This window comes from Citrus sinensis, chromosome 5 (assembly GCF_022201045.2).
Source record: "Citrus sinensis cultivar Valencia sweet orange chromosome 5, DVS_A1.0, whole genome shotgun sequence".
Classification (NCBI taxonomy): Eukaryota; Viridiplantae; Streptophyta; class Magnoliopsida; order Sapindales; family Rutaceae; genus Citrus; species Citrus sinensis.
Window position 1 is genome coordinate 9,803,603 of NC_068560.1, and position 288,358 is coordinate 10,091,960.

At 34.5% G+C, this 288,358-nt stretch overlaps 10 protein-coding genes, 4 long non-coding RNA genes, 2 other non-coding genes and 1 pseudogene across 82 annotated transcripts in view; 11 read left to right on the forward strand and 6 right to left on the reverse strand.

Moving 5' to 3' along the window:
* Positions 1 to 1,153: 1,153 nt before the first annotated feature.
* Positions 1,154 to 2,814, reverse strand: LOC107176880 (uncharacterized). Its single transcript, XR_008054751.1, has 3 exons — positions 2,707 to 2,814; positions 1,914 to 1,957; positions 1,154 to 1,335 (listed from the first exon to the last, which is right to left on the reverse strand). It is a non-coding gene; the product is annotated as an uncharacterized LOC107176880 (long non-coding RNA).
* Positions 2,815 to 11,402: 8,588 nt separating this feature from the next.
* On the forward strand, positions 11,403 to 155,483 carry LOC102609848 (disease resistance protein RGA2-like). Of its 50 annotated transcripts, none has more exons than XM_052441419.1 (15): positions 25,074 to 28,142; positions 28,935 to 28,996; positions 29,227 to 29,405; positions 29,509 to 29,535; positions 29,616 to 29,737; positions 29,850 to 29,937; positions 30,210 to 30,323; positions 68,895 to 69,268; positions 112,017 to 112,110; positions 112,207 to 112,268; positions 112,562 to 112,677; positions 112,751 to 112,904; positions 113,011 to 113,657; positions 113,786 to 113,872; positions 113,955 to 114,058. In XM_052441419.1, exon 1 carries the CDS (start codon positions 25,177 to 25,179, stop codon positions 28,126 to 28,128), a length of 2,952 nt encoding a protein of 983 aa, XP_052297379.1. In that variant the 5' UTR covers positions 25,074 to 25,176; the 3' UTR covers positions 28,129 to 28,142; positions 28,935 to 28,996; positions 29,227 to 29,405; positions 29,509 to 29,535; positions 29,616 to 29,737; positions 29,850 to 29,937; positions 30,210 to 30,323; positions 68,895 to 69,268; positions 112,017 to 112,110; positions 112,207 to 112,268; positions 112,562 to 112,677; positions 112,751 to 112,904; positions 113,011 to 113,657; positions 113,786 to 113,872; positions 113,955 to 114,058. The 50 variants fall into 50 exon arrangements, 45 of the variants coding, with proteins under 45 accessions (XP_052297379.1, XP_052297378.1, XP_052297381.1 ...); XM_052441418.1 differs by having other exon boundaries at positions 112,562 to 112,652; positions 112,743 to 112,904; XM_052441421.1 differs by having other exon boundaries at positions 112,562 to 112,652.
* On the forward strand, positions 13,526 to 15,531 carry LOC107175075 (uncharacterized). The gene is made up of 7 exons (XR_008054750.1): positions 13,526 to 13,701; positions 13,830 to 13,916; positions 13,992 to 14,137; positions 14,302 to 14,370; positions 14,550 to 14,646; positions 14,932 to 15,021; positions 15,118 to 15,531. It is a non-coding gene; the product is annotated as an uncharacterized LOC107175075 (long non-coding RNA).
* LOC112496805 (putative disease resistance protein RGA1) lies at positions 63,872 to 65,469 on the forward strand. The gene is made up of 2 exons (XM_052441470.1): positions 63,872 to 64,265; positions 65,332 to 65,469. The coding sequence occupies exons 1-2, from the start codon at positions 63,936 to 63,938 to the stop codon at positions 65,368 to 65,370; spliced, it is 369 nt and encodes a 122-aa protein (XP_052297430.1). The 5' UTR covers positions 63,872 to 63,935; the 3' UTR covers positions 65,371 to 65,469.
* On the forward strand, positions 86,236 to 88,128 carry LOC127902462 (putative disease resistance protein At1g50180). Its single transcript, XM_052441471.1, has 2 exons — positions 86,236 to 86,810; positions 87,743 to 88,128. The coding sequence occupies exons 1-2, from the start codon at positions 86,481 to 86,483 to the stop codon at positions 87,755 to 87,757; spliced, it is 345 nt and encodes a 114-aa protein (XP_052297431.1). The 5' UTR covers positions 86,236 to 86,480; the 3' UTR covers positions 87,758 to 88,128.
* LOC127902460 (probable cytokinin riboside 5'-monophosphate phosphoribohydrolase LOGL10) lies at positions 99,621 to 102,949 on the reverse strand. Its single transcript, XM_052441468.1, has one exon. It carries the CDS (start codon positions 102,600 to 102,602, stop codon positions 101,928 to 101,930), a length of 675 nt encoding a protein of 224 aa, XP_052297428.1. The 5' UTR covers positions 102,603 to 102,949; the 3' UTR covers positions 99,621 to 101,927.
* LOC127902461 (uncharacterized) lies at positions 102,725 to 103,524 on the reverse strand. Its single transcript, XM_052441469.1, has 2 exons — positions 103,362 to 103,524; positions 102,725 to 103,232 (listed from the first exon to the last, which is right to left on the reverse strand). Exons 1-2 carry the CDS (start codon positions 103,522 to 103,524, stop codon positions 102,970 to 102,972), a joined length of 426 nt encoding a protein of 141 aa, XP_052297429.1. The 3' UTR covers positions 102,725 to 102,969.
* Positions 108,875 to 108,983, forward strand: LOC127902826 (small nucleolar RNA R71). Its single transcript, XR_008055464.1, has one exon. It is a non-coding gene; the product is annotated as a small nucleolar RNA R71 (small nucleolar RNA).
* LOC127902237 (putative disease resistance protein RGA3) lies at positions 120,103 to 122,538 on the forward strand. The gene has a single exon (XM_052441075.1). The coding sequence runs from the start codon at positions 120,103 to 120,105 to the stop codon at positions 122,536 to 122,538; it is 2,436 nt and encodes an 811-aa protein (XP_052297035.1).
* On the forward strand, positions 132,205 to 133,512 carry LOC127902238 (disease resistance protein RGA2-like). Its single transcript, XM_052441076.1, has one exon. The coding sequence runs from the start codon at positions 132,205 to 132,207 to the stop codon at positions 133,510 to 133,512; it is 1,308 nt and encodes a 435-aa protein (XP_052297036.1).
* Positions 147,340 to 211,035, forward strand: LOC102613735 (putative disease resistance protein RGA1). 16 transcript variants are annotated; one of them, XM_052441462.1, is made up of 10 exons: positions 147,342 to 149,674; positions 207,249 to 208,027; positions 208,416 to 208,477; positions 208,678 to 208,942; positions 209,032 to 209,513; positions 209,796 to 209,883; positions 209,976 to 210,088; positions 210,244 to 210,308; positions 210,414 to 210,555; positions 210,649 to 211,035. In XM_052441462.1, the coding sequence occupies exons 1-2, from the start codon at positions 147,501 to 147,503 to the stop codon at positions 207,991 to 207,993; spliced, it is 2,919 nt and encodes a 972-aa protein (XP_052297422.1). In that variant the 5' UTR covers positions 147,342 to 147,500; the 3' UTR covers positions 207,994 to 208,027; positions 208,416 to 208,477; positions 208,678 to 208,942; positions 209,032 to 209,513; positions 209,796 to 209,883; positions 209,976 to 210,088; positions 210,244 to 210,308; positions 210,414 to 210,555; positions 210,649 to 211,035. The 16 variants fall into 16 exon arrangements, with proteins under 16 accessions (XP_052297426.1, XP_052297422.1, XP_052297423.1 ...); XM_052441463.1 differs by having other exon boundaries at positions 209,984 to 210,088; XM_052441456.1 differs by having other exon boundaries at positions 209,032 to 209,126; positions 209,445 to 209,513; positions 209,796 to 210,088.
* Positions 157,890 to 158,913, forward strand: LOC102613417 (elongation of fatty acids protein 3-like; annotated as a pseudogene).
* A 1,588-nt stretch (positions 211,036 to 212,623) lies between the features above and the next one.
* On the forward strand, positions 212,624 to 213,271 carry LOC127902239 (putative disease resistance protein RGA4). The gene has a single exon (XM_052441077.1). The coding sequence runs from the start codon at positions 212,624 to 212,626 to the stop codon at positions 213,269 to 213,271; it is 648 nt and encodes a 215-aa protein (XP_052297037.1).
* Positions 213,272 to 229,859: 16,588 nt separating this feature from the next.
* Positions 229,860 to 231,500, reverse strand: LOC107175045 (loganic acid O-methyltransferase-like). The gene is made up of 3 exons (XM_052442280.1): positions 231,310 to 231,500; positions 230,518 to 231,183; positions 229,860 to 230,253 (listed from the first exon to the last, which is right to left on the reverse strand). The coding sequence occupies exons 1-3, from the start codon at positions 231,370 to 231,372 to the stop codon at positions 229,906 to 229,908; spliced, it is 1,077 nt and encodes a 358-aa protein (XP_052298240.1). The 5' UTR covers positions 231,373 to 231,500; the 3' UTR covers positions 229,860 to 229,905.
* A 20,564-nt stretch (positions 231,501 to 252,064) lies between these two features.
* LOC112496290 (small nucleolar RNA R71) lies at positions 252,065 to 252,171 on the reverse strand. The gene has a single exon (XR_003062796.2). It is a non-coding gene; the product is annotated as a small nucleolar RNA R71 (small nucleolar RNA).
* A 24,115-nt stretch (positions 252,172 to 276,286) lies between these two features.
* LOC127902644 (uncharacterized) overlaps positions 276,287 to 288,358 on the forward strand; it is a 16,538-nt gene continuing 4,466 nt past the window's right edge. The window contains exons 1-2 of one of the 2 annotated variants that reach the window (XR_008055074.1): positions 276,287 to 276,380; positions 288,068 to 288,226. This is a non-coding gene — a long non-coding RNA (uncharacterized LOC127902644). Of the gene's footprint in view, positions 276,381 to 276,896; positions 277,005 to 288,067; positions 288,227 to 288,358 lie in introns of those variants that run through there. The other variant, XR_008055075.1, reaches the window with a different exon arrangement.
* The window catches only part of LOC127902645 (uncharacterized), an 8,103-nt gene continuing 4,743 nt past the window's right edge, over positions 284,999 to 288,358 (reverse strand). Inside the window, exon 3 of one of the 2 annotated variants that reach the window (XR_008055076.1) lies at positions 284,999 to 285,110. This is a non-coding gene — a long non-coding RNA (uncharacterized LOC127902645). Of the gene's footprint in view, positions 285,111 to 286,398; positions 286,488 to 288,358 lie in introns of those variants that run through there. The other variant, XR_008055077.1, reaches the window with a different exon arrangement.

Sequence of the window (288,358 nt, forward strand, 5' to 3'; positions counted from 1 at the left end):
TTCAAGTATCTCAGGATTCTATCTACTGCATTCAAATGACCTTGACATGGTGCATGCATATGTTGACTTACTAAACTCACTGCAAAGGCAATATCCGGTCTTGTATGTGAGAGATAGATGAGCTTTCCAACTACAGGTGATAAGATGTTGCTTGAATTCAACATCTTGTATTGCGATGATTTTGCCCACATGAGGTTCTGTGATTCTTGACATCAGGATAACTCAGGTCAATTTTTTGTATCAGCATATATCATCTTGTTTACTGTTTTGCCTTCAAAGAATAAACTTTAGTGAAGTTGTTTTTGTTTGTGTAAGTTATCAGGTTAAGGATACTAAGCAGCTTATTAAGGCAAATGTCATAATGAAGATTGTTCACCACACCTGGCATTTATGATGGCAAGGAAGATTAATTGTTCACAAGCCAATTTGATGAGTGTTAGATTTTTGGCTTTATATATTATTAGAGCTCTCCCTTCTGAGAGATATCTCATTAAATTGAGTAGAGCTCTCCCAATAATCGCAAGCTTTCATTTGTTTGTAAAATCATCTTCTTATATTGATTGTGTTTCCTTGTGTTATCAAGTAGAGTATCATCTTCAAGGGTTTAAAAAAGTCTTTGCAGTAAAGTTTCAACCAATTGCTGTGAAGAGGCATATTCATTTGAGTAATTCAGTTTCAGATTTTCAGGGCGTGTATGTTTAATTAGTTTTGATTAAAATATTTAGTCACTCATTCTGAATCTTTTCTAATTTTCAAGTTCCTTAGGAAAATTAAGCTACCTTATGAAATTGGACCAGCACAAAGTGCCACAATAATTGTCAGGCTGGTGTAGATATTCTTAAAAGGGCATTAAGCTACCTTATGAAATTGGAAAGTTATCATTGCTTGAATGAAAGCACCATCTTCTTTTGTCAAGGCTTTCCCCACACGATGAGATTATGTGCTTGTTATCGGCCGCTTAATTATTTATTAAATCAGGTTTTTGTTATCAAGTACATCATCTTATTCACCATTTTGGCTATATATAAAGATTAAAATTTCTAACAGTTGTTTCAGATTCTTGTGCACTCAGGTTAATAGTGCAAATGTCAGAATGAAGATTGTTCAGTGCAACCGGTATAGCAAGGATGATAGTGGTGAGGAAGATTGTAACACCCCAGTCCGAAATCCAAGGGCAAATATGTCCACAACTCACATATGATTTAAATAACTCTTTACAAACAATAAAATTCGAGCCTCAAATACAAAAGCCAGCAGAATAACTTAAAAAGTTAGCCAAACCATCTGCTATCTTCAACTTGTCACTTATCACGAAATAATCCTGACTTCTGGAAACTGAATCACAATAAACTATAATGAGTACAAAACTCAGTAAGAAACTAGTTTTTCTTATAGAAAATACATACATACTTATACATAATGCAATGGATGATATGCCATGATCTTTTGGAAATATTGTAAAATAAATTCATAAAAATCTCTTTCTGTCGCCTTCAAACTTTCTCATTTTCTTTCGATGAAATACGTATCCTGCAATGTCGCACTTTGTGCTGTGCGTGGCACTTTGCGGCGCTCTGGCCCTCAAGAGGTGGCCCCTGCATAGTCTCAAGAGGTGGCCCCCCCACAACTTCAAGAGGTGGCCCCCAATGCAAAAATCTCATAAAACAGAAATTCCGTTTGCTAAAATCCACTTTCTCATTCATAGAAAATTCAATGCATTTTCGTGCTCATGCCAATGAACCATCACACATATGCCCATGTACATAATCACGCCCATTACATAACAACACATCACATAAACACATGAGCAGAGACATATAAATCCATATTCGTACATATCAAAATAGGCTTTTCATACAAGTCAAACATATATATTATTTATTGTGATTCGTTTTAAAGTCTAGTTCACTTACCTCTTGGCATCCTCATGTAACAAATGTGTACTGATACCATCAACCTAAAATCATCAATAAATTCTCATAAGATATAATCAAATCTCAATCATAAACTCTAATGTCCTCAAATATCTCAATTTAAACAACTCTTAAGCTCAACCTCAAATGTCCTCAATAATCGGCCCTCAAAACATAACAGTCCATACTTCTCCGATTTTTAATAAATTATTCTCTTATTGGAAGAATCTCAAATTTTACAGACCATATGCTGACACATTGACAGTTCATTGATAAAAATTTCATAACATAATTCCTTCCAAAACGATTGAAAATAATTCACGTTTCAGACATCATCAATACTGTCAAACAGTTTTCTGTTTTGAACACACTTGCTTTAAAAATACAAAACAATTTATTTCTTTATCATAAAATCATGAAAATTTCCAGAATCATACTAGACATATAGAAAACTCATTGGTCCAAATTTCATAATTTTTGAAGAAGTCTAGATATGGTAGAAATAATTTCGTAATTCACTGAAATCATAAATTTCCAGGTTTTCAGACTTGACTTTGAAAAATCATAATTAATTGAAATCTTATCTGATTAACTTGAAACAAGTTTCAAAACATATTAGACGATGTCTAGTTTAACATACCCAAAAATCAGAATCAAAATCAATTTTTACAAATTACTATGATTTTCGTAATAATTCACTGTCAGCATATTTATGTAAAATCTTTGATTTCTACTTCTATTGCAATCATGCTTCTCCACAACAATTTAATAGAAACCAATAATTAAAACATACCTCCAAAAATTCTCCCAACAATAACAACTTGATCCAATGTGTTGTCTATGGCAAAACTAAGAAGAAGAAGAAGAGCTTCTTTTTTTTTCTTTTCTCTCTTGTCTCTCCATCTCTCTTTTTTAACCGATCCCTCTTTTTCTCTCTCTTATAATGAAAAAGACATCTTGTTCTATTTATACTAGGGTAAAAAGGATCACTAAAAATTAAAAAGACTTAAATACCCTTAGGAGATTTGGGGTATTACAAAGATTGTTGGCAAGCCAAATAGATCCCTCCATTTTGAGAAATATCATCCTCAAATTTGAATTGCTGAGCATGTGAAGTGAAGCTAAAGCCTTAATAATGAGACCTTCCTGTGAAAGTTTCATTTGAGTGAATTGAACGTTCTTGGAGTGAGTGAGAAATTAAGCATATATCAGCGATTAGTGAATGTTTTTCTTTAACATTAGTACACTCTTATTTCTTAGTAAAATTCTCTTCACGTCTTTGACTGTGACGTAGACCAAAAGCTGAACAATGTAAAATTATATTGTTATTTCCTTATTCTTGGTTTGCTATATATCATTTCTGTGCAATCAAGAATGTAATTTTGTAATTATTTAACTCTGCTTCTGCGAACATGCGGTATTACAAGTGATATCTTGCAGAATTTCCCCCCCCCCCCCCCTTTTTCTTTCTGCATTAAAACTGCAACAAATGGAAGTGACTGGCTTGATTTTAGCTCCTGTAAAAAAGTGCTTGCGGCAATGTCTTTTGTATCAGCAAGTCATCAAACATCATTTTACGTTTGAAGTTGGGCCTTCTGAAGATTTACCCCATATGGAACAAAATATTGGTTTCGCTACTAAAATTGCGAACTATGTTTTTCTTTGTATTTTCCGCTCAACTGTTGTGCTGAATATGTTGCGAACATATGACAATTTAATCTTTGGCTGAGACTTGTTTAAAATAAAAAATGACACTTTAAAGCAATAGGAGACTTTTATATATTAAAATAAATTTTTGACATTTTATCTATTTTGACATTCGAATTTTAAACTTTAGAAGTCAAGCAATGAATAAACCTTTTTGAGAGGCTAATTAAATTCTTAGTAATTTAACATAATTTCATTTCATCAGAACTGTTTTATCAAAAGCAATTTTATAAATCGTTGTTGAAAGCTTTATTCCTTAATTATCTTTCACATAGTTTCTTTGTAATGTGGGTAAGTCATAGACCATGGCATGATATTTATTAAATATCAAAAGATACCTCTTCTATGGCAAAGTTAATTAGACATGTCTTTATAATAAAACATCATTTATTTTGAAATTGTTCCAACACTAAGATTATTGTAGATCAAATTAGTCTATTACAGATAACTTCAGAAGGTTCATCAGTAGATTGCTCCAACCTTTTTGTCGTAGTTTACAAGTATTTTGTTACTTATAATACAAGAAATTTTACAAGTGCTGATGCTGAGTAGTCTGAATAATTATTATGAATCATAAAAACAGGGCAGATGCTGTACAAATTTTACAAATATTTTGTTACTTATAATGTAAGAAATTTTACAAGTGCTGATGCTGAGTAGTCTGCATAATTATTGAGGTGGTGGAGCAAATGCTCAGTAGTCTGAATAATAATTATGAATCGGAAAAATAGGGCAGATGCTGTACAATTATTGAGGTGGTGGAGCAGATGCTCAGTAGTTTGAATAATTATTATGAATCGGACAAACAGGGCAGATGCTGTACAATTATTGACGTGGTTGAATAGAAAGCTAGCCCCAGACGGTGACTCCTGTGGGGACTCCTTTAATTTGCAGCACAAAAGAACGCTCACATTGACATTGACTCACGGGTAAAAATTAAATATCTCATATGGTATAAGAAGAATGCAAACATGCTTGAATCAACATTCTCTCAGAATAAATAAAAGCTACTTTCCTCTGAGCATTTTATCAAGAAAAGCAATTGCTGCATTTACCATTTGATCTGATATCAGAATGGCTCATGCGATCGTTTCCTCTCTCTTAGACCAGCTGATCTCTGTTGCGGCTGATGAAGTGAAACAGCAGGTGAGGCTTGTGACGGGTGTCGAACATGAAGTGGGAAAGCTTACCACCAACCTTCAATCCTTTCAAGCTGTACTGGAAGATGCAGAGCAGAGGCAACTGGAGAAGGAAAAGGCTGTTACTATTTGGCTGGATCAGCTCAGAGACGCATCCTACGAAATGGAAGATGTGTTGGATGAGTGGATCACTGCAAGGCTCAAATTGCAGATTGAGGGCATTGATGATGACAATGCTCTTGCTCTTGCTCCTCATAAGAAGAAGGTACGCTCCTTCTTTTGTGCTGTATCAAATTGTTTTGGTAGTTTCAAACAACTTAGTCTTCGTCATGACATTGCCGTCAAGATTAGGGAAATCAATGGAAAGCTAGATGATATTGCCTCCCAAAAAGATACGTTTAAATTTGTGGAGAATGTGAATAACAATGTCAAGAAACCAGAGCGAGTGCGAACCACCTCCTTGATTGATGAGGGAGAGGTTTGCGGTAGAGTTGATGAGAAAAATGAGCTCTTAAGCAAGTTGTTGTGTGAAAGTGGTAAACAACAACAAGGCCTTTATGTCATCTCACTAGTTGGGTTAGGGGGCATAGGTAAAACCACTCTTGCACAACTGGCCTATAATAATGATGAGGTGAAAAGAAATTTTGAAAAAGTTATATGGGTGTGTGTATCAGACACTTTTGAGGAGATTAGGGTCGCCAAAGCAATCATTGAAGGTCTAGGCGTGTCAACTTCTGGTTTAAGCGAATTCGAATCTCTTATGAAACAGATTCAGGAATATATTACGGGGAAGAAATTTTTTCTTGTTTTAGATGATGTGTGGGATGGAGATTACAAAAAATGGGACCCATTCTTTTCTTGTCTAAAGAATGGCCACCATGAAAGTAAAATTCTAATTACCACACGTGATAGGTCAGTTGCACTACAGTTGGGATCAATAGATATTATCCCTGTCAAGGAGTTGGGTGAAGGGGAATGGTGGTTATTGTTTAAGCAGATAGCATTTCTACGTAGGTCCTTTGAGGATTGTGAAAAATTAGAACCAATCAGGCGAAAAATTGCATCTAAGTGCAAAGGCCTACCTCTTGCTGCAAAGGTAATAGGGAATCTCTTGCGCTCTAAAAGTACAGCAAAAGAGTGGCAAATAATTTTAGATAGTGAAATGTGGAAAGTACAAGAGATTGGGCAAGGTATTTTAGCTCCTTTGTTGTTGAGTTATAACGATTTGCCCTCCAATTCTATGGTAAAACGGTGCTTCTCATATTGTGCTGTCTTTCCAAAAGACTACAATATGAATAAAAGGGAATTGATTAATCTATGGATGGCTCAAGGTTACCTTAATGCAGATGAAGACGAAGAAATGGAGATGATTGGAGAAGAGTATTTCAACATCTTAGCAACACGCTCTTTCTTTCAAGAATTTCAGAAAAATGACGATGATGATTTTACGAGTTGTAAGATGCATGACATAGTACATGATTTTGCCCAATTTGTAAGTAGAAAAGAATGTTTGTGGGTAGAAATTAATGGTACCAAAGAATCAGTCATAAACTCTTTTGGTGACAAAGTCCGTCACTTAAGGTTAAAGTTTGAAGAAGGCGCTTCATTTCCTATGTCCATTCATGGACTTAATAGATTGCATACCCTCTTAATTTATGACCAAAGTCCTTACAATCCGTCTCTTAGTAGTAGCATCCTTCCGGAGTTATTTAATAAATTGGCGTGTTTAAGGGCATTAGTTATAAGGCAATCGTACTTATTATTTTTGTATCCTGAGGCAAATAGGATTAGAGAAATTCCAGAAAATGTCAGAAAATTGATACATTTAAAATATCTTAATTTGTCTGAATTACACATAGAGAGACTGCCTGAGACTTTGTGTGAATTATATAATTTACAAAAGCTAGATATTAGGCGGTGCCCAAATCTTAGGGAATTACCTGTGGGGATTGGCAAGTTAATGAACATGAGGAGTTTACTGAATGGTAAAACTTATTCGTTGAAATACATGCCAGTAGGGATTTCCAAATTAACCAGTCTTCGAACATTAGAAAAGTTTGTTGTGGGTGGAGGTGTTGATGGTAGCAATACGTGTAGGCTTGAATCTCTGAAAAATCTTCAACTCCTTCGAGAATGTGGAATAGAAGGGCTGGGTAATGTGTCCCATTTAGAAGAGGCCGAGAGATTACAACTTTACAATCAGCAAAACCTCCTTCGTTTGCGTCTTCGGTTTGGTAGAGTCGTAGATGGGGAAGATGAAGAAAGGAGGAGGAAGAATGAGAAAGACAAACAACTTCTTGAAGCTTTACAACCGCCTTTGAGTGTAGAGGAATTAGGGATTGAATCCTATGGAGGCGACATTTTTCCCAAATGGTTGACTTCATTAACCAAGCTAAGGAATTTAACACTTTCCTCGTGCGTTAACTGTGAGCATTTGCCTCCTTTGGGAAAATTGCCTCTGGAAAAACTCGAACTACGCGACTTGGAAAGTGTAAAAAGAGTGGGTAATGAGTTTTTGGGAATAGAAGAAAGCAGTGTTTGGGACCACCCATCTTCATCTTCATCGTCACCATCAGTTATTGCCTTCCCCAAATTGAAATCACTCGAAATTGACGGAATGAAAGAACTGGAAGAGTGGAATTACAGGATTACGAGGAAGGAAAACATCTCCATCATGCCCCGTCTTTCTTCCTTGCAAATTATGAATTGCCGCAAATTAAAGGCGCTGCCGGATTACCTTCTTCAAACGATAGCACTGCAGAAACTGGGTATTTATTATTGTGATCTTCTAGAAGAACTGCCCATTCTAGAAGATCGCAGGACAACAGACATACCACGTCTTTCTTCCTTGGCGATTTGGTATTGCCCCAAATTAAAGGTGCTGCCGGATTACCTCCTTCGAACGACGACGCTGCAGGTATTGAGTATTATGGAATGTCCTCTTCTAGAAGAACATTATAGAGAGGGCAAAGGAGAAGACTGGCATAAGATATCTCACATTCCCTGCATCATGTGGTTGCCGTCGCTGTAAGATATCACTCGCTGGTAATTTCTCCTCCTCCTCTGATTTACTTTGTTGTTGCTTGCAATGAAATTAATAAAAATAATTATATTTTGAATTAAAATTCTATATAGAATCAATCATGGTATAAATATGTAAAACTTCCTAGTTATTAAATCTGTTTAACTTGTTTTCTAAAGATTAAATTAAAAAAAAAGTGTAGTCTGTTGAAATTTCTATATTTACTTCTAAAAAATATGTGCTCTTTTGTAAAATTTCATACCACATCATAGAAAATCCCAATGTAATTTATTTTTTAATGTACAAAAATTTGTTATGTGTAACTTCCTGAGAGACAAAATCTCTGGGATACATTTGCAATAATGTTGAAAAATAAATTATCAATTTTATCTTGTATAATGATAATCATATTTTTTTATATATAATTTATGTGACATTAATTCTTTAAAGTAATTGTGTAATTGTTTTTAGTAGTACATTAGCCCACTTTATTTTATTTCATATGAGTTTAATTATGTTCACCAGCGATTCGAGGAAATGTCAGAACTACACTAGCAATTCACAGGTCCAATCTAATTTGGTTTTAATGATGCAGGCAGGAGAGCAAGACTATGAAAATGAAAAGTTTAGCCAAAGGATTGCTAAAATGTTCTGCTGGTAATTCACTTGCTTTATTTTATAGAATTTCATTTCCATCTTCTTCTATTGATATCTTGTTGTGAATAAACAAGAACAGAGAAGTAAATGATTGAACCACAGAGAAGTAAAGATATATCCAAATTCGATTATTATGATGATTAAAGCAAGCTCAAGCTCAAGCATTGCATTTTTTATTTTATTTAGTTTATAGAATTTTCATTTCCACCTGCATTTCATTTTTATTTCATTTTTAGGTTGACGTTGAAGACTCTATGGAGAACATTGGGGTAACCAAGGATTATCACTGTGGTTATTGTGCAACGTTTGGTTGCTGGACTTTGAAGAAGGAAGTGATGGCCGGGTCTGCTCTGTTTCAATTGAGGATGGACAGCTGCCTGAAAGACATGATGATTATTATTGCATGATGTTAAGGTGCTAAGATCATCATTTCTATCTTGCTTCATTCTTGGAATCATTTATCCTATATAAACATATTGAATTGTGCTAATATTATCATATGCGTCAATGGAGGCAGGAATTTGGTGTTGACACTATTATACAGGTAACCACACTTCATAGTTTGCACAAATTTGCGTTGTCAGAATATCCTTTAATATTCATTGTGTTTCTGTGTGTTATCAGGTTATCATCTCCAAGGGTTTGAAAGAGCCTTTGCAGTAAAGTCAGTTGTCACCAGCTCGTGCAATTGCGCATTCATTCATAGTACTTCAATATTGGGTTTTCAAGTTTTGTATGTTTAGTCGATTAAAATGTTTAGTCAATCATTCTTAATCATTTCTGATTTTCAAGTTCTTTAGGGCCATAAACAGTTTTTCAAACTCATTCTTATTTTTTAGGTTGATTTCCTACTCGTGGAAGTCCAAGGATTAGGCTGGCGATGGAACTACTACCTCTGTTGTTATTGTGCAAGGTTTGATCGCTGGACCTTGAACAAGAAAGCCTTACATGCATTCTGTAATTGAAGCGTTCTCTAAAGCAAAAGAGCAGTAGAAGGAATAGTGATGGCCGGATATGCTCTATCTTAATTGAAGATCTCTGTGATGTTGAGGAGCTAATGATTGTTAAGGCGTATTTTCATGAACTTCCTTTCTTAACAAATGTTTCAATGCTGGCTGTAGTAACAATTTCATATCTTGCATCTCTCGGGTGCATCATGTTCACAGGTTTGAAAAAGCATTTGTGGTAATGCTTTAAAGCTTGTACAATGGCTGTGAAAAGGCACATTCAATTAGGTACGTTTTGGTGCGGTCTCCCAATGCTAATATCATATTTTGTATAGCAATTAAAATTTAGCTATACAATTTTAATATGCAATAAATCATTGTATACAAAGTTTTCTATTAATTATATGGTGACTGAAATTTTAATTATCATATCAATTTAAATTTTGTTGTAACTCTCTTTTACTTTGCTTGTACAGAGTACCTGTTTTGGTTGATATGTCTAATTTGTAGAAATTCATTTCCATCGGTTTCCATTGGCTTTAGCACAAACCGAAACAGAGCTCTGGGGAAAAGTTTTACTTCTTGTGATATTATGCCTTTGTTTCTTCATTCATCATATTTTTCGAATTCATGCTCTCATTCAGAGGGTAAAGCCTTTTCCAGGCTGCTTTGTAGCCAAACTTTGACGCCTTTGATGCATGACTGTCATTCTTTTTCTTGGTTATTCAAACTTTCAGTTATATATTATGTGAAAGATTCTTTTTCTTATTAAAGTACATTGTTGGTTTTTTCTTTTTCCTTCATTTTGTCTTAATTAAAGCTAAAATTTTAATTTTTTTTAATTGGAAAATATTAATATTTCATTAAACAAATAACAACAATACAACTACTTGCAGTACATCACTAGTTCACATTACAAAGATTAAAATACAGAGATCTGTTTTAGTTACAGAGATCTATTACAGTAATCAATTGAATTAACCCCTAAAAGTTTATTAAAGAATAGGAAGAAACACATGTACACTAAAAGAAAAACTTCCATTCGTAATGCACATATAATTCAAGCTCCATTTGGGGTTCCATGGCTCTTTCGAAATTATCTCCACCGCCATATTTATGCTTTCCAGCTAGTACCAAAATAGATTTACCGTAAAAATTGATTCACACCCTCTAACTTTACAAACATGAGAAACATAGACTCTAGATCTAAAAGTTGAAGGGTTATGTACTGGCAAATAGAAATTAAACCAACATTATCACTATAACAGATACATTATTACCATCAAAGATCAAGATCTGAATGGATGCACAGCAGCCATCCTCAAGACCAAAAGAGGAAGAAATTGAAATAGAACAACCACCTTGGAGAAGGCCAGAACAAGACACCCATCCTCAAATCATATGGAAGAGGTGGGTGCAACCAAAAAAAAAAAAAAAGAGAGAATCCACTGGAGAAGGCAAGAAAGATTTCTGCCTCCAAAGATTTGGTGAGGAAGAGATGAGGAATTTGGAGAGGAAAAGTTTCGGAGAGATCTAGAGTTTGGCTTTAAAAATGTGTTTTAAAGAAAAAGTTGTTGAGAGGAAACGAGACCAATTAGATCATGCAAGAAGTTAATTTTTTTTAAATAAAAAAGGAGAAATGATGATCTTACAAAGTTTGAATATAAAGTTTAAAATCTAAAATTAATGACTTGACAATCGATGCATTATTAGCCTAATAGAGTAAGAAGTCCCTGCTAAAGAATTCAATATTCTACCCAGAATACTTCTTTCTATTGCAATTAAATGATGATTATTTGTTTATATCATGAAAGCTAAAATAACTTTGTGAGTAATTTGATCCTTTTGCAGTATGAAAATAAATTCAGAAATGGGCACCATTCTTCCTTTGTTTAAATCATGGTCTCCACGGAAGTAAAATTTTGGTTACTACACGTAACGAGTTAGTTGCACGTATGATGGGATCAACAAATATTATCTTCATTGAGCAATTGATTGAAGAGGATTGCTAGTCGGTTTTCAAGCGATTAGCATTTTTCGGTCACTCTTTCGAGGATTGTGAAAGATTAGAACCAATCGGCCGAAAAATTGCACGCAAGTGCAAAGGCCTGCCTCTTGCTGCAAAGGTAATAAGGAATCTCTCGCGTTCAAAAAGTGCAATAAACGACTGGCAAAGAATTTTAGATAGTGAAATGTGGAAGGCAGAAGAGATTGGGAAAGGTCTTTTGACTCCTTTATTGTTGAGTTATAATGATTTGTCGTCCAATTCTATGGTAAAACAATATTTTTCATTTTGTGCTGTCTTTCCGAAAGACTACAATATGTATAAAGAGGAGCTAATTTCACTATGGATGGCTCAAGGTTACCTTAATGCAGAAGAATATGAAGAGATGGAGATGACTGGGGAAGAGTGTTTCAACATTTTAGCAACACACTCTTTCTTTCAAGAGTTTGAGAAAAATGATGATGATGATATTATGAGTTGCAAGATGCATGACATAGTACATGATTTTGCTCAATTTGTAAGTAGCAAAGAATGTTTGTGGCTAGAAATTAATGGTACCAAAGAATCAGTCATAAACTCTTTTGGTGGGAAAGTCCGTCCCTTAGGGTTAAAGTTTAAAGGAGGCGCTTTATTTCCTATGTCCATTCATGGACTTAATAGATCGCGTACCCTCCTAATTGATTATGAAAGTCCTTCCAATTCGTCTCTTGATAGTAGCATCCTTCCTGAGTTATTTAGTAAATTGGCATGTTTAAGAGCATTAGTTATAAGGCAATCGTTCTTGCTTTGTCGTCCTGACCCAAATTTGATTAGAGAAATTCCAGAAGATGTCGGGAAATTGATGCTTTTAAAATATCTTAATTTGTCTGAATTACACATAGAGAGACTGCCTGAGACTTTGTGTGAATTATATAATTTACAAAAGCTAGATATTAGGGGGTGCCGAAATCTAAGAGAATTGCCTGCAGGGATTGGGAAGTTAAAGAACATGAGGAGTTTGCTAAATGGTCTTACTTGTTCGTTGAAGTACATGCCAATAGGAATTTCCAAATTAACCAATCTTCGAACATTAGACAAGTTTGCTGTGGGTGGAGGTGTTGATGGTGGCAGTACGTGGAGGCTTGAATGTCTGAAAAATCTTCAACTCCTTCGAGAATGTGGAATAGAAGGGCTGAGTAATTTGTCACATGTAGATGAGGCTGAGAGATTAGAACTCAAAAATATGGAAAACCTCCTTCGTTTGTATCTTTTGTTTGAAGTTGTAGATTGGGAAGATAAAGAAGAGGATGAAGATGAAGGTGGGGAAGATGAAGGTGAGGATGGGGGATATGAAGAAGAAGAAGGAGGTGAAGTTGTAAATGGGGAAGATGAAGAAAGGAGGAGGAAGAATGAGAAAGATGAACAACTTCTTGAAGCCTTACAGCCGCCTTTGAATGTAGAGGAATTATGGATTTTATTATATGGAGGCAACATTTTTCCCAAATGGTTGACTTCGCTAACCAATATAAGGAATTTATTTCTTCACAGGTGTCTTAACTGTGAGCATTTGCCTCCTCTGGGAAAATTGCCTCTGGAAAAACTCGCCCTGCAAAATTTGAATAGTGTAAAAAGAGTGGGTAATGAGGTTTTGGGAATAGAGGAAAGTAGTGATGATGACCCGTCTTCATCTTCATCATCATCATCAGTTATTGCCTTCCCCAAATTGAAATCACTCAAAATTTGGGACATGGAAGAATTGGAAGAGTGGGATTACAGGGTTACGAGGAAGGAAAACATCTCCATCATGCCACGTCTTTCTTCCTTGGAAATTGATTGTTGCCCCAAATTAAAGGTGTTGCCAGATGACCTTCTTCAAACGTCGACACTGCAGGAATTGAGTATTGGGGGATGTCCTATTCTAGAAGACTGGCATAAGATATCTCACATTCCCCACATCGAGTTTTAAATTCTCGAACGGTTGCAATTACTATAACCCGCCGGTAATTTCTCCTCCTCCTCTGTTTTGCTTCATTGTTACTTGTAATGAAATTAATAATAATAATGATAATAATTAAATTTTGAATTAAATTTCTATATTTTGCCAATGTCTCATAGGAATGTGCAATATTTTCTAATATTTTGATTTTTGTATTGAATATAACTATTTACTTCAGTGTACGATAATTTGTTACGTGAAACTTCTTGAGAGACTGAATTTCTGGGGTACTTTGTAGTAATGTTGAAAACTAAGTGATGGCTGGGTCTGCTCTGTTTCAGTTGAGGATGGATTGCTGCCTGGAAGACATGCTGATTATTATTGCATGATATTAAGGTGCTGAGATCATCATTTCTATCTTGTTTCTTTCTTTGATCGGTTTATCCTCTATAAGCATATGGAATTATGCTAGTATTATCACTTCTTCACCCAATTTTCACTGTTGGTTGTAATAACCATTTCAGGTTCTCAAAAGCTACAAAGCAAAGCATCTTTGGGCTGATCATATATTTCAATTGACGAAGGAATTCGATGTTGGCACTATTATGCAGGTAACCAGAGTTGATAATTTGTACAAATTTGCATTGTCAGAATACCCTTCATATTCACCGTGTTTCTTTGTGTAGGTATGTAGAGTATCATCTTCAAGGGTTGTAAGAGCCTTTGCAGTAAATTTAGCTGCTCGTGCAATTGCTCATTCATCGAAGTACAATTTTGGATTTTCTGCTCGTGCAATTGCTCATTCATCGAAGTACAATTTTGGATTTTCAAGGTTTGTATGCTCAGTTGTAATTAAAATGCTTAGTCACTTATTCCTAATCTTTCTGATTTTCAAGTTATTTTAGGTCCATGAACAGTTTTCACACATGTTTCAATGCTTCTTGTAAATGACAATTTCATATCTTGCATCTCTAATGTGCATCACGTTTGAAACAGCTTTCGCGATAAAGTCTTCGATGCTTGTACAATGGCTGTGAAGAGGCACATTAAATTCGGTACATTTTGGTACGGCCTCCTAATGCTGGTATAATGTTGTGTATATTTAGTTTGCAATTAAAACTTAGGTATACAAATCTTAATCTGCAATAGATCGTAGTGTACAAAGTTTCTATTAATGATATGGTGACTGAAAGTTTAATTATCTTAAAATTTTTCTATGACTCTCTTTTACTTTCTTTGTACAGAGTACCTGTTTTGGCTGATGTGTCTAATTCATAGAAATTCATTTCCATCGGTTTCCATTGGTTTGAGCACAAACAGAAACAGAGGTCTGAGGAAAAGGTTTACTTCTTGCGGTATTATGCCTTTGTTTCTTTATTCACCATATTTGTTCGAATTCATGCCCTCATTAAGAATTTAAAGCCTTTTGCAGGCAGCTTTGTAGCCAAATTTTGATGCCATAAATGCATGATTGTCATTTAGATTTTCCGAATATTTGTTATTTGGAGAAATATTGTTAAAAGAGCATTTGATTAGCTACTTACCCTATGAATTTAGTTGCCAATAATACATTGAAATTGAGTAGGGTAATGGTTGAGGAAAGTTATTGTCTTAATTAAATTACAGGTGATAAGATGTTGCTTGAAATCAGCATGTTGTATTGCGATGATTTTGCCCACATGAGACGCTGTGATTCTTGACATTGGGATAACTCAGGTCAATTTTTAGCATAAACAGATATCATCTTCTTTACTGCTATGCCTTTAAAGAATAAACTTTAGTAAAGTTGTTTTTGTTTGTGCAATTTATCAGGTTAAGGATGCTAAGCAGCTTATTAAGGCAAATGTTAGAATGAAGATTGTTCACTCTACCTGGCATGTATGATGGCGAGGAAGATTAATTGTTCATAAGCCAGTTTGATGAGTGTTAGATTTTTGGCTTTATATATTATTGGAGCTCTCCATTTTGAGAGATATCTCATCAAATTTGAGTAGAGCTCTCCCAATAATTATAAGCTCTCATTTGTTTGTAAAATCATCTTCTTGTATTGATTGTGTTTCCTTGTGTTATCAGGTAGAGTATCATCTTCATGGGTTTCAAGAAGTCTTTGCAGTAAAGTTTCAACCACATTCATTTGAGTAATTCAGTTTCAGATTTTCAAGGCGTGCATGTTTAAGTAGTCTCGATTAAGATATTTTAGTCACTCATTCTGAATCTTTTCTAATTTTCAAGTTCCTTAGGGCCATGAATAGTTTTTCAAGTCTGCATGTGGCTGCAAATGATTGATGGTCATAAAATTATCTTGAGCCTTGAGGCATTGCGTTTGAGCGCACACAGAAACAGAGCTAAAAGAAAAGAACTTGACACTAGAAGATGCTCTAAATGTAGCAAAAGTATATTTCTACTTCTTGTGGTTATTTTACTTTTGTCTCTTCGGTCATCATATTTGATTAATTGTTCGAATTCACACTCTCACTTATTATTTAAAACCATTTTTATGTGGCTTGCAAGCTAATTAAGTTAAAGCAGAAACAATACTGTAGACGAAGATGAGCAAATTGAAGGTGATAAGTGCATATATAGTGGCCAAGTCGCTTATTATACTTCATCTCTCATACTAACATGATTCTGAATTTGAATTTCCATGAATAATTGTTAGGCTGGTGCACTTATTCTTGAAAGGGCGTTAAGCTACCTTATGAAATTGGAAAGTTATTATTGCTTGAATGCAAGCACCGTCTTCTGTTGCGAAGGCTTTCCCCACATGATGAGATGCTGTGATTGTTACCGGACCCTTAATTATTTAACTCAGGTTTTTATCATCAACCACATCATCTTATTCACCATTTTGGATATATATAAAGATTAAAATTTCTAACAGTTGTTTCGGATTCTTGTGTAATCAGATAAATGGGGCAAATGTCAGAACAAAGATTGTTCAGTGCTGCTGGTATGGCAAGGATGATGGTGAGGAAGATTGTTCACAAGCCAAGTAGAGCCCCCCATTTTGAGAAATATCATCCTCAAATTTGAATTGTTGAGCCTATGAAGTGATGCTAAAGCCTTAATATTAAGTCTTTCTGAAAGTTTCATTTGAATGAATTTTCGGAGATTGAATGTTCTTAGAGTGAGTAAGAAATTAAGCACATATCTGCAATTTGTTAACTACTTAACTCTGCGTCGGCAAAGTTAAGTAGTTACAAAATTCTTTTTTTTTTTTTTTTCCTTTTTCTTTCTCCGATAAAATTGCCACAAATGGAAGCGATTGGCTTGATTTTTGCTTCTGTAAAAAGTGGTGGGAGCAATGTCTTGTGTACCCGCAAGTTATAAATCGTCATAGTTTAAATGACGAATCCCGAGTTGCCATCCAAACTAAAGAAATTGCAAATTAAGTAGTTCATTACAAATGATATATTTTGAGTTGCTAATTATTAAGTATTTCATTCAAAAATGTTCTCGTTCCCACAATTCCTAATGTTTAAAGTGCATCATTGCTCTACTTCCGTCATAACAGCATAAGAGAATTTAACATAATATTGAGAAAATGATTATTTTAACCTAAATGTAAATGATTATTCTAACCTTAACATAAAATAACTAATGTGCCCTAATTTAATGACAAACAAAAAAAAATAGATGACTGCAATATAGATATTAAATAATAAATAAAATAAAAAATCAGAATTAAAACTAAAATAATTAAAAGAGAGCCCAAGAGAAAACGCACTTTAATCTGGTACCTGTACCCGTGGAGAAGAGAAAATTTATGATTCGTTTGATTTTTTCAATAAATTATAGGACCACAGCGAAAAACAAATGTGTCGGTTTGCCTTCTTTGCCTCCTGATGCTGATAATCATTCACTCGTTGATTTTAGTAAAGAAATCGACGATCCCAATCGAAGAGAGAAAAATGACTAGCACAGCAGGTTGTCCGTTACTAGTTATGTCTTGTCATTGTAGAAAGTTTCAAGCAGATGGGATTATATAATTCTTCTCTAAATACGACGTCGTTTTGTCCGATAAGAGTCCAATGACAAGTTTATCATTCTGACATGAGTAAAATTCTAACGGCGTAAAAATGATACATTTTGTAAACATCGGGTGGAATTGTTATAAAAAAAAAGTGGTCGTGTATTTTTTATAAAGTCTAAAACATCAAGTGATTAGAGAATATTTGTGCTTAAGTATTTCATTCAAAAAAATTTCCACTCCTAGACTATTTGAGTTGTTACCAAAACTTGAGAAGTTTTTTTTTTTTTTTTTTTTCATGATGAATCTCGATATTTAGGATGAATATTTTAATATTTAAGCTTAATGGTCAATAATCGGCCCACTATTGGTAGTACCACTATTGGTAGTAGAATTTTTATTCCAACACTATACAATTTTCGTGTGAGGTAGTCTTGGACTTATCTCAACCTCAAAAGTCAAAAGCTAGTTCAATAAGTGAGATTTTTTTCTCACACTTATGAAATCACCACGAGCTCCTCCCACAACCAATGTGGGATAATCCCAACAATCTCCCCTCACTCATCGGGTCTTGGGTTGGAAGCATAAGCATCCATTCTCCCTATTAGATTGTTGGTTGAGTTGTTGGTGAACCTGAGCTTTGATACTAATGTTAGATGGTTTTGGGCTTCTCTCGACTTCAAAAGCTAGCTCAAAGAGAGAGATATTCCCTCACATTTATGAAGTCATTATCAGCCTCTTCCATTATCGATGTCGGCTAACCCGTCATTTCTCTCTCTATATAATACATAAGTTGGATAATAAATTTATATCTCAATCTAGGTATAAACATTAATTTTATTTCTTTTTATCAATCATTATCTTATTGGGTCTATCGACTCACCGTACAAAATGTTGTAAAACTTCCCCGCCGAAGAGACTTTGGTAGCTTTGAGTTTGTAAATCAAGTTCCTATCCGTCGTCCCTCCTAATCCATTCTTCGGCGAAGTACGCCTGACATTCTTGTACCTTACAACGTCATATTTGGCACAAAATTCATGAAACTTAAACCAAACACGAAACTATTATTAGTTCTCAACATTTTATATCATTCGACGTTTTGTGTCAGAATAAATATTTTATCTTTGAACTTCTCAAGCACTTATTCATGGCTTATTTCTCAACTCACTATGGATTAATGATGCTGATGAAATTGTGGATTAACCAGACAATATTGTAATTATTACACATACACACAAGCACACGTACATACGTACAAAAGCATATAGGAGTTGACCTTGCTCAGGATTTAAAAAAAAATGAATAAAATTTTCCAATAATTAATTAAGATAAAAAAGATCATTAAAACCCGAGTACCCCTCGCAATTGTGTCACTTGAATTTTCAGTATTTATGCACATATAATATTTTGAATGAATCTATAATGATGTTAATTTTGTAATGAGCTTAATCTTAAATTAAAATTTTCTTTTGAAAAAAAAATGAAGAAATCTTAAAATATTATAAAATATAGATCAGTTGCAAAACTATTCCTAGAAATGCATCTTAGTTTTATTCTTGGAAAATGTTTCCTTTCGCACTTGCGAGGAATTAGAAATTGAACAATAATTTTTAGACTTTTCATTGTCTTTGTGGTTATATGGTTGTCTTTAATATAAATATATGATCCCGGAGGCCAAATGTCTAATTCACATGCATTTACCTAATATATATTTTTTCTTTTTTCTTTGTTTTTGGGATAGGGCAATTACCTAATACCTTGAAGAAAGAGAGATAAAATATAATTCATGCCAATTTGTTCCAACAAAGCTTTCATATCAAGCGTTGGCATAAATTATAATGCCAATTTGTTCAAGACAATATCTTTAGTTGGCATGTAATTTTCATTAGCCGGCGTCTACTCTTAATTTATGTCAAATTAAGTAATCGCTCGGCCCCAATAATGTTGCCTTTGATCTCTCAGCCCCAGTAAAAGAATTGGCTAAAAGAGAATGTTGGTCACTGTTTAAGCAAGTATGCTTTTGCGGTCCTTTGAGGATCTTCAAAATTTAGAACCAATCAAAAATAAAAAATTTCATACCAGTGTAAAGGCTTGCCTCTTAATGCAAAGGTAATACGAAGTCTCTTGCTGACATATACATCCTTTCTTTATAATCTTTTACTTTTGCTCTTAAGCTAAAGCATTAAAAGGCCCCATATCCACTCTTTATATATATATATATATATATATATAGGGAGAATGAGAATTTTCCCCCATACTGTAATCAATATATATCATTTACATCCTACTTTTTTATAATAACAAATAACCCCTGGATAGCATAATTTAACAATATTATTTTTGGTTTATTTTAAATTTTGTTCATTTGATTTCATAGTAGTAGTTTTCATTTTTTTAGTTTAAAATTTGTAAAAATGAACTAAAATGAGATAATTTTGAAAAAGAATCAAAACAAAAAAAAGCCCAAAATTAGCCCTGTTCCGAACATTATCTGAATCCATCATAATTGACCCAAATTCAAATTTAACTCAAACCCAACATCGGCCTAATATAATTATAACCTGATCCGATCTAGACTCAACTCCAAAGTTTTGATTTGATCTAATCCAATTCGAATATTCCAAGCCAATCAACCTAAAACCCAATCAAGTTGATCCAAACCCAAATTTGCGCACTCCTAGAGGGGACCATCACCCTATAAGCTTTGAAATTTTTTTGAGGTTTTTAAATGAAATATTCAAAATTAGGTATAAAATGACTAATTTGCCCTTGAATACTTGATACATAAACTTGATACATATAATGAAACTTTAATTGTATATTTTGTGAAATAAAATCAATTAAACCTGATTGTTTGATTTTTATTTGTTAATTATTTTTCATAGCCTTTTTTAAAAGTTTGTAAGTTTGGGCCTACCTCTTTGATTTTTATTTTGTTCATTTTGTTTTCTCTTGCAACAATAGTTTCAATTATCAGTCACAAAATTCTCAAATTTTGGAATACCCTACATACTAGCTATAAATAGAAAAAACTGAATAAAATTAATCCCCAACTAACACTTGAAATTTGAACTTGGGCCTCATGAAGATTTACCCTGAGCTCCGCCCCTGATATGGAATAAAATATTAGTTTTGCTAGTGAAATTGCCAATTATGTTTTTTTTTTGTATTTTCCGCTTAGGGAAGAAGAAATTTCCTACAACTATTGTGGTGAATATCTTGTGAATTTATGACAGTTTAATCTTTAGTTTGCCACTTGCTTAAAATGAAAAAGGGAAAAGGGTATTTATATCTCTAAGGTTTGGAGAAATAGTCACCAATACTACAAGTTTTCTAAAAAGGACATCAAGACTCCTTTTTGACCATAATACCCTATACCTTTAGTATCCTGAAAAATTTAACTTGCAAATGAATAAATACAAATATTATATAAATAATGTAATCTACGTTGTAGATTAATAATATTAAAATATTTAAAAAAAATTTAAATATGTAAATTAATATATTTATTTAATAATATATTTGTATTTATTGTAGAGATTTTAAATAAATATTTACATTAAATACATTTTACAATTAAAAAAGTCTCACATACTAATAATGTTAAAATTATTATTTTACATAATAATTTAAATTTTAATACATTTATTTTAATATTATGTTTACATTTATCATAAAATTTACTTTAACATAATAAAATATATTAATAGATTGTAAAATATTAAAATATTTTTAAATATTGAAATTATTTTAAAATGTATAAATTATTACATTTATTTTAATATTATATTTCTCTTTACTATAAAAAATTAAAGTTAACTTTTGGGATAATAAAGGTAAAGGGTATTGTAGTAAGAAAGAAGTTTTAGTATCTTTTCTTGAAAACTTAAGAGCGTTGGTAACCATTTCTCCAAACTTTGGGGATATAAATGTCTTTTTCCTAACAAAAAATGACATTTTTAATAGGAAATATAATAAGCTTTGTTCTATAGAAAAATCCATCAGATATATTATGCCCCCGGTTGCTATGTTAAAAATAAGTAATTCTTCTTTTTGTATATTAAAATAGTAAAAGGGTGGATAATATTTAAATTTTTTTTTTACCTTTTATCTTTTTTGACATTCGAATTTTAAACTCGAGAAATAGACTTCCTGAGAGGTTAACTAAATTCTTAGTAATTTGATATAATTTCATAACCGTTCTCCAAAAGCAATTTTATAAATCATTGTGGAAAAGCTTTATTCCTTAGTTATCTTTCGCATATTTTCTTTGTAGTATGATATTTATTAAAATCATTATGGGACTGATTTTATTCTCTTTTTTTTCTCAACAAAATATCCGACTGCAGATGTAATAAATTACTAATTACAATTATTTGAGTCCCACTCTAAATTAGATTTTGAAATAAAGTTACATTCTCAAATGACCAAATGAATTAACGAGTCTGACAAAAAGATGTTGTCGGCCAAGTTGAAAAATATAATAAATAAATTGTCAGGAGATGATTTTTTCTGAAATTTCACTTTCAAGGTCCAGAACACATTCAAATTTCCGTTGAAATTCATAATGGATTCATATGATCGGGCGAAATTACACTATACAATTTCATCAATACCTATTAAACGATAAAAAATTTATTGATTATTTATAATTAAAAAAAATCTATCTACTAAGACTATTCTAGATCAACAATTAATATATTAAATATAACTTCAGAAGGTTCATCGGTGTATTGATCTAAGCCTTTTGCAGTAGTTTATAAATATTTTGTTGCTTATAATGTAAGAAATTTTACAGGAGTTGATGCTGAGTAGTCTGAATAAGAAAATTAATTATATTGTAAGTTATTGGGTATTCATAATAAAATAAACAAATAAAAAATGAATAAAAATTTAAATACTTAATTAATTTTTATCAAATTCTTATCAAATATTTAAAATATATATAAAATCAATTAATTGATGATGTTGTTAATTTTCATGATATTTTTAATATTATATTAGTGATTATTAAATTTAATACAATCAATAATGCTATAAATTATTAAATGGTTAATTTTATTGACAAATTATCAAATATGCAAATAATGAAAAATTAATCTCAAGAGTTGGTAGAAGTAAAGTTCCAATTTAATCAGATGATAGATAATAAATAAAAATAATTTTTAAGTAAATTATAAATTAAAAAATAATTAATATTAAGTATAAATAAACAATAATGATAGAAATTAAAGTCTCATAAGAGTATCTCCAAAAGACTCTTCAAATAAGATTCTACTTCTTATTTGAAGAGCCATATCAATATTTAACACTCCAAAAGACACGTTAATTTAGATTCTTCAAATAAGATTTGTTTCTCACTCTTCAATATTGCCGAGTGAGTTTCTCCCTCTTCTATTAATATTTTATTATTATTTATTGAAAAGATAAGACTGCAATAATTATTATTTATGTTTCTTTTAAAAAATATAATAACAATACAATTTGATAGTGGGAAAATTTGATTAAAATAATATTAATTTATTCTTATTTGGTGAGTCTTTTGGACGGGATTATATTTTTTTATACACTTATTTGCCACATCAGTAAGCAAATTGAAATTTAAAGAGTAAAATTTAAAGATCCTTTTGGAGATGCTCTAAATAGATAACTTTTTTTCTTTAATTTTATCCCAACTAAAATCATGTGTAAATTAGAATGATTAATCCCATAATTGTAGGATGAAACTTAAATTTAGTCCCCGAGTCCAATTCAATTAAGTTTAACAAACATGAGATAAATATTTAATCACAAAATTAGTCCAATTTCGTACTTAATCCTATTATATGAACATGGATTGATAAAATAATTTAGGTAATATGCTTCTATGACTTACAATTTAAATAAATTTGAGAATTTATATAAGGGATGGAAAATTCATAATAATCATAACATGTGCTATCTTTTCTTCCTTTTCTTAATTAAATAAAAGAAAAATATTCATCACAGAACCACCGCTGTTTAAAATGACCCGATGATCGATGAAGTCGCATTCGCCTATCTAATATTGCGCAATTAGATAAATTCTCAAATTTAAAATGAATTTAATCTGCAATTAGATCAATAACTACACAATAAAGATTAAAAAATTTCAAATTATACTTGAGTTAAAATTTAATTCTTTTTTATTGTTTAAAGTAATTTATTTATAATTATTTTAACCCAATTAGATTTATTTTTTTTAATGCTTGTTCTATGACAGAATTGGTCCTCAAAGTTTAATTAAGCTTGAGATGGATACTCTCAGCAATTTATTACCTATTTTATTAGAATCTAAGAGGAAAAGAGAGTTGCGATTTGTATGTGTAGAAAGAAAATGTCAAAACGAAATGTTAATGTCACTTGTAGAGAGAGAGTTGGGACTGATGACCATATACATTTTTCCGCCCCTAATAAGAGCTTGCTTGACGATAGTGAAGAACTAATGAGACTGAGGATCTGCAATTTAGTCATGAAAAATTAGTGACTAAATACAACTAAATTTCAGTTTTCTCTTTCTAATTTCTTTGGGATCCAGAAAAAAACATTTCCCCCTCAATTTTCTGTTTGCAAGGGGTTAACTGTAAGCACAGTCTGATTTTATTTTCAGGGAATAATATCGGTGAACCACCGTCGGGAAAAATTTGAAGTCTAAACAGGTCATTCACAGATAAGGCCAAAGAGTAAAACAGGTCGTTCATCGTGCGTTTGGATTCCTTTCATCTTGTTAATTATTGAAGACAAGATGAAAACGCAACTAATGGGGGCCGTGTATGGTGTATAAAATAGCATTAATTGTTGTCTGTGTTTGTTGTTTAATGCTATTTTATACACCATACATGGCCCCAATTCCAATTAGGGGAATTCAATATTTTAATTTTTTGCAAGATGACTTTCATCTATCTCATTGGCAGGCCGGCCAAGACAGTAATCATCCATTTCATCTTATGAATTATTGAAGACAAGTAGCTGTTCGACGCCTGCACTTTTCAAATCTGAAGAGCAATTAGACAATATTTCTATTTCAAATTGCGCAATCAGATAAAAAAAGGGTCGGCTGCATGATTTTTCCAACTTTTGTTTTATTTTTTCTCTTTTCCACGGGCATGGGCCCCGACCACCACAAAATAATTTGAGAATGTTATATTTAACAATTCTCTTTTTGTCGTGACATAATGGACTAAAACGGAATCACAACTTTTTCAAATGACCAAATGGCTTCGCCCTACCTGATAATAAAAGGCCATATAGATGAGAAATTGGATCCATACGTTGAAGCTAAATTGAAACATATAATAAATAAATTGTCAGGAGATGATTTTTATCAAAAATTTCACTCGCACGGTCCCGACCAAATACAAATTTTTGATGATATTCATAATGAATTTATACAATTAGGCGAAATTACTCTATATAGTTTCATCGATATATATTATACCATTAAAAATATACTACTATTTATAATAAAAAAAAATTTATAACTATTCTAAATCGACTGTATTATATGTGAACTCACAAGATTCATAGATAGATTGCACAAAGCTTTTTGTTGCAGTTTACAAATATTTTGTTACTAATTATCTTAAGAGCAGCAAGTAACTAAATACAAATGTAAGAAATTTTACAAGTGCTGATGCTGTGTACTCTGCAGAAAGCTAGCCCCAGACGGTGACTCCTGTGGGGACTCCTTCAATTTGCAGCACAAAAGAACGTTCACATTGACATTGACTTGAGGGTAAAAATTAAATAACTCCTATGATATAAGAAGAATCCAAACATGCTTGAATGAACATTCTCTCAGAATACATAAAACCTACTTTTCTCAGAGCATTTTAGCAGCAAGAAAAGCAATTGCATCATTTACCATTTGATCTAATATCAGAATGGCTCATGCGCTCGTTTCCTCTCTCTTGGACCAGCTGAATTCCATTGCTCAAGATCAGGTGAAAGAAAAGTGGAGGCTTGTGACGGGTGTCGAACAAGAAGTGGGAAAGCTTACCACCAATCTTCAAGCCATTCAAGCTGTGCTGGAAGATGCAGAGCAGAGGCAAATGAAGCAGGACAAAGCTGTTACTTTTTGGCTAGATCAGCTCAGAGACGCATCCTACGACATGGAAGATGTGTTGGAAGAGTGGATCACTGAAACACGGAAATTGCAGCTTGATGAGCGAGGCGATGATGATGATGATGATAACGACAGTGCTTTTGTTACTTTTTTGACGAAGGTATGTTCCTTCTTTCCTGTTGCCTCAAACTGCTTTGGTGGTTTCAAACAACTCAGCCTTCGTCATGATATTGCTGTCAAGATTAGAGAAATCAGTGAAAAGCTAGATGTTATTGCCAGACAAAAAGATAGTTTCAAATTTGTTGAGAATGTGAGTAACAATGTTAGGAAACCAGAGCGAGTGCGAACCACCTCCTTGATTGATGAGGGAGAGGTTTTTGGTAGAGTTGATGAGAAAAGTGAGCTCTTAAGCAAGTTGTTGGGTGAAAGTAGTGAACAACACCCTCATATCATCTCACTGGTTGGGTTCGGGGGTATAGGTAAAACCACTCTTGCACAACTAGCCTATAATAATGATGAGGTGAAAAGAAATTTTGAAAAAGTTATATGGGTGTGTGTATCAGACACTTTTGAGGAGGTTAGGGTGGCCAAAGCAATCATTGAAGGTCTAGGCGAGTCAAAAGAAGCTTCTGATTTAAGCGAATTCCAATCTCTTATGAGCCATATCTATAGATCAATTGGAGGAAAAAAAATTTTTCTTGTCTTAGATGATGTATGGGATGGGGATTCCAATAAATGGGATCCATTCTTCTTTTGTCTAAAGAATGGTCTCCACGGAAGTAAAATTTTGGTTACCACACGTAATGAGTCAATTGCACGTATGATGGGAACAACAGAGTCAGATACTATCTCCATTGAACAACTGGCTGAAGAGGAATGCTGGTTGTTTTTCAAGCAGTTAGCATTTTTTGGTCGCTGTTTCGAGGATTGTGAAAAATTAGAACCAATCGGGCGAAAAATTGCATGCAAGTGCAAAGGCCTGCCTCTTGCTGCAAAGGTAATAGGGAATCTCTTGCGCTCTAAAATTACAGTAAAAGAGTGGCAAAGAATTTTAGATAGTGAAATGTGGAAAGTAGAAGAGATTGGGCAAGGTCTTTTGGCTCCTTTGTTGTTGAGTTATAACGATTTGCCCTCCAATTCGATGGTAAAACGGTGTTTCTCATATTGTGCTGTCTTTTCAAAAGACTACAGTATGAACAAAGAAGAATTGATTAGTTTGTGGATGGCTCAAGGTTACTTTAACGTAGAAGAAGACGAAGAAATGGAGATGATTGGAGAAGAGTATTTCAACATCTTGGCAACACGCTCTTTCTTTCAAGAGATTGAAAAAGATGAGGATGATGATGATTTTATGAGCTGTAAGATGCATGACATAGTACATGATTTTGCCCAATTTGTATGTAGAAAAGAATGTTTGTGGCTAGAAATTGATGGTAACAAAGAATCAGTCATAAATTCTTTTGATGACAAAGTCCGTCACCTAGGATTAAATTTTGAAGGAGGCGCTCCACTTCCTATGTCCATTCATGGACTTAATAGATTGCGGACCCTCCTAATTGATGATGGAAGTTTTCTCTATCCATCTCTTCATAGTAGCATCCTTCCGGGGTTATTTAGTAAATTGGCGTGTTTAAGGGCATTAGTTATAAGGCAATCGTCCTCATTTTCTGATCCTAGCCCATATTTGATTACAGAAATTCCAGAAAATGTTGGAAAATTGATACATTTAAAATATCTTAATTTGTCTAAATTATGTATAGAGAGACTGCCTGAGACTTTGTGTGAATTATATAATTTACAAAAGCTAGATATTAGGGGTTGCGTATATCTTAGAGAATTGCCTGCGGGGATTGGGAAGTTAATGAACATGAGGAGTTTACTGAATGGTGAAACTGATTCGTTGAAGTACCTACCAATAGGGATTTCTAGATTGACCAGCCTTCGAACATTAGAAAAGTTTGTTGTGGGTGGAGGTGTTGATGGTGGCGGCACGTGTAGGCTTGAATCTCTGAAAAATCTTCAACTCCGTGGTAAATGTTGTATAGAAGGGCTGAGTAATGTGTCGCATGTAGATGAGGCTGAGAGGTTACAACTTTACAATAAGAAAAACCTCCTTCGTTTGTATCTTGAGTTTGGTGGAGCCGTAGATGGGGAAGGCGAAGCAGGGAGGAGGAAGAACAATGAGAAAGATAAACAACTTCTTGAAGCCTTACAACCGCCTTTGAATGTAGAGGAGTTAAGGATTATATTCTACGGAGGCAACATTTTTCCCAAATGGTTGACTTCACTAACCAACCTAAGGGATTTAATACTTTTCTTCTGCGTTAACTGTGAGCATTTGCCTCCTTTAGGAAAATTGCCTCTGGAAGAACTCGGACTATTGAACTTGAAAAGTGTAAAAAGAGTGGGAAATGAGTTTTTGGGAATAGAAGAAAGCACTGAGGATGATCCATCTTCATCTTCATCGTCATCATCAGTTATTGCCTTCCCCAAATTGAAATATCTCGAAATTTGGGGAATGGAAGAATTGGAAAAGTGGAATTACAGGATTACAAGAAAGGGAAACATCTCCATCATGCCACGTCTTTCTGCCTTGTCGATTTGTGATTGCCCCAAATTAAAGGTGCTGCCGGATTACATTCTTCAAACAACGACACTGCAGGAATTGAGGATTGAGGACTGCCCTATTCTAGAAGAACGTTACAGAGAGGGGAAAGGAGAAGACTGGCATAAGATTTCTCACATTCCCCACATCAAGTGGTCGCCGTAAGATATCACTCGCCGGTAATTCCTCCTCCTCTGATTTACTTCGTTATTGCTTGTAATGAAATTAATGAAAATAATTATATTTTGAATTAAAATTCTATATTATTATTATTTCTCTCCTCGAATGGTTGAAATTTCACTCGCCCGGTAAATTCTCGAATGGTTGCAATTACTATCACCCGCCGGTAATTTCTCTCCTCTGTTTTACTTCAACCATTAATTTAATGGGTCACTCTATGATGTTGTTATAAAAATTATAGAATCAATCATGGTATAAATATGTACTGTTAGATTTAATCAATGGTTCATGAAGTTAAAAGTTAATTAGGATAATATTTTAAATTCAATTATTTAAAATTTAAACTTCCTAGTTATTAAATCTATTAAACTTGTTTTATCAAAGCTAAATAATTAAAAAAAAAGTATAGTCTGTTGAAATTTCTATATTTTCTTTTAAAAAACATGTAGTCTTTTGTAAAATTTCATACAACATCATAGAAAACCTAACGTATTTTATTTTTTAATGCACGAAAATTTGTTATGTGTAACTTCCTGAGAGACAAAATCTCTGTGATGCATTTGCAGTAATGTTGAAAACTAAATTATCAATTTTATCTTGTATAATGATAATCGTGTTTTTTTATATATAATTTATGTGACATTAATTCTTTAAAGTAATTGTGTAATTGTTTTTAGTAGTACTTTGTTTTATTTCATACGAGTTTAATAATGTTCGCCAGGGATTCGAGGAAATGTCAGAACTACACTAAGAATTCACAGGTCCAAGCTAATTTAGTTTTAATGATGCAGGTAGGAGAGCAAGACTAAGAAAATGAAAAGTTTAGCCAAAAGATTACTAAAATGTTCTGCTGGTAATTCACTTGCCTTGTTTAATAGAATTTCATTTCCATCTTCTTTTATTGATATCTTGTTGTGAATAAACAAGAACATAGAAGTAAATAATTGAAACGCAGAGAAGTAAAGATATATCAAAATTCGCTATTATGATGATGTTAAAGCAAGCTCAAGCATTGCATTTTTATTTTATTTAATTTATAGAATTTTCATTTCCACCTGCATTGCATTTTTACTTCATTTTTAGGTTGACGTTGAAGACTCTTATGGAGAACATTGGAGTAACCAAGGATTATTACTGTGGTTATTGTGCAACGTTTGGTTGCTGGACTTTGAAGAAGGAAGTGATGGCCGGGTGTGCTCTGTTTCAATTGAGGATGGATAGCTGCCTGAAAGACATGATGATTATTATTGCATGATGTTTAGGTGCTAAGATCATCATTTCTATCTTGCTTCATTCTTGGAATCATTTATCCTATATAAACATATTGAATTGTGCTAATATTATCACTTGTGTCAATGGAGGCAGGAATTTGGTGCTGAAACTATTATGCAGGTAACCACACTTGATAATTTACACAAATTTGCGTTGTCAGAATATCCTTTAATATTCATTGTGTTTCTTTGTGTTATCAGGTTATCATGGTATATAGAGTATCATTTTCAAGGATTTGTAAGAGCTTTCGCAGTAAAGTTAGTCATCACCACCTTGTGCAATTGCACATACATTCATAGTACTTCAATATTAGATTTTCAAGGTTTGTATGTTTAGTTGAGATTAAAATGTTTAGTCACTCATTCTTAATCTTTTCTGATTTTCAAGTTCTTTAGGGCCATAAACAGTTTTTCCAACTCATTCTTATTTTTTAGGTTGATTTCGAGTACTCTGTGGAGAACATTGGTGAGACAAAGGATTAGACTGGCGATGGAACTGCTGCCTCTGCTGTTATTGTGCAAGGTTTGATCACTGGACCTTGAACAAGAAAGCCTTACATGCATTCTGTAATTCAAGCGTTCTCTAAAACGAACGAGCAGTAGAAGGAATAGTATGACCGGATCTGCTCTATTTTAATTGAAAATCTCTGTGATGTTGACGAGCTTAAAGTAGTTGATGCTTTTTGAAAATTGTTATTACGAATGAATTCATTCCTGAAGACGAGTAGCTAATGATTGTTAAGGCTTATTTTCTTAAAGTTCCTTTCTTAACAAATGTTTCAATGCTGGCTGTAGTAACATTTTCATATCTTGCATCTCTCGGGTGCATCATGTTCGCGGGTTTGAAAAAGCATTTTTGGTAAAGTTTCAAAGGTTGTACAACGGCTGTGAAAAGGCATATTCAATTCGGTACGTTTTGGTGTGGTCTCCTAATGCTAATATCATATTTTGTATAGCAATTAAAATTTAGGTATACAATCTTAATATGCAATAAATCATTGTGTACAAAGTTTTCTATTAATTATATGGTGACTGAAATTTTAATTATAATTTTAATTATCATATCAATCTTAAATTTTTTTGTAACTCTTTTTTACTTTGCTTGTACAGAGTACCTGTTTTGGCTGATATGTCTAGTTCGTAGAAATTCATTTCCACTGGTTTCCATTTGCTTTAGCACAAACAGAAACAGAGCTCTGGGGAAAAGTTTGACTTCTTGTGGTATTATGCCGTTGTTTCTTCATTCATCATATTATTCGAATTCATGCTCTCATTCAGAGGGTGAAGCCTTTTCTAGGCTGCTTTGTAGCCAAATTTTTACGCCATTGATGCATGACTGTCATTTAGATTTTCCAAATAACTGCTAGATTAGAGAAGAATAAGAAGATATTGTTAAAAGGGTATTTAATTAGCGCCCTCTGAATTTAGTTGCCAATAATGCATTGAAATAGTCGGGGAAAGTTATTTTCTTAATTAAATTACAGGTGATAAGATGCTGCTTCAATTTTGCAAGCATCTCGTATTGCGAAGATTTTGCCCACATGAGATCCCGCTATTCTTGACATCAGGGTAACGCAGGTCAAATTTTAGTATCAATATATATCTTCTTCTTTACTGTTCTGCCTCTAAATATTAAACTTTAGGCAAGTTGTTTTTGTTTGTGTAAGTTATCAGGTTCAGGATACTAAGCAGCTTAATTGTTCGCCACACCTAGTATGAATGATGGCCAGGAACATTAATTGTTCACAAGCCAATTTGATTAGTGTTAGATTTTTTGCCTTCCTTCGAAAGATATCATCATCAAATTTGAGTTGAGAATATTTGAAGAGAATTTTGTTTTGAGAGTTTCACTGTAGTGAATTTTGGGTTTGCGTTTGAGCACACACAAAGGATGCACTAAATATAACAAAAGTATATTTCTACTTCTTGTGGTTATTTTAATTTTGTTTCTCGTGTCATCATATTTGATTAATTCGTTCGAATTCACACTCACACATTTCCATGAATAATTGTTAGGCTGGTGGAGATATTTTTAAAAGGGCATTAACCTACCTTATGGAATTGGAAAGTTATTATTTCTTGAAAGCAGGCAGCATCTTCGTTGCGTAGGCTTTCCCCACTTGATAAGATGCTGACATTGTTACCGGCCCCTTAATTATTTATTAACTCAGGTATTTATTATCAAGTACATCATCTTATTCAACATTTTGGCTATATATAAAGATTATAATTTCTAACAGTTGTTTCGGATTCTTGTGTACTCAGGTTAATAGGGCAAATGTCAGAATGAAGACTGTTCAGTTTAACCCGTATAGCAAGGATGATAGCGGTGAGGAAGATTGTTGGCAAGCCAAATAGAGCCCTCCATTTTGAGAAATATCATCCGCATATTTGAATTGTTGAGCATGTGAAGTGAACCTTCTTATGGAAATACCTTCCTGTTTGACTTGCAAAATACATTACAAAAGCTCCCAAACAGTATATTTGAACAGAGTTACCCATTTTGAGAATTTTGACTCCCAAACAAGACTGCAGAGTTGTGTATGGTGGGATTAGCTGCAGGAGCAGTGCAAGATTCTTTGTCAAACTATCTGGCTGGTAAAAAGACTGTTGCCAAACTTCCTTTTCATTCCTTTGTTCACTTACTCGTTATAAATAAAGTAAAATTAGAATATTGTTCCGTTTACTGTCTAAGCCGGTCTAACATTTGTTTAATTTGGGCAATTTTTAATGCCTGACAGGTTATCTGTGACAAACCCATCTGTGAGTACTAATGTGCTTGGTTATGGTGCTTTCATTGGACTACATGCAAACATGAGATATCAGCTATTGTGTGGATTTGATAGAGACGTCGCCAACCATTTTGAAGTTATTGGAGTAGCAATGTTGTTAAGCACGGCTTTGAGGTCTCTCCCACCCTCTTTTACGTATTTGTCAATGATCGACATCTCTATATATACATTGATACACCAAATTACTCTTGTTTTAATGTTTTGTTTGTTGAACTTTGACTGGGTTATTTGTTTATTTGTCTCATATGATGTTAATGCGGTTCCTATAAAAGTGGATATAGATCTATCACCTCAAAGTCTGATTTCAACTTTCCTTCACTTAATCAACTAGCATCCTTTCCAAGTCCAGATACTTACCAATAGTGAGACTTTGCTACGGAAGTACAATTTCTCTTGTTTTACAGTTAAATATGTAAGAATAGTTTCAAATTTACAGAATTCTGATATAGTTCTCTAAGGAAATGCAGGTGGTGAATATGGTTCCAACTTTTAATAGGCTTTAATAGGCCCATTTGTTCAGCCACAGTGATTGCGGTCTAAATTCTTCTTTACTGTCTGTATGTGTTGGAGTTTGTCTATTGTCCAACTTCTCCAATGGATTCCATGCAGGGTTTTGGATGTCTAATTAGGAGAAAGATCGACAGATGACCTTTTGAAGAAGGCTTACACAACAGGCCATCTCAGGATGTCATGGCTCAGCACAAAAGTGCCCAGGTGGTTACTGAGCAAGATAGAGAGAGAAGTTTTTTCTTCTTCAGGCTACCTTCCGCAGCTGTGGCATACATGAACTAAGTAGCTACGCGATCAACAGAAAGTTAGTGACGTGACTTGGGGATCGAGGGATTGATACCAAAGAATGCCATTTTTCTGAGCTTGGGCTCCTTGGCTTCAAACAAAACAGTGTTGACTCTATTGAAGGGGAAATAGGGGCAACTAAAGCTCGAAGAAAGAGGATAGTCCGGAGGAAGGTGACTGCATAAATTTCTTGGAGTTAATGTAGTCAATTGCCCAATTTTGCTGCCTGTCGAAGAGACACAGCATGGAAGTCCTCATCAAACTCTGAGACACCTAAGAACTAGTAGGAGGTGGTGGTATTCCCCATATTTCCTGACAAGTATAGTTAATTTTGTTTTAGCTATGAATTGTTTCCTAGATAATAATAATTGCCATGTTCCTTTGGAGTCTTATTTACTCTCCGTAACTCAGTTCAATTTTGCAAATTCTATTTCAGATTTCTTATATAGTGTGTCTTTGTTACTTTTGTGATGCATTTTTTATCGCAGGTTTCCATTTGAAGTAGCCGATATTCTTTACAGACTAATTATCTAATGATTATTTTATACAAAAAAAATCATAACTTTAATCAATTGATCATACTCAACTTAGGTCTTGTTTGATATTACTAGCTGTTGTTAAAATAAAAAAAAAGCTGAAATTTGACAATGTGTAATAAATGTAAGACTTTTAAATAATAATTTTTAATAAAATTAATAAAGATATTATAAGTTTTTTTATTATAATAAAATATGAGATCAAATCAAATTAATTTTTAAGTTACAATAGCAAATATTTACCAAAACTGTTTAATTATGTAGCTTAAAAAGTATAGTTCTCCAACCTCAACATTATATAGGGATTTTCCAGACTCTACCAGACTTTAGTTGTACTCACTCGATCATGCAAATCCATACTCAATGTGCTTGGCCATACAAGATGTTACTCAACTTTAACAAGTCTTACTCAAACTTTGCATGTTTGGCATGCCGGATGGAATATGATAGTATATGATGTGGTAGAATATTATAGGAATAGTAATAACAAGATTACATGTAGTACTAGGTTACATTTTACGTGATGTGGTATATGAATGGATTATATTACAAATTTTTTTTGTTATAATAATTAAAAATTTGAATTATTTTATTATTGAAAAAATGTAATATGTTAAATAACAATTATTTTTATTAAGTAATTTCTTTGTAATGAATTATACTTTTAAAATATAATCGAAAATTCTTATTACTAAACTAATAAAAAGTTAATTATTTGAGTTATCTCCTAAACTACTTAGCTCACGGGATAAATTCACTTAGTTTAGAACGAAACAGTGGATTTTAGAGCATCGCCAAAAGGCTCTTCAAATAAGATTTTATTACTTATTTGAAGAACCACATCAACATTTAAAGCTCCAAAAAATACTTCAATTAAAATTTTTCAAATAAAAAAATGATTCTCTTTCTTCAAATTTGGAGAGTTGCTTTCTCCCTCTTCAATTTATATTTTATTACTTTTTATTAGAGAGAGAAAGAGAAGTGCTTTAATTGCTATTAACTTTTCCTTTAAAAAAATAATTATTTGATTAAAATAATATTAACTTATTTTTATTTGAAGAGTTTTTTGGCGAGTAGTATATTTTTTACCTTTCTATTTACCACATAAGTAAGTAAATAGATAATTGAAAAGTAAAATGTATAAAAACTTTTGAAGATGCTCTTACTAACATAATTTTCTCCCATTTCCATAATGTCCGCGTTGATTGAGCAGAATAGCCAAAAGTCTAATGATACCCACATCCAACTTTGTCACAAAGGCCTGGACGCCATTCCTTAAGCCCATGTTGTTTCGGTTTTGATGTTGTATTATCATTTCACGGGTTTTGGTGCTCTAGGATTTGGGGATGGTGCTTCAACGCTGTGTTTAATGCGTCCCTTTTGGCACTTTTTGTTAATTTTTATTCCAAGAGCTATGCTAAGAAAAAGAAGCAGGGATGATCAAAGTGTTGTGATTGTTTTGTGTTTTCTTTTTTAATTTATTTGATTTTGGTTAATTATGAATGGTGGTAATTGGTTGAATGCAATTGAAGAGATGCTTTTAGTTGCCTAAACTTTGTTTTTTCAATTTTTGTAATAAATGTCATTTGTCACCACATTTTTTTAGTCTCTCCCTTTTAAATTCCCTCACACAAACTTCGGATTTGTATTTTGTAAACTAGTACTTTTCATTTTCGTTAATGTGTTAGCTATTATTATCTACAGTTATGTCATACGACACACATGTCACATCAGCTAAAATTAGATTATGAATTTTGGGCATAGGGCCAAGTCCCACCGTTTGGTAGGAAATAAGTGTTGGATCATAAACTTGATCCAAAATAAATAAATTCAAGTCCAATTCATGGAAGGTTTCATGAGTAGGTATACTTGGTGAGGTTTGAATTATTTGTGTTAGGTGTGGTAGGTTTTAATGGATGGTGAGGATTTGTGTATTAGTTAAATAAATGAATGGTTGTGATTAGTTTTTTTCATGTTTAAATATCCCCTCTCCCCTTTGGTTTAAATATAAAGTGAAGTAACAAAATCTCTAAGGTGTAGAGAGTGAAAAATAAAATTTGTAATTAGTGAGGAGTGTTGCTGAAGAAATAAAATAGTGTGCTTTATTTGTTAAATTCTCTAAAAAAAATGGTATCAGAGCTAGTGTTTGATGCCATATATAGTCATATAGCATATCAAATCGAAGATCTCGACAAGAGGAACGTGACGCCGCAAAAATCATCCCGATCTGAGACCGGATGCGCCCACACATGCCGCCGGAAGCTTTCTGTCCTGAAGCTAAGTCGACTCACCGAGTTGAACCAAGCTGAGCCGAACCGAACCAAGCCAAGCCGAGTTGAACTGAATCAAGTCGAACTGAGCCAACTCGAGCTGAACCAATCCGGACCAAACCAAGACTACTAAGCCAACGCTGACCGTTGACCGTTGACCGTTGACCGTTGACTGAAAGTTGACTCGAGTCCTTCCCAAGGTTTTTTGACGTGCCGGATCCATCTGTGCTTTCAGAATCTCCAAATTCTCACTCAATTTGTGAGTTATAGCAAACGGTGGTATGATGTCATTTCAAGTTCCACAATTAAAGGGAAGTAAGTTTGACAATTGGAGTATTAAAATGAAGACTCTATTGGGTGCACATGACGTATGAGATGTCGTGGAAAAAGACTTTATTGTGCTAGAAAATGAAGCCACTTTAACTGCGGCGCAGAAGGAGAATTTAAAAGACTTGAAGAAGAAAGAGAATAAAGTAAAGTATCTCATCTTTCAATCATTAGAAGAAGATGCTTTTGAAAAGATTGCTGGTACAACCTCCTCAAAAGAAGCATGGGAGAAACTAGAGATCTCTTACAAAGGAGCGGAGCAAGTTAAGAAGGTTCATCTCCAAACATTACGAGGAGAATTTGAGTCCTTACACATGAAGGCGTCGGAGTCAATTTCTGACTACTTTACTCGGGTTGTGACCGTTTCTAATGAATTAAATAGAAATGGCGAGGAGTTAAAAGAGGTAAGGATCATTGAAAAGATACTTCGATCAGTAGACTCGAAGTTTGACCATATTGTTGTGGCAATTGAGGAAACAAGAGATCTAGAGGATATGACGATCGAGCAACTTCAAGAAAGGTTGCAAGCCTATGAAGAAAAATAAAAAAAAGAAGCAAGGAATCGAAGAACAACTTCTCAAGATGGAGGTGAATCCAAAGAAAAGAGAAGAAAGCTCCGACAATGGAAGAAGACATATTTATCTCCCATGAAAGCTATATAAAGGAGATTCTAAAAAAGTTCAAGATGAATGATTGCAAGCCAATAATCACGACAGTGGAATGCGGAGTCAAGTTATCCAAACATGATGAAGGGGAAGATATAGATCCAACATTCTTTAAAAGTTTGGTCGGAAGCCTACGTTATTTGACATGCACGAGACCAGATATCTTTTATGTTGTTGGACTTGCGAGCCGATACATGAAGAATCCAAAGACCACCCATTTTAAAGCTGCAAAAAGAATCCTTCGCTACATCAAAGGTACAACTAATTTCGGCTTGTTATACTCATTTTCTAATGACTACAAGCTTGTTGGATATAGCGATAGCGATTGGGGTGGAGATGTAGATGATCGAAAGAGCACAACAGGATTTGTGTTCTTCATGGGAGATACTGCTTTCACATCGATGTCAAAGAAGCAACCAATTGTCATGCTATCCACTTGTGAAGCTGAATATGTAGCTACCTCATCAAGTGCTTGTCATGCAATTTGGCTTAGAAATTTGTTGAAGGAGTTGGGTTTGCCACAAGAAGAGCCAACCGAGATTTGTGTTGATAACAAATCAGCAATTGCCCTATCCAAGAATCCAGTCTTTCATGATCGAAGCAAACACATAGGCACTCGCTATCATTTCATCAGAGAGTGTATTGCAAGAAAAGAAGTGCAAGTCAAGTATGTAAAATCACAAGATCAAGCAGCTGATATCTTCACTAAGCCACTCAAGTAAGAAGACTTCGTAAAATTCAGAAGTTTGCTTGGTGTCACAAGATGAAGTTTAAGGGGGGGGGGTGTTGGATCATAAACTTGATCCAAGATGAATAAATTCAAGCCCAACTCATGGAAGGTTCTATGAGTAGGTATGGTTGATGAGGTTTGAATTATTTGTGTTAGGTGTGGTAGGTGTGGTTGGTGAAGTAGGTGAGTGATAGGTTTTAATGGATGGTGAGGATTTATGTATTAGTTGAATAAATGAATGGTTGTGATTATTTTTGTTTCATGTATAAATACCCCCTCTCCCCTTTGGTTTAAATATCAAGTGAAGTAACAAAATCTCTAAGGTGTAGAGAGTGAAAAATAAGAGTTGTAATTAGTGAGGAGTGTTGTTGAAGAAATAGAATAATGTATTTTTTTGTGTGTTTTATTTGTTAATTCTCCAACAATAAGGAGCATTAATGAAATATGTTTAATTAAGTAATAATTTGTAATTTTAGAGTGAAAAATAAGGGTAAATTGTATTCTACCCCATATTAGATTGACAAACTTCAATTTACCCCCTAAAAGTACAAAAACTTCAACTTATCTCCAAATACCATTTTCTTCCCGTTAAATTCAATTATCGAAAGCATAAAATTATAGTCTTACATTCTCTTAACAGTCAACTCACGGATAAGGTAATTTCCATAAAACCCAAATGTAAGGGCGGGCAATGGTTTGGTTTAGAAGTTAGGAACCGAATGGTTTGAAAACAAACGAACCGATTGGTTTATATTTGGTTTAGTTTGAACTGACAAACTGATTGGTTCGCTTCAACTTAATTAAAAATACATTTATTTTAAAATATAAATGCTTAAAATAATTTTTTTTTTCATTTTTCAGTTTACTAATCTAAAAATGTTTCATAACCCTAAATCAACAGCCATCTCGCTCAAGGTCGGCGGCGGCACAACAATCTCTCTCGGTCTCTCCCTCGCAATCTCATGGTGATTGAATTCTCATGATGTCTCAACTTTTGTTTCTTGTTCTTGTGTGATCGAATTCTCTCTATACACACATACCCCAGCCTCTTGTTCTTTGGCTCAATGGAGTTTCGTTTCTTTTCTCTCAGTTTCTTTCCTGTTGAATTCTCGTGATGTTTCTATTTTTTTCTTGTTTTTTAGACTTGTTTTCGAAATTGGCATAATGCGAACCAAACCCGAACTGAATTTCAAAATCGAATCGAATTGAACCAAACTGAAATTTTTACGTTCAGTTTAGTTCGATTAAAAAATTTGGTATGCATTCGGTTCTCTTTCTTAAGAACCATTTGGTTTTAGTTCAGTTCGGTTTTGGTCTAGAAAAGAACCGAACCGAACCGAACCAAAACAAACCATATACTGGCCACCTTGCTCAAATGTTTCAACAAATTTCAATGCACACTTATACATTTCAATAAAATTCGCTTTGTACCCAAATTGATAATTTTTATTAGTTAATTTTTAACTGCAGAAGCATAAAAAATTATTTCTTTTTAAAATAAGAAAAATAATTTTTTTCTAACTTTTTTCCTTTTTTTATTTTCTAGTTAATTTCTTTATCTGGTTCGGTTCATTTTTCCCTTTTTTATTTCTTACTGTTTTCTGCATGTTCTCCACGCTTCAACTTCGCCAAGCATCATAAGGCCACAATAGCCATGCCAGCAACTTGCAACGAAGTTTAGAGCTGCGCGATGGTGCAGCAACGTTAACGCCACTGTTCCAAGTCTTGGCCCATCATCTGCTTTTCAACAAACCTTAGCTTCTTCCTAAATTCATCAATGAACCCCAGAACCAGACTAATCATTAAAATTATTAACAACCATTTGCTTGGATCAATGTATGCTTGGCATGTCTATGGGCTTACTTGTTATGGTCGCTGATGGCCATGGGCTTGCCTGGAATGGTCGCAACGCGCAGCCATGGGCTTGCTTGGAATGCCCGTACCCAGCTGCCAAGGTTTTGCTAGCGTATCCATGGGTTTTGTTGGACATGGCAGTGCGAGGCCATGGGTGTTGCCGGGCAATGGACATGGGTTTTGCTGGGCTGATTTGGAATTAACAGTGGCTATGGAGTTGTTAAGTGTGTGAAAGAGAAAAAAAAATGAACCAAGAAGAAGATGAACAGGGAATAGAACGAAGAAGATGAAGAAAGTAGAAGAGAGGGAAAAAATATTTTGGTTTTTTATAAATTTTCGGATTTTATTTCAAAATTTATAATTTTTGTTTAAATTTGAGAATCTTAAGGGTAAACTTTTCTTTGTAACTATGTGTAGAAGGAGGTTTTCAGATGGTTTTTGGTTGGGTTAACATGAAATATGCTTGTTTTATGAAATATTATTATTGAGGTTTTGTTTTATTTTCTAAAAAATAGATTAGAGGATGATTTTCATTAATGACACCCATAAAGTTTCAATTAGTTATATTATAGAAAAGTAGGGTTTTAAATGATATATCTTTCCAACATAAATATATCAGTAACATAAGTTATTCTATAATTAACAGGGGTATTATCGTATTTTAGTGAGTCAATATTGGTTGATAGTTAAATTTAACAGATTTTAGAGAGTAAATTGAAGTTTTAATTTTTATTTTTGAGTAAATTAAAGTATGTCAATCTCATAAGGGGTTAAAATATAATTTACCCAAAAATTAGTGTTAAAAGTTTATAGATGAGTGTATATTAAGATGTTCAAAGTATTAGAACATAAATAATCTTAGTTTTAATAAAATTTTGCCACATAATGAATATTATCCTCAACCTCAAGAGAAACATATCAATATAATATACAAAAACAGAATGCATTAGTACATATCAATAACAAGACCAATTAGATCATGTCATATTTGTTATGTGGTTATTTTTAAATTAAGAAAAAGAACAATGATGGTCTTACAAAGTTTGAATATAAAATTTATAATCTAAAATTAATGATGCGACAATTAACGTGTTATTAAGCTAATAGAGTAAGAAGTCCCAAATACATGTACATCATATCTTGGTAAAGAAATCGGTTCTACCCGAAATACGTCTTTGTATTGACATCAATGATGATTGCTTGTTTAAATCATGAAAGTTAAAATAATTTTGTAAATAATTTCATTCTTTAATTTACGGTATACAAATAAATTAAAAAAAAGTTAATTTCTCTCATACTTTTAAGACTCAAAAAATAACAAAAAGTCCTAACATATTTAATGGTTATATATAAATCATCCGTACGTATTTTTCTTGAGAAAATCTCAATTCGATAGACAATGCTCCCCTTAATTTTCTTTTCTAGTTAGATAAAAGAACAAAAGAAATTGATTACAAGAATTCACGACGAAGTCACCTTGGTCTACCTGATATATATTACAGAGGTAAGCTTCTTTTTAATGCCAAACTAGAATAACAAACTTTAATTTACTTGGGTAAAAACTTCAATTTGTCCTTATATTTGTTCAAAAAATAAGGAATACACACACACATACACACACATACATATTGTCTTCTTAATGTAAACAATTTAAATTGATGTTTCACGTTTTTTGAAAAGAAATTAAAGATTGTCATTCTAAGTAGGAGGTAAATTTCAAATAAAACATGTGTTCATATGATCGATGTGCATTTTACAAAAATTAATAAACAAAAAGGGTAGTGATATTTTCACCCTGCAATTTTTGTAAATCCACCCCCACTCCCAAGAAATAATTACAATAAATTCACATAATTTTTTTAAAACTCAAATAAAGAAAATTTTTGGAGATTTAAACTATTATATACAAGAGGATAAGAGTAAATATTTTTCATGCAGTATAAAAAGAATGCGACAGCTCCTTTTCTTTCCGTATTTTCGCAACAAAAGCACACTTAATAACTCATCAAATTATTTCTCCTTTTCTTTGATCGCTTCCCCTCTCCTGGAGCGGCTGAACTCCTTCGTTGCTGATGAAGGGAACAGGTGAGGCTTTTCAAAAGACCAAAATATGTATAAAGACAAACTAATTACACTATCAGTGGCTCAAGGTTACCTTAATGCAGAAGAGGGCAAAGTGATGGATATTCGTTTCGATTCGATAATAGTAGTTTATTTTAATTTTTATTCATTTGATTTCATAACAGTAATTTTTATTTTCATTTTTTGTTGAAAATTGGTAAAAACGAACTAAAATGAGATAATTACATTAAAACAATCTTCAATGACTAAAGTAATTTGAAAAAATAAAAATAAAAATAAACAAGCTCAAAATTTACCCCTAATCTGAACATTATCCGAATTCAGCCTAATTGATCCAAATCTAATTGTAATCCAAACTTGACATGACCCGCATATAATTATAACCCGATCAGATCCAAACTCAACCTAAATTTTTAATTCAATTCGATCCAATTCAAATATTCGAACCCCATCAAATTGAAACTTGATCGGGTTGATCTGAACCCGAATTTGCCACTTCCGGAGGAGACCATGACCCTAAAGGCTTTGAAATAATCTTTGCAGTTTCTTAATGAAATATTAAAAGTTATGTGCAAAAAGACTGATTTGACCCTAGAATACATGACATATAAATTTCAGACATTATATTCTGTGAAATAAAGTCAAAGTAAACTGGTTGTTTGATTTTTTATTAATTATTTTCCATTATGACAAAATGACAAATAGACTTTTTTAAAAGTTTAATAAAGTTTGGGCCTAACTCCTTGATTTTTATTTTTTAATTATTTTTCATTTTGTTTTTTACTTGCAACATTAGCTTTAATTATCAATCAGTCTCCAAATCAAAATGACTGCAACCTCTAGCTACAAGCAAAATTCTCAAATTTTGAAATTTCTAACGACTACATAATAGCTATAAATAGAAAAATCATCTAAAATTAATCCTCCTTCAGAGGCAGATTAAATTCTTAGTAATTTCATATAATTTCATTTCATCAGAACAATTTTCCAAAAGCAATTTTATAAATAGTTGTCGAAAGCTTTATCCCTTAATTATATTTCACGTATTTTCTTTGTAATATGAGGCGTGTCCATAGACCATAGTATGATATTTATTGTAATTAAAATCATTATGGAACTGATTTTATTCTTTTTTCTCAAACAAAGTATCTAACTGCAGATGTAATAAATTACCAATTGCCATTATTTGAGTCGCGCTCTTTGAATTAGATCTTGGAGTTTCAAATGACCAAATGAATTAGTAAGATAATGGGTTTTGCTTTTGTCTACCTGATAATAAAACTTATCCGCCATATAGACAAGAAATGGATCGGATCCATACGCTATAGCTAAATTGAAAAATTTACGTGCAGTTTTATTGTAAGACATTTTTATCTGAATAGAAAAAGTAAAATTTTTTCAATTTTATCTAAATGATAAAATATATGAATAGAAAATCAGTTTTCTTCTCACAAATACCCTTATTAAATATATTTATTTTCTACTTAGCTATTAGATGTCATATTAGAATTTCCTTTGATCTCAGATTTTACTTGGTATTATCATTTTACGGGATTTGGTTGGTCTGGGATTTTGGGTTGGTGCTTCAATGCTGTGTTTAATGCTTCCCTTTTGACACTTTTTGTTAATTTTCGTTCCAAGAGCAGGGATGATCAGAACAAATAGTGTGTTGTGATTGTTTTGTGTGTGTGTGTGTGTGTGTTTTTTTTTTTTTTTTTAAGTTTGATTTTGGTTAATTATGAAGGGTTGTGATCTGTTCATTGCAATTGACAGAGATGTTTTCAGTTGCCTAGACTTCGTGTTTTTAGTTTTGGTAATACATGTCATTTGTCACCATATTTGTTTAGTCTCTCCCTTTTTAGGTTCCCTCTCACACACAAAAAATTAGGATTTTTATTTTGTAAACTAATATTTTTCATTTTGTTAATGTATTAATTATTATTATCTACGTTTATGTGATAGGGCACATGCCACATCAACTAAAATTAAGTTGTGAAATTTTGCAGCCTTGAGCACTCAATGTTTATAGGCACAAGTTCAAGTCCCACCTCTTATTAGGATTTAAATAAAGAACATTATAACCATGCGTCGAAGCATTTAAAGTTAGCTTAAGTGCATGGGTTCGAGTCCTAGTTATTGTTGGAATTCGATTTTCTTCCCAATTAAATTGTGCAAGGATAAAATTATTTCTCAATTAATAAGGACAGAATAGATATCTCTCTCGATTTTCCTCCCAATTAAATTAGGTAGAGGTAAAATTATCTCTCGATTAATAAGAGTAGAATAAATATCTCTCTAGTATCTTGCAAGGGTAGAAATTTTTGGTTGTACTATGTTAGAATTATCAAGGATAGTCTTGATAGAATTCTAAATGTAACATATGAGTGTATAAAAAAATGAATAATAATAAAAGATGTCTAGTCTAGACATCTTTTATAAATTTCTAGTTAATGACTATTTTGGAATAGAATTTTAATTGTAATATATCAATATATCAAAAAAAAAATAATGAAAGATGTTTATCAATGACTATTTTGATATTTTAATGAGTAGGAAAAATTAATGTTAAAATTTGATAGACAAGTGTATAGTAAGATGTTCAAAGTATTAGAACACATATAAATAATCCTAGCTCTAATAAAATTTTGCTACATAATTAGTTTATCCCTTAAGGAAACATATCAATAAAATATACAAAAACACAATGCATGAGTACATGTCAATCACAAATGAAAGCAATTAAGATAAAGAATATGATTTATTTTATTTTATTTTAGTTATTTTTATTATTATTATTTTTGTTTCTTTTGAAACAAGACCAATTAGATCATGCAAGAAGTAATTTTTTTTTTAAATAAAAAAGGAGAAATGATGAAGCCCACGTCCAAAGATGCCGTTGTCGCGGGGGCCTAGACACTACACTCCATCCCCTTCTACCATATTTTATAATTGAAGAGGCCATTATTGAATTGAAAAATTATGATTCAAAAATCCAAAAATAGAAAAAGAAAAGCAATTGTTGGAAACACACTCGGAGTTTTAAATTGACATGAGAAAAGAATATATTCATCAACCTCATACGTTAAAGATGCGACAAGTTTGTGATTATGTGCCAAATTCCTAACGTGTGGGAATTTAAAGATGTTACTACAAAACATGTGTTCATCGGCGGAGTAGAATCGGGGAAATCAATGATGCTACTACAACCACTAACGTGTGGGTGGGGATAAGCATAACTTTTTTTTTTTTTGGTTTTGACCACGAGGTATCTTGAGGATAAGCATAACTTTTTAAGCGTAAAAATTATCTCATGTAGTATAAGAAGAATGCAAAAATGCCTGAATGAGCATTCTGATTGAATAAAATGTTGATAAAATTTTGACTATGATGTTATTAGAAATTAGAGAAAACCTGTGGTGCAACTGTGGTATAGTGCCATAGTTGCATCCAGCCGTTGGATGCCAGTGAACCCCACTCATGCAAGTGCATCCAACGGCTGGATGCAACTATGGTACGGTACCACAGTTGCACCGTAGCCAGACCCTAGAAATTAAGATATTCTCTCTACATATTTCTGCACGAAATAACATGCATATATAGTATTTTAGTTTATTATTAATAGTTTTACAATAATAAAAATCATTTTGATAGACTGGAAAATGTCGTATTCGCACTTTATTTTGTACGGACGTCTGCGCGAAAGAATATATATATATAGGAACGTGTATTTTAGATTTAGCTAGTGTGAAGTTGGGAAACTGTTTTTTTTTTAACCCAGGCTAAAAATATTTCAATAAATTTTGATCATGGAGACTAATAAGATTTTTTTTAGTTATATTTATTAATTTTTTAGGGACTATTTTTTTTAGTTATATTTATTAAATTTTTAGGGACTAACATGAATATTAATAATTTTCTTGAGATTATTAAAAAAACATGTGCTATTTTACATCTATGACTTTTCCAATCTTTTTTTCTTTCGTTATTTATTCCTTTGTGAATTTTAGTTAATGCTTGATATTACTTTTTTGCTCATTCTTTAAAGTAGTAATTAAATCTGAACCCTTACAGTAGAAGATTATGAAAACGTAAAGACACAAAAATCATAAAAATCATTAGTAGGTCCAAATTTGTGCTATTTTCATACATAACTTGAGAATATTTATAATTACGCATCAGAGCTAGTGGAGTAGAATCAGGGAAATTAAACATTCTACAATCATTGACGTGTGGGGTGGGGATAAGCATAAACTTTTTCTATGCAGTATAAAAGAATGCAATAACTCCTTTTCTTTTAGTATCATCGCAACAAAAGCACATCTAATAACTCTTCAGAATTCTCGTCTTCTTTGTCAGAATGGTTGATGCGATCGTTTCCTCTCTCCTGGAGCAGCTGATCTCTGTTGCGGCTGATGAAGTGAAACAACAGGTGAGGCTTGTGACTGGTGTCCGAGAAGAAGTGAAAAAGCTTACCAGCAATCTTCAAGCCATTCAACTTGTGCTCGAAGATGCAGAGAAAAGGCAACTGCAGCGCGACAATGCTGTTACTTTTTGGCTGGATCAGCTCAAAGACGCATCTTACGACATGGAAGACTTGTTGGATGAGTGGATCACTGCAAGGCTCAAATTGCAGATTGAGGGCCTTGACGATGACAATACTCTTGCTCTTGCTGCTCATAAGAAGAAGGTATGTTCCTTCTTTCCTTCTGCCTCAAACTGCTTCGGTAGTTTCAAACAACTCAGTCTTCGTCATGACATTGCTGTCAAGATTAGAGAAATCAATAAAACGCTGGATGATATTACCTCTCAAGAAGATAGGTTTAAATTTGCTGAGAATGTGAGTAACAATGTCAAGAAGCCAGAGCGAGTGCGAACCACCTCCTTGGTTGATGAGGGAGAGGTTTGCGGTAGAGTTGATGAGAAAAATGAGCTCTTAAGCAAGTTGTGTGAAAGTAGTGAACAACAAAAGGGCCTTCATGTCATCTCACTAGTTGGCTTAGCGGGTGTAGGTAAAACCACTCTTGCACAACTGGCCTATAATAATGATGAGGTGAAAAGAAATTTTGAAAAAGTTATACGGGTGTGTGTATCAGACACTTTTGAGGAGATTAGGGTTGCCAAAGCAATCATTGAAGGTCTAGGCGAGTCAGCTTCTAGTTTAAGCGAATTCCAATCTCTTATGAGCCATATCCATAGATCAATTGAAGGAAAAAAGTTTTTTCTTGTTTTAGATGATGTATGGGATGGGAATTACAATAAATGGGAACCATTCTTCCTTTGTCTAAAGAATGGTCTCCAAGGAAGTAAAATTTTGGTTACCACACGTAATGAGTTAGTTGCACGTATGATGGGATCAACTAATATTATCTTCATTGAGCAATTGGCTGAAGAGGAATGTTGGTCGTTGTTCAAGCGGTTGGCATTTTCCAGTCGCTCTTTCGAAGATTGTGAAAAATTAGAACCAATCGGGCGAAAAATTGCACGGAAGTGCAAAGGCCTGCCTCTTGCTGCAAAGGTAATAGGGAATCTCTTGCGCTCTAAAATTACAGTAAAAGAGTGGCAAAGAATTTTAGAGAGTGAAATGTGGAAAGTAGAAGAGATTGGGCAAGGTCTTTTGGCCCCTTTGTTGTTGAGTTATAACGATTTACCCTCCAATTCTATGGTAAAACGGTGTTTCTCATATTGTGTTGTCTTTCCAAAAGACTACAATATGGATAAAGAGGAATTGATTAATCTGTGGATGGCTCAAGGTTACCTTAATGCAGAAGAAGACGAAGAGATGGAGATGATTGGGGAAGAGTGTTTCAACATTTTAGCAGCATGCTCTTTCTTTCAAGAATTCCTTCTTTATACACTCTATTCTGTTCGAATTCACACTCTCACACATTATTTAAAACCATTTGTAGGTGGCTTGCAAGCTAATTAAGTTAATGCAGAAGCAATACTCTAGACTTTAGTGAAGTTGTTTTTGTTTGTGTAAGTTATCAGGTTAAGGATACTAAGCAGCTTATTACGGCAAATGTCAGAATGAAGATTGTTCACTGCCCTGGTATGAATGATGGCGAGGAAGATTAATTGTTCACAAGCCAATTTGATCAGTGTTAGATTCTTTTGCCTCCCTTCGAGAGATATCATCATCAAATTTGAGAAGAGAGTTTTGTTTTGACATTTCACTGTAGTGAATTTTGGGAGCTTGAACTCACTTGAGTGAAATATTAGGGAATACTGGGGATTTGGGTTATGAGTGATCGTTATCCTTCAAATATTTGTAAGCTCTCACTTGTTAGTAAAATCATCTTCGTATATTGACTTTGTTTCTTTGTTGTCAGGCCGAGTATGATCTTCAAGGTTTGAGAAAGTCTTCGCAGTAAAATTTCCACCACGTGCAATTGCAGTGAAGGGGCATATACATTTGAGTAATTCAGTTTCAGATTTTCAAGGCGCGTTTGTTTAATTAGTTTCGATTATAATATTTAGTCACTCATTCTGAATCTTTTCTAATTTTCAAGTTCTTTAGGGCCGCCAACAGTTTTTCAAGTCTACATGTGGCTGCAAAAAGATTGATGGTCATCAAATTATCTTGAGCCTTGAGGCATTGCGTTCGAGCACAAAAGGAAACAGAGCTAAGGGAAATGAAGACAGTAGGAGATGCTCTGAATATAACAAAAGTATATTTCTACTTCTTGTGGTTATTTTAATTTTGTTTCTCCTGTCATCATATTTAATTAATTCGTTTGAATTCACACTCTCACACATTATTTAAAACCACCTGCAGGTGGTTTGCAAGCTAGCTAAGTTAATGCAAAAACAATACTCTAGACAAAGATGAGCAAATTGAAGGCGACAAATGCAAATTGGATTTCCATGAATAATTGTTAGGCTGGTGGAGATATTCTTAAAAGGGCATTAAGCTATCTTATGGAATTGGAAAGTTATTATTGCTTGAAAGCAAGCAGCATCTTCGTTGCGAAGGCTTTCCCCACTTGATAAGATGCTGAGATTGTTACCGGCCCCTTAATTATTTATTAACTCAGGTATTTATTATCAGTACATCATCTTATTCACCATTTTGGCTATATATAAAGATTAAAATTTCTAACAGTTGTTTCGGATTCTTGTGTACTCAGGTTAATAGGGCAAATGTCAGAATGAAGATTGCTCAGTGCAACCGATATAGCAAGGATGATAGTTGTGAGGAAGATTGTTGGCAAGCCAAATAGAGCCCTCCATTTGGAGAAATATCATCCTCAAATTTGAATTGTTGAGCATGTGAGGTGAAGCTAAAGCATTAATAATGAGACCTTCCTGTGGAAGTTTTATTTGAATGAATTGATCGTTCTTAGTGAGTGAGAAATTAAGCATATATCAGCGATTTTGGTCGTCAGTGAATGTTTTCCTTCAATATTAATACACTGGCATTTCTTAGTAAATTCTCTTCACGTCACTTCCTCCTTGTTGGTGGGATTAGTAAACAAATGTCATTTCTTAGTACATTTTGAGAATTTTGACTCCCAAATAAGCCTGCAGAGCGGTGTATGGTGGGATTAGCTGCAGGATTCTTTGCCAAACTTCCTTTTTATTCCTTTGTTCACTTATTCGTTATAAATAAAGTAAAATTAGAATATTGTTCCGTTTACTGTCTAAGCTGGTCTAACATTTGTTTAATTTGGACAATTTTTAATGCCTAACAGGTTATCTGTGACAAACCCATGGGTGAGTGTATGCAACTATTGCGTGGATTTGATAGAGTGGTCACCAACAATTTTGAAGTTATTGGAGTAGCACGGCTTTGAGGTCTCTCCCTCCCTCTTTTACGTATTTGTCTATTGATCGACATGTCTATATATACATTGATAGACCAACTTACTCTTGTTTTAATGTTTTGTTTGTTAAACTTTGACTGGGGAATGTTTATTTGTCTCATATGATGTCAATGTGGTTCCTATTGAAGTGTATAGATCTGTCACCTCAAAGTCTCATTTCAATTTTACTTCATCAACTAGCATCCTTTCCAAGTCCAGATACTTACTAATAGTGAGGCTTTGCTACGGAAGTACAATTTCTCTTGTTTTACAGTTAATTATGTAAGAATAGTTTTAAATTTACAGAATTTTGATATAGCTCTCTTAAGGAAATGCGAGTGGTGAATATGGTTCCAACTTTTAATCGGCTTAATAGGCCCATTTGTTGAGCCACAGTGATTGCGGTCTAAATTCTTCTTTACTGTCTATATGTGTTGGAGTTTGTCTATTGTCCAACTTCTCAAATCGATTCCATGCAGGGTTTTGAATGTCTAATTAGGAGAAAGATTAACGGATGACCTTTTGAAGAAGGCTTACACAACAGGCCATCTCAGGATGTCATGGCTCAGCTCAAAAGTCCCCAGGTGGGTGATATCAAAGAATGCCATTGTTTCTGGGCTTGGTCTCCTTGGCATCAAACAAGATAATGTTGACTCTATTAAAGGGGAAATAAGGGCAACTAAAGCGCGAAGAAAGAGGATAGTCCGGAGGAAGGTGACTGCATAAATTTGTTGGAGTTAATGTAGTCAATTGCCCAATTTCGCTGCCTGTCGAAGAGACACATCATGGAAGTCCTCATCAAACTCTGAGACACCTAAGAAATAGTAGGAGGTGGTGGTACTCGCCTTTGGTTAATTTCCTGGCAAGTATAGTTCACTGATAGAGGGAATCTTCTCTTGATGTCTAAATACCGTATGTGATACAACGTCGTATATTCTAATTTTCCTTGAGTTAAATTCTAGTCAGTTAGGAAAGTTAATTTTGTTTTTGCTATGGATTGTTTCCTAGATAATAATAGTTTCCATGTTCCTTTGGGGTCTTATTAACTCTCTGTAACCCAGTTCAAGTTTGCAAATTCTATTTCAGATTTCTCATATAGTGTGCCTTTGTCACTTCTGTGATACACTTTTGATCACAAGTTTCCATTTGAAGTAGCCAATATTCTTTATAGACTAATTATCTAAGGATTATTTTATACAAAAAATCAAAACTTTAATTAATTGATCATACTTAACTTAGCTCTTGTTTGATATTACTAACTGTTGTGAGAACAAAAAAAATAACAGAAAGTTGACAATGTGCAGTAAATGTATGACTTTTAAATAATAATTTAATAAAATTAATAAAGATATTATAATTTTTTTAATAATAAAGTATGAGATCAAATCAAATTAATTTTTAAATCAAAATAGCAAATATTTACTAAAATTGTTTAATTATGTAGCTTAAAAGGTGTAGTTGTCCAACCTCAAGCCAATATAGAGATTTACCAAACTCTACCCGACTTTACTTGTACTGACTCGGGTGCATTTGGGATTGAGGTTGGGCAGCTGTAGCTTAAAAGCTACAGCACTAAAGGGTTTGGTAAACACTATTTGATGTAGCTTTTAAGTTATGTTGATATAATTTTTCACTTGTATAATGGAAAATCTATTATATCTTTAATAATTTCATCAAAATTATTATTTAGAATTTATATTTACTATATATTACTAACTTTTATTTAATACTTACAGCTTTTTTTCCACGGCAGCTATAGCTTAAAAGCTACATCACCTCAATCCCAAACGCACCCTCGATCATGCAAGTCCATACTCGACGCGTTGACCATACAAGATGTTACTCAACATAATTTTCTCCCATTTCCATATTGTCGACGTTGAGTGCATGTAATCCACAAGTTTGATTGAGCAGAAGATGCCATTGTCACCAGGGCCCGGACGCCAGACCTGAAACCCATCCTCTTTTACCATATTTTATTATTGAAGAGGTCATTGTTCGAAAGAAAAGGATGATATGTTGGTATGAAATTACGTTAAAATGAATATATCACTTTTTTTTTCCCTTTTTTGCGTGAGTGATGGCTTCGTTGAATGACAGTTGGCAGATAATAAGTTATTTCTTAATTTTGTTTTTGATTTAATAGAAAATATTAATTTTTGTAGTTTCGATAGATGAAATTTCGAATCAAATATTAATATTGTTGAAGTACGCAACCCAATATTTGCTTAAATTACAAAAAAGATTAATTGCTTTGCATGAAAAAAAAAGTGATCACTTGATTTATCTTCCTTTACTAAATTTAAGATTTAAAATCCAAAATAATAAAAAAAAAGAAAACAATTTTTGGAGACACACTCAGAGTTTTAAATTGATATGAAAAAAGAGTTTATAATTGATTATCTTTTTCCCAAAATTTAAGCTAAGACAGCAATATGTCCAAAATACCCTCCACATTATCCTAAAACTTTATGAACTCCCCCGTTCCTCTCAACATCATCTCTTCCAAATCTTTCTCCCCCAAAAAATCAGCCATGGCTTCATATTTAGTTACCTCAACACTCCAATATTGGTTTGTAAACAGTAGCGGCTCGACCTCTAGGCAACTTAGGCGGTTGCATAAGACTCCACTTTATATAAAAGCCCTATGAGATGATTATTTTGTATATAAAAGAGGAAAATAAATTTAAAAGTCATTATTATTCATTTAATTTATTATTATTTTATAATTATCTTTTTCTAAATAAACTATCAAATTCCTATAAAATTTATTTAATGTAGTACTTAATTGTTTTAATTTCTACGAAACCAATAAATTAATAGTTTCAATCCTAAAAATTATCTATTTCATTAATAAGTTATATTTCAAAAGTTTTATATTTATTTTGAACCTCTATAAAAGGCCCACATTTTATTACGTATCCATTAAATTTTTCCTCCAATAATGAAGACATCTTGGTGTTTGAGAGACAGAAAGAGAGAGAGGGAAAAAAAATCTTGCTTCCTCTACTTTCTACTATAGAAGAAAAAGAAAAAATCTAATAGTTTTCTCTATTTTCTATGACTATTGGTCGTTACTCAAATTTTCAAACAATGGCCTTAATATAAACATAAGTTAATTTATGATTTCATCTCAAATTTATGATTTTATCTTTTTATTATTCTCTTAATTAGTTGTGTTGTTATTTGTTCTTATTTCTTTTTAATATATTCTTTTATTCATCACTTTTTTTTGTGCTTGTTTTATCTATTTTAAAATAAAACTATGTCGAAAAACTTTAGACAATAAAAGACTAGAAAAATTAGTTTAATTTAAAAAAAAAAAGTAAAAAAGATATAATTTAACTTAAAAAAATAAATGGAAATGTTATAATTAAATTAAAATTTTGTGAATTAACAACAATAGAATGAATTTTTATTTAATAATTTTACATTTTAAAGTATTTAAAGAATTAATTTTCAATAAATAATATATAACTTATATATATATAAAAGTTACTTATCCCTCCATCCTCACTTACCTTTCCCTCATATTCATCCTCTACCACACATCAACATCAACATCAACATCAACACCATCATCACCTCTCATTGGACCCCACATCCTCAAGCCCATCACAGCCGTCCAAACCTCACCCTCCTCCTCCTCTCCCTCATCATGGCCGTTGGTTGCCCTCTCTACATCATCCTCCATTTACCCCACCTCCGTTACAAACTCTGTTTACCCCCTACCATTTCTCCGTCTGGCATGGCCTAATTCCGACGGAATCAACGACGGTCGTGATAGGTTTTTGGCTGCGACTATTCGCGCTTGAAACGGCGGCGTTTCGGTTGGTTTTTGGCGACAGTGACGGTGGGAAAGTGATGGCTGGCTCAGGAGCTTTCGTTGCTACCATCCATGGCCGGTGAGGTGGCCGAAAATCGGAGATATGTCTGCGTCGGGTTCGCAGTTTTGGGTCGGGGTTTCCGGGTCGGTTTGACAGCTTCCTCTATCCCTCTCCCCCATAAAACATTACCCAGCTTCCTCTTATTATTATTATTTTTTTTTCACATACGTTACAGAACTATATTGATATTTCGATGAGTAGTAAAAATTAATGTTAAAATTTTATAGACGAGTGTATAGTAAGATGCTCAAAGTACTAGAACATATATAAATAATCCCAGCTCTAATAAAATTTTGCCACATAATGAGTTTTATCCGTTAAGCAAAACATATCGATAAAAGTACACAAAAGACCACAATGCATGAGTACATGTCAATAACAAATGAAAGTAATTAAGATAAAGAATATGCTTTATTTCCTTTTATTTTATTTTATTTTTTTTGGTTTCTTTTGAAAGGAGACCAACTAGATCATGCAAGAAGTTAATTTTTTTTTAAAATAAAAAGGGAAAAATGATGGTCTTACAAAGTTCGAATATAAAGTTTATAATCTAAAATTAATGATGTGACAATTAACCTAATGGAGTAAGAAGTCCCAAATAGATTATAATTTGCTAAAGAAGTCAATTCTACCAAGAATACCTCTTTCTATTGAATTTAAATGATGATTATTTGTTTATATCATAAAAGCTAAAATAATTGTGTGAGTAATTTGATTCTTTTACAGTATAAAAATAAATTCAGAAAATGTTAGGGCATGTTCTGTATTTTATTTTTAAATTTATATTATGAGAATGAAAATGGTGTTTTCAAGTTGATAAAATTTCAATTGAAATATGTGTTTGTTATTATTTTATTTATCATATATTTTCAAAATAAAAATAACCGATAGATAAAGTTAAAAATGATAAAATAATGGATGTATTAAGCAATTTTACTACATGCAAATTATTATCTGTGTTTAAAGTTCATATAAAGCTTGTTTATTTTTCAACATACCAACTTCCAATAATAATAATAAAATTTTTGTGATATCCAATATTAACTTTTAAATTAATTATTTTTTGTTAATGTGTCCGCTGTTCAATCGATCTTCCTACTTTCTATGCTTGAGATTAGATCATTTGCTTCAAAGATTCGAACTGGACTTATAGTAGGAAAAAGAATTTTCTTCAATATGAACTCTAATTCTCTTATATATATATATATATATATATAAATCTAATTCTCCTTTCAACATTTTAACATTTTGATGAAATAAAAAATTATTGGCGAAAGATTACATGCTTCCTTACATTAGAGAACCAAATACTCAGATAGGTAGTGTAAATCTCTACTGATCGTTGGTGATTTTATCAAAATAAAATTCAATAAAATGTATAAGCACACTTAAATCCGTCCAAAAAAACATAAATGACCCAGCAAATAAAGAAAAGTACTGTGAAGTAAAAATTGAAAAGTACAATCCGTCGATCATTTGATACGTATTTTTCTTCACAGAACCTCAATTCAATAGACAAAAGCTCCTCTTAATTTTTCTTTTCTATTTAAATAAAAGAACAAAAGAATTTGATTACGGAGCCATTAATTTCCAAGAATTAATAAACGAAAAGGCCCATAATTTTTGTAAACCCACCCGACTCTCAAGAAATAATTACAATAAGTTCAAATTATTTTTTAAAAATTGAAATAAAGAAGATGTAATTACAATAAGTTTGGAGATTGAATAAAAAAAAATAAAATACCTAAACTATTATATACAAGAACTCTTGATTCTTGCGGTATTTTAGTCATTTTATATTATCATGGTAAATTAGTCAAATAAAACTTATCTTAAAGCAACCTAAATGGTCAAAGACACCTAAGTTAAAAAACAAATTATATGAATGATTTAATTTATTGATTGTCTATACGTTTTATTGATTTATATATTTTAAAAATAGTATGAACGTATTACAATTATTTTCTGACAGCAAGGTAGATTTGTAAAATAAGTGGGTAGAAAATATCCCCGTCCTCAAACAAATAAATGAATTATCGGTGATGCATGCTTTTTTCCAACTTTCGTTTTTTTTTCTTTTGGTTTTTTGTTTTTGTTTTAAATGGCATTGGCCCGACCACTACAAATTAATTAGAGAATATTTACAATCATGTATCACAGTAGGGATGTCAATTTTTCCCGATGGGATGGGATCCTGTGGGATCCCATCCCATTTGGAACGGGATTGGGACATATTTTTATCCCATAAAAAAAATTTAAGGACGTGAGTGGGACATGTTTTTATCTCAATTACATATGCGGGACGGGAGTGAGATTGACAAATTCCGTCCCATCCCGTCTCATTGCTGATTAAGAATGGAAATTTTTCCAATTTGGGTGGGATCCCGTAGGATCCCATCTCTTTTGGGACGGGATTGAGACATATTTTTGTCCCAAAAAAAATATAGGGACGAAACTGGGACATTTTTTCATCCCATTTGCATATACGGGACGGGACTGGGATTGCTAAATCTCATCCCATCTCGTCCCATTGCCAACCCTATATCACAGTTGTGGAGTAGAATCAGGGAAATTAAAAATGCTAAAATTATTGACGCGTGGGTTAGGCGACAATAACCATAAACATTTTTCGTGTAGTGTAAGAAGAATGCAACAACTCGTTTCTTGCATTATTTTTGCAACAAAAGTACGTTGAACAACTTATGAAATTCTTTCTCCTTTTCTTTGCCAGAAAGGATGTGATCGCTTCGCCTCTCCTGGAGCAGCTGAACTCCTTTGCTGCTTGTGACTTACCATAAATCTTCAAGCCATTCAAGTTGTGCTTGAAGATGCAGAGAAGGCAAGTTGATATAAGATTGTTGCATGGAATAAGCAGGGTATCTTCCGAGGCTAGAAATTGGGCTACGAGTATTCGTTTTGGACATATAATATAGTTTCCAAGCTTGCGATGAGTCGAACCAAATGCAGAACAACCTAGGCTGTTATGCCCTGCGATTGAGCTAAAAATTTCACTTCTTTTATAGTCGTTTTTCAGTTTTAAGATATTTTTCTATTTTTCTTGATTCTTCTAGGATTTTTATCATTTTTTCTAGATGTTGGATTTAAGTGCCATCTGTTTTCTTTCTCTTATTTAGATTCGAAGAATTTTATTATCATATAATATTTTGAATTTGCTTAGTTTGTTAAATTTGCTATATTTAGGCTCCTATAAATGGGATTCAAAACCCTAATTTTGTTCATTCAAATTATTCTCAATAAAACTTATTATTCAAATACTAGTTTATATTATCTAATAGCTTTTTAGTGTTTCTGCATCATCAGCTAGTATTAGAGCAAGTTCACTTGTCATCACGGTGCGACCACACAATCAAAGGAGCAACCATCCCGGAGACGATGTTCAAGGGATGTAGGCAACGACTGTGAAGGTTATCAGATAGATGGTCAAAGGAGCAGTCTTGCAAGTCATGAAGGACACATATAACCTGAGAATGGTAGCAGACAAATATTAAGTTATCTCTTGTAAGCCATATTCATAAATGTATTGAGGGAAAGATACTTTTTTCTTGTCTTAAATGATGTGTGGGATGGACGTTACAATTAATGGGAACCATTCTTCTGTTGTTTAAAGAATGGTCTCTACGATAGCCAAATTTTGATTACTGCACATAATCAGTTAGTAGCAAGCATGATGAGATCAACAAATCTTACCTTTCTTAAGGAATTAATTGAAGAAAAATGTTGGTCATTGTTTAAGCAGGTAGCATTTTTGGGTCAATTCTTCAAGGATCATGATCAATCGATCAAAAAATTGCATGTAAGTGCAAAGGCTTGCCTTTTGTTGCAAAGATAATAGGGAAATTCTTACACTATAAATGACCAATAGAAGAATAGAAAATAATTTTAGATAGTGGAATGTGGAAGGTAGAAGAGTTTGGGAAAGGTCTTCTGACTCCTTTGTCGTTAAGTTATAATGATTTGTCGTCCATAGTAAAACAATATTTCTCACATTGTGCTATCTTTTCAAAAGGTTACAATATGTGTAAAGAGGAACTAATTACACTATGGATGGCTCAAAATTACCTTAAATGTAGAAGAAGGAAGAGATGGAGATCCAATCCAATCTGATAGTAGTAATTTATTTTAATTTTTATTAATTTGATTTCATAGGAGTAGTTTTCATTTTTTGTTGAAAATTGGTAAAAAAAACTGAAATGAGATGATTACTTTAAAACAATCTTCAAGAACTAAAATAATTAAAAAAACTCAAAATAAACAAAAAAAGGCTTAAAAATAACCCTAATCCGAACATTGTTTGAATCCATCCTAACTAGCCCGAATATGATTTTAACCCAAACCCAACCTAACTCGCTTGTAATTATAACCCAATGCGATCCGATTTCAACTTGAATTTTTGATCCAATCTAATCCAATTTGAATATTCTAACCCTATCAACCAAAAACCCAATTAGGTTGATCTGAACCCACATTTGTCCACTCCTAGAGGGGATCATGACCCTACAAGCTTTGAAAGTTTTTTGAGATTTCTAAGTGAAGATTAAAAATTATGTATAAAAAGACTGATTTGACCCCTAAACACTTGATATAGAAACTTTATACATACAATAGAAATTTAATTTTATATTTTGTGAAATAAAGTCAAAGTAACTGAATTTTTTTTATTTTGTTAATTATTTTTCTACTATGACAAAATGACAAATAGCCTTGTGCCTAGCTCTTTGACTTTTATTTTGCTAATTATTTTTTTCATTTCTCTTGCAACAGTAACTTCAATTATCAATCAAAGTCGCCAAATCAAAATCTCTGCAGCCTGCAGCTACAAGCAAACTTCTCAAATTTCGAAATTCCTTATGACTACATAATAGCTATAAATTGAAAAAGCGTCTAAAATAACTATGTTTTTCTAAGTTTGAGCTTGAGCCCCCTGAAGATTTACTCCATACGTAACAAAATATTAGTTTTGCTAGTAAAATTGCTAACTATGTTTTTCTTTGTATGTCCGCTCAAGGATGAAGAAATTTCCCTAGACTTTTGTGGTGAATATCTTATGAACATATGACAATTTAATCTTTGGCTGAGACTTGTTTAACATAAGAGATGACACTTTAAAGCAATAGGAGAGAGAGATAATAAGCTTTGTTCCCCAAAAAAAATCTATCAGATATATTATGCCCCCGGTTGCTATTGCTAAAAATAGTCATAATTACTAAAAAATAAGTAATTCTTTTTTTATATATTAAAATGGTAAACGGGTGGATAAAATTTAAAATAATTTTTTAACTTTTTATCTATTTTGACATTCGAATTTTAAGGTCGAGAAGTCAAGCAATAAAGAAACCTTTTTGAGAGGATAACTAAATTCTTAGTAATTTCATTTCATCAGAACAGTTTTATCAAAAGCAATTGTATAAATCTTTGTGGGAAGCTTTAATCCTTAATTATCTTTCACATATTTTCTTTGTAATATGAGGTAAGTCATGGACCATAGTATGGTATTTATTGTAAATAAAATCATTATGAAACTGATTTTATTCTTTTTTTTTCACAAACAAAGTATCTAGCTAACTGCAGATATAATGAATTACTAATTACCATTATTTGAGTCGCTCTCTAAATTAGATCTTGGAGTCTGTCATGGCATAATAAAATTAACGACATAATGGCTTTTGATTTTGCCTACCTGATAATAAAATTTGTCTGCCATATAGACAAGCAATGGATCCACACGTTAAAGCAAAATTGAAAAAAAAAAATTGCTAGGAGATGATTTTATCTGAAATTTCACTTGCACGGTATTGGCCACATATAATTTTGTGATGAAATTCATAACGGATTAATATAATTGAACGAAATTACTCTATACAATTAAAAATCTATTGATATTTTTAATAAAATAATATATCTACTAAGTGGTGGGATATATATTTGTGGGGAAAGACAAATGTACAGAATTGCAGTAATAAAGGTGGAAGTGGAACTTTATAATAATTAATTAATGTGTTTACAATTCTGTAAGTATAATAAAATCATAGTAATAGGTAAATTGTAGAAAATTAATGTGTACTTCAAGGCACATTACAAATGTCGTTTTCCTAAAGATATTATTTGTCCCATCAATTAAGTGATGCATATAGGCTAAACAAATATACCTCCAGGATACAATGAATCACTTATTTGTTTGCTTGCGTTTTTCATCGATGAAAGCAAACTTGAATACTTTTGAATGTTGCAAGCTTTTCGAGAATCAATATATTATTCCTGTAATAAACAATATATTAGATATTTGATGCATATAGTATAGATGTTATACAATAAAATTTGTTTCAGGAAAGAGGGTTGAGAAGAGAGTGATGTAGTATCATTATTTCCATGTTTAAAAATTAATTCTAAATTAGCTATAACATGCAATCTTTTAATATTCACATGTCCTAAATGAATATGCTACAAAAATAATGAGTCAATCATGTAAGCAGAAGAAACAGTAATTTTATTAATATTGAGCTTGAACATGCCCAAATACATGTATCCTTTCCCAATAAAGGTACCACCCTTAGACAATGCAAATTTGCTTTGACTCAAATAAGGTACCACCCTAATATAGATACAAGATTTTTCCTACCTTTAGATACATGATAAACATCAATATGAGTTAAAGTTTTTCCACAAGTGAACTCTAGTTGCACATTCCCTCTAATTGTTGCAATGGAGGAATTTCCCATCTAAAGAACACTTCAATCATCCATTGCTTTGTAAGATGTGAAAAGGCTACGATTCTTGTACACATACTTGATTGCACCGGAATCTATTCACCATACATTATCATGTTCGAGAATATTAATCTTAGATATTATGGCCATAAATTTTGTCCACAAAATTTGTGTTCGAACACTTCTTTTCTTTCTTAAGAAGTTGACAAGTCTTTTTTAAAGTGGCTAGGCTTTTCACATTGGTCACATGTACACTTCTTTTTTTATTCTATTGGTTTGATTGATGGGTGTCGAAGCCAACAAAAATAAATTCCTACTCTAAATAAATTGTGTATAGTGATTGAGCAGGGTCGTGTCCACAGAGATCGGTAATTATTTAAATCCTTTTGAAACGTAAAACGTAAAATGGGGGAATTGTTGACAATAATAAAAATCAAATTAAAATAACAAGAATGCAAATTAAAGTTGTAATTCAAATTGGAGAAAGCTCTGGTTGAAGGAATTAACTCAGCTTGATTCGACTACTGATCATTGATTCAAATATATATTATTATTACTTATGAATAGACCGGTTATAGCTACTGAGACCCTCTAATAGCCAATCTCTCCTTAATTAGTTGATAACCAAGGTACGACCGTTGGATATTTCCCTAATCAATAGACAACCCTAGATACGATCATAGGATTTAATCAATTGACAGCCTGAAAAACCAGAGAGACCCAAATCCTAATCAACACATATGATGATTCATTTAAATTAGATTGTTTATTCTCACAACACAACTCTCTGCTATGTTATTTGTCACAAACATTAAATTCTTCATACGATGAATCCTTTAATTGACAATAGATTAAGTTGATAATTAAATAGTGGCCAATTACCTAATTAACAAACATAATCATAAAACTAATTCAGAGAATAAACAAATACCCAAAAAGTAATAAAACAATTAAAGCATAAGAAAGATCTCACAGTAGTGATGAATCAAAGCTTCGTTATCCTTCAACCAGAAAAATAGGTTTAGCTCTTCATAGAGAGAAGAGAAAAATTAGATCTAGGGTTTCTTTCTTTTTCTCCAATCCAAAATTCCCCTTTTTTTCACAATAGATTCCTCCCTTAAATACTTTCTCTCTCTTCTCTTTTAGAATTCTATTTAAAATAAAATCCTAATATCTGAAATATTAAATTCGTAATTACAAAAATAACCAAAAATACAAAACACGTTAAACTAAAAACTGCAGGTCCGCAGTTGACAGCACGCGCCCACGCCTTATCAACAAAGTTCTTCTGACGCTCATAATTTCTCCAAGAGAACAATCATCCTTAAACATCATCTTATAGCTCAATTTTATCATCAATCAATAGAATTGCACCTACAAAAGTAAAACACAAGTAAATCACTATTATTAAGTGCAAAACATTGATATTAAGGGAAGTAAATAATGCAAAACTAGTGCATAAATTGCACTCTAACATTGATTCTATTTGGAATCAAACTTTTGCTTCGTCAGTCTTTTTTAAAGTGGCTAGGCTTTTCACATTGGTCACATGTACACTTCTTTTTTTTTTTTTTTTTTGGTTTGATTCTCTTTGGAATCAAGCTTTTGCTTTTGGTTATTAGTGCGGTCATTAGACTGCTTAAGCTCCTTCTCCTCCTCCACAACATTAATTTCAGAGGACATAGCAGTATGTTCCTCAAGACTATTAAGTCTAAGTTTCTATTCAATATGAAGACTTAGCCAAGCCTTCCAGGCTAATTTCCTCTTTGTTATATTTAAGACTTTTTTCATAGTCTTTTCAAGAGGGGGGAAGTTTATCAATAATTGAAGAAATAATAATAAACTTATTACTTGTCATGTTGTGTTGGTTGAATTGATCAAGAATGCAAAAAATCTCATTATATTGTTCAATCACAATGAGATTTTTTACTTGTGGTGTCTTCCATCATGTACTTAGACTCCAATAAGTCCTATATTTCTTTTGCTGTGGATTTTGTTGTGGTACTTATCAAAACAAAGTACTAGACATGGCATTGTAAATGTGTCCTATGCACACGTAGACATCTTGCTTCCACTTTTGCCACACTCGAGTTTCTCATTCTCACGTTCTTCAGGCTTTGATATTGTAAGAACATTAACAACATTGAGGCTTGTCAACAAGAAATGTAATATTTTTTACCAACGTAAATTGCGGATGAGATGAGCTCAGTGTCATTGTTACAGAAAGAACGTCTTAAGAATGTTGGGAATATATATTTTTAGGGAATGACAAACGTAATAATGGCAAACGTAGAGAGTTGCAGTAATAATGATTATGCCACAAAGATAATGAGTCAATCATGTAATAATGGCAAACATAGAGGGTTGCAGTAATAATGGTGGAATTTTATTCTAATAAAATAATGAGTTTACTACTCTATAGGTACAACGAAAATAATAGTAATAAGTAAATTGTAGAAATTAATGTGTATTTCAAGGCACTTGACAAATATTACTTAGACGTTATTCGCCCCCACTAATTGAGTGATGAATATGGGTTAAAGTTAAATTTCTCAAATTTAATCCATCAAAGTTAAATTTCTCAAATTTTCAGGTTTTATCTTCCGATTCTCTTATTAATTAATTGTGTTATTTAGGTGTTTTTGTTTCTTTGTAAAAATATTATTCTGCTCATAGGTTGTTTTCTTTTAATTATCTAGCATAATTGTTTGCATGATTACTCTTGTTTCCTTAGAAAACAAAAATGTCTACTAAAAACTATGCATCATGATACAAAAAAACTTCATAAAAGGAGAAGAATAGAAAAGTTAGCTTAATCTAAAAACGTGCTATTCATAAAAAATTATTTAAGATCAACCATGTCATAGGAAAGATTAAATAGGTTAACTATATTGTATATTGAGAAAGATACATTAGCAAAATTAGAATATAAAAAGTTGATTAATAATTTTCCATCTCAGAAAGTTAGAGAAATTTATTTTAAATAAATAAAACTTTAATAAAATTAATAGACATATTTCACCTGAAATTTTTTGGAAGGTCTAATTAAATCAATTTATTTAAGACCTAAAATATGATTGAGCCGCCTTGAAATTGCAGTAAGATAGAAAAGTGAAATAGACAGAACACTTGCTCATATGTTAAAGATGCGACGAATTTGAGAATATTTATTATTATGTGCCAAATTCCTAATGTGTGGGAATTTAAAAATGTTAGTGCAGAACATGTGTTCATCGGTGGAGTAGAATCAGGGAAATTAAAGATAAGCATAATTTTTGCATCCAATGCCGAATTCCCCCAGGTAGAGAGTTGGGACTCCTTTGCATAAAAGTTGATAAAGTTTTACAATAATAAAAATCATTTTGTTATTGTTAATAGTTTTACAATCACGAAATAACATGCAGATATAGTATTTTAGGTTATTGTTAATAGTTTTACAATAATAAAAATCATTTTGTTAGATCGTAAAATGTACTCACACTCTATTTTGTGCAAAAGTCTGCGAGAAAGGATTTCAGATTTACCTAACGGTGAAGTTGGGAACTTGCTTTTTTACCTAGGCTAAAAATATTTCAATAAATTCTGATCGTGGAGACTAACAAGAGTTTTTTTTAGTCATATATATTTATTTTTTAGGGACTAATATGAATATTACTAATTTTATCGAGATTATTAAAAAAAAATGTGCTAATTTACCAATATGATTTCTCCAATCTTTTTTCTTTTCGTCATTTATTCCTTTGTGAATTTGAGTTAATGCTTGATATTATTTTTGTGCTCATTTTTTAAAGTAGAAGATTATGAAAAAGTGAACACACAAAAAGCATAAAAATCATTATTAGATCCAAATTTGTGCTATTTCATACATAACTTGAGAATATTTATAATTACGCATCACAACTAGTGGAGTAGAATCAGGGAAATTAAACATTCTACAATCATTGACGTGTGGGGTGGGAATAAGAATAAAAGAATGCAATAACTCCTTTTCTTTCAGCATTTTCGCAACAAAAGCACATCTAATAACTCTTCAGAATTCTCGTCTTCTTTGTCAGAATGGTTGATGCGATCGTTTCCTCTCTCCTGAAGCAGCTGATCTCTGTTGCGGCTGATGAAGTGAAACAACAGGTGAGGCTTCTGACTGGTGCCCGAGAAGAAGTGAAAAAGCTTACCAGCAATCTTCAAGCCATTCGAGCTGTGCTGGAGGATGCAGAGCAAAGGCAAATGCAGCAAGACAAAGCTGTTACTTTTTGGCTGGATCAGCTCAAAGACGCATCCTACGACATGGAAGATGTGTTGGACGAGTGGGTCTTTGCAAGGCTCAAATTGCAAATTGAGGGCGTTGATGATGACAATGATCTTTCCCTTGCTCCTCGCAAGAAGAAGGTACGTTCCTTCTTTCGTGCTGTATCAAACTGCTTTGGTAGTTTCAAACAACTCAGTCTTCGTCATGAAATTGCTGTCAAGATTAGGGAAATCAATGAAAAGCTAGATGATATTGCCTCCCAAAAAGATAGGTTTAAATTTGTTGAGAATGTGAGTAACCATGTTAAAAAACCGAAACAAGCGCGAACCACCTCCGTGATTGATGAGGGAGAGGTCTGTGGTAGAGTTGACGAGAAAAACGAGCTCTTAAGCAAGTTGTTGTGTGAAAGTAGTGAACAACAAAAAGGCGTTCATGTCATCTCACTAGTTGGGTTAGGGGGCATAGGTAAAACCATTCTTGCACAACTGGCCTATAATAATGATGAGGTGAAAAGAAATTTTGAAAAAGTTATATGGGTGTGTGTATCAGACACTTTTGAGGAGATTAGGGTTGCCAAAGCAATCATTGAAGGTCTCGGTGAGTCAGCTTCTAGTTTAAGCGAATTCCAATCTCTTCTAAGCCATATCCATAGATCAATTGAAGGAAAAAAAAAATTTCTTGTCTTAGATGATGTATGGGATGGGGATTATAATAAATGGGAACCATTCTTCCATTGTCTAAAGCATGGTCTCCACGGAAGTAAAATTTTAGTTACCACACGTAATGAGTCAGTTGCACGTATGATGGGATCAACAAATATTATCTTCATTGAGCAATTGACTGAAGAGGAATGTTGGTTGTTGTTCAAGCAGTTAGCATTTTCCAGTCGCTCTTTTGAGGATTGTGAAAAATTACAACCAATCGGGCGAAAAATTGCACGCAAGTGCAAAGGCCTGCCTGTTGCTGCAAAGGTAACAGGGAATCTCTTGCGCTCTAAAAGTACAATAAAAGAGTGGCAAAAAATTTTAGATAGTGAAATGTGGAAAGTAGAAGAGATTGGGCAAGGTCTTTTTGCTCCATTGTTGTTGAGTTATAATGATTTGCCCTCCAATTCTATGGTAAAACGATGTTTTTCATATTGTGCTGTCTTTCCGAAAGACTGGAATATGTATAAAGAGGTATTGATTGATCTGTGGATGGCTCAAGGTTACCTTAATGCAGAAGAGGACGAAGAAATGGAGATGATTGGAGAAGAGTATTTCAACATCTTAGCAGCACGCTCTTTCTTTCAAGAGTTCGAAAAAGATGATGACGATGATGATTTTACGAGTTGTAAGATGCATGACATAGTACATGATTTTGCCCAATTTGTAAGTAGAAAAGAATGTTTGTGGCTAGAAATAAATGGTACCAAAGAATCAGTCATAAACTCTTTTGGTGACAAAGTCCGTCACTTAGGGTTAAATTTTGAAGGAGGAGCTTCATTTCCCATGTCCATTCATGGACTTAATAGAGTGCGTACCCTCCTAATTTATGACCAAAGTCCTGTCAATTTGTCTCTTAACAGTAGCATCCTTCGGGAGTTATTTAGTAAATTGGCATGTTTAAGGCCATTAGTTATAAGGCAGCGGTCCCCACTTTTTCGTGCAAACCCAAATTTGATTAGAGAAATTCCAGAAAATATTGGAAAATTGATGCATTTAAAATATCTTAATTTGTCTGGACTACGTATAGCGAGACTGCCTGAGACTTTGTGTGAATTATATAATTTACAAAAGCTAGATATTAGTTGGTGCCGAGATCTTAGAGAATTGCCTGCGGGGATTGGGAAGTTAAAGAACATGAGGAGTTTACTGAATTTTGGCACTAATTCATTGAAATACATGCCAATAGGGATTTCCAAATTAACTAGTCTTCGAAGATTAGACAAGTTTGTGGTGGGTGGAGGTGTTGATGGTAGCAATACTGGTAGGCTTCAACTCCGTGGTGAATGTAGTATAGAAGGTCTGTGTAATGTATCGCATGTAGATGAGGCTGAGAGGTTACAACTTTCCAATAAGAAAAACCTCCTTCGTTTGCATCTTCAGTTTGGTGGGAAAGATGAAGATTGGCGAAATGAAGAAGAAGAAGAAGAAGAAGGTGAAGTTGTAGATGGGGAAGATGAAGAAGGGAGGAGGAAGAATGAGAAAGATAAACAACTTCTTGAAGCCTTACAACCGCCTTTGAATGTAGAGGAATTATGGATTATATTCTACGGAGGCAACATTTTTCCCAAATGGTTGACTTCACTAGCCAATCTAAGGGAATTAAATCTTTCGTTGTGTTTTAACTGTGAGCATTTGCCTCAATTGGGAAAATTGCCTCTGGAAAAACTCCAACTAAAGAACTTGAAAAGCGTAAAAAGAGTGGGTAATGAGTTTTTGGGAATAGAAGAAAGCAGTGAGGATGGCCCATCTTCATCTTCATCGTCACCATCAGTTATTGCCTTCCCCAAATTGAAATCACTCGAAATTGACGGAATGAAAGAACTGGAAGAGTGGAATTACCGGATTACGAGGAAGGAAAACATCTCCATCATGCCCCGTCTTTCTTCCTTGGAAGTTAGTTCTTGCAACAAATTAAAGGCGCTGCCGGATTACCTTCTTCAAATGACGGTGCTGCAGAACCTGAGGATTTTTTTTTGTGAAAATATGGAAGAACTGCCCATTCTAGAAGATCACAGGACAACAGACATACCACGTCTTTCTTCCTTGCGAATTGGGTATTGCCCCAAATTAAAGGTGCTGCCGGATTGCCTTCTTCGGACGACGACACTGCAGAAATTGACAATTTGGGGATGTCCCCTTTTGGAAAACCGTTATAGAGAGGGGAAAGGAGAAGACTGGCATAAGATATCTCACATTCCCCACATCAAGTGGTCGCCGTAAGATATCACTCGCTGGTAATTTCTCCTCCTCCTCTGATTTACTTCGTTGTTGCTTGCAGTGAAATTAATAAAAATAATTATATTTTGAATTAAAATTCTATATAGAATCAATCATGGTATAAATATGTAAAACTTCCTAGTTATTAAATCTGTTAAACTTGTTTTCTAAAGATCAAATAATAATAAAAAAAACAAGTGTAGTCTGTTGAAATTTCTATATTTACTTTTAAAAAATATGTGCTCTTTTGTAAAATTTCATACCACATCATAGAAAATCCCAATGTAATTTATTTTTATATGTACGAAAATTTGTTATGTGTAACTTCCTGAGAGACAAAATCTCTGTGATACAGTTGCAGTAATGTTGAAAAATAAATTATCAATTTTATCTTGTATAATGATAATCGTATTTTTTTATATATAATTTATGTGACATTAATTCTTTAAATGTCAGAACCACACTAGCAATTCACAGGTCCAATCTAATTTGGTTTTAATGATGCAGGCAGGAGAGTATGCTAAGAAAATGAAAAGTTTAGCCAAAGGATTGCTAAAATGTTCTGCTGGTAATTCACTTTCTTTATTTTATAGAATTTCATTTCCATCTTCTTCTATTGATGTCTTGTTGTGAATAAACAAGAACAGAGAAGTAAATAATTGAACCACAGAGAAGTAAAGATATATCAAAGTTCGCTATTATGATGGTGTTGAAGCAAGCTCAAGCTCAAGCATTGCATTTTTTTTTTTTTTTTTTTAGAATTTTCATTTCCACATGCATTGCATTTTTATTTCATTTTTAGGTTGACTTTGAAGACTCTATGGAGAACATTAGGGTAACCAAGGATTATCACTGGTTATTGTGCAACGTTTGGTTCCTGGACTTTGAAGAAGGAAGCGATGGCCGGGTCTGCTTTGTTTCAATTGAGGATGGATAGCTAACTGAAAGACATGATGATTATTATTGCATGATGTTAAGGTGCTGAGATCATCACTTCTATCTTGTTTCATTCTTAGAATCATTTATCCTATATAAACATATTGAATTGTGCTAATATTATCATATGCGTCAATGGAGGCAGGAATTTGGTGTTGACACTATTATGCAGGTAACCACACTTGATAATTTGCACAAATTTGCATTGTGAGAGTATCCTTTAATATTCATTGTGTTTCTTTGTGTTATCAGGCTATCATGTTATGTAGAGTATCATCTGCAAGGGTTTGAAAGAGCCTTTGCAGTAAAGTCAGTTGTCACCAGCTCGTGCAATTGCACATTCATTCAGAGTACCTACACGCATTTTGTAATTCAAGCGTTCTCTAAAGTAAAAGATCAGTTGAAGGAATAGTGATGGCCGGATCTGCTCTATTTTAATTGAAGATCTCTGTGATGTTGAGGAGCTTAAAGCAGTTGATGCTTTTTGAAAATTGTTATTACCGATGAATTGATTCCTGAAGGCTTGTATCTAATAATTGTTAAGGCTTATTTTCATAAAGTTCCTTTTTTAACAAATGTTTCAATGCTTGCTGTAGTAACATTTTCATATCTTGCATCTCTCGGGTGCATCATGTTCACGGGTTTGAAAAAGCATGTGGTAAAGCTTCAAAGCTTGTACTGGGGCTGTGAAAAGGCATATTCAATTCGGTACGTTTTGGTGCGGTCTCCTAATGCTAATATCATATTTTGTATAGCAATTAAAATTTAGGTATACAATCTTAATATGCAATAAATCATTGTGTACAAAGTTTTCTATTAATTATATGGTGACTGAAATTTTAATTATAATTTTAATTATCATATCAATCTTAATTTTTTTTGTAACTCTTTTTTACTTTGCTTGTACAGAGTACCTGTTTTGGCTGATATGTCTAGTTCGTAGAAATTCATTTCCACTGGTTTCCATTTGCTTTAGCACAAACAGAAACAGAGCTCTGGGGAAAAGTTTGACTTCTTGTGGTATTATGCCTTTGTTTCTTCATTCATCATATTATTCGAATTCATGCTCTCATTCAGAGGGTGAAGCCTTTTCTAGGCTGCTTTGTAGCCAAATTTTGACGCCATTGATGCATGACTGTCATTTAGATTTTCCAAATAACTGCTAGATTAGAGAAGAATAAGAAGATATTGTTAAAAGGGTATTTAATTAGCGCCCTCTGAATTTAGCTGCCAATAATGCATTGAAATAGTCGGGGAAAGTTATTATCTTAATTAAATTACAGGTAATAAGATGCTGCTTCAATTTTGCAAGCATCTCGTATTGCGAAGATTTTGCCCACATGAGATCCCGCTATTCTTGACATCAGGGTAACGCAGGTCAAATTTTAGTATCAATATATATCTTCTTCTTTACTGTTCTGCCTCTAAATATTAAACTTTAGGCAAGTTGTTTTTGTTTGTGTAAGTTATCAGGTTCAGGATACTAAGCAGCTTAATTGTTCGCCACACCTAGTATGAATGATGGCCAGGAACATTAATTGTTCACAAGCCAATTTGATCAGTGTTAGATTTTTTGCCTTCCTTCGAGAGATATCATCATCAAATTTGAGTTGAGAATATTTGAAGAGAATTTTGTTTCGAGAGTTTCACTGTAGTGAATTTTGGGGGCTTGAACTCACTCGAGTGAGATATTAGAGGGTATTGGGAATTTGGGTTATGAGCAATCGTTATCCTTCCAATATTTGCAAGCTCTCACTTGTTAGTAAAATCATCTGCGTATATCGACTCTGTTTCTTTGTTGCCAGGAAGAGTGTGATCTTCAAGGGTTTGAGGGAGTCTTTGCAGTAAAGTTTCCACCACGAGCAATTGCTGAGAAGAGGCACATACATTTGAGTAATTTTGCTTCATATTTACAAGGCATGTATATTTAATTAGTTTCGATTATCATATTTAGTCACTCATTTTGAAACTTTTCTAATTTTCAAATTCCTTAGAACCACCGCCAATGTTTCAAGTCTGCATATGGCTGCAAAAGATTGATGGTCATAAAATTATCTTGAGCCTTGAGGCATTGCGTTCGAGCACACACAGAAGATGCACTAAATATAACAAAAGCATATTTCTACTTCTTGTGGTTATTTTAATTTTGTTTCTCGTGTCATCATATTTGATTAATTCGTTCGAATTCACACTCTCACACATTATTTAAAACCATCTGCAGGTGGCTTGTAGGCTAGCTAAGTAAATGCAAAAACAATACTCTGGACAAAGATGAGCAAATTGAAGGCGACAATTGCAAATTGAATTTCCATGAATAATTGTTAGGCTGGTGGAGATATTTTTAAAAGGGCATTAAGCTACCTTATGGAATTGGAAAGTTATTATTGCTTGAAAGCAAGCAGCATCTTCGTTGCGTAGGCTTTCCCCACTTGATAAGATGCTGAGATTGTTACCGGCCCCTTAATTATTTATTAACTCAGGTATTCATTATCAAGTACATCATCTTATTCAACATTTTGGCTATATATAAAGATTATAATTTCTAACTGTTGTTTCGGATTCTTGTGTACTCAGGTTAATAGGGCAAATGTCAGAATGAAGACTGTTCAGTTTAACCGATATAGCAAGGATGATAGCGGTGAGGAAGATTGTTGGCAAGCCAAATAGAGCCCTCCATTTTGAGAAATATCATCCGCAAATTTGAATTGTTGAGCATGTGAAGTGAACCTTCTTATGGAAATACCTTCCTGTTTGACTTGCAAAATACATTACAAAAGCTCCCAAACAGTATATTTGAACAGTTACCCATTTTGAGAATTTTGACTCCCAAACAAGACTGCAGAGTTGTGTATGGTGGGATTAGCTGCAGAGCAGTGCAAGATTCTTTGTCAAACTATCTGGCTGGTAAAAAGACTGTTGCCAAACTTCCTTTTCATTCCTTTGTTCACTTATTCGTTATCAATAAAGTAAAATTAGAATATTGTTCCGTTTACTGTCTAAGCCGGTCTAACATTTGTTTAATTTGGGCAATTTTTAATGCCTGACAGGTTATCTGTGACAAACCCATCTGTGAGTACTAATGTGCTTGGTTATGGTGCTTTCATTGGACTACATGCAAACATGAGATATCAGCTATTGTGTGGATTTGATAGAGACGTCGCCAACCATTTTGAAGTTATTGGAGTAGCAATGTTGTTAAGCACGGCTTTGAGGTCTCTCCCTCTCCCTCTTTTACGTATTTGTCAATTGATCGACATCTCTACGTATACATTGATACACCAAATTACTCTTGTTTTAATGTTTTGTTTGTTGAACTTTGACTGGGGAATTTGTTTGTTTGGCTCATATGATGTTAATGTGGTTCCCATTGAAGTGTATAGATCTATCACCTCAAAGTCTGATTTCAATTTTCCTTTACTTAATCAACTAGCATCCTTTCCAAGTCCAGATACTTACCAATAGTGAGACTTTGCTACGGAAGTACAATTTCTCTTGTTTTACAATTAAATATGTAAGAATAGTTTTAAATTTACAGAATTCTGATATAGTTCTCTAAGGAACTGCGAGTGGTGAATATGGTTTCCAACTTTTAATAGGCTTAATAGGCCCATTTATTCAGCCACAGTGATTGCGGTCTAAATTCTTCTTTACTGTCTATATGCGCTGGAGTTTGTCTATTGTCCAACTTCTCAAATGGACTCCATGCAGGGTTTTGGATGTCTAATTAGGAGAAAGATCGACAGATGACCTTTTGAAGAAGGCTTACACAACAGGCCATCTCAGGATGTCATGGCTCAGCACAAAAGTGCCCAGGTGGTTACTGAGCAAGAAAGAGAGGTTTTTTCTTCTTCATGCTACCTTCCGCTGCTGTGGCATACATGAACTAAGTAGCTACGCGATCAACAGAAAGTTAGTGACGTGACTTGGGGATCGAGGGATTGATACCAAAGAATGCCATTTTTCTGGGCTTGGGCTCCTTGGCTTCAAACAAAACAGTGTTGACTCTATTGAAGGGGAAATAGGGGCAACTAAAAGAGGATAGTCCAGAGGAAGGTGACTGCCTAAATTTCTTGGAGTTAATGTAGTCAATTGCCCAATTTTGCTGCCTGTCGAAGAGACACAGCATGGAAGTCCTCGTCAAACTCTGAGACACCTAAGAACTAGTAGGAGGTGGTGGTATTCGCCATATTTCCTGGCAAGTATAGTTAATTTTGTTTTAGCTATGAATTGTTTCCTAGATAATAATAATTGCCTTGTTCCTTTGGAGTCTTATTTACTCTCCGTAACTCAGTTCAATTTTGCAAATTTTATTTCAGATTTCTTATATAGTGTGTCTTTGTTACTTTTGTGATGCCTTTTTTATCGCAAGTTTCCATTTGAAGTAGTCGATATTCTTTACAGACTAATTATCTAATGATTATTTTATACAAAAAAAATCATAACTTTAATCAATTGATCATACTCAACTTAGGTCTTGTTTGATGTTACTAACTGTTGTTAAAATAAAAAAAGCTGAAATTTGACAATGTGTAATAAATGTAAGACTTTTAAATAATAATTTTTAATACAATTAATAAAGATATTACAAGTTTTTTTATTATAATAAAATATGAGATCAAATCAAATTAATTTTTAAGTTACAATAGCAAATATTTACCAAAACTGTTTAATTATGTAGCTTAAAAAGTATAGTTCTCCAACCTCAACATTATATAGGGATTTTCCAGACTCTACCAGACTTTAGTTGTACTCACTCGATCATGCAAATCCATACTCAATGTGCTTGGCCATACAAGATGTTACTCAACTTTAACAAGTCTTACTCAAACTTTGCATGTTTGGCATGCCGGATGGAATATGATAGTATATGATGTGGTAGAATATTATAGGAATAGTAATAACAAGATTACATGTAGTACTAGGTTACATTTTACGTGATGTGGTATATGAATGGATTATATTACAAATTTTTTTCTTATAATAATTAAAAATTTGAATTATTTTATTATTGAAAAATGTAATATGTTAAATAACAATTATTTTTATTAAGTAATTTCTTTGTAATGAATTATACTTTTAAAATATAATCGAAAATTCTTATTACTAAACTAATAAAAAGTTAATTATTTGAGTTATCTCCTAAACTACTTAGCTCACGGGATAAATTCACTTAGTTTAGAATGAAACAGTGGGTTTTAGAGCATCACCAAAAGGCTCTTCAAATAAGATTTTATTACTTATTTGAAGAACCACATCAACATTTAAAACTCCAAAAAACACTTCAATTAAAACTTTTCAAATAAAAAATGATTCTCTTTCTTCAAATTTGGAGAGTTGCTTTCTCCCTCTTCAATTTATATTTTATTACTTTTTATTAGAGAGAGAAAGAGAAGTGCTTTAATTGCTATTAACTTTTCCTCTAAAAAAAATAATTATTTGATTAAAATAATATTAACTTATTTTTATTTGAAGAGTTTTTTGGCGAGTAGTATATTTTTTACCTTTCTATTTACCACATAAGTAAGTAAATAAATAGTTGAAAAGTAAAATGTATTAAAACTTTGAGTGGGACTACTGGCACCCCTCTAAATACCTTTTAACACCCCTTTAGTTATTTTATAATTTTAACCTTTATTAAAATTACATAATAAGACAATCATGAATTTTACAATTCTAAATACCTCTTAACACCCCTTTCTTTTGTTTTTATTTTATTTTTTTAACATTTCCGAGTTTACTCCAACTGCAAATTAATTTATGAATTATGATCTACATACTATAAATTTAAGTAATGCTACAAGCGACTGTAAATATTAAAATATCAGCAGAAAAATAAAAATATCTTGATTAAGAGACAAAATAAATAGTACCTGAAATTGAAATTCAGCATTTTAAAAATTAAGAAAGTTACTTTTTCATCTTATTTTCTGGTGAGGAATTATCGACATCAGCAACTCATCATCAACAAACTTCAGAGAAGAAACTGAGACCTATGAGGGAAATTAAGAAAAAAGAAGGTAATTATGAAGCAAAGGACGAGCTTAACAATCATCAGAATTATTTTCCCACCGACATGTTTTCCAGTGCCCCAGTTGTCTTTCTCCACAAAGGCACGCAGTCTTTTGAAGAATTCGTGATTCTGCATTTTCAGAAGCTTGTGCTCAACATCTTCATCAGTAAACCAAATTAGCACTTGGCCTTATAATTACACGCATGGTAGCCAAGTGTTTGCAAGGTGTCATTATCAATTACAATGAGTTTAAAGTGCTGGCCATGTGGTGTTTCAATGATTTGCCACATTGAAGTCGAAGTTTCGTGGAGCAAGTTCCCTTTTCCTTTTTTTTTTTCCTTCTCTCTCTCTTTTTTTTCAATAGATGATTAATTGTCTCAAAATCAGTCAAAAATTAAATGGGGTTTATATTAATAAATTTGAATTAAGGATATTTTTATCATTAAAAGGGTGTTAAAAGAATTTTATAATATTTTTAAATATTTTAATAGGGTTAATAAAAAAAAGAGGTGTTGAGAGATATTTAGAGGGGTGCCAATAGTCTCACTCAAAAACTTTTGAAGATGCTCTTACTAACATAATTTTCTCCCATTTCCATAATGTCCGCGTTGAGTGCATGTAATCCACGAGTTTGATTGAGCAGAATAGCCAAAAGTCTAATGATACCCACATCCAACTTTGTCACAAAGGCCTGGACGCCATTCCTTAAGCCCATGTTGTTTCGGTTTTGATGTTGTATTATCATTTCACGGGTTTTGGTGCTCTAGGATTTGGGGATGGTGCTTCAACGCTGTGTTTAATGCGTCCCTTTTGGCACTTTTTGTTAATTTTTATTCCAAGAGCTATGCTAAGAAAAAGAAGCAGGGATGATCAAAGTGTTGTGATTGTTTTGTGTTTTCTTTTTTAATTTATTTGATTTTGGTTAATTATGAATGGTGGTAATTGGTTGAATGCAATTGAAGAGATGCTTTCAATTGCCTAAACTTTGTTTTTTCAATTTTTGTAATAAATGTCATTTGTCACCACATTTTTTTAGTCTCTCCCTTTTAAATTCCCTCACACAAACTTCGGATTTGTATTTTGTAAACTAGTACTTTTCATTTTCGTTAATGTGTTAGCTATTATTATCTACAGTTATGTCATACGACACACATGTCACATTAGCTAAAATTAGATTATGAATTTTGGGCACAGGACCAAGTCCCACCGTTTGGTAGGAAATAAGTGTTGGATCATAAACTTGATCCAAAATAAATAAATTCAAGTCCAACTCATGGAAGATTCCATGAGTAGGTATACTTGGTGAGGTTTGAATTATTTGTGTTAGGTGTGGTAGGTTTTAATGGATGGTGAGAATTTGTGTATTAGTTGAATAAATAGATTGTTGTGATTAGTTTGTTTCATGTTTAAATACCCCCCTCCCCTTTGGTTTAAATATAAAGTGAAGTAACAAAATCTCTAAGGTGTAGAGAGTGAAAAATAAGAGTTGTAATTAGTGAGGAGTGTTATTGAAGAAATAAAATAGTGTGTTTTATTTGTTAATTCTCCAAAAAATGGTATCAGAGCTAGTGTTTGATGCTATATATAGTAATATAGCATATCAAATCGAAGATCTCGACGAGAGGAACGTGACGCCGCAAAAATCATCCCGATCCGAGACTGGACGCGCCCACACATGCCGCCGGAAGCTTTATGTCCTGAAGCTAAGTCGACTCACCGAGTTGAACCAAGCTGAGCCGAACCGAACCAAGCCGAGTCGAGCTGAACCGAATCAAGTCGAACCAAGCCAACTGGAGCTGAATCAATCCGGACCGAACCAAGACTATTAAGCCAACGCTGACCGTTGACCGTTGATTGAAAGTTGACTCGAGTCCTTCCCAAGGTTTTTTGATGTGCCAGATCCATCTGTGCTTTTAGAATCTCCAAATTCTCACTCAATTTATGAGTTATGGAAAATGGTGGTATGATGTCATTTCAAGTTCTACAATTAAAGGGAAGTAAGTTTGACCATTGGAGTATTAAAATGAAGACTCTATTGGGTGCACAGACGTATGGGATGTCATGGAAAAAGGATTTATTGTGCTAGAAAATGAAGCTACTTTAACTGTGGCGCAGAAGGAGAATTTAAAAGACTTGAAGAAGAAAGAGAATAAAGCAAAGTATCTCATCTTTCAATCATTAGAAGAAGATGCTTTTGAAAAGATTGCTGGTACAACCTCCTCAAAAGAAGCATGGGAGAAACTAGAGATCTCTTACAAAGGAGCGGAGCAAGTTAAGAAGGTTCGTCTCCAAACATTATGAGGAGAATTTAAGTCCTTACACATGAAGGCGTCGGAGTCAATTTCTGACTACTTTACTCGGGTTGTGACCGTTTCTAATGAATTAAATAGAAATGGCGAGGAGTTAAAAGAGGTAAGGATCATTGAAAAGATACTTCGATCAGTAGACTTGAAGTTTGACCATATTGTTGTGACAATTGAGGAAACAAGAGATCTAGAGGATATGACGATCGAGCAACTTCAAGAAAGGCTGCAAGCCTATGAAGAAAAACAAAAAAAGAAGCAAGGAATCAAAGAACAACTTCTCAAGATGGAGGTCAATCCAAAGAAAAGAGAAGAAAGCTCCGACAACGGAAGAAGACATATTTATCTCCCATGAAAGCTATACAAATGAGATTCTAAAAAGGTTCAAGATGAATGATTGCAAGCCTATCAGCACGACAATGGAATGCAGAGTCAAGTTATCCAAACATGATGAAGGGGAAGATATAGATCCAACATTCTTTAAAAGTTTGGTCGGAAGCCTATGTTATTTGACATGCACGAGACTAGATATCTTTTATGTTGTTGGACTTGTGAGCCGATACATGAAGAATCCAAAGACCACCCATTTTAAAGTTGCAAAAAGAATCCTTTGCTACATCAAAGCTACAACTAATTTCGACTTGTTATACTCATTTTCTAATGACTACAAGCTTGTTGGATATAATGATAGTGATTGGGGTGGAGATGTAGATGATTGAAAGAGCACAACATGATTTGTGTTCTTCATGGGAGATACTGCTTTCACATGGATGTCAAAGCAGCAACCAATTGTCACGCTATCCACTTGTGAAGCTGAATATGTAGCTGCCACATCAAGTGCTTGTCATGCAATTTGGCTTAGAAATTTGTTGAAGGAGTTGGGTTTGCCACAAGAAGAGCCAACCAAAATTTATGTTGATAACAAATCAGTAATTGCCCTCTCCAAGAATCCAGTCTTTCATGATCGAAGCAAACACATAGACACTCGCTATCATTTCATAAGAGAGTGTATTGAAGAAAAGAAGTGCAAGTCAAGTATGTAAAATAACAAGATCAAGCAGTTGATATCTTCACTAAGCCACTCAAGCAAGAAGACTTCGTAAAATTCAGAAGTTTGCTTGGTGTCACAAGATCAAGTTTAAGGGGGGGTGTTGGATCATAAACTTGATCCAAGATGAATAAATTCAAGCTCAACTCATGGAAGGTTCTATGAGTAGGTATGGTTAGTGAGGTTTGAATTATTTGTGTTAGGTGTGGTAGGTGTGGTTGGTGAAGTAGGTGAGTGGTAGGTTTTAATGGATGGTGAGGATTTGTGTATTAGTTGAATAAATGAATGGTTGTGATTATTTTTGTTTCATGTATAAATACCCCCTCTCCCCTTTGGTTTAAATATCAAGTGAAGTAACAAAATCTCTAAGGTGTAGAGAGTGAAAAACAAGAGTTGTAATTAGTGAGGAGTGTGGTTGATAGAATAGAATAGTGTGTTTTTTTGTGTGTTTTGTTTGTTAATTCTCCAACAATAAGGAGCATTAATGAAATATGTTTAATTAAGTAATAATTTGTTATTTTAGAGTGAAAAATAAGGGTAAATTGTATTCTACCCCATATTAGATTGACAAACTTCAATTTACCCCCTAAAAGTACAAAAACTTCAACTTATCTCCAAATACCATTTTCTTCCCGTTAAATTCAACTATCGAAAGCATAAAATTATAGTCTTACATTCTCTTAACAGTCAACTAACGGATAAGGTAATTTCCATAAAACCCAAATGTAGGGGCAGGCAATGGTTTGGTTTAGAAGTTAGGAACCGAATGGTTTGAAAACAAACGAACCGATTGGTTTATATTTGGTTTAGTTTGAACTGACAAACCGATTGGTTCGCTTCAACTTAATTAAAAATACATTTATTTTAAAATATAAATGCTTAAAATATTTTTTTTTTCATTTTTCAGTTTCCTAATCTAAAAATGTTTCATAACCCTAAATCAACAGCCATCTCTCTCAAGTTCGGCGGAGGCACAACAAGCTCTCTCGGTCTCTCCCTCGCAATCTCATGGTGATTGAATTCTTGTGATGTCTCCACTTTTGTTTCTTGTTCTTGTGTGATCGAATTCTCTCTATACACACATACCCCAGCCTCTTGTTCTTTGGCTTAATGGAGTTTCGTTTCTTTTCTCTCAGTTTCTTTCCTGTTGAATTCTCGTGATGTTTCTATTTTTTTCTTGTTTTTTAGACGTGTTTTCGAAATTGGCATAATGCGAACCAAACCCGAACTGAATTTCAAAATCGAATCAAATTGAACCAAACTGAAATTTTTATGTTCGGTTTGGTTCAATTAAAAAATTTGGTATGCATTCGGTTCTCTTTCTTAAGAACCATTTGGTTTTAGTTCAGTTCGGTTTTGGTCTAGAAAAGAACCGAACCGAACCAAAACAAACCATATACTGGCCACCTTGCTCAAATGTTTCAACAAATTTCAATGCACACTTAAACATGTCAATAAAATTCGCTTTGTACCCAAATTGATAATTTTTATTTTTTAATTAGTTAATTTTTAACTGCAGAAGCATAAAAAATTATTTCTTTTTAAAATAAGAAAAATAATTTTTTTTCTAACTTTTTTCCTTTTTTTATTTTCTAGTTAATTTCTTTATCTGGTTCGGTTCATTTTTCCCTTTTTTATTTCTTACTGTTTTCTGCATGTTCTCCACGCTTCAACTTCGCCAAGCATCATAAGGCCACAATAGCCATGCCAGCAATGGTGCAGCAACGTTAACGCCACTGTTCCAAGTCTTGGCCCATCATCTGCTTTTCAACAAACCTTAGCTTCTTCCCAAATTCATCAATGAACCCCAGAACCAGACTAATCATTAAAATTATTAACAACCATTTGCTTGGATCAATGTATGCTTGGCATGTCTATGGGCTTACTTGTTATGGTCGCTGATGGCCTTGGGCTTGCCTGGAATGGTCGCAACGCGCAGCCATGGGCTTGCTTGGAATGCCCGAACCCAGCTGCCAAGGTTTTGCTAGCGTATCCATGGATTTTGCTGGACATGGCAGTGCGAGGCCATGGGTGTTGCCGGGCAATGGACATGGGTTTTGCTGGGCTGATTTGGAATTAACAGTGGCTATGGAGTTGTTAAGTGTGTGAAAGATAAAAAAAAAACGAACCAAGGAGAAGATGAACAGGGAATAGAACGAAGAAGATGAAGAAAGTAGAAGAGAGGGAAAAAATATTTTGCTTTTTTATAAATTTTCGGATTTTTATTTCAAAATTTATAATTTTTGTTTAAATTTGAGAATCTTAAGGGTAAAATTTTCTTTGTAACTATGTGTAGAAGGAGGTTTTCAGATGGTTTTTGGTTGGGTTAACATGAAATATGCTTGTTTTATGAAATATTATTATTGAGGTTTTGTTTTATTTTCTAAAAAATAGATTAGAGGATGATTTTCATTAATGACATCCATAAAGTTTGAATTAGTTATATTATAGAAAAATAGGGATTTAAATGATATATCTTTCCAACATAAATATATCAGTAACATAAGTTATTCTATAATTAACAGGGGTATTATCGTATTTTAGTGAGTCAATATTGGTTGATAGTTAAATTTAACAGATTTTAGAGAGTAAATTGAAGTTTTTATTTTTATTTTTGAGTAAATTAAAGTATGTCAATCTCATAAGGGGTTAAAATATAATTTACCCAAAAATTAGTGTTAAAATTTTATAGATGAGTGTATATTAAGATGTTCAAAGTATTAGGATATAATGAATATTATCCTCAACCTCAAGAGAAACATATCAATAAAATATACAAAAATAGAATGCATTAGTACATGTCAATAAGAAGACCAATTAGATCATGTCATATTTGTTATGTGGTTATTTTTAAATTAAGAAAAGGAACAATGATGGTTTTACAAAGTTTGAATATAAAATTTATAATCTAAAATTAATGATAACGTGTTATTAAGCTAATAGAGTAAGAAGTCCCAAATGCATGTACATCATATCTTGGTAAAGAAATTGGTTCTACCCAAAATACTTCTTTGTATTGAAATCAATGATGATTGCTTGTTTAAATCATGAAAGTTAAAATAATTTTGTAAATCATTTCATTCTTTAATTTACGGTATAAAAATAAATTAAAAAAATGTTAATTTCTCTCATACTTTTAGGACTCAAAAAATAACAAAAAGTCTTAACATATTTAATGGTTATATATAAATCATCCGTATGTATTTTTCTTGAGAGAAGCTCAATTCGATAGGCAATGCTCCCCATAGTTTTCTTTTCTAATTAGATAAAAGAACAAAAGAAATTGATTACAATAATTCACGGCGAAGTCACCTTGGTCTACCTGATATATATTACAGAGGTAAGCTTCTTTTTAATGCCAAACTAGAATAACAAACTTTAATTTACTTCTTAAAGGGTAAAAACCTCAATTTGTCCTTATATTTGTTCAAAAGATACATTTTGTCTTCTTAATATAAACAAGTTAAATTGATGTTTCACATCTTTTAGAAATAAATTAAAAATTGTTATTCTAAGTAGGAGGTAAATTTCAAATAAAACATGTGTTCATATGATAGATGTGCATTTTACAATAATTAATAAACAAAAAGGGTAGTGATATTTTCACCCTGCAATTTTTGTAAATCCACCCCCACTCCCAAGAAATAATTACAATAAATTCACATAATTTTTTAAAAACTCAAATAAAGAAAATTTTTGGAGATTTAAACTATTATATACAAGAGGATAGGAGTAAACATTTTTCATGCAGTATAAAAAGAATGTGACAACTCCTTTTCTTTCGGTATTTTCGCAACAAAAGCACGCTTAATAACTGATCAAATTATTTCTCCTTTTCTTTGATCGCTTGATTCGCTTCCCCTCTCCTGGAGCTGCTGAACTCCTTTGTTGCTGATGAAGTGAACAGGTGAGGCTTTTCAAATGACCACAATATGTATAAAGACGAACTAATTACACTATCAGTGGCTCAAGGTTACCTTAATGCAGAAGAGGGCAAAGAGATGGAGATTCGATTCGATTCGATAATAGTAGTTTATTTTAATTTTTATTCATTTAATTTCATAGCAGAAATTTTTATTTTCATTTTTTTGTTGAAAATTGGTAAAAACGAACTAAAATGAGATAATTACATTAAAACAATCTTCAATGACTAAAGTAATTTGAAAAAATAAAAATAAAAATAAACAAGCTCAAAATTTACCCCTAATCCGAACATTATCCGAATTCAGCCTAATTGACCCAAATCTAATTGTAATCCAAACTTGACATGACCCGCAAATAATTATAACTCGATCAGATCCAAACTCAACCTGAATTTTTAATTCAATACGATCCAATCCAAATATTCCAACCCCATCAAATTGAAACTTGATCGGGTTGATCCGAACCCGAATTTGCCACTTCCGGAGGAGACCATGACACTAAAAGCTTTGAAATAATCTTTGCGGTTTCTTAATGAAATATTAAAAGTTATGTGCAAAAAGACTGATTTGACCCTAGAATACATGATATATAAATTTCAGACATTATATTCTGTGAAATAAAGTCAAAGTAAACTGGTCGTTTGATTTTTTATTAATTATTTTCCATTAAGACAAAATGACAAATAAACTTTTTTAAAAGTTTAATAAAGTTTGGGCCTAACTCCTTGATTTTTATTTTTTAATTATTTTTCATTTTGTTTTTTACTTGCAACATTAGCTTTAATTATCAATCAGTCTCCAAATCAAAATGACTGAAACCTGTAGCTACAAGCAAAATTCTCAAATTTTGAAATTTCTAACGACTACTTAATAGCTATAAATAGAAAAATCATCTAAAATTAATCCTCCTTCAGAGGCAGATTAAATTCTTAGTAATTTCATATAATTTCATTTCATCAGAACAATTTTTCAAAAGCAATTTTATAAATGGTTGTCGAAAGCTTTATCCCTTAATCATATTTCACGTATTTTCTTTGTAATATGAGGCGCGTCCATAGACCATAGTATGATATTTATTGTAATTAAAATCATTATGGAACTGATTTTATTCTTTTTTCTCAAACAAAGTATCTAACTGCAGATGTAATAAATTACTAATTGCCATCATTTGAGTCGCGCTCTTTGAATTAGATCTTGGAGTTTCAAATGATCAAATGAATTAGTAAGATAATGGCTTTTCGTTCCGAGAGCTATGCTAAGAAAAAGCAGGGATGATCAGAACAAATAGTGTGTTGTGATTGTTTTGTGTGTGTGTGTGTGTGTTTTTTTTTAAGTTTTATTTTGTTTAATTAAGAAGGGTTATGATCTGTTCATTGCAATTGACAGAGATGTTTTCAGTTGCCTAGACTTCGTATTTTCAGTTTTAGTAATACATGTCGTTTTTCACCACATTTGTTTAGTCTCTCCCTTTTAAATCCCCTCACACACAAAAAATTAGGATTTGTATTTTGTAAACTAATATTTTTCATTTTGTTAATGTATTAATTATTATTATCTACATTTATGTGATAGGGCACATGCCACATCAACTAAAATTAAGTTATAAAATTTTGCAGCCCCTGAGCACTCAATGTTTGTAGGCACAAGTTCAAGTCCCACCATTTGTTAGGATTTAAATAAAGAACATTATAACCATGCGTCCAAGAACTTAAAGTTAGCTTAAGTGCATGGATTCGAGTCCTAGTTATTGTTGGAATTCGATTTCCTTTCTAATTAAATTGGGTAAGGGTAAAATTATCTCTCAATTAATAAGGACAAAGTAGATATCTCTCTCGATTTTTCTCCCAATTAAATTAGTTAGAAGTAAAATTATCTCTCGATTAATAAGAGTAGAATAAATATCTCTCTAGTATTATGCAAGGGTAGAAATTTGGGCTGTACCATGTTAGAATTATCAAGGATAGTTTTGATAGAATTCTAATTGTAATATATGAGTGTATAAAAAAAATGAACATCAATGAAAGATGTTTAGGTAAGGACTATCTTGGAATAGAATTTTGATTGTAATATATCAGTATATAAAAAAAAAATTATGAAAAATGTTTAACAAGGACTATTTTGATATTTTTAATGAGTAGTAAAAATTAATGTTAAAATTTGATAAACGAGTGTATAGTAAGATGTTCAAAGTATTAGAACATATATAAATAATCCTAGCTCTAATAAAATTTTGCTACATAATTAGTTTATCCCTTAAAGAAACATATCAAAAAAATATACAAAAACACAATGCATGATTACATGTCAATCACAAATGAAAGCAATTAAGATAAAGAATATGATTTATTTTATTTTATTTTAGTTATTTTTTTAATTATTTTTTGTTTCTTTTGAAACAAGACCAATTAGATCATGCAAGAAGTAATTTTTTTTAAAAATAAAAAAGGAGAAATGATGAAACCCACGTCCAAAGATGCCGTTGTCGCGGAGGCCTAGATCTCACTACACCCCATCCCCTTCTACCATATTTTATAATTGAAGAGGCCATTATTGAATTGAAAAATTATGATTCAAAAATCCAAAAATAGAAAAAGAAAAGCAATTGTTGGAAACACACTCGGAGTTTGAAATTGACATGAGAAAAGAGTTTATTCATCAACCTCATACGTTAAAGATGCAACGAGTTTCAGATTATGTGCCAAATTCCTAACGTGTGGGAATTTAAAGATGTTACTACAAAACATGTGTTCGTCGGTGGAGTAGAATCAGGGAAATTGAAGATGCTACTACAACCACTAACGTGTGGGTGGGGATAAGCATAACTTTTTTCATCAAATGCCAAATCCCCCCAGGTGGAGAGTGGGGACTCCTTCGCATAAATGTTGATAAAATTTTGATTATGATGTTATTAGAAATTAGGAAAAACCTGTGGTGTAACTGTGGTACCGTGTTATAGTTGCATCCAGCCGTTGGAAACTAGTGGACCCTATTGTCCAAGTTCATAATATTGATTTTTGATGATAACAAACAAAATTAAGAATGATTAATCTTTTAAGCTCAAATTTTTTATATTCTTTTTAAATAAATCATTATTTTCACATTATAAATGTTTTATATTTAATGGAAAAATGATTTTATGAAATTGATTGTTTTTATTCTCTTTAAATAAATCATTATTTTTACATTATAAATGTTTTATATTTAATGGAAAAATGATTTTATGAAATTGATTGTTTTTATTCTTTTTAAATAAATCATTATTTTCACATTATAAATGTTTCATATTTAATGGAAAAATGATTTTATGAAATTGGTTGTTTTTCAAAGTTTATGGTTTAATTAAAAGAATTTTGAAAACTTTGAAATAAACAAGTATTGCTTGAAATTTTGGAGGACTTATTTGAAAAATGTCATAGCATTTTTGGCTATATCAGAATTTCAGAAAGTTTTGGGATTAACAAAGCATTACTTAGAAATTCTGAAATTGGACCTATTTGTAAATTTTCATAACTTTTTGGGCCGTAATATAGTTTTGTAAAGTTTTGGGGTCAAACTGTAATTTCAGAAAATAGTGCACTGTACAGGTTACTGTAGCATCCGGCTTACCGGATATAAAAAACCAGAAAACCGGATACGGGATAGTAAGCATCTGGAACGCAAACGGCTTATTGGATTTCATAACCGGCAAGCCGGTTAGGCAAAATTCAAATTTTTGCCTTAATGGTAACATAAATCCGGCTTACCGGATTCTATAAACGGCAAACTGGATACGCCCAGAATGTGCATAACGGCTAGTTTTTGAGTTCAAACTATATAAACTCAAAACGAATTCATTTTTGGTAATCCAAGAAAGCAAGAACAAGTGCACACAACATATATTGAGCTTCAATTTCGTGAATCATCATTCATTAAATCATCTTTGTTTTGAAATTTGTATATCCACTCTTAAAGAGAGTTTGATTGTTGTATTTTTCATTTCTCATTAAATTGTGAGAGTACAAGTGTGAGAAACACTTGGAGTGAAGAGATTGGAGAGATAATCTCTTGTTGTAAAGGTTCATTGACACCTTGAAGTCAATTGTAAACGTTTGAAGCCTTGGAAATGCTTGGATAGTGAAATCCTCAAGCCCGGTGTGCTTGGAGGCGTGGACATAGGCGGGGATTGCCGAACCACGTAAAAATGCTTGAGTTTGCTTTCTCTTCCCTTACTCATTTATTATTGTGCTTTCATTGAATTTATTGTTTTCGAATTTATTAAGGCATTAGATTGGATTTGTGTGTGGTTTGCTTTGCTTAATTTTTAAAATCTCAATTCACCCCCCCTCTTGGATTGCCTAGTTAGTATTTCACCTATCCATGCAAGTGTATCCAACGGCTGGATGCAACTATGGTAAGGTACCACAGTTGCACCGTAGCCGGACCCTAAAAATTAAGATATTATCTCTCTACATATTTTTGCACGAAATAATATGCAAATATAATATTTTAGTTTATTATTAATAGTTTTACAATAATAAAAATCATTTTGATAGACTGGAAAATGTCGTATTCGCAATTTATTTTGTACGGTCGTCTGCGAGAAAGAATATATCTATATATATATATATTGGAACATGTATTTAAGATTTAGCTAGTGTGAAGTTGGGAAACCTTTTTTTTTTTTAACCCAAGCTAAAAATATTTCAATAAATTTTGATCATGGAGACTAATAAGATTTTTTTAGTTATATTTATTAATTTTTTAGGGACTGACATGAATATTAATAATTTTATTGAGATTATTAAAAAAAAATGTGCTATTTTACATCTATGACTTTTCCAATCTTTTTTTCTTTCGTTATTTATTCCTTTGTGAATTTTAGTTAATGCTTGATATTATTTTTTTGCTCATTTTTTAAAGCAGTAATTAAATCTGAACCCTTACAGTAGAAGATTATGAAAAAGTAAAGACACAAAAATCATAAAAATCAGTAGTAGGTCCAAATTTGTGCTATTTTCATACATAATTTGAGAATATTTATAATTACGCATCACAACTAGTGGAGTAGAATCAGGGAAATTAAACATTCTACAATCATTGACGTGTGGGTTGGGGATAAGCATAAACCTTTTCTATGCAGTATAAAAGAATGCAATAACTCCTTTTCTTTCAGCATCTTCGCAACAAAAGCACATCTAATAACTCTTCAGAATTCTCGTCTTCTTTGTCAGAATGGTTGATGCGATCGTTTCCTCTCTCCTGGTGCAGCTGAGCTCTGTTGCGGCTGATGAAGTGAAACAACAGGTGAGGCTTGTGACTGGTGTCGAGGAAGAAGTGAAAAAGCTCACCCGCAATCTTCGAGCCATTCGAGTTGTGCTGGAAGATGCAGAGAAAAGGCAAATGCAGCGCGACAATGCTGTTACTTTTTGGCTGGATCAGTTCAAAGACGCATCTTATGACATGGAAGACGTGTTGGAGGAGTGGACCACTGCAAGGCTCAAATTGCAGATTGAGGGCGTTGATGATGACAATGCTCTTGCTCTTGCTCCTTATAAGAAGAAGGTACGTTCCTTCTTTTGTGCTCTATCAAACTGCTTTGGTAGTTTCAAAAAACTCAGTCTTCGTCATGACATTGCCGTCAAGATTAGAGAAATCAATAAAACGCTGGATGATATTACCTCTCAAAAAGATAGGTTTAAATTTGCTGAGAATGTGAGTAACAATGTCAAGAAGCCAGAGCGAGTGCGAACCACCTCCTTGATTGATGAGGGAGAGGTTTTCGGTAGAGTTGATGCGAAAAATGAGCTCTTAAGCAAGTTGTTGTGTGAAAGTAGTGAACAATAACAAGGCCTTCATGTCATCTCACTAGTTGGGTTAGGGGGTATAGGTAAAACCACTCTTGCACAACTGGCCTATAATAATGATGAGGTGAAAAGAAATTTTGAAAAAGTTATATGGGTGTGTGTATCAGACACTTTTAAGGAGATTAGGGTCGCCAAAGCAATCATTGAAGGTCTAGGCGTGTCAGCTTCTGGTTTAAGCGAATTCGAATCTCTTATGAAACAGATTCAGGAATATATTACGGGGAAGAAATTTTTTCTTGTTTTAGATGATGTGTGGGATGGAGATTACAAAAAATGGGACCCATTCTTTTCTTGTCTAAAGAATGGCCACCATGAAAGTAAAATTCTAATTACCACACGTGATAGGTCAGTTGCACTACAGTTGGGATCAATAGATATTATCCCTGTCAAGGAGTTGGGTGAAGGGGAATGTTGGTTATTGTTTAAGCAGATAGCATTTCTACGTAGGTCCTTTGAGGATTGTGACTTGGTAGATTGCGTACCCTTTTAATTTATGATAGAAGTGATTTCAATCTGTCTCTTAGTAGCTGTTAGAGTGCAATTTATGCACTAGTTTTGCATTATTTACTTCCCTTAATATCAATGTTTTGCACTTAATAATAGTGATTTACTTGTGTTTTACTTTTGTAGGTGCAATTCTATTGATTGATGATAAAATTGAGCTATAAGATGATGTTTAAGGATGATTATTCTCTTGGAGAAATTATGAGCGTCAGAAGAACTTTGTTGATAAGGCGTGGGCGCGTGCTGTCAACTGCGGACCTGCAGTTTTTAGTTTAACGTGTTTTGTATTTTTGGTTATTTTTGTAATTACGAATTTAATATTTCAGATATTAGGATTTTATTTTAAATAGAATTCTAAAAGAGAAGAGAGAGAAAGTATTTAAGGGAGGAATCTATTGTGAAAAAGGGGGAATTTTGGATTGGAGAAAAAGAAAGAAACCCTAGATCTAATTTTTCTCTTCTCTCTATGAAGAGCTAAACCTATTTTTCTGGTTGAAGGATAACGAAGCTTTGATTCATCACTACTGTGAGATCTTTCTTATGCTTTAATTGTTTTATTACTTTTTGGGTATTTGTTTATTCTCTGAATTAGTTTTATGATTATGTTTGTTAATTAGGTAATTGGCCACTATTTAATTATCAACTTAATCTATTGTCAATTAAAGGATTCATCGTATGAAGAATTTAATGTTTGTGACAAATAACATAGCAGAGAGTTGTGTTGTGAGAATAAACAATCTAATTTAAATGAATCATCATATGTGTTGATTAGGATTTGGGTCTCTCTGGTTTTTCAGGCTGTCAATTGATTAAATCCTATGATCGTATCTAGGGTTGTCTATTGATTAGGGAAATATCCAACGGTCGTACCTTGGTTATCAACTAATTAAGGAGAGATTGGCTATTAGAGGGTCTCAGTAGCTATAACCGGTCTATTCATAAGTAATAATAATATATATTTGAATCAATGATCAGTAGTCGAATCAAGCTGAGTTAATTCCTTCAACCAGAGCTTTCTCCAATTTGAATTACAACTTTAATTTGCATTCTTGTTATTTTAATTTGATTTTTATTATTGTCAACAATTCCCCCATTTTACGTTTTACGTTTCAAAAGGATTTAAATAATTACCGATCTCTGTGGACACGACCCTGCTCAATCACTATACACAATTTATTTAGAGTAGGAATTTATTTTTGTTGGCTTCGACACCCATCAAATTTTGGCGCCGTTGCCGGGGATTGGTGTCATTTATTTAATCCTTTTTACGTTTTACTTGGTGTATGGTTCGTTCTTCTCGTACAGGTACACTTTCGTTTGATCCTGAAATTGAGAAGACAGCTCGCCAGCTGAGACAGCAGACGAAGCGAGCTAAGCAACGATCCTCGTCGCCTTTGCTTTCTGAAACAGATACAGTGCCTGATTTAGTTGAATCATCTAGCGATTCAGAAGAACAAGTGATGGATAGACCTGCACCTGTAGAAAGAACTCTTAGAGAGTTAGCTGAACCAGACTTGAATCAACAACCACTCTGCATTCAATATGTAGACTTGGAGGTAAATTTTGAATTAAAGTCTGGTCTTATTCATTTATTACCCAAGTTTCATGGTTTTGCAGGTGAAGATCCTCATAAACATCTTAAGGAGTTTCATGTTGTGTGTTCAAGTATGAGACCACAAGGTGTGACTGAAGAGCAGATTAAGCTGCATGCTTTTCCGTTCTCTGTAGATGGGCTAGCTAAAGATTGGTTGTACTACTTGCCTCCTGGATCAATTACAACGTGGAATGGTTTGAAGAAGCAGTTCCTTGAGAAGTACTTTCCGGCTTCAAGAGCTGCCAACATCAGAAAAGATATTTGTGGGATCAGACAACTTCCTGGGGAGACTTTATATGAGTATTGGGAGCGATTCAAACAATTGTGTGCCAGCTGTCCTCAGCATCAAATTTCTGATCAACTTCTTATTCAATATTTTTACGAAGGACTGTCATTGATGGATAGGAGTATGATAGATGCTGCTAGTGGAGGCGTGTTGGTGAACAAGACCCCTACTCAAGCAAGGGAGTTGATATCAAATATGGCTGCCAATGCACAACAATTTAGCAGCAGGCAAGAGCTCACTTCAAGGAAGGTGAATGAGGTAAATATTTCTTCTGTTGAACAACGTTTAGATAAACTTACTTCTCTTGTGGAAAAGTTTGTTGTAGGTAATGTGCAGCAGGTGAAGACTTGTGGTATATGTTACAATATGGGTCATTCAACTGATATGTGTCCTACACTTCAAGAAGAACCCATTGAACAAGCCAATGCAGTTGGAGGATTTCCAGGCATGCCTCAGAGGAGGTATGATCCTTATGCACAAACATACAATCCGGGATGGAAGGATCATCCCAACTTCAGCTATGGAGTTAGGCCGTCAGGATTCCCACAACAGTATCCACCAAGACAACCAGCACCTCCACAGTCAAACTCCAAGTCAGGTATATCTCTTGAAGAAATTGTTAAATCACTTGCGACTAACACTCAACAATTTCAGCAGGCAACTACAGCAAGCATTCAGAACTTGGAGAACCAAATGAGTCAATTGGCGACTACAGTGAGCCGTCTGGAGTCTCAAGTATTAGGGAGATTGCCTTCACAATCTGAGGTGAATCCAAAGCAAAACGTTAGTGCTGTCATCCTTAGAAGTGGGACGGAGTTGCAAGAGCCTAGTAAGAAAGTGACAAAGCATGTAGAAGATGAGCTTGAGAAGAATGAATTAATGCCTCAATCTCAAGATGCACAACCCACCAAAGCGAAATCCCTACCTATTGTGATACCTCCTCCTTTTCCAAGCCGATTTGCAAAATCCAAGAAGGAGGAACAAGAGAAAGACATCCTTAAGACATTTCGCAAGGTTGAGGTAAATATTCCTTTATTAGATGCTATAAAACAAATACCTCGATATGCTAAAGTCCTTAAGGAACTGTGCACCTCCAAGAGAAAATTAAGAGGAGATGAAAAAGTTCACATGGGGGAGAATGTTTCAGCAGTTCTCCAAAAGAAACTACCTCCTAAGTGCGAGGATCCAGGTATGTTTACTATCCCTTGTAAAATTGGTAGTGTTAGAGTTGAAAAGGCTTTGTTAGATCTAGGAGCTTCTATTAATGTCATGCCTCGTTCCATTTATTCATCTTTGAATATTGGTCCATTAAAAGAAACTGGTGTGATAATTCAACTAGCTGACAGGTCTAATGCATATCCTGATGGGGTATTAGAAGATGTCTTAGTACAAGTTAATGAGTTGGTTTTTCCTGCTGATTTTTATGTACTTGATATGGAAGATGATAACTCCTCTAATTCTGTCTCAATTTTACTAGGAAGACCTTTTCTTAAGACTGCTAGGACTAAAATGGATATACATAAAGGGACTCTCACTATGGAGTTTGATGGAGAGGTTATAGAATTCAATATGAATGATGCCATGAAATATCCTAGTGAGGAACATTCGGTATTTTCTGTGGATGTTATTAACCTTATAGCGCAGGAAATTTTTTACAAGGAAAAGACGAAGACATTTCATGATAGAATGATTTTGAGAAAGGAGTTCTCTGTTGGTCAAAAAGTTCTTCTTTTTCATTCTAAACTTAAACTTTTTCCGGGTAAATTACGTTCTTGTTGGGTTGGACCTTTTATTGTTACTAATGTTTTTCCTCATGGTGCAGTTGAGATTCGGAGCCCGACCTCTGACAGAGTTCTTAAGGTTAATGGTCATCGCTTAAAACCTTTTTATGAAGGTTTTTCGGTGAATATTGTGGAGGATGTGGCTCTCGAAAGTCCAAATTATGGAGATTGATGCATAAATGTGTCTAGCCAAAGACATAAAACAAAGGCGCTTTTTGGGAGGCAACCCAAGTGATTTATTTATTTTGGTTTTTGTTATATCTTCTTTTAATTTTGATTCAAATTTTTTTAAATAATGTGTTTGCTTATTTTGGTCAGAAGAAAATTTTTGATAAGGCGTGCCCACGTCTTAACTAATAAGTACTTCTGTAATTTTTAAAGTAAAATAGTTTTAAGGCGTGCCCACGTGCTTATTAGAAAAGTACTTCTGAAATTTTTAGTGTCTCAAAGTGATTCATCACTAAAAAAAAAAAAAAAAAAAATTAATTTTAATTGATTTTATTTCATTTCATTTTATTTATTTATTTCTTTTGTTCTTTCTTTTATATATATATATATATATTTATTTAAAAAAAATCAAAAAAAAAATCATTGTTAAAAAAAAAAAAATTTATTGTTCACAAAATCCCTAATTTTCCAGAAATTGTTTTCTTCTCCAGCCGTTTGCAGCACGCCAGCAGCAAACCAGCCAGCCGGAGAATGCAGCATCAGTCGCGCGCAACGCAAGCACCAGCAACGAGCACGCCCCGCAACGCAACTCAGAACCAGCTCTCGCGCGCAACAGTCCCGCAGCAACACAGCCACGCAGCAGCTCTCGCGCGCAACGCAGCCACGCAGACAGCATCCTGCACGCAACCAGCAGTGCGCAACCAGCCCCAAGCCGCGCAGCAAGCTCCAGCCGAGCACGCAACGCAACAAGCGTCACCAGCGCGCAGCAACAGCCGCAGCACGCAGATCCAGCGTCACCAGTTCGCAGCATCAGTCCCATCCGCGCGCAACTGAACCACCAGCCGTGTACCCGCAAGCTCCAGTCGAGCAGCAATAGTCCGCAACCAGCCTACGACCTGCATTCCAGCCGCGTGAATCGAAATCCGTGACAAGATGGAGCAGAATTTGGCCGCATACTTCAAGAGTGTGGGATTTATCCCACCATTCCCGCCAAGCCCATAGACGTTATGAGGATCAAAGCTCACAATTCAGGGAAGTTTTTGCCTTTAATCTTTTATCCTTACGCTTTAATTTTTATGTGAGCTTTGATTATCTTACATTGGGGACAATGTAAGTTATTGGTGTGGGGGAGGGATTTTTGCATTATTGATGCCTGGAATTATTATTTTCACTCTACTCATCTATTTTCATTCTACTCATCCTTAAATGATTTTGGAGTTAGTATGCTTCATATATTATTATTTTTCTTTTCTTTTCTTTCTCATTACTTTTTTCCCATCTATCTCAAATTATTTACATCTATTTTTATTCTATCATACTCTCTCATCACTCACATTTTATCTTTCACTTTTCATATTACTACATACATCTTTCTCACTTCTTATCATTTTTACCTTTCCTTCACTCATACCTTCTTCCCATTCTACACCACTATTGATGGTTGATTCATTTGAAGAGTGTACATGATTTGATGGCAAATTTACCAACTTTGTGAGGATTTGAGCCTATGAGCAACCACTTTGCTCTAATTATTTTTATTATGTGAATATCAATCTTAGTTTGTTTATTCTAGAACTTGCTTTGTTATGCATGTTGAAGCCACATTACGGGATTTTTTTCATTAAAATGATAAGGGCAAACCATTTACCATTTTTCTATTCTTGCATTTTCTTTTTTTTTTCTCTACCCGAAGACCTTGATTTACTATCTTTGTTTGAGCCTTAACCATTACCCATCTAATTCTCTCCGTCTACTTAACCATTTTTCTTCTTTTTGAGCCTCAATTTAAGGAGATTTTTGGACTCATTGTGTAGATATATTTTGTATATATTTTGTTGCTCTTTCTACCTTGTATTAAAGTTTCTCAATTAGATCAACAAGCATTATGCTTGAATTAAATTGTGCAAGGTTCATTTCTTTTGTTTGATTCAAAAAAAAAAAAGGAAAAAGAGAAAAAAAAATAGAAAAAGAAAAATCGAAAAAAAAAATCAAAAAAATAAGAGAAAAAGAAGAAAAAAAAATGTTTACATTCGTGGTGACTTGAGTAGAAATAAGCATTTTGATATCATAAGTTCATTCAATGAGTTCATTCTTCTCATTTTGATCTTTTTTTCTTTCATAGACCTTTCTTTTTCATTTAACCTATTTAACCCCATTACAACCCTTTTAAGACCCTTAGATTTTTGCATTTTATTCATGTTTTGTGGATTGAGATGTGATATATGAGCAAGCTTATGGTAATAGCATTCTTTGATTTGATTTGAGTGCATAAATGATACCCTAAACACTTTGAGTGCATGGAGTGAAGTCATTGAGAGGGTTATTAAATCTTGTTGCACTTGAATTTTGAATGGATCTTCTTGGTGGTTGAATGTTCTTATTCTATCTTATGAGATTCTATGCTTTAAAAATCCTTGTCTCTCGAATGTTGATCGACTTAATTTCTTGAGGTATGCTTGCTTAAAATTGTTTTTGGATGAGTTGAGATGAGAATTTAGTGGAGATTTGAGATTAGTCTTGAGTTATATGCTTGAGGACAAGCATCATCTTGGTGTGGGGGAATTTGTTAGAGTGCAATTTATGCACTAGTTTTGCATTATTTACTTCCCTTAATATCAATGTTTTGCACTTAATAATAGTGATTTACTTGTGTTTTACTTTTGTAGGTGCAATTCTATTGATTGATGATAAAATTGAGCTATAAGATGATGTTTAAGGATGATTGTTCTCTTGGAGAAATTATGAGCGTCAGAAGAACTTTGTTGATAAGGCGTGGGCGCGTGCTGTCAACTGCGGACCTGCAGTTTTTAGTTTAACGTGTTTTGTATTTTTGGTTATTTTTGTAATTACGAATTTAATATTTCAGATATTAGGATTTTATTTTAAATAGAATTCTAAAAGAGAAGAGAGAGAAAGTATTTAAGGGAGGAATCTATTGTGAAAAAGGGGGAATTTTGGATTGGAGAAAAAGAAAGAAACCCTAGATCTAATTTTTCTCTTCTCTCTATGAAGAGCTAAACCTATTTTTCTGGTTGAAGGATAACGAAGCTTTGATTCATCACTACTGTGAGATCTTTCTTATGCTTTAATTGTTTTATTACTTTTTGGGTATTTGTTTATTCTCTGAATTAGTTTTATGATTATGTTTGTTAATTAGGTAATTGGCCACTATTTAATTATCAACTTAATCTATTGTCAATTAAAGGATTCATCGTATGAAGAATTTAATGTTTGTGACAAATAACATAGCAGAGAGTTGTGTTGTGAGAATAAACAATCTAATTTAAATGAATCATCATATGTGTTGATTAGGATTTGGGTCTCTCTGGTTTTTCAGGCTGTCAATTGATTAAATCCTATGATCGTATCTAGGGTTGTCTATTGATTAGGGAAATATCCAACGGTCGTACCTTGGTTATCAACTAATTAAGGAGAGATTGGCTATTAGAGGGTCTCAGTAGCTATAACCGGTCTATTCATAAGTAATAATAATATATATTTGAATCAATGATCAGTAGTCGAATCAAGCTGAGTTAATTCCTTCAACCAGAGCTTTCTCCAATTTGAATTACAACTTTAATTTGCATTCTTGTTATTTTAATTTGATTTTTATTATTGTCAACAATTCCCCCATTTTACGTTTTACGTTTCAAAAGGATTTAAATAATTACCGATCTCTGTGGACACGACCCTGCTCAATCACTATACACAATTTATTTAGAGTAGGAATTTATTTTTGTTGGCTTCGACACCCATCAGTAGCATCCTTTCGTCTTTTAGTAGTAGCAAAGAATGTTCAAGGGCATTAGTTATAAGGCTGTTGCGCCTATGTTTTTGTCCGAACACATATAAGATTAGAGAAACTCGAAAGTTATTTAGTAAATTGGCGTGTTTGAGGGCATTAGTTATAAGGGAATCATTAGTTATAAGGCTATCATCCTCGCCTGTTCGTCTTCACTCAAGTTTGATTAGAGAAATTCCAAAAAATGTCGGAAAATTGATACATTTAAGATATCTTAATTTGTTTGAATTAGGCATAGAGAGACTACCTAAGACTTTGTGTGAATTATATAATTTACAAAAGCTAGATATTAGGCGGTGCCGAAATCTTAAAGAATTGCCAGCGGGGATTGGGAAGTTAAAGAACATGAGGAGTTTACTAAATGGTGAAACTTATTCGTTGAAATACATGCCAGTAGGGATTTCCAAATTAACCAGTCTTCGAACATTAGACAAGTTTGTGGTGGGTGGAGGTGTTGATGGTAGCAATACGTGTAGGCTTGAATCTCTGAAAAATCTTCAACTCCTTCGAGAATGTGGAATAGAAGGGCTGGGTAATGTGTCCCGTTTAGATGAGGTCGAGAGATTACAACTTTACAATCAGTAAAACCTCCTTCGTTTGCGTCTTGAGTTTGGTAGAGTCGTAGATGGGGAAGATGAAGAAAGGAGGAGGAAGAAAGAGAAAGATGAACAACTTCTTAAAGCCTTACAGCATCACCAAAAGGCTCTTCAAATAAGATTTTATTACTCATTTGAAGAGCCACATCAATATTTAAAGCTCCAAAAGACACTCTAATTAAGATTCTTCAAATAAGAATTGATTCTCTCTCTTCAAATTTGGAGAGTTAATTTCTCCCTCTTCAATTTATATTTTATTACTTTTCATTAAAGAAAGAGAGAGAAGTGCTTTAATTGCTATTGACTTTTCCTTTCAAAAACTAATTATATGATTAAAATAATATTAACTTATTTCTATTTGAAGAGTCTTTTGGAGAATATCATATTTTTTTACCCTTCTATTTGCCACATAGGTAAGCAAATAGGTATTTAAAGAGTAAGATTTATAGAGGCTTTTGGAGATGCTCTTACAGCCGCCTTTGAGTGTAGAGAAATTAGGGATTATATTATATGGAGGCAACATTTTTACCAAATGGTTGACTTCACTGACCAATCTAAGGGATTTATATCTTCGCTCATGCGTTAAGTGTGAGCATTTGCCTCCTTTGGGAAAATTGCCTCTGGAAAAACTCGAACTAGGGAACTTAAAAAGTGTAAAAAGAGTGGGTAATGAGTTTTTGGGAATAGAAGAAAGCAGTGAGGATGGCCCGTCTTCATCTTCATCAGCACCATCAGTTATTGCCTTCCCCAAATTGAAATCACTCAAAATTGAGGAATTGGAAGAATTGGAAGAGTGGAATTACAGGATTACGAGGAAGGAAAACATCTCTATCATGCCCCGTCTTTCTTCCTTGGAAGTTCTTTCTTGCTACAAATTAAAGGTGCTGCCGGATTACCTTCTTCGGACGACGACGCTGCAGGAATTGACAATTTGGAAATGCCCTCTTCTGGAAAACCGTTATAGAGAGGGGAAAGAAGAAGACTGGCATAAGATATCTCACATTCCCCACATCAAGTGGTGGCCGTTGCCGTAAGATATCACTCGCCGGTAATTTCTCCTCCTCCTCTGATTTACTTCATTGTTGCTTGCAATGAAATTAATAAAAATAATTATATTTTGAATTAAAATTCTATATAGAATCAATCATGGTATAAATACGTAAAACTTCCTAGTTATCAAATCTGTTAAACTTGTTTTCTAAAGATTAAATAATAAAAAAATACAAGTGTAGTCTGTTGAAATTTCTATATTTATTTACTTTTAAAAAATATGTGCTCTTTTGTAAAATTTCATGCAATGTAATTTATTTTTTAATGTACGAAAATTTTTTATGTGTAACAAAATCTCTGTGATACGTTTGCAGTAATGTTGAAAACTAAATTATCAATTTTATCTTATATAATGATAATCGTATTTTTTTATATATAATATACGTGACATTAATTCTTTAAAGTAATTGTGTAATTGTTTTTAGTAGTACATTAGCCCACTTTGTTTTATTTCATACTTGTTTAATTATGTTCACCAGGGATTCGAGGAAATGTCAGAACTACACTAGCAATTCACAGGTCCAATCTAATTTGGTTTTAATGATGCAGGCAGGAGAGTATGCTAAGAAAATGAAAAGTTTAGCCAAAGGATTGCTAAAATGTTCTGCTGGTAATTCACTTGCTTTATTTTATAGAATTTCATTTCCATCTTCTTCTATTGATATCTTGTTGTGAATAAACAAGAACAGAGAAGTAAATATATATATAAAAATTCCCTATTAGGATGATGCTAAAGCAAGCTCAAGCTCAAGCATTGCATTTTTATTTTATTTTGTTTATAGAATTTTCATTTCCACCTGCATTGCATTTTTATTAATTTTTAGGTTGACTTTGAATACTTCATGGTGAACATTGGGGTGACCAAGGATTAGGCTGGCAGTGGAACGACTACCACTGTGGTTATTGTGCGACTTTGAAGAAGAAAGTGATGGCTCGGTCTGCTCTGTTTCTATCTTTTTTTCATTCTTTGATCGGTTCATCCTATATAAACATATGGAATTAAGCTAATATTATCAAAATTTTCACCCAATTTTCACTGTTGGTTGTGATAACAATTTCAGGCTCTCAAAAGCTACAAAGTAAAGCATTTGTGGGCTGATCATATGTTTCAATTGACGAAGGAGTTTGGTGTTGGCAATTTTGTCCAGGTAACCACAGCCGATAATTTCCACAAATTTGCATTGTCAGAATACACTTTAATGTTTATTGTGTTCCTATGTGTTATCAGGTTATCGTGGTATGTAAAGTATTATCTTTAAGGATTTGTAAGAGACTTCACAGTAACCTTAGTTGTCACCAGCTCTTGCAATTGCTCATTCATTCAAGAGTACTTCAAAATTTGATTTTCAAGATTTGTGTGTTTAGTTGCGATCAAAATGTTTAGTCACTCATTCTTAATCTTTTCTGATTTTCAAGTTCTTTAGGGCCATAAACAGTTTTCCAACTCATACTTAATTTTTAGGTTGATTTCGACTACTCTGTTGAGGACATTCCTGAGACGAAGGATTTGGTTGGCGAAGAAACTACTACCTCTGTTGTTATAGTGCAAGGTTTGATCATTGGACCTTGAGTAAGAATGCCTTACACGCATTCTGTAATTCAATCATTCTCTAAAGGAAAAGAGCAGTAGAAGGGATAGTGATGGCCAGATCTGCTCTATTTTAGTTGAAGATCTTTGTAATGTTGATGAGCTTAAAGCAGTTGATACTTCTTGAAAATTGTTATTACGGATGAATTGATTCCTGAAGACTAGTATCCAAAGGCGTATTTTCATAAACTTCCTTTTTTAACAAATGTTCCAACGCTTGCCGTAGTAACAATTTCATAGCTTGCATCTCTCGGGTGCACCATGTTCACGGGTTGGAAAAAGCATTTGTGGTGAAGCTTCAAAGCTTGTAAAATGGCTGTGAAAAGGCACATTCAATTCGGTATGCTTTGGTGCGGTCTCCTAATGCTAATATTATATTTTATATAGCAATCTTAATATGCAATAAATCATTGTGTCCAAAGTTTTCTATTAATTATATGGTGACTGAAATTTTAATTATCATATCAATCTTAAAATTTTTTGTAACTGACACAACTTAAAAGTAAATTTTAACTCCCAAGTATAAGAGTGTCTTGTTGTATTATAACTCGGTGAGTCCGAGGTCGATCCACAGAGAAAAGATTTAATTAGTTTATTTTATTTTATCTAAAAATTGAAATTAAAACTTGAATATAAACAACTTAATTTAAATGAAACTATGGAATTGAACTAGTTAGGGTTATGGATCCACTCTTAGAAATAAATAAAACTTAATAAATTCTTTTTGCCAATTTGTTTTAGATTTATTACTCAAAAGATTAATTATACAAATTATTATTATTTTCCCTTTAATTTTATGATGGATTAAGTATTTATTGTGCCAAAATTTAATTTGTCTACAATAAGTCAAAATACCATTTCACCATGCCTTATATTAAGATCTTAAGAATTTATTGTGCCAAATTCATTTGTTTGTCTACAATAAATCAAATTTTCAAAATATAAAACATGTATAAAATTAAATAGAAAATAATTTAATTTATAAAATTAAACATAGAATTTGATTAAATCATATTTATTTCTTAAGAGTTTCACCTTCCCCTAACTAATATTATTTAGTTAAGCATAATTAAAATAAAAAGAAGTAGTAAAATTGAATTACTTATAATTAAAAGAAATAAAAACAACTAAAATTGGAAATAAAACTAATTTTATTAATGAAAATAATTATACAAAATATTAAAAACACACCTGGAAATCAAGATTACAAGGAGATGGAGAGAATTTGAGAAGAAGAGAGTTGTAGAGAGATGATTAAAACATAAAAATGAGGCTCTATTTATAGAAAAATAAATTCATAATCCAGTGCTTTGCGGTCCATCATAGGCTTCATGCATGTGCTCCTCACAACCCTTAGATCAAGATCCAATGGCTGGTCAAACTTCAAAAGTCAACATCACACATGGCATCATTTGACTCGTCCGATTTACCCAAAGAACGGTTGAGATTTGGCGGGTTAATGGGTGGATCGGGTCGACCCAAATACAAAGATTCGGATCCTCCAACTTGCTTCACCAACCATTGCCACGTGGCACAATCATGGCCATTGAATCATGAACGGTTGAGATTTAGTCAAGATTGCCAATTATCCCATGCACTCATATCTATTGTAAGCTCATTTCATCATCCAATCAGTGCTCGGTCAACAGGAAAAGTCAACTTTTTTTTACACAAGCCCAATTTTAAGCCGATCTTGACTGATCTTAAGGTTTTCGGACCTCCGGAATCCAAATTTGACCTCCGTTTATCTGTTTGGAGCCTCGAAGTACGTGAAATTAATAATTTTCCTAATAAACACATAAAAATACACAAAATTAAATATATTTAAAACATAATTAATAATTCATAATATATTACATAAACACAAATATAAATTATAACATAAGCATAAAATAACATATTATCGCTTGATAATTAAACAATTTTTAATACTAATCACACCCCCCAACCAGCTTATTGCTAGCCCTCTAGCAATTAAAGCGTTATATTAAGATTTATAAAATTCACATGCAAGTTAATAGTTGTTCATCTATCCTCTAAATTACCAAATAAATGAACTCTCCCAAATTCCTTTACCACATTGATGTTCACTCATTATCCAGAATATCATCAAACCTTCTTTTGTGCTCAAGTAATTAACACAATACTTATGGGGCTTCATTAAAAGAAAAACAACATTTTCGTTCTAAAATTCATTAGAAATTATATCTTTAGGCAATAGATTATTCACACATTTTTTTTTTTATATTACATTTCTAACCCGTGTAGCGAGCTTTAGGTCAATGACTCCCAGACCAGTTGGCCTTAGGGCACTAGGTGTTGAAGCACCCCTACGGACTTAATTACTCGGGTTTCTAATAAACAAACAATATATCTATTACCCATGTAGCGAGCTTTATGCCAGTGACTCCCAGACCAGTTGACCTTAGGGCACTAGGTGTTGAAACACCCCTACGGACTTAATTACTCGGGTTTCTAGATATAACAAAATTAAAAACATTTTTTCTTTTTCTTTTTTTTTTTTTTTGATTTTTTTTTTTTTTTTTTGGTTTTTTTGTTTTTTTGTTTTTGGAAATATACACTTTCTACTACCTTAGATACTATTCCTAATAAATCAAAAGAACTAAATGCTGTAAAACTTTAACTTACAACCCACTAGTATGTGTCATAGTGTGTGTGTGAAGAATGATTCAATAATACCTGTTAAATGAGTAAACAATTAAATAACTTAATAACCAAGTGGAGAGTTCACAAATTTGAGTAATTCAAAGAAAAGGGAACAAAAACAACTTACTATGAATCTCAAAATCAAAATATAATACAACAAGACTATTAGGATGCGTCTCAAAAGTCGTGACTCTTTACACGGCCATCCTAGACAAAAAACAAATTTTTTTTTTTTTTGGTTTTTTTTTTAACAAAGAAAAGAAAAGAGAAAAGAGAAAAACAACACACATATTTAAAATATACGTCAATTATCCCCACCCCACAACCTAATCTAAACATTATCTTAACATTTTATAATTTTACAGATATGCAAAAAAATAAAAATAAAAGAGAATAATAAAAGAAGAAGAAGAAGAGATCTCACCTGAACTTGATGCAGAAGCTTAAAAGCAAATAACAAAGATGAAGAAAGAGTCAATTTTTTTTTTAACAACACCCTTAAGATTAAGAAGATGCGTTTCTAGAGAGACTACATTCTCTATATCCTGCCATCTTCGACTCAAATTTGTCCTAAGTTAGTCTTTACAGAAAAAAAAAATTTTTTTTTTTTGTTTTTTGTTTTTTTTTTTTTTTTTTGTAAACACATAACCAGGACTAAGACATTCCACAATTATCAACTATTCCCTCCCCCCAACCTGAAAAAGACATTGTCCTCAATGTTTTAAAAGGAAAGAGAAAGAGTGTAGAAGACATCACATGAACACTACAACAGAAAATATTTACAAACGGAGAGTTAAATCTAAATCGCACTTCTTATTACTGCTACTGTTACCGTTACCGTCATTAGTCGACCAATTCAGTGCAACAGTCTGTGGATCTGGCTCTGGTGTATAAGCTTGCAAAAGATCAAGTAACTCATTAGCAGTAGAAGCAGAGATAAAGAGTTTTTTTACAGAATGTGGAACAAAATGATTCTTTATTGCATGGTTAATAAAAGTTAGCAAGCCGTCATAAAAATTATTAACATTTAACAAACCGATGGGTTTTTGATGAATGTTCAAGTGGGCCCAAGATGCAAATGTAATTAGTGCCTCAAAAGTTGCAAGATCTCCTGGCAAGAAAATAAAAGCATCAGCATGATTCATCATTTCAGATATTCTCTCTTGCATACTTGATACCACTAATTCTTCTCCAATTGGTGGGCCAGACATGCACACTAGCGGTTTCATGGGTTTTGGGATAATGCCGAGTACTTGGCTTCCTCTGGTAAAAACAGCTTCTGAGACAAGTCTTGATAACCCTCGTTCACCTCCTCCATATACAAGATGCAGTTTCCTCTCTGCTATGACACGACCAAGATCTACAGCTGCCTGAACGAACTCTTTGTACTTTCCATAGTGAAACCCAGAAAGCACACAAATATTTTTGAATTGTTTACTCGAAGATGATGCCATTGGACTAATTTTTCAAAAACAAGTTGTGAGTGTTTGAAAAATGAGCTCATATTTAAAGATCTTGGTAACATAAATAATGAGAAACAGCTGTAAATGGGTTGGCAATATTTGTCAAATGACGAGTAAAGCTCGTGGCTCAATAATTCAAAAACAAACAGTAAAAAGAAAGTAATGATTAGAAAAAGCAAACAGTAAAAGAAAACCAAATATTTATTAAATACAAAATCACATCGCTAAATGCAATAATGCAAATGATAAAATAACAGTAAAGTAAAATAACAGTGAAGTGAAAGGATATTTACTGGTAGTTGTGATTGTGGCTCACATCTTCCTCTGGTTTTACGTCCAGTAACGGCTTGAACGCCCTCTATGGGTCGAGGATCGGCTTCCCATCCAGTTTTCTTATAAACTGGCAAACAGGGTCTTTTTGAGTCAGATTCCCAAGACTTAACTGTGCACTTTGTTTTTGGAATAGTATCCACAAATTGTAAATCTCACGTTGCACAATTCCGCTTCGATGCGTCTCAAGAGATCGTAAGATATCATCCAACGATTCTTTACTCATGCCATCTTTAACGAATTTAATTTTATCTTCACGAGTATCAGAAACCATTCCTAAAGATTTACAATCTGGTCGTTTGCAACCAAGTCTCACACAGTTATGACATTTTGAGCCAAGTCGTTTAGCTCTCCTTTTCTTGGCAAACGTACTTTTACCAAAACCAGGCATGTAAGAAACAAATTGACCAGAAAACTCACCTGCTAATCGGACCTTTGCTTCAATTAACCAACGAATGTCAGAAGGAATGCCATTGATCATTAACAAACGCAGTCGTTCACAACGAGCTTTGTAAATTTTCCTGAGGGCATTCTGAGGGAGAGAGGGAAAATGCTTATGGAGTTTATGTTGTATTTCTTCCATGTATGATTTTGGGGTTTCAGTTATTGTGGGAAACTGAAGATACCGACTTAAGAAGTCACGGAGTACCGTTATCCGCCATTTATACGGGAAAATAAATCAAAACACACCAAAAACAAATCTGCAAAATCAAATCAAGCGTGAAAGCGAGCAAAAAGAAGCACACAATATAAAAGGAAAATGAACTTACATTCGTCCTCTCATTGAGTTAACCTCAAGCTCCATTTGAAATTCATATATGCCACTCTCTACTGTTCTGAGTTGTCCCTCTAGATCCTCAACATAGGACACGAATTCTGGTGGTTGCAGATCCCAAAGTGGATGTGATTTACAGCTTTGTATCAGGCCTCTTAAGTGAAATTTTATACGCCGAAATCTTTTAAGATGTGCGAACAGGTATTTTCTCATTGAGGTGGTCATGATGTAAAATGAAAATTAATGAGAGAATGTACAACTGTCAAACAAACACGCTTACACAAGAAAAACAATGTAAAAAAAAAACTATGTACAGTGCATCAATCTAAGGAAAAAAAAAAAGTCAAACAATGAAACGGTAAAATAATAGTAAAACAAAAAAAAATCATTAAAAACTTAATCAAGAATTGGTGGGTCATCCAAATTAATTTCGGTGTCCTCGTCACGTGGGTGATGTTCCAGATATGGTTTTAATCTTTGACCATTAACTTTAAATGTGACACCATTATTTGGATTCTCAATTTCTATGGCCCCATATGAATATACATTTTTTACAACAAATGGGCCACTCCATTTTGACTTTAACTTTCCTGGAAATAAATGAAGACGAGAATTATAAAGCAACACTTTTTGACCAATCTCAAATGTTTTTCGAAAAATTCTTTTATCATGAAATGCTTTTGTTCTTGCCTTAATAATTCTTGAATTTTCATATGCATCATTCCTTAATTCCTCAAGTTCATTCAATTGCAATTTTCGCACATTACCAGCATCAACCAAATTTGAATTAAAAGCTTTAATAGCCCAAAGTGATTTATGTTCAAGTTCAACAGGTAAATGACAAGGTTTACCATAAATTAACCGATAGGGTGACATTCCTAATGATGTTTTAAATGCAGTGCGGTAAGCCCAAAGTGCATCATTAAGTCTAAGAGACCAATCTTTTCGGTTTGGGTTAACCGTTTTTTCCAAAATTTGTTTTATCTCCCTATTTGCTAATTCAACTTGACCATTTGTTTGAGGATGATAAGGGGTAGCAATTTTATGTGTAATTCCATATTTCTTCATTAAAGACTCAAATGACTTATTACAAAAATGCTTACCTCCATCACTGATAATGGCTCGAGGGATTCCAAATCGACTTAAAATGTTTTCTCTTAAAAATTTAATCACAGTTTTACTGTCATTATTTCGACAAGAAATTGCTTCAATCCATTTTGAGACATAATCAACTGCAACTAATATATACACAAATCCAAAAGATGATGGAAATGGACCCATGAAATCAATTCCCCAACAGTCAAATATTTCAATTTCAAGTATGGGATTTAAGGGCATCATGTTTCTTTTTGTAATTGATCCCAATTTTTGACATTTTTCACAACTTTTGCAAAATTCATATGTGTCTTTAAACATGGTAGGCCAATAAAATCCACACTGCAAAATTTTAGCAGTAGTTTTTCTTGAAGAAAAGTGACCACCACATGCTTCAGAATGACAAAAATTAATGACACTACTTACCTCATTATCAGGAATACATCGCCGAAAAATTTGATCTGGGCAATATTTGAACAAATAAGGATCATCCCAATAAAATTTCTTTACTTCAACAAAAAATTTCTTCTTCTCTTGAGCATTCCATTGCAAAGGCATTTTACCTGTAACAAGAAAATTAACAATATTAGCATACCATGGCATTGAAGTAACAGAAAATAAAAATTCATCAGGGAAAGAATCATTTATGGGTGTTATATCATTGCAGAATTCGGATGTGAGTCTTGATAGATGATCAGCAACAACATTTTCAGCACCCTTTTTATCTTTGATGGTAAGGTCAAATTCTTGTAGTAACAAAATCCAACGAATTAGTCTCGGTTTGGCATCCTGTTTACTCATCAAATATCTCACAGCAGCATGGTCAGTAAACACAACAGATTTAGAGCCAAGCAAATATGAACGGAATTTGTTTAATGCAAATACCACAGCAAGTAATTCTTTTTCAGTTGTAGAATAATTCATTTGAGCACTATCCAAAGTCTTGCTCGCATAATAAATCACAAAAGGCTTACCATCCCTTCTTTGTCCTAAAACAGCACCAACAGCAAAATCACTTGCATCACACATTAATTCAAATGGCAAAGACCAATCAGGAGATTGCATAATAGGTGCAGATGTTAAAAGACAAATTATTTTTTCAAAAGATTTTTGGCAATCATCATTCCATTCAAACGGTGCATCTTTTAATAAGAGGTTACAAAGTGGTTTAGATATGGCACTAAAGTTTTTTATAAACCTCCTATAAAATCCTGCATGTCCTAAAAAGGATCGTACATCTCTAACTGTTTTTGGTTGTGGCAATTTAGATATGACTTCGATTTTTGCTTTGTCAACTTCAATTCCTTTAATAGAAACAACATGACCCAAAACAATTCCAGAAGTAACCATGTAGTGACATTTTTCCCAATTCAACACGAGTTCTTTTTCAACACATCTTTTTAAAACTTTCTCCAAATTATCAAGGCAATCATCAAAAGAATTCCCAAACACAGTCAAATCATCCATAAAGACCTCTAAACAATGTTCAACCATATCACAAAAAATGCTTAACATACATCTTTGAAATGTTGCAGGAGCATTACAAAGCCCGAATGGCATTCTTTTAAATGCAAATGTTCCAAAAGGACATGTGAATGTGGTCTTTTCTTGGTCCTCAAGTGCTATAGGAATTTGATAATAACCTGAATATCCATCTAAAAAACAATAGTAGGGATGTCCTGCTACTCTTTCTAAGATTTGGTCAAGGAATGGTAATGGAAAATGATCTTTTCTAGTGGCTTCATTTAATTTTCTATAATCAATGCACATGCGCCAACTAGATGTAATTCGTGTTGGAATTAATTCACCTTTTTCATTTTTAACAACAGTGATTCCAGATTTTTTAGGCACTACTTGTGTAGGACTTACCCACTTACTATCAGAAATAGGGTAGATAATTCCCACATCAAGTAATTTAAGGACTTCTGTTTTGACTACCTCCTTCATGTGTGGGTTTAATCTTCTTTGAGGTTGTTGACATATTTTAGCATTTTCTTCCAAATTAATTCTATGTGTGCAGATTAAGGGATTAATGCCTTTAATGTCATTTAAAGTCCATCCTATTGCATTTTTATGCTTTTTAAGAACAGTTAGTAACTTACCTTCTTGGTCGCTTGTTAAAGTAGAAGAAATCACAACAGGATAAGTTTGTTCTTCTCCAAGAAAAGCATATTTCAATCCTTCAGGCAAAGGTTTCAATTCCATTTTAGGTGCTTCTTGTTGTTCTGTCTTTTCAATACTTCCAAGCTCCTCAAATTTTGGCTCGTCATCATAATTTTGCGAAGTCTGCATAGAATCAAGCAACGAATTTATATTAGAAATATCAAGTTTAAGTTGCTTATTTGACTCAATTGAATTAACTAAACAAACATTAGAAAGTTCAGAAAAATCCCCTTTTTGAATATTTTCCTCGATACAAGATTCAAACAATTCCTTTTGTTCATCAGTATCATCTTCATTCTCATTTTCTTCATTAGGTTGCCTGCACATGTTGAAAACATTCAATTCCAAAGTCATATTCCCAAAGGATAAATTCATTAAACCATTCCTACAATTAATCAAAGCATTAGCAGTTGCTAAAAATGGTCGACCTAAAATTACAGGAATTGGTTTGTAATTATTCACAACAGGTTCAGTTTCCAAGACAATAAAATCCACAGGATAAATAAATTTATCAACTTGTACTAAAACATCTTCCACTATTCCTTTTGGTACTTTAACTGATCTATCGGCAAGCAAAAGTGTAGTTGAAGTTGATTTTAACTCACCAAGATTAAGTTGAAGATAAACTGAATATGGAAGTAAATTAACACTAGCACCAAGATCTAGTAAAGCATGCTCAATTCTGTGGTTACCAATAATACAAGAAATGGTAGGACAACCAGGATCTTTATATTTCAACTTATTATTAGTAGACAGAATTGTACTTACCTGTTCGGCCATGAAAGCACTCTTTCTTACCTTCAATTTCCTCTTAACAGTGCACAAGTCCTTTAAAAATTTGGCATATGAAGGAACCTGCTTGATTGCATCTAATAGAGGAATGTTAACTTTCACTTGCTTAAAGATTTCATAAATTTCAGAAGAGTGGTTTGATTTCTTTGGTTTATTCAATGCATGCGGAAATGGTGGTTCAGGTGGAACACTAGTTATTTCCTCACTAGGTGTAAGTTCATTTAGTCCTTCCTTACCCTTTGAATTTTCATCATTTTCATAAGGTTCAGGCATAGGTCTATCAACAACCTTACCACTACGAAGAGTTATAACTGACTTGACTTGGTCTGTGGGTGGATTTTGTTGAATTTTAGGATTTGGTTGTGGTTGGGCTGGAAATTTTCCTTTTTCTTGAATGGTGAGTGCAGAAGCAATTTTAGCAAGTGTATCTTTCAAATCAGAAAAAGTTTGTGCATTTTGATTGTTAATAACATCTTGCTTTCTGATGAATGAATGCATTGTGTCCTCCAGATTTTTCCAAGGTGGTGGAACATATGGTGCATAAGGCTGAGGATTTTGAAAATTTTGTGGAGGTGGTGCTTGTGAAGATTGTGCATTATTATTATTCCTCCAACTGAAATTCGGATGATTTTTCCAACCAGGATTATAAGTCTGTGAATATGGGTTTGGTTTATTGAAAGTGTTAATAACATTAGCTTGATCATTTAGACATTCTTTAAGTGCAGGCAAAGTGGGACACTCTTGAGTGAAATGATCATTCGAATTACATATGTTACATGCAATTTCTTGAACAGATTTTACTTGATCACTCTTTTTATGCTCCAAAGCTTCAACTTTCCTAACTAGGGATGCAAATTTTGCTTGTAAATCATGATCTTCCCTAAGGTTATGGATTCCTCCACTAGATGGAGATGATTGTTGCTTATTTGTCAATTCAAAAGTTCCAACAGTATCCCAATGTTGTGCATTTTCAGCTAATTGGTCAAGGTAATCTAGTGCATCTTCAGGATTTTTATCCCTAAATTCACCATTACACATCATTTCAACAACCTGTCTACTTTGGGGTATTAAGCCTTCGTAGAAATAAGTGACCAATCGCCAAGTTTCAAAACCATGATGTGGGCATATGTTAAGCAACTCTTTAAACCTATCCCAACATTGGTATAATGTTTCTCCATTTTTTTGAGTGAAAGAAGTGATTTGCCTTTTAAAAGAATTTGTTCTATGAGGTGGAAAGAATTTTTTCAAAAACTGTTCTTGCATGTTATTCCAAGTTCTTACTGATCCAGATCTAAGGTTTTGTAGCCAAGTTTTAGCTTTATCTTTTAATGAAAAAGGAAAAAGCTTTAATCTAATTATGTTCATGCTACAATTTTGGTCCGTGTATGTATTACAAACTTCCTCAAAATCTCTTAGATGCAAGTACGGATTCTCAGATTCTAAACCATGAAATGTTGGTAAAAGTTGGATAATACCTGGTTTAAAATTGAATCGAGATGCTTCTGGAGGAAATACTATACACGACGGTGCTCCGGTTCTGGTTGGATTCATGTAGTCTCTCAGAGTCCTTGGTTGATTCTGATCATGCCCATGTTGAGATTGGTTGTCTCCCTGATCAATTTGAGGATTAGGTTCGCCCAAAACGTTTTCGCCTTGATTCTCATCCATGATTGGTGGTGGAGATTGAGATCTACGAATTAACCTGCCACTTGAAGATCGAGACCAATGTCTCATGCAAGGGTTATGTTATAAAGATAATATTTACATAAATTGATAACAAAATAAAATAAAATAAATAAATAAGCAAATAATATAAGTATACAAAAGAAAATTAAATAACAAAAATGGTGGTTGAACCCACCAATTAAAAAAATAAAAAATGCAAAATTAAATAAATGCAGAAAATTAAATAACTGAAATTAAATAAAAGTTAGGAGTTAGCAGTTAGTAAGTTAAGAGTTAGTAATTAGAGTTAGTAGTTAAAGTTAGTTTGGTCCAAAATAAGTCCAAATATGTCCAAAGTATGTCCAAATATGTCCAAAGTATGTCCAAATATGTCCAAGTCTTGATTATGTTGAGGAATTTCGTCTAGGGATTCTATTGCAAATTATTTTTAATTTTATGGTCAAACTGTAATTTTTAGAAGTTTAGAATTAGCAATTTGGGATGAAAGTGAAACAATTGAAAGATATCGGGGTCCGAACGTAATTACCAGAAGATTGGGCTAGAAACGGAAACTGTTGGGGTGAAACGAGAATTATGAAAGATATGGGGACAAAAGAGAATTTAAGAAAAGGAAAAGGGGGCAAACGAAATTTTACATATAAGAGAAAAATAAAAACGGAAAAACAAACCAAATAAAAAACTTTTCCCCGGCAACGGCGCCAAAAACTTGACACAACTTAAAAGTAAATTTTAACTCCCAAGTATAAGAGTGTCTTGTTGTATTATAACTCGGTGAGTCCGAGGTCGATCCACAGAGAAAAGATTTAATTAGTTTATTTTATTTTATCTAAAAATTGAAATTAAAACTTGAATATAAACAACTTAATTTAAATGAAACTATGGAATTGAACTAGTTAGGGTTATGGATCCACTCTTAGAAATAAATAAAACTTAATAAATTCTTTTTGCCAATTTGTTTTAGATTTATTACTCAAAAGATTAATTATACAAATTATTATTATTTTCCCTTTAATTTTATGATGGATTAAGTATTTATTGTGCCAAAATTTAATTTGTCTACAATAAGTCAAAATACCATTTCACCATGCCTTATATTAAGATCTTAAGAATTTATTGTGCCAAATTCATTTGTTTGTCTACAATAAATCAAATTTTCAAAATATAAAACATGTATAAAATTAAATAGAAAATAATTTAATTTATAAAATTAAACATAGAATTTGATTAAATCATATTTATTTCTTAAGAGTTTCACCTTCCCCTAACTAATATTATTTAGTTAAGCATAATTAAAATAAAAAGAAGTAGTAAAATTGAATTACTTATAATTAAAAGAAATAAAAACAACTAAAATTGGAAATAAAACTAATTTTATTAATGAAAATAATTATACAAAATATTAAAAACACACCTGGAAATCAAGATTACAAGGAGATGGAGAGAATTTGAGAAGAAGAGAGTTGTAGAGAGATGATTAAAACATAAAAATGAGGCTCTATTTATAGAAAAATAAATTCATAATCCAGTGCTTTGCGGTCCATCATAGGCTTCATGCATGTGCTCCTCACAACCCTTAGATCAAGATCCAATGGCTGGTCAAACTTCAAAAGTCAACATCACACATGGCATCATTTGACTCGTCCGATTTACCCAAAGAACGGTTGAGATTTGGCGGGTTAATGGGTGGATCGGGTCGACCCAAATACAAAGATTCGGATCCTCCAACTTGCTTCACCAACCATTGCCACGTGGCACAATCATGGCCATTGAATCATGAACGGTTGAGATTTAGTCAAGATTGCCAATTATCCCATGCACTCATATCTATTGTAAGCTCATTTCATCATCCAATCAGTGCTCGGTCAACAGGAAAAGTCAACTTTTTTTTACACAAGCCCAATTTTAAGCCGATCTTGACTGATCTTAAGGTTTTCGGACCTCCGGAATCCAAATTTGACCTCCGTTTATCTGTTTGGAGCCTCGAAGTACGTGAAATTAATAATTTTCCTAATAAACACATAAAAATACACAAAATTAAATATATTTAAAACATAATTAATAATTCATAATATATTACATAAACACAAATATAAATTATAACATAAGCATAAAATAACATATTATCGCTTGATAATTAAACAATTTTTAATACTAATCAGTAACCCTATTTTACTTTGCTTGTACAGAGTACCTGTTTTTGCTGATATGTCTAATTCCTAGAAATTCATTTCCATCGGTTTCCATTGGTTTTAGTTCAAACAGAAACAGAGAGCCCTGGGAAAAAGTTTTACTTTTTGTGGTATTATGCCTTTGTTTCTTCATTCATGATATTTGTTTCGAATTCATGCTCTCATTCAGAGAGTAAAGCCTTTTCCAGGCTGCTTTGTAGCCAAATTTTGATGCCATCGATGCATGATTGTAATTTAGATTTTCCAAATAATTGTTACATTGGAGAAGAATTAGAATATATTGTTCAAAGGCTATTTAATTAGTACCCTCTGAATTTAGTTGCCAATAATGCATTGAAATGGTTGGGGAAAGTTATTGTCTTAATTAAATTACAGGTGATAAGATGCTGCTTCAATTTTGCAAGCATCTTGTACTGCAAAGATTCTGCCCACATGAGATGCTGTGATTCTTGACGTCAGGATAACACAGGTCAAATTTTAGTATCAATATATATCATCTTCTTTACTGTTATGCCTCTAAATATTAAACTTTAATCAAGTTGTTTTTGTTTGTGTAAGTTATCAGGTTAAGGATACTAAGCCGCTTATTAAGGAAAATGTCATAATGAAGATTGCTCACCACACCTGGTATGCATGATCGCCAAGAAGATTAATTGTTCACAAGCCAATTTGATCAGTGTTAGATTTTTTGCCTCCTTTCGAGGGACATCATCATCAAATTTGAGTAGAGAATCTTTCAAGGGAATTTTGTTGTAAGAGTTTCACAGTAGTGAATTCTAGGAGCTCGAACACACTTGAGTGAGATATTAGGGAGTGTTGGGGATTTGGGTTATGAGTAATCATTATCCTTCCAATATGTGTAAGCACTCACTTGTTAGTAAAATCATCTTCGTATATTGACTATGTTTCTTTGTTATCAGGTAGAGTGTGATCTTCAAGGGTTTGAGAAAGTCCTTGCAGTAAAGTTTCCACCACAAGCAATTGCTGCGAAGAGGCATATACATTTGAGAAGTTCAGTTTCAGATTTTCTAGGCGTGTATGTTTAATTAGTTTCGATTATAATATTTAGTCACTCATTCTGAATCTTTTCTAATTTTCAAGTTCCTTAGGGCCACGACCTCTTTTTCAAGTCTGCATGTGGCTGCAAAAAGATTGATGGTCATAAAATTATCTTGACCCTTGAGCCATTGCGTTTGAGCACAAACAGAAACAGAGCTAAAGGAAAAGAACTTGACGCAAGAAGATGCTCTGAATATAACAAAAGTATATTTCTACTTCTTGTGGTTATTTACTTTTGTTTCTCCTATCAGCATATTTGATTAATTCGTTCGAATTCACACTCTCACACATTATTTTAAACCATTTGTAGGTGGCTTGCAAGCTAATTAAGTTAATGCAGAAGCAATACTCTAGACAAAGATGAGCAAATTGAAGGTGATAAATGCATATATGGTGGCCAAATCGCTTATTATATTTCATCTCTCAATCTAATATGATTCTGAATTTTAATTTCCATGAATAATTGTTAGGCTGGTATAGATGTTCTTAAAAGGGCCATTAAACTACCTTATGAAATTGGAAAGTTGCTATTGCTTGAATGAAAGCACCATCTTCTGTTGCCAAGGCATTCCCCACATGATGAGATTCTGTGATTGTTACCGGCTTCTTAATTATTTGTTAAATTAGGTTTTTCTTATCAAGTACATCATCTTATTCACCATTTTGGCTATATCAGAATTTGCTATTACCATGATGTCAAAGCAAGCTCAAGCACTAGATCCCTAATAATAATGCATTGCATTTTCATTTTATTTTTAGGTTGATATGAAGACCCTATGGAGAACATTCGGGTAATCAAGGATTAGGCTGGTGATCGAACTACTTCCACTGTGGTGTTGTGTGCAACGTTCAGTTGCTGGACTTTGAAGAAGAAAGTGATGGCCAGGTCTGCTCTGTTTCAATTGAGGATGGATAGCTGCCTGGAAGGCATGATGATTTTTATTGCATGATATTAAGGTACTAAGATCATTATTTCTATCTTGTTTTTTTCTTTGATTGGTTTATCCTCTATAAGCAAATTCAATTATGGTAATATTACCATTTTTTCACCCAATTTTCACCGTTGGTTGTAATAACAATTTCAGGTACTCAAAAGCTACAGAGCAAAGCACATGTGGGCTGATCATATGCTTCCATGGAGGAAGGAATTCGGTATTAACACTATTATGCAGGTAACCACAGTTGTTAATTTGCACAAATTTTGCATTGTCAGAATGCCCTTTAATATTCACAGTGTTTCTTTTTGTTATTCAGGTTACCATGGTATGTAGAGTATCATCTTTGAGGGTTTGTGAGAGCCTTTGCAGTAAAGTTACCGGCTCGAACAATTGCACATTCATCGAGAACAATTTTGGATTTGCAAGGTTGCGATTAGCAGGCTTAGTCACTCATTCCTAATCTTTTCTGATTTTCAAGTTATTTAGGTCCATTAACCGTTTTCACTCATGTTTCAATGCTAGTTGTAATAACAATTTCTTATCCTGCATCTCTAAGGTGCATCACGTTTGAAACAGCTTTTGCGGTAAAGTTTCAATGCTTGTACAATGGCCGTGAAGAGGTACATTCAATTCGGTACATGTTGGTGCAGTCTTCTAATGCTAATATCATGTTGTGTATATTTAATTTGCAATTAAAACGTAGGTATACATTCTTAATCTCCAATAAATCATTGTGTACAAAGTTTTCTATTAATTATATGGTGACTAAAAGTTTAATTATCTTAAAATTTTTTGTAACTCTCTTTTACTTTGCTTGTACAGAGTACCTGTTTTGGCTGACATGTCTAATTCGTAGAAATTCATTTCCATCAGTTTCCATTAGTGCTAGCACATACAGAAACAGAGCTCTACTTCTTATGGTATTATGCCTTTGTTTCTTCATTCACCATATTTGTTCGTGTAAAAAACATAGATTAGAATGAATAATTTCTATATTTTATTGATGAAAATTACTCCTCTTTAAATAGATTACAGGGGAATAAATCAAATCCCACAAAATTAGAGCTATGACATCTAGAAATCTAATTCTAAGGAAACAAATCAGTAAACCTATTTAAGGAAACAAATCTTGCCAAATAACATAGATCCTAATATATACAATTCTAATTATGTATAATTCTGATTTCATCCACACTCCCCCTCAAGCTTGGCTATAGATGTTGATGAGACCAAGCTTGCCTTCAAGAAACTCATGAGTATGTTCTGAGAGTCCTTTGGTGAGGATATCAGCCAGTTGGTGAGATGTAGGCACATATTCAAGCTTGATAATGTTTCCATCCAGCTTTCCTTTAATAAAATGTCGATCAACCTCCACATGTTTAGTCCTATCATGATGAACAGGATTGTGAGCTATACTAATTGCTGACTTATTATCACAATAGAGCAGCATAGGTTCTTCAAATCCAATCTTTAATTCCTTCAACACCCTTCTTATCCAGATAAACTCACACACTCCATGTGCCATTGCTCTAAACTCAGCTTCCGCACTACTTCTAGCAACCACTGACTGTTTTTTGCTACGCCAAGTCACCAGATTTCCCCATAGCAACGTGCAATAACCAAATGTTGATTTACGATCATTAATTGATCTAGCCCAATCAGCATCTGTGAATACTTTCACCTTTCGATCATTGGTCTTTGCAAAAATAAGCCTTTTTCGGGTGTTCGCTTCAAGTATCTCAGGATTCTATCTACTGCATTCAAATGACCTTGACATGGTGCATGCATATGTTGACTTACTAAACTCACTGCAAAGGCAATATCCAGTCTTGTATGTGAGAGATAGATGAGCTTTCCAACTACAGGTGATAAGATGTTGCTTGAATTCAGCATCTTGTATTGCGATGATTTTGCCCACATGAGGTTCTGTGATTCTTGACATCAGGATAACTCAGGTCAATTTTTTATATCAGCATATATCATCTTGTTTACTGTTTTGCCTTTAAAGAATAAACTTTAGTGAAGTTGTTTTTGTTTGTGTAAGTTATCAGGTTAAGGATACTAAGCAGCTTATTAAGGCAAATGTCAGAATGAAGATTGTTCACCACACCTGGCATTTATGATGGCAAGGAAGATTAATTGTTCACAAGCCAATTTGATGAGTGTTAGATTTTTGGCTTTATATATTATTAGAGCTCTCCCTTCTGAGAGATATCTCATTAAATTGAGTAGAGCTCTCCCAATAATCGCAAGCTTTCATTTGTTTGTAAAATCATCTTCTTATATTGATTGTGTTTCCTTGTGTTATCAGGTAGAGTATCATCTTCAAGGGTTTAAAAAGTCTTTGCAGTAAAGTTTCAACCAATTGCTGTGAAGAGGCATATTCATTTGAGTAATTCAGTTTCAGATTTTCAGGGCGTGTATGTTTAATTAGTTTTGATTAAAATATTTAGTCACTCATTCTGAATCTTTTCTAATTTTCAAGTTCCTTAGGAAAATTAAGCTACCTTATGAAATTGGACCAGCACAAAGTGCCACAATAATTGTCAGGCTGGTGTAGATATTTTTAAAAGGGCATTAAGCTACCTTATGAAATTGGAAAGTTATCATTGCTTGAATGAAAGCACCATCTTCTTTTGTCAAGGCTTTCCCCACACGATGAGATTATGTGCTTGTTATCGGCCGCTTAATTATTTATTAAATCAGGTTTTTGTTATCAAGTACATCATCTTATTCACCATTTTGGCTATATATAAAGATTAAAGTTTCTAACAGTTGTTTCAGATTCTTGTGCACTCAGGTTAATAGTGCAAATGTCAGAATGAAGATTGTTCAGTGCAACCGGTATAGCAAGGATGATAGTGGTGAGGAAGATTGTAACACCCCAGTCCGAAATCCAAGGGCAAATATGTCCACAACTCACATATGATTTAAATAACTCTTTACAAACAATAAAATTCGAGCCTCAAATACAAAAGCCAACGGAATAACTTAAAAATTTAGCCAAACCATCTACTATCTTCAACTTGTCACTCATCACGAAATAATCCTGACTTCTGGAAACTGAATCACAATAAACTATAATGAGTACAAAACTCAGTAAGCAAACTAGTTTTTCTTATAGAAAATACATACATACTTATACATAATGCAATGGATGATATGCCATGATCTTTTGGAAATATTGTAAAATAAATTCATAAAAATCTCTTTCTGTTGCCTTCAAACTTTCTCATTTTCTTTCGATGAAATACGTATCCTGCAATGTGGCACTTTGTGCTGTGCGTGGCACATTGCACCATGCGTGGCACTTTGTGGCGCTCTCGCCCTCAAGAGGTGGCCCCTGCATAGTCTCAAGAGGTGGCCCCCACACAACTTCAAGAGGTGGCCCCCAATGCAAAAATCTCATAAAACAGAAATTCCGTTTGCTAAAATCCACTTTCTCATTCATAGAAAATTCAATGCATTTTCGTGCTCATGCCAATGAACCATCACACATACATATGCCCATGTACATAATCACGCCCATTACATAACAACACATCACATAAACACATGAGCAGAGACATATAAATCCATATTCGTACATATCAAAATAGGCTTTTCATACAAGTCAAACATATATATTATTTATTGTGATTCGTTTTAAAGTCTAGTTCACTTACCTCTTGGCATCCTCATGTAACAAATGCGTACTGATACCATCAACCTAAAATCATCAATAAATTCTCATAAGATATAATCAAATCTTAATCATAAACTCTAATGTCCTCAAATATCTCAATTTAAACAACTCTTAAGCTCAACCTCAAATGTCCTCAATAATCGGCCCTCAAAACATAACAGTCCATACTTCTCCGATTTTTAATAAATTATTCTCTTATTGGAAGAATCTCAAATTTTACAGACCATATGGTGACACATTGAAAGTTCATTGATAAAAATTTCATAACATAATTCCTTCCAAAACGATTGAAAATAATTCACGTTTCAGACATCATCAATACTGTCAAACAGTTTTCTGTTTTGAACACACTTGCTTTAAAAATACAAAACAATTTATTTCTTTATCATAAAATCATGAAAATTTCCAGAATCATACTAGACATATATAAAACTCATTGGTCCAAATTTCATAATTTTTGAAGAAGTCTAGATATGGTAGAAATAATTTCGTAATTCACTGAAATCATAAATTTCCAGGTTTTCAGACTTGACTTTGAAAAATCATACTTAATTGAAATCTTATCTGATTAACTTGAAACAAGTTTCAAAACATATTAGACGATGTCTAGTTTAACATACCCAAAAATCAGAATCAAAATCAATTTGTACAAATTACTATGATTTTCGTAATAATTCACTGTCAGCATATTTATGTAAAATCTTTGATTTCTACTTCTATTGCAATCATACTTCTCCACAACAATTTAATAGAAACCAATAATTAAAACATACCTCCAAAACTTCTCCCAACAATAACAACTTGATCCAATGTGTTGTCTATGGCAAAACTAAGAAGAAGAAGAGCTTTTTTTTTTTCTTTTCTCTCTTGTCTCTCCATCTCTCTTTTTCAACCGATCCCTCTTTTTCTCTCTCTTATAATGAAAAAGACATCTTGTTCTATTTATACTAGGGTAAAAAGGATCACTAAAAATTAAAAAGACTTAAATACCCTTAGGAGATTTGGGGTATTACAAAGATTGTTGGCAAGCCAAATAGATCCCTCCATTTTGAGAAATATCATCCTCAAATTTGAATTGTTGAGCATGTGAAGTGAAGCTAAAGCCTTAATAATGAGACCTTCCTGTGAAAGTTTCATTTGAGTGAATTGAACGTTCTTGGAGTGAGTGAGAAATTAAGCATATATGAGCGATTAGTGAATGTTTTTCTTTAACATTAGTACACTCTTATTTCTTAGTAAAATTCTCTTCCCGTCTCTGACTGTGACGTAGACCAAAAGCTGAACAATGTAAAATTATATTGTTATTTCCTTATGCTTGTTTTGCTATATATCATTTCTGTGCAATCAAGAATGTAATTTTGTAATTATTTAATTCTGCTTCCGCAAACATGCCGTATTACAAGTGATATCTTGCAGAATTTTCCCCCCCTTTTTCTTTCTGCATTAAAACTGCAACAAATGGAAGTGACTGGCTTGATTTTAGCTCCTGTAAAAAAGTGCTTGCGGCAATGTCTTTTGTATCAGCAAGTCATCAAACATCATTTTACGTTTGAAGTTGGGCCTTCTGAAGATTTACCCCATATGGAACAAAATATTGGTTTCGCTACTAAAATTGCGAACTATGTTTTTCTTTGTATTTTCGGCTCAACTGTTGTGCTGAATATGTTGCGAACATATGACAATTTAATCTTTGGCTGAGACTTGTTTAAAATTAAAAATGACACTTTAAAAAGCAATAGGAGACTTTTATATATTAAAATGGTAAACGGGTGGATAAAACTCAAAATAAATTTTTGACATTTTATCTATTTTGACATTCGAATTTTAAACTTCAGAAGTCAAGTAATGAATAAACCTTTTTGAGAGGCTAATTAAATTCTTAGTAATTTCACATAATTTCATTTCATCAGAACAGTTTTATCAAAAGCAATTTTATAAATCGTTGTTGAAAGCTTTATTACTTAATTATCTTTCACATAGTTTCTTTGTAATGTGGGTAAGTCATAGACCATGGTATGATATTTATTAAATATCAAAAGATACCTCTTCTATGGAAAAATTAATTAGACATGTCTTTATAATAAAACATCATTTATTTTGAAATTGTTCCAACACTAAGATTATTGTAGATCAAATTAGTCTATTACAGATAACTTCAGAAGGTTCATCAGTAGATTGCTCCAACCTTTTTGTCGTAGTTTACAAGTATTTTGTTACTTATAATATAAGAAATTTTACAAGTGCTGATGCTGAGTAGTCTGAATAATTATTATGAATCATAAAAACAGGGCAGATGCTGTACAAATTTTACAAATATTTTGTTACTTATAATGTAAGAAATTTTCCAAGTGCTGATGCTGAGTAGTCTGCATAATTATTGAGGTGGTGGAGCAAATGCTCAGTAGTCTGAATAATAATTATGAATCGGAAAAATAGGGCAGATGCTGTTCAATTATTGAGGTGGTGGAGCAGATGCTCAATAGTTTGAATAATTATTATGAATCGGACAATCAGGGCAGATGCTGTACAATTATTGACGTGGTTGAACAGAAAGCTAGCCCCAGACGGTGACTCCTGTGGGGACTCCTTTAATTTGCAGCACAAAAGAACGCTCACATTGACATTGACTCACGGGTAAAAATTAAATATCTCATATGGTATAAGAAGAATGCAAACATGCTTGAATCAACATTCTCTCAGAATACATAAAAGCTACTTTCCTCTGAGCATTTTATCAAGAAAAGCAATTGCTGCATTTACCATTTGATCTAATATCAGAATGGCTCATGCGATCGTTTCCTCTCTCTTAGACCAGCTGATCTCTGTTGCGGCTGATGAAGTGAAACAGCAGGTCAGGCTTGTGACGGGTGTCGAACATGAAGTGGGAAAGCTTACCACCAACCTTCAAGCCTTTCAAGCTGTACTGGAAGATGCAGAGCAGAGGCAACTGGAGAAGGAAAAGGTTGTTACTCTTTGGCTGGATCAGCTCAGAGACGCATCCTACGACATGGAAGATGTGTTGGATGAGTGGATCACTGCAAGGCTCAAATTGCAGATTGAGGGCATTGATGATGATAATGCTCTTGCTCTTGCTCCTCATAAGAAGAAGGTACGCTCCTTCTTTTGTGCTGTATCAAATTGCTTTGGTAGTTTCAAACAACTTAACCTTCGTCATGACATTGCCGTCAAGATTAGGGAAATCAATGGAAAGCTAGATGATATTGCCTCCCAAAAAGATACGTTTAAATTTGTTGAGAATGTGAGTAACAATGTTAAGAAAGCAGAGCGAGTGCGAACCACCTCCTTGATTGATGAGGGAGGGGTTTGTGGTAGAGTTGATGAGAAAAATGAGCTCTTAAGCAAGTTGCTGTGTGGAAGTAGTGAACAACAAAAAGGCCTTGATGTCATCTCACTAGTTGGGTTAGGGGGTATAGGTAAAACCACTCTTGCACAACTGGCGTATAATAATGATGAGGTGAAAAGAAATTTTGAAAAAGTTATATGGGTGTGTGTATCAAACACTTTTGAGGAGATTAGTGTCGCCAAAGCAATCATTGAAGGTCTAGGCGTGTCAGCTTTTGGTTTAAGCGAATTCGAATCTCTTATGAAACAGATTCAGGAATATATTACGGGGAAGAAAATTTTTCTTGTTTTAGATGATGTGTGGGATGGAGATTACAAAAAATGGGACCCATTCTTTTCTTGTCTAAAGAATGGCCACCATGAAAGTAAAATTCTAATTACCACACATGATAGGTCAGTTGCACTACAGTTGGGATCAATAGATATTATCCCTGTCAAGGAGTTGGGTGAAGGGGAATGTTGGTTACTGTTTAAGCAGATAGCATTTCTACGTAGGTCCTTTGAGGATTGTGAAAAATTAGAACCAATCGGGCGAAAAATTGCATCTAAGTGCAAAGGCCTACCTCTTGCTGCAAAGGTAATAGGGAATCTCTTGCGCTCTAAAAATACAGCAAAAGAGTGGCATATAATTTTAGATAGTGAAATGTGGAAAGTACAAGAGATTGGGCAAGGTATTTTAGCTCCTTTGTTGTTGAGTTATAACGATTTGCCCTCCAATTCTATGGTAAAACGGTGCTTCTCATATTGTGCTGTCTTTCCAAAAGACTACAATATGAATAAAAGGGAATTGATTAATCTATGGATGACTCAAGGTTACCTTAATGCAGATGAAGACGAAGAAATGGAGATGATTGGAGAAGAGTATTTCAACATCTTAGCAACACGCTCTTTCTTTCAAGAATTTCAGAAAAATGACGATGATGATTTTACTAGTTGTAAGATGCATGACATAGTAAATGATTTTGCCCAATTTGTAAGTAGAAAAGAATGTTTGTGGGTAGAAATTAATGGTACCAAAGAATCAGTCATAAACTCTTTTGGTGACAAAGTCCGTCACTTAGGGTTAAAGTTTGAAGAAGGCGCTTCATTTCCTATGTCCATTCATGGACTTAATAGATTGCGTACCCTCTTAATTTATGACCAAAGTCCTTACAATCCGTCTCTTAGTAGTAGCATCCTTCCGGAGTTATTTAATAAATTGGCGTGTTTAAGGGCATTAGTTATAAGGCAATCGTACTTATTATTTTTGTATCCTGAGGCAAATAGGATTAGTGAAATTCCAGAAAATGTCAGAAAATTGATACATTTAAAATATCTTAATTTGTCTGAATTACTCATAGAGAGACTGCCTGAGACTTTGTGTGAATTATATAATTTACAAAAGCTAGATATTAGGCGGTGCCCAAATCTTAGGGAATTACCTGCGGGGATTGGGAAGTTAATGAACATGAGGAGTTTACTGAATGGTGAAACTTATTCGTTGAAATACATGCCAGTAGGGATTTCCAAATTAACCAGTCTTCGAACATTAGAAAAGTTTGTTGTGGGTGGAGGTGTTGATGGTAGCAATACGTGTAGGCTTGAATCTCTGAAAAATCTTCAACTCCTTCGAGAATGTGGAATAGAAGGGCTGGGTAATGTGTCCCATTTAGATGAGGCCGAGAGATTACAACTTTACAATCAGCAAAACCTCCTTCGTTTGCGTCTTCGGTTTGGTAGAGTCGTAGATGGGGAAGATGAAGAAAGGAGGAGGAAGAATGAGAAAGACAAACAACTTCTTGAAGCTTTACAACCGCCTTTGAGTGTAGAGGAATTAGGGATTGAATCCTATGGAGGCGACATTTTTCCCTAATGGTTGACTTCACTAACCAATCTAAGGAATTTAACACTTTCCTCGTGCGCTAACTGTGAGCATTTGCCTCCTTTGGGAAAATTGCCTCTGAAAAAACTCGAACTACGTGACTTGGAAAGTGTAAAAAGAGTGGGTAATGAGTTTTTGGGAATAGAAGAAAGCAGTGAGGATGACCCATCTTCATCTTCATCGTCACCATCAGTTATTGCCTTCCCCAAATTGAAATCACTCGAAATTGACGGAATGAAAGAACTGGAAGAGTGGAATTACAGGATTACGAGGAAGGAAAACATCTCCATCATGCCCCGTCTTTCTTCCTTGCAAATTATGAATTGCCGCAAATTAAAGGCGCTGCCGGATTACCTTCTTCAAACGATAGCACTGCAGAAACTGAGTATTTATTCTTGTGATCTTCTAGAAGAACTGCCCATTCTAGAAGATCGCAGGACAACAGACATACCACGTCTTTCTTCCTTGGCGATTTGGTATTGCCCCAAATTAAAGGTGCTGCCGGATTACCTCCTTCGAACGACGACGCTGCAGGTATTGAGTATTATGGAATGTCCTCTTCTAGAAGGACATTATAGAGAGGGCAAAGGAGAAGACTGGCATAAGGTATCTCACATTCCCTGCATCATGTGGTTGCCGTCGTTGTAAGATATCACTCGCTGGTAATTTCTCCTCCTCCTCTGATTTACTTTGTTGTTGCTTGCAATGAAATTAATAAAAATAATTATATTTTGAATTAAAATTCTATATAGAATCAATCATGGTATAAATATGTAAAACTTCCTAGTTATTAAATCTGTTTAACTTGTTTTCTAAAGATTAAATTAAAAAAAAAGTGTAGTCTGTTGAAATTTCTATATTTACTTTTAAAAAATATGTGCTCTTTTGTAAAATTTCATACCACATCTTAGAAAATCCCAATGTAATTTATTTTTTAATGTACAAAAATTTGTTATGTGTAACTTCCTGAGAGACAAAATCTCTGGGATACATTTGCAATAATGTTAAAAAATAAATTATCAATTTTATCTTGTATAATGATAATCATATTTTTTTATATATAATTTATGTGACATTAATTCTTTAAAGTAATTGTGTAATTGTTTTTAGTAGTACATTAGCCCACTTTATTTTATTTCATATGAGTTTAATTATGTTCACCAGCGATTCGAGGAAATGTCAGAACTACACTAGCAATTCACAGGTCCAATCTAATTTGGTTTTAATGATGCAGGCAGGAGAGCAAGACTATGAAAATGAAAAGTTTAGCCAAAGGATTGCTAAAATGTTCTGATGGTAATTCACTTGCTTTATTTTATAGAATTTCATTTCCATCTTCTTCTATTGATATCTTGTTGTGAATAAACAAGAACAGAGAAGTAAATGAGTGAACCACAGAGAAGTAAAGATATATCCAAATTCGATTATTATGATGATTAAAGCAAGCTCAAGCTCAAGCTCAAGCATTGCATTTTTTATTTTATTTAGTTTATAGAATTTTCATTTCCACCTGCATTTCATTTTTATTTCATTTTTAGGTTGACGTTGAAGACTCTATGGAGAACATTGGGGTAACCAAGGATTATCACTGTGGTTATTGTGCAACGTTTGGTCTGTTCTGTTTCAATTGAGGATGGACAGCTGCCTGAAAGACATGATGATTATTATTGCATGATGTTAAGGTGCTAAGATCATCATTTCTATCTTGCTTCATTCTTGGAATCATTTATCCTATATAAACATATTGAATTGTGCTAATATTATCATATGCGTCAATGGAGGCAGGAATTTGGTGTTGACACTATTATACAGGTAACCACACTTCATAGTTTGCACAAATTTGCGTTGTCAGAATATCCTTTAATATTCATTGTGTTTCTGTGTGTTATCAGGTTATCATCTCCAAGGGTTTGAAAGAGCCTTTGCAGTAAAGTCAGTTGTCACCAGCTCGTGCAATTGCGCATTCATTCATAGTACTTCAATATTGGGTTTTCAAGTTTTGTATGTTTAGTCGATTAAAATGTTTAGTCAATCATTCTTAATCATTTCTGATTTCAAGTTCTTTAGGGCCATAAACAGTTTTTCAAACTCATTCTTATTTTTTAGGTTGATTTCCTACTCGTGGAAGTCCAAGGATTAGGCTGGCGATGGAACTACTACCTCTGTTGTTATTGTGCAAGGTTTGATCGCTGGACCTTGAACAAGAAAGCCTTACATGCATTCTGTAATTGAAGCGTTCTCTAAAGCAAAAGAGAAGTAGAAGGAATAGTGATGGCCGGATATGCTCTATCTTAATTGAAGATCTCTGTGATGTTGAGGAGCTAATGATTGTTAAGGCGTATTTTCATGAACTTCCTTTCTTAACAAATGTTTCAATGCTGGCTGTAGTAACAATTTCATATCTTGCATCTCTCGGATGCATCATGTTCACAGGTTTGAAAAAGCATTTGTGGTAATGCTTTAAAGCTTGTACAATGGCTGTGAAAAGGCACATTCAATTAGGTACGTTTTGGTGCGGTCTCCCAATGCTAATATCATATTTTGTATAGCAATTAAAATTTAGCTATACAATCTTAATATGCAATAAATCATTGTATACAAAGTTTTCTATTAATTATATGGTGACTGAAATTTTAATTATCATATCAATTTAAATTTTTTTGTAACTCTCTTTTACTTTGCTTGCACAGAGTACCTGTTTTGGTTGATATGTCTAATTTGTAGAAATTCATTTCCATCGGTTTCCATTGGCTTTAGCACAAACCGAAACAGAGCTCTGGGGAAAAGTTTTACTTCTTGTGATATTATGCCTTTGTTTCTTCATTCATCATATTTTTCGAATTCATGCTCTCATTCAGAGGGTAAAGCCTTTTCCAGGCTGCTTTGTAGCCAAACTTTGACGCCTTTGATGCATGACTGTCATTCTTTTTCTTGGTTATTCAAACTTTCAGTTATATATTATGTGAAAGATTCTTTTTCTTATTAAAGTACATTGTTGGTTTTTTTTCTTTTTCCTTCATTTTGTCTGAATTAAAGCTAAAATTTTAAGTTTTTTTTTTAATTGGAAAATATTAATATTTCATTAAACAAATAACAACAATACAACTACTTGCAGTACATCACTAGTTCACATTACAAAGATTAAAATACAGAGATCTGTTTTAGTTACAGAGATCTATTACAGTAATCAATTGAATTAACCCCTAAAAGTTGTTAGGAAATTGGTGGGTGAAGCAGACACGCAGCTAAAGTAAAATTGGGAGAAAAATAAAGAACAAGCACAATAGAGGACACTAGAAATTACGTGGTTCGGCTTTTAGCCTACGTCCACGGGCGAAGACAGAAGGAAATATTTTACTAGTGAAAAGGAGTTACAAGTATTGTAGTATTTTAGCTCACTTCCCAAAACCCCAATACACCCAAACTCTCAAATCACTATAACTCTTAAAAACCCTCTCTAAATAAAGAAAAGAACTGAAGAACTCGATGATTTACAAATGAAGGGAGCCAGCGTTTTTATAGCCAAAATTGGCTACTGTTCATTTAATATGTAATTATTATTTTTATTATATTAATTTCTCTTTTCTTTTCCTTCTTCGGCCCGGCATCTCTTTTTCTTCTTTCGTTTCTTTCCTTGGGCGGCATTTACTTGGCCTTCAAAGCCGTGTGCCACCAATGAAGCTTATTCAAAGCTTCTAGATGCAGCTTCTAGATGCTGCAGCCAAAGTATTTTGACATTCTCCCACTTGGAGATTAGATTGAAAATCAATCAATCTCCACACCATCCTTTCTGCTTCGCCATAATCATGTTGCCTACGTTTCTGCTAGGCCACAAGAGGATCTACTCCAGACAAACTTATCAGTATTTATCGGCTTGGTCAAAACATCTGCTAGGTTCTCCTTCGTATGGATTTTCTGTAAATCCACACTTCCGTCTTCCACTACTTCTCGAACGAAGTGATATTGAACTCCTATGTGCTTTGTCCTGGAATGAAATGCTGGATTCCTTGCAATGTGCAAGGCACTCGGACTGTCACAAAATACAGAAATTTTCTCTTGTCCGTGCCCGAGCTCCTCCAATAACCTTTGTATCCAAATAGCTTCCTTGCAAGCTTGTGTAGCTGCCATGTACTCTGCTTCTGTTGTAGATAAAGCCACAACGGTCTGCAGTTTCGAAACCCAGCTTACAGCTGCTACCGCAAGTGTAAACACATAACCAGTAGTGGATTTCCTTTTATCAAGATCTCCTGCAAAATCTGAATCCACATAGCCCCTGACAGTAAACTCTGATCCTCCATAACATAATGCAACATCTGAGGTTCCTCTGATGTATCTCAGAACCCTCTTCACAGCTATCCAATGCTCTCCACCAGGATTCGCCATGTATCGACTGACTGCTCCCACTGCTTGTGCAATGTCCGGTCTTGTACATATCATAGCAAACATTAAACTTCCCACTGCTGATGCATACGGTACTAGAGACATCTCCTTCCTCTCCACTTCATTTCTAGGACACATACGTGAGGATAATTTGAAATTAACAGGAAGTGGGGTAGAAATTGACTTACAATCTTGCATGTTGAAGCGTCGCAAGATTTTCTTCAAGTAATTCTTCTGCGAAAGCCAAATCTTCCTGTTATTTCTGTCTCGGTGAATTTGCATCCCTAGAATCTTGTTTGCTGGTCCCAAGTCCTTCATTTCAAACTCCCTAGCTAACTGTGCCTTCAATTCTTGGATTCGATCTTTGTTGGGACCTGCTACCAACATGTCATCCACATACAATAGCAAAATAATGAAATCATTATCTTCAAACCTCTTGTAATATGCACAATGGTCTGAACTGAGTCTGTTGTATCCAAGGCTCATGATGAAGGAATCAAATCTCTTATACCAACACCTCGGCGCCTGTTTGAGACAGTATAGAGATTTGTTCAACCTGCAAACCAAATTCTTATTTCCTGTTTCTGCAAAACCTTCTGGTTGGAGCATATATATTTCTTCTTCAAGTTCTCCATGAAGAAATGCAGTTTTCACATCTAACTGCTCAAGATGTAGATCAAATGTAGCACACATCGCCAAGACTATTCTGACTGTTGTGAGTCGAACCACCGGAGAAAATATCTCGTTGAAGTCAATACCTTCTTTCTGAGCATATCCTTTCACTACCAATCTCGCACGATACCGTTCCACTTGGTCATTGCCATCACGTTTGATCTTGTAGACCCATTTGTTTCCAATGGCTTTTCTTCCGTGTGGTAGTGGTACAAGTTCCCATGTCTTGTTCTTGTGTAGAGCTTCAATTTCTTCCTGCATTGCTGTCATCCACAAAGCAACATCTGAGCTGTTTAAAGCTTCATGGAAAGTTGAAGGCTCTCCATCCTCTATTAGAAGACAGTATGCAACATTGATCTCTGTGACATACTCCGAGTGCCACATTGGCGGTCGTCTCTCACGAGTTGACCGACGAACTTCTGGAGCCTCGGACTCGACTGGTTCTTGTTCCTCGTGCTCTGGTGCTGCTTCAGAAGAATCTGAATCTTCTGGATTATTTTCGACATATACTGGTACAGTCTCTGACTTTTCTTTTACAGTGTCATCATCTCCATCTTTTCTTTGTAGTTGATCTTCTACAAAGATAACATCTCTGCTGATGACGATCTTGTGGGCAGTGGGGTCCCACAGACGATACCCCTTTACTCCATCAGCATACCCCAAAAAGATACATCTTCTAGATTTTGCATCCAGCTTTGTTCTTTCTTGGGCATTGTACATCACGTACACAGGACATCCAAATGCATGTAGGTAAGAATAATCAGCTGGCTTTCCAATCCACATCTCCATTGCCGTCTTCAACCCAATTGCTGTAGATGGCGACTGATTTACTATATAACAGGCAGTTTTGGCTGCTTCTGCCCAGAATGAATTGGGTAGACCAGCAGTCCTCAACATAGCTCTTATTCTTTCTGTAAGAGTTCTGTTCATCCGCTCTGCCACTCCGTTTTGTTGAGGAGTGTATGCCACCGTGAACTGCCTCTGAATACCTTCTTGCTTACAGAAAGCAAGAAACTCGCCGTCTGTATACTCTCCACCATTATCCGTCCTTAAGCACTTGATCTTTTTACTAGATTCAAGTTCCACCCGCGCTTTGTATTCTTTAAACACTAGAAATACATCTGACTTTTTCTTAATTGGATACACCCAACATCTTCTGGAATAATCATCAATGAAAGTCACCATGTATTTTGCACCTCCCATGGATATATCCGGTGATTCCCAAACATCAGAATGAATCAAGTCTAGAATGCATTTACTTCTAGCAATAGATCTACTGAATTTTAATCTATGCTGCTTACTTGTAACACAATGCTCGCAAAATGGTAAACTTACCGATTTGAGCCCCGGAAGCAATTTTCGCTCAGAGAGAATCTTCAAGCCTTGTTCTGACATGTGGCCAAGTTTGAGATGCCACATCATCGTTGATTCTTCTCCATTTGACGCGACACACGCATCAGCCTCCTGTAGTGTTTCTCCTTTAAGCATGAATAGATTAGCACCGATCTTTTCTGCCTTCATCAATACAAGCGCGCCTTTAACGATCTTCATAATTCCATTCTCCACATGAGTTTTGTACCCATGACTATCCATTTGTCCCAAAGACAATAGATTTTTCTTCAGGCCATTGACATGTCGTACCTCTCCAATTGTGCGAATTGTACCATCAAACATTTTTATTTTGATAGTACCAATACCAGTGATCTCCAAGGCATGATCATTACCCATATATACAGATCCTCCTGAGATAGGTTCATATGTGTGGAACCATTCTCTCCGAGAGGTCATGTGCCAGGTAGCTCCTGAGTCTATAAGCCAGACATCAGACAATCGTTTTCTGCCTTCTGAAATAGTTGTTGCCTCGCTGTAAAGAATTTCACCATCATCTGAGGTACTTGCTACACAACCCTGAGCATTTGATGACTCAGGTACTTTGCCCTCTTTTCTCTTCTGGTTACTCCAACATTCTTTCTTGACGTGCCCTTTCTTGCCACATTTGTAGCATTTAACATTCTTCTTACTTCTGGATTTTGATCTACCCTGATATTGACTCCCACTGGGGCCACGTTCCGTTGATCTCCCTCTCGTCACCGATAGCGCTTCTGCTTGCTGCGAACTTGCTTGTCTGTTTTCCTTATTTTTCCGCCTGCTCTCCTCATTTAATACGGAGGCTGCAACATCGTCGAAAACTAGACTCTCCACTGGATTGTTGTTCGTTAGGTTGATGATGAGTTGATCATACGAATCTGGTAGACTTTGAAGTAGAAGCTCTGCACGTTCATTTTCCTCTATATTATGACCCAACGTTGTGAGTTGTGAAAATAGAGTCTTCAATGTGTTGATGTGGTCGTTCACCATTGTAGATTCCGCCATTCGAAGAGTATAGAGTTTTCTCTTCAAGAAAATTTTGTTGTGTAGTGACTTGGCCTCATACAATTTTGTGAGAGTATCCCATATTTCCTTCGCCGTATTTTTCTCTGCCACACTAGATAATACTCCATCCGCAAGTGCCAAGTGTAGATCAGAAATGGCGTTGCCGTCTACCTCGTTCCACTTGTCATCAGTTATCTCCATGGGCCTTTCTCCAATTGCTGCTAAACAATTATTTTTTCTCAATACAGCTTTCATCTTCATTTTCCACAACGAAAAATTATTTCCGTTAAACTTCTCAATTTCATACTTTGCCGTCATTTTGTTGATAAATACTGCACACAAGTTAGTGTACCACCTTGAATAGTTGTGAGTATGTGTGAGAATGCACACCAGGAAAGTTCCCAGGAAAGACTGGAGGGGTCACAATGGTCCCACTTAAAACCCAGACTCCTTAAGCTTTTATCGCCTTTGTGACAGAACTTTCCTAGACATGTACAAAACCACACAGTTGCTTTACTCACACCACTATTCCCTGCTTTGCACCGCAAAATTCTTGGATCGCTTCCACCGCTTCACGTGAATAGTACCGTATACGTGAATAGTATAGTCTATGTAAACAACACCGTATATATGAACAGTACCGTATACGTGAATAGTGTCGTATACGTGTACGGTGCCGTATACGTGAATAGTACCCCTTACGTGAACAGTTCCCGACTCCAAAAAATACAACCAATAGCTCTGATACCACTGTTAGGAAATTGGTGGGTGAAGCAGACACGCAGCTAAAGTAAAATTGGGAGAAAAATAAAGAACAAGCACAATAGAGGACACCAGAAATTACGTGGTTCGGCTTTTAGCCTACGTCCACGGGCGAAGACAGAAGGAAATATTTTACTAGTGAAAAGGAGTTACAAGTATTGTAGTATTTTAGCTCACTTCCCAAAACCCCAATACACCCAAACTCTCAAATCACTATAACTCTTAAAAACCCTCTCTAAATAAAGAAAAGAACTGAAGAACTCGATGATTTACAAATGAAGGGAGCCAGCGTTTTTATAGCCAAAATTGGCTACTGTTCATTTAATATGTAATTATTATTTTTATTATATTAATTTCTCTTTTCTTTTCCTTCTTCGGCCCGGCATCTCTTTTTCTTCTTTCGTTTCTTTCCTTGGGCGGCATTTACTTGGCCTTCAAAGCCGTGTGCCACCAATGAAGCTTATTCAAAGCTTCTAGATGCAGTTTCTAGATGCTGCAGCCAAAGTATTTTGACAAAAGTTTATTAAAGAATAGGAAGAAACACATGTACACTAAAAGAAAAACTTCCATTCGTAATGCACATATAATTCAAGCTCCATTTGGGGTTCCATGGCTCTTTCGAAATTATCTCCACCACCATATTTATGCTTTCCAGTCCAGGTAGTACCAAAATAGATTTACCGTAAAAATTGATTCAGAAATGGGCACCATTCTTCCTTTGTTTAAATCATGGTCTCCACGGAAGTAAAATTTTGGTTACTACACGTAATGAGTTAGTTGCACGAATGATGGGATCAACAAATATTATCTTCATTGAGCAATTGATTGAAGAGGATTGCTAGTCGGTTTTCAAGCGATTAGCATTTTTCGGTCACTCTTTCGAGGATTGTGAAAGATTAGAACCAATCGGGCGAAAAATTGCACGCAAGTGCAAAGGCCTACCTCTTGCTGCAAAGGTAATAAGGAATCTCTCGCGTTCTAAAAGTGCAATAAACGACTGGCAAAGAATTTTAGATAGTGAAATGTGGAAGGCAGAAGAGATTGGGAAAGGTCTTTTGACTCCTTTATTGTTGAGTTATAATGATTTGTCGTCCAATTCTATGGTAAAACAATATTTTTCATTTTGTGCTGTCTTTCCGAAAGACTACAATATGTATAAAGAGGAGCTAATTTCACTATGGATGGCTCAAGGTTACCTTAATGCAGAAGAATATGAAGAGATGGAGATGACTGGGGAAGAGTGTTTCAACATTTTAGCAACACACTCTTTCTTTCAAGAGTTTGAGAAAAATGATGATGATGATATTATGAGTTGCAAGATGCATGACATAGTACATGATTTTGCTCAATTTGTAAGTAGCAAAGAGTGTTTGTGGCTAGAAATTAATGGTACCAAAGAATCAGTCATAAACTCTTTTGGTGGGAAAGTCCGTCCCTTGGTTAAAGTTTAAAGGAGGCGCTTTATTTCCTATGTCCATTCATGGACTTAATAGATCGCGTACCCTCCTAATTGATGATGAAAGTCCTTCCAATTCGTCTCTTGATAGTAGCATCCTTCCTGAGTTATTTAGTAAATTGGCATGTTTAAGAGCATTAGTTATAAGGCAATCGTTCTTGCTTTTTCGTCCTGACCCAAATTTGATTAGAGAAATTCCAGAAGATGTTGGAAAATTGATGCTTTTAAAATATCTTAATTTGTCTGAATTACACATAGAGAGACTGCCTGAGACTTTGTGTGAATTATATAATTTACAAAAGCTGGATATTAGGGGGTGCCGAAATCTAAGAGAATTGCCTGCAGGGATTGGGAAGTTAAAGAACATGAGGAGTTTGCTAAATGGTCTTACTTGTTCGTTGAAGTACATGCCAATAGGGATTTCCAAATTAACCAATCTTCGAACATTAGACAAGTTTGCTGTGGGTGGAGGCGTTGATGGTGGCAGTACGTGGAGGCTTGAATGTCTAAAAAATCTTCAACTCCTTCGAGAATGTGGAATAGAAGGGCTGAGTAATTTGTCACATGTAGATGAGGCTGAGAGATTAGAACTCAAAAATATGGAAAACCTCCTTCGTTTGTATCTTTTGTTTGAAGTTGTAGATTGGGAAGATAAAGAAGAGGATGAAGATGAAGGTGGGGAAGATGAAGGTGAGGATGGGGGATATGAAGAGGAAGAAGGAGGTGAAGTTGTAAATGGGGAAGATGAAGAAAGGAGGAGGAAGAATGAGAAAGATGAACAACTTCTTGAAGCCTTCCAGCCGCCTTTGAATGTAGAGGAATTATGGATTTTATTATATGGAGGCAACATTTTTCCCAAATGGTTGACTTCACTAACCAATATAAGGAATTTATTTCTTCACATGTGTCTTAACTGTGAGCATTTGCCTCCTCTGGGAAAATTGCCTCTGGAAAAACTCGCCCTGCAAAATTTGAATAGTGTAAAAAGAGTGGGTAATGAGGTTTTGGGAATAGAGGAAAGTAGTGATGATGACCCGTCTTCATCTTCATCATCATCATCAGTTATTGCCTTCCCCAAATTGAAATCACTCAAAATTTGGGACATGGAAGAATTGGAAGAGTGGGATTACAAGGTTACGAGGAAGGAAAACATCTCCATCATGCCACGTCTTTCTTCCTTGGAAATTGATTGTTGCCCCAAATTAAAGGTGTTGCCAGATGACCTTCTTCAAACGTCGACACTGCAGGAATTGAGTATTGGGGGATGTCCTATTCTAGAAGACTGGCATAAGATATCTCACATTCCCCACATCGAGTTTTAAATTCTCGAACGGTTGCAATTACTATAACCCGCCGGTAATTTCTCCTCCTCCTCTGTTTTGCTTCATTGTTACTTGTAATGAAATTAATAATAATAATGATAATAATTAAATTTTGAATTAAATTTCTATATTTTGCCAATGTCTCATAGGAATGTGCAATATTTTCTAATATTTTGATTTTTGTATTGAATATAACTATTTACTTCAGTGTACGATAATTTGTTACGTGAAACTTCTTGAGAGACTGAATTTCTGGGGTACTTTGTAGTAATGTTGAAAACTAAGTGATGGCTGGGTCTGCTCTGTTTCAGTTGAGGATGGATGGTTGCCTGGAAGACATGATGATTATTATTGCATGATATTAAGGTGCTGAGATCATTATTTCTGTCTTGTTTCTTTCTTTGATCGGTTTATCCTCTATAAGCATATGGAATTATGCTAGTATTATCACTTCTTCACCCAATTTTCACTGTTGGTTGTAATAACCATTTCAGGTTCTCAAAAGCTACAAAGCAAAGCATCTTTGGGCTGATCATATATTTCAATTGACGAAGCAATTCGATGTTGGCACTATTATGCAGGGAACCAGAGTTGATAATTTGCACAAATTTGCATTGTCAGAATACCCTTCATATTCACTGTGTTTCTTTGTGTAGGTATGTAGAGTATCTCTTCAAGGGTTGTAAGAGCCTTTGCAGTAAATTTAGCTGCTCGTGCAATTGCTCATTCATCGGAGTACAATTTTGGATTTTCAAGGTTTGTATGCTCAGTTGTAATTAAAATGCTTAGTCACTTATTCCTAATCTTTCTGATTTTCAAGTTATTTTAGGTCCATAAACAGTTTTCACACATGTTTCAATGCTTCTTGTAATGACAATTTCACATCTTGCATCTCTAACGTGCATCACGTTTGAAACAGCTTTCGCGGTAAAGTCTTCGATGCTTGTACAACGGCTGTAAAGAGGCACATTAAATTCGGTACATTTTGGTACGGCCTCCTAATGCTGGTATAATGTTGTGTATATTTAGTTTGCAATTAAAACTTAGGTATACAAATCTTAATCTGCAATAGATCGTAGTGTACAAAGTTTTCTATTAATGATATGGGGACTGAAAGTTTAATTATCTTAAAATTTTTCTATGACTCTCTTTTACTTTGTTTGTACAGAGTACCTGTTTTGGCTGATGTGTCAAATTCATAGAAATTCATTTCCATCGGTTTCCATTGGTTTGAGCACAAACAGAAACAGAGGTTTGAGGAAAAGGTTTACTTCTTGCGGTATTATGCCTTTGTTTCTTTATTCACCATATTTGTTCGAATTCATGCCCTCATTAAGAATTTAAAGCCTTTTCCAGGCAGCTTTGTAGCCAAATTTTGATGCCATAAATGCATGATTGTCATTTAGATTTTCCGAATATTTGTTATTTGGAGAAATATTGTTAAAAGAGCATTTGATTAGCTACTTACCCTATGAATTTAGTTGCCAATAATACATTGAAATTGAGTAGGGTAATGGTTGAGGAAAGTTATTGTCTTAATTAAATTACAGGTGATAAGATGTTGCTTGAAATCAGCATGTTATATGGCGATGATTTTGCCCACATGAGACGCTGTGATTCTTGACATTGGGATAACTCAGGTCACTCATTCTGAATCTTTTCTAATTTTCAAGTTCCTTAGGGCCATGACTAGTTTTTCAAGTCTGCATGTGGCTGCAAATGATTGATGGTCATAAAATTATCTTGAGCCTTGAGGCATTGCGTTTGAGCGCACACAGAAACAGAGCTAAAGGAAAAGAACTTGACAGTCGAAGATGCTCTAAATATAACAAAAGTATATTTCTACTTCTTGTGGTTATTTTACTGTTGTCTCTTCGGTCATCATATTTGATTAATTGTTCCAATTCACTCTCTCACTTATTATTTAAAACCATTCTTATGTGGCTTGCAAGCTAATTAAGTTAAAGCAGAAAAAATACTATAGACGAAGATGAGCAAATTGAAGGTGATAAGTGCATATATAGTGGCCAAGTCGCTTATTATACGTCTCTCATACTAACATGATTCTGAATTTGAATTTCCATGAATAATTGTTAGGCTGGTGCACTTATTCTTGAAAGGGCGTTAAGCTACCTTATGAAATTGGAAAGTTATTATTGCTTGAATGCAAGCACCGTCTTCTGTTGCGAAGGCTTTCCCCACATGATGAGATGCTGTGATTGTTACCGGACCCTTAATTATTTAACTCAGGATTTTATCATCAACCACATCATCTTATTCACCATTTTGGATATATATAAAGATTAAAATTTCTAACAGTTGTTTCGGATTCTTGTGTAATCAGATAAATGGGGCAAATGTCAGAACAAAGATTGCTCAGTGCTGCTGGTAGGGCAAGGATGATGATGGTGAGGAAGATTGCTCACAAGCCAAGTAGAGCCCTCCATTTTGAGAAATATCATCCTCAAATTTGAATTGTTGAGCATATGAAGTGATGCTAAAGCCTTAATATTAAGTCTTTCTGAAAGTTTCATTTGAATGAATTTTCGGAGATTGAATGTTATTAGAGTGAGTAAGAAAATTAAGCACATATCTGCGATTTGGGTTGTCGGTGAATGTTTTCCTTTAATATTTGTACACACCCATTTCTTAGTAAAATTTTCTTCATGTCTATTACTATGACATAGGCTAATAGCCGTACCATATAACATTATCTTCTTATTTCTTTATGCTTGGTTTTGCTACATATCATTTCTGTACATTCAAGAATGCAATTTTGTAACTATTTACCTCTGCTTCGGCAAAGTTAAGTAGTTACAAAATTCTTTTTTTTTTCCTTTTTCTTTCTCCGATAAAATTGCCACAAATGGAAGCGATTGGCTTGATTTTTGCTTCTGTAAAAAGTGGTGGGAACAATGTCTTGTGTACCCGCAAGTTATAAATCGTCATAGTTTAAATGAAGAATCCCGAGTTGCCATCCAAAACTAAAGAAATTGCAAATTAAGTAGTTCATTACAAATGATATATTTTGAGTTGCTAATTATTAAGTATTTCATTCAAAAATGTTCTCGTTCCCACAGTTTCTAATGTTTAAAGTGCATCATTGCTCTACTTCCGTCATAACAGCATAAGAGAATTTAACATAATACTGAGAAAATGATTATTTTACCCTAAATGTAAATGATTATTCTACCCTTAACATAAAATAACTATATTTGCCCTAATTTAATGACGAAAGAAAAAATAGATGACTGCAATATAGATATTAAATAATAAATAAAATAAAAAATCAGAATTAAAACTAAAATAATTAAAAGAGAGCTCAAGAGAAAACGCACTTTAATCTGGTACCTGTACCCGTGGATCGTGGCGATGGCGGATTGGGGCTTATTATCAAGTCGTTAAAAATTTTAAACTTTCAAATTTTTTTTAAACCTTGAATTTTTTAGTTTATTGGTTAAGTGATAAAATTTGGTGGTAGTATGATACTGTGTTGTATATATGTTGTGTTATTTTGGGGCAATCGTTGGATTTTTCAATAAATTATAGGACCACAGCGAAAACAAATGTGGCGGTTTGCCTTCTTTGGCTCCTGACGCTGATAATCATTCACTCGTTGATTTTAGTAAAGAAATCGACGATCCCAACCGAAGGAGAAAAATGACTGGCACAGCAGGTTGTCCGTTACTAGTTATGCATTGTCATTGTAGAAAGTTTCAAGCAGATGGGATTATATAATTCTTCTTTAAATACGACGTCGTTTTTGTCCGTTAAGAGTCCAATGACAAGTTTATCATTCTGACATGAGTAAAATTCTAACGGCGTGATGACAATAGTATAGAAATGACACATTTTGTAAACATCAGGTGGAATTGTTATAAAAAAAAAAGTGGTCGTGTATTTTTTATAAAGTCTAAAACATCAAGTGATTAGAGAATATTTGTGCTTAAGTATTTCATTCAAAAAAATTTCCACTCCTAGACTATTTGAGTTGTTACCAAAACTGATAATTTTTTTTTTTTTCATGATGAATCTCGATATTTAGGGTGAATATTTTAATATTTAAGCTTAATGGTCAATAATCGGCCCACTATTGGTAGTAGAATTTTTATTCCAACACTATACAATTTTCGTGTGAGGTGATCTTAGTCTTATCTCAACCTCAAAAGTCAATAGCTAGTTCAGTAAGTGAGATTTTTTTTCTCACACTTATGAAATCACCACAAGCTCCTCCCACAACCAATGTGGGATAATCCCAACAATCTCCCCTCACTCATCAGGCCTTGGGTTGGAAGCATAAACATCCATTCTCCCTATTAGATTGTTGGTTGAGTTGTTGGTGAACCTGAGCTTTGATACTAATGTTAGATGATCTTGGGCTTCTCTCGACTTTAAAAGCTAGCTCAAAGAGAGAGATATTCCCTCACATTTATGAGGTCATTATCAGCCTCTTCCACAATCGATGTCGGCTAACCCGACATTTCTCTTTCTATATAATACATAAGTTGGATAATAAATTTATACCTCAATCTAGGTATAAACATTAATTTTATTTCTTTTTATCAATCATTATCCTATTGGGTCTATCGACTCACCGTACAAAATGTTGTAAAACTTCCCCGCCGAAGAGACTTTGGTAGCTTTGAGTTTGTAAATCAAGTTCCTATCCGTCGTCCCTCCTAATCCATTCTTCGGCGAAGTACGCCTGACATTCTTGTACCTTACAACGTCATATTTGGCACAAAATTCATGAAACTTAAACCAAACACTAAACTATTATTAGTTCTCAACATTTTATATCATTCGACGTTTTGTGTCAGAATAAATATTTTATCTTTGAACTTCTCAAGCACTTATTCATGGCTTATTTCTCAACTCGCTATGGATTAATGATACTGATGAAATTGTGGATTAACCAGACAATATTGTAATTATTACACATACACACAAGCACACGTACATACGTACAAAAGCATTTAGGAGTTGACCTTGCTCAGGATTTAAAAAAAAATGAATAAAATTTTCCAATAATTAATTAAGATAAAAAAGATCATTAAAACCCGAGTACCCCTCGCAATTGTGTCACTTGAATTTTCAGTATTTATGCACATATAATATTTTGAATGAATCTATAATGATGTTAATTTTGTAATGAGCTTAATCTTAAATTAAAATTTTCTTTTGAAAAAAAAATGAAGAAATCTTAAAATATTATAAAATATAGATCAGTTGGAAAACTATTCCTAGAAATGCATCTTAGTTTTATTCTTGGAAAATGTTTCCTTTCGCACTTGCGAGGAATTAGAAATTGAACAATAATTTTTAGACTTTTCATTGTCTTTGTGGTTATATGGTTGTCTTTAATATAAATATATGATCCCGGAGGCCAAATGTCTAATTCACATGCATTTACCTAATACTTTTTTTTCTTTTTTCTTTGTTTTTGGGATAGGGCAATTACTTAATACCTTGAAGAAAGAGAGATAAAATATAATTCATGCCAATTTGTTGCAACAAAGCTTTCATATCAAGCGTTGGCATAAATTATTATGCCAATTTGTTCAAGACAATATCTTTAGTTGGCATGTAATTTTCATTAGCCGGCGTCTACTCTTAATTTATGTCAAATTAAGTAATCGCTCCGCCCCAATAATGTTGCCTTTGATCTCTCAGCCCCAGTAAAAGAATTGGGTGAAAGAGAATGTTGGTCACTGTTTAAGCAAGTATGCTTTTGGCGGTCCTTTGAGGATCTTCAAAATTTAGAACCAATAACCAATCAAATGAAAAATTGCATACAAGTGTAAAGGCTTACACCTTAATGCAAAGGTAATAGGAATTCTCTTGCTGAACATATACACCCTTTTCTTTATAATCTTTTACTTTTGCTTAAGCTAAAGCATTAAAAGGCCCAAAATCCACTCTTTATATATAGTAGTTTCTGGTCCGGGATCATAAAGTGCGGGAAATATTCGGGAAAATTTTAAAATCGTGGGGTTTTAAAGGCTTAAAACTTAAAGTGCTTAAACTGAATGGTTAATGCGTTTTCCCAGACGTTCTCGCATTTTAAAATTCCAGATGGTAACATCTCTCTCTCTCTCTCTCTCTCTCTCTCTCTATATATATATATATATATAGGGAGAATGCCAATTTCTCCCCATATTGTAATCAATTTATATCATTTATGTCCTACTCTTATATAATAGCCAATAACTCCTGGATAGCATAATATAACAATATTATCTTTAATTTTAAATACGCTTTTATTTATATTTATTATAAATTAAATAAACATGTGAATGAAAACTAAAATAAAAAATTAAATATTAAAAACAATAAATATATGTTTTGATGTGAATAAAAAATTAATAGTAAAACATTTTTCTTGTACTTCTTTTATTTATAAACATTTTCTAATAATACATATATAAGAAAATAATTATAAAATAATTATAAATTATTATAAAATAATAATAAAATATTATAAAATACAAAAAAATATTATAAAATTAATAATAAAATATTTTTCTTGTACTTTTGTATTTTATATATTTATTATAAGAAAATGTTTATAAAACAAAAAATACAAAAAAAAATTATTATTAATTTTTTATTCACATCAAGACGTATATTTCTTGTTTTTAATAAATTTTTTTTTTTACCATTCTGTGAAGCTGACAAGTGAATCAAGTTGATTTCCAGAATACGACAGTGTTTCTATTGCTTTAAGAGACTCACGTGCATCTCAGCTGTTATCAGCAGAAAACAAATACATTTAAACGACATGACTGTGATGCGTTTAGATGAGCCACTTAAGTAATCACGTGAGGAAGCACATGCAGGAGACGGAAATCAATTCGTTAAGTTTGTTACCCATGTGTCAACAATCTGAACGATCTGGAAATCTTCTAAGCCTTTGATACAGGTTATAAAGGCTATGTATGAGGGTCAGATTAATGGAATGGTTATGAGTCTTGTAGGGAGAGTTCTAAAGAGAGAAAGAGTGCATCTTGTTCTCAGAAGAATCTTGTAAAAGGCTCTATGCTAAATCTCCATTTGTGAATTAATAAAAGCACATCAAGGACTTCTCCCGTGGATGTAAACAGAGTACCTTGTGCTCTATTGAACCACGTAAACCTTCTGTTTCTTGGTTGCCTATTTTGTTTGATTCTTGGTTCTTTCTGTTTCTTGATTGAATCCTTTTTTATGAGTTAAGTTGTGACAGATTCTATTCGATCTTTAGTTTTGTGCAACTTGCATTGATCTGATCTAGGAAATCCTGGGCAGTGACTAGTTTTGTTTAAGGCTAAGAACAGGCTAGTTACTACACATTCAATATGATTTGTTTAATGTATAATAAATATGAATAAAGGTGTATTTGAAAATAAAGATAATATTGTAAGAAACATTTACCATTTTCTAAGAGAAGCTTAAGAGTGAGTAAAGGCTTGTTTAAACCAGATATTTTGAGCCATATATTTTAAAATACCTCAAGGCACCCTCATTGTTAAATATGTTATATTTCTACTCTTACTTTTTCTTTCCTTTTATAATATTACCCTTGCAACAATATTCTAACCTTTTTGAGGATATCAATGAAAAGAAAAAAAAAATTAATTTATCAAATTCGCCTTAAAAGTAACATAAAAAATTCCACAAATTTTTATGTTATTATTTTACTTTTAGGATTAATTTGGTAAATTAATTTTTTATAAAATAACTATTACTAAAATTGTTGCAAATATATTAAACATTTCTTTAAGTTGGATAATATTGATTTATTTATAAATAAATTATTGGCAATTAGTTCTTTCATACTGAAATTTATTAGTTAATTTGCTAATCAATAATTATTGGTTAATTCGCTAATTAAACTTTTATAGATAAATTAATTAATGTCAAGAATATTATTGCAACGTATTATTATAAAAGCAAATAGAAAGTAAGTGCAAGAATGTAATATATTTAATTATAAGGATATTTTGAGATATTTTTGAAATTATAAGAACTAAACAAGCATTTACCTGTTGAGAGAAGATGAAATGGGAAAAATTCAAGGGTTAGGATATATGACGAGTTAAGGATTAGGTCTTGTAAAATCTTGATTTGGGGAGATGATTTTGGAGTGTTTCAACCCTAAATTCATTTGGGAAGACTCATTGATGTACAAATTAAAGGTCGAAAGCGTAGAGAGAGAGAGAAGGAGAAAGTGTGTGTTTAGAGTGATAGATGTGTAATTCAAGTAAACAAGTTGGATACTTGGATTTCTCACTAAAGAGAGTAAGATTTCCATCATTCTATCCTTATTTATGCTAAATTTAATTAAAGATTTGTTTATTTTATTTAAATTAATGTTTCCAACATATGGTAAAGTGGTACGAAGATAAATTTTGTAATTTGTGGATTGCTTTAGGTGCACAAGAGCACCAACAAGGCATTGTAGAGCCAAAAAGACTTAGCACTTGATGTTTCTGGTTCGATATATAAATGGCTAATAATTGTGTATTATGTTTATGTAGTTTATGGTTAGTAATGAGATTGGTGGTAATGTAGCTCTATAATTAACTATTTATTTCCAAAACTAAGGAGCTTCATATCATGTATTTCATTAAAAAATAGTCTCACTCTTAGACTTTATGAGTTGCTGTGAAAAATAAATGATGATAAATTTTCATACAAATTTATTTTTTATAAATTGATACGACAGTAGTTCATTGGTTGCATGAAATATAAAAGCAGGTAGCAGTTGGTCCTTTGAGGATCATAAAATTTACAACCAATTGGTCTAAAAATTGCATGCAAGTGCAAAGGCCTGCTCTTGTTGGAAAGGTAATAGGGAATCTCTTATGCTCTAAAAGAGTAGTAGAAGAATAGAAAAGAATTCTAGATGGTGATATGTGGAAGCTAGAAGAGATAAGGAAAGGTCTTTTGGCTCCTTTATTGTTGAGTTATATTGCTTTGCCATCCATGGTAAAACAATTTTTCTCATATTGTGCTGTCTTTTCAAAAGACTACAACATGTATAAAGAGGAACCAATTACCCTATGGATGACTTAAAGTTACCTTAGTATAGGAGAAGCAAAGAAATGGTAATCCAATCCGATCTAATAGTAGTAGTTTATTTTAAATTTTGTTCATTTGATTTCATAGTAGTAGTTTTCATTTTTTTTTTAAAATGAGTAAAAACGAACTAAAATGAGATAATTTTGAAAAAGAATCAAAACATAAAAAGGCTCAAAATTACCTTTGTTCCGAACAATATCCGTATCCATCATAATTGACCCGAATTCGATTTTATCTCAAATCCAATCTTGACCGCATATAATTATAACTTGATCTGATCCAAACTCAACCCCAAACTTTTGATTTGATCTAATCCAATCCGAATATTCTAAGCCAATCAACCCGAGACCTAATCAGGTTGATCTAAACACAAATTTGCGCACTCCTAAAGGGGACCATCACCCTATAGGCTTTGAAAAACTTTTGAGGTTTTTAAATGAAATATTAAAAATTAGATGTAAAAAGACTGATTTGACCCTTAAATACTCGATATATAAACTTAAATATATAATGAAACTTTAATTGTATATTTTGTGAAATAAAGTCAAAGTAACCTGATTGTTTGATTTTTATTTTGTTAATTATTTTTCATAGCCTTTTTTAAAAGTTTGGTAAGTTTGGGCCTACCTCTTTGATTTTTATTTTGTTCATTTTTTTTTCACTTGCAATACCGTTGCAATTATCAATCACAAAATTCTCAAATTTTGGAATACCTAACAACTATATACTAGCTATAAATAGAAAAAATTGTCTAAAATTAATTCCCAGCTAACACTTGAAATTTGAACTTGGGCCTCATGAAGATTTACCTTGAGCTCTGCCCCTGGATATGAAACAAAATATTAGTTTTGCTAGTGAAATTGCCAACTATGTTTTTCTTTTGTATTTTCTGCTCAAGGAAGAAGAAATTTCCTACAACTTTTGTGGTGAATATCTTGCGAATATATGACAGTTTAATCTTTAGTTGCCACTTGTTTAAAATAAAAAAGGGAAAAGGATATTTATGTTCCCAAGGTTTGGAGAAATAGTAACCAATACTCCTAAGTTTCTTAAAATGGTCACCAAAACTCCCTTTTGACCATTATACCATTTACCTTTAGTATCCCGAAAAATTTAACTTGTAAATTTTTTATAAACACAAATATTATATAAATAATCTAATCTACGTAGTAGATTAATAATATTGAAATATTTAATATTTAAATAAATTTAACTATGTAAATTATTATATTATAATTATTTTAATAATATATTTGTATTTATTGTAGATATTTTAAATAAATATTTGCATTAAATACATTTTACAATTAAAAAAGTCTCATGTTAAAATTATTATTTTACATAATAATTTAAATTTTAATACATTTATTTTAATATTATGTTTATATTTATCATAAAATTTACTTTAACATAATCAAATATATTAATAGATTGTAGAATGTTGAAATATTTTTAAATATTGAAGTTATTTTAAAATATATATATTATTACATTTATTTTAATATTATATTTCTATTTATTATAAAAATTTAAAGTTAAATTTTGGGATAATAAAGGTAAAGGGTATTGTAATAAAAAATAAGTCTTAGTGTCTCTTTTTGAAAACTTGGGAATGTTGGTACCATTTTTCAAAACTTTGGGGATATAGATGTCCTTTTCCTGACAAAAAAATAACATTTTTGATAGGAGATATAATAAGCTTTGTTCCTTAGAAAAATCCATCAGATATATTATGCCCCCGATTGCTATTGTTAAAAATAAGTAATTCTTTCTTTCTGTATATTAAAATAGTAAAAGGGTGGATAATATTTAAAATAGTTTTTTAACCTTTTATCTTTTCTGACATTCGAATTTTAAACTCGAGAAGTGAAGCAAATAAACTTCTTGAGAGGTTAACTAAATCCTTAGTAATTTGATATAATTTCATTTCATTAGAACAGTTCTCCAAAGCAATTTAGTTATCTTTCCCATATTTTCTTTGTAATATGAGGTAAGGGCATCTCCAATGCTTAACACCATTTTGGTGTAACACCAACACCAAAAATGTACTTTTTTCACACCAAATTACTATTTCATCTCCAACCCATTTACACCAAATTTTACACCAAAAAAAATATTCTTCTTTTTATTCTTTTAATTCTCAAGAATTAATTCAATTAACACAATAAATATTACTATTAATATAGATAATTAAGTCATAAATAATTTTATATCGATTAACAAAAAAAAATAGAAAATTATTAAATTTGGCATTTTATTTTTATTATTAATTTTTGTGTTGAATATTTTTTTATTTAAAATTTTAGTATAATATTCAAAAATTAAAAAATGAAATAAAAATAATAATAATAATAACTTAAAATATTATATAAAATAGGACATATATGTAAATAAGAAAAAGTAGTAAGGATATTTGGGACTTTTTTTTCCTAACACCAAATGAATAGTATTGCACCATATTTGGTGTAATACTATTCATAACACCATTTTGGTGTTGATTTTAGTGTTACATTAGAAAAATATTTTACACTAAAAATGATACAAAAGGTGATTTAGTGTTAGATTTAATACTACATTAGAGATGGCCTAAGTACGTAGACAATAATATGATATTTATTAAAATCATTATGGGACATATTTTATTTTATTTTATTTTTTCTCAACAAAGTATCCGACTGTAGATATAATAAATTACTAATTACCATTATTTGAGTCGCACTCTAAACTAGATTTTGAAGTTTTGTAATGACATAATAAAGTTATGTATTGACACTGGACTAAAACAGAGCCACAAAAAATGGTCCATACGTTAACGTTAAATTGAAAAATATAATAAATAAATTTCATTTGTGATGAAATTCGTAATGGATTTATTACTTAGTTATCTTTCACATACTCTCTTTGTAATATCAGACAAGTCATAGATCACAGTATGATATTTATTGTAATTAAAATCATTATAAAACTGATTTTATTTTTTTTTCTCAAACAAAATATCTATCTAATTGCAGATGTAATAAATTACTAATTACCATTATTTGAGTCGCTCTCTAAATTAGATCTTGGAGTTTGTCATGGCATAATAGAGTTACATTCTCAAATGACCAAATCAATTAATGAGATAATGGCTTTTGCTTTTGCCTACCTGACAAAAAGATGTTGTCGGCCAAGTTGAAAAATATAGTAAATAAATTTCACTTGCACGGTACAAATTTGTGCTGAAATTCATAATGAATTAATATGATTAGGCGAAATTACTCCATATAATTTCATCAATATCTATTAAACGATAAAAAATTTATTGATATTTATAATATAAAAAATCTATCCACTGAGACTATTCTTAGATCAACAATTAATATATTATATATAACTTTAGAAGGTTCACCGGTGGATTGATCTAAGCCTTTTGTTGTAGTTTATAAATATTTTGTTGCTTATAATGTAAGAAATTTTACAGGAGCTGATGCTGAGTAGTCTGAATAAGAAAATTAATTATGTTTGTAAGTTATTGGGTATTCATAATAAAATAAACAGATAAAAAATGAATAAAAATTTAAATACTTAATTAATTTTTATCAAATTCTTATCAAATATTTAAAAAAGTATGTAAAATCAATTAATTGATGGTATTATTAATTTTCATGATTAATATTAAATATAAATAAACAATAATGACATAAATTAAAGTCTCATAAATGGATAACTTTTTTTTCTTTAATCTTATCCCAAGTCCCAACTAAAGGAATGTGTAAATTAGGATTATTAATCCCATAATTTTAGGATTAAACTTAAATTTAGTCCCTTAGTCCAATTCAATTAAGCTTACCAAATATGATATAAATATATAATTACAAAATTAGTCCAATTCCATACTTAATCCTAGTATCCGAACATGGCCTGATAAAATAGTTTAGGTAATATACTTCTATGACTCACAATTTAAATGAATTCGAGAATTTATATAAGGGATGGAAAATTCACAATAATCATAACATGTGCTATCTTTTCTTCCTTTTCTTCATTAAATAAAAGAAAAAAATTAATGACAGAACCACTGCTGTGTGATATCGATGAAGTCGCATTCGCCTACCTAATATTGCGCAATCAGATAGAAAAAAGGGTCGGCTGCATGATTTTTCCAACTTTTGTCTTATTTTTCTCTTTTCCACTACAAATTAATTTGAGAATGTTACATTTTCCAATTCTCTTTTTGTCGTGACATAATAGACTAAAACGGAATCACATACTTTTTCAAATGACCAAATGGCTTTGGCCTACCTGATAATAAAAGGAATGGATCCATACGTTAGTATGGATAAATTGAAAAATATAATAAATAAATTGTCAGGAGATGATTTTTATCAAAAATTTCACTCGCACGGTCCCGACCAAATACAAATTTGTGATGATATTCATAATGAATTTATACAATTAGGCGAAATTACTCTATATAGTTTCATCGATATATATTATACCATTAAAAATATACTACTATTTATAATAAAAAAAATTTATGACTATTTTAAATCGACTGTATTAAATGTGAATTCACAAGATTCATAGATAGATTGCACTGAGCTTTTTGTTGCAGTTTACAAATATTTTGTTACTAATTATCTTAAGAGCGGCAAGTAACTAAACACAAATGTAAGAAATTTTACAAGTGCTGATGCTGTGTACTCCGCAGAAAGCTAGCCCCAGACGGTGACTCCTGTGGGGACTCCTTCAATTTGTAGCACAAAAGAACGTTCACATTGACATTGAATGAACATGCTTGAATGTAGATGTTTAAATATGTCATATGGTATAAGAAGAATGCAAACATGCTTGAATGAACATTCTCACAGAATACATAAAACCTACTTTCCTCTGAGCATTTTAGCAAGAAAAGCAATTGCAGCATTACCATTTGATCTAATATCAGAATGGCTCATGCGATCGTTTCCTCTCTCCTGGACCAGCTGAAATCCATTGCTCAAGATCAGGTGAAAGAAAAGTGGAGGCTTGTGACGGGTGTCGAACAAGAAGTGGGAAAGCTTACCACCAATCTTCAAGCCATTCAAGCTGTGCTGGAAGATGCAGAGCAGAGGCAAATGAAGCAGGACAAAGCTGTTACTTTTTGGCTGGATCAGCTCAGAGACGCATCCTACGACATGGAAGATGTGTTGGAAGAGTGGATCACTGAAACACGGAAATTGCAGCTTGATGAGGGCGGCGATGATGATGATGATGATAACGACAATGCTTTTGTTACTCTTTTGACGAAGGTATGCTCCTTCTTTCCTGCTGCCTCAAACTGCTTTGGTGGTTTCAAACAACTCAGTCTTCGTCATGATATTGCTGTCAAGATTAGAGAAATCAGTGAAAAGCTAGATGATATTGCCACTCGAAAAGATAGGTTTAAATTTGTTGAGAATGTGAGTAACAATGTTAAGAATCCAGAGCGAGTGCGAACCATCTCCTTGATTGATGAGGGGGAGGTTTGCGGTAGAGTTGATGAGAAAAATGAGCTCTTAAGCAAGTTGTTGTGTGAAAGTAGTGAACAACAAAATGGCCTTCAGGTCATTTCACTGGTTGGGTTAGGGGGTATAGGTAAAACCACTCTTGCACAACTAGCCTATAATAATGATGAGGTGAAAAGAAATTTTGAAAAAGTTATATGGGTGTGTGTATCGAACACTTTTGATCAGATTAGGATTGCCAAAGCAATCATTGAAGGTCTAGGCGAGTCAGCTTCTGGTTTAAACGAATTCCAATCTCTTATGAGCCGTATCCAGAGTTCAATTAAAGGAAAAAAAAATTTTCTTGTCTTAGATGATGTATGGGATGGGGATTACAATAAATGGCAACCATTCTTCCGTTGTCTAAAAAATGGTCTCCACGGAAGTAAAATTTTGGTTACTACACGTAATGAGTCAGTTGCACGTATGATGGGATCAACAGATAGTATCTCCATCAAGCAATTGGCTGAAGAGGAATGCTGGTCATTGTTCAAGCAGTTAGCATTTTTCGGTTGTTCTTTTGAGGATTGTGAAAAATTAGAACCAATCGGGCGAAAAATTGCATGTAAGTGCAAAGGCCTGCCTCTTGCTGCAAAGGTAATAGGGAATCTCTTGCGCTCTAAAAGTACAGTAAAAGAGTGGCAAAGAATTTTGGAGAGTGAAATGTGGAAAGTACAAGAGATTGGGCAAGATCTTTTGGCCCCTTTGTTGTTGAGTTATAACGATTTGCCCTCCAATTCTATGGTAAAACAGTGTTTCTCATATTGTACTGTCTTTCCAAAAGACTGCATTATGAATAAAGAGAAATTGATAGATCTGTGGATGGCTCAAGGTTACCTTAATGCAGATGAAGACGAAGAAATGGAGACGATTGGAGAAGAGTATTTCAACATCTTAGCAACACGCTCTTTCTTTCAAGAGTTTGAGAAAAATGATGATGATAATATTAGGAGTTGCAAGATGCATGACATAGTACATGATTTTGCCCAATTTGTAAGTAGCAAAGAATGTTTGTGGCTACAAATTAATGGTACCAAAGAATCAGTCATAAAGCCTTCTGGTGTCAAAGTCCGTCACTTAGGGTTAAATTTTCAACGAGGAGCTTCATTTCCTATGTCCTTTTTTGAATTTGATAGATTGCGTAGCCTCTTAATTTATGATAGAAGTTATTCCAATGGGAGTCTTAATGGCAGCATCCTTCAGGAGTTATTTAGTAAATTGGCGTGTTTAAGGGCATTAGTTATAAGCCAATTTTACATTTCAGGTTCCCATCATGAGGCAAATAGGATTAAAGAAATTCCAGAAAATGTCGGAAAATTGATACATTTAAAATATCTTAATTTGTCTGAATTAGGCATAGAGAGACTACCTGAGACTTTGTGTGAATTATATAATTTACAAAAGCTAGATATTAGGAGGTGCCGAAATCTTAGGGAATTGCCTGCGGGGATTGGGAAGTTAATGAACATGAGGACTTTACTGAATGGTGAAACTTATGCATTGAAGTACATGCCAATAGGAATTTCCAAATTAACCAATCTTCGAACATTAGACAGGTTTGTGGTGGGTGGAGGTGTTGATGGTAGCAATACGTGTAGGCTTGAATCTCTGAAAAATCTTCAACTCCGTGGTAAATGTAGTATAGAAGGGCTGAGTAATGTATCGCATGTGGATGAGGCTGAGAGGTTACAACTTTACAATAAGAAAAACCTCCTTCGTTTGCATCTTGTGTTTGGTAGAGTCGTAGATGGCGAAGGCGAAGAAGGGAGGAGGAAGAATGAGAAAGATAAACAACTTCTTGAAGCCTTACAACCGCCTTTGAATGTAGAGGAATTATGGATTATATTCTACGGAGGCAACATTTTTCCCAAATGGTTGACTTTGCTAACCAATCTAAGGAATTTAACGCTTGCCTCGTGCGTTAACTGTGAGCATTTGCCTCCTTTGGGAAAATTGCCTCTGGAAAAACTCGTAATCGACGACTTGAAAAGTGTAAAAAGCGTGGGTAATGAGTTTTTGGGAATAGAAGAAAACAGTGAGGATGACCCATCTTCATCTTCATCGTCATCATCAGTTATTGCCTTCCCCAAATTGAAATATCTCAAAATTTGGGCCACGGAAGAATTGGAAGAGTGGAATTACAGGATTACGAGGAAGGAAAACATCTCCATCATGCCCCGTCTTTCTTCCTTGAAGATTTGGTATTGCAACAAATTAAAGGCGCTGCCGGATTACCTTCTTCAAACGACGGCACTGCAGGAACTGAGTATTTATTATTGTGGTCTTCTAGAAGAACTGCCCATTCTAGAAGATCGCAGGACAACAGACATACCACGTCTTTCTTCCTTGACGATTTGGTATTGCCCCAAATTAAAGGTGCTACCGGATTACCTTCTTCAAACGACGGCACTGCAGGAATTGAGAATTTGGGGATGTCCCATTCTGGAAAACCGTTATGGAGAGGGGAAAGGAGAAGACTGGCATAAGATATCTCACATTCCCCACATCAAGTGGCGGTAAATTCTCGAATGGCTGCAATTACTATCACCCACCGGTAAAAACTGGTCTATTTTACTTTGTTGTTACTTCAAACAACGACACTGCAAACATTGACAATTTTATAGAATGCATTAGTACATGTCAATAACAAGACCAATTAGATTATGGCATTGCTTTATTTTATTTATTTATTTATTTGATTCTTTTGAAATAAGATCAATTAATTAGATCATGCTAGAAGTTAATTTTTTTTTTTTCAAATGAAAAAGGAGCAGTCATACAAAGTTTGAATATAAAATTTATAATCTAAAACTAATGATGTGACAATTAACATGTTATTAACCTCTCTAATAGAGTAGGAAGTCCCAAATACATCATATTCTGCTCCAGAAATCAATTCCACCTAGAATACTTCTTTCTATTGAAATTAATGATGATTTGTTTGTTTGCATCATGAAAGTCAAAAATAATTTTATGAGTAATTTGATTCTTTGCGGTACAAAAAATAAATTTGGAAAGTACTAATTTCTCTCATACTTTTTGGGCTAAAAAATAAATGTAAGTCTAACATATTTATTATTTAATGGTTCTATATAGAATCAATCATGGTACAAATATGTAAAACTTCCTAGTTATCAATTTTGTCTTGCATAATGATAATCGTATTTTTTTATATATAATTTATGTGACATTAATTCTTTAAAGTAATTGTGGAATTGTTTTTACTACATTAGCCCTCTTTGTTTTATTTCATACGAGTTTAATTATGTTCACCAGGGATTCGAGGAAATGTCAGAACCACACTAGCAATTCACAGGTCCAATCTAATTTGGTTTTAATGATGCAGGCAGGAGAGTATGCTAAGAAAATGAAAAGTTTAGCCAAAGGATTGCTAAAATGTTCTGTTGGTAATTCACTTGCTTTATTTTATAGAATTTCATTTCCATCTTCTTCTATTGATATCTTGTTGTGAATAAACAAGAACAGAGAAGTAAATGATTGAACCTCAGAGAAGTAAAGATATATCAAAATTCGATATTATGATCATTAAAGCAAGCTCAAGCTCAAGCATTGCATTTTTTATTTTATTTAGTTTATGGAATTTTCATTTCCACCTGCATTGCATTTTTATTTCATTTTTAGGCTGACGTTGAAGACTCTGTGGAGAACATTGGGGTAACCAAGGATTATCACTGTGGTTATTGTGCAACGTTTGGTTACTTTGGAGAAGGAAGTGATGGCCGGGTCTGCTCTGTTTCAATTGAGGATGGACAGCTGCCTGAAAGACATGATGATTTATCCTATATAAATATATTGAATTGTGCTAATATTTTCATATGCGTCAATGGAGGCAGGAATTTGGTGTTGACACTATTATGCAGGTAACCACACTTCATAGTTTGCACAAATTTGCGTTGTCAGAATATCCTTTAATATTCATTGTGTTTCTTTGTGTTGATCAGGTTATCATCTCCAAGGGTTTGAAAGAGCCTTTGCAGTAAACTCAGTTGTCACCAGCTCGTGCAATTGCACATTCATTCAGAGTACTTCAATATTGGGTTTTCAAGTTTTGTATGTTTAGTCGTTTAAAATGTTTAGTCACTCATTCTTAATCATTTCTGATTTTCAAGTTCTTTAGGGCCATGAACAGTTTTTCAAACTCATTCTTATTTTTTAGGTTGATTTCCTACTCGTGGAGAACATTGGCAAGTCCAAGGATTAGGCTGGCGATGGAACTACTACCTCTGTTGTTATTGTGCAAGGTTTGATCGCTGGACCTTGAACAAGAATGCCTTACACGCATTCCGTAATTGAAGCATTCTCTAAAGCAAAAGAGCAGTAGAAGGAATAGTGATGGCCGGATCTGCTCTATCTTAATTGAAGATCTCTGTGATGTTGAGGAGCTTAAAGCAGTTGATGCTTTTTGAAAATTGTTATTACAGATGAATTGACTCCTGAAGACGAGTATCTAACGATTGTTAAGGCGTATTTTCATGAACTTCCTTTCTTAACAAATGTTTCAATGCTGGCTGTAGTAACAATTTCATATCTTGCGTCTCTCGGGTGCATCATGTTCACGGGTTTGAAAAAGCATTTGTGGTAATGCTTCAAAGCTTGTACAATGGCTGTGAAAAGGCACATTCAATTAGGTACGTTTTGGTGCGGTCTCCCAATGCTAATATCATATTTTGTATACAATCTTAATATGCAATAAATCATTGTATACAAAGTTTTCTATTGATTATATGGTGACTGAAATTTTAATTATCATATCAATCTTAAATTTTTTTTAACTCTCTTTTACTTTGCTTGTACAGAGTACCTGTTTTGGCTGATATGTCTAATTCGTAGAAATTCATTTCCTTCGGTTTCCATTGGCTTTAGCACAAACAGAAACAGAGCTCTGGGGAAAAGTTTTACTTCTTGTGATATTATGCCTTTGTTTCTTCATTCATCATATTTTTCGAATTCATGCTCTCATTCAGAGAGTAAAGCCTTTTCCAGGTTGCTTTGTAGCCGAACTTTGACGTCATTGATGCATGACTGTCATTTAGATTTTCCAAATAACTGTTAGATTGGAGAAGAATAAGAAGATATTGTTAAGATATTGTTAAAAGGGTATTTAATTAGCGCCCGCTGAATGTAGTTGCCAATAATGCATTGAAATAGTGGGGGAAAGTTATTGTCTTCAATTTTGCAAGCATCTCGTATTGTGAAGATTTTACCCACATGAGATGCCGTGATGCTTGACATCAGGGTAATACAGGTCAAATTTTAGTATCAATATATATCTTCTTCTTTATTGTTCTGCCTCTAAATATTAAACTTTAGGCAAGTTGTTTTTGTTTGTGTAAGTTTATCAGGTTAAGGATACTAAGCAGATTAATTGTTCACAAGCCAATTTGATCAGTGCTAGATATCATCATCAAATTTGAGTAGAGAATCTTTGAAGACAATTTTGTTGTGAGAGTTTCACTGTAATGAATTTTGGGAGCTTGAACTCACGTGAGTGAGATATTAGAAGGTATTGGGGATTTGGGTTATGAGTAATCGTTATCCTTCCAATATTTGCAAGCTCTCACTTGTTAGCTTCACGGGTTTGAGGAAGTCTTTGCAGTAAACTTTCCACCACGAGCAATTGCTGCCAAGAGACATATACACTCGAGTAATTTAGTTTCAGATTTACAAGGCGTGTCTATTAAATTAGTTTCGATTATCATATTTAGTCACTCATACTGAAACTTTTCTAATTTTCAAGTTCCTTAGGGACACCACAGTGTTTCAAGTCTGCATATGGCTGCAAAAGATTGAGGCATCGCGATTGAGCACACACAGAAACAGAGGTAAAGGAAAAGAAGACAGTAGAAGATGCTCTAAATATAACAAAAGTATACTTCTACTTGTGCTTATTTCAATTTTGTTTCTCCTGTCATCATATTTGATTAATTCGTTCGAACTCACAATCTCACACATTATTTAAAACCATTTGCAGGTGGTTTGCAAGCTAGTTAAGTTAACGCAAAAACACTACTCTGGACAAAGATGAGCAAATTAAAGGTGATAAATGCAAATTGAATTTCCATGATTAATTGTTAGGCTGGTGCAGATATTCTTAAAAGGCATTAAGCTACCTTATGGAATTGGAAAATTATTATTGCTTGAAAGCAAGCAGAATCTTTGTTGCGAAGGCTTTCCCCACTTGATAAGATGCAAGATTCTTCGCCAAACATCCTTTTCATTCCTTTGTTCACTTATTTGTTATAAATAGAGTAAACTTAGAAGATTGTTCTGTTTGCTGTCTAAGCCAGTGTATCATTTGTTAAATTTGGGCCATCTGTCAGGACTAATGTGCTTGGTTATGGTGCTTTCAATGGACTAAATGCAAACATGAGATATCAGCTATTGTGTGGATTTGATAGAGCGGTCACCAACCATTTTGAAGTTATTGGAGTAGCACTGATCTTAGGCACGGCTTTGAGGTCATTGCCTCTTCTTTTACGTATTTGTCTATTGATCGACATCTCTATATATACATTGATAGACCAAATTACTCTTATTTTAATGTTTTGTTTGTTAAACTTTGACTGGGGAATTTGTTTGTTTGTCTCATAAGTTGTTAATGTGGTTCCTATTGAAGTGTATATATCTATCAATTTTCCTTTACTTAATCAACTAGCATCCTTTCCAAGTCCAGATACTTACCAATAGTGAGACTTTGCTACGGAAGTATAATTTCTCTTGTTTTGCAGTTAAATATGTAAGAATAGTTTTCAATTTACAGAATTCTGATATAGTTCTCTAAGGAAATGCGAGTGGTGAATATGGTTCCAACTTTTAATAGGCTTAATAGGCCCATTTGTTCAGCCACAGTGATCGCGGTCTGAATTCTTCTTTACTGTCTATATGTGTTGGAGTTTGTCTATTGTCCAACTTCTCAACTGGATTCCATGCAGGGTTTTGAATGTCTAATTAGGAGAAAGATCAACGGATGACCTTTTGAAGAAGCCTTGCACAACAGGCTTGATACCAAAGTCTCCAGGTGGTTGATACCAAAGAATGCCATTGTTTCTGGGCTTGGGCTCCTTGGTGTCAAACAAGATAATGGGAAATAGGGGCAACTAAAGCGCGAAGAAAGAGGATGGTCCGGAGGAAGGTGTCTGCATAAATTTGTTGGAGTTGATGTAGTCAATTGCCCAATTTTGCTGCCTGTCGAAGAGACACAGCATGGAAGTCCTCATCAAACTCTGAGACACCTAAGAAATAGTATGAGGTGGTGGTATTCCCCTGGTGTTAATTTCCTGGCAAGTGTGGTTCACAGATAGAGGGATTCTTTTCTTGATGTCTAAATACCATATGTGATGCAACGTCGTATATTCTAAGATATTAAATTCTATTTCAGATTTCTCATATAGTGTCTTTGTCACTTCTGTGGTACACTTTTGATCGCAAATTTCCATTTGAAGTAGCCGATATTCTTTACAGACTAATTATCTAATGATTATTTTGTACAAAAAAAAATCAAAACTTTAATTATTTGATCATACTCAACCTAGGTCTTATTCCATATTACTAGTTGTTGTGAAAAAAAAAATGACAATGTGTAATAAATGTATGACTTTTAAATAATAATTTTAATAAAAATAATAAAGATATTATAAGTTTTTTTTATAATAAAATATGAGATCAAATCAAATTAATTTTTAAGTCACAATAGCAAATGTTTATCAAAACTATTTAATTATATGACTTAAAAGATATAGTTGTCCAACCGCAACAATATATATAAAGATTTACCAAACTTTACCTGACTTTAATTGTACCCACTCAATTATGTAAGTCCATACTCCACGCGCTTGACCATATGAGATGTTACTCAACTTTAACAAATCTTACTTAAACTTTGCACGTTTGACATGCTGGATGAAATATGATAGCATATGATGCGATAGAATATAATAGGAATGGTTGTAACAAGATTATAATTAGTACTAGTTTATATTTTATGTGATGTAGTATATGAACACATTATATTACAAATTTTAGTGTTATACTAATCAAAAATTTGAATTATTTTATTATTGTAAAAATTTAATATCTTAAATAACAGTTATTTTTATTAAGTATTTTTGTTGCAATGAATTATACTTTTTAAAATATAATTGAAAATTATTATTACTAAACTAATAAAAAATTAATTATTTGAGTTATCTACTAAACTACTTAGCTCACGAGATAAATTCACTTTGTTTAGAACGAAACGGATTACATTTAGTACTATTTTGTATTTTATGTGACGTAGTGTATGATTCAATTATATTACAAATTTTATTGTAATAAAAAAAATTGAATTATTTTATTATTGTAAAAATATAATATCTTAAATAACAATTATTTTTATTAAGTATTTTTTTAATGATTTAAAATATAATTATAAATTCTTATTATTAAACTAATGAAAAATTAATTATTTGAGTAATCTCCTAAACTACTTATTTCACGAGATAAATTCACTTAGTTTAGGATGAAACGGTGGGTTATTTTTATGTGGGAGCCACATCCTTTCCATATGAGATGTTACTATTTTGAATTATTTTATTATTGAAAAAATATAATATGTTAAATAACAGTTATTTTTATTAAGTTTTTTTTCTGTTGAATTATAGTTTTAAAATATAATCCAAAATTTTTATTACTAAACTAATAAAAAATTAATTATTTGAGTTACGTCCTAAACCAACGTAGCTCACGAGATAAATCACTTAGTTTAGAACGAAACGGTGGGTTTTATGTGGGAAGCCACATCCTTTCCATATCAACCTCAACATCCAAACATGAAATTGGACTAAAAATAGTTCTTTCCCATGTATTTGCGTACCCTCCTGCCACTAAACGCAATTGTATATTCTGGACCTTATTTGACTTACTTGATTTTATTAACTTAATTTTCTCCCATTTCCATTGTTGACGTTGAGTGCATGTAATCCACAAGTTTGATTGAGAAGAAATAGCCAAAAAAAAACTGATGATATGATAATAGCAAAAAATCTAATGACACCCACGTCCAAAGAAGCCGTTGTCACAAAGGCCTGGATGCCATACCTCGAACCCATCCCTTTTTACTATGAGTGACGATATAGCCACAAATTTTTATACTAACTTATTTTATACAAACTAATATGACGTCAATTCATTGGTTGAATGAAAATACAAAATAATGAAAGTAAATCATGTGGGCCAAGAAATATTTAATTTAACCAATAAATTGACGCCACATAAGTTTACAAAATAAATTTATACAAGAGTTTGTGGCTGTATTACTGTATTATTACTCTTTTACCATATTTTATAATTAAAGAGGTCATTGTTTGAAAGAAAAGAATGACATGTTGGTATGAAATTACGTTAAAATGAACATATCACTTTTTTTTTTGTGTGAGTGATGGCTTCGTTTAATGACAGTTGACAGACAATGAATCATCTTTTAATTTTAGTTTTGATTTAATAAAAAATATTAATTTTTGTAGTTTCGGTAGATGAAATTTCGAATCAAATATTAATATAGTTAAAGTACCCAACTCAATATTTGTTTAAATCACAAAAAATATTAATTGCTTTACATGAAAAAAAAAAGAAAAAGAAAAAAGTGATCACTTGATTTAACTTCCTTTACTAAATTTCCGATTTAAAATCTAAAACGGAAAAAGGAAAACAAGTTTTGGAAACACACTCGGAGTTTTAAATTGATATGAAAAAAGAGTTTATTATTGACTATCTTTTTCCCAAAATTTAAGCTAAGACAACAATATGTCCAAAATACCCTCCACATTATCCCAAAACTTTATAAACTCCCCCGTTCCTCTCAACATCATCTCTTCCAAATCTTTCTTCCCCCCAAAAACCAGCCATGGCTTCATATTCAATTACCTCAACACTCCAATATTGGCTTGTAAACCACCCCCAAATCCTCAACTTCACATGGACTCCGAACCAAACACTAGCTTCCTCCCCACACTTCCTCATTCATCCTCTACCACGCATCAACATCAACATCACCACCATCATCACCTCTCATTGGACCCCACATCCTCAAGCCCATCATAGCCGTCCATAACCTCACCGTCCTCCTCCTCTCCCTCATCATGGCCGTTGGTTGCACTCTCTCCATCATCCTCCATTTACCCCACCTCCATTACACCCTCTGTTTCCCCCCTGCCATTTCTCTGTCTGGCCCTCTCTTCTTCTACGCTTACATCTTCTACCTCTCCAAAATACTCGAATTCTTAGACACCCTTTTGATCATTTTGTCAAACTCCGTCCAACGGCTCACGTTCCTCCACGTCTACCACCATACAACCGCGTTGTAATGTGCTACCTTTGGTTACAGACGAAGCAGTCTTTGTTTCCTATTGCACTTGTCACCAATGCAAGTGTGCATGTGATCATGTACGGGTACTATCTGTTGTGTGTGATGGGGTTGCGGCCAAAGTGGAAGAGATTGGTCACTGATTGTCAGATTGTTCAGTTTGTGTTTGGTTTTGTTGTTTCGGTTTTGATGCTGTATTATCATTTCACGGGTTTTGGTTGCCTGGGATTTGGGGTTGGTGCTTCAACGCTGTGTTTAATGCGTCCCTTTTGGCACTTTTTGTTAATTTTTATTCCAAGAGCTATGCTAAGAAGAAGAAGCAGGGATGATCAAAGTGTTGTGATTGTTTTGTGTTTTTTATTTATTTATTTGATTTTGGTTAATTATGAATGGTGGTAATTGGTTGAATGCAATTGAAGAGATGCTTTCAGTTGCCTAAACTTTGTATTTTCAATTTTGGTAATAAATGTCATTTGTCACCACATTTTTTTAGTCTCTCCATTTTTAAATTCCCTCACACACAAAATTCGGATTTTTATTTTGTAAACTATTATTTTTAATTTTCGTTAATGTGTTAGCTATTATTATCTACAGTTATCTCATACAGCACACATGACACATCAGCTAAAATTAGATTATGAATTTTGGGCACAAGGCCAAGTCCCACCGTTTGGTTGGAAATAAGGAGCATTAGTGAAATATGTTTAGTTAAGTAATAATTTGTTATTTTAGAGTAAAAAATAAGGGTAAATTGTATTATATCCCTTATTAGATTGACAAACTTCAATTTACCCGCTAAAAGTATAAAAACTTCAACTTATCTCCAAATACTGCTAAAAGTATAAAAACTTCAACTTATCTCCAAATATTGTTTTCTTCCCATTAAATTTAACTACTGAAAGCATAAAATTATATTTGTACATTCTCTTAATAGTCAACTCATGGATAAGAAGTCAAAACATATAAGGTAATTTCCACAAAACCCAAATGTAGGGGCGGGCAACGGTTCGGTTTAGAAGTTAGAAACCAAATGGTTTGAAAACAAACAAACCAATTGGTTTGCATTCGGTTTAGTTTGAACTGACAAATTGATCGGTTCGCTTCAACTTAATTAAAAAATATATTTATTTTAAAATATAAATGTCTAAAATAAATTTTTTTTTTCATTTTTCAATTCCTAATCTTAAATGTTTTATAACCCTAAATCGGCAGCCATCTCTCTCAAGGTCGGCGGCGGCACAACAAGCTCTCTTGGTCTCTCCCTTGCAATCTCACGGTGATTGAATTCTCATGATGTCTTCACTTTTGTTTCTTGTTCTTGTGTGATTGAATTCCCTCTATACACATAGACCCCCGCCTCTTGTTCTTTGGCTCAATGGAGTTTCTTTTCTTTTCTCTCAGTTTCTTTCCTTTTGAATTCTCATGATGTTTCTATTTTTGTTTCTGTTTCTTAGAAGTGTTTTCCAAATTGGAAGAATACGAATTGAACCTGAGCTTAACTTCAGAATTGAACCGAATCGAAACAAATTGAAATATTTTGATTCGATTACAAAATTCATTTCACATTCGGTTCTCTTTCTTAAGAATCATTTGGCCCAAATGTTTCAATAAATTTCAATGAACACTCAAACATTTCAATAAAATTCGCTTTGTACCCAAATTTATAATTTATATTTTTTAATTGGTTAATTTTTTAACTGCAAAAGCATAAAAAATTATTTCTTTTTAAAATAAGAAAATTAATTTTTTAAAACTTTTTTCTTTTTTTATTTTCTGGTTAATTTCTTTATCTGGTTCGGTTCATTTTCCCTTTTTTTCTTTTTTATTTCTTACCGTTTTCTACATGTTCTCCACGCTTCATCTTCGCCAAGCATCATAAGGCCACAGTAGCCATGCCAGCAACTTGCAGTGAAGTTTGGAGCTGCGCGATGGCGCAGCAACGCCACTATTCCAAGTCTTGGCCCATCATCTCCTTTTCAACAAATCTTAGCTTCTTCCCAAATTCATTAGTGAACCCCAAAACCAGACTAATCATGAAAATTATTAACTGCTGGACCAAAACCAGCAAGAAACCGATCTTGATCCCCTAAGATCCACTCAAAATCTCTTTGACCTAAGAATGGCTAATAATCAACACAATCTTGATGAAGACACAGATACTGAAACAATCAGAGATCGAATCAGATAGAGAACTAAAAATACACACACAAGGACTCAAAAGGATTATAGTGGTTTAGCCACACAAGTGACCTACATCCACTGTGAAAAGGAAAGCAAGTTTTTTTACTAATCTGGCCTTTACAAGATACAAAAGAAGCTGAGAAAAGGTCAGCCTCTGGATTAATCCCATATAACAACTCACAAGGCTTCATACAACACGAAATTGCTTTTAGAAATACCCCCAGAAGCCAGCTCAACGTTACTAGGTTTGTTAGCAACAAACCTATAAATTTCCCTCGCCTTTCAACAGCTTTTACTAGCCATTTAAACCAGCTTTTGGACACGTGTTGCAATCACCTCAGAAACGCTGTCGTCATCTACCGTTTTGAGAAAGTAATGCACGTGTTGTATCACCTGCTCAACTTATTCACTCAACTGACGGAACAACTTTGTCATATGGCTTCCTAACTCGAGATAACCGACATATCATCTATTAACAGGTTGAATAACCGACATGTCGAACATAGTCACAACCTCAGATTTGTGGTTCATCTCTCAACATTAACAACCATTTGCTTGGATCAATGTGTGCTTGGCATGGCTACGCACGTCTATGGGCTTACTTGGAATGGTTGCTGATGGCTATGGGATTGCTTGGAATGGTCGCAACGCGTAGCTATGGGCTCGCTTGGATTGGCCGCGCACAGCCATGGGTTTGCTTGGCATGGCTGCATGCATCCATGGGCTTGCTTGGAATGCCCGTGCCTAGCTGCCATGATTTTTCTAGCGTAGCCATGGGTTTTGCTGGACATGGCAGTGCGAAATAGACATGGGTTTTGCTGGGCTGATTTGAAATTAACAGTGGTTGTGGATTTGTTAAGTGTGTGAAAGAGAAGAAAAAAATGAACGAAGCAGAAGATGAACAGGGAATAGAACGAAGAAGATGAAGAAAGTAGAAGAGAGGGAAAAAAATATTTTCCTTTTTTATAAATTTTGGGATTTTTATTTCAAAATTTATAATTTTTGTTTAAATTTGACAATTTTAATGGATTGGGGTGAGATTTTCTTTGTAACTATGTGTAGAAGGAGGTTTTCGGATGGTTTTTGGCTGGGTTAACATGAAATATGCTTGTTTTATGAAATATTATTATTGAGATTTTGTTTTATTTTTTAAAAAATAGATTAGAGGATGATTTTAATTAATGACACACATAAAGTTTGAATTAATTATATTTTAGAAATAGTAGGATTTAAATGATATATCTTTCCAACATAAATATACCAGTAACAGAAGTTATTCTGTAATTAACAATGATATTATTGTATTTTAGTGAGTCAACATTGGTCGATAGTTAAATTTAACAGATTTTAGAAGGTAAATTAAAATTTTTATATTTTTACGTGTAAATTAAAGAATGTCAATCTCATAAGGGTTTAAAATGCAATTTACCCAAAAATTAGTGTTAAAATTTTATAGATGAGTGTATGTTAAGATATTCAAAGTATTAGAAAATAAAATTTGTCCTTATATTTGTTCAAAAGATAAGGAATACACACACATACATATTGCCTTCTTAATGTAAACAATAAAACTCCATGGAGATTTCCTTTTCTTTTGGTATTTTCGCAACAAAAGCACACTTAATAACTCATCAAATTATTTCTCCTTTTCTTTGATCGCTTCGCCTCTCCTAGAGCTGCTGAACTCCTTTGTTGCTGATGAAGTGAAACAACAGGTGAGGCTTTTCAAAAGACCCCAATATGTATAAAGAGAAACTAATTACATTATCAATGGCTCAAGGTTACCTTAATACAGAAGAGGGAAAATAGATGAAGATTCGATTCGATTCGATCCGATAATAGTAGTTTATTTTAATTCATTTGATTTCATAGTAGTAGCTTTTTTTTTTTTTTTTTGAAAATTGGTAAAAACGAACTAAAATGAGATAATTACATAAAAACAATCTTCAATGACTAAATTAATTTGAATAAAAAAAACTCAAAATAAACAAGCTCAAAATTTACCCCTAATTTGAACATTTTCCGAATTCAACCTAATTGACCCAAATCTGATTTTAATCCAAACCTGACATGACAGGTATATAATTATAACCAGCTCAGATCCAAACTCAACCTAAATTTTTAATTCAATCTAATCCAATTTAAATATTCTAACCCAATCAAATTGAAACTTAATCGGGTTAATCCAAACCTGAATTTGCCACTTCCAGAGGAAACCATAACCCTAAAGGTTTTGAAAAAATCTTTGAGGTTTGTAAATGAAATATTAAAAGTTGTGTATAAAAAGATTGATTTGACCCAAAATAAACTTGATATATAAATTTCATGCATAATATTTTGGAAAATAAAGTCAAAGTAACCCGGCTGTTTGATGTTTTATTAATTATTTTCCATTATGACAAAATGACAGATATGTTTTATTAAAAGTTTAATGAAGTTTGGGCCTAACTCTTTGATTTTTATTTTTTAATTATTTTTCATTTTGCTTTTTACTTGCAACAGTAGCTTTAATTATCAATCAAAGTGTCCAAATCAAAATCACTGCAACCTGTAGCTACAAGCAAAATTCTCAAATTTTGAAATTTCTATCGACTACATAATAGCTATAAATAGAAAAATCATCTAAAATTAATCCCCCAGCTAGCAAAATATTAGTTTTGCTAGTATTGCGAACTATGTTTTTCTTTTGTATTTTCTGCTCAAGGATGAAGAAATTTCCTCCAACTTTTGTGGTGAATTACGAACATATGACAGTTTAACCGTTGGCAGCGACTTGTTTAAAACGAAAAAAACACTTTAAAGCAATAGGAGATATAATAACCTTTATTCCTTAGAAAAATCTATCAGATATATTATGTCTCCGACTGCTATTAATTGCTAAAAATAATCATAATTAATTATTACTGAGAAATAAGTAGTTCTTTATATATATATATATATATATATTAAACTGGTACAAGGTTGGATAAAATTTTAAAAAAAATAATTTTCTAATTTTTTTTATCTTTTTTGCAATTCGAATTTTAAACACATAAAGTTAACTCAATAAACCTTCTTCAGAGGCTGATTAAATTCTTGGTAATTTCATATAATTTCATTGGGAATTAGCCCTTCCTATTGTCAATTCTCCACCTGACTTGACCATAGACAACAGACCAAGTGTATTAAATCAATCACGATTTAATGCATCTTCTGTCTATGAGTGGAATATTGATGGTATGTCCGAATACAATATTTTAGGATTGTTGCAACAGATGACCATGGCAGCTAATGCTTATAAAACCCAGTCTGGAACCTCTAACAAAGCTATTGCAGAGATTATCATCGCTAGTTTTACAGGTCAACTTAAAGGTTGGTGGAATTATCTTCTCACCAAACAGCAACAATTAGATATTCTTAATGCAATTCAAACAGATGAGGATAGAGCACCCATCTGTGATGAATTCAATAGCCCGATTCAGGATGCCGTCGCTACTCTGATTCTTACAATTTCCCTACACTTCATAGGTGATCCATCTCACCTAAGAGACAAAAATGCTGAGTTACTACATAACCTAAAATGTAGGAAACTTAGTGAATTCCAAAGTTATAAAACCACCTTCTTTACTAGACTCTTCTTAAGAGATGATGCAAACCATATCACATGGAAAGAAAAATTCCTTGCTGGTCTACCAACTCTCTTAGGAGAAAAGGTTAGGAATTCCATTAAATCTCTTTATGACAACCTTATTCCTTATGACGAACTCACCTATGGTGAATTGGTCAGTTTTGTCAATAAAGAGGGATTAAAGATTTGTCAAGATTTAAAACTTCAGAAACGTCTAAAATGGGAACTTAAAAAGTCTAAGCAAGAATTAGGCAGTTTCTGTAAACAGTTCAATTATGATCCTTTTAAAGCATCTACTTCTAAAGATTGTAATGGTAAGTGCTCTTCCAAACCTTACAAGAAACATTACAAGTCAAAAAGTTATAAACGCCCCTTACCTGACTTTAGAGAACCTTTCCATAAGAAACCATCAAAGCCTTATAGGAAACCCCATTTCTCTAAAAAGAAAAATTTTAAAGTCACACCAAAAACCCCTTTTAACTACAAAGAAGCCACATGTTTTAAATGTGGAAAGAAAGGCCACACTGTAAAATTTTGTAGAATGAATAGAAAGCTCCATGAGCTTGGCCTTGATGAAGAAATACTTTCTAAAGTAGCTCCCTTACTTGTGGAGTCATCTGACTCTGAGTCCTGCATGACGGGAGACAGTGAGCCCCTACAGATTGATGAGTTAAATGACTCTGAATCTGTATCTTCCAGTGATTATGACACAAGTGATACATAATCCTACTTAAAGAAAATTAATGTGTTGACTAAAGAACAAGAAACTTTTCTTGAATTAGTTAAACATATTTCTGATCCAAATCTCCAAAAAGAATACCTCAATAAACTTTTAAAAACCCTAGAACTTAATAAAGCAGAAACTTCAAAAACCCCTAATATTAAAAGGAATACATATGATCTCACTGAAATCCTTGATAAAAAGAAAACAAAGAGAACAACTCCTAATATTCAGGATCTTCAAAAAGAGATAAAAGAAATTAAGCTTGAAATAAAAGACTTAAAAGAAAAACAAAGAAATGATTCAAAGACCATCCAACTCCTGTTACAAAAACAGTTAGAGGATAATTCTGATAAAAAAATTGAATCTGATGGTGATAATGAACAAAACCTTGAAAACATTGAATCTATACCCAATGATTTCCTTTTTGTTCTCAAACAAATCACCACTAGAAAATATTTGATTAAAATCACCTTAATTCTTGCTAAAGACTTTGAAATTGACACCATTGCCCTTTTTGATACTGGTGCCGATTTAAATTGCATTAAAGAAGACATTGTCCCTAAAAGATTTCATGAGAAAACAAACGAAAGACTCTCAACCGCCAATAATTCAAAATTGAAAGTCAAATCTAAAGTTGATGCCTCAGTACATAATAATGATTTTGAATTTAGGACTTCCTTTCTTCTAACAAATTATATCCATCATACTGTTATATTAGGAACTCCTTTCATTAACCTTATTACCCCTTATACTGTCAATTATGATAGTATATGTTTTAAAACAAAGAACAAAAAACTTGTTTTCCCCTTCATTGAAAAGCCTAAAACCAGAAATTTAAATATTGCAAAAGCCTGTTCTGTCTACCAGAACCAAATTAATACCTTGCTTAAATCTAAACAAAACAATTTAGATTGTTTACAAAAGGAATTGAGCTTACAAAGAATTGAAAACCAATTGCAAACTGATTTTACAAAAAGAAAAATTTCTGATTTTAAAGCTTTAATTGAAAAAGAAATATGTGCTAATTTACCGTCCGTTTTTTGGAACAGAAAACAACATCTGGTAGATCTGCCATATGAAAATGCTTTTGATGAAAAACAAATACCCACTAAAGCTCGCCCAATCCAAATGAATATGGATTTGGAGCAACATTGCAAAAAAGAAATCCAAGATTTAGAATCTAAAGGCCTCATTGTCAAATCTAGGTCCCCGTGGTCTTGTGCCACTTTCTATGTCAACAAAAACTCTGAAATAGAAAGAGAAACCCCTAGATTAGTCATAAACTATAAACCCTTAAATAAAGCACTAAAATGGATTAGGTATCCCATACCTAATAAAAAACACTTACTCCAAAAGCTACATCCTACTTTCATTTTCTCAAAATTTGATATGAAATCAGGATTTTGGCAAATACAAATTCATCCTAAAGACAGATATAAAACTGCTTTTACTGTTCCATTTGGACAGTATGAATGGACTGTTATGCCATTCGGGTTAAAGAATGCACCTTCAGAATTCCAAAGAATAATGAATGATATTTGTAACCCTTTCTCTGAATTCTGCATTGTTTACATAGATGACGTGTTGATTTTTTCTCAATAATAAATTCTTCTGAATTTACAACATTCTTAGAATCACTAGTCTTTCCAGAAGAAGAGCTAAAGAAAGATGATGCTCTACAGAGTAAAGAGTCCATGCATGTAAAACAATAAATGATCTAGTTTTACAGAAATGGTAAATCAATCCTAGGCTAAGAGTTGGATTTATTGCCCTTCAACCAAATCGGGACTTACGACCAAATACTACCAAGGCACCAAAAAGGTAACACCTTTGCCACTCAAGTAAAAATTAAATCAAACACCACTTCAACATACACAAAATCTTTAAGCCATACAACACTACTTCCCCCTGGCTCTGATACCAGACAAGGATCGTAATTGGACTGACCAATTTGCAGTGTGGCTAGTACGTGGCGTTGTTACCAGATCGATGCAGAACTTAGTCTGCCTTTGGGACCAGATCTGACTTAGTTGATTTTTGTCCTAACATCAACAGAATGTCAAAACCCTTGCATGACAGATTAAAAAAGAACCTTGTTGCATGGACTGATGAACACACTAAAGTTGTAAAACAAATAAAAAATGCTATTAAAGAAATCCCTTGTTTATTCTTAGCAAATCCTGCTTTACCTAAAATTGTTGAAACTGATGCATCAGATTTAGGTTATGGAGGAATATTAAAGCAAGTCGATAATAATAAAGAACAAATAGTACAGTATGTTTCTGCTCACTGGAATGAATGTCAGAAAAATTACTCTACTATTAAAAAAGAAATTTTATCCATTGTATTGTGTATTTCTAAGTTTCAAAGCGACTTGTTAAATAAAAAATTTTTGCTTAGAATTGATTGCAAGGCTGCAAAACATGTTTTGGAAAAAGATGTTCAAAATATTGCTTCAACACAGATTTTTGCAAGATGGCAAGCCATTTTGAGCGTTTTTTATTTTGATATTGAGTTTATTAAAGGTGATACAAATTCTATCCCTGATTTTCTAACCAAGGAATTTCTCCAAAACAGATAATGCTGCCTAAAAGACGAGATATGGGGAAGGGTATTCTTAAAGACCCTGAACCACCTAAAACCACCTCCAAAGCCTCACCTGCAACCCCTCCTAAAGCAAAATTGCTTTTTTCGGCCATGCCAATCAAATCCTGGATTGACATAGTTGAAGAACAAGAACAACAAGAAGCCCAGTCTAAAGCTATTGCCTCCCAAGAATAGGTAAATGAATGGATGAAATCCATCTCTAAATCCCCTGAACTCATGCTTGCTTTACAAAGTTTTACTCAAAGCCAAAAATCTTCTAAAGAAATTTCTGAAAAAGAAAATCCTATTTCCAAAGAGATTTCCAAAACTTCTCAAAATATAATCCTTTCTAGTGAAAGCTCATCTTCACAAATTGTTCTTTCCCAACCAAAGCTTTCAAAGAAACCTTCGGATTGGATTAATAAAACCCATTTTCAAAATGTTTTAACAATGGAAGATGGATTTTATCAGTCTGATCCATTTCAAACAATTTTAAAGATCTTCTCGAAAGGCTGGTTTTTCAAACCTTGGGATTTGTCAAAACCCCGGTCTTTCTATCAAGACATCTTAGAATTCACTGAGTCTGTAAAATTCAAATACTTCTTCCTCAGTGAATCTCATTCTGAGCCTGCCTATTCCACGACAATCATTTTAAAAGTCTTGAGCCCAAAGCAGTGGAACGACCAACTCCACAAACTAAAGACCTTTCCCGTCAACTTTCAAAGAAATTTAAACCATTGCTTGTCTTTTTCTTATTGGGATTATCAACAAGCCTGGTTTAATACCGTTTTTATTCAAAACCCAAAAAAGACCCATTCTTGATTATTTTTCTTCAATTCAAAAATAACCGTCCAAAGTCTCCCAAACTGGTTTCAACAGTGGTGGAACTATTTTGGGCCAAGCCCAGATATTCTCACCCCTAACGCCATCCACTGTTTAAATCTTTTTAAATCCCATTATATTCCTTCAGAGTCTGAGAAAAGATTTCCAGCTTTTCTCTGCTTCTGTACCAATTTCTTTCCCCCTTGGGTTTGGATGTGGAACTTCCAATACCACACTCAAGATACCCAATTAATTTTATAAAGAAGTTTCAAAGTGAAATGGTGGTCCAAGTTTGATGAACAGTCAAAACTGTCTGAAGCCACAGTTCGAACTTGGCTTTCCACAAAAGGCCTCCTTACCCCAAGCATTCAAGATATTAAAGCCCAGAGCACCTTCCTAACTCAAAGATCCAAAGCCCAATCTCTTTTGGCCAGTGCCAAAACTGAAGAGGAATATTTTAAAGTCATGCAGCAGCTCCTCGCCTCTAGATCATAGCCATCTGTTGCCAGCTCTTCAGATCACGGGAGTGCTGAGCCCTTTATTTCCCTAGGATACGACAACAAGGATGATTGCTTCGGAATCTTATCTCCTGTAAAGCACTTTAAAAAAAAGTAATTTTATATTTTAGTCGTAATTTTCTTATTATGCAATTTTATTGTAAATCAGCTGTAATTTAAATTTATTGTTGTAATTTTCTTTTTTTTTTGTAAAAGCATTGACAGCTGTCTTCCTTTATCGATTGGTATCAGAAAGCTATGACGACACGTTTTCAAAGCTAAAGTCATAAAGAAGGCCCATTCCAAATGATGTTGTCCCCCACATGTCAAGGAGGTCCCGCTCCACCAACCACGCATGTGAACCAATAATAACATGTCGTCCAAAGTTTCTATTTAAGAAGACTAAAGAAAGGAAGAAGGCAGGGTTTTTTTTTCCGGAGAAGTTCTCAAAGGCAAATCACTTTCTCAAATTTTCCTGTCTTAAAACTTCTGGGAATCTTAAGACATCAAGGAAATTTTCATGTCTTAAATATATTCCCATCTGTTTCCTTCTGTAATAAATCTTCTTTCTTTTATAAAGATTCGAGGATACAAGCAATTTAATTTGTAAGTTTTAAAGTTCAATTTGTAATTTCAAATCTATAACTTAAAGTTCAGTTGTATGTTTAAATTTCTGTAATTTATTTAAAGTTTTTTAATAAAACCTGCTACATTCCTCTAAGGCATAGAGACCGGATCTCTGCCCTTGGTTGTATCTTCTCTTCTCCCTCCATTCAATCAGAATACTAGATCTGGGATCCAGTTCTAGTATTATCTTTGAGCCATTGTTTGCCTTCTGGTATATCGACTGGAAAACAGAACGTGCGGGATATTGATCTGTTCTAAGTCAGATCTGGTCCCAAAGGCAGACTAAGTTCTGTATCGATCTGGTAACAACGCCACGTACTAGCCACAATGCAAATTGGTCAGTCCAATTACGATCCTTGTCTGGTATTAGAGCCAGGGGGAAGTAGTGTTGTATGGCTTAAAGATTTTGTGTATGTTGAAGTGGTGTTTGATTTAATTTTTACTTGAGTGGTAAAGGTGTTACCTTTTTGGTTTATTGAGTTATATCTGGTTTTACAAAAAGCAAAATTTCTAATTTTAAAGCTTTAATTGAAAAAGAAATATGTGCTGATTTACCGTCTGTTTTTTGGAACAGAAAACAACATCTGGTAGATTTGCCATATGAAAATGCTTTTGATGAAAAACAAATACCCACTAAAGCTTGCCCAATCCAAATGAATATGGATTTGGAGCAACATTGCAAAAAAGAAATCCAAGATTTAGAATCTAAAGGCCTCATTGTCAAATCTACGTCCTCGTGGTCTTGTGCCGCTTTCTATGTCAACAAAAACTCTGAAATAGAAAGAGAAACCCCTAGATTAGTCATAAACTATAAACCCTTAAATAAAGCACTAAAATGGATTAGGTATCCCATACCTAATAAAAAACACTTACTCCAAAAGCTACATCCTGCTTTCATTTTCTCAAAATTTGATATGAAATCAGGATTTTGGCAAATACAAATTCATCCTAAAGACAGATATAAAACTGCTTTTACTGTTCCATTTGGACAGTATGAATGGACTGTTATGCCATTCGGGTTAAAGAATGCACCTTCAGAATTCCAAAGGATAATGAATGATATTTATAACCCTTTCTCTGAATTCTGCATTGTTTACATAGATGACGTGTTGACACCTTTACCACTCAAGTAAAAATTAAATCAAACACCAATTCAACATACACAAAATCTTTAAGCCATACAACACTACTTCCCCCTGGCTCTGATACTAGACAAGGATCGTAATTGGACTGACCAATTTGCAGTGTGGCTAGTATGTGGCGTTGTTACCAGATCGATGCAGAACTTAGTCTGCCTTTGGGACCAGATCTAACTTAGAACAGATCAATATCCCACACGTTCTGTTTTCCAGCCGATATACCAGAAGGCAAACAATGGCTCAAAGATAATACTAGAACTGGATCCCAGATCTAGTATGTTAGCCTATATGGCTATAAATATTGATTTTGATGATAACAAACCACATGTATTTATTAAGTAAAGATTTATGAATTGTGCTTTTATAATAAGAAAATGATGTTATGGAATTAAAGCTTTTTGGACTAAAATGAAAGTAATTTCAAAATCTTCGATAGTGTTTTAAATTTCAGATTTGGACCTATTTGAAACTATTTAAATGTTTTTGGGTCATTCTATAATTTCACAAAGTTTGGGCAAACTCATAATTTCAAAAGGTTTTGGGATTAACGAAGCATTATTTAGAAATTTTGAAATTGGACTTATTTATAACGTTGCATAACATTTTGGGCCATACTACAATTTTTATAAAGTTCTGGGGTCAAACTGAAAATTTGGGAAAATTTTCATTGTAGCAGGTTACTGTAGCAAGCAGCTATCCGGATTCTGAAAATTGAAAATCCGGATACGGGCAGCAAGCGTCCAGAACGAAAACGGCTTACCGGATTCCGAATCTGGCAAGCCGGTTAGGCAAAATTTTGAATTTTGCCTTAATGGTAACATAAATCCGGCTTATCGGATTCCATAAACGGCAAATCGGATACGCCTGGAATGTGAGTAACGGCTAGTTTTTGAGCTCAAACTATAAGAACTCAAATCCAACTCATTTTGAAGCTCTCCAACAAGCAAAAACAAAAAGCACACGTGATATCTTGAGCCTTCAACTTGCAAAACACAAATCATTGAATCATTCATTGTTCTTCATCTTTGAATATCTACTCATTGAGTGAGTTTGATTGTAACCTTCATTTCTTCATTTCATTTGTAAGAGTTTGAGTGTGTGAGACACTTGAGTGAAGAGATTGGGAGATAATTTCTTCGTTGTAAAGGTTTATTGATACCTCGAAGTCAATTGTAATCGGTTGAAGCCTCGGAAAGGCTTGGATAGTGAAATCCTCAAGCTTGGATTGCTTGGAGGCGTGGACGTAGGCGGGGATTGCCGAACCACATAAAAATCCGTGTGTTTGTTTCTCTTCTCCTTTACTCTTTAATTATTGTGTCTTTATTAAACTTATTGCTTTCAATTTTTATTAAGGCATTAGATTGTTTGTTGTGTGGATTTGCTAGGATAATTTTTAAATTTTCAATTCACCCCCCTCTTGGGTTGCACACTTATATTTCATTTGGTATCAGAGCAAGGTGCTCTTATTTAGATTTTACCATCTAGAGCTAAAGATCAATGGCAACTCAAAATGATTCCACATTTAGGGAAGGGCAGTCCACCACTAGACCACCTTACTTTGATGGAAACGATTACCCATATTGAAAAACTAGGATGAGAATTTACTTGCAAGCCTTAGATTATGAGATTTGGGAAATTGTTAATGATGGTCCTTTCATGCCTTTGACTAAAAATGAAGTAGGAGAAGATATTCCAAAACCTTCACGGGATTGGAATGAATTCGAAAAGAGAAAAGCTTCTCTAAATTCCAAGGCCATGAATGCCTTGTTTTGTGCACTAGATAAGAAAGAGTTTCATAGAGTGTCTAGTTGCGAAAGTGCTAATGAGATTTGGCACAAACTTGAGGTTGTCTATGAAGGCACGAACCAAGTTAAAGAATCTAAAATAAGTAGGTACACTCGACAATACGAATTGTTCCAAATGGAACAAAACAAAAATGTGTATTCTATGTATACTAGATTCACGGACATAGTGAACACTCTAGGAGCCCTAGGAAAGACTTTTTCAAATAGCGAAAAAGTCAAGAAAATCATTAGGTCTCTACCTAAGAAGTGGAGACAAAAAAAGACTGCCATTGAGGAAGCCAAGGATTTAAATGTATTACCTATTGATGATTTAATTGGCTCTCTTATTTCATATGAAGAAGATTTGGCAGCTGAAAAAGGGCATGAGGAAAAGAAGAAAAACATTGCTCTCAATGCTTCAAAACATGAGAGTGATGAGGAAAGCGAAATGGATGATGAGGAGCTGGCTATGTTGGCTAGAAGATTCAGAAAATTTTACAAAAAGAACAATGAGCAGAGAAAATTCAAAGGCTACAAGAATAAGAAGGAAAAGAAGGAGCAAATCACTTGTTATGAATGCAAGAAGCCTGGACACATACGACTGGAATGTCCTCTTCTCAACAAATTCAAGAAGAAGGCTATGGTGGCCACATGGGATGATAGCGATGAGGAAACAAGTGATGATGATGAGCAACAAGAAATGACAAATTTAGCTCTCATGGCCATTGGGGAAGAATCATGTGATGACCTTGATAAGGTAAGTGTTCTTCCTACATATGATGAATTGCACGATGCTTTTAATGATTTGCATGATGAGCTAATGAAGATTGGTAAAAAAAATATAAGTCTTAAAAAGAAGATGATAGAGCTTAAGAATGAAAATGATTCATTTAGTGCAAAGATTACATGCCTAGAATTAGAAAATAAGACATTGCATGATAGTATTGCATTACTTGAGAATTCTAGCACTTCACATGAGCACTTAGAGTCACACATGAATGACTTGAAAAATGAGAATGAAATGCTTAGAAAGAAGAGTAATGAGCTAAATGAAATTGTGTTAAGATTCACAAATGGGCAAAAGATGTTGGACAAGTTGCTAAACTCACAAAAATGTGTATTTGACAAAAGTGGCATAGGTTATAAACCGAATTTGAAACAAAAATTTTACAAGAGTTATTTTGTGAAGAATACATCTATTAACAATAAAATTGTATGTCATTATTGCAATCAAGATGGCCATATGAAAAATAGATGTGCAGTGAAGAGAAATGCATATTATGGTATGAAATGTGTTTGTGTTCCGAAAGGAACCATTGCTAACTCTCAAGGACCCAAAAAGGTTTGGGTACCTAAACCTTGAGATTTTTTTTTTCAGGGCTCAAAGAAGAAGAAGAATAAGTGGTACTTGGATAGCGGTTGTTCAAGACACATGACAGGAAATTATTCTTGGTTCTCAAGCTTTACTAAGATCGAAAATGGTGGAGATGTATCATTTGGGGATAATTCAAAAGGAAAAATCATTGGGATTGGAAATGTCGGTAATGTATCCTCTACTCTCATTGAGAATGTGTGTTTGGTTGAAAACTTGAAACACAATTTGCTTAGTATTAGTCAATTATGCGATAAAGGATATAGAGTTATCTTTGATGAATTAAAATGTGTCATTGAGAATGCATGTGATGGGAAAGTCTTGTTTGTAGGAAATAGATGTGTTAATGTCTATACCATTAATATAGATTGTGCATCAATACATGATAAATGTCTCTCCGCATTGCATGATGATGGCTGGTTGTGGCATAGAAGATTAGGTCATGCAAGCATGGATTTGATTTCAAAAATCGTGAAAAATGATTTAGTTAAAGGTCTTCCAAAAATCAATTTTCAAAAAGATAAAACTTGTGAAGCATGCCAATTTGGAAAACAAATCAAAACTTCCTTCAAAAGCAAGAATCATGTTTCCACTTCAAAACCACTTCAATTGCTTCATATAGATTTATTTGGACCTTCTAGATATGCTAGTTTAAGTGGCAAGTTTTATGCATTTGTAATTGTGGATGATTATTCGAGATACACATGGGTATTGTTCTTAGCTAATAAGGATGATGCCATTGATGCATTTCGAATTTTCTGTAAAAAGGTTCAAAATGAAAAAGGTTACTCCATCACTTGTATTAGAAGTGATCATGGTGGAGAATTTGAAAATCATGCATTTGAAAATTTCTGTAATGACCTTGGCATTGAACATCAATTTTCATCACCTAGGACTCCACAACAAAATGGAGTAGTAGAGAGAAAGAATAGGTCTATTCAAGAAATGGCTAGGACCATGTTGAATGAAAATTCTTTGCCTAAATATTTTTGGGCCGAAGCCGTCAACACCGCTTGTTATGTTTTAAATCGGGTGTTGATTAGACCTAATCTCAATAAAACTCCATATGAGCTTTGGAAAGATAGAAAACCCAACATTGGCTATTTTAAAGTTTTTGGATGCAAATATTTTGTTTTGAATACAAAAGATAATCTTGGTAAATTTGATCCAAAATCTGATGTTGGTATTTTTCTTGGTTATTCAAATTCAAGCAAAGCTTATAGAGTTTATAATAAAAGAACTTTAGTGTTGGAGGAATCTATGCATGTTACATTTGATGAGTCTAACCTTTCCTCTACGGAGAAAGTTGTTGTTGATGATAATGCAGAAGAAGAACAATAAGAAGAAGCATCGAATGACAACCAAGAAGTCGCGCCACATGGAATTCAAGAGGAACATCATGAAGAAACAAATGCACAGCAAAATGAAGGTACTTCACAAACACTCCCCAAGGAGTGGAGGTATGTGTCCTCTCATCCTAAGGATGTAATTTTAGGAGATCCCTCACGAGGTGTTACCACTAGATCATCTCTTAGAAACACATGTGAGCATGCTGCATTTATTTCTCAAATTGAACTAAAATCTTTTGCGGATGCGGAAAATAATGAATCTTGGATTATGGCAATGCAAGAGGAGTTGAATCAATTTGAGAGAAATAATGTGTGGGAGTGTTAGAGTGCAATTTATGCACTAGTTTTGCATTGTTTACTTCCCTTAATATCGATGTTTTGCACTTAATAATAATGTTTTACTTGTGTTTTACTTTTGTAGGTGCAATTCTATTGATTGATGATAAAATTGAGCTAAAAGATGATGTTTAAGGAGGATTGTTCTCTTGGAGAAATTTCTGAGCGTCAGAAGAACTTTGTTGATAAGGCGTGGGCGCGTGCTGTCAACTGCGGACCTGCAGTTTTTTTTTAGTTTAACGTGTTTTGTATTTTTGGTTATTTTTGTAATTACGAATTTAATATTTCAGATATTAGTATTTTATTTTAAATAGAATTTTAAAAGAGAAGAGAGAGAGAGTATTTAAGGGAGGAATCTATTGTGAAAAAGGGGGGATTTTGGATTGGAGAAAAAGAAACCCTAGATCTAATTTTTCTCTTCTCTCTATGAAGAGCTAAACCTATTTTTCTGGTTGAAGGATAATGAAGCTTTGATTCATCACTACTGTGAGATCTTTCTTATGCTTTAATTGTTTTATTACTTTTTGGGTATTTGTTTATTCTCTGAATTAGTTTCATGATTATGTTTGTTAATTAGGTAATTGGCCACTATTTAATTATCAACTTAATCTATTGTCAATTAAAGGATTCATCGTATGAAGAATTTAATGTTTGTGACAAATAACATAGCAGAGAGTTGTGTTGTGAGAATAAACAATCTAATTTAAATGAATCATCATATGTGTTGATTAGGATTTGGGTCTCTCTGGTTTTTCAGGCTGTCAATTGATTAAATCCTATGATCGTATCTAGGGTTGTCTATTGATTAGGGAAATATCCAACGGTCGTACCTTGGTTATCGACTAATTAAGGAGAGATTGGCTATTAGAGGGTCTCAGTAGCTATAACCGGTCTATTCATAAGTAATAATAATATATATTTGAATCAATGATCAGTAGTCGAATCAAGCTGAGTTAATTCCTTCAACCAGAGCTTTCTCCAATTTGAATTACAACTTTAATTTGCATTCTTGTTATTTTAATTTGATTTTTATTATTGTCAACAATTCCCCCATTTTACGTTTTACGTTTCAAAAGGATTTAAATAATTACCGATCTCTGTGGATACGACCCTGCTCAATCACTATACACAATTTATTTAGAGTAGGAATTTATTTTTGTTGGCTTCGACACCCATCAAATTTTGGCGCCGTTGCCGGGGATTGGTGTCATTTATTTAATCCTTTTTACATTTTACTTGGTGTATGGTTCGTTCTTCTCGTACAGGTACACTTTCGTTTGATCCTGAAATTGAGAAGACAGCTCGCCAGCTGAGACAGCAGACTAAGCGAGCTAAGCAACGATCCTCGTCGCCTTTGCTTTTTGAAACAGATACGGTGCCTAATTTAGTTGAATCATCTAGCGATTCGGAAGAACAAGTGATGGATAGACCTGCACCTGTAGAAAGAACTCTTAGAGAGTTAGCTGAACCAGACTTGAATCAGCAACCACTCTGCATTCAATATGTAGATTTGGAGGTAAATTTTGAATTAAAGTCTGGTCTTATTCATTTATTACCCAAGTTTCATGGTTTTGCAGGTGAAGATCCTCATAAACATCTTAAGGAGTTTCATGTTGTGTGTTCAAGTATGAGACCACAAGGTGTGACTGAAGAGCAGATTAAGCTGCGTGCTTTTCCGTTCTCTGTAGATGGGCTAGCTAAAGATTGGTTGTACTACTTGCCTCCTGGATCAATTACAACGGGGAATGGTTTGAAGAAGCAGTTCCTTGAGAAGTACTTTCCGGCTTCAAGAGCTGCCAACATCAGAAAAGATATTTGTGGGATCAGACAACTTCCTGGGGAGACTTTATATGAGTATTGGGAGCGATTCAAACAATTGTGTGCTAGCTGTCCTCAGCATCAAATTTCTGATCAACTTCTTATTCAATATTTTTACGAAGGACTGTCATTGATGGATAGGAGTATGATAGATGCTGCTAGTGGAGGCGTGTTGGTGAACAAGACCCCTACTCAAGCAAGGGAGTTGATATCAAATATGGCTGCCAATGCACAATAATTTAGCAGCAGGCAAGAGCTCACTTCAAGGAAGGTGAATGAGGTAAATATTTCTTCTGTTGAACAACGTTTAGATAAACTTACTTCTCTTGTGGAAAAGTTTGTTGTAGGTAATGTGCAGCAGGTAAAGACTTGTGGTATATGTTACAATATGGGTCATTCAACTGATATGTGTCCTACACTTCAAGAAGAACCCATTGAACAAGCCAATGCAGTTGGAGGATTTCCAGGCATGCCTCAGAGGAGGTATGATCCTTATGCACAAACATACAATCCGGGATGGAAGGATCATCCCAACTTCAGCTATGGAGTTAGGCCGTCAGGATTCCCACAACAGTATCCACCAAGACAACCAGCACCTCCACAGTCAAACTCCAAGTCAGGTATATCTCTTGAAGAAATTGTTAAATCACTTGCGACTAACACTCAACAATTTCAGCAGGCAACTACAGCAAGCATTCAGAACTTGGAGAACCAAATGAGTCAATTGGCGACTACAGTGAGCCGTCTGGAGTCTCAAGTATTAGGGAGATTGCCTTCACAATCTGAGGTGAATCCAAAGCAAAACGTTAGTGCTGTCATCCTTAGAAGTGGGACGGAGTTGCAAGAGCCTAGTAAGAAAGTGACAAAGCATGTAGAAGATGAGCTTGAGAAGAATGAATTAATGCCTCAATCTCAAGATGCACAACCCACCAAAGCGAAATCCCTACCTATTGTGATACCTCCTCCTTTTCCAAGCCGATTTGCAAAATCCAAGAAGGAGGAACAAGAGAAAGACATCCTTGAGACATTTCGCAAGGTTGAGGTAAATATTCCTTTATTAGATGCTATAAAACAAATACCTCGATATGCTAAAGTCCTTAAGGAACTGTGCACCTCCAAGAGAAAATTAAGAGGAGATGAAAAAGTTCACATGGGGGAGAATGTTTCAGCAGTTCTCCAAAAGAAACTACCTCCTAAGTGCAAGGATCCAGGTATGTTTACTATCCCTTGTAAAATTGGTAGTGTTAGAGTTGAAAAGGCTTTGTTAGATCTAGGAGCTTCTATTAATGTCATGCCTCGTTCCATTTATTCATCTTTGAATATTGGTCCATTAAAAGAAACTGGTGTGATAATTCAACTAGCTGACAGGTCTAATGCATATCCTGATGGGGTATTAGAAGATGTCTTAGTACAAGTTAATGAGTTGGTTTTTCCTGCTGATTTTTATGTACTTGATATGGAAGATGATAACTCCTCTAATTCTGTCCCAATTTTGCTAGGAAGACCTTTTCTTAAGACTGCTAGGACTAAAATGGATATACATAAAGGGACTCTCACTATGGAGTTTGATGGAGAGGTTATAGAATTCAATATGAATGATGCCATGAAATATCCTAGTGAGGAACATTCGGTATTTTCTGTGGATGTTATTAACCCTATAGCGCAGGAAATTTTTTACAAGGAAAAGACGAAGACATTTCATGATAGAATGATTTTGAGAAAGGAGTTCTCTGTTGGTCAAAAAGTTCTTCTTTTTCATTCTAAACATAAACTTTTTCCGGGTAAATTACGTTCTTGTTGGGTTGGACCTTTTATTGTTACTAATGTTTTTCCTCATGGTGCAGTTGAGATTCGGAGCCCGACCTCTGACAGAGTTCTTAAGGTTAATGGTCATCGCTTAAAACCTTTTTATGAAGGTTTTTCGGTGAATATTGTGGAGGATGTGGCTCTCGAAAGTCCAAATTATGGAGATTGATGCATAAATGTGTCTAGCCAAAGACATAAAACAAAGGCGCTTTTTGGGAGGCAACCCAAGTGATTTATTTATTTTGGTTTTTGTTATATCTTCTTTTAATTTTGATTCAAATTTTTTTTAAATAATGTGTTTGCTTATTTTGGTCAGAAGAAAACTTTTGATAAGGCGTGCCCACGTCTTAACTAATAAGTACTTCTGTAATTTTTAAAGTAAAATAGTTTTAAGGCGTGCCCACGTGCTTATTAGAAAAGTACTTCTGAAATTTTTAGTGTCTCAAAGTGATTCATCACTAAAAAAAAAAAAAAAAAAAGAAATTTAATTTTAATTGATTTTAATTGATTTTATTTCATTTTATTTTATTTATTTATTTCTTTTATATATATATATATATATATTTTTAAAAAAAATCAAAAAAAAAATCATTGTTAAAAAAAAAAAAAAAAAATTTTACTGTTCACAAAATCCCTAATTTTCCAGAAATTGTTTTCTTCTCCAGCCGTTTGCAGCACGCCAGCAGCAAACCAGCCAGCCGGAGAATGCAGCATCAGTCGCGCGCAACGCAAGCACCAGCAACGAGCACGCCCCGCAACGCAACTCAGAACCAGCTCTCGCGCGCAACAGTCCCGCAGCAACACAGCCACGCAGCAGCTCTCGCGCCCAACGCAGCCACGCAGACAGCATCCTGCACGCAACCAGCAGTGCGCAACCAGCCCCAAGCCGCGCAGCAAGCTCCAGCCGAGCACGCAACGCAACAAGCGTCACCAGCGCGCGCACTAGCAATCCCCCAGCGCGCAGCAACAGCCGCAGCACGCAGATCCAGCGTCACCAGTTCGCAGCATCAGTCCCATCCGCGCGCAACTGAACCACCAGCCGTGTACCCGCAAGCTCCAGTCGAGCAGCAATAGTCCGCAACCAGCCTACGACCTGCATTCCAGCCGCGTGAATCGAAATCCGTGACAAGATGGAGCAGAATTTGGCCGCATACTTCAAGAGTGTGGGATTTATCCCACCATTCCCGCCAAGCCCATAGATGTTATGAGGATCAAAGCTCACAATTCAGGGAAGTTTTTGCCTTTAATCTTTTATCCTTACACTTTAATTTTTATGTGAGCTTTGATTATCTTACATTGGGGACAATGTAAGTTATTGGTGTGGGGGAGGGATTTTTGCATTATTGATGCCTGGAATTATTATTTTCACTCTACTCATCTATTTTCACTCTACTCATCCTTAAATGATTTTGGAGTTAGTATGCTTTATATATTATTATTTTATCTTTTCTTTTCTTTCTCACTACTTTTTTCCCATCTATCTCAAATTATTTACATCTATTTTTTTTTTTCCTATCATACTCTTTCATCACTCACATTTTATCTTTCATTTTTTTTTACTACATACATCTTTCTCGTTTATTATCATTTTTACCTTTCCTTTTATATCTCATTCATACCTTCATCTCATTCTACACCACTATTGATGATTGATTCATTTGAAGAGTGTACATGATTTGATGGCAAATTTACCAACTTTGTGAGGATTTGAGCCTATGAGCAACCACTTTGCTCTAATTATTTTTGTTATGTGAATATCAATCCTAGTTTGTTTATTCTAGAACTTGCTTTATTATGCATGTTGAAGCCACATTACGGGATTTTATGCATTAAAATGATAAGGGCAAACCATTTACCATTTTTCTATTCTCGCATTTTCCTTTTTCTTTACCCGAAGACCTTTATTTGCTACCTTTGTTTGAGCCTTAACCATTACCCATCTAATTCTCTCCGTCTACTTAACCATTTTTCTTCTTTTTGAGCCTCAATTTAAGGAGATTTTTGGACTCATTGTATGGATATATTTTGTTGCTTTTTCTACCTTGTATTAAAGTTTCTCAATTAGATCAACAAGCATTATGCTTGAATTCAATTGTGCAAGGTTCGTTTCTTTTGTTTGATTCGAAAAAAAAAAACAAACAAAAAAAATGAAAAAAAAGAAAAAGAAAAGGAAAAAGAAAAAGAAAAAAAAAAGAAAAAAAAAGAAAAAAAAAAGAAAAAGAAAAATCGAAAAAAAAATCGGAAAAAAAAATGTTTACATTCTTGGTGACTTGAGTAGAAATAAGCATTTTGATATCATAAGTTCATTCAATGAGTTCATTCTTCTCATTTTGATCTCTTTTTCTTTCGTAAACCTTTCTTTTTCATTTAACCCATTTAACCCCATTACAACCCTTTTAAGACCCTTAGATTTTTGCATTTTATTCATGTTTTGTGGATTGAGATGTGATTTATGAGCAAGCTTATGGTAATAGCATTCTTTGATTTGATTTGAGTGGATAAATGACACCTTAAACACTTTGAGTGCATGGAGTGAAGTTATTGAGAGGGCTATTACATCTTGTTGCACTTGAATTTTGAATGGATCTTCTTGGTGGTTGAATGTTCTTATTCTATCTTATGAGATTCTATGCTTTAAAATCCTTGTCTCTCGAATGTTGATCGACTTAATTTCTTGAGGTATGCTTGCTTAAAATTATTTTTGGATGAGTTGAGATGAGAATTGAGTGGAGATTTGGGATTAATCTTGAGTTATATGCTTGAGGACAAGCATCATCTTGGTGTGGGGGAATTTGTTAGAGTGCAATTTATGCACTAGTTTTGCATTGTTTACTTCCTTTAATATCGATGTTTTGCACTTAATAATAATGTTTTACTTGTGTTTTACTTTTGTAGGTGCAATTCTATTGATTGATGATAAAATTGAGCTAAAAGATGATGTTTAAGGAGGATTGTTCTCTTGGAGAAATTTCTGAGCGTCAGAAGAACTTTGTTGATAAGGCGTGGGCGCGTGCTGTCAACTGCGGACCTGCAGTTTTTTTTTAGTTTAACGTGTTTTGTATTTTTGGTTATTTTTGTAATTACGAATTTAATATTTCAGATATTAGTATTTTATTTTAAATAGAATTTTAAAAGAGAAGAGAGAGAGAGTATTTAAGGGAGGAATCTATTGTGAAAAAGGGGGGATTTTGGATTGGAGAAAAAGAAACCCTAGATCTAATTTTTCTCTTCTCTCTATGAAGAGCTAAACCTATTTTTCTGGTTGAAGGATAATGAAGCTTTGATTCATCACTACTGTGAGATCTTTCTTATGCTTTAATTGTTTTATTACTTTTTGGGTATTTGTTTATTCTCTGAATTAGTTTCATGATTATGTTTGTTAATTAGGTAATTGGCCACTATTTAATTATCAACTTAATCTATTGTCAATTAAAGGATTCATCGTATGAAGAATTTAATGTTTGTGACAAATAACATAGCAGAGAGTTGTGTTGTGAGAATAAACAATCTAATTTAAATGAATCATCATATGTGTTGATTAGGATTTGGGTCTCTCTGGTTTTTCAGGCTGTCAATTGATTAAATCCTATGATCGTATCTAGGGTTGTCTATTGATTAGGGAAATATCCAACGGTCGTACCTTGGTTATCGACTAATTAAGGAGAGATTGGCTATTAGAGGGTCTCAGTAGCTATAACCGGTCTATTCATAAGTAATAATAATATATATTTGAATCAATGATCAGTAGTCGAATCAAGCTGAGTTAATTCCTTCAACCAGAGCTTTCTCCAATTTGAATTACAACTTTAATTTGCATTCTTGTTATTTTAATTTGATTTTTATTATTGTCAACAATTCCCCCATTTTACGTTTTACGTTTCAAAAGGATTTAAATAATTACCGATCTCTGTGGACACGACCCTGCTCAATCACTATACACAATTTATTTAGAGTAGGAATTTATTTTTGTTGGCTTCGACACCCATCAGGGAGTTAGTTCCTAATCCGGAACATCAATCCATTATAGGTACTAAATGGGTATTTAGAAACAAAATGGATGAATCCGGTGTGGTTGTAAGAAATAAAGCTAGATTAGTGGCTCAAGGTTACAACCAAGAAGAAGAATTGATTTTGATGAAACTTTTGCACCTGTAGCAAGGTTAGAATCCATTAGGATGTTGTTAGCATATGCATGTCATAAGGATTTTATTTTGTATCAAATGGATATCAAGAGTGCTTTCTTAAATGGATACATTATGGAGGAAGTTTATGTGAAACAACCTCCTGATTTGGAAAATGAAAAATTTCCAGATCATGTGTATAAGTTATCCAAGGCTTTGTATGGTTTAAAACAAGCACCTAGAGCTTGGTATGATAGGCTTAAAAACTTCTTGTTGGATAACGATTTTTCAATGGGAAAAGCGGACACAACTCTTTTTGTTAAGCATAAGAACCAAGACATACTTATTGTTCAAATATATGTTGACGATATTATTTTTGGTTCTACTAATGAGTTGTTGTGTAAAGATTTCTCATCATGTATGAGCCAAGAGTTTGAGATGAGTATGATGGGAGAGTTGAAGTACTTCCTTGGACTTCAAATCAAACAAAACGAGGAAGGAATTTTCATAAACCAAGCCAAGTACGTGAAAGATCTACTCAAAAGATTTGGCTATGATAATGGAACGGCAAAAAGCACTCCTATGAGTACTACCATCAAGCTGGACAAAGATGAGAAAGGTAAGGAAGTTGATATCAAGACTTATCGAGGTATGATCGGATCCTTACTCTACTTGACTGCTAGTAGGCCTGATATTATGTTTAGTGTTTGCTTGTGTGCTAGATTTCAATCTTGTCCTAAAGAGTCTCACATGCTTGCTGTCAAACGCATCTTTCGATATTTAATTGGCACTATTAATCTTGGCCTTTGGTATCCTAGAGGAACTCATATTGATTTAACTTGTTATTCGGATGCCGATTTTGCTGGGTATAAGGTTGATAGAAAAAGTACTAGTGGAACATGTCACTTCCTAGGCCATTCTCTTGTCTCTTGGTTTAGTAAGAAACAAAACTCGGTTGCGCTTTCAACCACCGAGGTAGAATTTATTGCCGCAGGTAGTTCTTGTGCACAAATTCTATGGATGAAACAAACCCTTAGAGACTATGGTATTAAGCTTGATCAAATTCTTATCTTATATGACAATACTAGTGCTATAAATCTTTCCAAGAATCCCATTCAGCATTCTAGAACTAAGCATATAGAAATTAGACATCATTTCCTTAGAGATCATGTTCAAAAAGGAGATGTCGTTATTAAATTTGTTCCCATTGAAAATCAACTTGCGGATATCTTTACAAAACCTCTTAGCGAAGAGCATTTTATAAAGATAAGACATGAGCTTGGAATGATGAATGTTGAATCTTAATTCATGCTTTGCATGGCTTGATATGTTTGTTGCATGGCTTGATATGTTTGTCATCATATGGATTTATGCATCATAAATTAGATAGCTTGATTTGCTTGTAAACTTATGATTTTATGATTTTGTGTTTCATGCATTAAATGGCTTATTGAAAAGTTTTAAATCTCTAAATGATTTAAAATAAATCAATTTTTAAGGCCGGAAATAAAATGGTGTGTGTAGTACAAGTATAGGAGCTAGCAAATATTCCCTTTTCATTCTTCCGAAAAAACATTCTTTTCTATTGATCTCTCTCGGGACAAATTCCGGACAACCGGATTAGCTTTGGTTGGTCTCTGGACAACATTCGGATGACCGGATTTTCAATCCGGATTTGCTAAGTTAACTCACTGCCTCAAAACCGGTTCACTAGTTTGCAAAACCGGTTCACCGGTTTGCAAAACCGGAAAGCCGAATTTGCTTTGGAAACTTGCTGGAACAAACCCGGATTTCCAGTTCAAGAAATCCGGAAAACCGATTTTGGAAGGAAGTTCTCGAAACCGGCAAGCCGAAATCGAGATAATTGGTCTCGGGTTCATTTTCGGCTAACCAAATTTTCAATCTGGCAAGCCGTTTTCGTGTGTCTTGAATCTGTCCACGAACCGGCTTGCTGGTTAGCAAATCCGGCAAACCGAATTCGTGCCCTTTATCACTATTCATCTTCTCCTCTCTTGTTTCGGTTTTCCGTTTCTGTTCTCTCTCAAAACCGTTTCCATTTTCTCTCTTTCTCACTCCAAAATCCTTCATTTTCTATCCTTTTCACATCAAATTGAATCTCAAAAATCATTCCCCATCTCATTAAGAACACAAAACCATCCTTGAAACCCATTTTCAACATCTAAATTCTTAGATCCCAATTCCAACCTAGGTTTTGAGCTGAATTTTCTCTCTCTAGATTTCTCACTCTCAAGCCGTTTTTTATCCAATTTGTTTCACCAAATCACTTCCAATCTTCATCTTCTTCATTCTCTTTGGTGTTTTTATCTTCAAATCTATCAAAATCAATATGTCAAGCTCTCGGCCGGTTCGTAGAAAAGGCAAGGAACCAGTTCAACCATCTACACGGCCACGGGAAGCAAGGGGCACCTCCAGTCAATCCACCTTTGAGTCCATTCATTTTCAGAACAAGCAACACTTGATCAAAAGGTTCCAACAAAACTTTCGGACTCGTGAGGTACTCAACACTTTCTTTGTTTTACCGGATGTTTTACATACTCTCCAAATTAGTCATAGAACTTTATTTCAAATGTTGGGAGATGTTGGTTGGATTGATGCATTGTTGATTAAGGAGAATGTGTATCCCGACTTGGTGAAAGTATTTTACTCGAATATGGATTGTTCCGCGGAGAAAGAGAATCGAGTAATCACCACAGTTGGAGGAGTTTTGATTAAGTTTGATGATTCGGACTTGGACAACATCCTAGGATCTTCCGATGATGGCTTGGACATTTTTTCTCTTAGGAAACCTCCTGAAATTGATGATTATGTTCATGTTGATGCCGTTCGTAATATTTGTCGGTGTAATGATCTTTCTGTTGAAGACTGTACCATTCATTTCCGTACTCAGTGTCTTTGTCTTCAAACTCATTTTTTGCTTCGTATCATCCAGTCCATTGTACTTCCTAGATCAGGACATTTGGAAGAGGTGTCTCACATGGATGTCGCCATGATTGACTGTATTCTTAGAGGTCGCCCGGTTGACTTGGGCTATTCCATCGTTCGCACCATGTTGAGTATTCCTGCCTTGATTACCCGCTCTCTTCCTTATGGTCACTTCATTACCTGAATTCTTAAATTCTTTGAAGTGCCAATTCTAGAACCATCTTGTAGGCCGTCCAAGGGTATTGGGGATGAGGTTATTGTTGGGTTAGGCTTTGAGTGGAAGGATGGCACTTGGGTCAAATACAGCGATAACAAGTTTACCTTTCTAGCCCCAAGTGATGATCGGCCACTTAATACTGTGATTCCAGCTGATCAGCTTCCAGTATTCTCACTCTCATTTCGAGGGTAGCGTAGACGCCGAGTTTCTTCCACGGTTGCTTCAGCTCCTAGTGCATCTGCATCCATTTCATCACCTCCACGACCTCCTACCTCTGGAGATGTTACTCTTCAGCAGTTTATGGATGAGGTGCGGACACTTTCGGTACGGCAGACTGAGCTTCAGCAGCAGCAGCAGCAGCAGCTCATTCATGGACAGCGCCTCCTCTTCGAGCACTTCGGCATTCCATATCTGTTTCCACCTCCATCCTCACCACCTGAGTAGTATCTTATGCGTGTACTTGGACATGCCTACATTTTATTTACTGCATTGTGTGTTCTTTTATTTTCGACTCTATGGATGGTTATTGTGCTTTTCTATATGGATTTGTTATGACTATTTATGTTGGATGTTATGGATTTGTTTTGGTTGATCATTATGGATTATACGGATTTCCTTATGCTTATGGATATTTTTGTTTTTACTAATGAGCTTATGTTGCTATTTTGATGATTGATAGGGGGAGCTTTTATTCTTTTATTCTTTTATTCTTTTTTATGATGAAGGGGGAGAATGATTTAATATGTGTTATGAAAATATGCATGTATCTAGGGGGAGCATGTATGCAGGGGGAGTTTTTGTTAAACTATTTTCAAAATTTTTTTTTTGCATTGATTAAGGGGGAGCGTTTTCATAACAAGATTAAAGTTTTGAATGTGCTTTGTCATCATCAAAAAGGGGGAGATTGTTAACCTATATGGCTATAAATATTGATTTTGATGAATTGTGCTTTTATAATAAGAAAATGATTTATGAATTGTGCTTTTATAATAAGAAAATGATGTTATAGAATTAAAGCTTTTTGGACTAAAATGAAAGTAATTTCAAAATTTTTGATAGCGTTTTAAATTTCAGATTTGGACCTATTTGAAACTATTTAAATGTTTTTGGGTCATTTTATAATTTCACAAAGTTTGGGCAAACTCATAATTTCAAAAAGTTTTGGGATTAACGAAGCATTATTTAGAAATTCTGAAATTGGACCTATTTGCAACTTTGCATAACGTTTTAGGCCATACTACAGTTTTTATAAAGTTTTGGGGTCAAACTAAAAATTTGGGAAAAATTTCACTGTAGTAGGTTACTGTAGCAAGCGGCTATCCGGATTCTGAAAAACGAAAATCCGGATACGGGCAGCAAGCGTCCAGAACGAAAACGGCTTACCGGATTCCGAATCCGGCAAGCCGGTTAGGCAAAATTTTGCCTTAACGGTAACATAAATCCGGCTTACCGGATTCCATAAACGACAAACCGGATACGCCTGGAATGTGAGTAACGGCTAGTTTTTGAGCTCAAACTATAAGAACTCAAATCCAACTCATTTTGAAGCTCTCCAACAAGCAAAAACAAAAAGCACACGTGATATCTTGAGCCTTCAACTTGCAAAACACAAATCATTGAATCATTCATTGTTCTTCATCTTTGAATATCTACTCATTGAGTGAGTTTGATTGTAACCTTCATTTCTTCATTTCATTTGTAAGAGTTTGAGTGTGTGAGACACTTGAGTGAAGAGATTGGGAGATAATTTCTTCGTTGTAAAGGTTTATTGATACCTCGAAGTCAATTGTAATCGGTTGAAGCCTCGGAAAGGCTTGGATAGTGAAATCCTCAAGCTTGGATTGCTTGGAGGCGTGGACGTAGGCGGAGATTGCCGAACCACATAAAAATCTGTGTGTTTGTTTCTCTTCTCCCTTACTCTTTAATTATTGTGCCTTTATTAAACTTATTGCTTTCAATTTTTATTAAGGCATTAGATTGTTTGTTGTGTGGATTTGCTAGGATAATTTTTAAATTTCCAATTCACCCCCCTCTTGGGTTGCACACTTATATTTCATAGTATTCTGATTGAATGGAGGGAGAAGAGAAGATACAACCATGGGCAGAGATCCGGTCTCTATGCCTTAGAGGAATGTAGCAGGTTTTATTAAAAACTTTAAATAAATTACAGAAATTTAAACATACAACTGAACTTTAAGTTACAAATTTGAAATTACAAATTGAACTTTAAAACTTACAAATTAAATTGCTTGTATCCTCAAATCTTTATAAAAAAAAGAAGATTTATTACAGAAGGAAACAGATGGGAATATATTTAAGACAGGAAAATTTTCTTGATGTCTTAAGATTCCCAGAAGTTTTACAAGAAGAAGAAAAGAAAATTTCTTTTTGAGAGAGTGATTTGCCTTTGAGAACTTCTTCGGAAAAAAACCAAGCCTTCTTCCTTTCTTTAGTCTTCTTAAATAGAAACTTTGGACGACATGTTACTATTGGTTCACATGCGTGGTTGGTGGAGCGGGACCTCCTTGACATGTGGGGGACATCATCATTTGGAATGGGCCTTCTTTATGACTTTAGCTTTGAAAACGTGTCGTCATAGCTTTCTGATACCAATCGATAAAGGAAGACAGCTGTCAATGCTTTTACAAAAAAAGAAAATTACAACTTATTTACAGAAAGGGAAATTACAACAATAAATTTAAATTACAGCTGATTTACAATAAAATTGCAGAATAAGAAAATTACGACTAAAATATAAAATTACTTTTTTTTAAAAAGTGCTTTACAGGAGATAAGATTCTGAAGCAATCATCCTCGTTGTCGTCTCCTAGGGAAATAAAGGGCTTAGCACTCTCGTGATCTGAAGAGCTGGCAACAGATGGCTCTGATCTGGAGGCGAGGAGCTGCTGCAAGACTTTATATATATATATATATATATATATATATATATTAAACTGGTAAAAGGTTGGATAAAATTTTTAAAAAAATAGTTTTCTAATTTTTTTTATCTTTTTTGCAATTCGAATTTTAAACACATAAAGTTAACTCAATAAACCTTCTTCAGAGGCTGATTAAATTCTTGGTAATTTCATATAATTTCATTTCATCAGATCAATTTCCCAAAAGCAATTTTATAAATGGTTGTCGAAAGCTTTATTCCTTAATTATCTTTCACGTATTTTCTTTGTAATATGAGGCGAGTCCATAGACCATAGTATGATATTTATTGTAATTAAAATCATTATGGAACGGATTTTATTCTTTTTTCTCAAACAAAGTATGTAACTGCAGATGTAATAAATTACTAATTACCATTTTTTGAGTCGCATTCTTTGAATTAGATCTTGGAGTTTCAAATGACCAAATGAATTAGTGAGATAATGGCTTTTGCTTTTGTCTACCTGATAATAAAAGTTGTCTGCCATATAGACAAGAAATGGATCGGATCCACACGCTGTAGCTAAATTAAAAAATTTATACGGAGTTTTATTGTAAGACATTTTTATCTGAATAGAAAAAGTAAAATTCTTCACTTTTATCCGAATGATAAAAATATTTGAATGGAAAATCAGTTTTCTTCTCACAAATACCCTCATTAAATATATTTATTTCCTACTTAGTTATTAGATGGCATATTGGTATTTCCCTTGATCTCAGATTTTACTTGGTATTAAATACTTAGCATGCATGCGTTTAATTGGAATTTTAAACAAATTCTTTTGTTATTAGATAACAACTTTTTTTGTATAAATATTATGCTAAATTGTAAAACATAATGTTATCAAAATTATTTTTCATAAACTATATATCAAATGCTTCCCCTATAAATATTTATAACATATAAAAACTATTGTACTAGATAATACTGAAAATATAAACCTATTTAAAACTTCAAGTACATACACTACTTTCAAGGTCACAAGAGTAAAAATATTAGATTTGAGATGTTTTGAATTTGTAAAAACAAGCATATTAATCTGAATATGCATTCAAACTTATTCATACTTCAGTAACATTCAAACTTGTTTAGATTTCAAATATAAAAAAAAGTTACCTAATAGTTGGGGATATATATTTGTGGGGAATGAAAAATACAGATAATTGCAATAATAAAGGTGAAACTTTATTATAAAAAAATGCATTTACAACTTTATAGGTACTAAAAAATATAATAGCAATAGGTAAACTATAGAAAATTAATGTGTATAACAAAACACGTTACAAATGTCACTTTCCTTAATAAGGGATGTTCTATTCTAGAAGAACCCTATAGAGGAGAAGACTAGCATAAGATATCTCGTTCACCACTTCTAGTTGCAAATTCTCGAACAGTTGCAATTACTATCCCCTGTAGGTATTTTCTGCTCCTCCTCTGTTTTACTTCATTGTCACTTGTAATGAAATTAATAATGATGATCATGATGATTATATTTTGAATTAACTTTCTATATTTTTCCAATGTCTCGCAGGAATATGCAATACTTTCTAATAACTATTTACTTTAACCATTAATTTTTTTTTAAGTATACGATAATTAATTTGTTACGTGGAACTTCCCGAGAGACAGAATTTTTGTGATGCTTTGTAGTAGTGTTGAGCTTAATAATAATAATAATAATAATAATAATAGTAATAATTATATTTTGAATTAAAGTTCTATGAAAATGTTCTGCTGGTAATTCACTTGCTTTATTTTATAGAATTTCATTTCCATCTTCTTCTGTTTATAAACGAGAACAGAGAAGTAAATAACTGAACCACAGAGAAGTAAAGATATATCAAAATTTGCTAATACTATGATGTTAAAGCGAGCTCAAGCACTAGATTCACTACAAATATCGCGTTGCATTTTTATCTTATTTAATTTATAGAATTTTCAAATTTCCACCTGAGTTACATTTTTATTTTATTTTTAGGTTGATTTTGGAGACTCTATGGAGAACATTGGGGTAACCAATGATTATCAGTGTAGTTATTGTGCAACGTTTGGTCGGTCTTAGACTTTTGGCTTTATATATTATTAGAGCTCCCCCTTTTGAGAGATGTCTCATCAAATTTGAGTAGAGAATCTTTGATGAGAATTTTGTTGTATGAGTTTCACGGTAGTGAATATTGAGAGCTTGAAGTCTCTTGAGAGTCTCTTGAGAGAGAGAGAATCGTTATCCTTCCAATATTTGTAAGCTCTCACTTGTTAGTAAAATCATCTTCGTACATTGATTCTACTTTTTATTAAAATCATCGTCAAGGTTTTGAGTAAGTCTTTGCAGTGAAGTTTCCACCACGTGCAATTGCCGCGAAGAGGCATATACATTTGAGTAATTCAGTTTTCGATTTTCAAGGCGTGTATATCTAATTAGTTTCGATTAAAATATTTAGTCACTCATTCTGAATCTTTTCTACTTTTCAAGTTCCTCAGGGCCACAGCCAGTTTTTCAAGTCTGCATGTAGCTGCAAAAGGATTGATGGCCATAAAATTATCTTCAGCCTTGAGGCATTGCGTTTGAGCGCACACAGAAACCGAGCCAAGGGAAAAGAGCTTGGAAGTACAAGATAATATTGAAAAAGTATATTTTTACTTCTTGTGGCTATTTTACTTTTGCTCTACCGTCAGCATATTTGATTAATTCGTTCGAATTCACACAGTCACTCATTATTTAAAACCATTTTCAGGTGGCTTGCAAGCTAAATAAGTTATGCAAAAAAAATACTCTAGACAAATATGAGGAAATTGAAGGTGATAAATGCATAGATAGTTAACAAGTCGCTTATTCTACTTCATTCCTTATATGATTCTGGATTTGAATTTCCACAACTAATTGTTGGGCTGGTGCAGATTTTCTTAAAAGGGCCACTAAGCTACGTTCTGAAATTGGAAAGTTATTATTGCTTGAAAGGAAGATTGAGGAGTTGATAAGGTGTAAGATTGCTAAGGTGCATTTCTGAAAAACCTCTTCTCTTCTCACATGTTTCAATGTTGGTTGTAATAACAATTTCATCTCTCAGGTAATCATTTTCAAGGTTTTGGAAAAGCTTTTGCAGTAAAGTTTTAAATTAAGCTTGTACAATGGCTGTGAAGAGGCATATTCAATTCAATACGTTTTGGTATGATCTCCATATGCTAGTACCATATGTGTATATTTAATTGCAATTAAAATGGTTTAATCTCCCATCCTTAATCTTTTATGATATTCTACAGAAGATTAACGGTGACAATTATTCTTCAAGTATGCTATCTTAATTTACAATAAATCATGAGTAGTTTTATATATTAGCTATATGGGAATGAAATTTTAAGAATCATATCGATCTTTAATTTTTGGTAATTCTCCTTTATTTGCTTCCACAAAGTGCCTGTCTTGGCTGCTTTGTCTAATTCGTGGAAATTCGTTTTCATTGCTTCGAGCACAAACAAGACTAGCGAGCTCTGGGGAAATGTATTCTACTTCTAGTATTATGCCTTTTTTTTCTTCGTTCATAATATATATTTGTTTGACTTCATGCTCTCATTCAGATTATGAAGCAATTTGTTAGACCAATAAAACTTATGTTAGGCGCAAATATAAAGGGGTAGGGACATTCAGTAATTATAGCGGTAGGGGCAGTTTAATAATTTTATTTATTTGTTAATTAGTTCTCAAGTATAAATAAGAGATTAAAAGGAGTCATTTAGGGTTTATGTTGAGTTTTGTCCAGTGCTCGGAATAATTAGGAGTTTTGGGAGAGATTGACCTATCTCTCGAATTGTAGGCTATGATTGTTCTTTCTTTTGATTCAATTAATAAAAGTTAGCCCTAATTTAGCCTTAAGTCCTATCAAAGTGGTATTAGAGCAAAAATCCAGGGACAATGGCAGCAAAGAAGTGGACGCGCTTGAAGAGAAATTGGAAGCAAAGGTTGGATCACTCAAGGCCACCATTGATGAGCGATTTAACATCGTTCAACAACAATTTTCACCCCTTGAAGCCATGTTGCTGAAATTGATAGAACTCCACCTTAACCCACCACTGGCAACATTGACGGGCGGCAACGGTGTCACGGGAGAAAGATCTGGTGGTACAGAACCCATAGTCGATGGCAGCACAAAGGGCAGAGGACTGAAAACCACCAGTCTAGCACAACCAGGGGGGACAAGTCACATCGAATTTCGAGGCGAGGAGGTCGGCCCAAGGGAATCGCGGCTTGAAGGAGCCTTTTCCAGTGTCAAAGGTGGCAGAAGAAGCTGGGTCGTAGCTAGGGGTAATGGATCTGAGGATTACGTGGCTGAAAGAGGTGGCTGAAAGAGGTGCCTAGATTAGTGAATTCAAGGGTTACACGGCTGGAGAAGGTGGCTGAAAGTTAAGAATCAGCGTTTTGGCACCAGAATAAGGTGCGCAAGAGTCGAAGATGGTTGGGCTTGACGACTCAATGGTATTTGCAAGTGATGCACAACTTGGGCAAGGCTATTTTGGGCCTGGATAGATTAGGTAGGGTTGCTTTGGGCGAAGGCAAGGCGATTTTGGGTCTGGATAGTTTGGATTTAGGGCTGGATTGGCAGGAAGAGGGGTTTTTGATGTGAGAGAAAGCAGTTTTTACCAGAAAACAATTGGGCAAGGGATTTCAGCCTAATATGGGGCTAGACAAGGAGAATTTGGGGCTGAGTCTCAGGATTTGTGAAATTGAAGTAGATTCGAGAGGTTAGAGGCCTCTAATAGTGCGAAATCGGGCGGGACAGACTCAATTTGGGGTAGATTCTAGGGTAAGGAAACTGATAATGCCTATTTTTTAAGGCGAGGATGCCTATGGATGGATGTATAAGATAGAGCACTCTTTCGCCAACAATGGACTCTTCAAAAGGAAAAAGCTGACGGCGGCCGCGTTATGCTTGGAGAGAAAGGCCCTTGCATGGTTTCAATGGCGAGAACAATGACAACCATTGATTTATAGGGTGAATTCAAGGACCGACTATTAGAAAAGCTTCAGGCCACTCAAAAGGGAGATTTGTATGAATAGTTTTTTGCTCTGACCTAGGAAAGACCAATCATGGAGTATAAGGAGAAGTTTGAGTTGCTATCAGGGTATTTGGGGGAATCCAAGAGGCAGTATTGGAAGGGAATTTTATGAAGGAACTGAAGCCAAAAATCTGAGCTCACTACACTTGTTAGGGTAGAGAGGGTTAGAGGAGTCAATGGAGCTGGCATAGATGATTAATGATAAGAACACAATAGAACGGGGTAATATGAGCAATTTAGTCTGTTTTTCATACTAAAAAAGAACACCATTGATAGACAGAAAACCAAAACTTTGGGGTTTCAGCCAAAGTTCCAAAGCACAACATTAGAAGGCTAAAAAAATGCAAATGATAGGGTTATAAAGAGATTCCTAAAGGGGTCGGGTTAGTTGGGCACGACTAGGGGTGACTTTTAAATGCCTCACAGAGATAGAGATTCAAGATAAGAGGACAATGAGGTTGTTTTTTCGATGCGATGAGAAATTTTCATCGAGTCATCGATGTAAGGATAAATCACTACAAGTCCTAACTACGTGTGATGAGAAGGAAGGTAGGGAAAAAGCCAAGGAAGAAAAGCAGCAGTTTCCTTGATTTCACCTTGAAGACGAGGTGTATTTTTAACAAAGGAGTAATGTTAGCCGCAAATATAAAGGGTGGGAAGAACTTAGTAATTTTAGGGATAGGGTTAGTTTAGTAATTTTATTTATTGTTAATTTTAGCTCGGGTATAAATAAGAGATTAAGGAGTCATTTAGGATTTATGTTGAGTTTTGTCTAGTGGTATGAATAATTAGGAGTTTTGGGAGAGGTAGGTCAGGATTGTTCTTTATTTTGATCTAATCAATAAAAGTCAGCCCTAATTTAGCCCAAAGTCCTATCACAATTTCCAGGCAGAATTAAAGAAGGTATTGTTAAAAGGGCATTTAGCTTCCCTATGTTCGAACATGGACCTACAGAGAATAAAATTGACCAATTGATAACATTAGTTCGGTTAGGAGGTTACTTAGACTCAGTCTGACATTCATACTATGTATCTTCGAATGTCCAATGTATTGGTATCCTTTCCACCTTTCTTCTTCGATTTTGGGTTGATTTCAGTTTTGATCTCTGCTTGTTTATTATTCCAGCTTTTCTTCCAAATCAAATGGTGCTCTATTTGTCAAAAAATTTTGCGTTGTTCTATCCTTGCTTTGACAATGCTAAATGCATTTTGTCTCTTTCCTTTCTAACAAAAACATATAAAGGACATCACATCCTACTTTTGTTGTGAAAACTTTTGCAAATTTTGGACTGTCTCAAAGGAAAGCGAAGAATACAACAAACATCTAACTCCATTTTGATGTTGGCCTAATTATAAACTGAACTTCATTATTAAGTAAAATACACACGTAGATATTAAGTAAAATACACACGTAGATAAGGCAAGAGCAAAGCTCATTACAATGGGATATTCACCACCCAATGATGTCTTACAAGAGATACAAGGCTCTCTAACTTACCAAAGCTCACCATTTAAGAGGATTACAAAAGGATATAGATATTCACCATCTAATGATATCCTATAAGAGATACCGCACTTCTCAACTCACCACTCTAAGGAATCGAACCAAGAGATATAGAGTTGCATGAAGAAACCCTAACAAGAGCACTCTTCTAAGTTACATTATCATAATCACCCTGTTTTGTAAAGTTACAATGTAATACTTTTTTGTATAGACAACTTGGAACATCCCTCCGAGCTTAGGATAAGATCTCTATCATTTAGAATTCAAATCAAATTTGAATAACAGGTCTTAGTTATCATGAGGTAAAAGAAAACAAAGCAAAATACAATTTGACATCAAGGCCAATTTCAACCGCAAGTGTAAGCAGTCAACACTCGTTTAATCATATCTTGATGTAGAAAACTCCAAATAAAACATGTAAAATTCATTGAACTCTTGACTGAAAAGCTTTTCACTGATTTGAAGCTTTTTAATTAGATCTTGATGCATTAATGTCAGTAAATTCAAAACTTTTTTGCTATGTGTAGAATTCCTAACAGTTGTGACCTTCATTGACAAAGTCATGAATTTCTTTAAGAACAGAAGTTTGAATTTAATTCCATAAAATTCTTCAAAAACTAGACATATTCACCTTTCTAACAATATATATTTTATACGTAATTTAATTATGTCTAGAAAAATACAATCAATTGAAACAATTGGAGTCATAATCTTGGATTGTACTTGTCTCTGGGACTAAATCTAAAACACGCCTGTGTCACATTTATGGCTTTACATTATCTAGAATAAATCTTTTGAGATTTCTTCAGAATAAATCTTAGTTTAAGGAAAAGTATGTCTGTTAGAGAAAATTTACTTTTCATTGGAACCCTTAACCCAGCTGGATTGAGGCTCTGTTTGTATGACCTTTTTGGTCACTCTGCTGCCAAAGATAAGTGTTTTAGTAAATAATTGCAATTTGGTTTTGGAAAAGGTAACCGATTACTGCCCACAACTATTTACTAAAGCATAAGTTCTAAATAGCATACCAAACAGTTTTAACTTGACAATTAGTAGTGTTTAAGAAACACTCGTCAACTTTCCCTTTACACTTTTGTTTTGCAACAACAATGACTTGAAAATTGATTTCATTTTTGGTAACTTAGAGCTTCAAGCACTGACGTACTGTTTATTGAACTTTTGGGGCTTCAAAACTTGTTACCGACCCATGTTTGGCAAATTTCGAAGTTGCGTTGTGGAGCTGTCTATAATGCCCACATTATAAATTTTGGTGCATTACACAAACCCGGGGGAGCTGGAGTTAGTGCACTGCGCAAGTTGACGCATTAGCTTTTGCTATATAAATGAGCAAAAGCTATTGATAATTAATATAAAATCGAACTAATAATTTAATAAAATTATATTATATTACAATACTATTTATATTATATTCTACCTTTTATTTTATTTTTATATCTATAATAATTAATAAATAAGTGTAAATTCGTATTATGTATTTTTAGTTATTTTCAATTTTATTATGTTATTTAATAATACCACATCATATTAATATAAAATAATTACTTAATATAATTAAAAATAAAATAATAATAAGTTTATATTTTCGAATTTAAAGCAGCAAGCACCGAAGCATATTAGAACTGCACACTAACTAAAAAAGAAAAGAAAATATTAAAATATTATAATAAAATTAAAAAATAATTAAAAATATATAATATGAATTTACATTTAGATACTGATTATTATAAATACGAGATAATATAATAAAATAATATTATCTATAATTATTATTATTCAATATTAATCGGCAATGGCAACTGCTCTAAATCACTCTCGCGAAAATCAGCCACTAGCTTTATATGTCTATTTGAGTTTATTTTAGTATTGTTGGAACTCGTTGTTTGAGCATTACAACAATATATGTTTGATCAGAACCGAGGTTCCTTTCGCCATAAATCTATGGTCAAAATTTTGAATATCAAAACTTTGTCTATAGATGTCTAGTGACCGGAAGCTCTATTTTTAGTGAAACATGTACGTTGCAGTCCTCCACCGATGAGGATTTTTACGATACCAAAAATAACATCAAACAAAACCAAAATGTGGTGTCGGCGCTGATTCGTGGTGATTAGCGATGGTTGACGTGGCTGTCAGTGATTGTTTTTTTTTTCTGTAAATTAAATTAATAAATGTAATATTATAATAATAATAATATAAAGTATTGATAAATATACATAATATTAAATTCACATAAATAATGATATAAAATATTATTTTAAATAATACAATACAGTGTAACATCAAACATTATATAATATTATATAATATAATGTCAGTACAATACACCATCCTTAAATAATGTAATACATCATAATACAATACAGCAACTTGCATTATACCGTATTACATTGCATTCAAACACAGTTCTTATGCTAACCCTTCTTTGGCTAAAATTTCTTGCATTGCACAATATTAAAAAGATAGGTAATAAAATGAAAGGTATAAAAATAAAAACAAGCGGAGATAGAGTTTAGGTTGTATTGTATTAAAACATTGTTCATATTTTAAGTATAATCATTTAATCTTTATTATTTTATAATTATAATAAATTTATATTTAAATAAAATTTAATTTAAGTAATAATAATATAAGATAGTAATGAACCTAAATAAATAAATGATAGTACATTATTTTACTTTCATTATATAATTATACCATAATACGTATAAATAAAATTATATTGTAATATAATAGAATTAATAAAATAACATAGTATTGTAATATCTTATTAATTAGTAACAATATACTATTAAATTTTTTATATTTATAAAATTAGATACAAGAATATTTAATTCTTAATTAATAATTAATAATAATAAATATTAATATATTTAAATAATAATAATTTAATTTTAACAAAAAATAATATTATTTTATTATATACATCAAATTTAGTATTGTATCACAACTCAAAGTAATACATTCTAATGAAATAAACCATAATATAAATGCAGCGTGTCAAAACTCACCTTAAGAGTACTAATATTCTATTTGCTATTAATAAAATAGGGCAGTTTGGGTTTACTGTTAATAACTCACCTCGAACTTTTTTCTTGTATGTATCCCAAGAACGAGAGAAAATAATTGACGACCGACGAGTCCTCTCACAAGCTTAAACGAATCAGTCTGCAATACCTTTACTTGTATTTCACCCAATTTTTTAATATATTATCAGCTTATATTTTCATCCAATTTTTTAATATAATATCAGCTCCTGAAAAAAATTTCAAAAAAGCTGTTCCTTAATTATCTTTCGTACATTTTCTTCGTAATACGAGGCAAATCCATAGTATGATATTCATCTTAATTAATTAAAATGATTATGGAATTGATTTAACTCCGACTTCTCAAAAAATTAAATGTCTATTAATATTTATAATCAGAAAATCTACCTACTGAGACCACTCTAGATCAAATTAATCTACTATATTTAACTTCAGAATGTTCATAGATAGATCGCTCAAAGCTTTTTGTTGTCGTTTACAAATATTTTATTACTTATCTTAAGTGCTGCAACTACCGAAATACAAATATAAGAGATTTTACAAGTGGTGATGCTGAGTAGTCTGCATAATTATTATGAATCAGAGAAGCTATACAATTATAGATGTGGTGGAGTAAAAAGCTAGGAAACAAAAAGTAAACAAAAAGGAAATAAAAGGTAAGAACAGGAGAGTGTAAGATATTAACATTAGGGGAGTCCTATCATATTTTTTTTAAATATAAAGATTAAACGTGAATATAACTTAAAATATAAGAATTAAATAAGCATCTATTCATTCAAACACAACAACTAAAATTGCCTTAAAATAAAGTTCTATAATAAATATGAATATAATATTATAAATAAAATATGTAATATTTTTTTAATAATTAAAATAACTTAGAAAATTAATATTATCGATCAATCATTCATGTTCTTTTTTGTTTGTTTTAAAGAATTGCAAATCAATAAAAAAAATATGCTACCTTTTCTTGATTAGATAAAAGAAAAAAAATTAATTAGGGAGCGATTACTTTCTTAAATGACCTATGAACGATGAACCGCATTCGCCTACCTAATGTTCCACTACTTTTTTTTAAATTAATTTGTAGTGGTCGGCTGCATGATTTTTCAACTTTTGTTTTATTTTTTCTGTTTTTGACTGGCACGGGCCCGACCACTGCAAATTTATTTGAGAATATTATAGTTAACAAATATGTAACACAAAGTGTGAAGTCGAAACAGGAAAATTAAAGATGCTACAATGATTAAAACTTTCATTGAATTCTAAATTCAGCTTTTCAGAAGGGACTCCTTTGCATAATTGTTGATAGAATATCGACTATTAGTAAATATTTTATCATGCAGTGTAAAGAAGAATAATCTAGCTCCTTTTGTTTCAGCATAGCAGCAAAAGCACTGATCTCCAAAATAATAACTCATCTAAAATTAGACAAATCAATAATCATCACTGAGCATAATAATTTCATGCCATGAAAGTACTGATACTATATACTCCACCTTAAATGGGGTGAATTTTAAATAATTTTTGAAGAATGGGTAGAGAATGAGGAAAAAATAATTCTCAAATTCTTAATGGGGTGGGGTTAGTTTTGTACTTCCCACCCCAAATCCTATTATAAATGAATATTTTTTTAGTTTTTATTCAATAATTTTATTTTATCAATTAAAATGTTGGTTAATAAATTTTCTTTTTATTAACCTAATATAAATAAGTTATAACTAAAAGAAAAACCTACATTATAATACTTATTTAACCCTAAAGCATTCTTATGTTTTCTTTTTCCTCTTAAGATACTATTCTCTTCAAACATTTTTTAATTTTAATATTAGTTCAAGATATTATTTGAACCTTTTGGAGAATTTTTAAAACAATTTAAATAATTTGTAATATGATAATGAATTTATTTAAGTTTCTAATTTTTAATTTACTGAAATCATTTATCTATACCTATTATTAAATAAGTAAATAGAGAATAGGGTAGGGGTAGAGAAATCATTCCTCACATGAGAATTCTCCATCCCCACTCCACTAAATTTTATTGGGGAATGAGATGAGGAATAGAGGTAAAAATTTTAATGGGGTGGGTAATGAGGTAGGCCTCCCCACCCCCACCTGACCCCATTGATGTCCCTACATAAAAGAATAGAAGATCACTCACCTTTTTTTTTTTTTTTATTTGATGTAACTCTAAATCAATAGTGACTACAAAACATACGTATAAGTATAGAGTTGTTAAATAAACATATGAAATGAGAGCATATGAAATTGAGTACTTTCTTGAATCAAAGTAAAGTTGTCTTGATAACATGTTGCAAATCTAATTAGGAAGTATCTAAACTATACAAAGAACATGAAGAAAGTGTTGATAACCAAAAACTTAAACTTTGAGATGGAGAATTCTAATTCCTTTCTCTTGCTAGTAATATTGTTTGAGGAAAAATGAGATGATATTACATGTAGAGATGCTACCAATTTATAGTAAAACAAAACTTTTCAATTGTTTACAAGTGTCAACACAAAAATATTATATTAATATGATAATAGAACAATTTGGGTTTAGTAAATCTTCTTTGACTCACAATTTAAATAAATTAGAGGATTTTATATAAAGTGGTGGAAAATTCATAATAATCATAGCATATTGTCACGTCATAAATAATTTGCACAACAATCCATGTGGCACTTAAACAACTTCTAGCACAAAAGTTGCTAATTAAACCTATCGAACTTCTCAAACTAGCTAAGAAAAGATGATTGTAAAAAAGCTAGAGAGAAGAGTGCAATGTAGCCAAAACGAATTTTATTACTTGAAAGAGAGAATACAAGAGAGCATTACAAGTATGCTTGATCTACTTATGCTTGGTGTGTGATGTTGTGCAAAATGGTGGATGCCATGCCCTATTTATAGGGAGGCTTGCCTAGATCTAGAGAGTTCTATGCAACTTGCGTAAGTTGCCTAGTTATCTACTAAGTTCTAGAGTACGCAACTGTAGAATTATCTAGATATTTACAGTTGCTATTGTATTATAGAGATTTCTAAAATTGGATTGGACTTGGTTACCTTGGATTTTGGATTGAGCGCGCCTTGCTACTTAGCATACTTCGTGTTTGGGCAGTCTTTTATTGAGCTCACCTTGGCAGGCTAGTTTGGCCTCCTTTAGTGGTAAATTTGAGTGGTCCGTGACAATATGCTATCTTTTCTTAGTTTTAAAAAAAATTAATTATATAAACCTTTCTTTAAAAATGACTCCGATGAATTTGCATTTGTCTTTATATAGGAAAAAAAAGGCCTGACCACTATAATAAATGTGTTTATTTATTGGTAATCGGAATTAAATTAATGATATGTTTACTTGCTTGAATGAGAGAAGGAATTTGAATCAAAGTGATGGGCCCAAACTAAAATAAGGAGTGATTACTAGAGTTCACATTCCTATGGGAGGAGGTGCAAATGGGAATCCCATTCCCTGAGGTAACAATATTACCCCCACTCAAATTTTAAAATTCTTATTTTTTCCTTCCTTATATATTATTATTATTATGAAAAATTTATTGATGATGATGATGATAATTTTTATTATTTTTATTATTATTATTAATTACTATTACTATTATCAAAATAATTAGTACTATTTTATTTTATAATAATAATAATAGTATTGATAATAATAAAATTTTTATTATTGATATTATTTATAATCATTATATTAATAATAGTAATTATTATTATAGTAATTTTATTACTAATATTAATTATATTTAACAATTCTCATTTTATCATGACATGCAAACATAATGAAGTTATGTATTGACTGTAGACTAAAACAGATTCACTACTTTATGATACTGATTTGGCCTACCGGATAACAAAAGTTGTCGGCCATACGTTAAAGCTAAATTGAAAAGTATAATATTAAATAAATTGTCAGGAGATGATTTTATCTGAAATCTCACTTGCACGGTCCCGATCGCATACAAATTTGTGATGAAATTCATAATGAATTTATATATCAGGGCGAAATTGCTTTATATAGTTTCATCAACATATGTTATATCATAAAAAATATACTGGTGTTTATAATAAAAAACTAATGACTATATTATATCGAATTTATTAAATATGAATTCAGAAGATTCATCGATAGATTGCTATAATTTTTATGTTGTAGCTTACAAATATTTTGTTACTAATTAGAAAAGTAAGAAATTTTACGAATGCTGATGAAAAGTAGTCTGCACAATTATTCTGAATCAGAGAAACAGGGGAGATCTAGACAATTATTGACGTGGTGGTGCAGAAAGCTAGCCCCAGACGATGACTCCTTTGGGGACTCCTTTGATTTCCAGCACAAAAGCATTCTCATTGACATTGACTCAAGGGTAAAAATTAAATGTTTCACGTAGTATAAGAAGAATTAAAAAATGCTTGAATGAGCATTCTTACAGAATTCATAAAAGCTACTTTCTTTTGAGCATTTTCGCAACAAAAGCAATTGTAACATTTAGCATTTAATCTAATATTAGAATGGCCGATGCGATCGTTTCCCATATCTTGAAGAAACTGAATTCGTCTACCTCATATTGCAATAAGATAGAAAAAGTGACATGGACAAAACCAGTGTTCATACTTTAAAGATGCGACAAATTTCAGAATATTTATAATTATGTACGACAGCTAGTGGAGTAGAATCAGGGAAATTAAAAGATGCTACTACAATTACTAACGTATGGGTTGGGGATAAGCATAAATTTTTCATCTGGTGCCAAATTCCTCCAAATAAAGAGGGGGGACCCCTTTGCATAAATGTTGATTAAATATTGGTTAATATCTTATTAGAAATTAAGATATGTTTATATATATATATATATAGTCGTTATCTCTCCATAGATTTCCACATGAAACAACATGTAAGCATAGTGTTTTAGGCCATCGTCGATAGTTTTACAGCGGTGAAAGTTATTTTCTTAGACTGTGACATGTCAAATTCGGACTCTATTTTGCGTGGATGTATGCGGGAGAGAATTTATATATGAGTGATGATACAGTCATAAACTACTGTACAAATTGATATTATACAAACTGATGTGGCATTAATTCATTAGTTGAATGAAAATATAAAATAATATAAATAAATCATGTGGGCCAAGAAATATTTAATTCAACCAATAAATTAACACTACATCAGTTTGTACAAGAGTTTATGACTATATCATTACTCTTTATATATATATATAAATTTGTTAATTCAAAATTTTAAAGTACAGAAAAGTTTGGGAAAACTTTAAAATCGTGAGGTTTTAAAATTTTCTTAGACCTTTCCTGCATATATATGTAACCTCTTTCTTTTTTCTTTTTTTTTAATGCAGACACTCTGTTAAATCATACGACTTAATAGAGTTAATTTTCAATATACTATAAAGTTGCGTGGTTTAATATCATTAAAAAATTAACTCTATTAAGCCACGTGGCTTAAAAGTGTGTTCCTATTAAAAAAAAATGACGGCGCCTGCACTCGAGAAGGAATGTGTGTGCGCGCGTGTGTGTATATATATATGGGATGTATACTTGAGATTAACTAGTGATGAAACTGGGAATTTTTTTCTCAACCTAAGCCAAAAATATTTCAATAAATATTGATCATGGAGACTAATAAGATTTTTTAAGTTATACATAATAATGTTTTAGGGACTAATATGAGTATTACTAATTTTATTGAGATTATTAAAAAAACAATGTGCTAATTTACCAATATGATTTTTCCAATCTTTTTTCTTTTCGTTATTTATTCCTTTGTGAATTTGAGTATTACTAATAACATTAATGCTTGATATTATTTTGTGCTTATTTTTTAAATTAGTAATTAAATCTGAACCCTTATAGTAGAAGATTACGGAAAAGTGAACACACAGAAATCATATAAATCATTACTAGATCCAAATTTGTGCTATTTCATATATAATTTGTGAATATTTATAATTACGCATCACAACTAGTGGAGTAGAATCAGGGAAATTAAACATTCTACAATCATTGACGTGTGGGGTGGGGATAAGCATAAACTTTTTCTATGCAGTATAAAAGAATGCAATAACTCCTTTTCTTTCAGTATCATCGCAACAAAAGCACATCTAATAACTCTTCAGAATTCTCGTCTTCTTTGTCAGAATGGTTGATGCGATCGTTTCCTCTCTCCTGGAGCAGCTGATCTCTGTTGCGGCTGATGAAGTGAAACAACAGGTGAGGCTTGTGACTGGTGTCCGAGAAGAAGTGAAAAAGCTTACCAGCAATCTTCAAGCCATTCAACTTGTGCTGGAAGATGCAGAGAAAAGGCAAATGCAGCACGACAAAGCTGTTACTTTTTGGCTGGATCAGCTCAAAGACGCATCTTACGACATGGAAGATGTGTTGGAGGAGTGGACCACTGCAAGGCTCAAATTGCAGATTGAGGGCCTTGACGATGACAATACTCTTGCTCTTGCTGCTCATAAGAAGAAGGTATGTTCCTTCTTTCCTTCTACCTCAAACTGCTTCGGTAGTTTCAAACAACTCAGTCTTCGTCATGACATTGCTGTCAAGATTAGAGAAATCAATAAAACGCTGGATGATATTACCTCTCAAAAAGATAGGTTTAAATTTGCTGAGAATGTGAGTAACAATGTCAAGAAGCCAGAGCGAGTGCGAACCACCTCCTTGGTTGATGAGGGGGAGATTTGTGGTAGAATTGACGAGAAAAATGAGCTGTTAAGCAAGTTGTTGGGTGAGAGTAGCGAACAACAAAAAGGGCTTCGTATCATCTCACTGTTTGGGTTAGGGGGTATAGGTAAAACAACCCTTGCGCAACTAGCCTTCAACAATGAGGGGGTGAAAAGAAAGTTTGACATAGTTATATGGGTGTGTGTATCAGACGCTTTTGAGGAGATTAGGATTGCTAAAGCAATTCTTGAGGTTTTAGACAAATCTGCTTCTAGTTTAGGCGAATTCCAATCTCTTATGCAACAGACTCAGGAATCTATTAGGGGGAAGAAATTTTTTCTTGTTTTGGATGATGTGTGGGATGGAGATTTCAAAAAATGGGACCCGTTCTTTTCTTGTCTAAAGAATGGCCACCATGAAAGTAAAATTCTAATTACCACACGTGATAGGTCAGTTGCACTCCAGATGGGATCAATAGATATTATCTCTGTCAAGGAGTTGGGTGAAGAGGAATGTTGGTCATTGTTTAAGCAGGTAGCATTTCTAGGTAGGTCCTTTGAGGATTGTGAAAAATTAGAACCAATCGGACGAAAAATTGCATGTAAGTGCAAAGGCTTGCCTCTTGCTGCAAAGGTAATTGGGAATCTGTTGCGCTCTAAAAGAACAGTAAGCGAGTGGCAAAGAATTTTAGATAGTGAAATGTGGAAGGTGGAAGAGATTGGGAAAGGTCTTTTGCCTCCTTTGTTATTGAGCTATAACGATTTGCCCTCCAGTTCTATGGTAAAACGATGTTTCTCATATTGTTCTGTCTTTCCAAAAGACTACAATATAAGGAAAGAGGAACTAATTACACTATGGATGGCTCAATGTTACCTTAATTCAGAAGAAGATGAAGAGATGGAGATTATTGGAGAAGAGTATTTCAACATCTTAGCAACACGCTCTTTCTTTCAAGAGTTTGTGAAAGATTATGATGATAATGTTATGAGTTGCAAGATGCATGACATAGTACATGATTTTGCCCAACTTGTAAGTAGAGAAGAATGTTTGTGGGTAGAAATTAACAGTAGGAAAGAATCAGTCATAAACTCTTTTGGTGAGAAAGTCCGTCACTTAGGGTTAAACTTTGAAGGAGGAGCTTCATTTCCTATGTCCACTCCTGAATTTAATAGATTGCGTACCCTCTTAATTTATGATTTAAGTCCTTACAGTCCGTCTCTTAATGGCAGCATCCTTGTGGAGTTATTTAGTAAAGTGGCATGTTTAAGGGCACTAGTTATAAGGCAATGGTTCATACCCTTAGATGACCAAAATTTCATTAGAGAAATTCCAGAAAATATTGGAAAATTGATACATTTAAAATATCTTAATTTATCTGAATTATGTATAGAGAGACTGCCTGAGACTTTGTGTGAATTATATAATTTACAAAAGCTAGCTGTTAGATGGTGTACAAATCTTAGAGAATTGCCTGCGGGGATTGGAAAGTTAATGAACATGAGGAGTTTAATGAATGGTCAAACTGAAAAGCTGAAGTACCTGCCAATAGGGATTTCCAGATTGACCAGCCTTCGAACATTAGAAAAGTTTGTTGTGGGTGGAGGTGTTGATGGTGGCAGCACGTGTAGGCTTGAATCTCTGAAAAATCTTCAACTCCTTCGTGAATGTAGAGTAGAAGGGCTGAGTAATGTATCGCATGTACATGAGGCTGAGAGGTTACAACTTTACAATAAGAAAAACCTCCTTCTTTTGCATCTTGAGTTTGGTAGAGTCGTAGATGGGGAAGGCGAAGAAGGGAGGAGGAAGAATGAGAAAGATAAACAACTTCTTGAAGCCTTACAACCGCCTTTGAATGTAGAGGAATTATGGATTTTATTCTACGGAGGCAACATTTTTCCCAAATGGTTGACTTTGCTAACCAATCTAAGGGAACTAAAACTCTTCTCGTGCGTTAACTGTGAGCATTTGCCTCCACTGGGAAAATTGCTTCTGGAAAAACTCACCCTATACAATTTGATTAGTGTAAAAAGAGTGGGTGATGAGTTTTTGGGAATAGAAGAGAGTAGTGTTGATGACACATCTTCATCTTCATCAGTTATTGCCTTCCCCAAATTGAAATCACTCAAAATTGAGGACTTGGATGAATTGGAAGAGTGGAATTACAGGGTTACGAGGAAGGAAAACATCTCCATCGTGCCACGTCTTTCTTCCTTGGAAATTGATTGCTGCCCCAAATTAAATGTGCTGCCAGATCACCTTCTTCAAACGACGACACTGCAGGAATTGAGTATTAGGGGGTGTCCTATTCTAGAAGAACGTTACAGAGGAGAAGACTATCATATGATATCGCACATTCCCCACACCAAGTTGTAAATTCTCGAACGGTTGCAATTACCATCCCCCGCCGGTAATTTCTGCTCCTCCCCTGTTTTACTTTGTTGTTACTTGTAATGAAATTAATAATAATAATGATAATCATTATATTTTGAATTAGATTTCTATATTTTGCCCATGTCTCACAGGAATATGCAATATTTTCTGGGAACTTTTCCCGAGACACAATTTCTTTGATGCTTTGTAGCAGTGTTTGAAAACTAAAGTATCAGTTTTACCTTTTCTAATGAAAATCCTATTTTTGATATATATAATTTGTGTGACACTAATTCTTGAGATTTGTGAGATGGGTAGAGTAATTGTGTAACTGTTTTACTACATTAGCCCATTTTGTTTTGAGGAAATGTCAGAACTACATTAGCAATTCACATGTCCATACTAATTTGGTTTTACTGATGCAGGCAGCAGAGCAAGTCTATGAAAATGACAAGTACTGTGAAAGGATTGCCAAAATGTCCTGCTGGTAATTCACTTGCTTTATTTTATAGAATTTTATTTCCATCTTCTATTGATATCTGTGTTGCGTATAAACAACAACAGAGAAGTAAATAATTGAGTACTGCGTTGCACTAGATTCCCTACTAGTACTGCGTTGCATTTTTATCTTATCTAATTTATAGAATTTTCATTTCCACCTGCATTGCATTTTTATTTTAATTTTAGGTTGACTTTTGAAGACTCTATGGAGAAAATTGGGGTAACCAAGGATTATCACTGTGGTTATTGTGCAACGTTTGGTTTCTGGACTTTGAAGAAGTGATGGCCGGGTCTGCTCTGTTTCAATTGTTGATGGATAGCCGCCTGAAAGATATGATGATTATTATTGGTTGTAATAACAATTTGAGGTGCTCAAAAGCTACAAAGCAAAGCACATGTAGGCTGATCATATGCTTCCATGAAGGAATTCGGTGTTGACACTATTATGCAGGTAACCACAGTTTATAATTTGCACAGATCTGCATTGTCAGAATAACCTTTAATATTCATTGTGTTTCTTTGTGTTATCTTGATATGTAGGGTATCGTCTTCAAGGATTTGTAAGAGCGTTTGCAGTAAAGTTACCAGTTCGTGCAATTGCACTTTCATTCGGAGTACAATTTTGGATTTTCAAGGTTTGTATGTTTGGTTGCGATTAAAATGTTTAGTCACTCATTCCTTATCTTTTCTGATTTTCAAGTTATTTAATTTTTGTCCATAAGCAGTTTTCCAACTCAGTGAGAATTTGTTTTTTTTTTTCTCCACACATGTTTCAATGCTTGTACCTGTTTTGGCCGATTTTTCTAACTCGTAGAAATTCATTTCCAATGTTTCCTTTTGGTTTGAGTACAGACAGAAATAAACAGAGCTCTGGTCACAGACAGAATATCATCTTCTTTGGTATTTTGTCTCTTAGGTCTAATCTTTAGTAAAGTTATTTTTGTTTCTGTAAGTTATCAGGTTAAGGATACCAAGCAGCTTATTAATGCAAATGTCAGAATGAAGATTGCTCACCGCACCCGGTATGTATGATGGCGAGGAAGATTAATTGTTCACAAGCCAATTTGATGAGTGTTAGATTTTTGGCTTTATATATTATTAGAGCTCTTCCTTTTGAGAGATGTCTGATCAAATTTGAGTAGAGAATCTTCGATGACAATTCTGTTGTAAGAGTTTCACGGTAGTGAATCTTGATAGCTTGTAGTCTCTTGAGAGAGAGAATCGTTATCCTTTCAATATTGGTAAGCTCTCATTTGTTTGTAAAAGCATCTTTATATATCGACTGTGTTTCCTTGTGCTATCAGGTAGAATATCATCTTCAAGGGTTTGAAAAAGTCTCTGTAGTAAAGTTCCAACCACGTGCAATTCCTATGGACAGGCATATTCATTTGAGTAATTCAGTTTCAGATTTTCAAGGCATGTATGCTTAATTAGTTTTGATTAAAATATTTAGTCAATCATTCTGAATCTTTCTGATTTTCAAGTTCCCTAGGGCCACAACCAGTTTTTCAAGTCTGCGAATGGCTGCAAAAAGATTGATGGTCATAAAATTATCTTGAGCCTTGAGGCATTGCGTTTGAGCGCACACAGAAACAGAGTAAGGGAAAAAAACTTGACAGTAGAAGGTGCTCTAAATATAGCAAAAGTATATTTCTACTTCTTGTGGCTATTTTACTTTTGTTTCTTTTGACATCATATTTGATTAATTCGTTCGAATTCGCACTCTCACTCATTATTTAAAACCATTTTCAGGTGGCTTGCAAGCTAATTAAGTTAATGCAAAAACAATACTCTATACAAAGAGGAGCAAATTGAAGGTGATAAATGCGTGTATAGTTGCCAAGTCGCTTATTTTACTTCTTTCCTTATACTAAGATGACTCTGGATTTGAATTTCCATAACTAATTGTTGGGCTGGTGCAGATTTTCTTAAAAGGGCCTTTAAGCTACCTTATGAAATTGTGAAGTTATTATTGCTTAAAGCAAGCACCATCTTCTGTTGCAAAGGCTTTCCCCACATGATGAGATGCAGTGATTGTTACCAGCCCCGTGTTTGTTAACTCAGGTCGGTATTATCAACTAAGTCCTCTTCTTCACCATTTTGGTATATATAAAGATTAAAATTTAGAACGCTTGTTTCGGTTTCTTGTGTAATCAGGCTAATAGAGCAAATATCAGAATGAAGATTGTTTAGTGCAACTGGTATGGCAAGGATGATGATGGTGAGGAAGATTTTTCACAGGACAAATAGAGCCCTCCATTTTGTGAAATGTCATCCTCAAATTTCATTTGTTGATTATATGAAGCGAAGCTAATGCCTTAATAATAAGACTTTCCTGTGAAAGTTTCATTTGAGTGAATTTTGGGAGATTGACTGTTTTTAGATTGAGTGAGAAATTAAGCACATATCAATGATTTAGGTCGTCGGTGAATGTTTTTCTTTAATATTCGTACACTCTCATTTCGTAGTAAAAATCTCTTGACAGCTATTGGCCGTGATGTAGGCTAATAGCCAAATCATGAAGAATTATATGTTATTTCTTTATGCCTGTTTTCTATATATCATTTCTGGACTATCAAGAATGTAATTTTGTAATTATTTAACTCTGCTTCCGCTAACATACAGTATTACAGGTGACATCTTGCAGATTTTTTTCGCCCTTTTTCTTTCTCCATTAAAATTGCTAGAAAAGGAAGTGATCGGCTTGATTTTAAGTCCTGCAAAATGTGCTGGAGGCAATGTCTTTTGCATCAGCAAGTTATCAAACATTGTAGTCTAAATAAAGAATCCTGAATTGCTTCCCAAAAGTCCAGGTTTTTCATCTCTCAGTTTCTTAAAAGCTACAAAAGCAAACCCTATGTGGGCTGATATGCTTCCACTGATCAGGAAAGAATTTGGTATTGACACTATATATTATGCAGGTAACAGCAGTTGACAATTACTTCCAACTTAATTACTTTCCAACAAATATATATTATCCAACAAATTTACCCAAATTTGTCATAGTTGACAATTCGCTTACAATGTTTCCTTGTGTTATCATGTGTGAATTGAAAGATTGAGAAAGGCTGATTTTAACAAACTTATGCAATTGAAGAGTTTGAAAAAGCATTTGCTCTAAAGTTTCCAGCTTGTTTAATTGCTGTGAAGAGGCACATTCATTCTGAGTACATAAATTTTAGATTTCCACGGTGTGTAAGTTTAGTTGCCACCGAAATGTTTTGTCTCTTATACTTAAAATCCTTTCTAAGTTCCCAGTTTTTTTGGGCTAACATTAACAGTTTTACGAGTGTGCAAGTGGTTGTTAAAGATTGATGGTTATAAAAATTATCTTGAGGTCTGAAATCTTAATTTTCTGTAAGCATCTGTATTTGAGTACAAATTTTTTATATAAGACTGATGCATTACATAGTGCATGATTTTGCCCAATTTCTAAGCAGAAAAGAATGTGTTTCGATAGGAATTTATCATGGTAGTGAGGAATCGGTCATAAACTCTTTTGATGAGAAAGACCATCACTTAATGTTAACTCTTTAGGAGACTGTTCATTTCCTAACTCCATTCATAGACTTAGTAGATTGCGTGCCCTCTTAATTTACGATGTTAACAATTTGTCTCTTGATAGTAGCATCCGTCTAGAGTTATTTAGCAAATTGGCATGTTTTAGGGCATTAGATATGAGACGATTAAGTTTGGGTGTGATAAATTTGATTGAAGAAATTGCAGAAAATGTAGGAAAATTAATACACTTAAAACACCTTAATTTGTCTGATCTAGATATAAAGGAACTACCTGAGACTTCGTGCGAGTTATACAATTTACATAAGCTAGATATTAGAGGGTGCCGGTATCTTTGAGAATTACGTCCAGGAATTGGGAAGTTAATGAAAATGAGGAGTTTACTGAGTGGCGAAACTGATTCATTGAAGTGCATGCCAATAGGGATCTTAAGATTAACCAATCTTCTAAGATTGGATAAGTTTGTTGTGGGTGGAGGTGTTGAACATGGCAAAACCAAGTTGTCTTGGATCTATGAAAATTGAAAAACCTTCAACTCCTTCGAGACTGTGGTATAGAAGGGCCGGGTAATGCGTCATATTTTGGTGATGCTATGAGACTAGAATTCGCTAAAATGAAAAATCTTCTGCTTTCGAAACTGTCTTTTGATGGGGAAGATCGAAAAGTAAATGATGAGGATGAACAACTACTTGAAGCCTTACATCCGCCTCCGAGTTTGGAGGAATTAGGGATTCTGTATTACAGAGGCAGCATTTTCCCCAACTCATTGATTTCACTAACAAATTTAAGGACTCTAAAAATCCGCTGGGGCAAAAACTGTGAGCATTTGCCTGCATTGGGAAAGTTACAATCTCTGGAAAAACTCACCATAAGTGATTTGAGGAGGGTAAAAACTGTGGGTAATGAATTCTTGGAATTAGAAGGAAGTACTGATTATGACCCGTCTCCATCTTCATCTTCATCTTCATCTTCATCGGTGACTGCCTTCCCGAAATTTAAATCACTCTTCATTTGGAAAATGTCTGAACTGGTAGGGTGGGATTATAGGATTACTAGAAAGGATAACAACTCCATCATGCCACGTCTTTCTTTCATGGATATCGGGAATTGTCCTAATATGAAAAAACTGCCCAATTACCTTCTTCAAACAACGACAATGCAGAGATTAAAGATTCGGAATTGTCCTCTTCTACAAGAACGTGACGGAGAAGGAGAAGACTGGCGTAAGATATCTCATATTCCCCACTTAAGAGGCATATGATGGAGGTCCATAACTAAATTCTCAAACGGCGGTAATTACTACGCCTGCAGGTAATTTCTTCCCTTCTAGTCACTTCGCTCTCTATTTCTATTTGGGAGAATCCTTAGAAATTTTTTTTTGCGACACTCATGTAATAATGTTGATAACAAAAATTATCATTGCAGCAGTTTGGTATTAATTTTCATTGATCCACAAATCTAAACTATTTATGTATAAATAATGCAGGCAGCAGAGAAGTTCATATAACCGGATCTGCTCTGTTTTTGGTTAAATGCATTCTCTAAGTTCATGTGTTAACAGTAAAAGGAATAGTGATGGCCGAATCTGCTCTTTTTAAATTCAAGCAGTTGATGCTTTCTGAAAATTGTCAAGTTATGGATTAATTGCTTACTGAATACATGATATCTCATGGTTGTTAAGTTATATTTCTGAAAACCCTCCTTTCTTCACGCGTGTTTCAATGTTGGTTGTAAAAACGATTTCATCTCTCAGGTTATCATGTCCAAGGTTTTGAAAAAGCTTTTGCGGTAAATTTCAAATTAAACTTGTACAATGGCTGTGAAGGGGCATATTCAATTCGGTACGTCTCTTGGTGCCATCCACTAATGCTAGTACCGTGTTGTGTATATCTAGTTGCGATTAAAATATTTAATCTCCCCACCTTAATCTTTTCTGGTATTCGGCAGAAGATTAACAGTGAAAATTATTCTTTAGGTATACAGTCTTAATTTCCAATAAATTGTGTACAAAGTTCTCTATTTGTTATACGGGGACTGAAATTTTACGTATCATATCAATCTTCAATTTTCGGTAATTCTGGTTTATTTGCTCATACAGAGTGCTTGTCTCGGCTGATTTGTCTTATTCGTAGAAATTCATTTCCATTGGTTCCAGCACAAACAAGACCAGAGAGCTCTGGGGAAAAGTATTCTATTTCTTCTGGTATTATGCCTTTGTTTCTTCTTTCATAATATTTGTTCTACTTCAGGCTCTCATTCAGAGTATGAAGCCTTTTCCAGGCATCTTGTTGCCAAATTTTGCTGCCATCAATAGATTTTTCCAATGAATTGGAGAAGATAATGTTAAAAGGGCATTTAGCTTCCCATGTTTGAACATGGAACTACAGAGAGTAAAATTGATCAATTTACAATGTTAATTCGGCTGGGTGGCTACTTATACTCAAGTCTGATATTCAGGCTTTGTTTCATCAAATGTCCAATTTATTGGTATCCTTTTCACGTTTCTTCTTCCATGTTGGTTAATTTGTACGGTTGGTTTCAGTTCGGATCTCTGACTGTTTATTATTCCAGCTTTTCTTCCGAACCTTTTTCCATCCTTCGCTAGCTTTTTGGCAATGCTAAATGCATTTTCGCAAATTTTGGACTGTCTCGAAGGAAAGCAGACAATGTGACAAACATCTAATGCCATTTATGGCTTTACATTTTTTGGAATAAATCTTTTGAGATTCCTGGCCTAATTCTTTGGTCCCAAAACTTGTACTAATCTTAGATTTGCTTGCATCATCTTCGGGAAAAAAGATGTCTGTTAGAGTAAATTTAGTTCTCATTGGAACCCTTAACCCAGCCGGACCGAGGCTCTGTTGGTATAAGCTTTTTGGTCACTTTGCTGCCAAAAGATAAGTGTTTTGGTAAATAATTGCAACTTGGTTTTGGCAAGGTAACTTCTTAACGGCCGCCACTATTTATTAAAGCATAATGTCACGGGATGAGTGTTTTGCGCAGCTAACCCGTGCGGCACTTAAACAACTTTGCCGAATGTTGCTAAGTAAGCCTAGAGATTCTCGAATAAGAGAAGAGAGCAATTGAGCCAAAGAAACTTGTATTACACAAAGAGAGATTACAATGCTTGTTGGATACAAATGCTTAATGCCATCCCATATTTATAGGGGAGGCTTTGCCTAACTTTGCCTAACTTTACCTAACTTTGCCAAACTTGGTCAAACTCTAGAGTATTTTACAATTTCCTAGCTATTTGCATGTGCTGGAATTGTATAAAGTATTCTAGAATATTTACATGTTCACATGTGCTAGAGTTGCCTAGAACTTTTCGGAATTGGGCCAAGCTAGCACTCTTGGCCTTGTGTTGGCTCTCTAGCCCGAAATTGGGGCAATTGGGCTAGCGAATTGGGCGGTCCGCAACAATAAGTTCTAAATAAGATACCAAACAGTAACACTCGTCAACTTTCCCTTGACAGTTAGAACTTTTGTTTTACAACAATAATGACTTAAAAATGATTGCATATTTGGTAATTCAGAGTAGCAAGTACTGAGACGCTGTTTATTGAACTTTCGAGGCATTTCAGAGCAGCCGGCACCCATGTTTGGCAATTTTCGAAGTTACAACGTGGTGCTGTCTATAATGCACCACAATGCAAATTTTGGCGCGTTGCTCAAACCCGAGAAGGACCTTGAGTTTTGCTATATGTACGAGCAAAAGCTATTGATAATTAACATAAAAATGAATTTATAATTTAATAAAATTATATTATATTATAATAAAGTGTATTATGTTCAGCTTTTTTATTTTATCTTTTTATATTATAATAATTAATATATAACAGTAAATTTTTATTATACAATTTTTATTACATTTTTAATTATTTGTATTTTTATTATATTATTTAACAATACTGCATTATATTGACATAAAATAATTATTTAATATAATTAAAAATAGAATAATAACAAATTTATATTTCCGAATTCAAAGTAGACGTTTGTAGAACTGAGCACCAACTAAAAGGAAAGAAAAGAAAACAATAAAATATTATAATAAAATTGAAAATAATTAAAAATATATATTATGAATTTACATTTATTCATTAATTATTATTTTAAAGATTAATTGTCAATGATAACAGCTCTAAATCACTGTCACGGCCATCGACCGCTAGATTTAGATGTCTATTTGAGTTTATTTTTAGTACTATTGGAATCCTTGCTGCTTAAGCATTGCATCAGTATATGTTTCATTGGAAACCAAGGTCCCTTTCGTCACAGATTTATGGTCAAAATTTTAAATCTCAAAACTTTGACCATAGATGGAAGATCGATTTCTAGTGAAACATGTACCTTTGTAATCCTCCACTGATGACGATTTCGACAATACTAAAAACAATATCAAACAAAACTAAAACGTTGTATCGGTGGTGGTTCGTATGCTTGATCTGACTGTCGATGATTTATTTTATTTTTATTTTACAAATAAAATAATAAATTTAATATAATAACAGTATAAAATATTAATAAATATACAGAATAATAATTTTATATAAGTAATGGCATAAAATAATATTTTAGATAATACAATATAATGTAACACCAGATATTGTACAACATTAATATATTACACATTTAATACAATGCAACATAATACATTGTACCATCATTAAAGAATCAAATACATCATAATAAAATTTGGCAACTTGCATTACACTGAATTGCACTACCTTAAAACATTGTTCTTATGCTAACCCTCCTTTGGCTATAATTTCTGGTTGCATTACACAACAATAAAAAGATGGCTAACACAATGAAAGGTATATAAAATAAAACCAAGGGGAGATAGGGTTTAGGCTTAATTGTATTAAAACATTGTTCTTATTTTAAATATAATCATTTAATTTTTATTATTTATAAATTATAATAAATTTAAATTTATTAAAATATTAATTAAATCTAAATTTAAATAATAATATAAGATAGTAATAAACCTAAGTATTTAACAAATAAATGATAATATATTATTTTACTTTTGTTATATAAAATCATTTTAATTATTTTACTTTAGATATATATAAAGTATTTAATGTTATTTAATCATTTATTATTTTCTAACATATTAAATGTAACAAAATAAATTAAACAATTATATTTGACATTAATAATAAAAACAATTTTTTAATTTAATAACATAATATAATTTATATTATATTGAATAATTAGAAATATTATATTTTTTGAAATAATAGTATATTATTCAATATTATAATATGATTATACTATATTATTATTATTATTATTATTTAAAAGGTATACAGGTGGGCAAAGCCCAAATTTATTTTTGGCCACTTACCTTCCCAAGTAAGGATGGCCAATGGGCCAAGCGGCATATGGCACAGCACGGGCATGGCACGTGTCCGTACAACACGGCATGGTACGAGCATATTTCGGCAGGGCATGCGGCATGGCAAAACACGCATGTGGGTTGGGCTGGGCTCAGAATTTTAGGCATGTGTGTGCCTTTAAAGCATGACATGATTAGATATTGGTCAAAATAAGACAAATAAAAGGGCACGTAATAAGCACACTTCATTGTTGGGTTAGGATGCGGCCCGTAGGCCATCAATGGCATGTGGGCCAAAGTATTATCAAAGTACAACTTTTTAATGAAATGTAAATATAAAATGTTATGATTTTGTAAATTAAAGTTTTAATATATTTTATTTGCATAGGCTTTTAAAAATTAATTTAAGTCTTAGTTTAAAAAAAATTCTAATTGTTTTATGTTTATAATTTATTAAATGAATAAATAATATCTTTATTTTGATAAATAAAATTATAAATATCATGATCTTATAAATGATAAATCAAAAAATTTATATTAATGTAAATGAAGTATTAATAAAGGTTATTTCATGCTTAACAATTAATATTTTGTATTTTTGTACTTGTGATTAGTCATAATCCACATTTTGTAGTTGTTGTGAATTCTTATATTTGTTATTAGAGAATTGAAATTTTTATTTTTATTAACCATTATTATGATCTATGAAATTAAATTTATGTATTGTTGTATTATGGTTGGTTATTGTGAAATTAAATATTTAGTTGTGAAATTGTGATACATTGATAATGAAATATTAATTGTTCCCTTAATAAAAATTATTATTATTATTATTATTCTTGTTGTTGTTATTGTTATTGTTGTTGTTTCTGTTATTATCATTATTATTATTATAAGTGGATGGGTTGATGGGTTTGAAAAAGAACGTCAGGCATGTGCGCTTGAAAAAGCACGCTAGGCATGTAGAAAACAAGGTTAATGGCCTTTCTTTGGGAACAGCCTGAGCACAGCACGTGTGGGCTTGTACCATGGGTTGTGTGTAATACCCTAAGCAAATCCCACATCAGCAAAGCACGAGAGAGATAGTGGGTTTAAAAGAGGTGATCCACACCTTAATTGGCAAGATGGGTTTTGGAGTGTATGGATGCCCTAGGAACAAAATCGTGCGGGCCTTGTTAAGGCCCAAAGTGGACAATATCTTGCTAGGTCTTAGTTGGGTCATGACATTATGGTATCAGAGCGGCTTCGTGTGTCCTCTTGAGCGATGGTGGGGCAAACTTTATCGAGGACACTGAGTCCCTAAGTGGGGTGTATGTAACACCGTAGATGAATCCTACATTGGCAAAGTACAGGAGAGATGCTGGGATTATAAGGAGTTGATCCACACCATAATTGGAAAAACGCGTTTTGGGGCATATAAGCGCACCAAAAACAAAACCACACGAGCCTTAAAGCGGACAATATCTTGTCAGGTCTGGGTTGGGTCATGACAGATGGTATCAGAGCGGCTTTGCGTGTCCTCTTGAGCGATGGTGGGATGAACCTCAGCGAGGACGCTAAGTCTCTAACGGGGGGTTGTATGTAACACCCTAGGCAAATCCTACATCGGCAAAGCACGAGAGAGATGCTGAGTTTATAAAGGGTGATCGACACATTAATTGGCGAGACGCGTTTTGGTGTGTATGGGTGCCTCAAGAACAAATGGTGCAGGCCTTTGTTGGTAGTTTTTGTAATCAAATGCTATTGGTGTCAATGTGCAAGTGTACACAACAAGTAATAAAGTGATGAATATTCAAGATTGTCTCACAGGGATTGATGATACTTGAAATATTGTAGCAATCACAATAGTGCAAACTAATTTAAATCCGAAGTTAACAAACGTAAAATGTGTTCTATCATAATTAATGATTGTGAGAGAATAAAGTAAGCAAAACAGTAATGAAATAAACTAAACTAAATGTGTCTAAGATTCAATTGAGACCATGGTAGTTGAATGATCAAACTCTCCTTATGGGCTGACTGTTTTTCATCAAGTTGACTCCAATTGTTACGCCAAGTGCTGCAGCACTGGGCAGAATTAATCTGCATCCTCAGCTGTCCACCCCACAAGGTGAGCACCTATGTCTAGTGTGTCACAAATCTTAATTTCAAGTATTGCCCTTATGGGATTCAAGATAACTTAATCCAAGAAACTTAACTTAAGATCAAGTAATACTCTAATAATATCTGCTAAGACATGCCCTTTTGCTGCTCTATCTTAACTGGAACTATTAAATGGGTGGTCAACCGAAATAATAGTTATATTAATAATAACTACTAGAGTATAATGCTACAGCAATGACATAACAACACATAAGAACAGTCAAGAACCCATTGGATTGTTTGTCACTCAACTATAAGAAAATGTAGTTCATATTCTGAATAAGAAAAACAAACATAAATATGTTGTTCACGGGATACATTAGAACAGTCAAAAGAAGAAGATAAATATAAGTTGAGCATAGTGAGACAAATTCGAATAATTTTGCAAGATTCCTCAAGATTGCCGAAACAACACTCTTCAATTCCGATCTTCTTCTCTTTTTATCTCTAATGATTTTAATGATACTTCCCTTGCCGCCCTTCTATGTAGTGCACGCCTCTCTTTTATACTGTAAACTAGGGTAAAAATAAAAGTCCATAGGCATGCATGAGTTAAATTAGGAAATCTGCAAATCGCGATTCTACAGCTGACTCGCACCTAAATTTTCTCTCGCATTGCTCCCAGATTGCTATAGCACTGGTTGCTCTAACATCCACTACAATACTGCATTATTCCCGATTGTGCTTTACTTCTTTTGTGGCTATCTTATTTCCTCCTCTTGCTCATCCACTATCTCACTATCCCCTCATGAATTAAGACTTTCTGAAAACCTACAATTATGCACCTATTTTTAGCACCAATTACTTTGATTCAAACAAAACTTATTAAAACTCAACTAAAATGAATGTTTATGCAAAATACAACCAAAATGTAATAAAAACACCTTATTTGTTCTCTAAGTGATCTTAATTTAAGTCTAGAATTGATGTAGTAACTTTCATTACCTAGAGTTATCAGTCTTGTTAAGGCCCAAAGCAAACAATATCTTGCCAGTTCTGGGTTGGATCATGACAAATAGTATAATAGTGACTCTGCTTGTCCTCTTGAGCGATGGTGGGGCAAACCTCAGCGAGGACGTTGAGTTCCTAAGGGGGGTGTATGTAACACCCTAGGCGAATCCCACATCGGAAAAGTACGGGCGAGATGCTGGGTTTGTAAGGGGTGATCCACACCTTAATTGGCAAGATGTGTTTTGGGGTGTATGGGCACCCGGGAAACAAAACCGCACAGGCCTTGTTTATGCCCAAAGCAGACAATATCTTGCCAGATCTGGGTTGGGTCATGACAGATGGTATCATAGTGGCTCTGTGTGTCCTCTTGAGCGATGGTTGGGCAAACCTCAGCAAGGACACTAAGTCTCTAAGGGGGTGTATGTAACATGCTAAGCAAATCCCATATCAACAAAGTATGAGAGAGATGCTAGATTTATAAGGGGTGATCCACAACTTAATTGACAAGACGCATTTTGGGGTGTATGGGCACCCTAGGAACAAAACCGTGTGGGTCATGTTAAGGCCCAAAGTGGACAATATCTTGAAAGGTCTTGGTTGAGTTATGACATTAAATAAATGATTTGAGATTTAAAAGAAATAAAATAAAATAAAATAATATAAAATACCCTTGAATATATTAACCCAAAATATTATATTCTATAAAAGAGATATATAATAATAATAGTATAACAAAAATAACAGGTGTTATACTTTCTCTCCCCCTAAAGAGAAATTTGGTCCTCGGAATTTAGAACGTCACTTTATTCTTCAAAAAATTGAGGGTACTTCTCCTTAATCTCTATTTCTCATTCCCAAATAGCTTCCTCTATAGAGTGATTTGCCCAATGAACTTTCACTAGTGGTATGACTTTTCTCCTTAAAACTTATTCTTTTCTATCCAGGAGCTCTATTGGTTGCTCCTCGTACGACATATCATTAGAGATCTAGATGGGTCAGTAATCCAAGACATGAGAAGAATCGGCCACGTACTTCCTTAACACAGACACATGCAATACATTGTGAAGTCTTAAAAGGCTTGGTGGCAAGGCCACTCGATACGCCATTGTGTTAATTCTCTCTAAAATCTCAAAAGGCCCAATAAACCCAGGGTTAAACTTACCTCTCTTCCCAAAGTGGAAAACTCCTTTCCAATGTGAGACTTTTAAGAAAACATAATCCCCAACTTGGAATTCTAGATCAAGTCTACATTGATCAACGTAACTCTTTTGCCTACTTTGAGCTGTACAGAGATGCTCTCGTATCAATTTAATTTTTGTCTGCAGTAATTTGAACTAATTATGGCCCCAATAGTTTCCTTTCACCAACTTCATCCCAACAAATAGGTGACCTACACTTCCGCCCATATAAAGCTTCAAAAGGCACTATACCTATGCTAGAGTAGAAGTTATTGTTATAGGCAAACTCGACTAATAAAAAATTATCTTCCTAATTACTTCATATCCAACACACAAGCTTGTAACATGTCCTTAGGAGTTTGGATAGTCCTTTCTGATTTTCCATCAGTCTAAGAATGAAAGGCAATATTGAACCTTGGTTTTGTCCCAAATTTCTTCTACAAACCACCCCAAAATATAGAGGTAAATCGTGGATCTCTATTCGAGACAATGGACACTAGCACTCTGTGTAATCTCACTATCTCATTTATAAAAAGTTGCCCTAGCTTCCATAACTTTTTTAGTACTCTTCATTGGCAATAAGTGCACTGACTTGGTTAATCGGCCTACAATAACCCATATTGAGTCCCGACTTTTCCTTGAATGAGGCAATCCATTCAAAAAAATCCATGGTGATATGCTCCCACTTCCATTTTGGAATAGGGAGTGACTGAAGAGACCCAATAGGTCTTTGATGCTCAATCTTCACTTGCTGACACACTAAGCATTTCGAAACACAATCAACAATATCACCTTTCATATTCCTCTACCAGAAATTTTGCTTCAAGTCATGATACATTTTAGTGCTCCTAGGATGAGCACTAAGACTTGAGTCATGGCCCTCTCGCATAATCTCCTTTTTTGATCGAGCAATTATAATCTTTCACCAACTCTAACCATCTCTTTTGCCTTAAGTTCAATTCTTTTTTAGTGAACATGTACTTCGAACTCTTGTGATTTGTATAGATTTCACAAGTTTCACCATAGAGATCATGTCTCCAGATCTTTAAAGCAAAGACCACAGCAGCTAATTCCAAGTCATGAGTGGGATATTTCTTCTCATAACTCTTTAACTATTGAGATGCATATGCAACTACATTACCATGTTGCATTAATACACATCCTAGTCCATTTCTAGAAGTATCACTATAAATGAATAGCCACCACCACTAGAAGGAATTGTTAAAATAGAAGTAGAAACCAATCTATTCTTTAATTCTTCGAAACTTTTCTCATATTCATCATTATATTCAAACTTGATGTTTTTCTTAGTCAATTTTGTTAATAGAGCAACAAGACTAGAAAATCCCTTTACGAATCGCCTATAATAGTAAGCCAAACCCAGAAAGCTTCTAATCTCAGTAACATTAGTTGGTTTTGACCAATTCACTATGGCCTCAACCTTGGCTGGATCAACAGAAATGCCCACCTTAGTAACCACATGCCCTAGAAAAACTACTCGGTCGAGCCAAAACTCACACTTTTTAAACTTTGCATAGAGCTTTCTTTCTCTAAGTGTTTGAAAAACCACTCTTAAATGTTCCTCATGTTCCTCTATAGTTTTAGAGTACACTAGAATGTCATCGATAAAAACAATGAAAAATCGATCAAGAAAAGGTTGAAAGACTCTATTTATCAAGTCCATGAAAAGCTACTAGAGCATTGGTTAGCTCAAAAGGCATCACAAAGAACTCATAATGCCCATACCGCGTTCGGAATGCTGTTTTAAGAACATCCTTGTTCTTCACTTTCAGCTGATGATATCTAGACCTTAGATCGATTTTGGAGAATACTGTTGCACCTTGCAATTGATAAAAAAGATCATCAATGCGAGGAAATGGGTATCTGTTCTTGATGGTAACTATATTTAGTTGTCGGTAATTCACTGAGAAAAAAATGTTTGAATTTAACGGATTCAGTGGCTTCCAAAATACTTTGGTAGTAAGGCTGGGGTTTTGTTAAATCCCATGGTTTAAAAAACCAGCCTTTAGGGAAAAACTTTGTAAGGGTTTGAAATGGATCAGAATGGTAAAACCCTTCTTCAATAGTTAAAATGTTTTGGGAATGAGTTTTATCAAACCAAACCGAAGTTTTTTGTGTTGGTTGTGAAAGAACGATCTGAGATGACGAACTTTCACCAGAAACAACAACATTTTGGGAAAAGGATTTTGAAATTTCTTTTGGGCTTTCTTTTTCAGAAATGTCCTTTGAGGACATTTGGCTTTGGGAGAAGCTGCTTTGTAGGGCGAGCATAAGCTCGGGTGATTTGGAAATGGATTTCATCCATTGATTTACTTGTTCTTGGTTAGAGAGGGCTTTAGATTTTGCTTCTTCATCTTCGATCATGTCAATCCAAGATTTGATTGGCATGGCAGATGATAGTAATTTGTCTTGAGGAGGAGAAGAGTGGGAGTCTTTAGGAGTGGCTTTAGGTTCGGAATCTTTGGCAATGCCTTTTCCTTTGTCTCTTCTTTTTGGCGGCATTATTTGTTTTGAAGAAATTCCCGAGTTAGAAAATCAGGAATATAATTTGTATCTCCTTTAATATATTCAATATCAAAATAAAAAACACTTAATATAGCTTGCCAACGTGCAAAAATCTGTTTAGATGCAATGTTTTGAACATCTTTTTCTAAAACATGTTTTGCAGCTTTGCAATCTATCCTAAGTAGAAATTTTTGATTTAATAAGTCACTTTGAAATTTAGATATGCACAAAACAATGGAAAGAATTTCTTTTTTAATGGTTGAATAATTCTTTTGACATTCATTCCAATGTGCAGAAACATATTGAACTATTTGTTCTTTGTCATTTTCCTTTTGCTTTAGTATGCCTCCATAACCTAAATCTGATGCATCAGTTTTAACTATTTTAGGTAATGCAGGGTTTGCAAGAAATAAACATGGAATGTTTTTGACAGAATGCTTTATTAATCTAACAACTTTTGTATGTTCATCTGTCCAGGGAGAAGGATTCTTTTTTAACCTATTATGCAAAGGTTTAGACATCCTATTAATGTTAGGACAGAAATCAAGAACATAATTTAGACTTCCGAGAAATCTTTGTAATTGAGTTTTGTCAAGAATTTTATCGGAAAATTTATCTGCAAACAAAAGAGATCGCTCAATTGGAGTGATAGTTCCTTTAGAAATATGATGACCAAAGAATCTGACTTTTGTTTGAAATAAAGAAACTTTAGAACTAGAAATTGCCAATCCAGCCTTTCTGGTGACAAGGTAGAAAGTCTTTAAATGTTTGAAATGTTGATCAATTGAGTTCGAAAAAATCAACACGTCATCAATATAAACATGATAACTCTATGAAATGAGAGTTATCATGGCACTTTTAGACTTAAATTAAGATTACTTAGAGAGTAAATAAAGTATTTTTATTGCATTTTAATGATAGTTTGCATTAACATCTATTTTAGTTTAATTTTAGTAAATTTTGTTTGGTTTCGAATAATTATGTGCTTAAAACATATGCATAATCGTAGGTAATTGGAAGCTCAAATTTCAAGGAAAGGATGTTGTTGCAATGGGCTTGCAAAAAGAACAAAAGCACATGGCTGCAGAAGAATTGAAACAAGTCTGGAACAGTGCAGATGTTGTAGCCATTGCTGTAGCAACCATTACTGTAGCAAACTTGGAGCATTGACAAAGAAGATTTCGCGTGAGACACTTAACAGATTGCGATCTGGAGTTTTCAAATCTGGAAGATACGCGCCCTAGAATTGCAGTTGCCCTAATTTTAATCTATAAAATAAGTACACACGCAAAGGAAAAGGGAGAGCCGTCAACCAAGAATAAAAACCGAAAAGAAACAAGAGAGAAACATAATCCAAGAGCAAAATTAAGGGCTGCATTAGAGGAGAATTTGCAGAAATCAATCAAGAACCCAGTCCTTCTTAGGCTTCTCTTGTTTTCTTGTTTATTCTTTAATCACGAGGATGTGATGGCTAAAACACTATTATTTATGTTTCTTTTTATAGATTATGAACTAAATTTATTTGTAGTTGAGTGATAAACAACCTTGATGGTTTTTTAACTGAATATATGTGTTGCTGCCTATTTGCTATAGCATTTTATTTTGATAATATTTATTTTTATTCATTATTTTTAAGCTGACCACCCATTTAATGTTATAAGCTAAGAAAGAACCACAAAATGGCCTATTTTAGTGGAACATACAAGAGCAATAATCAGTTTTAAATTGAGTTTCCTAAGTTGAGTTTTACTTGATTCCAAAAGGGTCATTCCTTATTCAAGATTAGTGATGAACTAGAATACTAGAATACTTATCATTATATTACTTGTTGTGGACACTTGTACATTGACACCAACAATACAAGAAAAAGTTACAACTGTAATCAATGTATAACCATGTAGAACCGTCTTTCTTCTTCACAAACAATACCAGAGCTCCCTAAAGAGATACACTAGGGCAAATAAAACCTTTATCAAGAAGTTCTTGCAGTTGAACCTTTAATTCCTTCAACCCAAGAGGTGCCATACGGTAGGGTGTTTTAGAGATAGGTACAGTGCCAGGTAGCAACGCAATAGAAATTTTCATTTCTCGATCAAGAGATTAATTTAGCAGAATACAGAGCATTATCAAAGGGATTTCCAATGTCTGGATTATCTTCGTAAAATATCTTTAATGATTACAATTATTTTATAAATATTCCTTCTATGCTAGCTATACATAAATTTCATGCATTAATGACTATAGTTTTGGCCATTAGTTAGGATAGCAGTCATGGGCGGTCCCAATTAAGGCCCAGGAGGGGCTTCAGCCCTTTCTGGACTAATAATTTTTTTTTTAAATGTATCGCAAGCCTCTTCTAAAAATTAAATCAAAAAAATTTGGACACATTTTTCATGTAACAAAAGACTTATGGTTCAATGGTAAGAGTGTTATTTTGATGGTTTTAAAGTCTTGGTTCAAATCTCAAAACAATAGCCAGCCATAAGAACAACTCATACATGATCAAAATGTATAACCATCAAATGTTGATCAAATATACGTAGCTGATTCGCAACAGCACTTTCATGTTCATGATCCTAATGGTTTGGGAGAAAACTTATTCATTGAATTAGTTATTCCTGACAACACTAACACTTTTGAAAATATTTCAGGCGCAAGAATGCTTCGAATATAAACCAAGTAGAAGCCTCAGTAAACACACATAACATGATTCCATGCTAGTGATAGGACGCTGATCACTCAACATGCTCTTTTATTGACAGAACCAAAAACTTACAAATCAATACTCAAAATTCCATGCTAGTTTAAAGCAATAGAGGAAGAAATTCATGCCTTGAACACAAACCAAACATGGTCCTTTATTCCTCGGCCAAAGGACGTGAATTTCATAGGATCAAAAAGGATCTTTAGAACAAAGTTCAAAGAAGACGGAATTGTGGACCGCTACAAGGCTCGCTTGGTAGCTCAAGGATTTTATCAAGTTGAAGGATTGGACTTTGAAGAAACTTTCAGTCCTGTGGTGAAGCCAACAACAATATGATTAATCTTTGGAATTGTCGTCACTACAAATTGGAAAATGAGACAACTAGACGTAAAGATTGCATTTCTACATGGTTTTCTCAAGGAAACAGTCTTCATGGAACAACCACCAGGATTTAAAAGTCTTGAGCAACCTGACCATGTTTGCAAATTACAACATTCTCTCTATGGTCTCAAACAAGCACTTAGGGCTTGGTTTGACCGTTTATCTCAATTTCTTCTCTATATTGGTTTCACTTGTAGCAAAGCTGATTCTTCCTTTTTTATTTATGAAACTAACACAATAATTGTTCTTATGTTTGTTTATGTAGATGATGTAGTAATAACAGGAAACAACAATGACTTCATCGAGAATCTCATTCATAAGCTTAGCACTGAATTTGCATTAAAAGATCTTAGGCAACTCCACTATTTCCTTGGCTTAGAAATAAAATATATCTCGGGTGGAATATTTAGTGCTCAATCACAATATATGAAGGACTTGTTTAATGTGTCAAAATACTTAACTGCTCTTACTTGAAAACTCTAATGGCCATAAAAGATCAACACAAACCTGGAAACAACAAGCACACCAATCCTACCGAGTATAGACAACTAGTTGGGGCACTTCAATATTTAACTTTTAGTAGAACAAATATTGTTTAAGCTATGAACAAAGTCTGTCAAAAATTTCAAAGCCCCACAATAGGCGATTTGAGTGCAGTAAAAAAGGATACTTAGATACCTCAAGGGAACAATACGAACTTTGCTTTATCTCTCAAAGCTCTCTAACTTTAAATGGTTTTTGTGATGCGGATTGGGGTGGCTATAAAGTAACTCGAAGAAGCACAACAGGATGTTGTATATACTTGGGGATCTAATTCTATTTCTTGGTCCTCAAAAAGCAACCCACAGTTTCCAAGTCAAGCATTAAAGTAGAATATCGATCTCTTGCTTGAACTACTGCAGAAATAACATGACTTACTTTTTTGCAGCGTGACATTGGCATTCCCCTCTATCAATCACCACACTATTTTATGATAACCTTAGTGCACTACATATGACTATCAATCACCACACTATTTTATGATAACCTTAGTGCACTACATATGACTGTCAATCCAGTGTTTCATGCTCGGTCCAAACATATTGAAATCGATTACAATTTTTTCTAAGAAAAAGTCGCACTAGGAGCACTCATCACAAGGTTCTACCCTCTAGAAAACAAATTGCTGAAGTATTTACAAAACCACTACCAAAACAATCTTCTTTCAATTTTGATACAAGCTGGGAGTTCATTGTGCTCCACCCTCCAACTTGAGGATGATAAGGAAAGAACTCAATCATCGGAAAATCATGGAGATTAATTTAGCGGAATGCAGAGCACTATCAAAGGGATTTCTAATGTCTAGATTATCTCCATTAACTATCTTCTATGATTACAATTATTTTATAAATATTCCTTCTATGCTAGTTGTACATAAATGTCATGCATTAGTGGCTACTGTTTTGGCCATTAGTTAGGATAACAGTAGCTTAAGTTTAGACCACTTGCTCTTTCAATCTCACGATCTGTCTTGTATAAATTCATGGTTTTAGTTTCAATAAAGGTTAACCAATTCTCTCATGCTTCAATTTTCTTTACTGGTGATGCATGTTTTTTCCAACTTTTGTTTCATTTTGCACTTTTTGATTGGCACCGAAACGACCACTACAAATTAATTTGAGAATATTATATTTAAAAATTATGTACTACATCAAGTTAGTGGAGTCCAAATAGAGAAATTAAACATGCCACAGTGATAATATATACATTTATATATATATATAGTCTTTCTATAGTGTCAACGTCATTTTTTTTTCATGTGGGCACGTTGTCAAACTGTGTGTGGTTAAATGGATTTGGTTTTTAATGCTATTAAATCACATGGTTTTATATTGTACTGAGAATGAACTCTATTAAGTTGCAAGGCTTAACAGGCTGCACTAACAAAAATGAGGTGCCCACACCTGAGAATGATCATATATGTATATATAAGTTGTCAGTTGATATAGAAAAGACATGGATTCACCTGTCAAAAATTATAATAAAAAATTGTCTGGAGATGATTTTATATGAAAAGTGCTGATACTTACCCTGAGTCAAACTCCAAATGGGCTTCTTTGTTATATTTTCTAAACTTCTTATGGAATTGTAAAAATTATTCAAGGATTTACACTTAGCTAGCCTTGATTTTTTTATTAGCTAGATAATTTCTTCATCAATCTCTTCTACATCTTTTTTTTATAGAATTTTTATTATACTTTTATAAAGATCTAAGTGATTATCATATTTATAAAGATCTATAAATTCTGAACATAGCACATGCATTTATAATTCTTTGTCTTTATTGACACATAAACCAAATTTTTTCTTCTAACATGTCTGTATATATTCCCAATCTATTTTCCCATCTAAGGTATATGCCAACAATGATTTCACATAAATTTAACAATCTCTATTTTATTAATAACTTAATACTCTTCACTAATTGCATCTAAAAATTTATTGACTGATGTTTCCACTTTTATGAAATGGAGTTACAATTACCGTCTCATTTAATATAAATTCTAGAAAACAATTAAGGCCCAACATGCTTTCTTTTGTGCCAAATTGAGTTACGATATGATAGCTAGCCAGCTCTTGACTGAAATTTATTTGCCGAAACATTTCTGAAAGAATAACAAATCTGATCAATTTAATTCATCTCCAGTGCGCTTTAGTAGGACGAACAAGTCAATCGGGTTCTGAAATTTCTCAAATCTAGAGGCATTCTCTTCAACCTTTACAGTGAAATGGTTGAAAAACGGCTCTACGAATTCACCCCCGAAATGCTCCATGACGACTCCCTCATATACAGCTCTTACTGCTGAAGTGCGACATTTAGCGAGGAATGTTGATTGCGACATACGATCAGCCAGTTGCTCCATTCTCTCAATTGTGAAATATTTATTTGTTTTGATTATTGACTCCAGCTCCTTAGGGGTTGGGCGGTGATTAGGGATGTTGAAGGAATTGATTTTTTCTTCGCTGGTTATTCCCTGCAATATAAAAAAAAAATTACTTTTAAAATTTAGAACAAGAATTTCCCCGTAATAATCTGAGTTTAGCCTGAGCGAAATTCACTTAAATGGTTGATGATTAATAAATAAAAAAATAAACATAGTTGATTTTCAGCCATACAATACTATTTTGCAATAAGCATAAAATTATTAAAATTTCATAAGAGTAACAGGAGAAAAGCCTATTTCTATAATTTAATACAATTATTATGGATTACGGTTTTTCATATTTTAAATTCTTACCATTTTAGCCATGTCCATGAGGCAAGATCCAAAAACATCATAAAATACACCAAGAGTAGTCTGAGACAATGGAATCCCATCGGGTACAGCAACTATAAGAATGAACATCAAGCCTCCAGCCACTAGTTCATGTGCTCTAGCGTTCAGAAATGACTCGATGTCATTCTTGAACTGAGCTGAATACGCTTCCGCTACTTCATTTACAAATCTTTTATTCCGAATACTTTCTCTATTCCAGGCCAGTGAATTTCCGCCCGCTATTTCTTTCGGAATCTTGGAGAGCCAATGCAGGGCATAGGATGAGTTTATAATATGTAAAGTTGACTTGGGAAACAAGCGATTCTGGAAAAAACCCGGCACACCGGCAGCAAAATATTTTGGTGAATGTGGAAGGGCTTTAAAGAGTGTGTTAAAGTCATTCTCGGGATGATCATTGAAGAACACTTGGAATTCTATAGTTGAAGGGTTTTGGTGATCAGCTTGTAAGAGTTTCAGCTCTATAGCTTCAATGATATTTTGCACAACAATGAAGGTGTTAGGTCCAGTTGAGCAGCCCAAGTCTGCTACTCGAAAAGTACTTGAAGTATCAATTTTCAGGAGCTTCAAGTCAAGCTTATCAGCTATGGCTTCATTGATCAGCTCCTTTGCACGTTCCATAACTCGCCCCTGTAGATATCGATTCAATCGAATCAATTCTGTTTGCAAAGGGGCTAAATGAAACTAAAATTCTACTTTATTTAAATTTGTGCTTGATTATTTTTCTTTAATATTTGTTTTTGCATAGAATTTTACCTGGCCGCTAGAATTTTTTGCATAGCTGTGAGCACCATCTCCACCAACCATGGGTTGTGCCATTTTCTCTTCTTTTTTAATTTCAGAGCGACGAAATAATAGTTGTGCGATTCAAAGATGCTTTTGATGTAGTTTCAAATTGCAATGGGACAACAACATTTTATAGATGTTCGTGCCAAAACATCGCTTGTGCCCATACACTTAAAATCTGCTGTATTGATAATAGGTAGTTGGATTGGAATCTTATTCACGTGAATGAGAAACAAAAATTTGTGGGGACAACAAGAATAAAGAAAATGTCTAATATTTTTTATATAAATTTTTTGAATACTTTAATTGCGTGGGTGGGAACGAGCAAACAATTATTAATAAATTTTTTACTCAAAATACCACTTTCATCGTGAGAGTCCACTATTAAATTGTACAAGATAAATAATTCAAAATTTGTATAGAAATTTTAATTAAAATATTTATGTTACAATATGCTTACTTTACATGTACGTAAACCCCCATACTTAGAATTATCTTTCTCTCTGTTTAACTACTTTTCTTATCTTTAAACATTTTTTCGCGCATGTGCATCCTAGCTCCGGGGTTGGCTCTTGAGAATTGGTGTCCCATAAATAAAATAGAGAATCACAAATGTACTAAACTTTTCCAAATGTGCACTCTAATGTTTGCTTTATGTACTTTCTGCTCATGATTCGTAGGAGTTAAATGCTACTTATTATTTTATATTTTCATTCAATTAATAATGTAAAGTCACACTAATTTAAAAAAATAATTTATAATTTTAATATTATTTAAAATTTTAGACAAGGATCCTCTCTTTATCTTTTTTTTTTCCCTCTCTCTTCTTATCGCTTCTTATTTTATAAGTTGCAAAGATTAAGCTTTGTATTTGTATTTTTTTACTTTATTTATAATAAGTCAATCTTCTTTTACTAGCTTATGAAGATAAGGAGAGGAAAGGATAGCAAGAAATAGGGAGAAGATCCTAGTCCCAAAAGTTTTTAATTTTTTCTTTTTATTTTGGTGGATGCAAACAAAAATATCTGAAATGCTAGGTCTTTTCAACAATATATATAACACATAATTTAATTATTTTTTATTAGTACAGTTAATTCGAACAATTTATGTTAATCTTGGACTTTGCTTTTCCCTTTGCCTAACTCTTCCAATTGTTCTCATTCCATTTCATTGTCAATTTTCAAGCATGATATTGTTCTAAACTCTCCTGTGTCATCGCTTGATAATCATCTTCTTCGCTAGAAATTTAAACTAAATGAAACGAAAGAAAAAGAAAATGTCACCAACAAAGTGTTGGCTCCACTGGCAATGGAGTCTCCTTAAGTGGCTTGACTGGGTTTGCTCCCCAGTTCGAGTCGCAGGGAAGTCGCATTTGTTGGGAGAACCTGTGCCTCCCGGTTCGAGCGGGGACTTCTAGTCTGGGTTGTGGTACGGGCTTAAAGGTGCCTCCCACAGTTGGGGCCCTCCCCAGGATACTTCGTGGATAAGACCAAAAAAAAAAAAAAAGAAAATGTCATGTGGTGTCCATGTATTCTTATTTGATTATTCACTTTCTTTTCCTATACTTAATTAATCATTCACTTGACCAATGGATTTATGTTCTGTTATATTGATAACGTATTCATTGTAATTTGGACCAAAATAAAAGATGGAAAATGCTTGGTGAAAAGAAGCACGAGAGAAATAAAGAAAAAATGGTAGAGAAAGAGTGAGGACAAAATTCTCTCGTCTTTCTCTCATACTTCTCTACACCTAGCACTACTCATAAAAGATTGTATGGTCCATATTTCTTGAGAATAGAGGATAGAGGATGTGGATGACTTTCTCCAAAGCAGCCACTTGCATTTGTTTACTACTTTCCTTCTTTTTTCTTTTTTCTTTTTAAATTACTGGAGTATAATTCTTGAGGAAACAAAATCCTTTGAAGATTTAATGCAATTCAATTTTTTTGTTATATTTTTGACTTTGAGGGTTGTTAGCATGTTGTGGTGTTATTACTTTTAACATTGTGTGTTTACTTTTAACTTTGTATTTACCTACTGTGGAAATCATTGAGATTGCTGTGTTGAGGAGTTGTTGCTTTTACAGGCATTGCTGATCATTTTCCGTATTTCTGCGTTTGAATTTCTGGGTTTATTGACTTGCTGGACATAATTCCAGGTGGTATTGTCGATTGATTGGTAGGCTAGACTCTGATTCAAGGAACATGATTTACTGGACATGATTTGCTTTATTAATTTCTATTTGTTTTTTTTTTTAGTTCTAGATTTTTCAGCTAAGAAGTTATTATTTTAGTATTACAATTGTTACGGAATTTCAGTTCTTTTCAGAGATTATATTATCTCATTATATATTTATCTATCAAAATAAATGTAATTATGCAAAATTAATAATTAATAATAATAATATTGGCGCCAAAAATAAATTTATTCCCGCAAAATTAAATTTAATAATCTTAATATGTAGGACAATACTAGTGTGCTTTAATTTCCACAACATAACAGATTTTTGTGGTCTGAAAAATTGACGATCGATGAGTCCGCTCACAAGCTTAAACGGATCAGTCTACAATACATTTACTTATATTTGACCCAATTTTTTAATATATTATATATCAACTCTTGGAAAACAATTTTACAAAATGTATCCCATTAGAAGATTGTTATATTATATAATCATTTAACATACATAATTATGCTGCAATCGTTGGATGAAAATTCAACAGTTGTGAAAATAATGTAATTCTTTATGTTATATTTTCACAACTGTTAAATTTTTATTTAACGATTACTACATAGTCATATATGTTACATAATTATGTAACATAACAAAAACTATTAATTAATTATCTATCATTTATTTTCTTCCTAATACGAGGCAAGTGCATAGCATGATATTCATCTGAATTAATTAAAATGATTATGGAACTGATTTAATTCCGTTTTCTCAAGCAATTTGTATCAGATCTCGGAGTTTGTACTTGACCTAATAAATTAAATTTATATATTTATTGACGATTGTGGACTAAAACGTATAGAAGCACTGCCTACTTTCAAATAAACCCATGAATTAATGAGGGTATGGCTTTGGCCTGCCAGATAATAAAAGTTGTCGGCAGATATAGAGGCATAGATCATCAACGTTAGGCTGTAATCATAAAATCGAAAATTATAATAAATAAAATAAATAAATTGTCAGGAGATGGTTTTTTTTCTGAAATTTCAGTTGCGTGGTCCTGACCACATTCAAATTTGCCCGAAAATTCATAATGGATAAATATAATTGAACGACATTAAATTATATAATTTCATTAATAGTATTATACAATTAAATATCTATTAATATTTATAATAAAAAATCTATTTACTAAGACAATTCTAAATAAAATTAATCTATTATATGTAACTTCAGAAGATTTATCGGTAAATTGCTCTAAGCTTTTTGTTGTAGTTTACAAATATTTTGTTATTTTGTAAGAAATTTTACAAGTGCTGATGCTGAGCAGTCTGCGTAATTTTTATGAATCAGAGAAACGGGGCAGATGCTATACAATTATTGGCGTGGTGGAGCAGAAAGCTAGTCCCTCTTTCAATTTCCAGCATAAAAGCTGTGGGGACTCTAGGGATGGTAATGGGCACCGCCCGCAGCAGGTTTGCCATTACTAAACCCAAATTCGCACAAAATTTAAATTACCAAACCCACCCGCAACCCGTAGCGGGTTTTGATTTTTAAAAAAAAACCCACCCGTAGCGGGTTTTAACAATTACCAAACCCGCAATGGTATCCGGTGGATTTTTTGCGGGTTTCCATATTTAAAATCACAAATATTTAATATATAAATTTATAATAATAACCTCAAATTCCATATAACATACTCAATTTTATATTTAAACAATGTAAATGAAAAATTAAAATTTCCACATCAATTCAGCACAAATGCTCAAATTTAAGTATAAATTACACAAATCTATTTAAAAAACACAAACTAGTATCTAAAAATAATAATTACATTTCATATTATCATTTAAACAAGCTCCAAGAGAAAATATACATTTCATTCACTACCATAAGCACCCATCCAACACAATGCCTATAATAATAATTAAGATTAATATTTTCAAATACTAATTTGAAGGGAAATGTCTTTAGTTTTCTTTAGGTTATGACTTTAGAATAGGAGATGAGCCACATACACACATACACAACTTTGAGCCTTTGGCTATTTGGTAATTTGATTAATGACATTATTTTCTTTATACATTTTTAGATTAAAATTAAATTAAAAATATTCAAAAAAAATATTACGGGTTTGGTAGATATCCATGCGGGTATCCACAGGATATAAGGTTAATACCAAACCCACCCGCATCCATGTGCGGGTTTTAATTTATAATACTAAACCTGCCCGCAACGGGTAAAATTACCCACAACGGGCGGGTTTTGGCGGGTGGATATGGGCGGGTTTGCGGGTTTACGGGTACAATTGCCATCCCTAGGGGACTCCTTTAATTTCCAGCATAAAAGCATTCAAATTGACATTGATAAGGGTAAAAATATTAAATATTTCATGGGTCCGCCTGCCGTGCAACAGTTGCACGGTACACTCAATTTTGTTTTTTTTTTAAATTACACTATACAACCCTATCTTTTATAAGAAAATTGAATAGATACTATAAGTTGTAAATTTTTATATATAGGTCCTTTTTTGAGATAAAATCATAAAATGACTTTTGAAAAACAATTTTACTGTTATTATTATTATTACTTATTAATGTCATTATTATTATATTAATATTATTATGATTAAAATTTATTATTTTAATTGTTATGATTGCTTTAATTAGTCATTATTATTATTTATTGATTTTATTATTGTCACTGTTATTAAAATATATTATTGAATTATTATTAAATATTGTTAATATTAATAAAATTTATTAATTTTATTATTCTAATTATTATATTAATATTAATGTCGTTGTCGTCATCATCATTATTAAACTTTATAAATTTTTTTGTTTTGACTTTTAAGTAATACTACTGTCATTATTATTATTTTACCTTAATTAAGCATCAAATATATTTTAATTATTTTTTAAATTTTTTATAATAAAAAAATAAAAAAATAAATTATACTGTTTTAAATAAATATAATTATTTTTTAAATTTTTTATAATAAATAAATAAAAAAATAAATTATACTGTAATATTATTTTATTATATCATATTATATTTATTTAAAAATAATTAATATGAAAATAATAATTTAATATAATTAATAATAAATTTAAAAAATTTTAGTTTAATATCAGTACAAAATTAATGCAGTACAGGATAATACCAATTACCAAATGTTGTATAATATTATTATAATTATTATAATATACTAATAATGTAATATAATATAATATAATATAATATAATATAATACATGTTCATTACATAATACAATACAATATAATATAATATAATGTGCCAAATGGATTTTTAACGTTTTGAGTGATAATGGTCTAGAGGGATGTAGAAAAAATAAAGATAATCATGGCAAATCTTTTGCAATGGTTGATTAGCTATCATCACAAAGTTTAGGCTAATACAATAAAAATTAAGCAACTACCCTATATTTAAAAGAGCATTTAAAAACCAATAAATTTACTATTTAATTATTTTTAATCAAGAATAAATAATAAATTAATATTACAACAAGATTCATAAGCTCAAATATCTTAAAAAAATGATAATTCTCAAGAAATATGAAGCTCAAATGCTTTTGAAATATTCTTAAAAAAAATAAACTAGCTTCCTTTTATATTATTTTTTGTTTATCTTTCTATAACTTTGTTCGGCTATATATATATATTGACATTTTATAGGTAAACTAACATATTGTATGTATAAATAAACTAACATGTTAACTAATGCTAAAAACAAAAATGTAATAAAAAAGTAAAATTTTGAAATATTATAATAATAAAATTTTACAACCTAAGACTTTTTACATGTTTCTTATTTTAAAATTTCACTTTTATTTTATTTTATAATTTTCTAAATTATCAAGGTTAATAACATATGTTCTGAATACATATTCAGTTTATTTATTTTACATTAAATATATATTATATAACTAAAAATATTATTTACATTTATCAAATTTTCATGTGTTTAAAATTTTTATGTGATATTACATTATTATATTTACACCATCAATCACTTTTATGATCAAATTAAGTCAATGGATCAAACTTTAAAAAATTTAAGACAACAAAAGTTATGTAAGTGAATATTTAAAAACTTTTAGCTTTTATGATTTTGTAATAAACATTAGAGGCTTAAGTGTCAATAACCAATTGAACACATCCTGGCCATTGAACACTTTAGCCATTGATCTATTGGCTGAGTTGAAAAAAGACAAAATTGGGGTACCGTGCAACTGTTGCACGGTAGGCGGACCCATATTTCATATAGTATAAGAGCAATGCGAAAATAATTAGTATAGGTTTTTAAAGAGAACTGATATTAATATGTTAATAGATTAATTAGTAAATACAGATTTAGATATACTATTGTCCGCACTAATTATAAGAGCCTACCACTACTACTCTTTGATTGTATTCAATTTTTCTTGTAAGCTCAAGTGTTATTTTTTTATTTGTTTGTTTGTTTTTGCCTATTTTGTGTGGCTACTCTTTTAAATTTTTAATATTAAATTCTTATCTTTGAATGAAACTAGACTAATACTTCAAGTTCTGAGGTGAAATTGATAGATGGTACAATCTATTGCAGAAGCACGAGGTTGAGCAATTACTAATACTGCAACTTTTAGATAAATATAAATGTAGTGATAAACAAATGCAAAGAAAATAGGACACAATAATTTACGTGGTTCGGCATAATGCCTACGTCTACGGACAAAAATTAGAAGATAATTTTACTAACAAATAAGAATTTACAAAAGTGGAAAGAACTCACAAAACCTACAACTCCAATACACCCAAACGAAACCTCACTAGAATACTCAAGTGAAAGTTCCCTCAAATTCTCTCAAAGAGCTCACTTACAATTGCTCTCTACTTCTCACAAATTGGGATGCTTTACAAATGCATTATACTCCTCTATTTATAGGCAAAGCTTACAATATGAATGCATGAAAAAAACTTTGGCCATTTTCAATTTTGATGGCTTTGGTGTGACTTTTGGTGAAGAGATCATGCTAGCTCAACATAGGTGTGCTTGAAATTTGCATGCTAGGAATTTGTCTTCAAATTTGCCTCCCCAAAGTTGAATGCATGCATGTGAATTTGAATTCCAATTTTGAATTTTCCAACAATTCTTCACCTCGACGAAGATTTTATCTAAATCTGAGTCGACTATCACCAAACCATCCTCCAGTCTTTGTCTTCTCTAACTATTTTGAAACTTGTAAGATATTGATCAAGTTTAGATCGTCGTCACCACCTTAGTAAACATATCTACGGGATTCTATGCAGTCTTGATTTTCAAAAGAAGAATCTTTCCCTCATTAACAATTTCTCGTAAAAAATAAAATCGTACGTTGATTTGCTTCGTACGCGCATGATAAACTTGGTTTTTTGTTAAATAAATAGCATTTTGACTGTCACAATACACATTAATGTGCTCCTATGCAAATCCTAAGTTTTCAAGCAAGCCTTGTAACCAAATAGCCTCTTTAACAGCCTCTGTAATTTCCATGTACTCTGTGGTGGACAGTGCAATTGTAGACTATAGTGTAGATTTCCAACTGATTAGCTCTCCAGCAAAAGTAAATACATATTCGGTGGTTGACCGTCGTTTGTTCAAATTACCAGCATAATCAGAATCAACATACCAGATCACACCTTGACTAAGTGTATCATTTTGCTCAAATAGTAAACCAACATTTACGGTCTTCTGAATGTACCGTAAAATCTATTTTCACAGCTTGCCAATATCCTTTACTAGGATTATGCATATACCTACTCACTAGACCAACTACATGTGAAAAATCAGGCCTTGTACATACCATTGCATACATCAAGCTACCCACTGCATTTGAATACGGAACTTGTAACATGTATTCTCATTCCGCATCTGTTGAAGGAGATAATTATACAGGAAACTTGAAATGAGAAGCCAACGGAGTACTTACAGGTTTTGTTTGTTCAATCATGTCAAACTGCTATAGTACTTTCTTTAAATATTGCTTCTGAGACAAGCTTACTTTGCCACAAGCTCTATCTTTGCATATCTCCATGCCAAGAATCTTCTTACCTTCACCTAAATCTTTTATATCAAACTCTTGATTGAGTTGAGTCTTCAACTTCTTAATCTCATTTTTTCTCTTTGATGCTATTAACATATCATTGACATACAATAGCAAATAAATGAAAGATCCTTCTTGTAGCTTGTGAAATTACACACAATGATCAAATTTATTTCTTGTGTACCTTTGTCCTTTCATAAATCTATCAAATTGCTTGTACCATTGCCTTAGAGATTGTTTCAACCCATAAAGCAAATTTGTTAATTTGTAAACCCAATTTTCTTTTTCTAGCAACTTTGAATCCATCAGGCTGAATCATGTAGATTTTCTCTTCCAAATCACAGTGTAAAAATACAGTTTTTACATCAAGTTGAACTAGTGCAAGATCAAATTGCGAAACTATGGCTAGTAAAATTCAAATAGACGAGTGTTTCACAACTAGAGAAAATACCTCATTGTAGTCTATTCCTTCCTTCTGAGCGTAACCCTCCGCTACCAATCTAGCCTTGTATCGAATTTTTTTTCTTTTTTTTTGAGGAAATCCTTCTTTTTTTACATATAGGCATTTGCACCCAATCACTTTTTTTTTTCCTTGAGCAGTATAACTAACTCCCAAGTTTCATTTTTGTGAAGAGATTGCATTTCTTCATTTATTGCTTTCTTCCATTGTATACTTTCTGGGTTACTTATAACTTCTCTATAAGTGGAAGGAACATCATCATTTACAATTGGAAGTGCATAGGCCAACATATCAGCAAAGCGAGCACGTTTGTGAATCTCTCTGCGTGGCCTTCTATATGTAATTGAATCTTGTTGTTGTGAAGGTTTCTAGGTCAAAACCTCTTCATCATCTTCAGTTGATGGAGAATCACCATTCGCATTATTTACACCAGCTGGATCAAATCTAACTTTTTCAAACTCCACCTGTTGTAAAATGATTTAGTCTTGTCATTCTCTTGAGAATCTTTTTGTTTCAACATGGCTGATTCATCAAAAGTTACATTTCTACTTAACATAATCTTCTTCGTAATAGGACACTAGAGACAATATCTTTTTATTCCACCAGTTATACCCATGAACAATACTTTCTTTGCTCTTGGGTCCAACTTAAATTCCTTTATATGATAATAAGCAGTAGAACAAAAAACATGTAAAGAATTATAATTAGTAGCGGGATTACCAGTCCACATCTCTATGGGTGTTTTCTCTCAATTGCAGCTGATAGCTAATGATTGATAAGATTGCACGCATATACAACTGCCTCAGCTCAAAACTCCTTGCCCAATCTAGCATTGGACAACATACACCGAACTTCTTTAGTATAGTCTGGTTCATGCGTTTTGCAACCTCATTATGTTGTGGTGTATCTCGAACAGTGAAGTGTCGCACAATGCCCTCATCTTGGCATATTTGAAGAAATGGAGCATTCTTGTTCTCACCACCATTGTCTGAGCGAAGTCTTTTGACCTTTCGATCAGTATGAGTCTCGACAATTTTCTTCAATTTCATAAATATGCCTAAAACTTCGTTTTTATTCTTCATCAAATACATCCACACTTTTCTTGAATAATCATTAACAAAAGTAACAAAATAGTGCATACCTCCCAAAGAAGCTGTTTTGGTAAGTCCTCACACATCACTGTGAATATAATCTAGAATTCCTTTTGTACCGTAAAATGCTGAACCAAACTTTACCCTTGTTTGCTTGCCTAAAACACAATCATCACAAAATTCTAATTTGTGAGAATCTGTACCTTTCAATAAGCCTTACTTCACTAAAGTCTGTAAAGTTTTTTTACCAGCATGTCCCAAACGCATATGCCACAACTTGGTTGCTTCTGAATCTGTATATTTTTTAGAAACTGTTGATGCTGATCCAATAACTGTACTTTATTGGAAATAGTACAAGTTGTTTCTTCTTATGCCTTTCATCACCGCTAGCGCCCCAGCTACTACCTTCAACAATCCATCTCTCAAAGTGATTGTGAGCCTTGTAGATTTTGGGACTCCTAATAAGATGAGATTTTTCTTCAAGCTTGGTACATAGCAAACATCTGTCAAGACTTGGATTGAGCCATCATGATTCTTTAATTAGATTGTACCTATTCCCATAGTTTTACAAGCACTGTCATTGCCTATAAAAATAACTCCATTGTCTAGCTCCTTGAAGCTAGAAAACCAGCCTTCGCTAGGACACATATGATAAGTACAATTCGAATCCAAAATTCACTCATTTGACTGACATATCAACGTCATGCCAACCAGACTAAATTCTAATTGCTCATCATGCTCTATTACACATGCATCAGAAGTAGCCTTGTCCTTTTGTAACTTAGGACAATTTTTTTTCCAATGCCCTTTCTCGCGACAAAAAACACACTCATCTTTGGCAGGTCTCCCTTTAGACTTGCTTTTTTTCCAGGTTTGCGGTCTTGTGAACGACCTCTCGCTGTCAATGCTTTTATAACTGTATCTCTGTGATCTTTTGTATCTTTCTTTCTGGTCTCAGAGTTGTACAATGCACTGCATATAACATCAAATATGACATTGTCCTTCCCATGAAGCAAAGTAGTGGTGAGATGATCATATTCATTAGGAAGGTAATTCAACAATAACAGTGCCTTATCTTCATCTTTAAATTTCTCATCCAAATTTAGCAAATCTGCCAATATTTTGTTGAATGAATTCACATGGTCATTCATTGACATGCCATGTGTATATGTAAATCGATAGAGTTTCTTTTTCATTAAAGTTTATTTTCAAGGCTTTTCTTTATATACTTTTCTTCCAGTGTCTCCCACAATTTCTTTGCCGATATCTCCTTCATGACAGAGTATTTCTAATCTTTAACAAGATATAGACGAATAGCACTACATGCCTATTTATTGATCTTTATCCACTTCTTGTCATCCATCATGTCAAGTTTTTCTTCAAGAGTCAACTTCCAACTCTTGCTGACATAAGACATTTAACACCTCACATTGCCACATACCAAAATCATTGGTATCATTGAATTTGTCCACTTCAATCTTTACATTAGTCACAGTAGTCCTTGCTGATGACGATGGTGATGATGCCTCTGCCATCCTTTTTTATTTCAAATGATCGGTTTGTTCAAAAACTATTTACACTTGAAAAACAACCTTTATGATGTTTATTTCACGTGAATAAATGCACCAAGAAAGTTCCCAAGAGAATGGAGGGGTCACAACGGTCCCACTTAAAACCCAACTCCTTACCTCTTATCGCCTTGTTGACAGAACTTTCCCAAACATGTAAAAATACACACTACTTACAATAGACTATCTCCCAAGTATAAATGGCCGTCTATACCATATCAATAAACAGTATCGTATTTGTAAACAGTTTCATATATGTGAACAATGTTGTATTCATAAACAGTACTGTATGCCCCAAGCACGAACCTTCTGCTTCGATACCAATTGTTGTTGAAGCACGAGGTTGAGTAATTACTAATACTGTGACTTTTGGAGAAATATAAATGTAGTGATAAACAAATGTAAAGAAAATATGACATAATAATTTATGTGGTCTGGCGTAATGTCTACGTCCACGGGTAAAAACTAGAAGATAATTTTACTAACAAATGGGAATTTACAAAAGTGGGAAAAACTCACAAAACACACAACTCTAATTCACCCAAATGGAACCTCACTAGAACACTCAAGTGGATGCTCTCTCAAATTCTCTCAAAGAGCTCACTTGCAATTGCCCTCTACTTCTCACAAATTAGGATGCTTTACAAATGTATTCTACTCTTCTATTTATAGGCAAAGCTTACAATGTGAATGCATGAAAAAAGCTTTGGCCATTTTCAAATTTAATGGCTTTGGTGTGACTTTAGGTGAAGAGATCATGCTAGCTCAATATAGGTGTGCTTGAAATTTGCATGCTAGGAATTTGTCTTCAAATTTGCCTCTTCAAAGTTGAATGCATGCATGTGTATTTGAATTCCAATTTTGAATTTTTCAACACAATTAGCTTACAAGCAACAAATTAAACTGATAATTAACACCCTTATGTTTGGTTGTCAATCATAGTTAGTTTAATTTATGGTCATCGCAGAAAACGCCAGTGACTTAAAGTTTTTTACACGTCAATTCCTTTTATTAAATCAATCAATTCCAAGTTGATTAAAGTTACATATTTATTGACGTTGTGGACTAAAATGTACAGAAGTGTTAGTTAAAGGAATTGATTGATTTTTACATGCCAAAATCGTATTCAAGGACTTAAATTAAAGGAATTGATTGATTTTCACATGCCAAAAGCGTATTCAACCAAAACAAAAACTTCAATTTGAACAAAATTGAAAACAATAATGATACGGCATGGAAGATTGTAAAGAAAATACCCTCAATCTACTCGGCAATAATATAGGACATAACGAAAAAATACGGTGGTAAAGGAAGATTGTAAATAGAGAGAAGCGGAAGCTGTCAAAGATTGTCACCGACGAAATAGAGAGAAGCCAAAGCCGTTGAAGGAGCTGGCGAAGTCATAAAGTGAGAGAAATAGAAAACAAGAAAAAAAGAGAGCTTTTTATTTGAATTTTTCAGCCATATGGTCTTTACACTGTTAACTTTGAGTCACTTAACTTGGTGATGTGTCTAGAGCTACATCAAACACCAACTCAAGTTGTACAAAAGAGTTTGCACAATAGTTTGTGGTTATATTATTATTATTTTTTACATTCATATATCTTAATTTTCACAACATCTTTGGGCTGTGCGGTTAAAAAATTTTATGATTGGTGAGTCTTCCCCTTACATCGCTCATAGGTCAATCTACACTGCAACATGTTGGGAAACAAACTCAAACAAGTAAGTACAATTAAGGAGAAACAAAACTCTTTACCTCTTTATGTGATTAAAATGGATGTGTACCGCAAAAAAATAAGCAAAAAAAATAAACCAACAAAATCCAATACAATAAACCAATCACAAGAGACATATATTTTATGTGTAAAACCCAAAATGGCAAAAAACCACGAGACTGTAGTATGATATAATCTTCCACTATATTAATGAGATTACAATACAAATTCTTCTCTAGATAACACTAGAGGTTAAATACATCAAACATTTCTACAATCTTGGTTTGCAGCAACAGACACATTTCTATCTCTTTAACAAGTGGGTATCTCAAATAACAATCAACGAGAGGATAAAATAAAAATCAAGACTAGTTGATTTGTAGAGGCCGATGTCAAGATCTTACCCTTTAAATTTGACAGAACATAAAATTAAATTCATCTTTTAATCGTCCAATCAACTATTCAAATTCTTATTCCCAAAACAAAAAAAAAATTATCATTGTCTTTTTCTCCCTCTCTCGTCTTTTTGTGATTGTGAATCTTGCTTCTGCCTCGACTTGTTCTTCTTTGTATAATGTTTTTAAAACCTAATTTTAATGGAAAATTTCATCTAGCCCTTTCAAGTTTTCTCTAATTGCTTAACTACCCATACTTATAAAGCCTTAGGCTTAAGCCACCCAAATGAGATGGACCTAACAAATCGTCCCCTCCAGATCATATGGGAGGCACTACCAAGCTTGCTTTCTGCATACAACTTTTCAGCTTCCCCTTGGGTAATGACTTTGTTATTATATCGAACCCATTCTCCGTTGTGTGAATCTTTCCAATCTGCAACTATTTTTTCTCAAGCACGTCTCATATATAATGATTCCTCACATCAATATACTTGGATTTTGAATGGTATGTCGATTTTTTTATCAAGTGAATCGCACTTTAATTGTCGTAGCACAACATAACTGTCTTGTTTCATATGCAACTCTTGTAGGAAATTTTTCATCCATAAACTTTCTTTACAATCTTTAGTGATTGCAATATACGCTGCCTTAGTATGAGACCCCTTCCTCTGTAAAGATGAGCAAATATCCCGATAGAGATTTACTATAATTAACATCTCCTGCCATATCTGCATATATATTCACCTATAACATAGGTTTATCATCACCAAAATTTAAACATGCCTTGGAAGTGCCTCTGAGATATCTGAGAATCCATGTAATTGCTATCCAGTGTTCTTTAGCCAAATTAGAGAGAAACCAACTGATTATAGCAATGGCATGAGCAATATTTGGTCTTGTTCAGACCATGGCGTACATCAAATTGCCAGCTGGTAAAGTATAAAGAATTCTTTTCATCTCTCGCTTCTCTTTCTCACTTATAGGATAATGCTCGGAACTAAGCTTAAAATGGCCTGTAAGTGGATAACAAACAGATTTTGCCTTGTCCATGTTAAATCTTTCAAGAACCCTTTTAACATATGCATTTTAAGATAACCATAGCTTCCTCATTTTCTGTTGCAGGAAATCTTCATTTCAAGAATCTGTTTTGCCAGTCCCAAGTTCTTTACTGCAAAAAACTTGCTAAGCTTTTTTTCCAGATTTATCAATCTTACTAGCATCCTACCCAACATTCAATGTGCCATCTACATGAAGTGAAAGAACGATGAAATCACCATTACCAAACTTCTTCACAAAAGCACAAAGGTCATACGCAGTCTTGTCGAAGCCATGATTCTCTATAAAAGAATCAAACATCTTGTACCACTATCTTGGTGCCTATTTTATGCCATATAAACTTTTCTTTAACTTACATACAAGTTTTTCTTTACCTTTTGCAATAAACCCTTTAATTTGCGCCATGTATATTTCCTCCTCTAGGTCACCGCGTAAGAAACTTATCTTTACATCGAGCTGTTGAATCTCCAAATTCAAGTTAGCTATTAATCGCTGAACTACTAGGATAGAGGACATCTTCATCTAAGAGAAAATATTTCTTCGAAATCAACACCTTTCTTCTAATTGAAATCCTTCACAATTAATCTAGTCTTTACTAACTCATAATTGTGCTTCTCATTCAAGTATTTAATCTCTTCTTGTATGGTTTTAACCCTTTCACTTTCATCCTTGTGAGATATAGCTTTTTCAAAACATTCTTGCTCCCTTTCATCTGTAAGTATTACATATTTATGTGGAGGATATCCAGTAGAAGGTCGTCGTTCTTTAAAGGGTCTTCTCAATTCTGGCTTAATTGCTGGTGCACGTGATTCTGGAGGTGGTTGCTCAACTAGTTCTACTAGATCATCATTATTATCCTTTCCAGATTCCCCATGATCATTGTGAACTACATGTGAAGAAACTGAAGTTGGAATGACAAGAATATCTAGAGATGACTAAGAATGGTTACTCTTCTCCACATCACCTACTATTTGATCTTTTAGAAACATAACATCTCTACTTCTGATTAATTTTCTTGCCATTGGATCCTATAATCTATACTTAAATTCTTCATGTCCATAGCCTATGAAAATACATTCCTTAGCTTTATCATTAAGCTTCGATCTCTCATCTTAGGGATGTGAACATATGCTCTGAAACTAAAATACTATCAAATGTTTATAAGAAACAACTTTCTCGGTCCAAACTCTCTCAGATACATCGCCATCTAATGGAGCTGAAGGATAAAAGTTAATTAAGTCAACTGAAGTACGTATAGCCTCTGTCCAGAAAGATTTAGGAAAATTAGAATAAAAAAGCATACACCTGACATATTTTATTCATCGTTTCTACAACATCATTCTGCTGAGGGGTTTTTAGTACAATCTTTTTAAGTTTTATTCCATGAGATCTGCAATACTACTTAGATGGTCCTCTGTATTCACTACCATTATCTGCCCTGACATATTTTAATTTTCTTCTTATCCCTCTCTCAACATAAGCATAGAAAAGCTTAAATTTATTAAGCACCTAGTCTTTAGATTTCAAAGCAAAAGCCCACACTTTTCTAGTCATTAATAAAAGTCACAAAATAAAGTACACTTTCTATTAATTTACTTTGTATCATGCAAATATCAGTGTGAATCAAATAAAAAATTTGTGACTTTCTAGATGGAAAAAAGCTTTTAAAAGCTACTGTGTTTCTTTCCAGTTAAGCAATAAATATAAGTCTTGAGGGACATACCTATAAAGCTGGGTAGAAATCTTTTCTGGCAAGAGTTTCTAAACCTTTCTCACTAATATGTCCAAGCCTTTTATGGTACCTCTTTATATCAAAATCTTTTACAGCCATATTTACATCTTCTTTCTTGAATTTGGTTTCTATCACATACAAAGTATTTACTTTTTTCTCTTTAGCTAATACTAGGGAGCCTTTGGTGAGCTTTCATTTTTCATCTCCAAATTAATTAATATAACCATCATCATCAAGCTTGCCTGTAGAGATTAAATTAAGGTAAATATCTTACACATGTCTGACATCTTTAAGTAGCAACTCACGATGTGTAGTAACATGAAACCAAGAACCCGAATCAATCATCCAATCGCTGGTATGACAAGTGAGATTTACAAATCTCTCATCATAAACAATATTCATATCACTATCAATTATAGCTACAATGTTCTCTTTGTCATTTTTTTTAGCATCACCATTTTTTTTTTGTCTGTTCTCTTTTCCACAATCTACACTCTCTTTTAACGTGACCTATTTTTTGACAATGAAAGCACTTGACATTTTTCCTCTAAGACTTGGATTTTCCTCTAGGATTATCATTGTTCTATGGGCAGGAATTTCTACTTTGGCTTATCCCCTGCCTTTTTTGCTTTTCTGAAATAAGTTCACCTAACTTAAAGGGAATTGCTTCAACACACTTTCTTTTAAATTCTTCATTCCATAGCCTATTTGTAACCATATCCAAGGTTAATTTCCGACTTGGCCCTGAATTATTCACCAACACCACTACTGTCTCTTAACTATCAGCCAAAGAACTAAGTTATAACAGCGCTTGTCACTCATCATCTAAGACAATATTCATAGTAATCAACTGATCAACTAAGCCCTGAAACTCACTAGTGTGTTTAGTTATACTACACTCTTCCTTGTATTTCAAGTTAACAAACCTAAAGGGATGAAATGCGACATTTTGACATCTAATGCAAGGACACCCTATAATATCACCATTATTAGAGTTTTCAAGAGCAAAATCAACAAACATATTCACCCCAACTATCCAACTCTTATCCATTTTTTAAACCAAATGAGATCGTGACACAAAATATCAAAACATGCATTCAATAACATGCAGAAAACATGCACATATAACATTTTTTAATTCATATTATCTACTATTGATCTACTTCAATCATTGTAAGTGAAATAAACTAAATAACATATCATCATTGTTCTGGACTAGTTTACATAAATTTAGTTGTCATTGAGCTTCATTGTTCAATTTTAATTTATTTCAAATTATTTTAAAGCTTCATAGCAATAACTTATTTCATATCAAATATCAAAGCTATTGAATAAGGTTGTCATAGCCAATAAAAATATATGTGAAACATGCATATACTAGCAAAAATCTCATGATAAAATTCCAAACAAAATATGTAAAAAAGAAAAACCTATTATGAGCAAGAGTTATTGACCCCACCATAAAATGTAAACAAAACCCATCCAAGTAAAGCAAGTGTTGTGTTATGCAAAAGAAAAGGCAATAGGAATTAATCACTATACCTGCTAGCTATAGTTTTAATGTTTTTGCTCAATTGAATATGACTATGCACAATTTTAAAGAAACAAAAATCATAATAAAATGCTTTATTTCTGTTTGTGTATACATATATGCTAATAAAATTCCAAAATATATAATATATTGGAAAAAATCATCACCAAAATAATTTCTGAAAGTAACTCATTCAATGTCAATAGGTTTAGAAAAAGAAACAAAAACGGAAAATGATAAAAACAAATCAATCAATAGGAAAGGTATAAATTTTCATGATACTAATAACATCAAAGTAGGCATTCACGTCTTATCCTGATATGAAACATAGATATTCACAAATAATATCATCATAATTTCACTTTTTAGAGAGCAATTTTTCCATTAAATGAAAAAAATAGTATTTGATATTAAAATTCACAGCTATTGTATAAGATTATCATAGCTACAGAAATAGTAATCAAACCAACACAAATATATGCAAAGCACGCATCCACCAACTAGCTAGGATGCATTCAAATATATAAAGGATCACAGTTGAGAAACATAATAACAAAAGGTAGTATGATTGAATCACTTTGCCTATTGCATTGTGACTACCCTTGAATAGTCTTGCTTAGCTAAAACGCTCTTGTCTTTAGTCTAAAGCAAAAAAAATCAAAAATCAAAACCTCAATGCGAAACTTCAATAGAAAAATGTTAATATACATTGCTAAAGGATGCATGTTGATAACTCCATGAAATGAGAGTTATTATGACAATTCTACACTTAAATCAAGATCATTTAGAGAGTAAATAATGTCTTTTTATTACATTTTCGTTACATTTTGCATAAATATTTCTTTTAGTTTAGTCTTAATAAGTTTTACTTAATTTTGAGTAATTTGTGCTCAAAACATATGCATAATTGTAGGTTTTCAGAAGCTTATAATTCATGAAAAGGATGCGGATGCAGTAGGATGGCAAAAGGGAGGAAGAATATGGCCACAAAAAAAGTGACAAAATCTGGAGCAGTGCCGTGCTGTAGCAGATGAGGGAGAAGCCATTGCTGTAGCAATCCTGGAACAACGACAGAGAAAGCTTAGCGCGGGATATCTGCAAAATAACGATCTGCAGTTTCCTAATTTGACTCATGCACGCCCTATGCCTTTATTTACCCTAGTTTTCAATTATAAAAAGGGGCGCACATCACATAAAACAACGACAAGGAATTAATATTGAAAAAATCAAGGGAAAAAGAGGAAAACAATTAGAATTCAAGGGAATCGATTCTGCATTAGAAAAGAATCCAGCAGAGTTATTTGGATTCAATCTTTATCGTTCTCCATTTGTTCTTTTCTTTACTCTTGATTGAACTGATGTATTCTATAACCAATATTTTGCTGTTTGGTTTTCTTTTTCAAAGTATAAACTAAACTTGCTTGTGGTTGAGTGACAAATAATCTAAATGGGTTTTTGACTATTCTTATGAGTTCCTATATAATTGCTGTAGCATTTTACTCTAATAGCTTTGATTATAACTGTTGTTTCTGTTGACCACCTATTTAATGGTTTAAGTTAAGATAAAGTTGCAAAAGGGCTTGTCTTAGTCGATTTTATTAGAGTAATACTTGATATTAATTTGAGTTTCTTGGATTAAGGTTATCTTGAATCCCATAAGGGTTATACTTAGAGTTAAGATTTGTGAAAAACTAGACATAGGTATTTACCTTGTAAGGTAGAGAGAGAAGACGCTTATAATGCCATGCCTTAAGTAGAATAGCAACTGGTCATTGTTAAGATATTTAAAGGTATGAGAGATCCAACATGCTACAGCTGAGGATGCAAAATAAATTATGCCCAATGCTGTAAGAATTACTGTAGCAACTGGTGCTAAGTTGATGAAAAGCAGTCAACTCATAAAGAGTTTGATCATTCAACTACTTTATTCTCTTTTGATTCGTCTACGTAATTTATTTAATTTATTTCATTAGTACGTTTCTTTATTTTATTTCTTTACAATTGTTGGGTTCAGTAGTAATCAACTTTAAATTTGTTCATCTTGAATAGAGTCAGATTGTACTACTGTGATTGTTGTATCATTTCTAGTAACATCAATCCTTGTGGAGACGATCTTGAATATTCATCACTTTATTACTTGTTGTGTACACTTGCACATTAGCATCAATAACAATTGAGTAAGAAATTAACCAACATGTTTTTAGCGCTGTTGTCGGGGATTGATTGTTATTTTCAAAGTGTGAAGTATATCTTAATAGTGTAAATTTAATCTGATTTGTTTTATCTATTGACAGATCAACACTTGCATGCGCAAAGACAGATATGTTGTATTCCAATTTGATCCTGAGATTGCAAGGACTGTAAGGAGACTGCGAAGAGAACAAAGAAATTCAAAAACTATTTCAGACATGGATAATCTGCAGGATGTGGGAACTTTAGACCCTCACTGGCCATTGCAACCTATCAACATTCAAAAGGAGTAGAGTGAGCATGTTAATTAGAGACAACAAGGCAACAACAATATCATTAACATGGAAAACGATAGAGACAGGGCTATCAAAGATTATGTTGTGTTAACTCTTCAAGTTGTACATCCTAGAATAGTCAGACTTGAGGTGGAAGCCGTAAACTTTGAACTGAAGCCAGTGATGTTTCACATGCTGCAAACAGTGGGTCAATTCAATGGACTACCAACTGAAGATCCTCATCTCCATCTTAAGTTAATTTTGGAAGTGAGTGACGCTTTTAAAATTGCTAGAGCAACAAAAGATGCTTTAAGACTTCGGCTTTTCCGTTACTCCTTAAAAGATCGAGTAAGAACAAGATTGAATTCCTTACCATCTGATTCCATCATTACATGGAATGAATTGGCTAATAAATTTTTAATGAATATTTTTCACTAACCAAGAATGCAAAATTGAGGACTGAGATCACTTCCTTTCATCAACTGGAAGATGAGAGTTTATATAAGGCTTGAGAGAGATTTAAAGAACTACTCAAAAGGTGTCCTCATCATGGTATTCCTTGTTGCATACAATTGGAAACCTTTTACAACGGGTTGAATCCAAGTACGAGATTGATGGTTGATGCTTCCGCAAATGGACCCTTATTATCTAAATCTTACACTGAAGCTTATGAGATTCTGGAGAGAATTGCCAACAATAATTATCAGTGACCATTAACTAGATAGCCAGCGGTAAGAGGAGCAACATAAGTATATAATATAGATGCAATTACAGCATTATCAGCACAAGTAACCTCATTGACTAAGATAGTGAAAGCCATGACGTCTGCTCTAGCAGCAGTAAAGAAAATTGCTGAACTGACTTGCATGTACTGTGGTGAAGAACATGAATTTGATAACTGTTCTGGAAATTCAGTATTAGTAAACTATGTGGGTAATTTGAACCGACAACCTCAAAAAGACCCGTACTCAAATACTTACAACCATGGATAGAAGCAACACCCAAATTTCTCATAGAGCAATTAGAATCAAAATGTTCCAACTTTGAGTAGATAAAACAGAAATAGTCAACCACCTAGTTTTCATCAGCAGAATCAAGGGAAAAAACACACCAGCCATGATCATCTCACTTCATTAAAAACATGATTAAGGAATACATTGCGAAGAATAAAGTAATTATGCAAGGTCAAGCAGTATCTCTAAGAAACCTGGAAAACCAAATTGGTTAGCTTGCCACAGCAATGAGTAGCAGATCTCAGGGTAGCTTGCCCAGAAACACAGAAGATCTAAGAAGAGAAGGAAATGAGCATTGCAAAGTAATCAACTTAAGATTTGGAAAGAATGTTAATACCCATGTGGAAGTGACTAAAAAATTAGTGGAATTTAAGCCCTTACAAGAACCAGTTTAAGATGACAGCATGCTACAGTAACCTAGTCATCAAGATACTGGTATTAGTAGTCAAGCTGCAGTAACTATGGAAGAAAATCAACCAATAAATGATGACAAAGAATTTGCAACACTAGTGGCAACATCTTACAATAAACCAAATGAGCAGAGATTGGTACCTCCTAAAGCTACCCAGTAATTTAGACATCCACCTCCTTTCCCACAAAGATTCCAGAAGTAAAAACAAGACAAGCATTTTAGTAAATTCTTGGAAGTGCTGAAGCAATTACACATCAACATCCATTTTGTAGAAGCATTGGAGCAAATGCCTAATTATTTGATTTTTCTAAAAGACATCTTGGCAAGAAAGAGATGGTTGGGAGAATTTGAAACTGTTGCTTTAACACGGGAAAGAAGTCACATGCTCCAAAGTAAGATTCCTAAAAAATTGAAGGATCTAGGAAGCTTCATAATATCATATTCCATTGGAACTAGGTACAATGGCAGAACACTCTGTGATTTAGGAGCCAGAATTAATCTGATGCCATTATCGGTATTTAAGCAGTTGGGAGCAAGAGAATACAGACCAACAACAGTCAATCTGCAGTTAACTGAAAGATCCCATGCATATCCTAAAGAAAAAATTGAGGATGTACTAGTGAAGGTTGACAAATTCATTTTTCCAGTGGAATTCATTGTATTAAACGTTGAGGCTGATAAAGAGGTACCCATTGTACTTGGAAGACCTTTCCTAGCAACCGGGAAGACTCTGATAGATGTGCAAAAAGGAGAGCTAACAATGAGGGTGAATGATCAACAAGTCGCATTCAATGTACTAGAGGCTATTAAGAACCCTGATGACGCAGGAGATTGTAATTTTCTGATTGTTGTGGACTTTGTTGTAGCAGACAGAATTGACAGATGATGCAGTAAAGAGATCATCAACGTTGCCACCTTGAGAGCTTTGAAGAAGAAGATGTTGCAGCAAATTAAATAAATTAGATGGAATGAAAGCAATCTAACAGACATAATAGATTTGTTGAACATCTGAATCTTTTAAATAGGGAAGTAAAAACAACTTTACCATATATTGAATCACCTCATATTCTTGAATTAAAATTATTACCCTCACATTTGAAATATACTTATCTTGGTCAAAACAACACACTCCCTGTAATCATTTCATTTATTTTGGATGCAGGTCAAGAACAGAGCCTGGTAAATGTGCTTAGGAAATACAGAAAAGCAGTTGGATGGATTATGGCAGATGTTAAAGAGATCAGCCCATCCATATGCATGCATAAAATTTTGTTAGAAGACTACTACAACAATTCAGTGGAGCAATAAAGAAGAGTAAACCCCATTATGAAGGAAGTTGTGAAAAAAGAAATCATCAAATGGTTGGATGCTGAAATCATATACCCAATATTAGACAGTTCATGGATAAGCCCAGTTCAATATGTACCAAAAAAATGAGGAATAACAGTTATGAAAAATGAGAAGAATGAACTTATTCCCACAAGAATAGTGACTAGATGGAGGGTATGTATAGATTACAAGAAGTTCAACAAAGCCACTACGAAGGATCACTTCCCACTTCCATTCATAGATCAAATGCTGGACAAACTTGCTGGAAAATAATACTATTATTTCCTAGATGGGTATTCAAGCTATAACCAAATTGCTATAGCTCCAGAGGACTTGGAAAAGACTACATTTACCTGTCCTTATAGAATTTTTGCCTTCAGAAGGATGCCCTTTGGGTGATGCAATGCTCCAACAACTTTTCAGAGATGTATAATGTCTATTATTTCATATATGGGGAGCAAATATTGAAAGTCTTTATAGACGATTTCTCAGTCTTTAGAGAGACATACATTGGTTGTTTGCACAACTTGAAAGAAGTTCTTAAAAGACGTGAGATAACTAACTTAGTACTTAATTGGGAAAAATGTCACTTCATGGTGCAAGAAGGCATAGTGTTGGGTCATAAGGTGTCCGAAAATGGCATAGAGGTAGATAAAGCAAAGATAGAAGTTATGGATAAACTGTCACCTCCAACTTCAATCAAGGGGATTAGAAGTTTTTTGGGTCATGCTGGATTTTATAGAAGATTCATAAAATATTTTTCCAAGGTAGCTAAATCATTATGCTCCTTGCTAGAACATGACAAACCTTTTCATTTTAATAAAGACAGTTTTCAAGCCTTTGGAGAATTAAAGAAAGCTTTGATCACTGCACTAATGGTTATATCACTAGATTGGACTCTACCATTTGAACTGATGTGTGATACCAGTGACCATTCTATTAGGGCAGAGGAAGGATAAGATTTTCCACTCTATATATTATGCCAGCAAAACTCTTACTCAAACTCAGATTAATTACACCACTACAGAGAAAGAGTTGCTAATATTAGTATTCGCTTTCGATAAATTCAGAGCTTATTTGGTGGGTACACAGACCATGCAGCCATCAAGGCCATCAAGTACCTAATCTCAAATAAGGATGTTAAACTTAGATTAATAAGATGGATCTTATTGCTTAAGGAGTTAAATTTAGAAATTAAAGATAGAAAAGGGACTGAGAATTAAGTAGTAGACCATCTGTTGAGGCTAGAAACAAAAACAAGCACATTGACAAAAAAAGACATCATTGAAACTTTTCCTGATGAACAACTGCTAGTAGTACAGCAAGCATAAATGCTACAGCAATCAGGACCTCCATGGTATGTAGATTTTACCAACTACTTAGTAAGTGGATTGCTACCATATGAGTTGAAGTTTCAGTAGAAAAAGAAATTTCTTCATGATGTTAAAAGCTACCAGTGGGATGACCTGTATTTATATAAGTTATGTTCAGATCAAGTAATACAAAAATGTACTTCAGAGGAAGAAATTCCTCACATACTGGAATCTTGCCATGCTGCAGTATATGAAGGACATTTTGGTGGTCACAGAACAGCTGCTAAGGTTCTGCAATCAGGTTATTACTGGCCTTATACTTTTAAAGATTCTAATGAATTTGCTAAATATTGTAACACGTGTCCAAGGACATGAAACATAACTCAAAGACATGAAATGCCATTGACAAACATTTTGGAAGTGGACTTTTTTTATGTATGGGGAATAGATTTCATGGGTCCTTTTCCACCATCCATTGGGAACCTATATATCTTGGTTACTATGGATTATGTCCCCAAATGGGTAGAAGCTGCAGCATTACCTACCAATGATGTTAGAGTAAAAGTGGACTTTCTTAACAAAAAATATTTTTTCTAGGTTTGGCACTCCTAGAGCAATTATTAGTGATAAGGGTACTCATTTTTTTAACAAACTATTTGTTGCAGCTATGGTAAAATATGGAGTCAGGCATAAAGTAGCAACAACATATCACCCACAATCCAATGGCCAGGTAGAAGTATCTAATAGAGAGATTAAGAAAATCTTAGAAAAAGTGGTGAACCCATCAAGGAAGGACTGGTCCCTGCACTTACATGACTCCCTATGGATTTATAGAACAACATATAAAACACCACTTGGCATGTCTCCTTACCGAATTGTGTATAGGAAAGCATGTCACTTGCAACTCGAGCTAGAGCACAAAGCATACTGGGCATTGAAGTAATTAAATTGGGATATACATACTGCAGCAGAACAAAGGAAACTTCAACTATGTGAGCTTGAGGAATTACGTATGTTCTCATATAAAAATGCAAGAATTTATAAAGAGAGAAAAAAGCACTAGCATGACAAAAATAATCCAACATAGGCAATTAATCTCTGATCAACTAGTACTACTCCATAATATGAGGCTAAGATTGTTTCCATGTAAACTAAAATCTCGATGGTTTGGACCTTCAAGCTGCTCAGAATTTATCCTCATGGAGCTATTGATCTTCTAAATGAAAAGACAGGCCAAGAATTTAAGGTCAATGGGCACAGGGTCAAGCATTACATACACTCAGCTGCAAATTGTTCAAAGGAGGTCTTACTCCTTAAAGAACCAAGTTTATAAGCTATCACGTAAGGTCAGGCTGAAAGACCTTAAATTAAGCACTTAATAGGAGGCAACCCATTGCGGAGGCAGTCACTTCAAATGAGATGGATCCTCATTGGTTTTGTTAAACGTTTTTCCTCTTATTTTATTTTATTTTACTTTAATTATTCTTCTATTTTTTATTTGTTGTTATTTATTTTTACTTCCCTCATTTAGGATTATTTAATTTTTCTTTTTTTAGGATTGGTTTTATCTTTAGGATTAGTTTTATTTATTTTTAAATTTCTTAAGCGAAATGAATATGACAAATGGATTCCATACTGACAATTGGGGTTGTATTGTTAATAGAATACATAGGCAAGCCATGCGTCAATAGCTATTAGAGGATAATATGTAATCGTAGCTAGAGCAAACGATTGGGTGTTACAACAAACAATAATACAATTACAATAACTTAAAGATAGAGCCTCTCATTTATCATTGAAGATGATATGTGATAGATGGGTGGATGAATTTGGATAGAAATTGAGGAAGAATATCTCCGAAATTAATACACTAATTTCTCTTGCCTATTTTTATAGGATATGCTTAATGAATTTTAAAAAAAATATTCTTCCATAATTTATCTCTTTTTACCGGATTTGTTTTCATTTAATTCCACCTATATAAGGGAGTTACTGTGCTTAGTGACCTCTGACACTATTTTCCCTCTCCTTCGTAATCACGACTCCAGTACTTCTTAATTCCTTTTTCTCATTTTACTCTTGGGCATATGACCATCGAATTCTTACCGCTATAGCAATGCCAAGGTACAAAAGGACAGCCAGCTGACTAAAAGATCCTTCACGCTTCCAAAGTTACCATGCGGAAGAAAAATATAAAGAATTCATTGAACCACGTAAGATTATGGAAGAAAAAAGGTTTCAGTTTCCACCTCAACCACATGAATTGAGCAAACATTATACAATACTGCAGCAAAACACGGGTGGCTAGAGTTTTGTAACCATCCTTGAGACCCAATATTGCGAGTAGTGAATAAATTTTATGCCAATTTGGTAAGCCCTGGTCAGCACAACATATGGGTAAGAAACTCGCTTGCTCCATTAGATTCTAGAGTTATAAATGCTTTCTATAATTTACCTACTGAAATTAATTGCGAGTATGCCAAGTTGCTTGACAAATTAATCCCGCAAAGATGGAACAAAATTTTCACGACACTTACAGTAGAGGGTGCATCATAGGCTAATGAGGAAGGGCGTGTAATTAACAGAATTAGACTTAAAACCCATTGCTAAAGTATGGGTGAAATTTCTGAAATCCAGACTTATGCCAACCACCCACACCACTACAAGAACGATTGGTACTGTTGTATGTTATTATTAGAGGATTTCTCATAGATGTGGGAAGCATTATCGAAATTTGAGACTATGCCATGAAAAATCATAAACTAGTTGTCTTGCTATTTCCTTCACTCATCACCAGCATCTGTGTGGTATCGAGAGTTCGTCTTGATGCAAAAGATGAGCATGTCAAGAACGATGGTGCTCTTACTGCACGCACCATCGAGAGAATTGTTGGTGGTTAATCTTTTAACAGACAGGAATAGAATTGTTGGTGGTCCAATCAGCAATAGAAAGGAAACGCATTTTAATTGGTGGTCCATGGATCTTTGACAAAGCTCTTTTGATTTTAATAGAACCAACAGCTGGGTGAGTTATCCTAGCTAGATTTTACAAGGGCACTTCTTTGAGTGCAAATTCACAACATTTCAATAGTTTGTAATACTGTTAAGACTGAGGAGATATTGGGAATGTCGATTGGCAAAGTTCTTTGTTAAAAAGTCAGCAAACAAAGACAACTTTTCAACAAACACACAACAAGCATGCAAGCTTTGGAGAAAATACAAAACTTGTTGAAACAATTGGCCAAAGTTGGCACCAACCCTTGACAATTAATTGGCAAGTTGACGGAGGAGCCACATGCATTTCTTTTGTTTTTCAAGTCGGCGCCAAATTGCAGGACTTTTGCCAACTACTTGAAGACTTTTTACAGTGAAGCTCAACTATAAATAGAGCCTCATTTAGAGAGAAATTAGCATCCCAAAAATTGTTAAGCTTATAAGTTTCTAAGCTTTTGAGAGTTCTGAGAGTGTGAGCAATTGGAGAGTGTGTGTGAGAGTACTGGGTGTATTTAAGTTATGGGAAAGTGAGATTTCTTTACTCAAATTTGTACTCAAATAATTGTTAATAGTACAATTATTTTTCTTTTGCTTTCGTGGACGTAGGCATATTGTTGAACCACGTAAATTTTGTGTCCTTTATTTTTCTATAATTATTTGGTGCGCTTGATTCCGCATTTCGCACACAACAAGTGGTATCAGAGCCGACGGTTCGTACTTGGGGGATATGGTACTGTTCTCAAATACGATATTGTTCATGTATATGGTACTGTTCCCATATATAGTACTATTCACGTACGGTACTGTTCATGAATATTGTGGAGACGACTATTTGTATTTGGGAGATAGTCTATTGTAAGTAATGTGTATTTTTGCATGTTTAGAAAAGTTCTGTCAATAAGGCGATAAGAGTCTAAGGATTGTAGTTTTTAATTGGGATTAAGTTCCTGTCCAGTCTCCTAGGAACTTTCCTGGTGCATTTATTCACACGAAATTAACATAATAGAGGTTGTTTTTCAAGTGAAAATAGTTCGTTAAGAAAATGGTAGAAGGTTAAACTTCAAGAATTAAGGAGAGATCTACTGAGATTATTTCAAAAGACATTTCAGGTGGGAAGCAAGATTTGTCAAATCGCTATTCAGCACCTATTATAGGAGGCTAAAAGGTTGATGTTGAAAAGTTTGATGGGAAAATCAATTTCGGCATGTGGAGGTGCGAAGTTATAAATGCCCTTATTCAAATCGATCTCGATGTTGTTCTAAAAAATAAAAAACACTTGTATAATGAAGAAATTTGGGATCGTATGAACAAGAAAGCTTGTGGTCAAATCAGATCTTGTTTGACCAGGGCGGTGAAGTACTTGGTGAAAGATGAAGAGTGTGTGGTGACTTTGTGGCGTACATTAAAGGAGAAGTACCTGCTGAAAAGTCCTAAAAATTGTCTTCATACAATGAGCCAAGTATATGGCTTTCAAATGAAGCATGGGGTGTCAATGCACGATCATATCTCAAAATTTAAAAAGTTACTTGCTGATTTGAAGAATCTTGATGAAGATATTAAGGATGAAGTCAAGGCTATGATTCTGTTACGGTCACTACCAGAGGAATATAGTCATTTTTGTGACTACCTTGATATATGGGAAGAGTGTGATTGTCTTCAAAGATGTTTGCACAGCATTGACTAACTTGGAGATTCAGAATAATGATAAAAATTCAGAACAAGCATCGTCTGAAGTTTTGGTGAGTAGAGATTGAGTGATGGAGAAAAAGAAAAAGCATGGTGGAAAGAATTCTCTATCTAAATCAAGACGTAGAAATATAGCTCGAGATGAGTGTGCCTTTTGTCATGAAAAAGACCATTGGAGGATAGATTGTCCAAAGGCTCAAAAGAGAGATGAGAAGAAACCAGCAGCAACAAATATGACATGAAAAGATGAAGACTCTGATTATTCACTAAGTATTACTCCTGCAGCATACCTAGCTAGTTCGAGCGAGTAGATACTTGATACTGGAGTAACCTATCATTTATGTCCTATTAAGGAATGGTTTACGAATTTTCGTAATCTGGTATCCGGTGCAGTTTTTATGGGGAATAATCAACCTTGTTGCACAATGGGGATATGAACAAGTCGGCTCAAAATGTTTGATGGAATGGTCAGAGAATTCAAAGAGGTTAGATTTGTTCCAGCTTTAAAGAAATATCTAATTTATGTGGATACTTTGGAAGCTAAAGGCTACAAGGTTACCATTGAATATGGCACAATGAAGTTTACACATAGGACTATGGTAATTCTGCAAGGGGTTCGGCGTCACAATCTGTACTTTGAATGAAGGTACAACTGATGAAGAAAATATTTTTGAGGCACATAGTGACACCACTAAACTATAGCATGTAGGATTGGGACATGCTGGAGAGAATTCTTTGCAAACTCTGATGAGGCATGGACTCTTAAAAGATACCAAAACCTGTAAATTAAATTTCGGTGAGCATTGTGTAGTAGGCAAGAAAACAAGGGTCAACTTTGGTACAGCTAATCACGATACTCGTGAGATCTTTGAATATGTTCACAATGATATATGAGGACCAACCAAGACTACATCAATTGGTAGAAGCCATTATTTTGTTACATTTGTTGATGATTTCTCTAATGTGTGTGGGTGTACACCATGCTAGCAAAGGATGAGGTTCTAGAGATTTTCGTGAAATGGAAGAAATTAGTGGAGACTCAAACTAGTAAAAAGATCAAAGTATTACGATATGATAATAGGGGTGAATATACTTCTAATCAATTCTTGCAAGTATGCCAGAACGAGGGTATTAAAAAACATTTCACAGTGAGATATACTCCGCAACAGAATAGTGTGGCTGAGCGTATGAATCATACTTTACTGGAGAATGTACGATGTATGTTATCTTATGCTAGTTTAGATAAAAAGTTTTAGGCTGAAGTTGTGAGCTACGCAAGTCACTTGGTAAACTGGTTGCCTTCTGCTGCAATTGGAGGTAAAACTCCTATGGAAATGTGGTCTGGAAAACAGGCACAAGACTATGATTCTCTTTGTATATTCGGGTGTCCAGCTTATTATCATGTCAAAGATGGTAAACTGGATCCTCGTGCTCAAAAAGCTATTTTTGTAGGATTCAAAGGTGGAGTAAAGGGCTTCAAGCTTTGGGATCTCGAAGACAAAAAGTTTGTGTGTAGCAGAGACGTCACATTTGATGAAACTTCAATGATGAAAGCTTCAAGTTCTCAGCAGATGGAGAACATGACTAAAAAGGTATTACAACGGGTGGAGTTTGATGCAACTCCATATGTACTAGTTAATTCTACATCATATAAGGGTTTAACTATAGAGGTGACACTTATAGTTGAAGAAGAGGTTGTTTCTTCTGATGTCCAACAAAATGAAGAAACAATTGATGATGTAGATAATGATGATTTTATAGCAACAAGAAGGCCAAGAAGGGAGATAAAGAAACCTGGATGGCTTACTAAAGACATGGTGGTAGCCTATGCACTTCCAGTTACTGATGACGACATCCCCAACACTTTCGGTGAAGTATTATGTAGCAGTGAAAGTGATCAATGAAAGTTAGCCATAGAGGAAAAGATGAAATCTCTCCATTAAAACCAGACTTGGAAGCTTGTAAAGTTACCAAAAGGGAAAAGGGCTATTGGTAATAAATAGGTCTACACTGAGAAGCAAGGATCTCCGAATCAATTAACTCTTCGATACAAGGCAAGGCTCTTGGCAAAAGGTTTTGCTCAGAAGGAAGGAATTGACTACAATGAAGTTTTCTCTCCAATTGTAAACATACTTCTATTCGTATCCTACTTGCTTTAGTTGCAGAATATAAGTTAGAGTTGGCTCAATTGGATGTTAAGACGGCATTCTTACATGCAGATTTGGAGGAGTAAATCTATATGACTCAGCCTTGTGGTTTCAAAGTTACTGAAAAGGAGAATCATGTGTATATGTTGATTAAATCTTTATACGGACTGAAGCAATCGCAAAGGCAGTGGTACAAAAGATTTGATCAATTTATACAAGAGCATAAATTCACCAGAAGTGAACTCGATCATTATGTTTACTTTAGAAGACTACTAGATAGAGCTTTCATCTATTTGTTACTCTATGTCGATGATATGCTTATAGCTTCGAATAATAGAGATGAGATCGAAAGATTAAAGAAGCAGCTGGCTTCTGAGTTCGAGATGAAAGACTTGGGTTATGCAATGATAAAACTTGGGATGAAGATTCATAGAGACAAGAAGAATAGGAGTATATGGTTAACTCAAAAGTCTTATTTGAAGAAAGTGCTAGAAAGATTCCATATGGATGACAAAACTAAACCGGTATGTACACCTCTAGCTCCTCATTTCAAATTAAGCTCTTCTTTATGTCCTAGATCTCAAGAAGAGCGTGATTATATGGCTCGTGTTCCATATGCTAGTGTTGTAGGTAGTCTTATGTATGTTATGGTATGCACAAGGCCCGATATATCTCAAGCAGTGAGCATGGTTAGTAGATACATGCACAATTTGGATAAAAATCAATGGCTTGTGGTAAAGTGGATTCTCCGATATCTATATGGGACAGTTGATGTTGGGTTATTGTTCAAGAAGGATTATGATCAACAATATGTTGGGTATTGTGATTTTGATTTTGCTAGGGACCTTAACAAGCCAATATCAACAACGGGCTACGTATTCACATTGGGTGAAGGTCTGGTTAACTGGAGGTCGATTCTACAATCGACAATTACTTTGTTCACTACGAAAGCAGAGTATATGGCAGCAACTGAAGCTGTAAAAGAAGTTATCTGGTTGAAAGGCTTGTTAGGTGATTTCAAAGTAATCCAGGAGAACATTGCGGTCTTTTGTGATAATCAAAGTGCGATATTCCTTGCAAAAAATCAAACATATCACGCTCGGACGAAGCACATAGATGTAAAATATCAGTATGTGAGGGAGATTATCGAGGGTGGTATTGTGTAGTTGAAGAAGATCGATACAAAAGATAATCCATCAGATATGTTGACGAAGATAGTTTCTAGAGTTAAGTTTCAACATTGTTTGAAACTAATTCAAATCCTTCGATTGTGTTAAGTTATGTCTTTTGGGAATTTTGAACTAAGATTGGCTTGATACCAAATTTTGGGTACATAGGCATTCATAGAGATGCAGCCACTTTTGGGATGATGGTTCATTGATAGTCGGCTAAGATTTGGCTAAATCTTCGCCGAGGTGGAGAATTGTTGAAAAGTCAGCAACCAAAGCTAATTTTTCAACAAACACACAGCAAGCATGCAAGCTTTGGAGAAAATACAAAACGTGTTGAAACAATTAACCAAAGTCAGCACCGACCCTTGACAATTAATTGGTAAGTTGATGGAGGAGCCACATGCATTTCTTTTGTTTTTCAAGTTGGCACTAAATTGCAGGACTTTTACCAACTACTTGAAGACTTTTTGCAGTGAAGCTCAACTATAAATAGAGCTCCATTCAGAGAGAAATTAGCATCCCAAAATTTGTTAAGCTTATAAGATTTTAAGCTTTTGAGAGTTCTGAGAGTGTGAGCAATTGGAGAGTGTGTGTAAGAGTATTGAGTGTATTTGAGTTATGGGAAAGTGAGATTTCTTTACTCAAATTTGTACTCAAATAATTGTTAATAATACAATTATTTTTCTCTTGCTCCTATGGATGTAGGCATATTGATGAACCACGTAAATTTTGTGTCCTTTAGTTTTCTATAATTATTTGGTGCGCTTGATTCCGCATTTCATGCACAACATTCTTGAAGTGGACACAGGGCCTACTAGGGTATGCCTTAGCCCCTGTTTGCGCTTAAGAGTCTTGATAGATGTAACAAAACCATTGAAACGAGGGATTAGAGCTCAATTGTGAGGTTGTCAAGAGGTAATGATGTTTGCAATCTTCTACGAACGTTTGCCTGATTTTTGTTTCTGGTGCGGTTTCATTGGGCATCTTCATCGAGAATGTCCAACTCCCTCAATTGGCAACCCCCAATGTGCAAAATATTTCAAGTATAGTCATTTACTTAAGTTACTAATGCCATCAGCGAAATCTCGAGATGCCAAGACTAAGGAGACGACGACTTCAACAGTGCTAAGCACATGTCTAACTGCAACCGCCTCATCGAATAATGTAGAAGGGATGACATTAGCAGCAAGCAATATTGAACATGGACCAGTTAATAAATTGCATGAAGAAAGACATCAAGCCACAACTCCAGCTACATTAATTGCAGAATCACTCATTCTTGACGGTGCTCCATACAAGGATAATCTGCTTGTGGGGAATAATAATGATGATCCACGGGCTTCTCATTGAGCCCATCTCACTTAAACAAAGAGTCCCACTCCCAGCTTTCTATGGCGACAAGTCCAATCCAAAAGTTGAAACGCATGGCTAGAGCCTCTGAATCCAAGATGAAATCTCCATTGTTTCAGAACCAAGTTCTAAAAGAACACGGGCCAACGAAGATAAACCAGAACTCGAGCCTATGATGAAACAATCACATCTAGGCCAAGCTTCGGGGGATTTAGGGAGGGAGGCTAGTAATGCCAGTATTGTACATCCTTCTCCTTCACATTTACCTTCATATTTCAAAGCACATGAAACGGCGAGTGCTAGTCTCCAGCCCCGCCGAGCGCAATAAAGATCATCTACTGGAATGTTCGGGAACTGAGGAACCCCCTAACGTTCCAAGCACTCAAGGAAGTTCTCTGAAACCATAAGCCTAACATTGTATTCTTGAGTGAAACCAAATTAACAGCGAGTCAATTTGAATTTTTGAAATATAAGCTTCAACTCTCCCATCTTTTTTCGGTGCCTCGAAATGGATTGAGGGGTGGTTAGGTTTTCTTTTGGACTGCAGATGTCGATCTTAATATCGTCTCCTACTCCAAGCATCATATTGATACCATTATTACCAACAAGAATGACTTGTTCTGATTCACAGGCATAAATGGTCCACCATCTTTAAAAAACAAAAGAATAATTTTAAATTGTGCTTTAAATGTTTATGAGGACCATAAACAAAACAACCTTTTTGGAAAAACAGTTTTAAAAGGAATGTTTTTTTACCATGGTCCACTTACAAATAAGTAGAACAATATGCACATAATGACAAATTTCACTCAAAATATATCTAAAAGAAGAATCAACATAGACATGTAGAACATACCAAAGTTTAATAGTGTAATCAACTACTGAATTCGACATGCAATAAAAAATAACAATCACCTCAATAAAAAAAATTAATCATAGTCTAAATGGTCTAAGTGAAGCTTTAATTTGACATGCAGCACCTAGGATGTCAATGATTACAACATATTAATAGCAAATCAAGATTTGGTGAATACCTTGGTTTTCAATAGCTCATTATTGACTTTGCCCTCGTGTTCAGTCGAACAGTGACGACTGATTTTCAGTAAGAGCTGGATATGAATGGAGTGGTGTTGTTCAGGCGTTATACTTTAAAAGACCCAAACTTTCAACATTTTGTATGTTTTCTTTTACATAGCAAATTAACAGTAAACCCTCTATCACCCACAGAGCACTCACCTAGGATTTCAATTATCACAACATATTAATAGCAAATTAAGATTTGGTGAATACCTTGGTTTTCAATAGCTCACTACTGACTTCGCCCTCTTGTTCAGTCGAACAATGACGACTGATTTTCAATAAGAGCTGGATATGAATAGAGTGGTGTTGTTCAGGCGTTATGCTTTAAAAGATCGAAAGTTTCAACATTTTGTATGTTTTCTTTTACATAGCAAATTAATAGTAAACCATATGTCACTCACAGAGCACTCACCGCCATAATCCTCAAATCAGCGTTAAAGAAGTCAAAGACCTCATTCTCTCAAAAATAAAAATATTTTTTAATGACATGTTTGTAAATAAAAATATTTTAGGATATCAAAAAGATAAATAATCAATTTTAAACCGACATTGTTTAAGTAGATTATTGATGGCCGTCATGTTTCATAAACGATTGAAAAAAAAAAAAAAAACTGACCATGACATGTTTCTATTCAATAATAAATGAAATGAATATATGAGTCCCAAGTATGTCCTTGACAAAATGATATTAGTCATGAAAGTATCATTCTTTGATGATATTTTTATGACAAATCGATATGTATCATTAATTTTTTTATGATAAAAATGTATTTTTTTAGTAGTGATAGTAGAGTTTTTATTTTAAAAAATTAAATATTTGGTTGTCAATGATAACTTTTATTAAAAATCGTAAGATTAATTTAATATATATCTATACAAGTTTTTTCAAATTATGTTATGAAGTCGCTTCCTGATGAGATTGAAAAATTAACAAATAGTATTTTAGATAATTTAACTAAAAAAATTTACAACCTTTATCATTTATTTAATTTTTAAAAGCTTTACTCAAAATACAAACAACACCAAAAGTTTTGAAATTAATTAAGTACTTTAGACAGAAGATAGAAATGTATATTTGATGATTGACACGACTTAAAAGTGATTTCTAAATCCAAGTATAAGAGTGTCTTATTATATTATAGCTCGGTGAGTCCGAGATCGATCCACAAAAAAAAAATTTAATTTGTTTATTTAAACCCTACATGCTAGTGTATGGAAAAGTTTGCCACTTACCTGTGGAACTCGAGCATCGTGCATACTGGGCCATTAAGAAATTCAACTTTGACATGCAGCAAGCTAGCTCAGAAAGAAGATTACAGTTGGAAGAACATGAAGAAATTCGCAATGATGCATACGAAAATTCCAATATTTACAAGCAACTAATAAAAGTCTTTCATGACAAGCAAATTTTGAGAAAATCTTTCACTCCAGGTCAGAAAGTGTTTTTATTCAATTCTCGCTTGCACCTATTCCCAGGTAAGTTACGTTATCGATGGTCTAACCCATTTATTGTTCACACTGTTTTTCCACATAGGGCAATTGAAATTGAAGACCCAAAGAATCGTGTCACTTTTAAGTTAACGGTCAAATATTAAAGTCATATCTAGAGTACCAACCTCATAGAGAGGACACCGATATAAATTTAAGTGGCCCACCAAATTTGAATTGAGATTTTTCTTTCTTTTCGGTGATTTGATTTTTTTTCTTTTTACTATTCTTTTGCTAATTGAAATTATTTTAGCTGATGCACTCATGATTAATGTTTGTTTAACCATTAAGTTTTCTTTTATCATTATTAATCATGAGTGCATCAGCTAAACAGATCCTCTTAGACCTTTTTAGACGACTTTAACGTGTAAAATCTCATCTCAAAAAGCAGATTCAGTTTTTTAAAACACATCATATTTGGGATCTACAATCACTAGAGTTAGTATCCCACATTGAGGATTTAGAAAGCCAACTCAAAGACATTGAAGGAGGTATCTTCGACATTCAGCTGGAGCTTGAGGTAAATTCAATAAGAAGACAATTGTAATTTTCTTTGTGTGTTTTAGTTTGTTCTTTCTTTTCGGTGATTAGTTTGTTACCCTGGTTAAGTGGCAGATAACGGTACTCCGTGACAATTAAGTCGGTTACTTCAGTTTCCCATAATAACTAATCTTCTGAGGTGAAGGTATTGACATAAATGAGATTTTAGTAAAGTTTCACAATCAATTCCCTTTACTTCCTCATAATGCCCTCTTTACAATCTATAAAGTTCGGTCCAAATGCATGCGATTGCTTATGAGGAATAACATACCTGCTAACATCCGCTGGTTAATTGAGGCCAAAGTACGATTGGCAGCTGAGTTGCCTCTAAAATTTATTGCATACATGCCTAGTTGTGGTAAAGGAAAGTACGCAAGAAAATGAAGAGCTCAAAAAATTTATGTTGCTTGTCATAAGTGTGCCAAAATGAGATGTGATAAAAAATCATGCTCTTTAGGAATGGTGTCTGATAATAGGGATGAAAAGATTTAATTCATTAAGGATGGCTTGATTAAAGAGTCATTGGATGATATCCTTTTGTCTTTTAAAACGCATCCCAGTGGATATGTACAAGGAGTGATTCTCCAGTTATGACCATTATTCCAGAAAGAGCATGCACGATATAGTATCGAGAATCTAACTATAAACGACCCCGCTTGCCAGTTTATAAGAAAACAAGGTGGGAAGTCTATCCTCAACCCATAGAGGGTGTTCAAGCCGTTTCTGGACGTAAACCAGAGGAAGATGTGAGCCACAATTGCAACTACCTATAAATATCTTTTTACTTTATCGGGATATAATATCGGTAAGATGTGAGCATGCATGATATAATATCGGGAATCTAACTATTGTTAGTAATATGCCCTAAAGGCCAATCAAATAGTGTTTGTTTGTTTAGGGAATTATTGTATTTGAATAGCATTTTGATATTTATAAAATGGCAAAGTTATCAATATTCATAAATTAATTTAATGAATATAGTCCAAGAAGTAAAATAGTTAAGGAACACATTCTCGAGTTTGTTGAGAATATGAAACGTGCATCCTTTGTACTATACTTCTAAAATAGTTCCTAGTGGTGGATTTATAATTGGACATTATAAATTCCTATAAACACTAGTATGTGTTATGACTCCTTATGGTATGTGATACTAAAATGGATGGTGAGTTTCATATCAATGACATGAGATGTCAAGTCAAACACATAGGTACTTGTTGAGAGAACAAGTTTACTGAACTTAACCAAATATAGTAAGCCATATGGTTTTGAGTGTTAATGGCTTATTATACATTGTATTAGACACTATGTTTAGTAATGGTCTTTAGACATGAGGCATAACAAATGTCTTATACATAGACATCTCTGATATGTGAAAGCATAATGATTGATTCCTAATCACGGAAGAGATCTAGCAATAGCTGTCATGGTTGGCTATGTATGAAGACAAGTGTATGGCCAATATGGAATTCATCACTTTGTAATATACAAAAAGGATGTCCCTATGAGATAATATGAATTGGCATGAGAAATCCTTGGCCAAGGTGAAATATATTTGAAGGAGTTCAAATTATATTTTCATGTCAAGTTCATTTAGATTTATTTTGAGATAAAGCATAACTGCTTAACATAATAAACCATAAGTCGTGCTTTTCTCTAGACATGGATGATGAAGAGACCAAGACATAGAGATACAATGGAATAGGTTCTATAGATCCAACAATTCTTGTTATTTGGATAGTTGTGATATACTACTAAGTGTCACTCATGACTTGTAGAAACCTTAAGATTAATATTGGTAAAGCGTATTAGCAATGCAACTTAAGGTCATTAGAAAAGTTCTAATTGATGACAAAAGAGTTTAGCATCATTTAATGAATAAAGAGTTATCATTAAAATAGTTATACTACCTTATAACTAAGAACCTAAAAGGTCACACACTAAATAGAAATAAAAAAAAAGGAGTTACTAGAAAATGAGAAGTTAAATTTCCTAATTTTAGAAAAATCAATTTTATATTATAATTCATTGAGAATGAATATATATATAAATATATCTTAAATATGATTTAAGATAGAAATTTAGATGTTCCATAAATAGTTCAAGGAACAAAATAAATTTCATAAATCCTCCATTAAACATTATGCAATATCGAGCACGTAAAATGACCATTTTGGACATGTTCCGGTTCATATCTGATTATGGACTTCTAGACCAATTTTGGGTTTAGAATTTTGGGCTTTTATTGGATCTAATATGGATTAAGAGAAAGCATTAGAACATGTCACAAACTAAGCCCACATTTAACCATTTGATTTGATCAAAATGGGGTTAATTAATTAATTACGAAATTAATTAATTTAGCTATTTATTTATTTGATTAAATAATTTATTTAAGTGATAAGATCACTTTCAATAAATAATAGCTAAGTGGGTGGGTCTAGCACATGATAATGTTTGGTGCCATTATTAGAGATAATGGTAGCTTTATTTGGTGGGATGAATCATCATGAACTAGCATTCATGTTTCTTCATTATCTCTCTCATTTCTAAACGACATTTTGAGATTCCAAATCCTATGAACTCCTAGAACATTTCTAAGTGTGGACTAATTAGAGGCATCACAATTGGGGTGCTTTAAGGATCTCAGATCGTGGCAAAACAGAAGCTGTTCGTGTAGAACTGTATTTTCTGGACAGTGTTTGTAGCTTGCTGTTTTCAGTCATTTTCTCCTACTTCAAGAAGTCATTTTCGAAACTACAAGTGAGGTAATTAAACTTCAATCTTTCTTCTTGATTTTCGTTTTTGAATGAAGCCGATCCGAGGTTTCTAGAGCTTCCGCCGTCCGTTTTATTTTTACTGCACAAAAGTTACGATTTTAGGAACCTAATGGACAAATGTTGTCGTTCAACTATAAACGACCCCATTTGCCAGTTTATAAGAAAACAAGATGGGAAGTCTATCCTCAACCCATAGAGGGTGTTCAAGCCGTTTCTGGACGTAAAGCAGAGGAAAATGTGAGCCACAATTGTAACTACCTGTAAATATCTTTTTAATTTACTGTTGTGTTATTTCACTATTATTTTATCATTTGCATTATTGTCTTTAATAATTTCATTTTATCATTGTTTTTTCTTTTTACTGTTTCCGTTTTTACTCTCGAGCCATGTGCTTTACGCGTTAATTGACATTGACATGCTACCTCATACACAGCTGTGACCCACTATCACCAAGATTCTTAAATATGAATTTTTGTTATGCACTCATAAATTAGTTTTGAGAAGTATCTCAATGGCAGCTACTCCCAATAAACAATTCAAGAACATTTGTGTGCTTTCTGGATTTAACTATAGCAAACATAAAGAGTTCGTTGAGACAGCCATAGATCTTGGTCGAAACATAATAGAGAGAAAATGACACTTGGTGTATGGAGCAAGTAATTTAGGGTTATCAAAATTGGTCTCTGAAGCTGCTTTTGTCAGAGGAAGCCAAGTGTTAAGCATTATCCTAAGAGCCTTAAAATCTTTGAGCAGTTTGTCTGACTCATCGACTGGAGAAGAATTAGTCATCTCAAATGTGCAAGAAAGAATAACTGAAATACTTAATCATGCTGATGGTTTTATTTTCCTACCAGGAGATCTTGCAACTTTAGAGGCACTTATCACATTAGCATCTTGGGCCCATCTACACATTCACCATAAATCCAACGGTTTGTTAAATGTCAATAACTTTTATGATGGCTTCATTGCATTTCTTAATCATGCAATAAAAAATTATTTCATTCTTTCCACAGTGAAAATCTTTTTATTTGTGCTCACACTGCTAATGAGCTACTTGATATGTTACAAGCTTATAGACCAGAGCCAGACTCCAGGACCTTTGTGTTGGAGTGTCCAAATAACGATGGTAACAGTAGCCGTAGTAAGAAGTACAAATTAAATTTAACTCTCCGCTTGTAAATATTTTATTCCATGTTGCACTACCCAGGTGATGTCTTCTAAACTCTACTTCTTTCCTTTAAAATATTGAGGACAATGTTTTGTTCTGGTTGGGGGGAGGGAATAGTTGACAATTGTGGAATCTTGGTTAAGTTTTTACTGATCTTTGTTTTGTAGAGACTAACTGTGGCTAACGTTTTGTGTTGAAGATAACTGAATATGGAATGTAATGACTCTATAAACGCATCTTCTTGCTTTGGAAGTTAAAAAAATTAAAAAAAAATTCAGACATTTTCTTTTTCTTTATTAAGCTTTGACAATCATTATTTTTTCTAACTTCTTCTTTCTAATTTCTCCTTTATAAATGTACACTTTCAAATTTTTGAGTCGAAGATGGCCGAATATAGAGTGTAGTGACTCTAGAAACGCATCTTCTTAGTTAAAAAAAAATATTTTTTCTATCATTTTAAGTGTAGCTTTTCTAATTAGTTTTTCTGCATCATTTCACCTTTTTACATATTTTCTTTTCATGTTTAGAATAGATTGGGAGGCAGACTGTCATATGAAAAAAAAATTGTGTGAATTTTTTTTTAACATTAGATGACATGATAACTTTCAAATTTTAGTATTTGTATTATCTTTGGTCTTAAGTGATGTTACGTTATGTTTGTTACTCTATATGTTGATGTCATAGATAAATATGCGTTGCTTGAAGGAATGCACATGTCATAATAAATTTCAAGTGAGTTTTTCAGCGTATCGTTTTTTTTTAAGTAACCATTTTTACCTATTCTTCATACAGCTTAGTAGTTTATTATTTTATACATGATCTCTAGATTTCCTTTGAGTTAACCCTCTAAAAAAATTGTAAGATAAAAAAAAAATTGGTGTTGCTACATCTGGAGGTCCATCTAACTAGTAGATATGGAAGATTATTTAAAGCCCTAAAAGATAATAGGAAGACTATCTTTGACCCATACCATCCTTTTTGTGAAATATCCATAATTAAACCTTTTGAGCTTTTTATTTATTAAAAAAAAATTTCTTTGTCAAACTTATCATTTTGACCTACTCCGATTTGGAGTATTACCTGATATATTACAATTTTCATCACCTATTTATGTTTGAGAAAAATGTAAACAATTATTTTGTTCAATGAAGTTGTGCCAAATAAAAGCAAAAAAAAATTATTGTTTAAAAAAAAGAAAAAATAACAATAATAATAAATAAGCAAAATTCACCTTGTAATTTCCAAGAGATATCTACTTTTTCTCAAACATATATTTTGTTTTCCTTATTTTCCCCTCCTTTGTTAGTCATATCCTTAGCCTACGTTACGTCCTAATAAAAGTCTTTCTTGATTTTAGGAATTTATAGCCTGAAGTAGAAGCTAGTTATATGAGATAAAAAGATGTAATGGTGCATACATATATAAAATAAATAAATAAATTGGGTTGACTAATATTTTGTTTCATTTAAAGATTGTGTGATTTCTAAAATGTGGGCATATTCCTTTCATCTTGGTGAGAGTGTGTGATATTACTTCTTTATTATTTTCTCTCAATTTACCATTCATTGAGTAACTATTTTTATTAGGTTCAATTTTTTTATTAGAGTGCCACTACTACCTGTGAGATTTTGGGATTTGACATGTCATTCTTGAAAGTAGCTGTGACAAAGTCTACTGAGCTGATTCATGTGGATGGTTGATGTGGGTGTGATGTTTCTTTAGAATGGAGATAATGCTTATACGTTTATTTGATTGCTATCATTAGTCTGATTGAATAAACACGATTTTTTTTAAAAAAAAAAATCATTTAGGGCTTGAATTTTGTTTTCACTTTATTTGCTAGGAACTAGCAATAAGCTGGTTGGGGGTGTGTTCAGTGTTAGAAAGTGTATATTTATAAAGGAGAAAATCGTCATTTTACACTTCAAGTTTCACTAGCATTCCTGTTTTTATGTATTTAAGTCTCTTGTAATTTAATTAAGTGTGTTTTATTTTAATTAAGTATTTTATGTATTTTAGGGGCATCATGGTCATTTCATAATGAACGAGAAATCATACAACAAAACGGACATCACTTTTGAAGTCAGGATAGTCGAAAACCTTAGGAGGAGCATAAAAGAAAAAATGACACTATTCACATGTACGGTTCTATTCACATCTACGGTACTTTTAATGTTACTGTTAGCGACACTGTTCATTATACGAAATGATGATGTGGCATTGACCAATGTTGTGGCATTGACCAATGAAGTGTCAAGATCCTATTGGACTAAAATTCTTATTTACTGTTGATCAGTGACGTGGCAACTTGTTAGTGGACTAAAAATCGCACATGCAGTGCATTCATATACACGAAACTATTTACAACCAAATCGGGTCACTATTCAAACAGCGTGGTCAAACTGTGTCATTATTTAAATCGCGTGGTTAAACCACGTACTGTTGATCGATGACGTGGTGCAATCCTGAGCGTCCGAAATGTTTTTAATCTGATGGCCATGATTTACTCAGTGTATCTATAAAAAAGGGGGCTCCTCCCCCTAATTTGGCATCCTTGAATTCATTTTTTAGTTCCATTTTCTATAATTTCTTCTTCATCTTGTATTTTCTACATATTTTAAAAAATTCTCATTTTACCCCTAGTTCAATTATGAGTAACTAATTTTCTTTCAAACTTGGGTTGAAGGTGAAGTCTCAACATGTGCCATGTGCTTTATTTGGTAAATTTACTTTCTCTTCCCCTTTAATTATTGTAGATGTTTTGACTTTTCGTCGACAAATAATAATAATCTTGTCTAGATACCGCACTGGTTTAATCGGCTCCCTAGTATAAGGTTATTATTATTTGGAACAATAAGCCCTTAGTATCATATTGATTAGAGTGTGGTTCATGAGGAGTGGAAACCCCCATCATGATTTAATTGGCACTAATAAGGAATATTAAACCCATGGTCCATGTTGATGCAGATCTAGATACCTAAACACTCCATTTTAATATATTTCACTTCAATTTATTCCCATCATTTTAATTTGAATTTTAGGATAATTTAAATCACTTCCACCACAAATCCAACCACCCTAATAGAAAATTAATTCTACATATAATTAAAATCCACCTCCTCGTGGGATTGATACTCGTCACCACTAATCTATTCTACAATAAATTTGTGCACTTGCGAGTTCAGTAAAATTTACGCAACAATGCCCCTCTCCACAGTACACAGGAAATGTAACACCCTAGGCGAATCCCACATCGGCAAAGCACGGGAGAGATGCTGGGTTTATAACGGGTGATCCACACCTTAATTCGCAAGACGCGTTTTGGAGTGTATGGGCGCCCCAAGAACAAATCCGTACTAGCCTTGTTAAGGCCCAAAGCGGACAATATCTTGCCAGGTCTGGGTTGGGTCATGACATTGTGGTATCAGAGCGGCTCCGCGTGTCCTCTTGAGCGATGGTGGGGCAAACCTCAGCGAGGACGCTGAGTCCCCAAGGGGGGGTGTATGTAACACCCTAGGCGAATCCCACATCGGCAAAACACGGGAGAAATGCTGGGTTTATAAGGGGTGATCAACACCTTAATTGGCAAGACGCGTTTTGGGGTGTATGGGCGCCCCAAGAACAAATCCGTGCGGACCTTGTTAAGGCCCAAAGCATTCGCAAGACGCGTTTTGGGGTGTATGGGCACCCCAAGAACAAATCCGTGCAGGCCTTGTTAAGGTCCAAAGCGGACAATATCTTGTCAGGTCTGGGTTGGGTCATGACATTGTGGTATCAGAGCGGCTCCGCGTGTCCTCTTGAGCGATGGTGGGGCAAACCTCAGCGAGGACGCTGAGTCCCCAAGGGGGGTGTATGTAACACCCTAAGCGAATCCCACATCGGCAAAGCACGGGAGAGATGCTAGGTTTATAAGGGGTGATCCACACCTTAATTGACAAGACGCGTTTTGGGGTGTATGGGCGCCCCAAGAACAAATCCGTGCGGGCCTTGTTAAGGCCCAAAGGGGACAATATCTTGCCAAGTCTGGGTTGGGTCATGAAATTGTGGTATCAGAGCGGCTCCGCGTGTTCTCTTGAGCGATGGTGGGGCAAACCTCAGCGAGGACGCTGAGTCCCCAAGGGCGGGTGTATGCAACACCTTAGGCGAATCCCACATCGGCAAAGCACGGGAGAGATGCTGGGTTTATAAGGGGTGATCCACACTTTAATTGGCAAGACGCGTTTTGGGGTGTATGGGCGCCCCAAGAACAAATCCGTGCGGGCCTTGTTAAGGCCCAAAGCGGACAATATCTTGCCAGGTCTGGGTTGGGTCATGACAATGTGGAATCAGAGCGGGTCCGCGTGTCCTCTTGAGCGATGGTGGGGCAAACCTCAGCGAGGACGCGGAGTCCCCAAGGGGGGTGAATGTAACACCCTAAGCGAATCCCACATCGGCAAAGCACGGGAGAAATGCTGGGTTTATAAGGGGTGATCAACACCTTAATTGGCAAGACGCGTTTTGGGGTGTATGGGCGCCCCAAGAACAAATCCGTGCGGGCCTTGTTAAGGCCCAAAGCATTCGCAAGACGCGTTTTGGGGTGTATGGGCGCCCCAAGAACAAATCCGTGCAGGCCTTGTTAAGGCCCAAAGCGGACAATATCTTGTCAGGTCTGGGTTGGGTCATGACATTGTGGTATCAGAGCGGCTCCGCGTGTACTCTTGAGCGATGGTGGGGCAAACCTCAGCGAGGACGCTGGGTCCCCAAGGGGGGTGTATGTAACACCCTAAGCGAATCCCACATCGGCAAAGCACGGGAGAGATGCTAGGTTTATAAGGGGTGATCCACACCTTAATTGACAAGACGCGTTTTGGGGTGTATGGGCGCCCCAAGAACAAATCCGTGCGGGCCTTGTTAAGGCCCAAAGCGGACAATATCTTGCCAGGTCTGGGTTGGGTCATGAAATTGTGGTATCAGAGCGGCTCCGCGTGTTCTCTTTAGCGATGGTGGGGCAAACCTCAGCGAGGACGCTGAGTCCCCAAGGGCGGGTGTATGCAACACCCTAGGCGAATCCCACATCAGCAAAGCACGGGAGAGATGCTGGGTTTATAAGGGGTGATCCAAACCTTAATTGACAAGACGCGTTTTGGGGTGTATGGGCGCCCCAAGAACAAATCCGTGCGGGCCTTGTTAAGGCCCAAAGCGGACAATATCTTGTCAGGTCTGGGTTAGGTCATGAAATTGTGGTATCAGAGCGGCTCCGCGTGTTCTCTTGAGCGATGGTGGGGCAAACCTCAGCGAGTACGCTGAGTCCCCAAGGGCGGGTGTATGCAACACCCTAGGCAAATCCCACATCGGCAAAGCACGGGAGAGATGCTGGGTTTATAAGGGGTGATCCACACTTTAATTGGCAAGACGCGTTTTGGGGTGTATGGGCGCCCCAAGAACAAATCCGTGCGGGCCTTGTTAAGGCCCAAAGCATTGGCAAGACGCGTTTTGGGGTGTACGGGCGCCCCAAGAACAAATCCGTGCGGGCCTTGTTAAGGCCCAAAGCGGATAATATCTTGCCAGGTCTGGGTTGGGTCATGACATTGTGGTATTAGAGCGGCTCCGCGTGTCCTCTTGAGCGATGGTGGGGCAAACCTCAGCGAGGACGCTGAGTCCTCAAGGGGGGGTGTATGTAACACCCGAAGCGAATCCCACATCGGCAAAGCACGGGAGAGATGCTGGGTTTATAAGGGGTGATCCACACCTTAATTGGCAAGACGCGTTTTGGGGTGTATGAGCGCCCGAAGAACAAATCCGTGCGGGCCTTGTTAAGGCCCAAAGCATTGGCAAGACGCGTTTTGGGGTGTATGGGCGCCCCAAGAACAAATCCGTGCAGGCCTTGTTATGTCCCAAAGCGGACAATATCTTGCCTGGTCTGGGTTGGGTCATGACATTGTGGTATCAGAGCGGCTCCGCGTGTCCTCTTGAGCGATGGTTGGGCAAACCTCAGCGAGGACGCTGAGTCCCCAAGGGGGGGTGTATGTAACACCCTAGGCGAATCCCACATCGGCAAAGCACGGGAGAAATGCTGGGCTTATAAGGGGTGATCCACAGCTTAATTGGCAAGACGCGTTTTGGGGTGTGTGAACGCCCCAAGAACAAATCCGTGCGGGCCTTGTTAAGGCCCATAGCGGACAATATCTTGCCAGGTCTGGGTTGGGTCATGACAATGTGGTATCAGAGCGGCTCCGCGTGTCCTCTTGAGCGATGGTGGGGCAAACCTCAGCGAGGACGCGGAGTCCCCAAGGGGGGGTGTATGTAACACCCTAGGCGAATCCCACATCGGCAAAGCACGGGAGAAATGCTGGGTTTATAAGGGGTGATCCACACCTTAATTGGCAAGATGCGTTTTGGGGTGTATGAGCGCCCGAAGAACAAATCCGTGCGGGCCTTGTTAAGGCCCAAAGCATTGGCAAGACGCATTTTGGGGTGTATGGGTGCCCCAAGAACAAATCCGTGCAGGCCTTGTTATGGCCCAAAGCGGAAAATATCTTGCCTGGTCTGGGTTGGGTCATGACATTGTGGTATCAGAGCGGCTCCGTGTGTCCTCTTGAGCGACGGTGGGGCAAACCTCAGCGAGGACGCTGAGTCCCCAAGGGGGGGTGTATGTAACACCCTAAGCGAATCCCACATCGGCAAAGCACAGGAGAGATGCTGGGTTTATAAGGGGTGATCCACACCTTAATTGGCAAGACGCGTTTTGGGGTGTATGGGCGCCCCAAGAACAAATCTGTGCGGGCCTTGTTAAGGCCCAAAGCGGACAATATCTTGCCAGGTCTGGGTTGGGTCATGATATTGTGGTATCAGAGCGGCTCTGCGTGTCCTCTTGAGCGATGGTGGGGCAAACCTCAGCGAGGACGCTGAGTCCCAAGGGGGGGTGTATGTAACACCCTAAGCGAATCCCACATCGGCAAAGCACGGGAGAGATGCTGGGTTTATAAGGGGTGATCCACAGCTTAATTGGCAAGACGCGTTTTGGGGTGTATGGGCGCCCCAAGAACAAATCCGTGCGGACCTTGTTAAGGCCCAAAGCGGACAATATCTTGCCAGGTCTGGGTTGGGTCATAACATTGTGGTATCAGAGCGGCTCCGCGTGTCCTCTTGAGCGATGGTGGGGCAAACCTCAGCGAGGACGCTGAGTCTCCAAGGGGGGGTGTATGTAACACCCTAAGATAATCCCACATCGGCAAAGCACGGGAGAGATGCTGGGTTTATAAGGGGTGATCCACACCTTAATTGGCAAGACGCGTTTTGGGGTGTATGGGCGCACCAAGAAAAAATCTGTGCGGGCCTTGTTAAGGCCCAAAGCGGACAATATCTTGCCAGGTCTGGGTTGGGTCATGACATTGTGGTATCAGAGCGGATCCGCGTGTCCTCTTAAGCGATGGTTGGGCAAACCTCAACGAGGACGCTGTGTCCCAAGGGGGGGTGTATGTAACACCCTAGGCGAATCCCGCATCGGCAAAGCACGGGAGAGATGCTGGGTTTATGAGGGGTGATCCACAGCTTAATTGGCAAGACGCGTTTTGGGGTGTATGGCGCCCCAAGAACAAATCCGTGCGGGCCTTGTTAAGGCCCATAGCGGACAATATCTTGCCAGGTCTGGGTTGGGTCATGACATTGTGGTATCAGAGCGACTCCGCGTTTCCTCTTGAGCGATGGTGGGGCAAACCTCAGCGAGGACGCTGAGTCCCCAAGGGGGGGTGTATGTAACACCGTAGGGGAATCCCACATCGGCAAAGCACGGGAGAAATGCTGGGTTTATAAGGGGTGATCCACACCTTAATTGGCAAGACGCGTTTTGGGGTGTATGGGCGCCCCAAGAAAAAATCTGTGCGGGCCTTGTTAAGGCCCAAAGCGGACAATATCTTGCCAGGTCTGGGTTGGGTCATGACATTGTGGTATCAGAGCGGATCCGCGTGTCCTCTTAAGCGATGGTTGGGCAAACCTCAACGAGGACGCTGAGTCCCCAGGGGGGGTGTATGTAACACCCTAGGCGAATCCCGCATCGGCAAAGCACGGGAGAGATGCTGGGTTTATGAGGGGTGATCCACAGCTTAATTGGCAAGACGCGTTTTGGGGTGTATGGGCGCCCCAAGAACAAATCCGTGCGGGCCTTGTTAAGGCCCATAGCGGACAATATCTTGCCAGGTCTGGGTTGGGTCATGATATTGTGGTATCAGAGCGGCTCCGCGTGTCCTCTTGAGCGATGGTGGGGCAAACCTCAGCGAGGACGCTGAGTCCCCAAGGGCGGGTGTATGCAACACCCTAGGCGAATCCCACATCGGCAAAGCACGGGAGAGATGCTGGGTTTACAAGGGGTGATCCAAACCTTAATTGACAAGACGCGTTTTGGGGTGTATGGGCGCCCCAAGAACAAATCCGTGCGGGCCTTGTTAAGGCCCAAAGCGGACAATATCTTGTCAGGTCTGGGTTAGGTCATGAAATTGTGGTATCAGAGCGGCTCCGCGTGTTCTCTTGAGCGATGGTGGGGCAAACCTCAGCGAGTACGCTGAGTCCCCAAGGGCGGGTGTGTGCAACACCCTAGGCAAATCCCACATCGGCAAAGCACGGGAGAGATGCTGGGTTTATAAGGGGTGATCCACACTTTAATTGGCAAGACGCGTTTTGGGGTGTATGGGCGCCCCAAGAACAAATCCGTGCGGGCCTTGTTAAGGCCCAAAGCATTGGCAAGACGCGTTTTGGGGTGTACGGGCGCCCCAAGAACAAATCCGTGCGGGCCTTGTTAAGGCCCAAAGCGGACAATATCTTGCCAGGTCTGGGTTGGGTCATGACATTGTGGTATTAGAGCGGCTCCGCATGTCCTCTTGAGCGATGGTGGGGCAAACCTCAGCTAGGACGCTGAGTCCTCAAGGGGGGGTGTATGTAACACCCGAAGCGAATCCCACATCGGCAAAGCACGGGAGAGATGCTGGGTTTATAAGGGGTGATCCACACCTTAATTGGCAAGACGCGTTTTGGGGTGTATGGGCGCCCCAAGAACAAATCCGTGCGGGCCTTGTTAAGGCCCAAAGCATTGGCAAGACGCGTTTTGGGGTGTATGGGCGCCCCAAGAACAAATCCGTGCAGGCCTTGTTATGGCCCAAAGCGGACAATATCTTGCCTGGTCTGGGTTGGGTCATGACATTGTGGTATCAGAGCGGCTCCGCGTGTCCTCTTGAGCGATGGTTGGGCAAACCTCAGCGAGGACGCTGAGTCCCCAAGGGGGGGTGTATGTAACACCCTAGGCGAATCCCACATCGGCAAAGCACGGGAGAAATGCTGGGCTTATAAGGGGTGATCCACAGCTTAATTGGCAAGACGCGTTTTGGGGTGTGTGAACGCCCCAAGAACAAATCCGTGCGGGCCTTGTTAAGGCCCAAAGCGGACAATATCTTGCCAGGTCTGGGTTGGGTCATGACATTGTGGTATCAGAGCGGATCCGCGTGTCCTCTTAAGCGATGGTTGGGCAAACCTCAACGAGGACGCTGAGTCCCCAGGGGGGGTGTATGTAACACCCTAGGCGAATCCCGCATCGGCAAAGCACGGGAGAGATGCTGGGTTTATGAGGGGTGATCCACAGCTTAATTGGCAAGACGCGTTTTGGGGTGTATGGGCGCCCCAAGAACAAATCCGTGCGGGCCTTGTTAAGGCCCATAGCGGACAATATCTTGCCAGGTCTGGGTTGGTTCATGACATTGTGGTATCAGAGCGGATCCGCGTGTCCTCTTAAGCGATGGTTGGGCAAACCACAACGAGGACGCTGTGTCCCAAGGGGGGGTGTATGTAACACCCTAGGCGAATCCCGCATCGGCAAAGCACGGGAGAGATGCTGGGTTTATGAGGGGTGATCCACAGCTTAATTGGCAAGACGCGTTTTGGGGTGTATGGCGCCCCAAGAACAAATCTGTGCGGGCCTTGTTAAGGCCCATAGCGGACAATATCTTGCCAGGTCTGGGTTGGGTCATGACATTGTGGTATCAGAGCGGCTCCGCGTGTCCTCTTGAGCGATGGTGGGGCAAACCTCAGCGAGGACGCTGAGTCCCCAAGGGGGGGTGTATGTAACACCGTAGGGGAATCCCACATCGGCAAAGCACGGGAGAAATGCTGGGTTTATAAGGGGTGATCCACACCTTAATTGGCAAGACGCGTTTTGGGGTGTATGGGCGCCCCAAGAACAAATCTGTGCGGGCCTTGTTAAGGCCCAAAGCGGACAATATCTTGCCAGGTCTGGGTTGGGTCATGACATTGTGGTATCAGAGCGGATCCGCGTGTCCTCTTAAGCGATGGTTGGGCAAACCTCAACGAGGACGCTGAGTCCCCAGGGGGGGTGTATGTAACACCCTAGGCGAATCCCGCATCGGCAAAGCACGGGAGAGATGCTGGGTTTATGAGGGGTGATCCACAGCTTAATTGGCAAGACGCGTTTTGGGGTGTATGGGCGCCCCAAGAACAAATCCGTGCGGGCCTTGTTAAGGCCCATAGCGGACAATATCTTGTCAGGTCTGGGTTGGGTCATGACATTGTGGTATCAGAGCGGCTCCGCGTGTCCTCTTGAGCGATGGTGGGGCAAACCTCAGCGAGGACGCTGAGTCCCCAAGGGCGGGTGTATGCAACACCCTAGGCGAATCCCACATCGGCAAAGCACGGGAGAGATGCTGGGTTTATAAGGGGTGATCCAAACCTTAATTGACAAGACGCGTTTTGGGGTGTATGGGCGCCCCAAGAACAAATCCGTGCGGGCCTTGTTAAGGCCCAAAGCGGACAATATCTTGTCAGGTCTGGGTTAGGTCATGAAATTGTGGTATCAGAGCGGCTCCGCGTGTTCTCTTGAGCGATGGTGGGGCAAACCTCAGCGAGTACGCTGAGTCCCCAAGGGCGGGTGTATGCAACACCCTAGGCAAATCCCACATCGGCAAAGCACGGGAGAGATGCTGGGTTTATAAGGGGTGATCCACACTTTAATTGGCAAGACGCGTTTTGGGGTGTATGGGCGCCCCAAGAACAAATCCGTGCGGGCCTTGTTAAGGCCCAAAGCATTGGCAAGACGCGTTTTGGGGTGTACGGGCGCCCCAAGAACAAATCCGTGCGGGCCTTGTTAAGGCCCAAAGCGGACAATATCTTGCCAGGTCTGGGTTGGGTCATGACATTGTGGTATTAGAGCGGCTCCGCGTGTCCTCTTGAGCGATGGTGGGGCAAACCTCAGCTAGGACGCTGAGTCCTCAAGGGGGGGTGTATGTAACACCCGAAGCGAATCCCACATCGGCAAAGCACGGGAGAGATGCTGGGTTTATAAGGGGTGATCCACACCTTAATTGGCAAGACGCGTTTTGGGGTGTATGGGCGCCCCAAGAACAAATCCGTGCGGGCCTTGTTAAGGCCCAAAGCATTGGCAAGACGCGTTTTGGGGTGTATGGGCGCCCCAAGAACAAATCCGTGCAGGCCTTGTTATGGCCCAAAGCGGACAATATCTTGCCTGGTCTGGGTTGGGTCATGACATTGTGGTATCAGAGCGGCTCCGCGTGTCCTCTTGAGCGATGGTTGGGCAAACCTCAGCGAGGACGCTGAGTCCCCAAGGGGGGGTGTATGTAACACCCTAGGCGAATCCCACATCGGCAAAGCACGGGAGAAATGCTGGGCTTATAAGGGGTGATCCACAGCTTAATTGGCAAGACGCGTTTTGGGGTGTGTGAACGCCCCAAGAACAAATCCGTGCGGGCCTTGTTAAGGCCCATAGCGGACAATATCTTGCCAGGTCTGGGTTGGGTCATGACAATGTGGTATCAGAGCGGCTCCGCGTGTCCTCTTGAGCGATGGTGGGGCAAACCTCAGCGAGGACGCGGAGTCCCCAAGGGGGGGTGTATGTAACACCCTAGGCGAATCCCACATCGGCAAAGCACGGGAGAAATGCTGGGTTTATAAGGGGTGATCCACACCTTAATTGGCAAGACGCGTTTTGGGGTGTATGGGCGCCCCAAGAACAAATCCGTGCGGGCCTTGTTAAGGCCCAAAGCATTGGCAAGACGCATTTTGAGGTGTATGGGTGCCCCAAGAACAAATCCGTGCAGGCCTTGTTATGGCCCAAAGCGGACAATATCTTGCCTGGTCTGGGTTGGGTCATGACATTGTGGTATCAGAGCGGCTCCGTGTGTCCTCTTGAGCGATGGTGGGGCAAACCTCAGCGAGGACGCTGAGTCCCCAAGGGGGGGTGTATGTAACACCCTAAGCGAATCCCACATCGGCAAAGCACAGGAGAGATGCTGGGTTTATAAGGGGTGATCCACACCTTAATTGGCAAGACGCGTTTTGGGGTGTATGGGCGCCCCAAGAACAAATCCGTACGGGCCTTGTTAAGGCCCAAAGCGGACAATATCTTGCCAGGTCTGGGTTGGGTCATGACATTGTGGTATCAGAGCGGCTCCGCGTGTTCTCTTGAGCGATGGTGGGGCAAACCTCAGCGAGGACGCTGAGTCCCCAAAGGGGGTGTATGTAACACCCTAGGCGAATCCCACATCGGCAAAGCACGAGAGAGATGCTGGGTTTATAAGGGGTGATCCACAGCTTAATTGGCAAGACGCGTTTTGGGGTGTATGAGCGCCCCAAGAACAAATCTGTGCAGGCCTTGTTAAGGCCCATAGCGGACAATATCTTGCCAGGTCTGGGTTGGGTCATGACAATGTGGAATCAGAGCGGCTCCGCGTGTCCTCTTGAGCGATGGTGGGGCAAACCTCAGTGAGGACGCGGAGTCCCCAAGGGGGGTGTTTGTAACACCCTAAGCGAATCCCACATCGTCAAAGCACGGGAGAGATGCTGGGTTTATAAGGGGTGATCCACACATTAATTGGCAAGACGTGTTTTGGGGTGTATGAGCGCCCCAAGAACAAATCTGTGCGGGCCTTGTTAAGGCCCAAAGCGGACAATATCTTGCCAGGTCTGGGTTGGGTCATGACATTGTGGTATCAGAGCGGCTCCGCGTGTCCTCTTGAGCGATGGTGGGGCAAACCTCAGCGAGGACGCTGAGTCCCAAGGGGGGGTGTATGTAACACCCTAAGCGAATCCCACATCGGCAAAGCACGGGAGAGATGCTTGGTTTATAAGGGGTGATCCACAGCTTAATTGGCAAGACGCGTTTTGGGGTGTATGGGCGCCCCAAGAACAAATCCGTGCGGACCTTGTTAAGGCCCAAAGCGGACAATATCTTGCCAGGTCTGGGTTGGGTCATAACATTGTGGTATCAGAGCGGCTCCGCGTGTCCTCTTGAGCGATGGTGGGGCAAACCTCAGCGAGGACGCTGAGTCTCCAAGGGGGGGTGTATGTAACACCCTAAGATAATCCCACATCGGCAAAGCACGGGAGAGATGCTGGGTTTATAAGGGGTGATCCACACCTTAATTGGCAAGACGCGTTTTGGGGTGTATGGGCGCACCAAGAAAAAATCTGTGCGGGCCTTGTTAAGGCCCAAAGCGGACAATATCTTGCCAGGTCTGGGTTGGGTCATGACATTGTGGTATCAGAGCGGATCCGCGTGTCCTCTTAAGCGATGGTTGGGCAAACCTCAACGAGGACGCTGAGTCCCAAGGGGGGGTGTATGTAACACCCTAGGCGAATCCCGCATCGGCAAAGCACGGGAGAGATGCTGGGTTTATGAGGGGTGATCCACAGCTTAATTGGCAAGACGCGTTTTGGGGTGTATGGGCGCCCCAAGAACAAATCCGTGCGGGCCTTGTTAAGGCCCATAGCGGACAATATCTTGCCAGGTCTGGGTTGGGTCATGACATTGTGGTATCAGAGCGGCTCCGCGTGTCCTCTTGAGCGATGGTGGGGCAAACCTCAGCGAGGACGCTGAGTCCCCAAGGGGGGGTGTATGTAACACCGTAGGCGAATCCCACATCGGCAAAGCACGGGAGAAATGCTGGGTTTATAAGGGGTGATCCACACCTTAATTGGCAAGACGCGTTTTGGGGTGTATGGGCGCCCCAAGAAAAAATCTGTGCGGGCCTTGTTAAGGCCCAAAGCGGACAATATCTTGCCAGGTCTGGGTTGGGTCATGACATTGTGGTATCAGAGCGGATCCGCGTGTCCTCTTAAGCGATGGTTGGGCAAACCTCAACGAGGACGCTGAGTCCCAAGGGGGGGTGTATGTAACACCCTAGGCGAATCCCGCATCGGCAAAGCACGGGAGAGATGCTGGGTTTATGAGGGGTGATCCACAGCTTAATTGGCAAGACGCGTTTTGGGGTGTATGGGCGCCCCAAGAACAAATCCGTGCGGGCCTTGTTAAGGCCCATAGCGGACAATATCTTGCCAGGTCTGGGTTGGGTCATGACATTGTGGTATCAGAGCGGCTCCGCGTGTCCTCTTGAGCGATGGTGGGGCAAACCTCAGCGAGGACGCTGAATCCCCAAGGGGGGTGTATGTAACACCCTAGGCGAATCCCACATCGGCAAAGCACGGGAGAAATGCTGAGTTTATAAGGGGTGATCCACACTTTAATTGGCAAGACGCGTTTTGGGGTGTATGGGCGCCCCAAGAAAAAATCTGTGCGGGTCTTGTTAAGGCCCAAAGCGGACAATATCTTGCCAGGTCTGGGTTGGGTCATGACATTGTGGTATCAGAGCGGATCCGCGTGTCCTCTTAAGCGATGGTTGGGCAAACCTCAACGAGGACGCTGAGTCCCAAGGGGGGGTGTATGTAACACCCTAGGCGAATCCCACATCGGCAAAGCACGGGAGAGATGCTGGGTTTATGAGGGGTGATCCACAGCTTAATTGGCAAGACGCGTTTTGGGGTGTATGGGCACCCCAAGAAAAAATCCATGCGGGCCTTGTTAAGGCCCATAGCGGACAATATCTTGCCAGGTCTGGGTTGGGTCATGACATTGTGGTATCAGAGCGGCTCCGCGTGTCCTCTTGAGCGATGGTGGGGCAAACCTCAGCGAGGACGCTGAGTCCCCAAGGGGGGGTGTATGTAACACCCTAGGCGAATCCCACATCGGCAAAGCACGGGAGAAATGCTGGGTTTATAAGGGGTGATCCACACCTTAATTGGCAAGACGCGTTTTGGGGTGTATGGGCGCCCCAAGAACAAATCCGTGCGGGACTTGTTAAGGCCCAAAGCGGACAATATCTTGCCAGGTCTGGGTTGGGTCATGACATTGTGGTATCAGAGCGGATCCGCGTGTCCTCTTAAGCGATGGTGGGGCAAACCTCAACGAGGACGCTGAGTCCCAAGGGGGGGTGTATGTAACACCCCAGGCGAATCCCACATCGGCAAAGCACGGGAGAGATGCTGGGTTTATGAGGGGTGATCCACAGCTTAATTGGCAAGACGCGTTTTGGGGTGTATGGACACCCCAAGAACAAATCCTTGCGGGCCTTGTTAAGGCCCATAGCGGACAATATCTTGCCAGGTCTGGGTTGGGTCATGCCATTGTGGTATCAGAGCGGCTCCGCGTGTCCTCTTGAGCGATGGTGGGGCAAACCTCAGCGAGGACGCTGAGTCCCCAAGGGGGGGTGTATGTAACACCCTAGGCGAATCCCACATCGGCAAAGCACGGGAGAAATGCTGGGTTTATAAGGGGTGATCCACACCTTAATTGGCAAGACGCGTTTTGGGGTGTATGGGCGCCCCAAGAAAAAATCTGGGCGGGCCTTGTTAAGGCCCAAAGCGGACAATATCTTGCCAGGTCTGGGTTGGGTCATGACATTGTGGTATCAGAGCGGATCCGCGTGTCCTCTTAAGCGATGGTTGGGCAAACCTCAACGAGGACGCTGAGTCCCAAGGGGGGGTGTATGTAACACCCTAGGCGAATCCCGCATCGGCAAAGCACGGGAGAGATGCTGGGTTTATGAGGGGTGATCCACAGCTTAATTGGCAAGACGCGTTTTGGGGTGTATGGGCGCCCCAAGAACAAATCCGTGCGGGCCTTGTTAAGGGCCATAGCGGACAATATCTTGCCAGGTCTGGGTTGGGTCATGACATTGTGGTATCAGAGCGGCTCCGCGTGTCCTCTTGAGCGATGGTGGGGCAAACCTCAGCGAGGACGCTGAGTCCCCAAGGGGGGGTGTATGTAACACCCTAGGCGAATCCCACATCGGCAAAGCACGGGAGAGATGCTGGGTTTATGAGGGGTGATCCACACCTTAATTGGCAAGACGCGTTTTGGGGTGTATGGGCGGCCCAAGAACAAATCTGTGCGGGCCTTGTTAAGGCCCAAAGCGGACAATATCTTGCCAGGTCTGGGTTGGGTCA

What these genes read in the sequence shown, in the direction of transcription:
- LOC102609848 (XM_052441446.1), top strand. Translation starts at nt 25,177, where the DNA reads ATGGCTCATGCGCTCGTTTCCTCTCTCTTGGACCAGCTGAATTCCATT.
- LOC112496805 (XM_052441470.1), top strand. Translation starts at nt 63,936, where the DNA reads ATGGTTGATGCGATCGTTTCCTCTCTCCTGAAGCAGCTGATCTCTGTT. An exon ending in TTGCTCCTCGCAAGAAGAAG is followed by an intron (nt 64,266 to 65,331) that starts GTACGTTCCTTC and finishes GGATGGCTCAAG; the next exon opens with GTTACCTTAATGCAGAAGAG.
- LOC127902462 (XM_052441471.1), top strand. Translation starts at nt 86,481, where the DNA reads ATGGTTGATGCGATCGTTTCCTCTCTCCTGGTGCAGCTGAGCTCTGTT.
- LOC127902460 (XM_052441468.1), bottom strand. Translation starts at nt 102,602, where the DNA reads ATGGCATCATCTTCGAGTAAACAATTCAAAAATATTTGTGTGCTTTCT.
- LOC127902461 (XM_052441469.1), bottom strand. Translation starts at nt 103,524, where the DNA reads ATGGAAGAAATACAACATAAACTCCATAAGCATTTTCCCTCTCTCCCT. An exon ending in AGCAAAGGTCCGATTAGCAG is followed by an intron (nt 103,233 to 103,361) that starts GTGAGTTTTCTG and finishes GCAAACGACCAG; the next exon opens with ATTGTAAATCTTTAGGAATG.
- LOC127902237 (XM_052441075.1), top strand. Translation starts at nt 120,103, where the DNA reads ATGGCTCATGCGATCGTTTCCTCTCTCTTAGACCAGCTGATCTCTGTT.
- LOC127902238 (XM_052441076.1), top strand. Translation starts at nt 132,205, where the DNA reads ATGTCCATTCATGGACTTAATAGATCGCGTACCCTCCTAATTGATGAT.
- LOC102613735 (XM_052441452.1), top strand. Translation starts at nt 147,501, where the DNA reads ATGGCTCATGCGATCGTTTCCTCTCTCCTGGACCAGCTGAAATCCATT. An exon ending in GATGGTAGCAATACGTGTAG is followed by an intron (nt 149,675 to 207,248) that starts GCTTGAATCTCT and finishes CAGCACGTGTAG; the next exon opens with GCTTGAATCTCTGAAAAATC.
- LOC127902239 (XM_052441077.1), top strand. Translation starts at nt 212,624, where the DNA reads ATGAAAAATCTTCTGCTTTCGAAACTGTCTTTTGATGGGGAAGATCGA.
- LOC107175045 (XM_052442280.1), bottom strand. Translation starts at nt 231,372, where the DNA reads ATGGCACAACCCATGGTTGGTGGAGATGGTGCTCACAGCTATGCAAAA. An exon ending in CAAAAAATTCTAGCGGCCAG is followed by an intron (nt 231,184 to 231,309) that starts GTAAAATTCTAT and finishes CGATATCTACAG; the next exon opens with GGGCGAGTTATGGAACGTGC. An exon ending in TCATGGACATGGCTAAAATG is followed by an intron (nt 230,254 to 230,517) that starts GTAAGAATTTAA and finishes TTTATATTGCAG; the next exon opens with GGAATAACCAGCGAAGAAAA.